We start from the raw sequence: 288358 nt of genomic DNA, 5'->3' as shown, positions 1-288358 counted from the left end.
TCCTGACGGTATCCCCAAGTCAAATTCAGATGCCAGTTTTCATCATGTTAATATCTTCAACTTTATTAAAGCAGCCCAAAACTATCAAAATGGAAATAATATGAAACAGCAATGTTTATTATTCATTTAAACACTTTCATCTAAAATTGGGCTTTTCTTTTTATGGGTTTAACTTTTAATATCTTTACTTCAAAAAGAATAGCCCAGTCCCAATGACATGTTTCTCGTCAACCTTTACATATTTGTCAGTTATAAATCTTCATCTTTAAACATCTGTAGAGAATAATGAACATATAATAAGACTCACAGTAAAGATGGGGCAGCGGGGCAGCCTTGTGGTTAAAGTGTTAGCTCGTAATGACGAAGACCCAGGTTCGATTCCCCATATGGGTACAATGTGTGAAGCCTATTTCTGGTGTCCTCCGTCGTGACATTGCTGGAATATTGCTTAAAGCAGCATAAAACAATATTCACTCACTCACAGAAAAGATAGTGAGTTGAGTCAGTGAGTGAATGTAGTTTTATGCCACTGTCAGCACTATTCCAGCTTCATCACGGCCTTTAAATAATTGATTTCTTCCCAGCCATTTACACAATATACCTACTTCCTACAGATGGAAAGTTGGTATATTTGTTGTTTAACGCCACACTCAGCAACATTCCAGCTATATGACTGCGGTCTGTAAATAATCAAGTCTGGACCAGAAAATCCAGTGATTCACATGATGAGCTTAATTTAAAGTTCCTTTGAAATATTTTATTCTGACGTGATCTTCAGAAATGAGGTCACGTCAGGTAAAAACTGAGCGAACTTGGGACTACCCAATCAAATTGGAAGGTGCATGATGTTTTGAGCCAATCACATGTCAACTTTTTAAAATGATTTGGCATTATTATATTATTAATTTCATAAGCACAGTCCATTGGCAAATGACTCATTAAGGTTCCTGAGAGTACACAAATCAAATATGGTGCACATGACTTGCTGACGCCTCCATGCTGACTGGCTTATGACAGAAAGTTCACCTGACCTTGCTGCCCATGGAGGGTTAGGTACACAGAGGTCTCAAGGATTAAAAGATCTGATTTGGTACCAGAAACTTATTAATGTTAACATTTTCTACATAAAGTTGACTATTCAATATTATAATGTAATTGTGTTGTCACCAAAGAAGTATTTTTAAAGCAGGTCCTACAGGTCTTACAATTCAAAAGTGAAACCTCCAAACATGTCCTACAATTCAAAAGTGAAACCTCCAAGCACGTCTTACAATTCAAAAGTAAAACCCCCAAGCAGGTCCTACAATTCAAAAGTAAATCCTCGAAGCAGGTCCTCCCATTCACAAGTAAAACCCCCAAGCACGTCTTACAATTCAAAAGTGACTCTCCCAAGCAGGCCCTACCATTCAAAAGTAAAACCTCCAGGCACATCTTTCAATTCAAAAGTAAAACCTCCAGGCACATCTTTCAATTAAAAAATAAATCCTCCAAGCAGGTCCTACCATTCAAAAGTAAAACCCCCAAGCAGGTCCTACAATTCAAAAGTGAAACCTCCAAGCAGGTCCTATAATTCAAAAGTAAAACCCCCAAGCAGGTCCTACAATTCAAAAGTAAAACCCCCAAGCAGGTCCTACAATTCAAAAGTGAAACCTCCAAGCAGGTCCTACAATTCACAAGTAAAACCCCCAAGCAGGTCTTACAATTCAAAAGTGACTCTCCCAAGCAGGCCCTACCATTCAAAAGTAAAACCTCCAGGCACATCTTTCAATTCAAAAGTAAAACCTCCAGGCACATCTTTCAATTAAAAAATAAATCCTCCAAGCAGGTCCTACCATTCAAAAGTAAAACCCCCAAGCAGGTCCTACAATTCAAAAGTAAAACCTCCAAGCAGGTCCTATAATTCAAAAGTAAAACCCCCAAGCAGGTCCTACAATTCAAAAGTAAAACCCCCAAGCAGGTCCTACAATTCAAAAGTGAAACCTCCAAGCAGGTCCTACAATTCAAAAGTAAAACCCCCAAGCAGGTCCTACAATTCAAAAGTAAAACCTCCAAGCAGGTCCTACAATTCAAAAGTAAAACCTCCAAGCAGGGCCTACCATTCAAAAGTAAAACCTCCAGGCACATCTTTCAATTCAAAAGTAAAACCCCCAAGCAGGTCCTACAATTCAAAAGTAAAACCCCCAAGCAGGTCCTACAATTCAAAAGTAAAACCTCCAAGCACGTCTTACAATTCAAAAGTAAAACCCCCAAGCAGGTCCTACAATTCAAAAGTAAAACCCCCAAGCAGGTCCTACAATTCAAAAGTAAAACCTCCAAGCAGGTCCTACAATTCAAAAGTAAAACCTCCAAGCAGGGCCTACCATTCAAAAGTAAAACCTTCAGGCACATCTTTCAATTCAAAAGTAAAACCCCCAAGCAGGTCCTACAATTCAAAAGTAAAACCCCCAAGCAGGTCCTACAATTCAAAAGTAAAACCTCCAAGCAGGTACTACAATTCAAAAGTAAAACCCCCAAGCAGGTCCTACAATTCAAAAGTAAAACCCCCAAGCAGGTCCTACAATTCAAAAGTAAAACCCCCAAGCAGGTCCTCCCATTCAAAAGTAAAACCCCCAAGCACGTCCCACTTGAAAGTCTACCTCTCACAAGGTGACAAAGAGACAGCAAGGTACTGACAACACAAAAGGTGAAAGTAGCAGGTCTATTTTTAACAAACATGACCTACACACATCAACATCAGACAAATGTGAAACTCAATACCCAATTACACATTAGTCATCATATTCCTCGGTTGACTGGCAAATCAATAATGCCACACAACAGAGCTTTTTCTATTTTTATACAAAATGCTGACAGCATTACACAGTTTCTCTTTCTAGGACACTGACTGATGGCAGCCAAAATGGTCCAAATAAATCTTTCAGTTTCGGTGTGTTTAGAGAAGAAATATCCTGTCAAAAGTTTCTAAAATCATGAACATATCCTAATGACACTTGTCACTAGCAGATCACGAGATTAAAAGGAGGGTGGAATATAATTGGCAATGTTGATCGATCTCTGCATTTTTAATAAAGTAGTTGGAAAACACTGCATGTCAATAGGATAAGACTAATTACAAAAAGTAATGATATCATTACAATGTTAACCTTCTGTTATTTAACACTGAACTATGTAAAACAGTGTTTGATGAACCTCTTCGCAAGTCTTACTTGGATCACCACATTTCAGAATTATACACTATCAATCTTGTCATACTGATGCTTCAATTTGAACTAATTGACTTTTATGAGTGATTGAATATGTGAGTACGGTTTAATGCCGCATTTAGCAATATTCAAGCAACAACATGAGAATTCAGCTTAACACATTGTACCCATGTGGGGAATAGAACTCGGGCCTTTGGAATGACGAGCAAACGCTTTAACCACAAGGCTACCCCCACCACACCTATTTGACTTTGTATACATAAAACTAATTTATACATATATTGGGTGAACTTTTGAAAGTTGATCTGTCGTGTGACACAATATTTAAGAGTGAGTGAGTGAGTGAGAGTGAATGAGTGAGAGTGAGTGAGTGAGTGAGTGAGTGAGTGAGTGAGTGAGTGAGTGAGTGGTATTATGCTGCTTTCTTTCAACAATATCACAGTCAAGGATATCGGTAATGGGTTTCACATTTTGTTCCCATGTGAGGAATCAAACCTGGATAATCAGCATGATGAATGACAGCTTTAACCACTAGGCTACCCGACCGCCCCTCTCCCCAAGAGAGACTGGCTGTATGTGGAACACTGTGGTTGTCATTACATGAGAATCTTGTTTCCCTGACTGTTTTGGTTTGATTTGGATTGTTGTTTTACGCCGCACTCAGCAATATTCAAGCTATATGATGGCAGTCTGTCGAGTCGAGTCTTGACCAGACAATCCAGTGATTGATCTCATGAGCATCAATCTATGACGATACGTTTTTCACTATTTGAGATTGGACATCACAATATCATACCATATATAATCAGTGTGTTGTAGTTGTATCTGATTTACACATCACGTTTCGTATGACAGTCTTCATCTGCAAAAACTGCAAAACATGTTTACAAAAACATCTACTATTTGTCTATGTTTCAGGCACCAATGCTTCTGGTATGGCCGACTACAATGATTACGCTGCCCTGTATGAAAACCACTGCAGCGATGACTTCCTGGACCAATCAGAGCTCAAAGTCAGCAACATCATCAAGCGCTACATCTATCCCATCATCCTCTTCATTGGAACTGTGGGTAATCTGACGTCAATCCGCTACCTGCATAACCTGAGTGTGAATGTCTGGTCAACATGCTTGTATCTCACCGTCCTCTCCTTCATCGACCTTGTCACCCTCTACGTCGACTGCGGCAACAAGTGGTTCGAGATCGTGTCCGACATCAACCTAAGCGTAAAGATCAGTGAGACCTCTGGTGCCGTTTGCAAGGTTTATCCTTTCATTTTCCAGTTCTTCCTCCACTTCAGTCCCTGGATCGTCGTGGCAACATCAGTGGAGCTAACCATCGCCTCAAAGTTTCCACATCTGACCTATAAGATGTGCACACGGGAACGAGCCAAGGCTGTGATGCTGCTTACAACAGTTTTGTTACTTTGTCTCAACATGCACTACTTCTGGACCTACGGACTCGTGAAGTACGCGGAAACTCCGGACCACATCGTTACAGTCTGTGTCTACATTGAAGAGTTCTCAGAATACTTCCGGGACCAAATATGGCCCTTCATCAACCTTGCAGTCGGACATATTGCCCCCCTTGTGGTCGTCACAGCTTGTTTTTTCATAACCATATCCTCATATCTAAAATCAGACAATGCATGCAAAGTCAAGCTGGAACAGTACTTCATGGACTTGAAATCTCTCCAGCAGTTGAGGGTCACTTTCATCGTCATCTGTTTGTTCTATGTGATTGTGGTAACGATGAAGATCCTGCTGGTTATCGTCAACTATCTCATTGCTCAAAGGATCGTCCTCATTCCCTGTGCTCTGGAGTCCCGTGTGTTGGCCGTCATGATGTTGCTCGGATCGCTATGGGACATGCTGTTTTACTTGTTCCTCAGCGTAAAGTTCTTCATATATATGGCCACATGTACAAGATTTCGCTATGAGATTTATCAACTTGTGTGTCGCATTGGGCGTGGGCTTCATCGAAAAGACAGAGTGACCTTGACCTCAGGAAACCGCTACGATGCCAAGCCACTGATGCAGCATGGTAACAATGTGAGAAATAGTGTTTCCTATTCACAAAGGAAGGGTCTAGCAGAGGATGCATGTTCTGGTGTTACAACTGCTGTGTGAGCAGACGCAGAGATATGATGCTTCCTACAGTTTCTCCTTCCATGGCTCCCCAGCATTAGCTCCTCCTCCATCCTGGCAACACACCAGTGGCGAAATGTATATAGTGTTGAAAATACGGTCAGTATGGTTGTGTGAAGACTATACTTTGTGCATATATGTGAGGGAGCGGGATTTCTATGTGACTCTGGTCATCAGTGTGTGGAGATTCCACTCTATTGCTCATCATTGTGTGGAGATTCCACTCTATTGCTCATCATTGTGTTGGGGTTTCACTCTACTGGTCATCAGTGTGTGGAGATTCCACTCTATTGCTCATCATTGTGTGGAGATTCCACTCTATTGCTCATCATTGTGTTGGGGTTTCACTCTACTGGTCATCAGTGTGTGGAGATTCCACTCTATTGCTCATCATTGTGTTGGGGTTTCACTCTATTGGTCATCGGTGTGGAGATTCCACTCTATTGCTCATCATTGTGTTGGGGTTTCACTCTACTGGTCATCAGTGTGTGGAGATTCCACTCTATTGCTCATCATTGTGTTGGGGTTTCACTCTATTGGTCATCGGTGTGGAGATTTCACTCTATTGGTCATCGGTGTGGAGATTTCACTCTATAGGTCATCGGTGTGGAGATTTCACTCTATTGGTCATCGGTGTGGAGATTTCACTCTATAGGTCATCGGTGTGGAGATTTCACTCTATAGGTCACCGGTGTGGAGATTTCACCCTATGTGACTGGGCGGTCATCACAGTGTGGTGATTTCACTCTATTGGTCATCTGTGTGTGGAGATTTCAATCTATGTGACTGTGTGGTCATCTCTGTATGCAGCTTTCACTCTATGTGACTGGGCAGTCATCGGTGTGTGGTGATTTCACTCTATTGGTCATCGGGGTGTGGAGATTTCACTCTATTGGTAATCGGTGTGTGGAGATTTCACTCTATTGGTCATCGATGTGTGGAGATTTCACTCTAGTGGTCATCAGTCTGTGGAGATTTCACTCTATGTGACTGCGTGGTCATAGGTGTGTGGATTTCAATCTATGTGACTGCGTGGTCATAGGTGTGTGGAGAATTCAATCTATGTGACTGGGTGGTCATCACGGTGTGGGGATTTCAATCTATGTGACTGGGTGGTCATCACGGTGTGGGGATTTCAATCTATGTGACTGCGTGGTCATAGGTGTGTGGAGATTTCACTCTATTGGTCATCAGTGTGTGGAGATTTCAATCTATGTGACTGCGTGGTCATAGGTGTGTGGGGATTTCAATCTATGTGACTGCGTGGTCATCGGTGTGTGGAGATTTCACTCTATTGGTCATCAGTGTGTGGAGATTTCAATCTATGTGACTGTGTGGTCATAGGTGTGTGGAGAATTCAATCTATGTGACTGGGTGGTCATCACGGTGTGGGGATTTCAATCTATGTGACTGCGTGGTCATAGGTGTGTGGAGATTTCACTCTATGTGACTGTGTGGTCATAGGTGTGTGAAGAATTCAATCTATGTGACTGGGCGGTCATTGGTGTGTGGAGATTTCACCCTATATAACCGTGAGATCTACATGAAGATAATGACACAGCTGTGTGTATTTTTCACTCCATAAGCAGAAATAGTGAAGTTGTGTCCCAAATTTACCAAATAAAATTAAAACGAAGCCGATGTGAGCAGTTGTGTCCAGATACAACGTCTCATGATTGGAGGATGCAGTGGAAATATTTCCAAATGGATGTGTTGTGAGGATGATGGCTGTTAAATAGACATCTACATACTCAGGTGGACCTTAATCAAAATGTGACAGGACACTTGTCAGCTGAAACTGATCACCACACAAAATGGCGGAGCCTATTACCAACAGAATCTTTATATGATACTCGGTAACTTCAACAAACCATACAATATAGACAAAGCTTGAAGGCTGGAAAGGTTGGGCTGCAACTTTACCTGAAACATCTACTGAATAGTGATAACATATAAGGACACCCCTTATAAAGTCTGAATATTTATAAGCCATCAAAACACCTTTAATAGTACACAAACAAACTCAAGCTTGCGGTCTAGTGTCAATTTGTAGTGAGTGAGTGAGTGGGTGGGTGGGTGGGTGAGTGAGTGAGTGAGTGAGTGAGTGAGTGAGTGAGTGAGTGAGTGAGTGAGTGAGTGAGTGAGTGAGTGAGTGAGTGAGTGAGCGAGTGAGCGAGTGAGTGAGCGAGAGTTCGGTTTAATGCAACTTTGAACATTATCTTAGTTATATCAAGACAATATTTTGCCAGCTTGGTGTCGGGTAAAGCCCGAAGTGAGTGAGTGAGTGAGTGAGTGAGTGAGTGAGTGAGCAGGCGAGAGTTCGGTTTAATGCAACTTTGAACATTATCTTAGTTATATCAAGCCCGAAGTGATGCAGGTCTTAAACGTTTACCACTTTGGTGAAACCCACGCGGAAGGGTATGGTGCCAACAAACGGAAACATATTCAGGGTGTACAGGGATTCGTAACTGTGATCATAGGTTTCCATGTGATGAAAAGCAAGCACCCTGCAATATCAATAAATATCAGTTAAAAGATGGACATTCAAGTCACGATGAGTAAGAAGACTTCAGTAAAGGCGGTTCTGAAAAGTGTCACTCAGAGAGTAGAACAGAACAGCATGTTGTTGAAACTTTCATACTTCAAACAGTTACACAATAATGAAGACCTGGTGTGTAACAGTTTCATTAACCATGAGATCACATACATCTATCTGTTGATAACAAGAATAAATAGGTCTGTAGCTTAAAAGGGGGGCACGGGTGGCCCAGTCGTCTAAGGCGCCGTGATTCGCTGTGCAGAGTTGCATCCCTTGGGCATGCCAGAAACCTATGACTGTGGGTTCGAATCCAGGTTCGCCCCGTTTATGTTTCTCGTGGGTTTAACTGAAGTGGTAACGTCTGAGACCTGCATCGGTCTTTCCTCCCACATTCAGCTGACACGCGGTGATATAACTGGAATACTGTTACAAGTGGTGTTAAACCCAACTCACTCACTCTGTCACTTAAAACTTTGGTACTTCAAACTCCTATAGATAGATGATGATCTAGCTGCTGATACTTATCATATTCATCATCAGAACAATAAGTGAGTTAACATTAATGGTTTTGTTATTTATATTTATGAAACAAAGAATGATATTGTAATCAGACATTTGGGCATTTTTTGTGCTCCTCTCTTAAGTCAATTTCCAAGTTGATGTGAGACATCAGTAATGACATACGTATATATGCTGAACAATCAACAGACGCTGTTAATCTGGAGATTACTGTGTCACCAAATTCATGTCCTTGTCCAGTCCTTGTTTTAGCCCCTTAATGCCGAGCGCCAGACAGGGTAACAACAAGTACCATCTTTTAACGTCTTTTTGTATGACGCGGCCGGGGATAAAACCCCGGACCTTCCGCTCTCCGGGCGGACGCTCTACCACTAGACCACGGAGGCGGTCTCCATACAGTTTGGAGACATAGCAATGGATTTGAATAACAGTATTTACTTCTCACACACTTCACTCCTCCCCAGATTAGTGATTGGACTCCTATAATTTGCCTTCAAGGCATCAACACAAAAGATAAGACAAGGATTTTAGGTGTGAAACAGAAATAGTTTTAACCACTTGACATTTTTTCATCCATTTAAAAAAAATTCTCTTTGTGTAAAAGCTGAGGCCAACAGTTTTTCCATTGTTTTATAAACAATTTGTCTATTTTGTTTAAATTAGGAGCTTCATGTGATGAGTGCTATTGTTTCCTGTATGTATATATATATGTTTAATCATGTATGGGAGGCCATAGGCCCATGTACATTTCAGTTTTATATAGTAACACACAACTGAGGCAATTTACATTGAAAACAATACTAAGGGTACAATATTAGGTCTTTGTACGTAATAATAGAGCTTCCTTCACATACTTAGCTACATTTCTGAGTATAGTCATTTTGGCTATTTAAGAGCTAAAAGTATTAATACATGGATTGTTATAGAATCTTACAGGAATATACTTTTGTCTTAATGATGCGTAAAACGGGCAGACAAACACAAAATGGATTTCGTCCTCAATACAACCATTGTTACATAGCCGACAAAAGCGTTGTGAATAAACAATATTCTCTCTTCTGCCCAGATTACTCCGTATAGGCAATTCACTTAATCTCAACAGGCACAGCATACGTCTATGGTCTCTATTTCTGAAAGCTGTATGTGCTGTGAATGTGACATGACAAGAAAGCCTTGGAGCGTGCCCTGATAAAAGTTTATTTCTTTATTAAAACAAGCAGGGATCATCTTCATTCTCTATACTAAGTTGCTGTTGCTGTTGCTGCTGCTGCTGCTGATGATGATGATATTGAGATTTAATGAGTTTAATAACAGTTCAGTACAAATCATGCTCTTTCTCATCAAGTCAAGGACATTCAAACATCCTTAATCTGTCCACCTGTTGACGTCCGCTGTACATATATGTATCTGTTGTAGATTAGATTCGCAGACTGGCATCGCAAGATGTGCATTAATATTACTGCCCTGTCACAGATAGATGGGAGCAGATGATGTATAACTTTGCTGTGTAATAAAGACTGCTTACAGATCACGGTATTGCTCTGTCAGTGATGGGAGGCTGTGGTTGAACCTTGAGAGAAGGGAATGCACAAACAACAGCAACTCCTTAAGGGATTGAGAGTTTTGTTCAAGTTTTGTCCAAGACAGAAATATTTGAGCGGTCACTGCTTCAAGACATATACTGGTTTAACGCCACTTTTAGCAATATTCCTGCCATATCACGGTGGGGAAACACCAGAGTGAGTGAGTGAGTGAGTGAGTGAGTGAGTGAGTGAGTGAGTGAGTGAGTGAGTGAGTGAGTGAGTGAGTGAGTGAGTGTATATGATTTCACGTCACTTTTAGCAATATTCCTGACATATCGAAACTAGGGAACACCGGAGTAAGTGAGTGACTTTAATGATTTTACGTCACTTTTAGCAATATTCCTTCCATATCATGGTGGGGGAACACCAGAGTGAGTGAGTGGCTGAATATGATTTTACTCCACTTTTAGCAATATTCCTGCCATATCACAGTGGGGGACCACCAGAGTGAGTGAGTGACTGAATATGATTTTACTCCACTTTAAACAATATTCCTGCAATATTACAGCGGGGGAACACCAGAGTGAGTGAGTGGCTGAATATGATTTTACTCCACTTTTAGCAATATTCCTGCCATATCACAGCGGGGGAACACCCACCAGAGTGAGTGAGTGGCTGAATATGATTTTACACCACTCAAGACAGGGGAACACCAGAGTGAGTGAGTGAATATGTATGATTTTACTCCACTTTTAGAAATATTCCTGCCATATCACAGCTGGGGAACACCAGAGTGAGTGAGTGGCTGAATATGGTGTTGCACCACCACCTCTAACAAGCAGGGAACTGCATACCACACAGTAACACAACAATGGAAGCCTTCAAGTGAGTGAGTGAAAGTCTTATACCACATTAACACAACAATGGAAACCTTCAAGTGAGTAAGTGAAAGTCTTATACCACACAGTATCATAACAATGGAAGCTATCAAATGAGTGAGTGAACGTCTTATACCACACAGTATCACAACAATGAAAGCTATCAAATGAGTGAGTGAAAGTCTTATACCACACAGTATTATAACAGTGGAAGCTATCAAATGAGTGAGTGAACATCTTATACCACACAGTTACACAACAATGGAAGCCTTCAAGTGAGTGAGTGAAAGTCTTATACCACACAGTATTATAACAATGGAAGCCTTCAAGTGAGTCAGTGAAAGTCTTATACCACACAGTATCACAACAATGGAAGCTATCAAATGAGTGAGTGAAAGTCTTATACCACACAGTATCACAACAATGGGAGCCTTCAAGTGAGTGAGTAAAAGTCTTATACCACACAGTATCACAACAATGGAAGCTATCAAATGAGTGAGTGAAAGTCTTATACCACACAGTATCATAACAATGGAAGCCTTCAAGTGAGTGAGTAAAAGTCTTATACCACACAGTATCACAACAATGAAAGCTATCAAATGAGTGAGTGAAAGTCTTATACCACACAGTATCATAACAATGGAAGCCTTCAAGTGAGTGAGTAAAAGTCTTATACCACACAGTATCACAACAATGAAAGCTATCAAATGAGTGAGTAAAAGTCTTATACCACACAGTATCATAACAATGGAAGCCTTCAAGTGAGTGAGTGAAAGTCTTATACCACACAGTAACACAACAATGAATGCCTTCAAGTGAGTGAGTGAACGTTTTATACCACACAGTAACACAACAATGGAAGCTATCAAATGAGTGAGTGAAAGTCTTATACCACACAGTATCACAACAATGGGAGCCTTCAAGTGAGTGAGTAAAAGTCTTCTACCACACAGTATCACAACAATGGAAGCTATCAAATGAGTGAGTGAAAGTCTTATACCACACAGTATCATAACAATGGAAGCCTTCAAGTGAGTGAGTAAAAGTCTTATACCACACAGTATCACAACAATGAAAGCTATCAAATGAGTGAGTGAAAGTCTTATACCACACAGTATCATAACAATGGAAGCCTTCAAGTGAGTGAGTGAAAGTCTTATACCACACAGTAACACAACAATGAATGCCTTCAAGTGAGTGAGTGAACATTTTATACCACACAGTAACACAACAATGGAAGCTATCAAATGAGTGAGTGAAAGTCTTATACCACACAGTATCACAAGGGAAGCCTTCAAGTGAGTGAGTGAAAGTCTTATACCACACAGTATTATAACAATGGAAGCCTTCAAATGAGAAAGTGAAAGTCTTATACCACACAGTATCACAACAATGAAAGCTATCAAATGAGTGAGTGAAAGTCTTATACCACACAGTATCATAACAATGGAAGCCTTCAAGTGAGTGAGTGAAAGTCTTATACCACACAGTAACACAACAATGGAAGCCTTCAAGTGAGTGAGTGAAAGTCTTATACCACACAGTAACACAACAATGGAAGCCTTCAAGTGAGTGAGTGAAAGTCTTATACCACACAGTATTATAACAATGGAAGCTATCAAATGAGTGAGTGAACGTCTTATACCACACAGTAACACAACAATGGAAGCCTTCAAGTGAGTGAGTGAAAGTCTTATACCACACCGTATCACAACAATGGAAGCTATCAAATGAGTGAGTGAAAGTCTTATACAACACAGTATCATAACAATGGTGGCTATCAAATGAGTGAGTGAAAGTCTTATACCACACAGTAACACAACAATGGAAGCCTTCAAGTGAGTGAGTGAAAGTCTTATAACACATTAACACAACAATGGAAGCCTTCAAGTGAGTGAGTGAAGGTCTTATACCACACAGTAACACAACAATGGAAGCCATCAAGTGAGTGAGTGAACGTTTTATACCACACAGTAACACAACAATGGAAGCCTTCAAGTGAGTGAGTGAAAGTCTTATAACACATTAACACAACAATGGAAGCCTTCAAGTGAGTGAGTAAAAGTCTTATACCACACAGTAACACAACAATGGAAGCCTTCAAGTGAGTTAAAAGTCTTATACCACACAGTAACACAACTATGGAAGCTATGAAATGAGTGAGTGAAAGTTTTATACCACACAGTAACACAACACTAACATCATGGAAGCTATCAAGAAAGTGAGTGAGTCTTATGCCATACAGTACCACAACAGTAACATCATGGCAGCTTTCAAGTGAGTGAGTGAAAATTGTTTATACTACAATCAGCAACATAGCAGTAATATCATTGAAGCCTTCAAGCGAGTGAGTGAAAGTGGTTTATATCACTATAAGCAGCAACACACTGATGGTGATCACCCATTGATCTGTCATACAGTTAGGTGATCCCCCATTGATCTATAACACATTTGGGTGATCCTCCCATTGATCTGTCAAACATTTAGGTGATCCCCATTGATCTGTCAAACATTTGGGTGATCCCCATTGATCTGTCAAACATTTGGATGATCCCCCATTCACCTGTCAAACATTTGGGAGATCTTTCCATTGACCTGACAAACTCTTTGGTGATCCTCCCATTGATCTGTCAAACATTTGGGAGATCCTTTCATTGACCTGACAAACTCTTTGGTGATCCTCCCATTGATCTGTCAAACATTTGGGTGATCATCCCATTGATCTATAACACATTTAGGTGATCCCCTTTGATCTGTAAAACATTTAGGTGATCCCCTTTGATCTGTCAAACATTTGGGAGATCCTTTCATTGACCTGAAAAGCTCTTTTGTGATTCTCCCATTGATCTGTCAAACATTTAGGTGATCCCCTTTGATCAGTCAAACATTTGGCTGATCCCCCATTCACCTGTCAAACATTTGGGAGATCCTCCCATTCACCTGTCAAACATTTGGGAGATCCTCCCATTCACCTGTCAAACATTTGGGAGATCTTTCCATTGACCTGACAAACTCTTCGGTGATCCTCCCATTGATCTGTCAAACATTTGGGAGATCCTTTCATTGACCTGACAAACTCTTTGGTGATCCTCTCATTGATTGTCAAACATTTGGGTGATCCCCATTGACCTGTAACAACTTTGGTTGATCCTATTATTGACCTGTCAAACGTTTAGGTGATCCTCCATTGATCTTGAAATGTGTGGGTGATCCTTAGACCTATAGATCTGTCAAACTACTGGTTGATCCTCCCATTGTCATGTGAAACATTTGGGTGATCCTCCCATTGACCTGTCAAATGTTTGGGTGATCACCTCATTGATCTTTCACACATTTGGGTGATGCTCCCATTGATCTGTCAAACACTTAGGTGATCCTTCCATTGATCTGTGAAATGTTTGGGTGATCCTCCCATTGATCTGTCAAACGTTTGGGTGATCCTCCCATTGACCTGTCAAACGTTTGGGTGATCCCCTCATTGATCTTTCACACATTTGGGTGATCCTCCCATTGATCTGTCAAACGTTTTGGTGACCCTCCCATTGACCTGTTAAACATTTGGGTGATCCGCCCATTGACCTGTCAAACATTTGGGTGATCCTCCTATTGACCTGTCAAACGTTTGGGTGATCCCCCATTGACCTGTCAAATGTTTGGTGATCCTCCCATTGATCTGTCAATTGATTTGGGATCCTCCTGTTAGATTAAAGCTACAACTTGTTTTGTCCAGTTGTCCTTGCAGGAGTAAGTTCAGTTTGTGCTGGATCATTAAGAGCATATTTTATTATCTACACTAATTGCCAGTATCATGCTCATCAATATTAACAATTGAATTATCAAAAATTGAAACATACATTGCTATAAGCACATTTCTTCTTTTCTGAGAGTTAGACTGACCATTTGATAGGCAATTAATACAGCTCATGCCAATTATCACAACTAGAAAGAACAATCATGGTGATTTTGTCAGCAATATGACACTAGAGACCAGCAAGGGTACCATTGAGACAAGAAAGGGTACCACTAGAGACAAGCAAGGGTACCACTAGAGACTAGCAAGGGTACCACTAGAGGCAAGGGTACCATTGGAGACAAGCAAGGGTACCACTAGAGACAACCAAGGGTACCATTGGAGAAAAGCAAGGGTACCACTAGAGACTAGCAAGGGTACCACTAGAGGCAAGGGTACCATTGGAGACAAGCAAGGGTACCATTAGAGACAAGCAAGGGGTACCATTGGAGACAAGCAAGTGGTATCTTGAGGTGACAAGCAAGGCTACCACTAGAGACAGGCAAGGGGTACCATTGGAGACAAGCAAGGGTACCACTAGAGACAAGCAAGGGTACCACTAGAGGCAAGGGTACCATTGGAGACAAGCAAGGGTACCACTAGAGACAAGCAAGGGGTACCATTGGAGAAAAGCAAGGGTACCACTAGAGACAAGCAAGGGTACCATTGAGGCAAGGGTACCATTGGAGACAAGCAAGAGGTACCATGGTGACAAGCAAGGGTACCATTGAGACAAGGGAACTATTGGAGACGAGCAAGAGGTACCATGGTTTACAAGCAAGGGTACCATTGAGACAAGCAAGGGTACCACTAGAGACAAGCAAGGGTACCACTAGAGACAAGCAAGGGTACCACTAGAGACAAGCAGGTGGTACCATGGGGAGACTAGCAATGGTTAGAGAATTCTGGGACAATGGCGAGACAAGCAAGAGTCACCAAGAATCTTTTCAGTCTTGGAATCCCCAGGGAGAGGCAAGCAAGGAGCACCATAAACACATTCTGCTTTGGCATCCTCGTGAGAGTTGCCCATGACAGTCATCAACGGTGCCTGTGGCTGTACCCTCCTCCAAACACTCTGTGTGCATCTACCATTAGCCTCGAAAGAAAGTCTCTTGTTTCTCATTTGTTGGCTTGTGCAACATCAATGGAATGGCATGAATGTTTTCGCCTTTCATTCCGGTATAAAAACTAATTTCATGGCGATTCACATGTCTGTAGATGGAATTGTTTTTCAATGGCCCATAAACTCGTTTCCGATATCTTGGGATTTTGTAAGAAATTTAACATTTTTTAGGATTACCTATAAAGTGTAAGGTAATTTACTTTAGCAAGAAACTAACAAAAAGGCATGGTTCATCAGGAGCAGCAGCATTCCCTTACATTCAATGATTACCGACCGCCTCCGTGGTCTAGTGGTAGAGCATCTGGCCCGGAGAGCGGAATGTCCGGGGTCGATCCCCGGCTGCGTCATACCAAAAGATGGTACTTGTTGTTACCCTGTCTGGCACTCGGCATTAAGGGGCTAAACAAGGACTGGTCGGCTCGGAGTCAGTATACTGTGTCTGAGTGGGGTATTCATGTTAAACTGCGGCATGGTATCTCAGTGAGCTAGAACTATAAATCAGCATCAGTCGTAACTAGTACAAGCAGCCACACAAACACACACACGTATATGCACGTCGCTATATAAGTGCAATAATCTTGGACGCAACGTTAAACCCCATTTCACCTCACCTCACCTTCAATGACTACCATATCAACGAAACTAATTCGCGTTTACACTTAAATTGAAAACATTATTTATGAGCACAACTACTTCTGCTATTATGTGGCGTTAGGATATTAACATGATATATTGAATCCCTGGCTGCATCAGTCCGTCTCCTGCGATGACAACTCAACTGAAGTCTCAATATTACATTGGTTGATGGACACTGGTTATCTTTCCAATAAAAGAATGTGTGAACAATAAACTGTATTAAGAAAGAAAACCTTCAAATATTGTCCGTCTTTGTTTTGTTGCTGTTTTTCAAGGTTCTTATGTGGAATTACCAATATTATTTAAATGATATACGGTAGATGGATATGGTATTGGTTGGAAATTGAGACTTATTTAAAAAAAAATTCTGTTATTTTGACAAAAAGAATATACATGAAAAGATCAAAAAGAGAATACAATGGAGATGAGAGACACTTGTTTCTTCGTTTGTTGTTTAACGACGCACTCAGCAACATTGCAGCTATATGATGGCTGTCTGTAAATAATTGAGTCTGGACCAGACAATCCAGTGATTGACATCATGAGCATTAATCCACGCAATTGGGATACGACGACATGCATCAACCAAGTCAACGAGCCTGACCACCTGATCCTGTTAGTCGCCTCTTATGACAAGCATGGTTGCCTTTTACGGCAAGCATGGATTGCAGAAGACCTATTATTCTACCCAGGACCTTCACAGGTCAAATCAGTACAAGCATTTCAAGCATTTGCTTGACACCCCAAAGGCCGGGATATGATTGCGATGATGTGAAGTGCACAACATGGGATCACAAGGATTACCATCTTCAAACCATCACCAAGACACGAAATGTCACAAATTTACAAACAGGAATGAGTAAGTGTCAGAAGTGAATTAAGAGCCATCAGGTGCTGCTAAAGTCCTTACAGACACCATCATGGGAGTGTCATCAGTCAGTAACCAGATCCAGGTCCACAAGGTTATCCATCCAACAATCTGGCTACATGGGTGTCACGTCTCGCCCAAACTCTGGGTTTAACCTTGACCTTCAAAACTAGGGTACAGGCGATCCCTAATAATTAATTTAGAGTGTTAGTAAAGCAAATAAAATGGGGTAGTGTACTGTGCTGTAAAATTTGATAATTACTTTAATAAAAGGACCTTTTTGTTCTTTTTCAAGAATTTGGTACAGTGTTTTTGTTTGTTTGTTTTTGTTTGTTTGTTTGTCATTTAACATCGCACTCAGCAATATTCCAGCTATATGATGGCAGTCTGTAAATAACTGAGTCTGGTCCAGACAATCCAGTGATTGACATCATGAGCATCGATCTACGCAATTGGGATACGATGACATGCATCAACCAAGTCAATATTATTGTGTCTCCCTTGGAATACAATATATTGTGTTCTCTGCATTGAGCTTACTTATTTGTGGGTGCTGGACATCTGTGTCGCATAAAAACCCCGAAAACCCATGAAAATTAATTGTCCTCCCTGTGTTTTAGTCTTATCATAAATAACGAATACATGAACGATCAGGTTGCAGAGTACAGCACTGATGTTTCTTCCCTGACATACCAAGCTGAGATATTAATGATTTGGTGTGGTTTATGTTAGCAAGATCCGTCACTCGTACCCCGTGGAGAGTAAACTCATTTCAAGGAACTCTTTTTTCCAACTTATGGTGCATTTTTCCATGAATTATTCATAGTTTTAATCCATCTTTTTATTTGATATTCTTCATTTCTGCACAAGAAAGAAAATCATGATTTATGTAAGTTGGTTGCTGTCCGATATCTTTCATTACTCTTTATAGTTTTTGCAAGTTATTGGGGTATCGCTTAAGTCCGTGTAACTCTACCTCGTGGGGACTCCAGGCTAGAATAGGTCCCCAGCAACCGTTGTTTGTTGTAAGAGGCGACTAAATTGGTGGTCAGACTCATTGATTGGCTGATTACATGTCAGACTGTACCAAGTAGGACGATACATTGATGCACCAGTGGATTGCGAGTTTTGACTTCTCGATACAAGTATTGGTCACTGCCCAATCTAAGTAAAAAGTATCGATTCTTACCTTAAATGTTTGCTTTAATATATTACACCAAACACTAATTAGTAGTGAAAATTAGTAGTGAAAATGTATTTATTTTAATCCATTGTGCCATCCTTGTCACTGCCAATTGTAAATCGTCGGAGTGCCAGGCATTTGGTCATCCTGTCTATGATAAAGATGGCTTATGCACCACGGAGCACATGCAAGTATGGTGGGTGGGTGGGTGAGTGGGTGGGTGAGTGGGTGGGTGGGTGAGTGAGTGAGTGAGTGAGTGAGTGAGAGTGAGTCAGGAATGTCAGCCAGTTTGATCTCCTGGTCGCATCATACAAAAAAGATGCTTTATGAGAGTATTTGTTTTTTTGTTTTGTTGAGATAAGACCATCAACACGTGATTGTTTGTTTGTTGTTCAACACCGCACTCAGCAATATTCCAGCTACATGTCGCCCGTCTGTAAATAACAGAGTCTGGGCCAGACAATCCAGAGATTGACATGATGAGCATCGATCCATGCAATTGGGATATATGATGACATGTATCAAACAAATCAGTGAGCCTGACCACCCGATCCCATTAGTCGTCTCTTTCGGCAAGCATAGTCGCCTTTACGACAAGGATGGGTTACTGAAGACCTATTCTAACCTAGAATTGTGGGCCATCTCAGTGGGCTAGCTCCAAAAAACCAGCAAAACTCCGGACCAGTACAAGCAGCCACACACATGCCTGCGAGTTGCTATGTAAGTGACATAATCTTAAAATCCCATTTCACCACACCACCTCAAATACGGCAAAACTTGTATATTTTGTAAATTAAGCAATTTCAACTTGGCTTTAACCCATGCCCTTTCAAAAAAGATCACGACACGTCAGAAGGAAAGGATTAGGGTGAGCTGCTTTGGCCTTTAGCCATCAGAGATGAGTATTTCAGAAAAATCGTCTCAGTAAATTGTCATTAATTCTCACTGAATGTCACACACTTTAACTCCTGGGACTAGCTGTAATAAGTGATCTCACTGTCGCGTACAAGCCTGTCTGTAATCACCCTCTTTATACCAGCCTCTCAAAACGAAGCCTATTGGGAATACTACTGTCTGTACAACACAGTGTTACTTGTGTCGCAGACCCTCAAACAGACCGGCCCCAACTCTGTCATCCGATTTAGACAGCTACACAGACACAAATCTCCACCGTACTCTCAAGATGCATTATCTACTCCAGCTTAGTGTTTTTACCCTCTCTAAAGGTGGGGCTCGGCTCGAATGACATAGCAGGTATCATTTCACCCTTTGAAAAACTACTTTGTCCGTCTGCTTTATCAAATTTCAGTATATCAGTCCAACAGTTAATGAGAACTCTAATAACACAGAGACAATGTCTCAGTTTCATATAGGGCATTAATTACAAGTTCTAGATCTGGGCTCTGTTCCACGAAGTGGTCGTAGCTCTAACACGATCGTAACTCCCATACTTTAACATACACTTACGGCAGTCATACCGCTAAGATGGCTTTGTTGAATGGGGCCCTGGACTGAATGTGTCAGCGCCCGATCGGTGGCATAGTTACTCCTTGAAAACATTAGAGTCAAGGCAAACCAATCATCTAGGTGTGTTTGTTTGGTTATTGTTTAACGCTGCACTATATCATTAGCATGTGTTTATGAATCACTATCAAATAGTGATGATACCAGGTGTTCATGAAAAGGTGAGAGAATCCTGATCCACCGGTGGCACCATCACAAACACATGCAAAGGCAAGTCAAATCTTCACTTGAAAAAACACAGGAATATATGGTACAAGTCAAAATAGGGAATTTTATCGGACATCATTTTTGTCACTGATGCGTCCATGACAAAAAGTCTTGCTGGGACTTGAATATTGTAACCTTGATCAACAACTTTTGAGCAAGAGTCATGTGACTTCTTTAGATGTGGGTCGGGGGCTAACAAGTCATATGAGATCAGACACACAACAATGTATAAGTGATTTACAAAAGAAATGGCCACTGAAAATATCACAAATGCTGGATATTTCTGTAAAATAGTAAACTGAAGAAAATTGACTTAGTCACAATCAGCTTTCTACTTTCCGATGGAAATATGAAGTATTATTACAGACATAAACTCAATAGAGACGTCTAGAAATAGTAGCTCCTTCTTTGACAGGGGATGGAAATTGGCTACAAATACAGGTATTATAAGTCAGTCTCCTAATGAAACACGATAGGGATTCATGTAGTGGTGGTTGAGATGCACGTTCAGCTGTCTGAGTGTCCTGGTGAAATCAAATCAGACAAGTAGATCCCCCTGTAATCTTGGCTGTGTGAACATCCACAGCATTAAACCCTGCCATCATACCACATCAATCAACACAGTCCAACACGTTTTGGAATAATCCTTTGCGTGTAAACAGGATCACAATGAATTATGAACATAATCCCCAGAACCAGAAGAGAACACACAAAATAGCATAAAGGTACTGTAGCTCACTCTTCAGAAAATATTATTTTATGAATGTTGTTCTGTTTATAGTTGAATAGATGATGACTACTGATCCAATGGAGAGTTTGTTTGTTTGTTTATTGTTTAACACCGCACTCAGCAATATTCCAGCTATATGACGGCGGTCAGTAAATAATCGAGTCTGGACCAGACAATCCAGTGATTGGCATCATGAGCATTGATCCATGCAATTGGGATATGATGACATGCATCAAACAAGACAGCGAGCCTGACCACCCGATCCTGTCAGTCGCCTCTTACAACAAGCATAGTCGCCTTTTACAGCAAGCATGGGTTAATGAAGACCTATTCTACCCCGGATCTTCACGGGTCTCCAGTGGAGAGAATAAACTTACACTTGGAAGCATATTGTTGTTGAAGCTGTCTAATTGGCTATATTTCAAAATATGTGAGAAGTATATACACAGAATTCCATAATATTGTCTCAAGGAAATGTCAAATCATCCTTATCCACAACACAATCTGAAGTTTAGTGGAAAATGGGAGTAATCTGTCAGATTCCAAAAATAAATGTTGATGAAGAAAAAACATCCCTAAGTGATATAGCATGTTTCAACCATTCCATTCATCAGCTGTCCCAACTGATACCCAGTTGATTTACAGTTTGTTTGTTTGTTGTGTAATGCTGCATTCAGCAATATTATAGCTATAGATTGGAAGTCTGTAAATAATTGAGTCTGGATCAGACATCATGAGCATCAATCTATGCAGTTTGGATATGATGAAAGCAAGACAGGCATTCACACAAAATCTCATCAGTTGATCTACATATCATACCATCATTACCCTCTGTCTGTAATCTAAAACTAGTGACCAGAACAGTACCATAATTACCTCCTGTCTGTAATCTACAACTTGTGACCAGAACGGTATCATAATAACCTCCTGTCTGTAATCTACAACTAGTGACCAATATGGTACCATAATTACCTCCTGTCTGTAATCTACAACTTGTGACCAATACGGTACCATCATTACCTCCTGTCTGTAATCTACAACTAGTGACCAATATGGTACCATCATTACCTCCTGTCTGTAATCTACAACGTATGACCAATACGGTACCATCATTACCTCCTGTCTGTAATCTACAACGTATGACCAATACGGTACCATCATTACCTCCTGTCTGTAATCTACAACTAGTGACTAATAAGGTACCATCATTACCTCCTGTCTGTAATCTACAACGTATGACCAATACGGTACCATCATTACCTCCTGTCTGTAATCTACAACTAGTGACCAATACGGTACCATCATTACCTCCTGTCTGTAATCTACAACTTGTGACAAATACGGTACCATCATTACCTCCTGTCTGTAATCTACAACTAGTGACCAGAAAAGTACCATAAATACCTCCTGTCTGCAATCTACAACTTGTGACCAAAACGGTACCATCATTACCTCTTGTCTGTAATCTACAACTTGTGACCAATATAGTACAATAATTACCTCCTGTCTGTAATCTACAACGTATGACCAGTACCGTACCATCATTACCTCCTGTCTGTAATCTACAACGTATGACTAATACGGTACCATCATTACCTCCTGTCTGTAATCTACAACGTATGACTAATACGGTACCATCATTACCTCCTGTCTGTAATCTACAAAGTATGACCAATACGGTACCATAATTACCTCCTGTCTGTAATCTACAACTAGTGACCAATACGGTACCTTAATTACCTCCTGTCTGCAATCTACAACATATGACCAGTACAGTACCAAAATTACCTCCTGTCTGTAATCTACAACTTGTGACCAGTACAGTACCATGATTTGATCGTACTCAATTGTTTTTGTTGTCACTGCTCAAACCTCCTGTCAATAATTCTACAGCTGAGATAATCACCAAAAAGTCACTGAACATGAAACAAAATGTGTTTATCTGAAATTGTGGTTCATTTTCACTCATCTAGTTATCCAGTATGAAACGTCAAATTATTCATTAATTACATTTAATCACTAAAAGAGCTCTCTGCCTCTGAGTAAAATAATGTTCACATAAAGCAGTTGCTGCCAGCCATCCTATGATTATCCTCAAATATATGAACGAACATACTTAGCAGGCAATTGGTTGACAAAATCATTTGGCCTAATGAGCTTCAGGGAAAATGCGTTAAATATTAAGTTCTGAAAATAGCTTGTTTATGGAGTTAATGAGAAATGGCTTGGAAAACCACGGACAGTAAAAAGTTAATTATTTGTTACTTTTAGCTCATTAACGAGCAGAGGGGTCGGTCCTTTCCTGCTTATGGCAATAGTGACATAATTTGCACTCCCACCACTCCCATACATCGCCGTCAAGGATGCATTAAAAACTCCACTGGCACACTGCAATTCAGTGCATGTTGGTAAACAGTGTGTGTTTGGGTTAATGCTGCATGGAACTGTTTTTCGTTTATATCACGGCGTGTCAGCTTGATGTGGGAAGAAAGCCAGAACTGATGCAGGTGGTAGATATTCACCACTTTGGTGAAACCCACAAGTGCAGGTATTGTGTGCCGAACCTGGAAACAAGATGAGGATGAACCTGGATTCAAATTTAGGATCTGGAATGCCTCATGGATCCAACACTGCAATGTGAACTGCAGAGCTTTAGAAGACTGGGCCCCATTCCACAAAGCGATCGTAGCACTAAGATGATCATAACTCCCATACTTTAACACTGACTTACGACAGACTTAGCGCTAAGATCGCTTTGTGGAACGGGGCCCTGGTCATCTGTGCCTCTTTAGGTAAATCGTAACTCAACATGGTTTGACAATAAACTGGGCTTATTGGCAGCTGTTTCTGATTATAACCAGCATGATAATGTACTAACTGCAGTGTGTAAGTTATGTACATAATTTTGTGGGGAAATTGTCACTTCAAGCATGAAAAACCTTTATATTATCAATATGCATGTTGTTCTATGTCTGTGTGACACTCACATAACGATTTTGTCCTATAGGGAAACTTGCATGGTAATATTTTACAAATTGTACCCCTAGGATATCGGAAGACACATTTCCTGTACAGCAAGGGCTAAGAAAAGCATGTTAAGTCAGAGAACTATGAATTATGTATGCAAGATAGCATGTCTTCATTCTGACTTGCAAGCGGCCAATCAGGACACAGAAATTATCATGGGACATATTGTTATGTGTTAAACCTGTTGACTGAGGATGCAAGCTGATGTTTGTTGTGAATATGGCGCTAATATGGAAAAACTTCTGGTAATTAATAATTATTTGCCTCATAAACATCAATAAGAGAAAAATATTCTGCATTGTTGCAGAACAAATAATCCTGATGTAGCAATGTAATTTGCTGCCTCATTTGTCAACAGCCTCGAGATGCCCATGACGAAGCAGCTGCTGTAAAACGGTTGATACTTTATCGAACATTTCTCAACAGTTTGGAAACGAAAACATTTTGTGCCATCCAAAACTACAGGTCAGTTGTTTGCAAAAAATACATCAAAATTCATCCAGAATTCTCTCATATATCTAGGGGTGAATATCTTGGTGGTTAGACAGTCGTAACTCCCATACTTAAACATGGACTTACGATAGTTGTAGTGCTGGATGTACGACAGTCGTAGTGCTGAACGTACAACAGTCATAGTGCTGGACTTACGACAGTCGTACTGCTGGATGTACGACAGTTGCAGTGCTGGACTTATGACAGTCGTACTGCTGGACGTACGACAGTCGTAGTGCTGGACTTACGACAGTCGCAAAGCTGATAACTTTGTAAAATGGGGCCCAAAGTGCTTTGGATACATTTCTCACTTTGTCAATGACGGATCATGACAAAAAGACAATCTGTAACGATGTGAAATAAGGGGAACCTGGAGACCCCCTAAACTTTGAATGTTAAACTTCAGGATATTAACCTGATTCAAACATGGTATGCATGTGAGTACACATTAATACACACACTAGGTACATCTGAACACACATGCGAGGTACGTTTCGGTACGTTTTCATGGTTCACGGAACCCTCTACAATGTCAATCTTCAGCTTGCGATAGTTTTTTTTTCAACTTGTTTTCAACATATCAGTAAAAGCCATCGTGGGATCCTCATCTGAACATCCAAGTCCCACAACTCCGCCATGTTACTGTTTGATGTGGGTATGTTCCACAAAGGTGCTCTTATATCAAGAAATATCTCATGAAGCACATGATGCACAAGAAGCACTACCTTTTTTATACTTGGTTTATGGATCTGCCCACATGTCAAATAAAACTATAATTTTAATGACATGCAGGATAAGACCAAGGACATTTTTATTCCCCTGAAGAGTCTGAGAAACAGATTAATTTTAGAAAAAAACCTCCTGATTCAATCGAAACGGCAATTGGAGTAATTCGTTGACTTGTCATTAAAAAAGTCTGCACCAGGAAGGATGTTTCTTTCTTTCTAATTTTTTTTTATTTCACCTCACTGATCTCATGTTCAAATGTTCGAAAAATGAATTTTTTTATGCACAAGTCTTTCAATAAAAAAACATACTGTAATAAATGAATGTAATATATGAAAAAAGGCTTGACACATTTACACCTCCTCCCCAAAAATGTGTACCATACTGATTGTTAAATCAATGATATTGACGGGGTCAGCAAAAGCAGACAAATAAATAGAGGATATGTTTCACATGTGACGAGTGAAATATATCATGTTTCTCGCGCAAATATCTCCATTTCCACACACACACACACACACACACACACACACACACACACACACACACACACACACACACACACACACACACACACACACACACACACACACACACACATGATATTGCTCATGGGATATCCTATTTATTATATACTTCTTGTGTCATTGCCTCCCGGAATATTTTTTCGTTCTATATGTAAATGTAAAACCTTGAAATGTAAATTCTCCCAACCAAACAATTAGGGACATTTCACCACCGCTTTTAATTGCAACTTAAAAAGGAGGTTTTGAGTGTGCAAAATCTGAAAAAAATCTAAACAATAGTAATAAAAGATATTTTAGGTCACATTCTTGAAACTTTCGACTGCTGCTGGAAGCGAAGGAATACACGCTTATTATGTAAGAAAAATGACACTTTGCGAAACGAACGGTCTCAATTGAGAGTTAAATGAGAAATTTACAGTTCATAACGAAACATTTTCAAGAGAATAACAAACGACAAGAAGCGTCATTAACTCCATAAATGACCATCTGTTATTGTCTTGCCTTGACAACGTGAAACGAACATAAAAAGGAAGTCAACAGTTTGTGTATGGGTCACACACATACGATAAAGGGAGACAATTTGTGGGGAGGTAACTCTTGTATGACAATAGTTCTGTCAAAGTGCAATGAAAAAACTCAGTTTTTTACACTGAAGTATATAATAAATCAGTGCACTAGCGGAAAATAAGCTACAGAAGAGGCTCAACTTCCTTGTAACCCCAATAACACAGCAGCCTTGTCCATCCAAAAGAATGGAAACAGAAGAAAACAGCTCTCTCCATTCTCTGTGTGCGTGTGTGTGTGTGAGTGCGTGTGTGTGTGCATGTGTGTGGCATAATTCCAGCAATGTTCAAGCCATATGAAGATGGCCTGTAAACAATCAAGTCTAAACCAGACAATCCAGTGACTCATATTAGGAGGAACGATCCACACCATCGGGGTACGATGACACGCAATCAACCAAGTTATGGACACCACCGAATCCATTAAGTCGTCTCTTATGACAAGCCCAGGTTGTGGACCAGTTCAGAACTGTAATCCCCATGGGATGACGCCTACCAATGAGGACCTGGAGACACATTCTACCCCGGGTCTACAGAGGCTGTATCTACAAAGTTATGTTCTGTAAGATCATGTGATTGTCCTCCTCAGTTGCTACAGCCTGTGCAACAGCTGACTCATTTCTGCACAATGCAAAACACGCTGAAATAAAACAGCAAACACTGTGAAACTCTGACAGTCTGGAACCCCATTTGCCAGACCCATATTGTCAAGAACCGCCACACAAGGGACATTACTCTGTAACCAGGATTCATTAACACGAAATGAATTCAAATTTACTCGAAAAAATATTGTCCAGATTCCCAGAGTTTTACAGGAGTTTGTCAACCAAAATATTCTCGGAATATGCTGCATGCAAAGAACGTGTACTCACACTCATCCCTGAACTTTGGTTCTGTATTTGGTCCAACATGCGCCATTGTGCGGATCAACTCCACATGGACGACGTGCTGCTCTCGATACACAGGGTCGTCGAAGAATGTCTGTAGCTGCATGTACACCCGGTCCAACACCTACAAAATGGCCATGATGTAACTTGTCACACACACACATGGAGGCCAGGGTTTGTTAGGTTCAAATGAAGTGGTGAGGTCAAATAGGGCTTAATGTCGCGTTCAAGGTTATTGCACTTATATAGCAATGCACGCGGGCATGTACACGTGTGTGAGGCTGCTTGTACTAGTCTAGACTGATGCTGATTAATAGTGCTTGTCCACTGAGATACCATGCTGCAGTTTAACATGAATACCCCACTCAGACACAGTATACTGACTCCGAGCCGACCAGTCCTTGTTTTAGTCCCTCAATGCAGAGCGCCAGGCAGTGCAACAACAAGTACAATCTTTTATCGTCTTTTGGTATGACACAGCCAGGGACGGAACCCCCGACCTTCCACTCTCTGGGTGGACGCTCTCCCACTTGACCACGGAGTCGGTCTTATATTCAAACAAAAGTTTTATTCGTGTTTCACATATTTAATTATGATAGTAATTTAAAATAAGTAACTTAAGGTTTTTATGGCTCTTGAATTATTATTTTTATGTAAACAGTCATGTGGAAAATAGCATCAAATCCAGGACGAGTCAATCATGTTCCAACATGGCTCCCCCCGTGAGTACATATTAATACACTGATGCGTAGTACTAGAAATGGTCCTCTTAATCTGTGATTAATAATTGACATCATCAGTCAGTGTGTGTTGACGAGATCACAAGGTCCATTTTACGTAACCGGAAAGTCACTTTTGCACTCAGTTTGATACCTTTCATAAATTACTGGATGGCAAATTGTCAGAGATGTCATGTTGACTTACATGACTTGGAAGTACAGCCATAGAGATTATTAGCCAAGAATGTTTCCTTATCGTAAATATTGTATATTAATAAAAATGTCTCATGCGAACCTCTGGCTTCTGATACTTATGCAGTAAAGATTACATCTCCCTGACCTATATGTGACCTCCAGCTTTTTAAGGCAATACCTCTTACCATATGTTGATGAACATAATGTATTTAGCATAGAATAAATTTTGAAATAATATATGGCCCTAACGTATTCGGCTAAGTATTATATTATCCACTTAAAGCAAGGTTACTGGACACGCCCCCACTAGCCATACCCTTGACATACATGGAATCTATACCGGTATGATATATATATATAACAGAGGTCTCCCTTCAACTAATGTAACGATTGGGTAGATTCTGTTCCCAGTTGGAGTCATACCCAATCAGCTTGAAGGGCTAGCTAAGCCACGCCTCCTTATTCATGTTTTTATGATAGGTAACACAGAGCTAAAAAATAGGTACTTTTAATTAAGCACAACAGCGCTAACTTAATGTTTTCACCCTTTTTTTCTCTGCCACTATATTGTACATCAGACAGGCTACATAATGATGTAAGAAAATTCTATCAGTATTTTTCATGAAACTTGCACTTTATGACCATGTGATCAATAATCAAATTTCAACATGTCAGTAAACTAGGACTAGTCATCTCGGAGTCAATATACTATGTCTAAGAGAGTTATTCACACTAAATTGTAGTGTCTAAGTTTTGGTGAAGCATTATTAAACGGGCTTTGTCCAAACTAGTACAAGCAGCTACACACACACACAGCCACACTCACACATACAGCCAAACACAGTCACAACCACGCCCACACACACACTCATGCCCACACACACACGCCCACAGTTACACTCACGCCCACACACAGAGTCACACTCACAAATGCACACAGCCAAACAGTCACACTCACACACAAAGCCACACACACACAGCCACAAGTGCCCCCCAACACACACACACACAGTCCCACAAAAGTTACACTCACTCCCACACATTCCCCACCCCACACACACACACATGCACACACTCACAGCCAAACAGTCACACAAAGGTCACACTCACGCCCACACACTATATAGATGCCATAATCTTGAATGCAATGTTAAACCTAATTACACATCCCCTCCCCTCTTACAACAAGCATGGAGCACCAGGTTCTCCGTCTGCCCTGGAGTCCCCCAGGGAGAAGACCTTCAAACAGCAAGCTGACAAGGGTAGGGATATAACAGCTCAGAGATAATCAAGGAACGTCTTACCTCTCGTATTGACACATGCTCTATGATGGCGCCGAGGGAGGGAATAGTGGATATTCTAACTGAGCTGCAAACACACAAAAACAACTTAATGGAGATATTATGTTCCGATGATTTCCATCTCCCTCAATGTCATCCATCTTTCACTTGCCTATTAATTCTTCATAAAAAGTACTAAAAATAAAACAAGAAAGCTGCAGTTCAAAGCACTGTTTGTTTGCTGTTTAACACCGCACTCAGCAATATTCCAGCCAGTGATATATTCCAGTGGTATCAGGTGGTCAGACTCCCTGACTTGGTTGATGCATGGCATCATATCCCAGTTGCGTAGATCGATGCTCATAATGTCAATCACTGGATTGTCTGGTCCAGACTTGATTATATGCAGATAGGCATCATATAGCTGGAATATTGGTCACTGAGGCAACAACAAACAAAAATCGAGGCAAACCAGTGATTGATATCATGAGCAATGTCCCATGAGATGGGGTAGGTTGCTATGCAATCTACCAAGTCACAGTTGGTTGGTTGGTTTGTTGTTTAACGCTGCACTCAGCAATATTCCAGCTATATGACAGCGGTCTGTAAATAATCGAGTCTGGACCAGACAATCCAGTGATCAATATCATGAGCATTGATCCACGCAATTGTGATCGATGACATGCATCAACAAAGTCAGCGAGCCTGACCACCCGATCCTGATAGTCGCCTTTTACGACAAGCATAGTCACCTTTTACGGCACGCATGGGTTGCTGAAGACAGGGGGTTCTACCCCGGAATCTTCACGGGTCACCAAGTCACAGAGTGTGATCTATTACGCTGCCTCATATGACAAGCATATGCTAGATATACAAAACTGCACAATCAATAACCACATAATATTATTTAGCCTAAATGAGTGAGTGAGTGAGTTGGTATTAACACCACTTGGAACAGTACTCCAGTTATATCACAGCATGTCAGCTTTCTGTGGGAATAAAACCCAAAGTGATGCAGGTGTTAACCACATTGGTGAAAACAGCAAGCACATGGATGCTGCTGCCATGCCTGGGAACATATTCAGGGCAAACAGGGATTCGAACCAACAATCACAGGTTTCTGGGGTGCCCAAGGAATAGTCTAAATGAGAGTGAGCTGGGTTTAACAGTATTTCAGTTATTTCACATCAGGTCAACCTTATTTGGGTGAAATGATGCAGGTGGTGGATGTTTGTGGGTGCTCCTGACAAACCTGTGACTGTCATAGGTCTAAGGTAGAGTATGGGAGTTATGATGATCACCTTAGCGGTATAACCGTCGTAAGTCTATGTTAAAGTATGGAAGTTACGATAACCTTAGCGGTATGACTGTTGTAAGTATATGTTAAAGTATGGGAGTTACGATGATCACCTTAGCGGTATGACTGTTGTAAGTCTATGTTAAAGTATGGGAGATACGATGATCACCTTAGTGCTATGACTGTTGTAGGTCTATGTTAAAGTATGGGAGTTACGATGATCACCTTAGCGGTATGACTGTTGTAAGTCTATGTTAAAGTATGGGAGATACGATGATCACCTTAGTGCTATGACTGTTGTAGGTCTATGTTAAAGTATGGGAGTTACGATGATCACCTTAGCGGTATGACTGTTGTAAGTCTATGTTAAAGTATGGGAGATACGATGATCACCTTAGCGCTATGACTGTTGTAAGTCTATGTTAAAGTATGGGAGTTACGATCATCTTAGCAGTATGACTGTCGTAACCCTACATTAAAATATGGGAGTTCCGATCACCTTAGCGCTAAGATCGCTTCTAAGAACTTGGTCTAGGAATAATTATCAGGAAGACTCTAGGTTTCAAACCCATGATCATCGATTCTGGAATGCCTAAGGGACACAACTCTGCACAATGAATTGTGGCGCCTTACCCCGAACTCCTTGCCCACACCAGGACCACCCTCAACTGAATGAGTGAGTGAGTATGGTTTTATGCCGCTTTTAGCAATATTCCAGCAATATCACGGCGGGGGACACCAGAAATGAGCCTCACACATTGTACCCATGTCGGGAATCAAACCCGGGTCTTCGGTGTGATGAGCGAATGCTTTAACCACTAGGCTACCCGACCGCCCCTCTCAACTGAATGAATGTCACAGTTTACAGTCTTACATTTCTGGGTCATTGGCGAGAGTGACTAGAGCTGGCACAACCCGTGTGGAGATGAACGTATCATTTAGGTTTTGAATCAGGAGCTGAAACAGCAAGAATGACACATTGTATACCCAGGAGTTGAAACAGTAAGAATAACACATTACACACCCAGGAGCTGAAACAGTAAGAATAACACACATTATACACCCAGGAGCTGAAACAGCAAGAATAACACATTATACACCCAGGAGCTGAAACAGCAAGAATAACACACATCATACACCCAGGACCTGAAACAGCAAGAATAACACACATTATACACCCAGGAGCTGAAACAGCAAGAATAACACTATTAATACTCAGGAGCTGAAACAGCAAGAATAACACACATCATACACCCAGGACCTGAAACAGCAAGAATAACACACATTATACACCCAGGAGCTGAAACAGCAAGAATAACACTATTAATACTCAGGAGCTGAAACAGCAAGAATAACACACATCATACACCCAGGACCTGAAACAGCAAGAATAACACACATTATACACCCAGGAGCTGAAACAGCAAGAATAACACTATTAATACTCAGGAGCTGAAACAGCAAGAATAACACACATTATACACCCAGGACCTGAAACAGCAAGAATAACACACATTATACACCCAGGAGCTGAAACAGCAAGAATAACACTATTAATACTCAGGAGCTGAGAGGGTCAGGTCAAAGGTCCATAAAGAACACATTATCCCTAAAACTACCAGGGGTACATAGCATTTTGATCCATCAGCAACACGTGACCTGAATATGTCAAAATCGAATTTCAATTTTTTCACACAATACCACTTTTATGACTACCAGTGCAACATCTTATTGCATATCTCTTAACAAACCGATCCGGGGTAGAATAGGTCTTCAGCACTCCATGCTTGTCACAAGAGGCGACTAACGGGTACGTAGCATTTTGATCCATTTGTTTGACACCTATTAGTGGCAGGCATGAATATTGTAATGCAATTTATTGCACTAATGATTCACGTATTGCAATACATACCACAATGTATTGCATGCGTTCTTTCATCTATAATTTGCTATGAACCTGAATAATAAAAATATTCCCCACACATTTATCCCAACTTGCATTTTGTTGGATGTTGCTATGGTCACAAAGCATGCGCACTAGACACATTACATACAGAAAACTGGTCGGAAATCACAAGAAACAGCTGCTAATTGCTAAATTTCCTAATTTCAGTTTGACTTGTCACTTATGTCAAATTTTCAAACAAGATGAAGATATGTATGATTTGGAAAAATGCAATATACCGGTATTTTCCAAATTACTGTGATTTATTTTTATTATTATTTCATATCGTGGAATACTGGTAATATCGTTCACCTCTAATACTTGTGTGGTGATTCAAAACCCACATTTTGCATGCAGTGTCCTAAATAACTGCCTGCCTGCCTGTCTGCCCGTGTCTGGTAACTTTTCTGTCGGGCTGCATGAAATTTTCCTCCACGTCTCCGAATGTCTGGCAGATAATTTTAAGACTACCTACGTATTCAGTTTTATCATAAGTGCTCGTATATTCTCAAGTTATTGTTTACATTATTTCAACTGAATCAAGGCACAATTTGTCTCTTATTTTCACGACTTTTAAAAATTGATAATGTCTGAATGCGGGCAGGTAACGTTGAAGATGGGCAGGCAACACTTATGGGTCACCTGCCTGACTGTCTTGTTGGGTTTCAAAGTTATTTCAAACACTGTTTGCATGAGAGCAAATTTTCTTTGATGTCCTTCTGTATGACAACATCATTCCTTCCTTTCACCTCCTTACAGTGTGGAAGAAGCAACCTAACTTGGGCCAGATCCTCTCCAACCCTGTATTTATTTATCTCTTTACAAAGTTAATTATGCAGAATACACTCTTGCATCAGCTGAACACAGAGAGAGGTAAAAAAGAAAAAGTATCTCCGTTTCATTAGAACAAGAATACAAGCAAGCCATTGAACTATATCCAAATGTTGGAAGATCAAAAGCAACACGTGTCCTGAATATGTCAAAATCGAATTTCATTTTCACACAACACCACTTTTATGACTACCAGTGCAACATCTTATTGCATATCTCTTAACAAACCGATCCGGGGTAGAATAGGTCTTCAGCAACCAATGCTTGTCGCAAGAGGTGACTAACGGGATCAGGTGGTCAGGCCTGCTGACTTGGTTGATGCATGTCATCAATCCCAATTGCGTGGATATATGTTCATGATATCAATCACTGGATTGTCTGGTCCAGACTCGATTATTTACAGACCGCCGTCATATAGCTGGAATATTGCTGAGTGCGGCTTTAAACAACAGAACAACCAACCAAATCTTAAGAAACCAATTATTCAGAACTAATTGGAGTACACAGTTTTGGGGGTATGCAAAGTACACCCTGTTTAGCTGATCTGAAACAATGAACCCTGACATGGACAACTCTTTGTGTAAGTTAAAGACGAGAAGTAGAAAGCCCATTGATTCCAAAAATAAGTGTGACAATGTAAGCCTCCTTTTAAAAGGCGACTAACAGGATTAGGTGGTCAGGCTCGCTGACTTGGTTGATGCATGTCATCGATCCCAATTGCGTGGATTGATGCTCATGATATTTTTTTTTTTTTTTTTTTCTTTTATTGTTTTTAGAAAGACACACCTGTTACATAAATGGGCTTCCGCCCAGGGTAGCAGAAAGCCCATGACATAAAGCACAACTTATCAGTACATCTTACTTTGTTGTTTTTTTTATACAGAAAATAACATACTTCTCACTCACACATTCACTCTTGTTTATATATCATATTGCAGTTTAGGAAAGTACATGGTCTCAAACATTAAAATCTTAAGTACAAAACTAAAATTAAATTGAAAGCTGCTCCTCATTTTCGAAAAGTTGATGATACAGCATCCAAGCACCATAGAATTTCTGTTGATTACCTGTCTTGAAAGCAATATCTTTTTCAATGTTGTATCGTGAAAAAGCTTCCTTTTTATAAACATGAAAATAAGGTTTTGTATTTTGGAATTTGCATCTATAAATATAGTATTTTGCAATTAGTAAAAGTAAATCAAACACTTTATCTGTTTTTATGTTCTCTTTAACTCCAAAAAGTATCAATTCTGCACAAAATGTCATATTATAAACATGAAAGCACTGGTCGATCCACAATGACACTTCATCCCAAAATTGTTTTATTACATCACATTCCCAAAACAAGTGAGTAATTGTTTCCTTTTCATTGTGACAGAAGGAGCACAAATCATTCTGAGCATAATTGAGTAAATACAGAAAAGTATTAGTGGTGAGAATTCTGTGGGTAATTTTGTATTGAAACCATCGCAGTTTGACATCCTGTGTTGTACTGAAAATTTTATTATAAATATTGTTCCAATTTAAGTTTTCAAATTGTAATTCCCACTTTTCCTGCCCTTTAGTTTTTACTTCTGTAGAAACCAATGAAAAATAAATATGTTTTGAACCGGACTTGGAACTACAAATAGTTTTTACCACACAGCGCTGATCCTCCACAGAATCTGTTGGAACTCTAACTAAATTTAGAGCTCCAAGGTATTGTTTAACGCTGCTAACAACACCATAAAACTCCAAATAGGATGAACAAATACCATACATATCATTAAATTCCTCATATGACAGAAACTCCTTATTGGCCTTGACCAAGTCTATAATTTGGGAGATGCCCTTCTCAAACCAGCATTTCAAGAAAAATGATTTCCTGTTAATTTTAATATTAGGGTTATAAAAAATTGGTTCAGTTAAAAAACTACTGAAAGATTCTGGCTTGATTTTCTTATCAAGCACTATAAATGACTGAAAACAACTTTTCCAAAACTCATTACTTATCAAAGATAATTTTCTTTCAAAAAACGTCACACCAAAGATGCTCATGATATTAATCACTGGATTGTCTGGTCCAGGCTCGATTATTTACAGACCGCCGTCATATAGCTGGAATAATGCTGAGTGCAGCGTTAAACAACAAACAAACAAACAAACATTTAAGAGAATGCATTACATGGAATCAGCTCTTGATGGCTACCTCTTTGTGTCCTGGCTGAAATCTGAACCCTTTCTGATAATGAACCGACAACATAACAATGTGGTTTGGAAAATAATTACAAACAACAACACACTTACTTATTATCAAATCATAGTCTACTTGCTGTGTAACAATAATGTTGTTCTTCTTTAAGATATCGTATTTAAATATATAATATGGCAGAGTAATGGAAGCAATAACAATATATCTCAAGTAACAACTCTTTAAACTAATGTCTCATTCCGAAAATAGTGTCTGCCTGTGTGAAATCGGCTGTCAGATATATGATCATCAGGTAATTGCTTAGGTCTCAGGTGAACTCAACATTTCAAGGTCTTTCAAAATGTCAAGAACTGACATTTCCTTGCGGTAGTTATGAATTACTGACTGTATATGGTTCGTAAGTAAACAGATTAATAAATTCAAAATATCTATTCATTCGTTAAAGTAACTTTAGGAACAGTGTATGGATACAATTCTTTAGAAAACCCTCCAATTTGTTATACAGTGACCACACATCTGCAGCCATTTGTGTTTACAGAAGCAATGACACATTGGGAAACTCTTCTTTAAAGTTAGGGGAAATATTTACAAATCTCTGTCCAGCAAGTAGGCGTGATGCGATCAAATCTCATCGCCAGAGTTCTATGCAGCCAGCCAAGTACCTCTGCCTCAGGCCAGCGACATGAGACGATTCGTCACATCTTACAAAGTCCATTCTAGTCATAGCATGTTTTACATCGGTTTTATTTTTACGACTCCACACATTCAGATAAACATGTATCATAGAATGGTTACATGTCATTGAGAAAATATCATAAAACATGAAAAATTATTTCCTTTTGCGTATTTATCCCTGGTTGAACGCCGCCATGTGCTGCAGAGAGCTAGCTATACGGTCACTTTAACACATAAAGATATACTGTCATGCACCTCACTGTTGTAGGGGGCACGGGGGGCCCAGTCGTCTAAGGCGCCGTGATTCGCAGTGTAGAGTGGCGTCCCTTAGGTACGCCAGAAACCTATGATTGTGGGTTCGAATCCCGGTTCGCCCCGATTATGTTTCTAGGTTTTTTAGCACCAAGCCCATGTTCATGGGTTTCACGGAAGTGGTAAATGTCTGAGAACTGAATCACTCCAGGCTTTCCTCCCACATTAAGCTGACACGCCGCGATATAACTGGAATAATGTTAAAAGTGGTGTTAAACCCAATTCACTCACTCACTGTTGTTGTATATCTATATCATTATGCAAAACAATATGTAAAGCCCCCGAAAGGCTTGCATTTGGCCTCTCTGTTCAGATTTCGGAATAAGCATGATTGTTGACAAAAAAGATAAAAGTCTGGTCGCATGATATGCAAATTAGCCTGTGGCTATGGTGTAATGCTAAGTCAACACTGCGTTGGATTTGATGCCGAGGTTATTAAGTTCCTCCTAGGTGTCCTCATTTGCATATTTATTGAATTGTTTTAACAAAAACAAATTATTGGGTTTTTTTGCATGTATAAACCAATTCATAAGATGAAAAAGATAAAGATATTTTTTATTGTGTGATAATATTATATAAAAAATATTTTTCAGCAACAGAAATTCTAAAAAATAACATTCGTCAACTTCAGGTGTGTCGACGATTTTTCAAAGTTAAGTCATAGCAATATTAATGATAAAGGTAATATATATTAAAGGTCAACCGGTAATACAAAGACAATGCAAAAAGAAACGTATGTTTCTAAACAACAAACATCTAACTGGGATTACATAACATACACAAGAGCTTTCAGTACAGGGGAGATAAAAATCATAAAAGTTATTTTTCTGGAAATAAATTACTTCCTTGTTTCTTTATTTTCATGTAATATTGTTTAATTAATGATAAATCAGCCTTGCGTATCAGTATCTACATGACTGTTGCATTCCCACATTGTTTAAATACTGATCAATAATGTGATGTTAAAATTGAACTTTTTTCACATTTTTACAAGGAAATCAGCTAAATGTACATATATATCATTCAGACTAGCATGTTAATATTTGTTTGCTTCCTGTTCTGATTTGTACAGTGTTTATTGAGCTTATTGATCACCTATTTTAACCTATTGGAAACCAATGTCTTGCAGTTGAACCTACGGTACTGTATGCAGTTGTAGTGAACTTGTAGTCCTGTAGTAGACAGACTGAAAAAATGTCACTTCTTCGATTTTATTTGACTCCACAATTCTGCAAAATCCTTAAACCAAATTTTTATTAAAAATCTTGCCTGCAGCATACATAAATAATTAGTCTATTTGTATAGTGCAAAATTCCACATCACCGAGGGACATGCTCGATGCGTAAATTCAACATATGTACATATATACATACATACAACAGAGACGGGACAGTAAGATAGTAAAAATATACACATTCAGTTGTAGCCTTCAAAAAGGCATGTTTGGCGTCCAGACTAATCACAGTGATACGAGGTGCACTTTTGAGGCTGAAGGGAAGGGAGTTCCATAGAGAGGCACCAGGATGAGAGAAGGATCGTGCACCGAAGGACTTTAGTCTGTATTTTGGTACAGACAGGAGATGGTCCTGATATCACCAACATTGCTTGCATGTTTTTATCTGTTTCCATGCATGTATACACTGTGTTTGAGGCCATCCGTGGCATTTGGTAGCAGGTGTACTTTAAGGGCAAGTAGACTGAAAAAAATATTGATTGCAATTCTTTGCGAATATCAATTTTCCTAGATACATTTAGCCAATTTCCGCGAGAAAATAATTCATAATATTCGTAGGAAGTATTAATATGTCAAAGTGAAAGAGCTGAAATCACCGATCGGCTTCCCAAACAAATCTATTTGGGTGTGTGGCCTAAAGTAGAACGTGAGAATGTTTCGATTGGGTGATATGTAGATTTGACAGCTGCATTTATCTATCATGTAATTCTGAGCCGCTACACTGTGTCTGCTTTTTCTGTTAATACAAAAAAGTAACAACATTGCATACATTGTTGAATGCGTGAAACGACCTTTGATCTTGACCTTGGGAATAATTAAAAAAAACAATTAACAATCTGTAATTAGCTTGTTATGACTAACATCCTGTTTGGTTGGTTACAATAAACCACATGCTGCCCTCGGCCCTGTTTTAAACCCTATCGGAGATTAGTCCCCTAAGGAAACAACTGAAGGCATCTTCAATGTTATTACCAATAAGGCTTTGTTTGTTTGATGTTTAACGTCGCACTCAGCAATATTCCAGCTATATGACAGCAATCTGTATATAATCGATTCTGGACCAGACAATCCAGTGATTTACATCATGAGCATCGATCCACGCAATTGGGATACGATAACATGCATGAACCCAGTCAGCGAGCCTGACCACCCGATCCCGTTAGTCACCTCTTACGACAAGCATAGTCGCCTTTTACGGCAAGCATGGGGTGCTGAAGACCTGTTCTTCAGAGCAGACAGACGGGGTGCCGGCCTGATCATTGAAATTGCGCATCAGTAACCCGTTTTAACTCCAGTGAGAGGAATGCCCCCAGTGGCAGATTTTTTGTTTGGGGGATGTTTTCACCTATCTTTTTTTATCGTCTGTTTATCACTATTTTATGTTATTCAAAGTTAATATTGGTCAAGCATTTGTGATTAAGTATGCCCTAAAGTGTTATAATCTGCAAATTTGCTATGTCGAGTTTATTTGACCTTTAACCCAAAATGACATTTCTAAAATCATCTGCATGTTTTTCTCAACCTACATTTGCATTACCCATAAGTCATCAAAGTCATGTGACAGGTAGCACAATAACGTGATACATTCTAGAAATGACCATCAGACATTTCTTTATAATGCCGAACAGTGTTGAATAGAGATTTTCAATTTATTCAAGGAAAGAAATTATTGTTTCTAAAATCTTTTTGTGCCATGTGAATCAGAGTTTCAAATAAAGCATGGACTTGTTGAAGTGTGAATATTCATGATGGTATTGTTTATCTTTTCATGACATTTTCTCATGCACTTTGTGATAAAATATTAATATAACCATATTTGGAAAATGCTTGATTGATTCTGAGTACCGGTAGTCAAGCAAAGGTTCTCAAATAATAAAACAAAACTTTGATTGAAACAGCTAACTGACCATCACAAATAGAGGATATTATATAAATGTACTCACGAGTGTTGTAAACATAGTATGACATGAACACGAAAATAATGTTCTATTTATTACCGAAGAAGACGTCTAAATACAGAGACCAAATTTTAGTGTTTAAGGACAAGGACAGCAAGTCGTAACAGCAGCGGAACCACTATTTGTCGAATGATGGCAACAATCCTCAGTTATGACGTCGTTTCTAATGTGACGTCATTCAGACCTCACGTCACAATAAGATTCGAATGACATCAACAATGCTGTCTGGATGACGGAAACAATACACTGTTGTCTCGTGACGTGATATGACCCTAGGGCACATATGATTTTTATGAACCCTGATATGTTTGCCCTTGTAGGTTATAAGAGTAGGTATTCTTCAATCTGTAAGCTGTGTGTGTGTGTGTGTGTGTGTGTGTGTGTGTGTGTGTGTGTGTGTGTGTGTGTGTGTGTGTGTGTGTGTGTGTATGTTTGAAATTCAATTTTGCACAAATCTACTAGTGACGCACCTGTGCATTGAAAACACTGTATGTCTGCCTTCTCAGTAAAGACGGGGGCATGGGTGGCCCAGTCATCTAAGGCGCCGCTGTTCGCTGTGCAGAGTTGCGTCCCATGGGCACGCCAGAACCCTATGATTGTGGGTTTGATTCCCGGTTCGCCCCGATTATGTTTCTAGGTTTGTCAGCACCATACCCGTGCTCACTGGTTTCGCCGAAGTGGTAAAAGTCTGAGACCTGCATCACTTCGGGCTTTCCTCCCACATTAAGCTGACACGCCGCGATATAACTGGAATAATGTTAAAAGCGGCGTTAAATCCAACTCACTCACTCTGTAAAGACAGGGATGTACCTTTGTCTTTACACTTGTGGGTCATGGTTCCAACAACTATAATATTTGTGAAACCTTTAGCCAATTATGGTTTGAATGTTCAGTGTTTGAAATAAAATTAAGCGACTGAGTGTAGAAATGACTACATCTGAATTGGTATAAGTGACACACACAGGCATACATTCTCCATCCCAAGACAGTCACAGTGCGAATTGGAAATTTTCCAATAAATTGTATGTTTATTTACTTATTCTATCTCACACTATGCATCTCTTCATTCTTCTTTCGATCCAATGTGGAAATGTGCTTGAACAAAGTTTCCAGCTTCTAAAAAACAATTCACCGGAACACATCCCAGCATCACCATGGTCACCATGTGGGTGAGTATGGTTTTTAAGCCACTTTTAGCAATATTCCAGTAATATCATGGTGGGGGACACCAGGAATGGGCTACACACATTGTACCCATGTCGGGAATCGAACCCGGGTCTTCGGTGTGACAAGCGAACGGATTATCCACTAGGCTACCCGACCAACCTGGTCACCATGTAAACAAATGGGTCACAAACTGCAATCCTGTGCATAGCGACCTACACGACCTGATCACGTGAATACCCCTGCCACATCATTCTCTTTCTCAGAGCTAACAGCCTACAGGAGCTAAAATGCTTATAGCGAGTGAGATAGGATAAGTATATAAATATACTTTCCAAAAATTTCAAATTTTTTAAACATATCCTATCTCACACTATGCATTTATCCCATGGTTGGAAGCCTGTACTAGACCACAACCGTGAGATGTACACGACCGTGAGATGTTCACGAGGAAGCTGGTTCTTAACAGTGAAATAAATAAAACATTAAAAACACTACCTAGTGTCGTAAACAACATTCTACAATGCCTATGTGAAATACTCGAATTTGATTGGATAATCAATAAAATTAGTCATACCGTATTCAACGTAATAAGCGCCCCACTCTCATAAGCGCCCATGGCGATATTTGCAAATATATTGGCTAGTGAACAATCCCAATTAGCACCTTCTGACTGATCAATGTTCACATTTCATGTACATTTATTCGTTTCACTGCGCACTTAAATAACACTGTCTCACTGCTTCTGGTTGACCACCAACACGGCTGATGTCAACACAACAGATGTGATGGATTTCGGAATTTTTTAAATCAGTAATTTACCCGATTTATAGAATTCAGTGATGATGGGTTTAACTCTATCCTCGTCAACCGAAACAGTTCAGGTGAATTAAGCCTAGAAACAGCAGCATAATTTAGCATCATGAAAAAACATAAATCGAACGAAAATATGGTCTGTTTAAATGTGTAGTCCTAACTAATCAACACATCTGTTTTTTAAATATCTTTGTAAATATTTCATTACAGGGTAACAAACGTACATCATAATTGCTCATCTCATTTATTATCAGAAATCACAACCTACACCTGCACCAATAATGCTGATGAAGGAAGAAACAACATAAACAGGCATTGACAAATTGAACTTGGATAGGGCAACTACAGCTAATTAAAAAAGATAAACATCTAGAATTATTAAAAAAGCAAAAACAACTGATTTCCCGATGTTTTGTTTACAATTTTATAATGAGGCCTGTCATTAACCAGCTGAAGACTCGAACTTGAGGCTTGGTGAGGTGGGTAAAAAGCCACGGGGAGAAGAAATTCCAAAAGGTAGCACCTTCCATTCTTAGTGGCGGCCTCGGAAAACAAACCAAAGGAAACACAAGCAGAAGAGCTGTGCCAGGAGCGGACGGTGGACGGGCCAGAAGTCGCCGAAAATCCAGAAAATTGTTGGAGAGCCGTGGTAACCACTTGGAGAAGCAATTCAAGGTTCAGTGCTTGGTCAGTAGCCAGGTCACTATGTGCCGAAGAGGTAGGGAGCAGCTGCCCAGGTGGGGGGAGCTTCACAGTAGAGGCTGGCCCGAAGAGGGAGGTGAAACCTGAACCGGAAGTGGCAAAGCAGATCGGGAGCGACTCTGAAGTAGGAAGCAGCTGCGCAGGTTGGGGGAGCGTCACAGTAGAGGCCGGCCCGAAGAGGGGGGTGTAACCTGAACCGGAAGTGGCAAAGCAGATCGGGAGCGACTCCGAGAACAGTGATCCATATGAGCGGCTGTGGGTGATGAACAGCTACGACAGGGAGAAGATCGATGATGTCCTTCATGACAAACACAAATGCGATCAATGTGTCTATCTTGAGGAGGAGCGCGTCTAAACCCACCACAGGAGTGGAAGTCAGGATTCGACGAGGGAAACAGATCCTTAATCTCATGAATTGATTACATTAACTTGAAGATAAAAACAAAATTCAGACATTTGCAATGCAGAGACAGAAAAGAAACATTCCTCTTACAAACATCAGATTATTTGAAATCTTTTCTGAGTTGACAATGTTGTCTCACAGAAACTATTCTCAGGGGGCAAAACCCTCCATTTACAGATTATTTCACAGTTGAAACATAATACAGTGGTCCCTCGCTACAACGCTACCAATGGGGTCCAAATAATTGGTGGGCGTTATAGACGATGAGCCGTTTAACTGAGGCCGAGGCGGGGGAGCGCGCTCAGCAAACTTCAAATCATCAATATGTGTTTATCTCACGTCACGTCAAAATAGTATATATTTTTATGGACCTAGATCTACCTGTAATATCATTCATTTATTAAATCTGTCACATTTCACAATGTCTGAAATACGTATTCCATTTCAATTTATCATTTTTTATCGATAAATTAAAAAATTATTCACTATTTCCCGCAATGTTATTGAAAATAAAATCCTCGGACACACATTTCGACAACGGGTCCGCATCGAACATGTCAAAGAGCAAAATAAAGACGTTTTAAGCAAATCTTTAAATATATTATACAAAGTGATAAATAAAATCAACAAAAGTATATCTAAAAGTAATCAAACTTACATCTAAGTTATTATTTCCATCGTTTCGTGCGATCGCGTGTAATGTAAGTCAAATGACATCTCGGCTTTCGTCGCCTTGAATTCTCGGCTCGGACACAACGTTTAATGCAAAAATATATGCATGAAAAATCTTTGTCACAGCTCGTAACCTAGCACGATACATTCACGAAGTTCCATATTTTTAATATATATCGTGATTTCCTGCTTAAAACGTTCAGAATAACACTATTTAACAAAAATCTTTTGCCAACTTCTGAAATTTATAACACACGAGCTTGGTATCACAGCTATAATTTGATTGGCTGCCTGAGGTCACGTGCTCAAAATTGACCAATCACGAAACTTGTAGCAGATTTCGACAAGAAAGCGTCATTAGAAACTAATTTTAATCCAATGAAATCGCTTGTTATTACTACGGAAAAAAACCAGGCGATGTTACGAAAGCGCGATTACGAAATTTCTCTCAGCTAATTTACTGTACCATTTTACCAGTAGTTAGACATGTAGACAGTGATAGTGATTTCCAATATTACTTGCCTCCAGACAAGTTAAAATTAGTGATTTTGTTGCCCGACCTCGTATTTCTACCTGCCCCGGGAGTCGTGAAATGGCAAATTTCCACCCCTGAGTGGCACTGATTGGTCATGTTGCTTAAAATACAGAAAACGAGAGTTTTGACCAGCACTATGCGCATTCATACACATTCATACAAATATAGATACACATTCAAGCCAGGTTAATTGGTTTGATATGGTTACTTGATCCGAATCAAAAGGAATGACCGCCGTGTTGTGATAGCAACTACATGTGAGTTGACAGTGTCGCCTCAAATTGGATTGCCCATTAATTAAGAACATAAACTTCGCTTGTGGTTCTCTTTTATTGCATGCATGCGCTTCTAAGATCAAAGGATGTATAGTGTGAAAAGTTAACTAGTTGAACAATCGTATTTCCAGGACTTGCCGCGGATGTTTTCAAACAGATTATTAGAACTCCATTCAGCGATAAACGGTTGATTATGCAATGAGAAGCGTTATGTGCAAATGAACAACGAACAACAATACAATTATGTCTGTGTAATACTCTTAGTATTAAAAGTGTACATAAATTTTGGGAGCCATGCGTTACCGCGTGTAGTAACTGAGGTAGCCCTTTATCGAAGAGCACAATAGCGAGGGATCACTGTATTACCAAACTTCTGTTCATTTACATCATGTTACAAGTGACTCCTTCGTATCAATAGGAGAAACAGAGAACCATAAAGATGTGAAGTTTTAATCCAGAATCATCCATCTAGAATCAACAACTACCAAACATAATGGATCAGATTTTTCCATACATGCTCAATGACTGATATATGATGCTGGCTGAATGACAAATACCACTGACTTTGCCATGATGCTATTTTATGAGTGTTTCATTCAACCATACCATGTTTCTGAAAGACATAAAATGAAGTTGAAAATAATTTGTTTCATTGTTTGTTGTTTTACAAATAACTCGGCAATATTCCAGCTATATGACAGCAGGCTGAAGATAATAGAATCTGGACCTGACAATCCAGTGATTGACATCATGAACATACATTTGCAAATGGAGAAATAATGAAAAGTTTTTCAGCAGAAAAAAAACCAGAAGAAAAATGATTTGAATAAATGCAAAAACGCCCCCAAAACAAGAGCCATAACTGTAATATATCAATGCTCGATGGCAATATTCCAACTTAAAATCATATTCATCGCATAATGTTGCATTCGCAATGCCATAGATATTACTTTCAGGAAAACCTGTCCCCATTGGCAGTACTGTGCCCCAAGTCCAAGAGATCAAACAGAACTCGATCAACATATGTATCCCTTTGTGGTGGGAATAGCAAAGTAATAAGAGACACATCATTTTGCCAAGCCAGCAGTTTAGACTGAAATGACCACACCATAAACCTGTGGTTTCTTTTTTGCTTGCTGTTAAGAAGCAAATTGTTATATTACATGGGACAAATGAAGAAATATATAATCACGAAGACATAACATAAATAATATGCAATATATAAGTCATATAAAACATATCTCCATACATGGCCAAGCTTTAGATCATCTTGTAATCTTTTAATAGAAAACAGAGACTTACCTCAAACAAGATGGCCGACGTTGCCCTGACAGGAGCAGACGTGTGTACAACCCCACACCACAGGACTGTCAGTAATAATTCATGGTTGTCTTCACTTGAACTAAAAAGTAGATTTATTGTTTCTTGAATTTAAACTCATAAATATCTGCAACATTGCTGCAACTATTTGTTTGTTTATTGTGTAACGCCCCACTCATCAATATTCCAGATATATGACAGCGGTCAGTAAATAATCCAATCTGAATCAGACAATCCAGTGATTGATATCACCAGCATCGATCCACGAAATTGGGATACAATGACATGTATCAACCAAGTCATCCAAGTCACCCGATCCCGTTAGTCGCCTCTTACGACAAGCATATACGCCACTTACAAAAAGCATGAGTTTCTGAAGACCTATTCTAACCCGGATCTTCATGGGTCTTACTGTAACTAAACAATAACACTGCTGATAATCATTCAACTACACAGTCTTCTCTGACGAACTACAGTGCTATATGGGGATACGAGACATGTAAATCAAAATCACAGACATTGTATACAACATACAAAGTTGTCTGTAAAACTATTTACAATAGCTCTTCTACCAAACCCACCTGAGCTCCAGGAACGTTGCCTTCAAACTGTCGAGGGGAGCCTGACAAAACGCCAGTGTACATAACACCTGAGTGAGGAACTCCTCCAGCTGCTTCCGGTCTTCCTCCTGGAACAGTGTTACCACAGTAGCAGGACATATCACTCATTATCACACAGTCATATCACACACCGAGCAGCAACTTACACAATCTGTCACATAAACTTTGACAAAGTAGACACAATTTATGGATAACAACTTCTTTATTAACTGTAAAGGCAACGTTTCGGTATAGATCCTTGCTTGACAACGGTATAAGGATCTATACCGAAACGTCGCCTTTACAGAAAAGAAAAAAGTTGTTATCCATAAATTTAGTCTACTTCGTCATCAATGCTCATCAAACAATTCATGAACTTTGAGTCAACATGGTGTTCTGGTCCAAACGTGTCACTTGTCATGATTGTTTAGAACATTTAAGTATGGATAATAATTAGCCTTGCTTGACAATGGTATAAGGATTTATACCAAAATGTTGCCATTACAGTAAAATGAGAAAGTCTTCATCCAAACATTGTTTCTACTTTGCAATAATAAGGCTCACAGGACAGAATAAAATCATACTAGACCCTAGGCTTCGGATTAGTGGCTAAATTCAGACTGTTTATCTGCTTAAAAATATGTGTGCCGCTCCCTTGAACATAACATTGAAATCATTTCATGTTAATCAATGTAAGGAAGAAAAAAATAAATTCAGTTTTTATTTGTTACACTTGCAAGAAGCTTGAATAAGGCAAAATATTTCATTTGGGAGTAGCATTATTGTTCAGAAGGTTACGAACAACAGATTCAGCAGAATCCTGCAGTCACTGGAAGACAGACATGGGAATCAGAGGCTGAACTCACCGTGCTGAAAGATGTGAGCACTCCGACTGCGTACACCGGTACAACACAGGTGGTAATGGCTGTGTGCCCCAGGTTAACTTGGTGATCTGAGGGAAGAAGGAGTGAGGTTAACACCTGATATAACATCACAGAACATCGAGAGGTGGAGAGTTGATTTGGGGTCGCATGTGAAATGTTCAGATTCATTTCAGATTATTGCACTGATGTATTGATGTGCATGAGTGCGTGCATGAGTGCGTGTGCGTGTGCATGTGCATGTCCATCTGTCTCTCTGTCTGTCTGTCCTTGTAACCAAGCCATCCACGCTTTGTTTTTTTCCTCTTACAGGAAAACAATTCCCATTCTTCCTCACCAGGCAGACGCTATATCTGTTGGACCACCATGTCAGGGCAGCAACCTAGTCGACAGTGCTTGTTGTTATACCATTCATTTAGTTTTGTGCCATTTCTGTGCTAGTTATTTTATCTTTATTTAGCATTTTTCAAGCATTCAACAAAACCCAGAAGGATAACAAAGAAACTGTCATCCAAATTGTCATGCCAATACATTGGTAATCCAAGTTGTCTTGCCAATACATTGGTAATCCAAGTTGTCATGCCAATACATTGGTAATCCAAGTTGTCATGCCAAATATTGGGAATCCAAGTTGTCATGCCAATACATTGGGAATCCAAGTTGTCATGCCAATACATTGGGAATCCAAGTTGTCATGCCAATACATTGGGAATCCATGTTGGCATGCCAATACATTGGGAATCCAAGTTGGCATGCCAATACATTGGTAATCCAAGTTGGCATGCCAATACATTGGGAATCCAAGTTGTCATGCCAATACATTGGTAATCCAAGTTGTCATGCCAATACATTGGTAATCCATGTTGGCATGCCAATACATTGGTAATCCAAGTTGTCTTGCCAATACATTGGTAATCCAAGTTGGCATGCCAATACATTGGTAATCCAAGTTGTCATGCCAATACATTGGTAATCCAAGTTGTCATGCCAAATATTGGGAATCCAAGTTGTCATGCCAATACATTGGGAATCCAAGTTGTCATGCCAAATATTGGGAATCCAAGTTGTCATGCCAATACATTGGGAATCCAAGTTGGCATGCCAATACATTGGTAATCCAAGTTGTCTTGCCAATACATTGGTAATCCAAGTTGTCATGCCAATGCATTGGTAATCCAAGTTGTCATGCCAATATATTGGGAATCCAAGTTGTCATGCCAATACATTGGGAATCCAAGTTGGCATGCCAATACATTGGGAATCCATGTTGGCATGCCAATACATTGGGAATCCAAGTTGGCATGCCAATACATCGGGAATCCAAGTTGTCATGGCAATACATTGGGAATCCAAGTTGTCATGCCAATGCATTGGTAATCCAAGTTGTCATGCCAATCCATTGGTAATCCAAGTTGGCATGCCAATACATTGGTAATCCAAGTTGTCATGCCAAATATTGGGAATCCAAGTTGTCATGCCAATACATTGGGAATCCAAGTTGTCATGCCAATACATTGGGAATCCATGTTGGCATGCCAATACATTGGGAATCCAAGTTGGCATGCCAATACATTGGGAATCCAAGTTGTCATGCCAATACATTGGTAATCCAAGTTGTCATGCCAATACATTGGTAATCCATGTTGGCATGCCAATACATTGGTAATCCATGTTGTCTTGCCAATACATTGGTAATCCAAGTTGTCATGCCAATGCATTGGTAATCCAAGTTGTCATGCCAACATATTGGGAATCCAAGTTGTCATGCCAATACATTGGGAATCCATGTTGACATGCCAATACATTGGGAATCCAAGTTGGCATGCCAATACATTGGGAATCCAAGTTGTCATGGCAATACATTGGGAATCCAAGTTGGCATGCCAATGCATTGGTAATCCAAGTTGTCATGCCAATCCATTGGTAATCTAAGTTGGCATGCCAATACATTGGTAATCCAAGTTGTCATGCCAATTCATTGGTAATCCAAGTTGTCATGCCAATACATTGGTAATCCAAGTTGCCATGCCAATACATTGGTAATCCAAGTTGTCATGCCAATACATTGGTAATCCAAGTTGCCATGCCAATACATTGGTAATCCAAGTTGTCATACCAATACACTGGGAATCCAAGTTGTCATGCCAATACATTGGTAATCCAAGTTGTCATGCCAATACATTGGGAATCCAAGTTGCCATGCCAATACATTGGGAATCCAAGTAGTCATGTCAAAACACTGGAAATCCAAGTTGGCATGCCAATACATTGGGAATCTGGACAATCACAGTTTCACCTACCTAGTTGCTCCTCTGGTAGAATCACAAGCTCTTCAAACTTGGGTTTCACCTGTAAACAATGACAGAAGCTGTACCATACTGACAACACAAGTTTGTTCATTTGTTTGTCTGTTGTTGAACGCCACACTCAAGCTATATGACGGCAGTCTATATACATTCAAGTCTGGACCAGACAATCCAGTGCTTGACAATACAGCTAATAAGGGTGAACAATACACCCAAAGTCTGATGACCTTTGACACAATATACAATACACCTGGACCTGTGTCAAGATACATGATGATACAAAATATGTAAAGTTTACCAACTTCATGACAGATTAAAAAAAAGATACTTACTTATTGTAACTGACTTGGAACAGTTAACATAGAAGAAATAGTCACCATGTTTTACACAAGTACACAGTTCATGGCATACGTGTTATTATGGCATATTGAGATATGTATCATATCATAGCCTTCCATATCACTCCACCCCTAACACAGAACTGCCGACAACTGTAGGGCTGGGACGGGCAACTCGGGTACTCGGGTCGGGACCCGGGTACCCACAGGACTACCTGGACCCGTGGTTAGTCATGTGATATATTGTTTAATGATTAAAATATATCTAGAACTCTATGGTTACACTACAAGTCACTAATGTTCGCATTTCTTTTTGACTAAGCACCATCGCTTCTGACCTTTATTGGTTTGAATAAAAATAGCACTTCTGTCAACTTCAGTGTATTCATGAAAATGATCATTTTATACATAGATTTAAATACATTTTACCAGGGCTACGCTCAAACTATTTCCAATCGGACATTTTGTACCAAACTCTTGAGACCTGTAGCGGGTGCCCAGATAGGGTCGGGTAATAACAGGGTGGGTACCCGGGTAGTAAATTTGGACTCGTCCCAGCCCTAGACATCTGGACACTATCACATTCAGTGACAGTAAACTTCAACAGGTCTTCAATCATATTGGTATGAAAACTCTTGACTTCCCCTTACTTGTTGTGAAAACCCTACAATCAGAAAGTCTCCTAACCCATCTCTGACAAAAGATTTCTTTCGATGTTTCCACAATCTGCTGAACACACACAATTCATTACAGACAATCAGGTATGATGAAATATTTTTGCACTGGAAGTGTTTAAGTAGCTTCAAAGAGCTCCTTTAAGGTCACTCACCTTCTTATCAGTGAAGGTTTTCCCAAATGTTCGACATAGCCGGAAGACATATTTACACAAGGCATTGACCACCTTCTGCATGGAGAGACCGACGCCCATGGTCACCTCGAGGATCCTGGCCAGACTGAAGCATGGAGGAAGGGACGTATTTGGTCAGGATAGTGTTCTAACACAGATGTAAAGGATGATTTGTTTATATGTTGTTTAATGCCGCACTCAGCAATATTCCAGCTCTATGACGGCGGTCTGTAAAAATCAAGTCTGGACCAGACAATCCAGCGACTGACATCATGACCTTCGATCTATGCAATTGGGATACGATGCCATGCATCAACCAAGTCAGCGAGCCTGTCCTGCCAATCCCTCTTGCGACAAGCATAGTTGCTTTTATGGCAAGCATGGGTTGCTGAAGACCTATTCTACCCCGGATCTTCATAAGTATGTTCAGAATGATGGTAATTAAATTCAACTGTTCCAGATTCATATACCATAGATAGTATTTTGTGTCCTCAAGTAATGTGTAACATGTTTTAGGCCTATTTGGGATAACACCTTCTAAGTATGAGTTGCTGAAGTACTAAATCTAGTACTTTTTTGGGTGGCATCCCATCCAGGATTTAAACCGTGAAAAATTGTAAATTTTACAATAAATTGTATATGCATATACTTATCCTATCTCACACTATGCATATCTTCTTATTCTTTGACCCTGGTCCACCCATCACAGTACACCTGTACGCTCTAGACTGAGAATGAGGGTGCTGGATATGTCAGGTGATCAGATCGCAGGGGTCGTGTCGCACAGGATTGCAGTGGTGTGTGACCCATGATCACAGTGGTGATATAGTGATGTATGGGATGTGTTGGGGTGAGTTGTTTTTTGAAGCTGGAAACTTTGTTCTAGGACGTTTCCACACCAGGATCGAAGAATAAGAAGAAATGCACAATGTGAGATAGGATAAATATAGAATGTGGGTTGGACATACCAGCGGTTGAGATTATGAGCTACCTCTCACACTGTAGCGCATGGTGACACACAAACAGGTCATCACCCTTACCACCCAATGCCAAGTCCGCTCCAATCTCATTCAAATCTGATCGTAGTTCTCGCTATCGCTAAACAAAGATCTGAGGACATCACCCTTACCACCCAATGCCAAGTCCGCTCCAATCTCATTCAAATCTGATCTTAGTTCTCGCTATCACTAAACAAAGATCTGAGGACATCTCATTAAGGGTCACGTCAGAACGACCTTTCATCCAACCAATCAGAGCGTCGCTTACCAGATCATGAAAGTGACAGTCGGAATGTGTTTTCTAATCATGCAACCACGAAATATTTAACACGGGGTATTCCGAACGACAGTAACAGGTTTTATGATTATATCCATACAATCTAGGCCATCGATAAGCCATTCCAGAATGTTCTTCTTATCAGTTTTAATTTTTTTAAATCGAGAATACGTCAAAATATGTTTCGTAGCGTAGTCGCCAGTTTGAAACTAGTGTCTTAAGGTTCAAGAAAGCTGCCTTCTGTTTGGCTAATGTTGATTTCTTGTCAGTTATTTCATTGGTCGGACAAAATTCGCGAAAGGTCACTCTGACGTGACCCGTAATGGGATGTCCTGAGATCTTTGTTTACCGGTAGCAAAAACTAAGATCTGATTTTAATGAGATTGAGTCGGCTCTAAGGACAAGCATGGCATACTTTGAATCTACACTGGACAAGAAAATTTAGGGATCATGAAAATTTTGGGCGATATTTTTATGACTTTGTATGCTCAGTCTTCACTACAAAAACATATCCCCAAAAATATTAATGATCCCTAACTTCTTTTGTTTAGTATATGACATGGGAGAACCATGGGCCTCTACAACACTGAGCACCTGCAAACTTTAGACAAGGGCACTTACAGATTATTCACAACCCAGTTGAGCTGTTCCCAGGGTTCAAACCACTCTTGTGACAGGTGCTCAGAGTAGAGATGGACAAGGGTAGACAACTCCTGCTTGCCTCCCAGAATGACACTCAGGTCGGACAGTGGACAATTAGACATCGGGAATCTGGACACTGTGTTACAAAAACAAGGCTTAGATTTGAAGATAAATTATTTCTGTTGCTATGAGATGACAATTGTTTAACATAATTGATTTGTGTTCAGTTTCAAGGTATTAGTTGTTATTTTGACTTGTTCCAAAAGTCACCGTAAACAAGCATGTATTGTACTCACTGTCAATGTCTTCAACACCTTCAACAGATGACTCAAGATGTTTGATAAATGGACCACTTTCAAGGACGGAAACAAACTGGAAGGGGAGTAACTCTGTCAGTTCTTTGAGAAGGATCAAGAAACGGCTCTCGTCAAGAGGAAGTGTTGTGCTGTTTGTAGTTTTCTGTATCGTGAGAGCACCCTAAAGGGAGGTAACAACAAATCATCAGATCGGTAATTCCTAGAAAGAAACACAAGCAAAGTTTAATATGTATCGATACAAGTGTAATGTTAAGTGAACAATAAGTGCCATAATACATCAACATTTATCAATTCAAACAATCACAGCATATATTAATAGAGATAAAATTACAATCTGGTACATTTAAGGAAAAATAATTTTATATTGGTTTTATATTTTTTTACAATTAAATCTTCAAGGTGAATGAAAGGAATGTACAACATTTATAGGGATGTCCTGAGAGAGCCAGTGTGGCCCAGCAGGGTGATGGTCTTCACACAGTGTGGTCCTACATCAACGTACTACAGAGTCACGGCAACGCCAGGTTCATGGTTTACAGACCCTCCTACGTAACACTCTACTCAGGTAACACTCTACTCACGTAACACTTTCCACGGGTAACACTCTTCACTGGTAACTCTCTACTCAGGTAACACTCTACTCAGGTAACACTCTACTCACGTAACACTTTCCACGGGTAACACTCTTCACTGGTAACTCTCTACTCAGGTAACACTCTACTCAGGTAACACCCTACATAGGTAACACTCTACTCACGTAACACTTTCCACGGGTAACACTCTTCACTGGTAACTCTCTACTCAGGTAACACTCTACTCAGGTAACACCCTACATAGGTAACACTCTACTCACGTAACACTTTCCACGGGTAACACTCTTCACTGGTAACTCTCTACTCAGGTAACACTCTACATAGGTAACACTCTACTCAGGTAACACTCTACATAGGTAACACTCTACTCAGGTTACACTCTACATAGGTAACACTCTACATAGGTAACACCCTACATAGGTAACACTCTACTCAGGTAACACTCTACACATTTAAGTGGGCTCTAGTCAGGTTATTATATTCTTCAAAATATGCCGTGCTCACTTTAAGCAGGGAAAAATATTATGAAAAGAATTATCGTGTTTAAATGCTGACTGCAAACTTTTTGAGATGACAGTGAGATAAACTATGTATCACCTTGCAGATGGTATCAAGATTTCCGCAAGAAATCTGATGATAGCAAGATGTAACACCCTTGACACAATATGGGCAATTTCTATAAAATAAACTTTGTATCCCTTATAACAGATGTCAGTGTGATAATTTGCATAGCAGCCTGAAGATAATAAAACACAACATGAAAAAATGACCAGGCTAATACAAAGACAGTGTTTATCAATCCTGGAATGCTATAACGATTTCTTAAGATAGACTGTGTCATATCAAGGACCAACCTGCATCCAGCAACCTTAGCGTTATTGAAAGTCTACATTAATGTATGTGCACTGTGTTAATATTTGTGTAAGGGCACACTGATTTAACTAAGATACATACTGCATCACAAATTCCAAGGACATAGACAGTGAAGCACCCCCCCCCACACACACACACACCCACACACCCACCCACACACACACACACACACATTCCAGGGACAGTGAGGCACCAATGTGAAATAGACTTTCTATCACTAAGCAGATTACTCAGTAATACAATGACGTGATTCCAGTGAGACAACATTCATATCACCCTGGAGATTATACACAGATGTCAGTGAGATAAACTATGTATCACCTTGTAAATGATATCAGATTCCAGTGATATAAACAATGTATCACCATGTAGATGACATCGAGATTTCAATGAGATAAACTACGTATTACATGGTAGGTGATATCGAGATTTCAGTGAGATAAACTATGTATGACATGGTAGGTGATATCAGGATTATAGTGATATAAACAATGCATCACCATGTAGATGACATCGAGATTTCAATGAGATAAACTATGTATGACCTTCCAGTGAGACAGTGTTTATCAAACCTGGAATGTTATAACAAATCAATAAGATAGACTGTGTTATACCAAGAACCAACCTGCATCAAGCAACCTTAGCGCTACTGAAAGTCTACATTAATGTATGTGCACTGTGTTAATATTTGTGTACGGGCGCACTGATTCAACCGAGATACATACTGCATCACAAACTCCAGGGACACAGACAGTGAAGCAACCCACACAGAAAAATTGAGATCAACTGTGTATCATCCTGGAGATAGTACAAAGATTCAACTGAGGTAACCTTTATATTATCAGCCTGGAGATGTTACACAGATTCAGTGAAACAAACTGCGTATCTTCCTGGAGATAATATACTGAAACACAATGAAAACGTGAATTCACAATGCCGTTTAGAAAGTGGTCAAATGTAACAAATGTTATATTTGGGATAACACTTTCTTAGTAAAGTACAGAATCTTATACTTTGTTGGGGGTTGAGTCCCAGGATTCGAAACCACACTGCCAGAGTGAGGCACCTAATCGCCAGCACACAAAGTCAGCGATCTAACCCAATGAAAATGTATGATCAACTTTAGGTCGAAATCAGAAAAGATGTTTAGGGCTTAAGTCCATCTCCAAACACACAGATGAGAATCAAACCAGTATACGACATTGTTGTGTTTAAACATCTCATGCTTAAATACCCATAAGAACTTTATTTGATTTTTGTGGCCATTTTGCCAAATATAACAACAACAACAACAAAATGTTTTCAAGTGTGTCAGTATAAAACAAATCCAGAGAAATACCCTATTTTCACCCTGGTGATAATAAAACGATACCACTGAGATAATATTCCTATGATTCTGGAGATAATACCCACAATCCACTGAGATACCCTGTACATTACCCGTGACAAAACAGTGAGATATGTGGTGTTTTCCCCATGATAATACAAACAGGTTCTGTGCAAACCACCTACTCTGTAAACCATGAAGCATGTGTACATATATTATGTAAGCCTATGTCTAGTAATGCTGGTTAAGAAAGCTTGGCACTGCAGAGACAATGAGAGTGAGACAGAGAGAGATCCCTCCACCAAGTAACTGAACACAGCAAGGAGAGGCTATCAACACGGGGTCAGGTCGGTTCAGACAGACAGTTGGAGTCTCAGGCGCGAGAGGTGAATGTGACGTGAACTTGGCACATCTGAAAGTAAACACTAGCTTGTCTTTCCTCAGTCTGAGAGCTACACTGACATACCAATAGCGGTACTTCTTTGATATTTTTTTACCAACCCTTTGATATTTTTTGGGGAAACGGGGCCTGGGATTTCATTGAAAAAGAGTAATTTATCCCAGAAAATGCTTGAAAAAAATAATAACATTTCAGACGGATAAAAAAAAGAGAAGAAATTGTCGGCGACAAAAAATTTTTAGGCTCATTGTTTTAATTAAAAATATTATGTTTTTGCAGGCTCCATATAAAATCCAAGCCCCTTCGAATGTCAAATGGTTGGACCCTTAACCAAAATCATGAAAAACAAACAAACATCAACTGTACCCTTTTTCCCTTCATGGTCTTCAGATTTAGGGTTGGAGGAAATATACGAATTGAAAAAATATTGTGTTTTGGACTCTTAACACCTAATCAGAAATAGCGTTGTAATATGTAAAATAGCTGATTTTAGGTTTTCTTAAAAACGTTTTTCTGATATTTGAACAAGAACAAATATTTCACCCAAGTTTGATTTTTAAGGTAAACACATGGTTTAAAATCATACTAGTAACTTTCAAATTGCCAAATATGTCCTTGTATCTTGTCGTCTTCAGTAGCCATTGCTTACCCGGCCTGACCAGACACTGCCCTGAGGAAAGACAAGGCTAGTGAAGTCACCATCACAGACATGAACTCTCTGTGATGGAACTTGTGAGAAAAGAAAAACAAAAATAAAACAAACAAATGTAAAGCCACAATAGCTCTGACTCCTGACTCAAGTTGTTGTGTTGATTCTCAAGATGAGTCTGTGATGAAGACGGTGGCCGATGATGGTGCTGATATATTTGAACACATATCTGGTATTTGACGTTACAGACAGACTTGGATACATGACTGTGGGAATGTTTATATAGATTACTCAACAATCAACACATTACATGTCACACAAACAAGATAATAAAATGTCAATTATTATTAGCATATAAATTAATCATGATTAATAACTTCAATATTTATTGATCAAGAGATGAAAAAATATAAATTAATATTAAGAAAGCTTAAAAGGTAAGAACTATTTATGAAGCATATGAAAGGGTGAGTGAGTGAAATACAAGTCCTGCTCAATCATAGGCCCACATGGTGGTCGGGTCTCGCACATGGTAACCATGTACAGAATTCAAAGATGTAGCATGTCACTTATATTTTATATTACGCAGGAGATGATTAAGCATTCCTTAATCATCAAACAGTGAATATTGCTTTAAGAAAAGATTGGACAAAAGCTTAATTTTGTTCAAAATTGGGACTTTCTTAAAAGTCCTTATTTTTATAAATTCAGGTGATTTATATTATTTCATTCACTGTTTTATAGTATGCAGGAGCTACTGAAGCAATCTTTAATCATCCAATCAGTGAAAATTGCTTTAAAACAAAATGGGGCAAAAAACGTCCCACCACTTCAGAAATTATGCAGATACTCGCAGCAAGTCCATCACCCAGTGGCTGATGCATACAGATTTTGAACATGGTAACTAGTAAACTCGGTATGGGTCTACCAGAGTGAGTTGGATTTTTATGCATTCTAAAATATTCAAGTAATATCATTGCAGGGGATGCCAAGAATGGGCTTTCCATGTGGCGAAGCAAACCCGAGTCTTTTGTGTGACAGACCAACACTTTAATCACTTGGCTACCCTACAGCCCCCTATATACCATAGATCAAAGAGGCATACAATCATTGTTGGGTTCCTCACTTTAATAAATTCAAATATTTGATACAATGAGCATGTGACCAGACCATGTGACCTGACCATGTGACAAGACCACGTGACCAAACTCCGCATCCAGACCATGTGATTTGACCACGTGACCTGATGTGACCAGACCATGTGATCTGACCATGTGACCAGACCATGTGACCTGACCATGTGACCTGACCATGTGACCAGACCATGTGACCTGACCATGTGACCAGACCATGTGACCTGACCATGTGACTAGACCATGTGACCAGATCATGTGACCAGACCATGTGACCTGACCATGTGACCATGATTGAAGCCTGACCTGTCTACAGCTACATGAGCTACAACTTGAGTCAGGTGTCAGGAAAGCTAAACAGGCCCGAGGCCTGAAATTAAGGTGTGCCTTAACTATTTCCTCCAGGTCCCGCAACACAGAATGCAGGAGTTCATGCTCGAGCCGACCCAGCTCATACGCCCAGGCAGCGAACGATGGGAGGAACACATGAAGCGTGGCTTGTTGGACTTTCTCGGACGAGTCGCGCAACCCTATCTTTAGTAGTTCAGATCCCTGGAATAGAATGCAATGTTTCAGTTCAAGATAGTTCATAATGTTGTCACAAAAGTTTGGTAGAAAATAACCTGGTCCATACTCATTCACAAGGACATCAACAAATCAGTCTACTCAACATTATGAAGCAATTCACAAAAATTGAGAAATTCACCCAAACAAAATTGCATGTGAAGAAAATTGTTTTGTTCTTCATCTCATTTAGAACTCAATCTTGACCTTGTCAAATAATCATACATTCAGCAGGTGCTTGTTGTTTAACACCTCAGTCAGCAATTGTCCAGTCTTTCATTGCAGACACTATGTATGGCGTAAAATAACATGGATCAATAGCTGTAACTGTGTATGCTCAAAATCTAAAACATGTAACAGGAGAAGTAACAATGGAAAATTGCTTTTTACAGGACCAATTTTCAAACTCAGTCTTGACAAGAATCTCATGGATAAGCTTGCAAAGTTTCATTCATGTAACATCAGTAGTTTCTGAGAAAACGTGTCCCAATTGCAGACACTTTGCACTAAGTTACACTAAGTGTAAAGACATTAACTTATGGCATTAATTTTCAAACTCAGTCTTGACAAGTATCTCTTATATGAGTCTGCAAACGTTCATTTAATTTCAGTAGTTTCTGAGAAAACTTGTCCCTATTGCACACAGTATGCACGAATTTGAAAAGCATGGAGCAAGGGCCACAACTCTGTAGAAATAGAATTTAAGTCACCACTTTTCGAACTCATTTAAGATCATGACCAGTAATAACAGTGTGTAAAATTTCATTTCTCTAACTTAAATAGTTTGTCCCCTTTGAGAACCTGACAGACAGAAAGACAGAGGGAAGGACAGACGAACGGACAAACTCCCTTCCAATATCCCACCCCAAATACAGGATTAAATATAATATGCTATAGCTTAAACTATTACCCTACCTGAGCAAACTTGTCAGTATCACAGATAAATCCTGTGAGAAGTCCAAGACTCTTGATCACAGCTTCCCTCACATCGTCATCCTTGTCGTCACGCAGCATTTGCGTCAGCATGGACATCAACAACGAGCTGCGGATTTCATGCTGCACAAATAAACGTGATTAGTAACGAGAAAACTGACAGACACTTTACTTATAGACAAAGATAAAACAATTTGGAGCTACCAACCTGAATTTTTTGGCCAAAAATCCATAAACCTTAAAAAAGTGTAGTCCAGTATACATCTGCAACTTTGGTAGAATATAAGCAACCAAGCTAAAATTGCTTCTCCCATATCTCTTTGTCAGAATAAATGAACAGATTAACTTCAACTTCGACAAAATGATTGTGAGTTTGTTTCTGAGCTTACCGAGAGGTATGAAGCCAGAGCTCCACAAGCTTCTGCCACTAGCAGTCTTCTCTCCACATACTTGTGGCTGATCTGAAACAAACACACCCCAATACAATGGCTTGCTTCATAAATATGTCCGTGCAAATGATTCAACACTCTCCACAGTAATCATTGCATCTGACTTCCTGGGACTATTGTATTCAAGCCTCACATGGCTTAACATACATCTATATTGCTTGTCCTTTTTGTATGCTTGTAACTATGAAAAAGTATATGGATGTGTTTGTTTGTAGTTTAACACCACAGTCTAATAATTACAGATATGTGAGGGTGGCCTGTAAATAATCAAGTCTGGATCAGACAAACAAACAAACAAATCTTACGACCAGCATAGGCTGCTGGGGACCAGTTCTAAACAAGAATCCCCACAGGGAAAAGTATATTGTGTTTGTTGTTTAATGCCGCACTAAGAAAAATTCCAGCTATATGACGGCAGTCTGTAAATAATCAAGTCTGGACTAAAAAATCCAGTGATTGATATCATGAGCATTGATCCACACAATAGAGATACGATGAGAAACAATCAATCAAATCACCGAGTCTGACCACTCAAAACATTTAGTCTCTTTTAACGACAAGCACAGGTCGCTGGGGAACTATACTCTTCCCCAGAATCCTTTACCTTGACATGAGAAATATATATGGTAGCCACCTAAGATGACATCAATAATTCATCATTCTTCCACATTGAACACTGATCTTGTAAACCATCTGAGAGTTATCTCCCCTACCTGTTCCCAGCATTGAGGCAATAGTTCCGTCTCCAGGCGTGTCGGACCCACGTGTTGAGCAAATGCTATACACCCTGTCAGGATGATTTGTCTGAAAGTACACACATTACCATAGCAGATGTTGACAAGAGAAGGTGAAAATCAGATGTTAATTGAGAAGTAAAAAAATATCAAATTTTAGTCAAACACAGTCATACATAAAGTCACTAATAAGTTAAGTTCAGTACTTGGGGTCAGAAAATGGTGTTTTAGATTCAGCTTTATCACAGCTTCATAACAAGGTCGTTTGATCTATTCTGGCCAGGCAGACCGCTGGTGGACACAACGAACCAAGTTGTCAGGGTGCTAGGGCTTACAGGTAATTCCCAATCAGTTTACTTTCGAAATGTACCCTGGGTACAAAACGTTGTATCGAGTTGTACCCAGATTTTGTCGCCATATTGATTGTAACAAGACCATATCCAAGTGTACTCCAACTTTGGAAATGTCACGATAGTCTATGTGTCCCTGTTCATTTTACGGCAGTCAACAAAGTGACCTTTCCTGCTCTCACAACACTTCCCCAAGAACTTTCTGTATGTTGAAATAGTATACCAACGTTTTCTTGAGACGTTTTTGTTAGATACTTGAGATTAAGTCCAACATTGGACTAAAGAGTTATCTCCCCTAATGCTACAAAGTGGGTTGATTGATGTCGTAAACATCTCATGCTGCCAAACGAGAACCAAAATCTGGGTATACTTAGATATGGTCTGGGCACAAAACAATACAGCAACAAAAATCTGGGAACAACTCAATATATTGTTTTGTACCCTGGGAACATTTCGATGGTAAACCAATTGTGAGAAGCCCTATCAGTGGTACCAGGGCTCTCAAAGTCACATATCAGAGTTCATCTTCTTTAGTGGTCACCCATCCATCTTAATACTAAGCCATTATGACCTTTGATCCCTATTTCAGTCAAGTCAGAGAAGCAAGTATCACAGAGGGTCAACCTCCCTAAAATATCAACACCTTCCAGCCCTCAGAAATGACGCATGTGGAGAAGGCCTTGTAAGGTCAAGTAATGGTGGACTATTTTTTTTATTTATCTTGACTATCATACAGTGTAAGATGAGATGATTGAAAACATTGTGTAACTCTTCTACAAACCAACCTTTGTTCATCATCTGGCTTCTTGATGAGGTTAAAGAGAATGTTGAGAAGTCGGTCTCTCTCCTTCGAGTCCGAGTGCAACATGGCCGTGCACAGGATGAGTGGGATCAATTCCTGCAACACAAGTACACATCACTTACAAACAGACCTCAGCCCGCTCCACAAAATAATCACTTTGACAATCGTAACTCCCATACTTAATCATAGATTTATGAAAGTCGTAGAGCTACGATCGACTTGTGTGGGCCCCTGGCAGAAAAACAATGTTAAATCTAGGTAGAATGACAGAGGGTAACAACTTTTTAATATTTGCACATATGAATCTGGCCATTCTCATGCTGATTGGATATGACATGACAATGCTTGATTACTGAGAACAATACGGTATAGCATCATCCATTGTTCACGACATCACAAACTATTAACATCATCTGCACAAAAGACTGACTTCAGTGAAGTTCCTCCGTAGCGTTGTGAATTAATGTTTTTCAAATACAATAAGTATTATGCAGAATTAATGCCAATCTAAACAAACCCCCAACCACAGTAGACAATTCGCTTCTCCATTCTTCTCAGCTTGGTACCAACGTACACAAGACAACCTGTCACGCTGGCCGGCAAGTGTTCTACCACAAACACAAGATACACCATGCAGCCCACTTCGGACATGCGCAGTGGGAATAAGTTCACAGACGATATGATATCAACATGTAGACCTAAATATTAGGTTGCATTTTTCAATAACAGGTTGATCTGTAAAGTGAAAATAGATCCATCTAGAATCATATCACATCGCTCTCATTTTAAATCTGATCTTTGACTCTTATAACTCTCTGCGTAAAGATCTGATGATACCTTCATTGGTGGTCCTGTTAGGGGACTTCTAAAATGTCAGAATGCGTAAGTGAGGCATTCAGTGAAGCTGCAGAGTTCTGTATCTCGAAAACATATATGATTGAAGAAATCCAAATGAGAAAAAATAATGCTACATTATGGTACTGTTGGTGATATTTTATATACCGTATTTGGCATAATAAGCGCACAGGGCGTTCTCAAAATTAGAAATAGGGGGCGCTTATTAGAATATGATTTTGGTGGAAAAAAACAGAATTGAAAGATTGTAAATTTTGCGGTTTGTTGAACACAGAAAATGATCCCCCTCAGTATTTTACCCCTTTAGATATACAATGTATATGTCTCTTACAAATAATACCGTGTGCATGCTTGCACGTATTGACTTACACATCTACGTATTTGTGACAACGCAACTCCACATTAACAATGAGCAAAAATCATCGTAGATGCCCATTGTTCGAAACGGGAAGTACCGGTGATTAGAAGGTTAAGTTGAAAACATCAGCAAATATCGCCGTGGGCGCTTAATAGAGCAGGGCGCTTATTAAGTCGAATACGGTACCTTTTGTTCGTGAGACCCATGACATCTACACCCAAAAGAGTTACAATGGAGGGTATATCTGTGTTCTGTGGCAGTCTTCCGTGGCAGAGATTAAAATATACAAATCGAGGCATTGAAAAAATGAAGCTAAATAGTTTCAGAAAGCTGAAGAACCCATTTGTCCTTCTTTTCAACTGGGTGGTCAAAGTTCACTGGGTTCACGAGACCTTGCATGGAGGTGTCTCAGATCTTGATGTAGTCAGTTACAGTATCTAAAAGATCTGATTTCAAAGAGATTGTGTATCATACTAAAGTGTCATCAATTCAAACTGTCATCAACTCTCAGCATCCACTGTGACTGCCCAAACTCCATGTCAGTCAAGTCATTACAAAACCAAGTATGGACATGAGTGCCTCACCTCTCTCTTGGCCAGGAGGACGTTGGGGACAATATGGGGGAGACACCGGCCCAACATGGATACCACTCCTTCCCCTTCACTCATCTTAGACATCTGTGAAACAGAGATATAGGATGAAGAAACTAACAACTTAAACATGTTAAAGGAGACAGATATCAAGGATTGAAAGATATATACTGGGACCATGATGATACACCAACTGTGATATCTGATACGTATCATGATACTTGTATGTGCTTTTGTCTCTGGTCCCTAAGCCATTTTTTCATGGACAGGATGGCCAAATACCTGGCACACTGACGATTCACAGTTGGCTGTGTCAAGTATGGCGCAATGGATAAAAATATTTACATTTTCACTACTAACTTTCACTACTAATTAGTGTTCGGTGTAACAGTTATGACAGCAAACAGTGAAGGTAAGAATCAATATTTTTACTTAGTGTGCGACTGTGATCGATGCTTGTGAGTGAGTGAGTATGGTTTTACACCGCTTTTAACAATATTCGAGCAATATCACGGCAGGGTACACGAGAAATGGGCTTCACACAGTGTACCCATGTCAGGAATCGAACCCGGGTCTTCAGTGTGACGAGCGAACGTTTTAACCACTAGGCTACCAGACTTCCCCGATCGATACTTGTCTCAAGAAGTAAAACATCCTGATGCATCAGTGTATCGTCCCACCACTAATTATTTATATGTACCCTTGGGATTAAAGATCCGCAACAAGAATACCCAGTAATAATTTAATACCTTGTCTCTTCCTGATCATTAAGTGTAAGTCAATCAACCGAAACAATGTCGATGACACCTATTACGAAACGACTGATTGTGACCAAGACCCACAAGCTGGTGTCATTCCTTAACATGCTTAACTATAACAAAACAGGGCATTTTATAAACATGCCAACTAGGATGTCTAAGTGTGCCCTGTAGTCACTCTAAATATACTCTATCTGTGCAATTACAATTTGAACAGTGTTTACAACGAACTCTGGATAAACAGTTTCTATGAATTTCATGGCCTAGTACCTCAGCAACAATCCTATTGTCCCTGGAAACATGGAAAGCCAGATCCTGCAAAGCCTTCCTAAATGCCGGGGACATTTTCCTGGAAAACAAACACATGTGTCAGAGATAACCACTGCTAAATCTTGGCTGCAACAATCTACTTCAAAATTAAATGTTTGTTATGTTGGACACTGATGGTCCATCTTGGCTGGGAGAGTAAACCACCTCATACTCAAGGTACACCGGCAGGAGACTCTACTCTACAGTTGTGGTAATTGAATGGTATTAGTTTGGCCTGTATGCATGGCATGAGTGGAGATGGCCATTTCACAATGTGTAACAATGGTTAGAAAGTCTAGTCGATGCAAATCTGGGCCTTGTAGAACAGGAAAAACACTTTGCTCGTTGTTTAATGCCGCACTGAGCAATATTTCAGCTATATGAGTGCGGTCTGTAAACAATCGAGTCTGGACCAGACAATCCAGTGATTGACATCATGAACATCAAACCATGCAATTGGATACAATGACATGCATCTACCAAGTCAGCGAGCCTGACCACCCGATCCTGTTTGTCGCCTCTTCCAGCAAGCATAGTTGCCTCTTCCGACAAGCACAGTCGCCTCTTACGACAAGCATGGTTGCTGAAGACCTATTCTAACCCGGATATTCACGGGTAAATAGGAACAAGAAGATTCAGAATGGTACCTGGGTACACATCCAGGTAGTTTGTTTTTTCAAAAATACTGAAAATTAGCCAGGATTCTGGGGGACTATATGCATATATCCTAACTTCATGTGACCCGTGAAGATTCTGGGGTAAAATAGGTCTTCAGCAACCCATACTTGCCGTTAAAGGTTACTATGCTTGTCGTAAAAGGCGACTAACCGGATTGGGTGGTCAGGCTTGCTGACTTGGTTGATACATGTCATCGATCCCAATTGCGTGGATCGATGCTCATGATATCAATCACTGGATTGTCTGGTTCAGGCTCGATTATTTACAGACCGCCGTCATATAGCTGGAATATTGCTGATAGTGTGGCGTTAAACAACAAACAAACAAGCAAACAAGCATATATTGTAACTTCATGTATCACAAAAGTGACCCCGGATGAAATGAAATCCACAGAACTCCACAGGAAATTCCCATCCCTGCATATATGCAGAACCAATGTGACAACCCTGTTAGATTACGAAGGTGTCCCTCACCTGTCTATCACATTCTCTGTGAGGGAAGCATCTCCATCTTCTGACTGCTGACCAACCCCATCCACCCTATCACTGTAAGCAGCACAGTTATCTCCCCCTGAATGCACATCTCCATCAGTGTCCTCTCCTACATGGTTTTGCGTTATGGCAGACGCATCGAGATTCATAGAGTCCGACTGGCCAGACACATCTTCCACATTAGGATCTGTGATTGGCTGAGAGTCGTCATGGCCGTCACTCATTGGCTGGTTATTATGTGTCGATGGACTGGTCTTGGTGGGCTCGACCTTGTGCCCTACTGGTGTGGAGTGATTCAACTGTGTGTTCTTCAGAGGTGACCTGACAACAAATGAATGAATGAATGAATGAATGAATGAATGAATGAATGAATGAATGAATGAATGAATGAATGAATGAATGAATGAATGAATGAATGAATGAATGAATGAATGAATGACAAGCCAAGCATCTTTTCGTACCAGACACATAACTAAAGATCATTACTCAGATCAAAATATATTTGAGAAAGTTAAACACTGACTGTGAAGTGAGTGAGTGAGTGAGTGAGTGAGTGAGTGAGTGAGTGAGTGAGTGAGTTGGTTTTAACCCAACTTCGAACAGTATTCAAGTTATATCATGGCGTGTCAGCTTAGTGCGAGAGGAAAGCCCGATGTGATGTAGGTCTTCAGACATTTAACACTTTGTGAAACCAACAAGCACAGGAATGGTGCCGACAAACCAAGAAACATGATCAGGGTTAACTGGGATTCAAACCCATGATCATAGGTTTCGGGCATGCCCAAGGGAATCATTTCTGCACAGTTAATTGCCATCTGTGTCCATGACTGTGGAGGGACATCAGAGGCTGCTGGAGCAACTTACATCTTGAGGATACTGACTTGCTGGGACAGAACATCATTTTCTTGTGCAATCATCTGGACCTGGTCCTCAAGCTCACAGATCTTGCTCTCCTGAACAAAACAAACATTATTGACATACAAAACATCACAATACATCACAATACATTTCTGTGTTCTTCAGGGATTTGTTATGCAGGGATGCATAAACATGATAAATGTTAACAATCTATCTCCAATGTCCCCTAACAATCTCAATCTCTGATGTCCCCCTAACAATACATGATGTCCCCCTAGCAATCCCAGATGTTCTCCTAACAATCCCCAATGTCCCCCTAACAATCTCTGATGTCCCCCTAACAATCTCTGATGTCCCCCTAACAATCCCCAATGTTCTCCTAACAATCTCTGATGTCCCCCTAACAATCCCCAATGTCTCCCTAACAATCCCCAATGTCCCCCTAACAATCCCCGATGTCCCCCTAACAATCTCTGAAGTCCCCCCTAACAATACCCAATGTCCCCTTAACCATCCCCAATGTCCCCCTAACAATACCCAATGTCCCCCTAACAATCCCCAATGTCCCCCTAACAATCTCTAATGTCCCCCTAACAATCCCCAATGTCCCCCTAACAATACCCGATGTCCCCCTAACAATCCCCAATGTCCCCCTAAAAATCTCTGATGTCCCCCCTAACAATCCCCAATGTCCCCCTAACAATACCCAATGTCCCCCTAACAATCCCCAATGTCCCCCTAACAATCTCTAATGTCCCCCTAACAATCCCCAATGTCCCCCTAACAATACCCGATGTCCCCCTAACAATCCCCAATGCCCCCCTAACAATTTATGATGTCCCCCCTAACAATCCCCAATGTCCCCCTAACAATCTCTGATGTCCCCCCTAACAATCCCCAATGTCCCCCTAACAATCTCTGAAGTCCCCCCTAACAATACCCAATGTCCCCCTAACCATCCCCAATGTCCCCCTAACAATACCCAATGTCCCCCTAACAATCCCCAATGTCCCCCTAACAATCTCTAATGTCCCCCTAACAATCCCCAATGTCCCCCTAACAATCTCTGATGTCCTCCTAACAATCCCCAATGTCCCCCTAACAATACCCAATGTCCCCCTAACAATCCCCAATGTCCCCCTAACAATCTCTAATGTCCCCCTAACAATCCCCAATGTCCCCCTAACAATACCCGATGTCCCCCTAACAATCCCCAATGTCCCCCTAACAATCTCTGATGTCCCCCTAACAATCTCTGATGTCCCCCTAACAATCCCCAATGTCCCCCTAACAATCTCTGATGTCCCCCCTAACAATCCCCAATGTCCCCCTAACAATCTCTGATGTCCCCCCTAACAATCCCCAATGTCCCCCTAACAATCTCTGAAGTCCCCCCTAACAATACCCAATGTCCCCCTAACCATCCCCAATGTCCCCCTAACAATACCCAATGTCCCCCTAACAATCCCCAATGTCCCCCTAACAATCTCTAATGTCCCCCTAACAATCCCCAATGTCCCCCTAACAATCTCTGATGTCCCCCCTAACAATCCCCAATGTCCCCCTAACAATACCCATTGTCCCCCTAACAATCCCCAATGTCCCCCTAACAATCTCTAATGTCCCCCTAACAATCCCCAATGTCCCCCTAACAATACCCGATGTCCCCCTAACAATCCCCAATGTCCCCTAACAATCTCTGATGTCCCCCCTAACAATCCCCAATGTCCCCCTAACAATACCCAATGTCCCCCTAACAATCCCCAATGTCCCCCTAACAATCTCTAATGTCCCCCTAACAATCTCTGATGTCCCCCTAACAATTTCTGATGTCCCCCCTAACAATCCCCAATGTCCCCCTAACAATCTCTGATGTCCCCCTAACAATCCCTGATGTCCCCCCTAACAATCCCCAATGTTCTCTTAACAATCTCTGATGTCCCCCTAACAATCTCTGATGTCCCCCCTAACAATACCCAATGTCTCCCTAACAATCTCTGATGTCCCCCTAACAATCCCCAATGTCCCCCTAACAATCTCTGATGTCCCCCTAACAATCCCTGATGTCCCCCTAACAATCTCTGATGTCCTCCTAACAATCCCCGATGTCCCCCCTAACAATCCCTGATGTCCCCGTAACAATCCCCAATGTTCTCCTAACAATCTCTGATGTCCCCCTAACAATCTCTGATTTCCCCCTAACAATCCCCAATGTTCTCCTAACAATATCTGATGTCCCCCCTAACAATCCCTGATGTCCCCCTAACAATCCCCAATGTCATCCTAACAATACCCAATGTCCCCCTAACAATCCCAAATGTCCCCCTCAAAATACCTGATGTCCCTCCCCCCACCGCAAGAATCCCCAATGTCATCCTAACAATACCCAATGTCCCCACTAACAATCCCCAATGTCCCCCTCAAAATACTCGATGTCCCCACCCCCAACAATCCGCGATGTCCCCCCACCAATATCCGCTGCTCACCATCTGTTCCCGGATGAGCTGCCAGTCCTGCTGTCGCTCCTGGAAATCTTCATCCTCCAGATCTGCCTCACAAGCCACTTCCTGTGTCTCCTTGGTCGGCATGATATGGTTGCCATAGTCACGGAACAAGTGCAGGAGATCTGGAGGCCGGGGTATGTTGAGGCCCACATCATCCCAGTCCTCGAAGTCCTTATACACACATGGAAAACTGGTTTACATTTGTGGGGAAGACAGCCTTTGAAATTCACACTAGTCCAAGACCACAACACTTTGCTGAGTAAAAATACAATGACAGTAAGTAGCATTTGAGGACAATAATTCTGAACTAGTTCTCAATGCTTCAATTTTGCTACAAATTGGAACTGAATAAAACTGATACAACATGAAAACATAGTAAACGTTCAAGCAGGACGAGCTACAAACTTGGAATACTGGTGAAATAAGGTTTCCACTGTTCTTACAAAACTATTTCTAAGACTGGGAGGTTAAGGTTATTGCATGATCTGGTAACAGCAAACATGCTACACCATGTGGCAGTAGTTGGTGAAGATAATTGTGTGTGGAGCATGTGGACCAGGATGTTGTTCCACCAACGTTAATATATTGTTCATGAACATTCATATTCACATTAGCAGCTGTATTGACACCAGTGGTATGATTGTTCTCTGTACACCACATATGCTACAGTTTCCTGAACACAAGCTACAGTTCCATGAACACAAGCTACAAGTTTCCTGATCACTAGCTACAGTTCCCTGAACACAAGCTACATTTCCCTGAACACTAGCTACAGTTTCCTGAACACTAGCTACATTTCCCTGAACACTAGCTACAGTTTCCTGAACACTAGCTACAGTTTCCTAAACACCACACATGCTTTAGTTCCCTGAACACAAGCTACAGTTTTATGAACACCACACATGCTACAGTTCTCCGAAGCTACAAGCTACAGTTTCCTGAGCACCACACATGCTACAGTTTCCTGAAAACTAGCTAGTTTCCTGAGCACCACACATGCTACAGTTCCTGAACACTAGCTACAGTTTCCTGAACACAAGCTACAGTTTCCTGAACACTAGCTACAATTTAACTGAACACCACACATGCTACAGTTCCCTGAACACAAGCTACAGTTTCCTGAACACCACACATGCTACAGTTCCTGAACACCACACATGCTACAGTTCCCTGAACACAAGCTACAGTTTCCTGAATACCACACATGCTACTGTTGCCTAGACACCACACATGCTACAGTTTCCTGAACACCACACATGCTACAGTTCCTGAACACTAGCTACAGTTTCCTGAACACCACACATGCTACAGTTCCCTGAACACTAGCTACAGTTCCCTGAACACAAGCTACAGTTCCCTGAACACAAGCTACAGTTTCCTGAACACCACACATGCTACAGTTCCCTGAACACTAGCTACAGTTCCCTGAACACAAGCTACAGTTTCCTGAACACCACACATGCTACAGTTCCTGAACACTAGCTACAGTTCCCTGAACACAAGCTACAGTTCCCTGAACACAAGCTACAGTTCCCTGAACACCACACAAGCTACAGTTCCCTGAACACTAGCTACAGTTCCCTGAACACAAGCTACAGTTCCCTGAACACAAGCTACAGTTTCCTGAACACCACACATGCTACAGTTCCTGAACACTAGCTACAGTTCCCTGAACACTAGCTACAGTTTCCTGTACACCACACATGCTACAGTTCCTGAACACTAGCTACAGTTCCCTGAACACAAGCTACAGTTTCCTGAACACCACACATGCTACAGTTTCCTGAACACCACACATGCTACAGTTCCCTGAACACAAGCTACAGTTTCCTGAATACCACACATGCTACTGTTGCCTAGACACCACACATGCTACAGTTTCCTGAACACCACACATGCTACAGTTCCCTGAACACCACACATGCTACAGTTCCCTGAACACCACACAAGCTACAGTTTCCTGAGCACCACACATGCTACAGTTTAACTGAACACCACACATGCTACAGTTTCCTGAACACAAGCTACAGTTTCCTGAGCACCACACATGCTACAGTTCCCTGAACACCACACATGCTACAGTTTCCTGAACACCATACATGCTACCGTTCCTGAACACTACACATGCTACAGTTTCCTGAACACTAGCTACAGTTTCCTGAGCACCACACATGCTACAGTTTCCTGAACACTAGCTACAGTTTCCTGAACACTAGCTACAGTTTCCTGAGCACCACACATGCTACAGTTCCCTGAACACCACACATGCTACAGTTCCTAGAACACAAAACACTCAAGATCACCCTGACTTACTTGCTCCTCATTCTCTTCTGAGAAAGTGACCGATGTGATTTTGTTGTCATTGAGCAGGAGGTACTCGTTCACGAGGAAGTTGAGTGCTCGCTGTTCGAGAGGCTTGATGCTGTCTTCCACACATATGCCACCTGCAAGGTGCTTCTCTGTGTCCGGGGAGACAATCTCATTTTCTGAAACAAGGCAACACATTCAGTACCCATCTAAAACAAAGACATATTCTAAAAACTTAAAGTGATAATGTTCGTTTCATTCTTCCAAAATTCAGAACATCAAAGGTAAGAATTAAAGTCTATTTGATGCTGATGATAAGTGTAAAACTTGTGAGGAAATGGTGCAAGAAATCATCCCTTGTCAGTTATGAAGCTGCCAAAGAAACAAAAAGAAACAGCATTATTATTTAGACAACAAATCTTGTTTTGTTCCTGTTAACAACCAAACTATTTCTTTTGACAACTAGAAACATTGCATGAAATAGAATGGCCCCAAGATCATTTGTCTTGAATGAATATCCCATAGAAAAAAATGGACTTCAGGTAAAAGGTTATATTAGTGAGTGCAGCATCTACTTACCTGCTTCCCTTGTAAGAGTAGCTCGTAGGGATTTTATTGTCTCCTGTGCCTTTCGCAATTCAAATTCTAAAACTAAAAACAGGTAAAAAATATTAATATTAGTAAATGATTTATTATAGAATTATTCAATTTAGATATATAATGAATATATATACACAACTACAGTAGTTGATGGAATCGTAATCCGGGCAAACCTGAGCATGATTCAAACCCATGATCAGCAAATCCTGTTACAACTAGGGCACATAACTCTGTACATAAATTGCAATGCATGAACCTACATTCATCAGGTTTTATATAAATTTATTCATCTACTGAGATCAATGTTAGGAAGAGATGATTAACCAGTTTCTTCATTCTTCCTGATCACATTCTTCCAACATCAACGTACCAGCCACTCTCTCATCAACTTGTCTTTCCCCATCATCAGAGTAGCGGGCAAAGTCCAGGGAATCAAAGGTCTGTACACTTGAAGTCCGAGCTGAAACACACGGAACATGGTTACATAACACAGCCATTACATCACACACACAATAGTATACATGTACCGTATTCGACGTAATAAGCGCCCCACTAATTGTTATTTGCTAATATATTGGCTAGTGATCAATCCCAATTAGCACCTCTTCTGATTGAACAATGTACACAAGACCTACTTATTACTTATTAAAAATAATGCTACATTATGGTACTGTTTGAGATATTTTATCAACCGTATTCAACATAATAAGAGCCCCGCTCTAATAGGCGATATTTCTTAATATATTGGCTAGTGAACAATCCCAATCAACACCCTTCCGATTGATCAATGTACAAAAGACTTATTTATTCATGTATAATACGCACTCGTGTGTTATATGCATCCTTAATAATGGGCAATTAAATTCTGGAAAAATATATCTGTCGTACATAAACATTTCAGGCTGTCAGCATAAACCACGAAATTTATCTTTCAACTCTGTTTTTTCACCAAAATAATATTCTAATAAGAGCCCCCTATTTCTAATTTTGAGAGCGCCCTGGGCGCTTATTACGTTGAATACGGTATTTGTATAATGTGCCCTGTCTACTGTCAGTATCTGGTGCTTGGTGAGATTTAAGGTGTCTCATTGCTCATAAGTAAGATGTCATGATACCCATTAATCTGATCCAAAATTTAATGGTTTCCTTATGTTTCATCATATTTACATCACATCAAAAGATGATGTAGTCTGTGGGTAGTTCCGAGAAATAAATGAGTTGTGAGTTTAGAAGAGTTGAGTTAGACACAGACATTTGTCTGCTTGTCCACAGATTAATGAAAATTTGGTTAGGACTATTTGTTTTCTCCAAAAATCAGAACTACTGGTCCAAAATAATCTGTGGACAAATTGAATTAATTCATGGTGTCTACCCCAGCCCTGTGAAATGAATTCCTTATAATGTATCCAAGGTATTAGCAGATCTAACAAATAGGTACAAATCAAATAACTTCATTTATGAATGGTTGAAAATCATGTGATCATTTGAGTGTCATTAAAACCTCTTGTAATAACAGTAGTTATCAGGCATGTTAAAAAAATTCAAATTGATAATGTAAAAACATAAACACACTTTTAAATTGTGAAGTGAAATCACATAGGTCAGATATATTCTTAATAATTCTATACACACTATTCACATTCACCTTACACTAAATTCAAGTTCATTTCATGAATACAGATTGAAAATTATTGGTTTGGGCTTTTCATGATCTTATATGACACAGGTCAACGTGCAAAAGATCACCACTGATGCACTGTAGAAATCTTGTGTAGAACAGAAACATTCAGAATTTATTGTTATACAAATATTCAGTACTTGTATTCATACTTTAGAAAGACAATAGTACAATACCTAGTGTCTATACCTAAGTCAATAACATGATACAACAGCTGGTAAAATGGTAAACACTAGACGTAATAGGTGATACTTTCAAAAAGACTTCCAGATTTCCTACACTGAAGTAAGCATGTTAAGAGGAATCCGCAAGTTTCAAATTTTCAGGGATATGCCATGCATTGCAATAAAAAAAGTTTGTACTACTTGAAAATCAAATGATAGCTAATTTCTGCCACTGATAGACACTAAGTTAACATGATGTCAAGAAGCACTTCAATCAACATAAGGTTAGAACTAAACATGGGACTGTAATTTCTCCATGAGATTGAATAAAATATTGAATACATGTAGTTTTATTCAATTTTGGATTTTGTTGATGAGGAAACAATAATACTACACGATAAAGCAATTGGTAACAAAATGTTATTTGAAATAAAAAGGAAAAATAATTGTAGCCCTGACTAGCTTATTAAATCAAATATTTTGATTTTGACAGCAACACTGTACTTTATTGTTGTGATACTAATTCAACATAAATGGAAAAATGGCAATGTTCATTACTTTAAAGTAGTTTTAAAATATTCAAAATAACGCCACAGGAAAGCATATTACTTGACACTTCTGGAACTTAATTCATCTAAAGCTGACACAGAACTGGACATAATGAACTTCCAATTCATTTATTATTTTTTAGAAAGACTGGTATTTTGCACACACATATTCAGAAAGTGAAGATAGTTATTTTCATCCCTCAATTCTCTCAAAAGCGTCAATTGACGTAGATCTATTTCTGGAATGGCACGACTCATCCGAAGTCTAATTAGACACTAACTGCCTTGGCTGAGTGAGTTAGGATGCTAATTGTAGTCGTAATTATCCGTTCTCTTGTGAGAGACAATTATCTCAAACGGATTTACTGACATAACAGACACACTTGAATAAACGTCAACTGCGCTTACGTAATGTCGGCGAGGGCGTGTCCTCTTTTGTTCTTTCAAAGTTGCCAGGATTTGAGAAGTAGTCTCTCAATCTAGGAAGCTCTCTTCCTGATTCCACAAGCTCAGTGTGTAACTCGAGAGCTGTCAAAATGTAATTGTCCTTTAAAAGTTTAGTGGCAATCGCATCCCAGGACACTTCTGTTGACTCTGGAGTTACATGCACTTCAGAGATTACAGGCTCTTCAGTGCTAGTGTTTTGTATCTCAGATTCAATATAATCAGTTTCTTCGAAAGGATTCAGGCTCTCCGCCATTTTGTAGATCACGTGGGACGCACCTTGAAATTATTTACCAAATCACTTTTTATTTAACAAAATAACCACTCTATGTATTTTCATTTGATTTTATAAAAGAAAATAGTGTTATACCTAAGTTTAATTGCTCGTGCTGAAAAGACGTCACGTGACAGGGACCGCGGGAAAGTAAATCATCCAAAATGGCGCAGACTCGGGTTAGTGAATTTTTTCCAAGCAAAAAGAAGTCACGCCACAGCAATGCCACAAAACGCCGAAAAGTGGAACTCACCACAACAGATGATGACATTTCAAGTTTAAAACAGGCAGTTAATCGAAATGTACAGATTTCAGAACAATCGGAAGAGTCAAAAGAGGAGTGCACGAAAACCAACTCTCAGAAAACAAAAACAAGCAAGAGGGTGAAATCTGTTGCATCGGCGAAAAGTAATCAAAAACCTGTACGGCAATCCGCAAGGAAAGGCAAAAATGTTGAAAACGATTCTTGTCAGCGTAAAATATCTGATATTTTCTCCTCCACGTTCAATGAATACAAAAACAACACCGAGCCATTGTCTTTTAATTTTCAAGAAGATGAAACTTCAGAAGCAGTCCCTTCCGCCTGGGATGAACACGACGGCCCAGACAGTACTCCAACGAAACAATTACGTCTTAGTGCAGATACGGCAAGTCGCAGATCACGCAAGGAAATTCAAAATGAGTGTATTACTGAAGAAAATACCCCACAGAAAGAAACTCAAGAAGAATCAGCTGCTCCTACCAAACGCCATGCAAGGAAACGATTACAGATGAGCCAGAAATCAAATGTTGAAAAGACGGTAAGATTGTTTTGAAGTTTGAGTAATGAGATGTTTTTAATAGTGATACAGCAGATTTTGGCACTCGATCACACTGTTTGGAAAGCCACAAAGCAGTTTAATAAATTAATTGGACAGAATGTCATATCTCATTCTCCTTCGTTCCTCAGTCTACACCATGAAACCCACACCCTTCATGCACATAGTCCTATCTATTTTAATAAAAAGAGGCATTATCAGAATTAATGTAATCAATATCATGTGTATAGCTACCAAATGCGAAGGAATAGTTTCAGTTGCGATATACACATGATATAAATGCAGTAACTATCATCGTAACACGCTTCATTGGAATCACCAAACAGCCGCTATTGGAACTGACAGCAGATCAATACTACGAGTCAGACAAACCAAAAGACATAACTTCTCTTGTCGCTTATTTGTTAAATCACTGCCATTTCTCCCACACTGTTTTTCCAGAAAAGGTTTTGTCAATTAACTACCATCAGCTACTGCCGAAGTTAGTCCACTGCATTTGACTGAATTTCCCATAGAGGCTGTGCACATATTCCACCAATGACCGCCGTCAAATCTGATAGTGTATTTATTCGTTTACATTATAAATACTTATGCCTTCAACGCGGAATCTATGCTCAACATGTTTATTCAAATAGATAGGAGGGCCTGCTGTCTATACATCCTAAATGACATCTCTCATTTGTTGGCATGTGTCTCCTCTATAATTGCACAAGGAAATGAATGGAAGGGTTTATTTTTGAACTTATTGTTTCAGTCTGAAGTGGATATGAACTCAATTGTTTCATCCATGAAGTTGCCTGAGAAGATGATATCACCACTTCCTGTGACACCAGATACCTTGAAAACTCCTACAAAGTCCAATAGCCCCAGCATCCCAACGTCTCCCAATGTGAAGGCTGCCATAGAGAAGTGCAAGAAGCTGATGCAGACAGGCCAAGGGGATGCAAAGACTAAAGAGGTATGTACCAAATACATTCATACGTAGCCTATTCAGACCTTTTCAGAGGCAGATATTCAGCCCCAGGTCTGCAGCAAATGACAGTAAAAATTCTCATATTGTATTACACTTTTCACAATTCTTCAGATTTTATGAAAGTAAGAATGTTAAAAAGAATCCACTTTTAAAAAATATCAGGTTTTTTTTCCGTTTTGGATGCCAAGAACACTGTAGTTTGGAATCCTAGATAAACCCGTCATGTTTATGCCCATTGTGATACATTACTACGCTAATCTACCATCAAAGGGTTGACGTTTCCAGTAGCAAAAGGCGACTATGCTTGTCGTAAGAGGCAACTAACAGGATCAGGTGGTCTGACTCACTGACTTGTTTGATGCATGTCATCCAATTGCGTGGATCGACGCTCATGATTTCAATCACTGGATGGTCTGGTCCAGACTTGATTATTTACAGATTGCTATCATATAGCTGGAATATTGCTGAGTGCGGCGTTAAACAAACAAACAAACTTGTCCAGTACATGTTGGAAAGCGGTCACCTTATGTGATGGCTGTTAACAATCTCCTCTGACCTGATACTTGTGACACTGGCGCAGCCCTACGACCTACCCCTCATCTTGTAAACTCTTAGTGTTTGATTCAATCTGATTTACTTGAGTTTATTTACTAATCTGTTGAGATTCTGGGTTAGAATAGGCCCCGGGCAACCTATGCTGGTCGGAAAAGGCAACCAAATAGATCATTGGTCGGACCTGGTGACTTTGCATATCAACATACTCTGAAAACAGAGATAGTTTCTTATAGTATCGATACCTAGGTTTCTGGTCAGACTTGATTTATATACTTGCCATCGTCATTCAGCTGGAACATTGCCGAATGTGGCATTAAAAACTCTTAAATAAAATAAATTGATGTTTTTATTTAAACCTGGTGCATGAGTCACAAGCATCATTACCTCAAGAGTCTGCACCTACAGACTCCGTCACCTCGGGAACCAAAACCCATACATGGGGCTCGCTGTTTCCTTTCAACCTTAAGGGTTTTGGACACTGAGGTATTTGTTGAGATGAAGAGAGTTGTGTGTTATGTATGATTAAATTTGACCACTATTACAGAAGCAGATCAAAGCTGAGATCCGAGCCAGACTGAAGAAATGTGGCAAGATGGAGGAGCTGAAGTCCCAGTTGTCGGACATGAACAGAAAAATAAACCAGCTGAAGAAACCGCTCCCTAAACTCCAGAAGTTTGACAACATTGAAATTGAAGTGGAGCAGCCTGTGGTCCAGCAAAGCCCTGTGAAGAGCAGTCCAGTGAAGAGGTGAGGCAATCTGTTCATTGTTCTGTAGAAATCTGTGGAAAGTATGTACCTGTACAGGCCTTAACTTATTACTGAAATAAGTAGAATCTGACAGGAAGTAGACTTTGGTTATAGACTAGGGGCAATGTTTGAACACTGGCTGGATTTAAGCTTCTGTCTTCCACTTACTGTAACCATGGTTTTACATATTTAATGGAACCCGTGAAGATTACGGGGTAGAACAGATCTTCAGCAACCCATGCTTGCCGTAAAAGACGACTATGCTTGTCGTAAAAGGCGACTAACGGGATCGAGTGGTCAGGCTTGCTGACTTGGTTGATACATGTCATCGATCCCAATTGAGTGGATCGATGCTTATGATATCAATCACTGGATTGTCTGGTCCAGACCCGATTATTTACAGACCGCCGTCATATAGCTGGAATATTGCTGAGTGCGGCGTTAAACAACCAACCAACCAACATATTTAATTGTCATCTTATTGCAAATTAAGCTACAAAACGCCAAATTGTTGACATGACGCTGCAAATTTCTATATAATTCTATTTGGGGTCTCATTGCATTTGTTATTTACTTCTTTCTTGTGACTGACATGTATTAATAAACAAAATATTAAAGTAAAAAGACAGCGTGGCATTATTATTGAAATACCCCAGCATGTGCACAGACTTCTAGTATCACAGGTACCCCATAACCCTGTGCAAAATGCTTGCTGCACCTGGCCAAGTCAATTTCTTATTTGTTATTTTTCTTTAGTGTATCCAAGGCCCCAGCTTATGTGCGTCATCACACGCTAGCTGACCCCGCTCCCCCCACCCTGACCCTCCCCTACAAGTACAAGCTGCTGATGGAGATGTTCCGCGGCATGGACACTGTTGTCAGTATGATGCACAACCGCTCTGAGATCTGCACCTTCTCCAAACTCAAAGTGGCTGTGCAGACCATGACGAAGAGGTATGTAGTTTTAGCATGTATGTAATGAACATGGTGTGAATTATTCATTATCTCCCAAATAGGTCCCCATTGCCTCATGCAACTGATGCTTGTTGTTACCCTTCCTGATGCTTGTTGTTACCCTGCCTGGTGCTTGTTGTTACCCTGTCTGGCGCTCGGCATTAAGGGGCTAAAACTAGGATTGGTCGGCTGGGAGTCAGTATACTGTGTCTGAGTGGGGTTTTCATGTTAAACGGTATCTCTGTGGGCTAGCAATATAAAATTGGCATCGGTCCGGACTAGTGCAAGCACGCATGTAGCTATGTAAGCGTGGAAAGTGACCCCAGTGTGGAGCTAGCCCCCTGCACCCTATGCTGGTTATGATGGATCAGTGGACAGAGTCAGTGACTCGGTTCATTGTGAGTGAGTGTACCATGAAGGGGTGGATCGTTCCTCGCCATATTGATCTATCGATTGTCAGGTCCAGACTCAAATCATTTACAGGTCGCTTTCATATAGCTGGAATATTGCTGAGTGAGGCATTAAACAACAAACACACACCCTGTATGACCTGGCCGATGACGGAACATTCACTCGCTTTCTTGTAACTTTACCTCTGCTATGCTGACAATATAGAAATGATTAGTCCATAACATGTGTTGATATTTAAGCATGTGTATGGTCAACTTTCATATGTTAGTAGCAAAATTGGATGTAAACGTTTACTATGATATAAAATATACTACCGTATTCGACGTAATAAGCGCCCTGCTCTAATAAGCGCCCATGGCGGTGTTTGCTAATATATTGGCAAGTGAACATCCCAATAAGCGCCCCCTTCCGATTGACCAATGTACACAAAAACTTACTTATTCTGACTGTAGAACTTGTTTCAGTCGGGCAACTAATCTTGGTGAACCTAAGCAGCGTAGCTGACACAGTATCTCGAGGCCTCCTGCGATTTCTGAATGTTGATATTCTGGATCGGTGATGACACAAGTGATCACACCGCCATGCTTTATGAAACGCGAAAGTGTCTTGCTCAGTTCCCGGGGCAAATGTCCCAAAACACACGCACCATTAACAACACACACCGCAAATTTATCGGATGGGTTTTCAGGTTCTCTTTTGGTTGATAATACTTCTCCTTCATTGGGCTGCCACATATCACGATAAACATGAAATCCTCTAACCGAGCTGTCAAACTTGTAAATATCGGCCATGCTTGTTTTATTGATAGTAACGACTGCGCAGGACAGGTAATAAATATTAGTCACATGATTACTATATTAACCAATCATGCTTCATTACACATTTACTACGAGGTCACTAGGTGCAAAATCGTGGTAAGTGTAACGGTCACTTTGCAAGCATGAATGACGATCTGTCATCACACAAAGGGAAGAGACTTTGCTCTTATGACATTTCATTCAAATTAAAAGTGATACAGTTTGCTGAAAAGTCTAACATTACATTGACAGCAAAACATTTTGGGGTCGATAGAAAGCGTGTGCGAGAATGGCTAAAACAGAAGCAAGAATTGCAAACTGTGGGTGACAAAGCCAAACGTAAACGTCGATCTGGGGCTGGGCGAAAAATAGATTTCCCTGACATTGAAAATAAGGTCCTAACATGGATGAGAGATCGTCGCAGTAAAGGCACACGTGTTACAGGGAAAGCATTAAAGCAAGAGGCCTTACGTTTGCACAGGGATGGTGGAAACCAATCGTTTAAAGCAAGTTGCGGATGGTTGAGATCTTTCATGAAGAGAAATAAAATCAGTTTCCGTAGAGCGACACATGTTGGTAAAAAAAGTGAAGCTATACTGAGTGACAAGATGTCATTTCTTCGCTACATCATATACATGAGGAGGCGTCAGTCTTACCCGCTCTCTGCAATCGCAAACATGGATGAAACCCCGGTGTGGGTCGATATGCCTGGCAGTTCAACTTTGGAGGAAATAGGATCTAAAACCATTACCATGACAAGCACAGGACATGAAAAAACTAGACTAACTGTTTGTTTGGCTGCATATGCGGATGGTACTAAAATGCCCCCACTTGTCCTGTTAAAAGGTGTTCGTCCCATCAAAGACGTCCCTGTTGGCGTAGTCGTCATGATGACACCCAAAGCTTGGGCCAACGAGGCTGTAATGCAATTTTGGTTGCACCGTATTTGGCGACAAAATGCTCAAACTCGTAGGCTTCTTGTCTGGGATTCTTTCTCAGCACATCGTACCCCCGCCATAAAGAAATCCTTGTCACGTGATTACAACAGCGATTTTGCTATAATCCCCGGTGGGTGCACAAGCCGCATCCAACCGTGCGATGTGTCGTGGAACAAGCCATTCAAAGATGCCTACAGAGACCAGTACGACGACTGGCTCTTCAATGCCAAGCCTGTTTTGACGAAGGGAAACAACAGGAAGCCCCCAGAAAAAACCTTGGTCCTTAAATGGATCAAGCAGGCGTGGAGTTCTGTGTCTCCAGACACAGTCCGGAAATCATTTCTTAAATGTGGAATCAGCAACTCCTTGGATGGGGCCGAAGATGCCATTCTCTTCGCAGACGACTCAGACTCCGATGACCCATTTGATGGATTTGATGAGCCGACACCTGGGGAGCTTGAAGCCAATCAACAAAAGCAGGATAATCTACGCATGGAGTTGGACGCCGTAAATGAATGGAGTGACCCAGAGGATGCGCACGAAGATGTCGAAAGCGGAGACGAGTACGAGTCTCCAGATTCCCCATGTCACTGAAACCTCTATCCTTGAGCAGTTAAAAAAAGAATTCAAGTGACAGATTGATGGGACATTAATTCATAATCCCAGAATGACTGTGTTTGTTATTTCCAGTTTCAGAAGTTTTCTCGTTTATCATGTTTAATGCTTGTCGTAAAAGCCAAATATATATGCTTGTCGTAGGAGGCGACTAACCGGATCGTGTTGTCAGGATGGCTGACTTGGTAGATGCATGTCATCATATCCCAGTAGCGTAGATCGATGCTCGTGAATGTCATTGGATTGTCTGGTCCAGACTCGATTATTTACAGACCGCCGTCATATTGCTGGAACATTGCTGAGTGCGGCGTAAAACAACAAAGATAAGGCAGTATTTCTTCTGTGTGTGCAGTTGAAAGCAGCATCATTGTTGTTTCATAAAGTTATACAGTTTTCTGAGTTCAGTGTTGTTGTTTTTTGTTTATCAAACATCTCGGCTTGTCAATCAGCTGTTAATGTATTCAATGCCCTCAGTTTTGAGGTGTTTGCTGATTGGATAGACAGGCGTGGGAATTTTCACATTAAGCCAATTAGTGAAGAGAACGTCATCAGGTCTCTGCAGAGATTATCAAGTACCAACTTAAATGTCTGTTCCGTTCTGATAAAGATGAAATGTCTATCTTCCCCTGATTGATAATGAAAGTGAACGACTAATGTACGAAAGAAATAAATACACATTTGTGTCTTGTTTCCAAATGTGACCAGGTGATTCAAGCGGAGATGGCACAGGTGAGGTGTCGCTGACACAGTCGGTCAAATTGTGCATTCGCGGTGTCAGACAGCTTTTAATTTTCAAATAACATGTGAAAGGATATTCATAATCAAACACTAACATTAACATCTGTTTTTGAAAATCACAAACACAAAGCGCATGTTGATATTATATTTTTCAAATTTACCTGCTGATTACCGGTACTTCCTGTACTTCCTGTACTTCCGAACAATGGCGCCGATGATCTATTTTAAGCATCGTAAAATGTGGCGCTGCGTTATCACAAATATGCTCATTTTTAAGTTAATACGTACAAGAATGCACATGGTATTATTTGTACGAGATATGTATTTATAAAATACGGACACAGGTCGTTTTCTGCGTTCGCCAAACCATGAATTTTGCGATCTTTCAATTCTTTTTTTTTAACCAAAATTTCATTCTAATAAGCGCCCCCCCTTTTCTAATTTTGAGAGCGCCCTGGGCGCTTATTACGTCGAATACGGTAAATTCTAAAAAATCTGTCCTGAAAACACACTTGCTTTTAGGCTTGAAAAGTGTAATCATACCCTTAAATTACCTTCAATTAAGTTGCTCAAGTTTTGTGTGAACTAGGGCTGCAAAGAATACACTTTGAGGCAAATATGATTCTTATCATGAATATAGGGTAACGAATATAAATATTAATTCATGAATACAATAACAGGTCAGCAGTTGATGTATTATTTGTTACATTGAGTGAAACATAGAGAACATAAATTATTTGACATGGTTTGTATATTATCAATGTATTAAACATTTATATACTGCACTTATCCGGCTACTAGTATCAGCTCAAAAGTGACTGACCAGTGACCACAATACTGTCAAATTAAATATTATCAGAGTGTTGTCTTTGAAAGAAATCTATGCATATCATAAACTATGTTTTTATGGATATTTTTAGGTACTGGGTATGTAAATACACATGATCCCATATTCATAAATATTCGATTCTAGTGGCCACAAATACAAATTCAATTCATAAATGGATACGGTTCTATTCACCGAATATGTTAGTGAATCGTAACAGCTCTAGTGTGAACAGAAGCATAAATTACTGAACCTCTTCTGTTACAAGTGCCGTGCAGCTGACAGTGTCTGTAGTTATAGATGACTGTAGAATATACAGGGTCTGTTATATGGCTGTCTATTTGACACTGATAAATGACTAGATTTGACAGTGTCTGTAGTTATAGATGACTGTAGAATATACGGGGTCTGTTATATGGCTGTCTATTTGACACTGATAAATGACTAGATTTGACAGTGTCTGTAGTTATAGATGACTGTAGAATATACGGGGTCTGTTATATGGCTGTCTATTTGACACTGATAAATGACTAGATTTGACAGTGTCTCACTTTTGTCTACCTGTTGCAGGAACTTCGAGCAGAGGAACGTCAAACAGATAAAGCATGTTTACCCAAGTGGCTACCACTACCGCCAGGAAAGAGTGCCATGCTATGGGAAGAAAATGAGTGACTATCAGCTGACCGTCGAGGCCAACTTAAGCGGAAATCCTGGTGAGTGTCCAGCATGGAAATGGGTTCATACACCGATTAGTTTTCATATGCTTAGAATTAATCTTTGGTATTCTTGAACAAGACAAGACTAATTTTGACAAATTTGAGTTGACCAAAAGCCTGTTTTCATCATGATTTTGCATGAGAACTCTACATAATTACGTGTCTATGTCTATCAGTGTAACACACAAGGGAATATACTGTGTTGCTGGAGAGGTGAGGAACCAATGAAAAGTTGACAAGTAATCAAATAGAGAATCTCACCCGAGTGTGTTGTGGCTTGCCGAGGAGTTTTTCCACTTTTATCAACAAGTGTTGATATTGTTTATATCAAAAGGCACAAGGGTGAGATTTTGTTTATCATCCAATATCATTCTTCCACCTTTTTCAGTTTGTAGACAGTAATAAGCAGTGTCTTAAAGCCCCATCTGCGGTAGTAACTACCGCACTCTAGTGGGCGGAGCTTATAAAAGTGATTTGACAGGTCTATATGACGTCATGATAACACATACATTTCATTGGTTTAATGCGTAAACGGGTGACGTCATGTAAACACCCACCCACGTGGGTCGTTTGACAACAAGGACGTAAGTTTTAATGGTAATATAAATATCTACCAAACGATTCCAAGACTTTTCAACAAACGCGTACGTCTTTGGTTTCAAAACATACCTGCCATGTCGTCTTCACATCTTCATAAAATGATACCGTGGAATGTCCACGATTTATCCAGCACACAAATTATAGTTCTAGATCTCTGGACTAGAACGAAATACGTTTGTCGTGATGCATATGAGCAGTGTAAATGAAGAACATAATATGTGTTGGGGCACCAATCGCTATCCTGTGGTGTACGGTATATCTGCAGTTTACAAATAGCATTTCTCACAATATATACGGCAATCGGTGATTTCAACAATGTTTTTCTTCGTTGTGTTGTTCGTCTTGCCTCATTTGGAATCTGGATGACAACGATCGTGTAAAAAAAACCTGGTAAAAGGTCAAAAATATTTTCAAGTGATCAAAGTAGTTTCTTGTCGTTTTTTTCATTGCCCAGTAGCAATCTATGTATTTTGGCAAAGTCTTACTTGTCCGATGAAGCTCCTCATGCCGAAGTAACTCGATCCGTGAAACTTGGCGGGTCCCAGTGACCCAGATCCCTGTTGATTGGCATGCCAAGTGTCATTTGCATAAGGCCATCCATATTTTGTGTATGTGTTTCTCCCCTCAAGCCTCAACTAAACAATCAGATACCGGGCGGACGAAATACAATATATGACTTATAAAAAAATGTCTTTCAATAATTGTGTAAGTTATTTGATGACATTTTTAAAAAAGGTTCAACACTTGGTACTAGAAACTAGTCTATGAATTAATTTATGATGTAGATCGATTCGCTTTGCTTCGGAAACGAATTTTTAATAAACAACGGAAAAAAGATAACGTTGACCTGGTTCTTTTATGACGGTGCAATTGTAGATCTAGTAGTATTTCTTTTATTAGATCGGTGCGCAATTTTCCACAGCGGCAGCGAAATTGAGACACGAAGACATTATATTATTTCACGTCGGAATGGAGATAGAAATATTCAAATACGGACAGACTTCAAAACGGTGTTCAGATTAATATTTGTTCACATTAATTCTGTCATGTGCGTGAAAATGGGTTTCAACATTACATTCATCAAGCTTACATTCAGGTCGCTGGCTTCTTCGGCATTAACACATGTTTTGTCTCGAAGCTCAAAGCAACAATGTTTCTCTCAGATACTTTTTTCTCTCCATCCATGACGAACATCTGTCATAATGTCAATGCTTCAACATTCCTGGGCAGTTGATTTCAACAATGTAATACACACGGCCTCATTCACGGCGTCATCGCAAAGATTCCTTCCAAATACCCACCACGTGATCAGGGTTACGACCTTGGGATAAATTAATAAATTATTTTGCATTTTTAGAAAAGATTTGTTTTCGTGAATATTTTTTTTTTAAATATCCTGTACATGGTACTTTTGGATTGCACTGGGTATTTCTTTTATTACTTTCTAAAACTTTTTATTTTCGCCTTTCTGACCACGCGATCTCCTAGCAACCACGCCCCATGAGCGCATCGAGTTGCTGCTTACAACTGTCAAGAACTTTGCAATTTCGCTTGTCTTCAATATGAGCAACAAAACATTTTCATGTGAAGCCTAATTTGACGAAGAATTGTTCGAGATAATCAGGGAGCCTTAGGTAATTTCGATTATGACATTGGTGACTTAATTGTGGAGAAAGTTCCAATTCAAGATGACATCATTCCGATTCACAACTCGAATCGACAAGATGGCGCCTCTCTTCCCGCCCTTGCAATTGCAACAGAAACTTTGATAAATTCAGTGCCGATTCTTGGGATTAGTGAATCAGTGTCACAGCTAGATTTCATTGTGGAACCAGATGAAGCCGAATATGTATGTTCACACTTCTTTTGTCAACCATGCGTGACACGGCACAGGCAATCGCAGTTAGGGAATGATGCGGCCACCATGTTGCAGAAATTCGTCGATTCGAACACATTGCTTCTGGACTGAGCTAAATAAACGAAGTGTTTGGAGAGATCGTAGATACTTGGACTTGAAGAAACGGAAATAAACATTGCAGCAGATGAAGGATCGGTGTGGACAAAACGGGAAAGGGATCCCAGATTATATTTTAAAACTTGTGCGCGAAGTGTATCCAAATACCCCGAACAAAAAATACATGGGACAAGTGTGGATCTAATGATCAAATGTGAAAATTCTGTGAAAGAAAAGGAAATTCATAATTAAAGTTGTCTTGGAATATGTGTATTGGAGTTTTCGTTTATCGTAAGTACAATATTATCTGGATACGCCTTTAGTAGGTCAAAACATCAGGTATATTTCGTTACTTATTAACCAGTTGCTTATGTGCATTGTTATGTTGATACACGTGACATATTCATCTATTGAAGTCAAGCTGAGAAATATTGGCGCAACTTCTGGTGCTTCAAATTAGGCCCCTTCCTAAACACTAGTTGAAAAATCGGTGTAATAATTTAGGTTTTATAAATATTAACTAATTATTGTGTGGCACAAATCTAACTGTTGAATACAAATGACCAAAACTAAACAAATATCTGTAATTTTCGGATTGAACTGAAAGAATCGCGTCGTCAATTTCGTATTTAAATATCATTACTGTTACATTAACCGAAACTGAAGTTCAGCCGTAAAAATATGCAACACAATTCACTTTGACCACAAATGCATTGAATGTGTCACATGTACACACGACCATGTGCTTTGCTATTTATAGCGCAACCGTAAATAAGCTCCGCCCACTGTGATTGATGCAGACGCCAAACACGATCGATTCGATTTTTTATGATAAAACTACAGAAAATCTATTGACTTATGTCTTGATATGGAGCCATTTGTTGTATCCATGGTTTGTCATTCAAGTTGATACTAAGTTTGACGGTCAATGGTGATCTGGTTCCCTTATGGTTTTCAAAAAACGTCTCCCGACACTCGGTTGTGTTTACATTGTCAGTCATTGTTCGAAACTGAAACACCGCCACCTTGCGGGCTATTTATAGTCAGGGTGGGGCTTTAAGTGTAAAGTGTAAGTAAGTAAAAAGTACTGCTAACAGCTTCAGTAGCAGAGCCATTAGTGAAGTCATTTGATTGTGACATCATGGTAACCAATGACCTCACAATGGTCTGCAAAGCATTGTGATGCAATTTCATTCCAGTTTTATCTACAATGTAGATATTGCTTGATCTCATCCAAGTGATATCTACAGTGGGAGCCAGTTTTGGATGATGAATACAAGGATGGATCTTGGAGAATAAAGGTTTCCAAATTAAGAAAATGAAAAATTAGCGTCTTTATCCTGGATCCACCTCATGTTAAATGTATGACCTGCATTAGTGTATTTGAGTGCCTGTTAACCTTTGTGAATGGCTCCACAGGTGGCTGTCTGAAGTCGGGGAACAAAGATGGAAAACTGAACTTCAACGCTACACAGCTCCTGCAGAGGAAGCAGACGTTCCACAACAACCTGATATCCATTGTCAGACACCATCATCAGGTACAGCAGACATTATGATATACCGTATTCCACGTAATAAGCGCCCAGGGCGCTCTCAAATTTGAAATAGGGGGCTCTTATTAGAATAAAATTGTGGAGAGAAAAAACCCAGAGTTGAAAGATTGTAAATTTTGTGGTTTATCCTGACAGCCTGAAATGATACAAAATAAAAGTCTGTGTGTATTAAACACGACAGATATATTTACCCAGAATTTAATTGCCCATAATTAAGGTCGCATATAACACACGAGTGCGCATTATACACAAATAAATAAGTCATGTGTACATTGATCAATCGGAAGGGATGCTAATTGGGATTGTTCACTAGCCAATATATTAGCAAATATCGCCGTGGGCGCTTATTAGGTTGAATACGGTAAGTGGAACACTGTCCTGGGTGCTCGCTCCCCCAATTCTCATCCCTGTCAACAAGCAGCCTCAATATTACTTGATTATTTGCAGAATGTGACATTAAACATCACACGCTCCATGTTGTTAACACCGCACTCAGCAATATTTCATCTATATGACTGTGGTCTGTAAATAATCAAGTCTGAACCAGACAATTCAGTGATTGATATCCTGAGCATCGATGTATGTTATCGGGATACTATGTCATACATCATCCATGTCCGAGATACTAACCACCCAATCACGTTAGTCACCCCTTATGGGAAACATTTGTTGCTGAAGAACTATTTTCTACCTGGATCTTCACAGGTCGAAAGGTTAATGCCTATTGTAACATCTTAAATTAGTGAATCTCACTGATTCCCACTAAAGAAAGAGGCGACATGTCTTAGTTTAACCCAACAACCTGCCTACACAGGTGTAATGTTATGAACCTCTATGTTATACAGTTTTTGCACGAAGTGTTAATATGCTCTCATGTGGTATTTTATGATAATAAAAAAAATTCCCACCTTTAATGCCATGCAAATTTGATACGTGAACAACTATTCCCCATGTCTGCAGGAATTCTTGGCCAATCTGTCTCGTCCCCTGAACATACCAGAGAGTAAGATAACAAGATGGCACCCAACATTCCACGTGGATGAGGTACCTGAGGTTGAGTTGTCTCCCCTGCCAGAGCCTCCCAATGTCAACAAGTACCAGACTGCAAGAGACGTCCTTGAGCACACCAGGGGGAAGCTCATTCCAAAGGTTAGAGAATCTGACTGATACAAGTTTTATCAAGCAGAATATTTGACTTAAGAAAGGATGATGCTAACAAAATTCTAGTGTTCTTTTGAAAGTAATTATGAACGTGTGTGAAACATTGTCCTCGAGTTCATTTAGGTTGGTATGAATGCTGTGAATTAAATTGGCGAATTCTGCCAATAATCTCAAACCTAGTTTCCCTGTTACAATATTCTCCCGTTTTCTCAAGTAAGACAGGCTTTCCCCAGACCCCCTCTAATGTCTGTGGTCTAGTGGTAGAAGATCCCCCAGGGAGCGGAAGGTCCAGGCTTTGATCCCCAGACGTGTCATACCAAAAGACGTTAAAAGATGGTACTACTTGTTGTCCTGTCCACCTCGCCTCACCTCTTTCCTGACCAGTGATTGGTTATCAATTTATGTCGTTTAGATGTGATGACAAAATGTCGTCTTTTCCTAGGTGGAACAAGCACTTGCTGATGTGGCCAAAAACTCACCATCGTCAGTGAAAACTGAAATAAAACAAGAATTGAACGCCCCGACCTCCAATGCTGCCCCGGCCATGAAGGGTGTTCCGTCGTCACTGCTTGAGAGGGTGGGTACAAACGTACATTGCTATAATCTGGGGTTACCAAGGGATGTTTGGGGGTAATTTCAACCAGAGCATGTCTTGTGTTCTTGGGTCAGTCCTTGATATGAGGTTTGTTATCGCCCTAGTTTGAAAAACGGGAGGCGGTAGACAGCCATGATCATGTCTGTCCATTTTTTGTAATTCGTAACCATTAAGTATTTCTTGTTGAAACTTTCTGTGTAGATATATAGGAACTAGTGCGTTCTGATGATTTGGGATTTTGAAATATGCTAAACAGCATTACTTGTTCTCTTCACTGATCTGAATGTATCCAGTGGCAGTGAACCAAAAGTGAGGTATAAGTAGAGAATTGCACTAGACCAGGAGGATATGTCGTCTTCTGATGTCTCGTGTTATTATTCCTATGGTCAATGATGGTTGGCTTGTTGTTTAAAATCGCACTAAGCAATATTCCAGCTATATGACGGCGGTCTGTAAATAATCGAGTCTGGACCAGACAATCCAGTAATATGCCAATAGCCACTGATAGGGCATGTAATATTTTACACTGTCAGTCTGCAACTTTAGCAACTAGTCCAAAGCCTGAGTCTAGTGAAGTTCTGTTTGGTCTAGTAAGCTCAGCTAATCATAGTCAGTATTAAATTCTATTGAAAATAGCCAAGTTAGGGCTTGCAGACTAAAAAGTCTTTTGCATTCTGTTGGCATTCAACTGACTTGTTGTGTAGTTAAATTGCCAGTAAACCTCCCAAGATCGATCATTAGATCAGGAATTTGAATTAAATATCTTGTTGGGACAAGGTTCTGATAAGTTATAGTTCAATCCTAGGTAAGTTATAGTTCAATCCTAGGTTGTTAACCACGCTTGATGGTGTTGTTATCCCAATACTTGTATGTAGTTAGCAATATACTTTATTGAAACATGTGTAAACTTTGATGTATCATCAGTAAACTTGTGTGCAGATCAGAGCCAAGGAGGCCATGAAGTTGGAGGCGGCGCTGACAAGGAATCCAGCCGAGGACAAGAAAAAGAGAATGATGAATCGTCTGCCAGACATGATCCGAATTGTTAGAGCGTATCCTTTGGTTCTCAAACACCCATCTTACTTTGTGCACCCTATGATTTCCTCATGGGGATTCCGATAAGATCCTGTGAAGATGTGGGTTAGAATTGGTCTTCAACAAGCCATGCCTGTTGTAAGAGGCGACTCAATCTCATTAAAATCAGATCTTAGTTGGGGGTCACGTCCTGTCATCCGACCAATCAGAGCATCGCTTACCAGATCATAAAAGTGACAGTCTAAATGTGATTTCTAATCATGCAACCTTGTAAACTTTAACACGGGGTATTCCGAGCGATAGTTACAGGTTTAATGACTGAATCCATACAATCTAGACCATCTATTAGCCATTCCAGAATGTTCTTTTGTTTAGGTTTCAAATTTGTAATCGAAATTCGTGCCGTAAAGCACGAGAAAGCTGCCTTCTGATTGGTCATTCCATTGGTCGGTCAAAGTTCGTGCAAGGTCGGTCTGATGTGACCCGTAATGGGATGTCCTCAGATCTTTGTATATCGAGAATTAAGATCTGATTTTAATGAGATTGAAGGCGACTAACAGCATCAAACTTGATGACATGGTTGATGCATGTCATTGTATCCCAAATGCATAGATCAATGCTCATGATGTCAATCACTGGATTGTCTGGTCCAGACTTGATTATTTACAGATGTCATATAGCTGGAATATCGCTGAGTGCGCCGTTAAACAACAAACATGTGAAACACCAGTGACTATGATGTCAAATAAGTGTTATTTCCTTAACACACTTGTAGTTATTTTGTGACAGAGAAGAAGCCCTCTATTCCTCAAGAAACAGTGATCCAGAAGTTGGCAGATAGCTTCCGATCATCTGTCTCCATTGGTAAGTCCACAGTCTCGGTTTCTTACCTTGCTGACACTGATGTGTGAAAGTATCGTTGATAAATTCTTCTACATATATATCAGGGTTCTTAATGTGACTGAGAATATTTCTAATTTCACAATACTTCAGATGCCCGGGCTGGATGATTTACTCATTCAAAAAATACCCAGGCCCTATATTTCTGTAACCTTATCCATCGTTTCCGAAGTTATCCAGAGTTGGACACTGACACGGTTACAGAGTTGGGGAATATTTGAAAGGACTTCGTTTTTACACTGAATCTAGTTAATGCACTTTTTTTTAATCATCAGTCCCTGTGCAGAGTTGCATCCCTTGGGCACGCCAGAAACCTATGATTGTGGGTGCGAATCCCGGTTCTACCTGATTATGTTTCTAGGTTTGTCAGCACCATACCCATGTTCGTGGGTTTCACCGAAGTGGTAAACGTCTGAGACCTGCATCTCTTCGGGCTCTACTCCCACATTAAGCTGACACGCTGCGACATAACTGGAATACTGTTAAAAGCGGTGTTAAACCAAACTCACTCACTCACTCACTCATGTGCTGGACCATGTTTGACTACAACTGCCATAAGCCTATGTTAAAGCATAGGAAAGCATTAGTCTTAGTGCTGACTTCACTTTATGAAACATGGCCCTGTAGACTTAATGGATGTACCCGGTGATGGGGTCAGCTTTCACAAGCTCTGACACAACTCATGAAAAAGCTTGCCTCTTCTTTTGTGTAGGTGAAATTGAGGCCCATGTCAAGTTGTTGCTGGAGATTGCTCCCGAGTGGCTGACAATGGTGCAGATCAAGAAGGGGAAGTACTTGAAGATCGACCGGAACATCGATGTGCAGTCCCTGACCGGCAAAATACAGAACCAGGCCAAAGCCATACAGTGAACATACTCCATACAGATCTGTTTTAATATATTGTTAAGTTATTTGTGGTTGGGTTGGAATATTTCTGTGACTTCACATACACTGCAACTCACAGATTACCATGTTTGATATTAAGTAGCAGGGGGCAATATAACTGCTGGCCCATTGTCCTGTGGCCAGTTAAAATTTCAGTGGGCTTGCTCAAATGTAAAGTAGATGACTCACCTGGCTAGTCAAAATTCCACCCCTATGTTTAATTTTTTTAATTGGATCATCTCGGCGAAATGACAAGTGGATGCATTTTTGTAATGTTGTGCTCAACATCTTCTTTATTTGCTCATAAATCTCCATGAAATGAGGCAAATGGAAACCCAGATTTAGTCGCCGGTTGCGGGAAAATAAGTTTTTGAGGTAAGAATTCTAAATAAACTCATGTTCAGCCACTTCGCGGCCTCCACCATTTAGTTGTTAGCCAGCATGGAGAAGGGCCAGTAACTTTCAAAGGGAGAAAGCCCTGCTTGCTACACACAAATTTGTTGTTAAATTTACCCCTGATATGAGTAGACTTGTTTACCGCGAATCTGAAGCATATTGATGTTTGTGGAAACATTGCAGACTTGTACTGTCCATTCATTTGAAGACAGGAAATACCTGCTTGCATGTAATATACTTATGCAGCCCAGATCAGGGTCACCTTTTACCCACTATGTGAAAATCTCAAAACGAGTTGATAAATGTTTAAACTCCCGAGCCTTGCCGAGTGCTGATTTTGATATCAATAGAGGCAAGGTTGAGGTTATGTTTATCATCCAAAATCATTCTTCCAAATTTCCTGTTCGTAAACAGTAATAACAGGTGTCTCGGGTATAAAATAGAGAATCTCACCCAAGTGTCTTTTGATATCAAATATATCAACATGAGTTGATAAAAGTGGAAAAATTTTGAGGCTTGCCGAGGATTTTTTCCACTTTTATCAAACTTGTTGATATATTTGATATCAAGACACATGGGTGAGATTTTATTTATCATCCAACATCATTCTTCCAGCTTTTTCAATTTCTTGACAGGAATTAGCAGTGTCTTTAGTGTAAAAAAGTACTGCTAACAGCTTCAGTAGCAAAGCTATTAGTGATGTCATTTGATTGTGACGTCATGGTAACCAGTGGCGTCACAATGGTCTGCAAAGCATTGTGATGTAATTTCATTGAAGCGATATCTCCTGTGGGAGCCAGTTTTGGATGATAAAAGTACAGCTACTATACTACAGGGGCATAGAGGTTAGTGATGTCATTTGATTGTGACATCATGTAACCGGTGATGTCATAATAGTCTGCAGAGCATTGTGATGCAATTTCTTACCTCCAAGGAGATCTCCTTAATCTGACACAAGCGATCTCTCCTGTGGAAGTCAGTTTGGGATGAAAGATTTGTCTGCAAGGTTGTGTCTCCTCAGTGCTATTGCTAAGGTTGCAGTTGCTTGTACACCTACCTCTTTAGCATAATATTGTTGTCGCAGCTTAAAACAAACTTAACATAGTGTCGAGTCGAGACACGTCTGAAGTGGATTATGATGACATAGCAAGTTCTGGAAATCATAATGAATGAATGAATGTTGTTTTATACCACCTGTCTGCATCATTATACATCAGCTGGTGGCACTGTCAAACGTAACTGTTCAGAAATATTGCGTTTGTTAATTGTTTCATTGAAATATAGACTTAAGACTGTTAATTTTTGTGTCACTTCACTCACAGCTACAACTATACTTTGAAGGTTGACATAATTTTGTCTGTTCTTGATATCAAGTAAACTACGGTTATAACGAACTCAAAGAGACTACTAATTTTTGTCCGTTATAACCGTAGTTTGTTATAAGCATATATTCAGCAAATTGAGGGGATCAAAACACCTTTTATATCTGTCAGTTCCTTATGAGCGTTCGTTATAAACGTCATTTACTGTATGTCCATGTATGAATAAATTTCCAATTATGTGCTTGTAAAATTCTCTTAGGTCAGCATGAGTTTGATATGAAAATTGTGTAAATAAATTATCAATCTATGAAACATTTTCTGTCTTATTTAAAACCTTGAAGAGTCGAATTCAACATTGACTGACGCTGACACGAAAAAGAAAGCCCTCCACATCTTTGATAGAAGGGCGAGGTGAGGTGAGGTGAAATGGGGTTTCAAGATTTATTTTGTGGCTGCTTGTACTAGTCTTGACTGATGCCGATTTATAGTGCTAGCTCACTGAGATACTATGCCACAGTTTAACATAAATACCCCACTCAGACACAGTATACTGACTCCGAGCCGGCCAGTCCTTGTTGTAGCCCCTTAAATGACGATCGCCAGACAGGGTAACAACAAGTACAATCTTTTAACGTCTTTTGGTATGACGCAGCCGGGGATCGAACTCTAGATGGTTTGATAGAAGGGGTGTCTTCACGGTTTGATTCCTCAATGATTTGATACAATGTGTGAAGCTCATTTCTGGTGCCCTACGCCGTGATCTTGCTGGAATATTGCTAAAATCGGCGTAAAACCATACTCAATCACACTTACTAGAACATATATCGTGGGTCTGAATTAAACGGCGAACATGACTCCCAAGACGTCGTTGCCCACAAGAAAGACAAGAAGTTCAAAACAAAGTATACGAGAATCCCCACCCATATTGACTAATGCAGGAATACAAGTACAACCACCGCCAACAGATCGAGACTGCCACCACAGACACCTCACCTAAAGCGCAGAGAAAATCTCGTCAACACCAAGAACTATAGATCATCCATTCCTAGACATGTGTTCACGACCCGTGAAGATGCGGGTAGAGAATATGTCTTCAGCAACCCATGCATGCCGTATTTCATCGGTTTTCTTTGCATGTACAGTGAAGGATTTATTCCTTTAAGCCACCTGCATGTTGACATTTGCACATGGAAATATCTTCATGGAAATGAGGGAAGTTACATTTCATGCAGACGCTCTTTCATTGACACTGTAAAAGGCGTCTATGCTTGTCGTAAGAGGCGACTAACGGTATCTGGTGGTCCGGCACGCTGACTTGGTTGATGCATGTCATGGTATCCCAATTGCGTAGATCGATTCTCATGATTTCCTGGTCCAGACTCTATTATTTACATTCAGCAGGAATATTGCTGAGCGCGGCGTTAAAAAAACAAACAAGCATGTGTTCACTGCGGTTACCCAGCTACACTCGTCAGCAGAACCATCAACTCTGAAATATCACCCAGACACTAGACAGTGCCATTCAGGACAAGCCCGGCATCAGAAAATTAAAATTACATAGGACTCTTACAAATTCACACAACCCAACAAGACACCATCTACGCCAGCATAAATACGCACTTTGAAGACAATCACCAAGGCCACAAGAAAGCCAACCCCTGCCGCCAGACACAGTAAGACTCGGTGCTGCTGTGGTGAAACATACATCGGAGGAACATCAAGACTCCTCAACCTCCTCAACCTCCGCACCACAGAACACCAAATAAAACTCCAATCCGCCATCTCATATCACATACATAAGGGGCTGTCGGGTAGCCTAGTGGTTAAAGCGTTCGCTCGTCACGCCGAAGACCCGGGTTCGATTCCCGACAGCGGTACAATGTGTGAAGCCCATTTCTGGTGTCCCCCGCCGTGATATTGCTGGAATATTGCTAAAAGCGGCGTAAAGCCATACTCACTCACTCACTCATATTACATACACCAACACCGCAGCCAGCCGATCTAGTGGACCAGTCCCATCACTTTCTGTATCGTTCTATCGCTTTCTCGCCTCGTTCTATTGCTTTCTCGCTCTATTGTTTTCTCGCCTCGTACTATTGCTTTCCAGCTTCCCCGCGACCTTAATTGAAGGCGAGGAAGTGATATCCCCTCTCGGCCACCAAACCATCGCCCTTACCTCCAACCTAAAATAAAACCATCAGAAAATGTACGATTCAGGCCGACCATTTATGAGACATCAAGGTTCCTTGATCCCATCAGCCGACCATCATCTCACTAAAGACTGGTAAACACAGGCGTGTTGAGAGTGTACAAATACGCATTTTTTGAGTAGGAGTCATGCAAATTGCACACCTGCTAACCCGTGAAGATCCGGGTAACAGCTCTGCACCAACCCAACAGGATCGGGTGGTCAGGCTCGTTGCCTTGGTTGATGCATGTCATCATATCCCAATAGCGTGCATGGATAGATGTTCATGATGTCAATTACGATTGTCTGATCCAGACTCGATTATTTACAGACTGCCGTCAAAGAGCTCGAATATTGCTGAGTGCTGTTTTAAACAACAAACAGACGAATGAAGTTTGAACATATTGTAAAACGGTTGCAGGGAAAAACCAATACCCAACATGGCCCCTCATTCTGTTGTTGTCATGGACGATGTCCCACAGCAAACAAGTGGAAAAGTGTCCCACGATTGTTATCTAGAAATGCATGGTTACCTGATCTTAACCGCATAAAAGGCGACTATGCTTGTCGTAAGAGGCGACTAACAGGATCGGGTGGTCAGGCTCGCTGACTTGGTTGATGCATGTCATCGTATCCCAATTGCGTGGATCGATGCTCATGGCGTCAGTCACTGGATTGTCTGGTCCAGACGCGATCATTTACAGACCGCCGTCATATAGCTGGAATATAATGTTGCTGAGTGCGGCGTTAAACAAAAAACAAACAAATCATGGAACACGCCAGCATGGGATATGATCGATGATCGATGATCGGAAGTCATGTTTATATCGACGTCAAAGGCTATCCGCTACTTGAGCCGAACTGGGCCTGGCACTGAGAGGAGTGGGCAAGACCTTCCAAAAATGTCATTGGAAGATTGATTCTGACCATGCCACGCGGTATAGACGAGAGTATGAGCATGGTCCATCATTGATCAAGGGGGACACGGGTGGCCCAGTCGTATAAGGCGCCGCGATTCGCTGTGCAGAGTTGCGTCCTTTGGGCACGCCAGAAACCTATGATTGTGGGTTCGAATCCCGGTTCATCCCGATTATGTTTCAATGTTGGTCAGCACCATACCCGTGCTCGTGGGTTTCACCGACGTTGTAAACGTCTGAGACCTGCATCACTTCGGGCTTTCCTCCCACATTAAGCTGAGACGCCGTGATAAAACTGGAATACTGTTAATAGCGGCGTTAAACCCAACTCACTCATTCATCAAGAAACCCCGTTGTCTTTCTTAGTTTTTGCACCCTTACAAGACACCGTTCTGTACATTGTCATGTTACACCTCGTCCTGTTTTAAAAAAAAAATTATTCACCCTTTTTCTATCATTATCTGTTATTTTTTAACATTCCCTATTCTTTATTAGAGAGTGTATATACTGGGCGGTGCCACACATTTAAATGTATTTGGGTCACAACGCAGGACGCCTCATCTCTTCTGTGGGTATCAGTAGCTTCCAAACGTAACAGTAAATGTTTTGGATTTGTTCTGAAAAATTATGTTTCGAAATAAAGGTCCCAAATATAAATATTTTACTGTTTTGAACATGATTTTTCGCGTTTTTTTTTTATCAGTTATCACGTGAACTCTAACTTTGTAATCAGTCAATCAGCGTCGAGACTTCTAAATTGTCGGTACGGGTGAGTAAAAAATTCAAAGCAGCTGCATCACATGATTTCTTTGACTCTCCGAAAGTAGAAAGAATACAGTGGCTCCATAATATTGTTGTGGATATTTCACACACCCTGTGGACCAGGTGTGGAAGCGAACGCAGTGTGGTATCCTTTTTGTGTCAGATTTTAGAGACATTTAGTTGTGGAACAAGAAGTGTATGTGGTATTTAATATTACAAGCGTATAAAAGAAAAAAAGTATGGTGGAGATGCCGGGGATCGAACCCGGGGCCTTTCACATGCAAAGCGAACGCTCTACCACTGAGCTACATCCCCAACTCTGATAGTGAGGGGTATCTAAGGCCATTTATAGTTCTGCTCAATAACCTCTGACACTTCAGTCGTAATACACCGGTTTCTAACGCACTTTGTTGTAAATGTTGTGATGGACACATTAGTTTATGTATATGTGTAGTTTGTGTCAAATTCATTTGCAGTCATATGATATAGTAAAGTACGTTCTGTAGAGTTCATGTGTGAAACGCTGCAAGGAGTTTTAGTAACTGGGTGATCGCGCAACTAAACAACGATACCAGTTTCTGCTAAGCTCTCCTTCAGTGCGCGCCTCCGTGGATTCCCTGGGAAGAGCTCGGTATCCTGAAAATGTGGACTGGTCTTCTTCTTGTCATGTGCGTACGCGGTAACACAATGTTGAACCACAGAAATTACAGTTGCCTCCCGTGGATATTTTTTTTTTATAGAAAACAGTTTTAATTAGAATCATGAAAATACAAGTTGGGGACTAGTGATACTTGTACAAATATTTGCCCCTCCCCTGTCAAAGAAAGTTAACTACGGCCTTGAACTTAGACAGTTGTACCGAGTGTAATTTGGAGAAATGCAAACTGCTTTGCTGAAGACTCACAGACAATGACTTGATTATTGTGAAATAGACTGGGTTCCTAAAAACCTAAACTAGAAGACAGCTAAATCGCACTAAGCTTGCGTCGCGTGCCAACAGTGGAACCAGTTTACTTGTGAAACAAGAGAGAAGTCAACAAATTATTTCGATACTCTTTATTCAGCATTCATTCAACACTCTAGTCAATCAAGTTTGCCATTCACATAATTTGTATAAACATAATTTGTATAAACATGCTACGCTGTAAATATGCTTTGTACACCCCCATGGTCCCATACAGCTCAATACAGTTCATGACAAACACACTGGTCCACACATCTGTCATTTATCTATCCCCTTATTTCCTGGCAGGCATTCAAGCTAAAAAGTTACATATTTTGTAAACTTCAGCAACTGAAAATGGTAAGCAGCGAAAAAATGATCAGTGATAACTTAAGTCTGGCTTCCAGTTGTTCATCGCCAGCAAAATCAACGCTAATTAACTGTTATGGCTTCTATTTGTCCATTGCTAATCACCTATCAGCACCAATAAACTATTGGTTTCCTTGTTAGGTTTTCACAACTGATATCTTATTAACTGGTGTTATTCTTACAGGTACACATATATACGTTCTCTGCTTATAGCATTTATTCGGTGGTTAAAGCGTTCGCTCGTCACCCCGAAGACCCGGGTTCGATTCCCGACATGGGTACAATGTGTGAAGCCCATTTCTGGTGTTCCCCGCCGTGATATTGCCGGAATATTGCTAAAAGCGGCGTAAAAACCATACTCACTTAATCACTGTAGCATTTATTCGCCTAACACAGTCATTATATACTCTGAAACTTGTCTTCATGATAAAGAAGATGACTCATTAATTCTCTTCCTTTTGTGCATCACTTCCAAATGCCATTCAAAGAAGTAAAAGAACAGATACAAAAAATCTACAAGAATGCATATAGGACATGCAACAAAATAAAACAATAAAATACATTAAAACATGTAAATGAGACATATTCAATTCATGCAAAAAGCTTCACAAAACACCAGCTTGCATACAATAACATGATCTCCACAAACAACTGGGTTGAACCTATTGCGTCTTCTGGCTCCATTTGGATTTTCCTTTATATTTTATCGATATATATTTTTATGTAAGACAATTGTATTTCTGGGAATAAATGTGAGTCTAGGTCAACCAAACAACTGACAAGAAGCATGCAGCTAAGGGTTGGCACCAAGGATGGACAAAGCCACAGGTAGTCAGAGATTTAGTCCAAACCTCAAGTCAAGTTGCTATCTCCTGAAATCTAGTTATTTGAAATAAACCACTTGTCTGATATGAGATGATTACTACCTTGATATGGCTGATGGCGATGGCAGCAAAAGGCTGGTAGCCCTGAATTGCGTTATGAGAATTATCTCCCTTTGACCATAGTAGAATGGTAGAAGTAACTGAAACTAACTGCTGATTGTTTTATAAAGCATTGGCTTAAAGGAACAGGAGTCATTAGGAGATGACATATCCCCCTGGTTTGGTGCAATAAGAAATGGAATTTGGCTACTTTACCCCACTTTTGGTTCATTGCTTTTGGAGACCTTCAGTTCAGTGAAGAAAAAATAATACTGTTCAGTGTTTTTTAATATATCAAATCATCAAAAGGCACAAGTTCAGCAAGAGACTGATCTTTTTGTCAACAACATTGGCCATTTTCACTACTCATTTTCACTAGTAATTAGTGTTTGGGCGTAACATTTATTGAAGAATACAGTTAAGGTAAGAATCAATACTTTTTACTGTGTGATTGTGATCGATACTTGTATCAAGAAGTAACAAATCATAATGCATAGGTGTATCGTCCCACTACTAATAATGTGAGTGAGTGAGTAAGTGAGTGAGTTGGGTTTAACGCCGCCTTTAACAGTATTCCAGTTATATCACGGCGTGTCAGCTGAATGTGGGAGGAAAGCCCGAGATGATGCAGGTCTCAGACGTTTACCAGTTCGGTGAAACCCACGAGCACGGGTATGGTGCTGACAAACCTAGAAACATAACCGGGGCGAACCGGGATTCGAACCCACAATCATAGGTTTCTGGCGTGCCCAGGGGACGCAACTCTGCACAGCGAATCGTGGCACTTTAGACGACTGGGCCACCCATGCCCCCAGATACATTTAAGTCATGATATGACATAATGAAGTGGGTCTTGTGAGGTCTTCTACTATAGACCATTTAGTACATGGACACATTTCCTATTAAGTTTAACATGATGGTATTGACTAGCACCCCTTGTCTTCCATTCTTAATATGGAAACAGTGGTATGTCAGGCCACCCATGCCCATGCCCATGCCCCCCACTACTAATAATGATTGCACAAACATGTCTCTGTAGGATCACTGTTATCCAGGCAGTGTCAGACCTGGAAACTCTGCCCACGCACCAACAGCCCATGTAGAAGTCACTGTCCTACCATGAAATCAATCTCATCTACAGAGCAAAACAACAAACCTAGAATCAGCAGAAAAATAACATCCTGGAAGACTGTCGGGGGCCTAATCCCTGATGTGCATATTTTCCTGTCTTACTCACAAACAACCATAATCGTTGACTGTGGAAGGTCCTTGGATTTAGAATTCATCCGAGGTAGACGTTTTTATGTTACTACATTTGGTGCATGTCTAAGACATTTACCACTTTGGGGAAACCCACGCGCACGGGTATGATGCAACACAATCGGGGCGAACCGGGACTTCGAACCCACAATCATTGGTTTCTGGCATGCCCAAGGGACGCGAATCGTGGCACCTTGGGACGACTGGGCCACCCGTGCCCCCACTCACACAATGAGCCCCACACTTAAGCACATACACTAGGCTTATGTACAGGACCCGGTTGTATCAAAGCCTCATTAACTAATGGCTACATTAAACCCTAATGATACATTAAATGCTTAATGCACCATTAGTTAATGGCATCATTAAAATCGGTTGTATCAAACGTTTATTAGCATATCATTATCTAATGACGCCTTAATGTAAGTGTCTTCATTAACCTGTCATTAAATTCGGTGTTTCCCCTAAATATTTCCCACAATTCCTTGACGTAAACACGTACGCGTTACTTCCGGTTGTCTGTCAAAATGGCATCGTATCCACCTAAACCTAGGAATAGAAACAAGAATTTCGACAGCTCCGAAATTCAGCTTATTGCCGAGTTGGTGGAGAAACACATCTCCATACTTAACAGTAAGTTGTGTAGCACCGTCACCCACGAAAGAAAGAAAATTTACCTACAGAACGAGACAAATGTGGTCAATATTAATATAAGTCAATATTACCATCGAACTTGGTTCATGATGCAGCCACTGCAATATAGCTGAAACATTGCTGATCGCGGCGTTAAACAACAAATGCTGAAATCATATCATACTATAAAGATTTGTCTGATAGCTATTTCGTTTAACAACGTGAATGGTGTCAGGGTCGTAAACATATTGTCCTTATGACTTTGAAGGGAGGACGTGTATGCTCCATGCACAGGTTTAACAGTGACATTTGATTTATTATAAAAAATTATTTAACACACCTTGGCTGTCACACACTGCTTGAACGTTGATCGAATGGTAGCCTTTCCTATTGACAAAGGCAGGTTCGCTGTCTGAGCCTGTATCCGTACATGTGTCCCATCGATACATCCGATGACTCCAGGAAATCGAGATATATTGTAGAATTCCTTTCTAATGTCGCCTATATCCCTCTCGGACGGCCAGGTAATAAACTTTGGCTGCGTTTTCATTATGTCTCACTAAGTAAAGTGTTAATTATTGATATAAGATGTGCATGCTTTAATTAATTAAAATGTTCTTTTGGCCGGAATCGAACACGCAAAACTGTTCTCTTCAGTGTGCACGACACATTTAGTTTAAGTCATTAGAGTAACTCCCCCTTATGAAATTGATCATGGCTGACAACGCCAAGTTGAAAACGTATCTTTCTGGAGTGAAGTGAAAGGGATCCATGAATTTACATTACTTTCAATTGTGAAATATATTTACAAGGTTGGTATCATTAGGCTTGCACATATGACTTTACCAACACAGACCAGTGAGCTGACCCACGTAGAAGTGCTTTTCATTCATTGTAAAGATTGCCGCCATAAATTTGCCCGCTATAAATTTGGCGCTATAATTATATGTTTATTTCAAACTAGCTGAGTTTCTAGTGACGACGTGTTAATTATCAAACATTTACCTGTAGTTCAACACTTAGTGCGTGCGATCTTGCAGATTTGGGCTGTAATTCATCTCTCACAAGATCGCAGATATATCTAATGCTTGCCTTCCCAAAACGGTTGCGGGCCCTTACTTCTTCATCGCTCATGGATTCGAGGTGTTGAGCTCGTTTTCTGAAAACACGGTCTTTCCTTGTGCCTCCTAAGTGTTCAAACAATATGTTCGCTGCCATGTTTGTTTTTAATGACACGCTAATGATGCCCCAGAACCTTCATTAAGTTAATGACGCGCTAATGACACCACGACGTCATTAAAACGTTAGTACAACTGGATTTAATGATACATTAGTTAATGAAGGTTTAATGACACGTTAATGCATCATTAAAGTTTGATACAACCGGGTCCAGATGACTGTCGCCTCTACACTGTCATACATCAGCGTCTCTCCACTGAGATTGTGAAAATTGACCTCTTGCTAGGGGTGCTTAAGGATTTGTGATCTGTTCTCCTCATATATCTTCACCATGCCGTTCGCATCGGGGTTCCCGTCCAAAACCTGCAAAATTTACCAATATCAGATATGAGTCAATAAGTCGAAACTACAGTTTATCATGTTGTCTTACACTTGGACTCATATGTATAACAAGTCTTCATCTTGAACAAAGGAGCGGTTGGGTAGCCGAGTGGTTAAGGCGTTGGCTCGTCACGCCGAAGACCCGGGTTCGACTCCCGAAATGGGTACGATCTGTGAAGCCCATTTCTGGTGTCCCCCGCCTTGATATTGCTGGAATATTGCTAAAAGCGGCGTAAAATCATACTCACTCACTCACTCACTCATCTTGAACAAGCTAACATTCAAGTTGCATTCAATAAACAATGATCACTGTAAGGTTGGTTTGTTGTTTAACGCCGCATTCAGCAATATTTCTGCTGTATGACGGCGGTCTGTAAATAATTGAGTCTGGACCAGACAATCCAGTGATTAATATCATGAAATTGAAATTGGGATACGATGACATACCAGAACATCAGCAGGGCAGGGGTACTTCTTGTGAATGAGCCAGTCCTCGTGCTGCTTGTGTAGAGCTTCTAGGTATTCCTGTGTACAACAATGTTAGCGTCTCCTTACAATAAGGTAACAACAGCAGTGTCTTTACGTGCAACACAAAAAACAACCTCCACAAGTCTGTCTGCTCACAAATGGTTGGTTGGTTTGATGTTTTACGCCGCACTCAGCAATATTCCAGCTATTTGACGGCGGTCTGTAAAAAATTGAGTCTGAACCAGACAATCCAGTTATTAATATCCTGAGCATCAATCCATGCAATTTGGATCGATGACATGCATCAACCAAGTCAGCGAGTCTGACCACCCGATCCTGTTAGTCGCCTTTTACGACAAGCATAGTCGCCTTTTACTGCAAGCATGGGCTGTTGAAGACCTATTCTACCCCAGATTCTTCTTGGGTCTGCTCACAAATAGAATCAACTAGAAAGTGTTTTTACTCGTAACTCGTACTCCCCTAACCCCCATTCATTCGTTTACTTCACGTTAAACCCCATCTCTTCATTCCCACCCTCCATTACTAAATAACAGAGACAAAAATAGAACTCCTAGAAATTTCAAACAACTAATGGGGACCACTTCAGTGCTGGGTTAATGTGTATACAAAATTTCGCGAAAAAATATTAAACGGTTTCCGAGTTATGGTCCGGAAACCAAGCTTACCCCCATTCAGAGTCTATGTTTAACTTATCTCCATGGAAACGAGAAAAAATAAAAATGTCAAAAATCTCTAAATAGCAAAAGGCACCACTTCAGTGCTGGGTTAATGTGTATACAAAGTTTCGCGAAAAAATATTAAACGGTTTCCGAGTTATGGTCCGGAAACCAAGCTTACCCCCATTCAGAGTCTATGTTCAACTTATCTCCATGGAAATGAGAAGAAATAAAAATGTCAAAAATCTCTAAATAGCAAAAGGCACCACTTCAGTGCTGGGTTAATGTGTATACAAAGTTTCGCGAAAAAATATTAAACGGTTTCCAAGTTATGGTCCGGAAACCAAGCTTACCCCCATTCAGAGTCTATGTTCAACTTATCTCCATGGAAATGAGAAGAAATAAAAATGTCAAAAATCTCTAAATAGCAAAAGGCACCACTTCAGTGCTGGGTTAATGTGTATACAAAGTTTCGCGAAAAAATATTAAACGGTTTCCGAGTTATGGTCCGGAAACCAAGCTTACCCCCATTCAGAGTCTATGTTCAAGTTATCTCCATGGAAACAAGAAGAAATAAAAATGTCAAAAATCTCTAAATAGCAAAAGGCACCACTTCAGTGCTGGGTTAATGTGTATACAAAGTTTCGCGAAAAAATATTAAACGGTTTCTGAGTTATGGTCCGGAAACCAAGCTTACCCCCATTCAGAGTCTATGTTCAAGTTATCTCCATGGAAACGAGAAAAAATAAAAATGTCAAAAATCTCTAAATAGCAAAAGGCACCACTTCAGTGCTGGGTTAATGTGTATACAAAGTTTCGCGAAAAAATATTAAACGGTTTCTGAGTTATGGTCCGGAAACCAAGCTTACCCCCATTCAGAGTCTATGTTCAAGTTATCTCCATGGAAACGAGAAAAAATAAAAATGTCAAAAATCTCTAAATAGCAAAAGGCACCACTTCAGTGCTGGGTTAATGTGTATACAAAGTTTCGCGAAAAAATATTAAACGGTTTCTGAGTTATGGTCCGGAAACAAAGCTTACCCCCATTCAGAGTCTATGTTCAACTTATCTCCATGGAAACGAGAAAAAATAAAAATGTCAAAAATCTCTAAATAGCAAAAGGCACCACTTCAGTGCTGGGTTAATGTGTATACAAAGTTTCGCGAAAAAATATTAAACGGTTTCCGAGTTAAGGACCTGGAAACCAAGCTTACCCCCATTCAGAGTCTATGATCAAGTTATCTCCATGGAAACGAGAAGAAATAAAAATGTCAAAAATCTCTAAATAGCAAAAGGCACCACTTCAGTGCTGGGTTAATGTGTATACAAAGTTTCGCGAAAAAATATTAAACGGTTTCTGAGTTATGGTCCGGAAACGGTGGGAACGCCGACGCCGACGCCGACACCGACGGGAACCGTGCCAAAAACAATATGTCTCCCTCCATTCTGGGGGAGACATAATGATTGTGTACAACAGTGTAACAAGATTACTGCTCAATCAATGGTTGTGTGACGTGTTTACAACATTGTAACAGTTTAAGTACTGCTTCCAGAAATTGTACTCTGTATCTCCACTGGAAGTGTTGTACATGAAGCTATACAAGATGGCAGACAGTACCAGATCGAGACAGTGTTCTACATACCAGGGGGATATTCTTCTCTTCCTGTCTTTGTCTACGTTGTATTCTCTCATATACCGTCTCCGGCTTGGTCTGCAGGTACACTGGAACACATAGAATGTTCCAGCTATAAGACAGCAGTTTGTTTTGTTATTTGTTAGTTGTTTAACGTCTCACTCGACAATATTCCAGCTATAGGACGGTGGTCTGTAAATAATCGAGTCTGGACCAGACAATCCACTGATTGACATCATGGGCATCGATCAACGCAATTGGGATGACATGCATCAACAAAGTCAGCTAGCCTGACCACCCGATCCCGTTAGTCGCCACTTAGAACAAACGAAGTTGCCTTTTACGGCAAGCATGGGTTGCTTAAGACCTATTCTACCCCGGATCTTCACGGGTCACAGCGTTTTTTAAATAATCGAGTCTGGACCAGACAGACCATTGATGACACTATGAGCAAACGATCCACACCAAGAGGACACAAGAAAATGCAATTGACCAAGCTACTGAGTCTGATCACCCAATCAATTTATTTGTTTTGTTCAACAAGCAACAATGTGCAACAAATCCCCTTTTTAAACAACTTCCCCACTGAGTGAGTGTAAGTGTGTTGGGTTTAACGCCGCTTTTAACAGTATTCCAGTTAGTGATGAAGTGATGAAGGTCTCAGACATTTACCACTTCGGTGAAACCAACGAGCACGGGTATGGTGCTGACAAACCTAGAAACATAATCGGGGCAAACCGGGATTCGAACCCACAATCATAGGTTTCTGGCGTGCCCAAGGGATGCCACACTGCACAGCGAATCGCGGTGCCTTAGACGACTGAGCCATCCTTGCCCTCTGTTCCCCACTAAGTATGTAAAGTACAGTATAGAGAGTATTACACACATTTTACACATGACAGCAAGAATACTGATTCTATCAAATGTGCAATTACAATTACCTACCAATGAGATCTACTTTAAAGTCCTGAGATTTCACAATGAAATCAAACCATTCCGTCAGCACAATATGTTCAATGTCCGGCATTTTCCCACTACAACAAAAATACAAATGAATAAAATGGAAACATTGGTTTAACACCTTCATTCAACACCAACATAGCACGGATTGCCAAGCTGATTGAGCCAACTAGAACACTGTTCATAGCAGCGTTAAACCAATCTTCCTGACGCAAAGGCGTTAACTGACTATAAAATCCAGTTTCCACCCTTGCCGAACTAGGCTGGAAGTTCCAGGCTTGATCGTAGCACCACCATTGGCTATTACGAGTTATGTCCCTTCTATGTCTCTCCGTTTGACCAACAAAATTCTATCGCTCATATCGCTTGTATTTGATTCAGACAAATTGGCGGCACCCTATCTTGACGATCTGATCAATAATCAAGATCGTTATAGTAATACCCCGCAAAGAGCATCAAATCACTTGAGCACCTTGATTAAAAATATTACAGTTAGTTAAAGTCCTTGCCTTGGGAAGAGGCGTTGTGCCATCTCACTCCGTCACTGAGCCACATACCTGTTGTGCAAGTTGTCCACAAAGCAGTATTTGGCGCTGAATATTGACCTCTCCATCATCTTAATGGGCTTCTCTTGGGCTTCCATGTGGATGCCCAGCATGATCAGCTGGACATAGGTCTGGAACGTTAACCCCCACCGTGCCGGGTCCTTGTACATCAGACTCTGGAACACAATACACACAGTGGTCATGCATGCATCTACCAGTCTGTCTGTCTGTTGTTTACGCCACACTCAGCAATATTCCAGCTGTATGATGGCGGTCTGTAAATAACCTAGTCTGTACCAGACAATCCAGTGATTGACATCATGAGCATTGATCCACGCAATTGGGATCAATGACATGCATCAACCAAGTCAGCGAGTCTGATAACCCGATCCTGTTAGTCGCCTCTTACGATAAGCAAGCATGGGTTGCTGAAGACCTATTCTACCCCGGTCTATATCCACCACTCCGATACAGGCATGGCAGTCTGAGTGAGCGAGCGAGTTGTGAGTGAGTGAGTGAGTATGGTTTTACACTGATTTTAGCAATATTCCAGCAATATCATGGCGGAGGACACCAGAAATGGGCTTCACACATTGTACCCATGCGGAGAATCGAACCCGGGGCTTTGGCGTGATGAGTGAATTCTTTAACCACAAGGCTACCCCTACCCCCTGTTACAGAATGGTGAAGTATGGCAGTCGTAGAATGTTCTAAAAAGTTGTGTCGTACCATAAAAGAAAAGTAGTCTTCTTTTAGTCATTGTCTCTTATAACATTTTCCTGTGCAACACTGTTATTTTCATAGTTCTATAAACGTTGATACCAAATATTTTAACACTTCATTGCAATGATTAATAGGAACATAACAGCATGGACAATGCCCATTGTCTTGCAGGAATAAACATGTTACACCACTATTCTGAACATTGTTACAATGTTATAAACTAACCAGTGCATTATGTCCTTTAATATCCCGCCATTTGTGGACAGGTTCTTGAAAAACCTACAAGATAATAAAATAAAACAGGTCAATAACTTCAGTTCAATCATGACAATCCATAACTACCATGATCAAAATGTTTGTTGGTTGGTTTGTTGTTGTTTAACGCCGCACTCAGCAATATTCCAGCTACATCATGGCGGTCTGTAAATAATCAAGTCTGGACCAGACAATCCAGTGATTAATATCATGAGCATCAATCCACACAATTGGGATCGATGACATACATCAACCAAGTCAGCGACCCTGACCACTTGATCCCGTTAGTCGCCTCCTACGACAAGCATAGTCACCTGTTACGGCAAGCATGGATTGCTGAAGACCAATTCTACTCCAGATCTTCATGTAGGCCAAATGAATCGATTTATTCTGATCAAAGTCTGACCACAAAATCATTTCAGATTTGAAGTTACAGCTCTACCCAGTACCTTAATATTGGTAAGTCCATCCTACATTCCAATTGCTTCATGCATTCCATGGCAAGATGCATTTCATTATCAGAATGTCTTAGTTAATCCTTCTATCCTAAAACCATCCCTTCTTAAATTTGGAGGTATATATACACCGATAAAAGTATAAAATTTAAATCTGAGAATTAAAGAACTTTTCTCTTTATCATCTGATCATGTTTCTTGGTTCTGTTATTAATATCAGTAAAATACAAAACGTCTTTGCAGTTTGAAACATTGACGGATCATGATCAAAATGACAGAGATAGAAACTAACAGTTTTAGTCCACTAGTCCTTATAATGATAATAATGGCAAATTTCTACTTGTCGATATGATACCTTAACTATTGAGGAGTTTGGCAAGGACTACTGAGCTCGTGCCAATTTCTAATTCTGCATGATAGCAGTCAAATCGTGGTAAAAGATGCACATCATGATAAAGGAGATTGAGCGCTTCACTATACCTATCAGGTCCGTGTTTGCCATTCTTCCTAACTTAGGTAGGAGTTATACCAGTAGCTCAGTATGACCGTGGACGTCTTACCTCAGTCATGCTGTAGTCCTTGTAATAATCAAGCAATGTTGTCTTTCCACTTCCAATGTTTCCCTCCACGCAAATCTGAGAGAACAAAGAAATTTGGTTAAAATCAGAGCTCTATGCAAATCTGAGAGAACAAAGAAATTTGGTTAAAATCAGAGCTCCATGCAAATCTGAGAGAACAAACAAATTTGGTTAAAATCAGAGCTCCATGCAAATCTGAGAGAACAAACAAATTTGGTTAAAATCAGAGCTCTATGCAAATCTGAGAGAACAAAGAAATTTGGTTAAAATCAGAGCTCTATGCACATCTGAGAGAACAAAGAAATTTGGTTAAAATCAGAGCTCCATGCAAATCTGAGAGAACAAAGAAATTTGATTAAAATCAGAGCTCTATGCAAATCTGAGAGAACAAAGAAATTTGGTTAAAATCAGAGCTCCATGCAAATCTGAGAGAACAAAGAAATTTGGTTAAAATCAGAGCTCCATGCAAATCTGAGAGAACAAACAAATTTGGTTAAAATCAGAGCTCTATGCAAATCTGAGAGAACAAAGAAATTTGGTTAAAATCAGAGCTCTATGCACATCTGAGAGAACAAAGAAATTTGGTTAAAATCAGAGCTCTATGCAAATCTGAGAGAACAAAGAAATTTGGTTAAAATCAGAGCTCTATGCAAATATGACAGTGTGTGTTTTGAGATCATTACACCAATCAGTGGTCAAGCTGATTAGCTGCTTGGTACTGTACATTTGTCTAATGTTTGAGGTGGTTCTTAGACCTTCACATGCATCGCTAAATACGCACGTACATGCATATCAGTCACCTCATTGTACAGCAAACCACAGTTTACTTTTTCGTGTGGGTTTCCGATTAACTATGAAATGAAAACAAAATGATAACAAACTTTGACTTCAGCCATTTCTAACACTGCATGACTTGTAGAGACTGTCTAAGAGCGAAACAATATAGGTACCGTATTTCCTCTATTAATTTTGCACAAGCCATTGACTCAGCATCTTTTAGAGGCCCTTCATTTATTCTGATATTTCGCACCACCTCCGTGGTATAGTGGTAGTAGTCCACTTGGAGGGCAGAAGGTTGGGGTGTGATCCTCCCCCGAGTCATACCAAAAGACGTTAATAGATAGAACTTAAAAGTAGTTGAAACCCCATGTCACACCACCTTACCTCTGTTTATTGCTGGCACAGCGGCAACTCACCATCTTACTGAATCCCACACTCCACAGTACATTAGCAAGAAACGGGCATTATTTAGTGAAGGGTGAGGTGAGGTGAAATGGGGTTTAACGTTGCGTCCAAGATTATTGCACTAAAATAGCGACGTGCATGTACGTGTGTGTGTTTGTGTGGCTGCTTGTACTAGTCCGGACTGATGCCGATTTATAGTGCTAGCCCACTGAGATACCATGCCGCAGTTTAACATGAATACCCCACTCAGACACAGTATACGGACTCCGAGCCGACCAGTCCTTGTTTTAGCCCCTTAATGCCGAGTGCCAGACAGGGTAACAACAAGTACCATCTTTTAACGTCTTTTGGTATGACGCGGCCGGGGATCGAACCCCGGACCTTCCGCTTTCCGGGCGGACGCTCTACCATTAGACCACGGAGGCGGTCTATTTAGTGAAGGGAGTAATCATTTCATGCTGCAAGTTAATTTCATAGGGATCATTAATTTCATCAAATGATGGCCCCAAATTGTATAAACGACACAGGTACTATTTTCCGGACAAAGCATGAGACCGGCATCAATTAGTGGCCAGCAAGTATTGCAGTTTCTAAAAGGTGGAATATGGTACTTTAAATGTTGAGTAACCTTTGACGTATTTCGCAAAACACACTGCGTACATACTGTGTATTTCGATTTTGGTGGCACGTCTTCCCGTGAATGCTGTCTCGTGATGCCATCTATAAACATAGAATATAAAATCATAAGTCCCCATTTTGAAAAGACAACAAATTTACTAAAATGCAAGTACAATGTATACAATATTTGGTGTGTGCAGGTGTGTGATGAAATTTGATACTTGAAATCCTCTTCAACACCCCGAGCCATAAATTAGGAACGGTTTCTTGTTAGTTCCATAAAGATTCTGGCCCGTCAGCAAACATTTTATTGTCTTGTCAGCATCCTGCCGGTATATTGACAAAGAGCTTATCGATTTCAGGACACAATAACCCGATAAAACATTATTCCTTATTAAAAAAAACATGTTTACGTGAACCCACTCGGTTTGTCGTTCTCAGATCCCGGTAATTCTTTCTGTGAAACAGTCCGCATTGTTGTGACAGTGCGTCCTACCCCTACCCTGCTTGTTATTGTTTTGAAGACTTCGCGGAAAGTGAAGAGCTTTAAAAGCATGGCTTAACCTGTACCGACATGCATTTCCCGTGTGTTGTGATTGACCGCATGGAGAAGAACCAATAAAGTAACCCGTAAGTTCCTAAGTCTAGCTATGATGTAAATCTATTTATATTCAACCAATAGAAATACGTGTTACAGGTACACTTTCAGCTGGGCTCCCTCTCTTCACATCACGGGAATCAGCTTATGACTCTAACTGGGCTCCTGTCTATCTAAAATAGTATGATTGTGATATGAACAGACGGGACCCAGCTTACTAAGCTTGCCGCTCGAACCGTAAACAACCGCTGGGCTCTACATCACACTCAGACGTTTAAAAGCAATGTAGATGATGTTGAAATGTCGCTGTGTGGATTTATGTATGCTCCGTGCAGAGGACTCAGATCCGAATACTGATGAACCAATGCAGTCAAGTTAATACACTGCAGCGGAGTCTTTGGTGATCAAGCTTCAACATTAGTTCTGAATTTCAGTTAGTAACTTTCACTGTTAGCAATACACATGAAGAAGCTATTTTGTAAACGTATGATCCAATAAATCGATTGCATGTATTGCATATGGTTGTCACTTAGAAACAGAGCATTTTTTAACTCAAATACTAAAGAAAAACTATCTAGTGCAGGTAGATCTAATTCTGCGAGGGTTGAACTTGACCGAGTGTCATGTTGTGATCAAAGTCCAACTGTAACGGTCCAGGGTCAGGACGCACGATGCTGTCTTAGAGGTTTGAAATAATAGTTTAGAAAAAAGTCAGTGTGCGGACGATTGTCATCTTTTATCAACATGTGACTTTGGAATGCATATCTAACAGAGGTTTATATTCATATAGTTGAGGGAGCATATACGTACATCAATAGGACTGTATGCCATGCGTAGGTAAATGTGTTCTAGGACACACGTATAAATGGTGGTCACAGTATCCAATGTTTGACTTGTCAATCAACTGTCCAGTGTTTAATTCACTTGGATGTGTAATACTGTAGAACATAGTGTAACAGATGACAAACTATATTATATCCTTTTTATGGCTGTACCATGTAGGTTTTCCGGGTTAGATTCAGTCCACATAACCTATATGCTTGTAGAATGAGTCGACATAAATGGATTGAATTTCAGACTCTATGACATAGTTGACTTCTTGTCATTGTACACAGGTGGCATGGGGCTGTGCTCATGATGGCAACCACTGGTTTGTCTGGCCAAGATTTATTATTTACATGTGATGAGCCGGGGTAGGATAGGTCTTCAGCAACCCATGCATGCCGTAAAAGACTACAATGCTTGTAAGAGGCAACTAACTTGATCGGGTGGTCAGGCTCGCTGACTTGGCTGAGGCATGTCATCGATCCCAATTGCATGGATCGATGCTCATGATATCAATCACTGGATTTTCTGGTCCAGACTCAATTATTTACAGACTGCAGTCATATAGCTGGAATATTGCTGAGTGCTGCGTTAAACAACAAAACAACAAACAACATTTACACGTCATCGTGATATAGCTGACTTATTGACTTGTTACTGACTGCCATGCAAAACAGCACGCCTTTATAGCATCTTAACTGGAGGCATATTTGAAAACTCAAGCATAATCAGAAATAACATTCTTATGAACCAGAGTCATATAAACGAGAATATTAGCTTCCCTTCATCATATCCCAGTTACCTGGATTGATGCTTATAATGTCAATCACTTGATTGTCTGGTCCAGACACGATTATTTACAGACCGCCGTCATATAGCTGTAATATTGCTGAGTGTATAAACAAACAAACAAACAAACAAACAAACAACCGCAGCAGCTCCCTGAAACTAGTATGATTCCAGTAGTACTATTCATAAACAATTTATTAAGTATTGATAAAAGGAACTCTCTTTAAAATGCATTTATGGTTAATGTTATTTATTTTCAGCATCACAACGTGAAGTTTAATTAAGATTGATGTGGTCCCGTGTGTTCCGTCCTATCTCCGTGGCCCCTCGTATATTGATGAGAATGGCAAGCTCGACAGGCAGTGGGAAACTAGCGGGCAAGGTTGCCATCGTGACAGCTTCTACAGAAGGGTATGACGAGTAGACAGTCAGTCAAAGTCATAATTTAATCATTAAAAAAATTGAAATTGCATTTCATTTTAAAAATCCATGTTGTCTCTCAATGTTGTGATCGAAGTCTGCTCTGACCGAAATATGAAATATATCAAGTAGAACATCTCAAGTCTATTTCCCTTATTGTTATTTGCACTGATTCTAGTCAATACATTTTTCATATACTATTATTCTCTTAACCTTTTCAGAACTAGATTATGGAAAAAAATTGAAAAGGGTTGACAAAGAATGATGGTTATTGCAATATATAAGACAGCTACGCGATCAATTGCAAAGAACAATGAAGAACGAAGCATGGTTTATTTCATGATAAAACATTGTTCTATCATGATGTCATTTCTGGAGATTCGAACATGCGCTCACAACTTGATGATGTAAATTGGACGACGTTATGTTTGAGAGGGAAGTGTGTAGTGAGTTATTCCCAATAGATTTAGCTGGGCAATGCAGATAAACATGATTGCCCGAATGATTGCAACCAAAAGTGAGAGAGATATGACAATCGGTTTTGGGAGAAAAGGCGCAGGTAAACTGACGTGAGGATTGTGAGAATATGTGGGAAATACCCACCTGTGCATAAAATGGACTTGTCTGGCCTGCCAAGGTCGAATTCTATTGAGGGAGTCATCATTATTAAAATACGGGTAAATCTTTTTAAAGCTTGTACATATTATGAACATCCATTATGAGGCCGCACATTCTGTTGAGTGAGTGAGTGAGTTAATGCTTTACGTCACATCGGCAATATTCCAGCCATCACATTCTGTTGAAATCTCATATTAGAAATGAACGATTCATCGTTGTTGTTTACCACACAATAAAACACTGCTGCGCAACTCATGGTTTATTCTCCCTTCAGTGTTTTATTGTACGATAAACAACTCCCACTTGTTGTTTATTTCCTAAATGAGACTGTAGACAAGAGTTCATCAATCTAAAAGATCAGTACATTGTTAATATAGGCGACAAACAGGATTGGGTGGTCAGGCTCGCAGACTTGTTTGATGCATGTCATCATATCCCAATTGCGAGGATTGATGCTCATGATGTCAATCACTGGATTGTCTGGTCCAGACTCGATTATTTACAGACTGTCGTCATACAGCTGAAATATTGCTGAGTGAGGCATTAAACAAACAAAAATAAAAAATGTAAATATGTGTTGCAGCATTGGTTTTGCCGTGGCTCGTAGACTCGGTCAAGATGGTGCCAGGGTGATGGTGAGTAGCCGGAAACAAGCCAATGTGGATGCAGCGGTAAAGCAACTCCAGTCTGAGAACCTCAACGTAGCCGGGGTCACATGTCACGTTGGGAAGCCCGCAGACCGAGCCAAGCTGATTCAGGAGGTAGGTTTAGGATGGTGATTCATCGTCATATCTTTGCTACAAGTTTAGGGGGCACACATGGCCAAGTCTTCCGAATATTTTTTTCTGTCACGGTTTCAACATGTACAATGTATCTTTCTGGAAGCTGGAACCATGCAAGATACAGTAATCAGTTTTTGTTTTAACATCTTCCCAAGACAAGGGAGTTAACTGATGATAAAACTCCAGTTTCCACCCTTGCCAAACTAGGTTTGAATTCGGGAGTTACATTTTAGCAGGACTAACGAGTCTTTGTATAGTCCAATCAAAATTGTGTAGCGAACTAGACATCTGGTTCATAATCAACATGGATTTCAACATGCAGATTTTGGTCCACTGCAGGATTTGCAAAACATGTGTAATGCCAACTGTGTGTCGAAAGATATTTTGTAAATCTTTTCATGTTTTAAATCAAGGTGCTCAAGTGATTTGATGCACTTCGCAGGGTTAGACCAATTACAATATCTTGATAATTTGATCTGATTGCCTTGACTGGGCACCACCATTTTCTTTGAAGCAAATGCAAGTGATATGAGTGACTGATTGGTCAATAGGAGGGACATAGAAGAGACATAACTCATAATAGCCACTGGTTGTGCTACGATCAAGCCTAGTTACTGACCCTTATAGTCAGTTAATGCCCTTGCCTCTGGAAGATGTTGTTTTAAAACCTGAGGCCGTTTTATTTTTTCATCAATTTCTGTACAAATGACTGAATAGGAAATGGTTGGTCACCATAGACCATTTCCCTCCTACCTGACCAGCTGTGACAGGTGTGTTTCCCTTCATCTCACCACAGACTGTGAAGACGTTCGGCGGGATCGACATATTAGTCTCCAATGCAGCCATCAACCCAATATTCGGGCCTATCATGGAGGTAAGTAGAAATCTTTAGTAAACAATATTTCAGTTTACTGGATATTACTGATGTTTGTCTTGCAAAATATTACTCAATCTCATTAAAATCAGATCTTAGTTCTCGCTACCGCTAAACAAAGATCTGAGGACATCCCATTACGGGTCACGTCAGACCGACCTTGCACGAACTTTGACCGACCAATGGAATGACCAATCAGAAGGCAGCTTTCTCGTGCTTTACGGCACAAATTTCAAATTGGCGATTACGCTTCGAGACATATTTTGACATATTCTCGATTACAAATTTGAAACCTGAACATAAAAACATTCTGGAATGGCTAATAGATGGTCTAGATTGTAAGGATTCAGTCGTTAAACCCGTAACTATCGTTCGGAATACCCCATGTTAAAGTTTTCGAGATTGCATGATTTGAAATCACATTCCAACTGTCACTTTCATAATCTGGTAAGTGACGCACTGATTGGTTGGATGAAAGGTCATTCTGACGTGACCCCTAATGGGATGTCCTCAGATCATTGTTTAGCGGTACCGAGAACTAAGGTCTGATTTTAATGAGATTGAATATTACTTGGACTATCATCTTCACTTGCTGTTTGCTGTTTGGACCGGCATTAAAATTGTAGAAATAAGTATGATTACAACATACGTGGCTTACTCATTATGGCAGAATGGATAGTAAACAGAACAGTAACATAAGCATGATTGCTGTGACGTTTGTTGTCTTTTCCTCACAGGCTGTGAGAGGTCCTTCCCATGTCTATTAATAGCTTAGTTGTCCTGCACTCAATACACTCGTTTCTTGTCATTGACTTATACTCTGGAGTAATGTTGGTTGTAAGACCAACTGGTTTGAGAGTATAATATCCTAGCATTATTTGCCACGTCCCGATTCCATCGTTTACTGGCTGCCTTGATAAAGCTGGAATACTGCTGCCTGTGGTGTTGAACAACACTCGCTCACTTACTCTCTGTGTTTGTCTCCCTTCCAGACGCCCCAATGCTTGTATGTTTTGTTTGTTTGTTGTTTAACGCCGCACTCAGCAATATTCCAGCTTTTTGATGGCGGTCTGTGAATAATCAAATCTTGACCAGACAATCCAGTGATTGACATCATGAGCATCGATCCATGCAACTGGAATATGATGACATGCATCAACCAAGTCAGCGAGCCTGACCACCTCATTAGTCTCCTCTGACAACAAGCATAGTTGCCTTTTACGACAAGAATGGGGTGCTGAAGACCTATCCTACCCTGGATTTTCACGGGTACCACAGCTTGTATGTAATTAAACCATCACCCCCCTTGCATCCCATCCTCTTCTTAATCTTGTTAGGGGCGGTCGGGAAGCCTAGTGGTTAAAGCGTTCGCTCGTCACGCCGAAGACCTGGGTTCGATTCCCGACATGGGTACAATGTGTGAAGCCCATTTCTGGTGTCACCTGCCGTGATATTGCTGGAATATTGCTAAAAGCGGCGTAAAACCGTACTCACTCACTCACTCACTCTTAATCTTGTTACATTCAGTTCTTGAACTTGAGGACTTTTTTATCTCAGCATATGGTATTTGTATAAGTATTAATTGACCTACGACTGTCTGTTGTTCTTTCAGACAACCCCTGAAGCGTGGGACAAGGTGAGTGTCCATACTGGTCAGATGTGTCCTTGTGTCGATAATAGTTACTTGGCAGTTATTTACCCCTTCGACACGCATGTTTTCTGTACAATATGTGTCATTTACACAAGAAAATATCACTGTATGAGAATGTTTGGCCTTTTACAGGGGCACTTATAAAGATTACTTACATATTGAACACACAATGCCAGTTAGAAAGTGGTTAAATGTAACAATGTTATATTCAGGATAACACTTTCTTAGTAAAGTAGAGATTCTGGTACTCACTCACTCACTCACTCACTCACTCACTCACTCACTCACTCACTCACTCACTCACTCACTCACTCACTCACTCACTCACTCACTCACTCACTCACTCACTCACTCACTCATGATACATGATACATCTAGCTATAAGTGTTAAAAGTAAAACCTTTAGTATTGAATAGTAATCAATCTGAATCTTGAATGCGTGTGTTTGTTTCCTTTCAGATATTTGAAGTTAATGTCAAGTCAACATTTTTTCTGTGCAAAGAGGCTTTGCCATATATTAAAGAGAAAGGGTAAGATTTATGCCTGCCAATAGTTTATGTTGTAAAGAATCACTTCAAAACCTATGTGGAAATATCTTGAAGACCCTAACAACGTGATGTGCTCAGATGGGGTAATCAGTGTAAACCTGGCTAAAGCATAAACCAGGTTGGTGCTAGCTGACACTTTTAGTTCAGGATGCGCTATACTGATGGAGCTTGTTTCCAGAGTCTAACGTTGCTTTGTTCCAGCAAGGGATCCATTGTACTCATCAGCTCTGTTGCTGGATATGTGCCCTTCAATGTGAGTACCCCTTTATAACACCCTTTGATGTGAGTATCCCCTTTATAACACCCTTTAATGTGAGTATCCCCTTTATAACACCTTTTAATGTGAGTATCCCCTATATAACACCCATTAATGTGAGTATCCCCTGTATAAACACCCTTTAATGTGAGTATCCCCTGTATAAACACCCTTTAATGTGAGTATCCCCTATATAACACCTATTAATGTGAGTATCCCTACATAACACCCTTTAATGTGAGTATCCCCTATATAACACCCTTTATTGTGAGTATCCCCTTTATAACACCCTTTAATGTGAGTATCCCTATATAACACCCTTTAATGTGAGTATCCCCTATATAACACCCTTTATTGTGAGTATCACCCTGTATAAACACCCTTTAATGTGAGTGTCCCCTGTATAAACACCCTTTAATGTGATTATCCCCTATATAACACCCTTTAATGTGAGTACCCTATATAACACCCTTTAATGTGAGTATCCCCTATATAACACCCTTTAATGTGAGTATCCCCTATATAACACCCATTAATGTGAGTATCCCCTGTATAAACACCCTTTAATGTGTGATTACCCCCTATATAACACCCTTAGTGTGAGTAGCATGTATTTAACACCTTTTAGTGTGAGTAGCATGTATTTAACACCCTTTGTAGCCTCAGTAATATATAGTGCACTACTTATTGTGAACAGTGCCTGTGGTGTATGGAGCACTACTTATTGTGAAAAGTGCCTGTGGTGTATGGAGCACTACTTATTGTGAAAAGTGCCTGTGGTGTATGGAGCACTACTTATTGTGAAATGTGCCTGTGGTGTATGGAGCACTACTTATTGTGAAAAGTGCCTGTGGTGTATGGAGCACTACTTATTGTGAAAAGTGCCTGTGGTGTGTGGAGCACTACTTATTGTGAAAAGTGCCTGTGGTGTGTGGAGCACTACTTATTGTGAAAAGTGCCTGTGGTGTATGGAGCACTACTCATGCTACTTATTGTGAAAAGTGCCTGTGGTGTGTGGAGCACTACTTATTGTGAAAAGCACCTGTGGTGTGTGGAGCACTACTTATTGTGAAAAGTGCCTGTGGTGAATGGGCGACTACTTATTGTGAAAAGTGCCTGTGGTGTATGGGCACTTCTTATTGTGAAAAGTGCCTGTGGTGTGTGGAGCACTACTTTTTGTGAAAAGTGCCTGTGGTGTGTGGAACACTACTTATTGTGAAAAGTGCCTGTGGTGTGTGGAGCACACTACTTATTATGAAAAGTGCCTGTGGTGTGTGGAGCACTACTTGTTGTGAAAAGTGCCTGTGGTGTGTGGAGCACTACTTATTGTGAAAAGTGCCTGTGGTGTGTGGAGCACTACTTATTGTGAAAAGTGCCTGTGGTGTGTGGAGCACTACTTTTTGTGAAAAGTGCCTGTGGTGTATGGAGCACTACTCATGCTACTTATTGTGAAAAGTGCCTGTGGTGTGTGGAGCACTACTTTTTGTGAAAAGCGCCTGTGGTGTATGGACACTTCTTATTGTGAAAAGTGCCTGTGGTGTATGGAGCACTACTTTTTGTGAACAGTGCCTGTGGTGTATGGAGCACTACTTATCGTGAGTCATGACATCATGTGTCTACAGCTGCTGGGAGCCTACTCCGTCAGTAAGACGTCACTGCTGGGTCTCAGCAAGGCAATGGTCCCCGAACTAGCTGCTGACAACATCCGAATAAACGTGGTGTGCCCAGGACTCATCAAGACCAAGTTCAGTGAAGCTGTGAGTTGCCAGCTCTGCTATTTCTCCTGTCTAGGTCATCTGTTCATGTGAGGAGTAAGGGGTTCAATGCTTAGTGAGTTGTCAGGTCGTCAACATCTCCTGTCTAGGTCATCTGTTCATGTGAGGAGTAAAGAGTTCAATGCTTAGTGAGTTGCCAGGTCGTCAACATCTCCTGTCTAGGTGATCTGTTCATGTGAGGAGTAAGGGGTTCAGTGCTTAGTGAGTTGCCAGGTCGTCAACATCTACTGTCTAGGTGATCTGTTCATGTGAGGAGTAAGGGGTTCAATGCTTAGTGAGTTGACAGGTCGTCAACATCTCCTGTCTAGATGATCTGTTCATGTGAGGAGTAAGGGGTTCAATGCTTAGTGAGTTGACAGGTCGTCAACATCTCCTGTCTAGGTCATCTGTTCATGTGAGCAGTAAGGGGTTCAATGCTTAGTGAGTTGTCAGGTCGTCAACATCTCCTGTCTAGGTGATCTGTTCATGTGAGGAGTAAGGGGTTCAATGCTTAGTGAGTTGCCAGGTCGTCAACATCTCCTGTCTAGGTCATCTGTTCGTGTGAGGAGTAAGGGGTTCAATGCTTAGTGAGTTGTCAGGTCGTCAACATCTCCTGTCTAGGTCATCTGTTCATGTGAGGAGTAAGGGGTTCAATGCTTAGTGAGTTGTCAGGTCGTCAACATCTCCTGTCTAGGTCATCTGTTCGTGTGAGGAGTAAGGGGTTCAATGCTTAGTGAGTTGCCAGGTCGTCAACATCTCCTGTCTAGGTCATCTGTTCATGTGAGGAGTAAGGGGTTCAATGCTTAGTGAGTTGACAGGTCGTCAACATCTCCTGTCTAGGTGATCTGTTCATGTGAGGAGTAAGGGGTTCAATGCTTAGTGAGTTGACAGGTCGTCAACATCTCCTGTCTAGGTCATCTGTTCATGTGAGGAGTAAGGGGTTCAATGCTTAGTGAGTTGCCGGGTTGTCCACATCTCCTGTCTAGGTCATCTGTTCATTGGGGCAGTAAGGGGTTCAATGCTTAGTGAGTTGCCAGGTCGTCAACATCTCCTGTCTAGGTCATCTGTTCATGTGAGGAGTAAGGGGTTCAATGCTTAGTGAGTTGCCAGGTCGTCAACATCTCCTGTCTAGGTCATCTGTTCATTGGGGCAGTAAGGGGTTCAATGCTTAGTGAGTTGACAGGTCGTCAACATCTCCTGTCTAGGGTGATCTGTTCATGTGAGGAGTAAGGGGTTCAATGCTTAGTGAGTTGCCAGGTCGTCAACATCTCCTGCCTAGGTCATCTGTTCATGTGAGCAGTAAGGGGTTCAATGCTTAGTGAGTTGCCGGGTTGTCCACATCTCCTGTCTAGGTCATCTGTTATTGTGAGGAGTAAGGGGTTCAATGCTTAGTGAGTTGCCAGGTCGTCAACATCTCCTGTCTAGGTCATCTGTTCATGTGAGGAGTAAGGGGTTCAATGCTTAGTGAGTTGTCAGGTCGTCCACATCTCCTGTCTAGGTCATCTGTTCATTGGGGCAGTAAGGGGTTCAATGCTTAGTGAGTTGCCAGGTCGTCAACATCTCCTGTCTAGGTCATCTGTTCATGTGAGGAGTAAGGGGTTCAATGCTTAGTGAGTTGTCAGGTCGTCAACATCTCCTGTCTAGGTCATCTGTTCATTGGGGCAGTAAGGGGTTCAATGCTTAGTGAGTTGACAGGTCGTCAACATCTCCTGTCTAGGTCATCTGTTCATGTGAGGAGTAAGGGGTTCAATGCTTAGTGAGTTGTCAGGTCGTCAACATCTCCTGTCTAGGTGATCTGTTCATGTGAGGAGTAAGGGGTTCAATGCTTAGTGAGTTGCCAGGTCGTCAACATCTCCTGTCTAGGTCATCTGTTCATGTGAGGAGTAAGGGGTTCAATGCTTAGTGAGTTGTCAGGTCGTCAACATCTCCTGTCTAGGTCATCTGTTCGTGTGAGGAGTAAGGGGTTCAATGCTTAGTGAGTTGTCAGGTCGTCAACATCTCCTGTCTAGGTCATCTGTTCGTGTGAGGAGTAAGGGGTTCAATGCTTAGTGAGTTGCCAGGTCGTCAACATCTCCTGTCTAGGTCATCTGTTCGTGTGAGGAGTAAGGGGTTCAATGCTTAGTGAGTTGCCAGGTCGTCAACATCTCCTGTCTAGGTCATCTGTTCATTGGGGCAGTAAGGGGTTCAATGCTTAGTGAGTTGACAGGTCGTCAACATCTCCTGTCTAGGTCATCTGTTCATGTGAGGAGTAAGGGGTTCAATGCTTAGTGAGTTGTCAGGTCGTCAACATCTCCTGTCTAGGTGATCTGTTCATGTGAGGAGTAAGGGGTTCAATGCTTAGTGAGTTGACAGGTCGTCAACATCTCCTGTCTAGGTCATCTGTTCATGTGAGGAGTAAGGGGTTCAATGCTTAGTGAGTTGCCAGGTCGTCAACATCTCCTGTCTAGGTCATCTGTTCGTGTGAGGAGTAAGGGGTTCAATGCTTAGTGAGTTGTCAGGTCGTCAACATCTCCTGTCTAGGTCATCTGTTCGTGTGAGGAGTAAGGGGTTCAATGCTTAGTGAGTTGCCAGGTCGTCAACATCTCCTGTCTAGGTCATCTGTTCGTGTGAGGAGTAAGGGGTTCAATGCTTAGTGAGTTGCCAGGTCGTCAACATCTCCTGTCTAGGTGATCTGTTCATGTGAGGAGTAAGGGGTTCAATGCTTAGTGAGTTGCCAGGTCGTCAACATCTCCTGTCTAGGTCATCTGTTCATGTGAGGAGTAAGGGGTTCAATGCTTAGTGAGTTGCCAGGTCGTCAACATCTCCTGTCTAGGTCATCTGTTCATTGGGGCAGTAAGGGGTTCAATGCTTAGTGAGTTGACAGGTCGTCAACATCTCCTGTCTAGGGTGATCTGTTCATGTGAGGAGTAAGGGGTTCAATGCTTAGTGAGTTGCCAGGTCGTCAACATCTCCTGCCTAGGTCATCTGTTCATGTGAGCAGTAAGGGGTTCAATGCTTAGTGAGTTGCCGGGTTGTCCACATCTCCTGTCTAGGTCATCTGTTCATGTGAGGAGTAAGGGGTTCAATGCTTAGTGAGTTGCCAGGTCGTCAACATCTCCTGTCTAGGTCATCTGTTCATGTGAGGAGTAAGGGGTTCAATGCTTAGTGAGTTGTCAGGTCGTCCACATCTCCTGTCTAGGTCATCTGTTCATTGGGGCAGTAAGGGGTTCAATGCTTAGTGAGTTGCCAGGTCGTCAACATCTCCTGTCTAGGTCATCTGTTCATGTGAGGAGTAAGGGGTTCAATGCTTAGTGAGTTGTCAGGTCGTCAACATCTCCTGTCTAGGTCATCTGTTCATTGGGGCAGTAAGGGGTTCAATGCTTAGTGAGTTGACAGGTCGTCAACATCTCCTGTCTAGGTCATCTGTTCATGTGAGGAGTAAGGGGTTCAATGCTTAGTGAGTTGTCAGGTCGTCAACATCTCCTGTCTAGGTCATCTGTTCGTGTGAGGAGTAAGGGGTTCAATGCTTAGTGAGTTGACAGGTCGTCAACATTTCCTGTCTAGGTCATCTGTTCATTGGGGCAGTAAGGGGTTCAATGCTTAGTGAGTTGACAGGTCGTCAACATCTCCTGTCTAGGTCATCTGTTCATGTGAGGAGTAAGGGGTTCATTGCTTAGTGAGTTGACAGGTCGTCAACATCTCCTGTCTAGGTCATCTGTTCATGTGAGGAGTAAGGGGTTCATTGCTTAGTGAGTTGACAGGTCGTCAACATCTCCTGTCTAGGTCATCTGTTCATGTGAGGAGTAAGGGGTTCAATGCTTAGTGAGTTGTCAGGTCGTCAACATCTCCTGTCTAGGTGATCTGTTCATGTGAGGAGTAAGGGGTTCAATGCTTAGTGAGTTGCCAGGGTCGTCAACATCTCCTGTCTAGGTGATCTGTTCATGTGAGGAGTAAGGGGTTCAATGCTTAGTGAGTTGCCGGGTTGTCCACATCTCCTGTCTAGGTCATCTGTTCATGTGAGGAGTAAGGGGTTCATTGCTTAGTGAGTTGACAGGTCGTCAACATTTCCTGTCTAGGTCATCTGTTCATTGGGGCAGTAAGGGGTTCAATGCTTAGTGAGTTGACAGGTCGTCAACATCTCCTGTCTAGGTCATCTGTTCATGTGAGGAGTAAGGGGTTCAATGCTTAGTGAGTTGACAGGTCGTCAACATCTCCTGTCTAGGTCATCTGTTCATGTGAGGAGTAAGGGGTTCAATGCTTAGTGAGTTGTCAGGTCGTCAACATCTCCTGTCTAGGTCATCTGTTCGTGTGAGGAGTAAGGGGTTCAATGCTTAGTGAGTTGACAGGTCGTCAACATCTCCTGTCTAGGTCATCTGTTCGTGTGAGGAGTAAGGGGTTCAATGCTTAGTGAGTTGACAGGTCGTCAACATCTCCTGTCTAGGTCATCTGTTCGTGTGAGGAGTAAGGGGTTCAATGCTTAGTGAGTTGCCAGGTCATCAACATCTCCTGTCTAGGTGATCTGTTCATGTGAGGAGTAAGGGGTTAAATGCTTAGTGAGTTGCTAGGTCGTCAACATCTCCTGTCTAGGTGATCTGTTCATTGGGGCAGTAAAGGGTTCAATGCTTAGTGAGTTGCCAGGTCGTCAACATCTCCTGTCTAGGTCATCTGTTCATTGGGGCAGTAAAGGGTTAAATGCTTAGTGAGTTGCCAGGTCTGCTATATCTCCTGTCTAGGTGATCTGTTCATTAGGGCAGTAAAAGGTTCAATGTTGACTGTTTTGATTGTGTTTCATTACCTTCAGTTATGGAAGAGTGATGCTGCCCTTGACAAAGCGCTGGAAGGAATCCCACTCCGACGGTAAGTCTCATGACATGCAGCTACAAGGCAATCCTCTCACAGTGTCAAACTGAGTGAATGTTGTTTACAGCAGTCATCAGCTGTTTCATGGTGGGCTGTCAATACTTTTTGTTACGAGAAGAAATTTCTTTCCCAGAATCCTCAGTGAGTGCTTCTTGTTTACGTGTAGCGGACTGCCTGTGTGTATAGAGCGTCCATGTGGAGAGATGAAGGTTGGTGGGTCGATCCCTGGCTACGCCATACCAGAAGACGTTAAAAGATGGTACTTGTTATTACCCTGCCTGGCACTTGTCATGCAGGGGATAAGAGAAGGACTGTCTGACTCAGTAGAATGTGTCCAAGCTTGATATCCATGTTAAACTGAGGCATGGTATCTTAGTGGGCAAGCAATATAAAACTGGACGAGTGCAAGCAGCCACACCACGTTGCTATATAAGTGCAATAATCTTGAATGTGACAGGATGTTAAACCCCATTTCACCTTACTTTTCTGGCATTGCTTGAAATAGCTAACCTCTCACTCATGAGTCACCACTGGGAACACTGATTGTCATGAGGTAGACCTGTCCGATTGTTTTAATTTTCTTCAGAATTGGTGTACCAGAGGATTGTTCTGGGATTGTATCGTTCCTGGTGTCGGACGACGCTAGCTATATGACCGGAGAATCGGTTCTGGTGACGGGGGGCCGGACAGCTCGACTCTGAGGTTGTGGTGCCTTAAAATCTAACAATAGTTATCATTGTGTATAATTCTAAGAATACTACCTCTATTACATCATAGCCATAAATTCCTGTTTATGCTGATAACCACACTAAAAATTTAAATATATTTTCAACAGACGTCCTCTTCACTGCCAACATATCTAACAGTTGTGAGGGAAACCCTATCCCTCGTCAGAGACGCCACAGCGCAGCGCAAGGCGGGAATCACCTCACTTCTTTCAACCCATGACCCTCATCAACTAGATGCAGATATTTGGGGAGGTGGGAGGGATTAATTCCTGATGTAATTGAGGTAGTATTCTTAGAATTATACACAATGATAACTATTGTTAGAAAATTCTTGTGAATACCCTACCTCCAGTACACCATAGCCAGTATACACCAGAGGGACCGGTGGGATCTGGTATCTAGCATCTCTTAGATATTTGGCTTTTGTGAAGTGGGAATACAAAGGGACCAAACAGGATATGTCTAATGACCTAACTTCAAGGCTAGACATAGACAAAACGTCATATTATGAACATAATATACATATATTTAGCCACAAATGTGATGCTTAGACATATTATGATGTCACTTCCGGTGATGACATCAAGGTCATACACTGACCTCGTTTGCGATATATGTCTTCTATGATTTCATATCACCTCATGACATAGTTTCTATTATGCCCTTTTGGATAGTGATATTTTGATGTTAGTCCGGACGTGAGGTCTCCCATGGTAGTACATCATACATCCTAGATTATCATGAAGAAACCGTATATCACTTGTATCCTTTAGATCTATGATTTCAGTGTTGCCACTTGACTTTTCTAGTATCCAATAGCAAACTAAGTACAAAGGTCAACTTACCCTGAGTTCATGAGGTATTCTGAAATTTTCACACACACACACCGTTTTGTCTTTGTTATCTGGTTTAAAGGCCGGCATCAGATTACAAAGTTCTGCAATGATATCTTTAATGGAATAATTATTTGGCTTGTAACTATCCCTGGTAGTAGAGTCCCCATTGCATGAAGAACCAGTGTTAGCAATAGAGCCGCACCCCCTGCTCAGGCTGCGCTGGAGGTAGGAGATATGGCTGGGGGTAGAATATATCCCAGTCATCTGATCTATAGCTAGCGGAGCGGGAATCACATGTTCTATAACTGTATGATTGTGACGTAACATCCACTGCGCTTTCTCAGCCCGTATAACTGGACTGTAGTGGATGGAGCACACTTGGGAATTCTATCTTGATTTGCACGAGTTTTGTTGTCAGTTCTTCTATCATAGTGGCTAGAAGGTGACTTGTGTGTATTTCTGTGCACACTGCGATGTGATGTCCGTGATTCACGATCTACCCTATGATGTGCGTGGTAGGGAGGGGATCTAAGAGATTGAATGATTCTCGATCTCTTTTTATGACTCTCCTGCTGTCCTCGTAGTAATCTGGTTCAGCTTGACTGTGCGTGTCTGCTGTGTGAGGATGCCCTGTCATATTCAGCCTTAGATCTCTTTTGAATCTTGTGTTGTGTGACAGATTCTTTTAGATATGAGATTTCATGAGACATTGATTGCATACGTTTGTCAATCATTACAGACATGGAATTGGTTATTTTTTCCGTGAACTCATTTAAGTTAAAGGGGAAACATGGCATAGAGTGGAGATCGGTTGCTTCTTCCAAGCCTAGATTATCCACCTTACCAGCCGCTTTTGGATGTACGTGACTGGTTACATTAAAACCTGAAAGGTACATCGCTTCCTTAACTATATTGGCAGAGTGGGATGTGCGATGAGATCTCTTCTCCTCAGAAGGCGAGATGGCGTCCCCACCCGACACTCGCTTGTCATCCACGTGATTATCTTTAGGTGTCACAACGGACTTAATCACTTTTTTACAAGAAGCAGATGAATATTTTGCTGACGCTCAAGTGTTCTTTTTATAATCAGGGTCATTGAGCCATGCCTTAGAAAGTTTCTCAGACTTCTCCTTGGACAAAGGTTCACCATAACTGCACCTTGAGTTTTGCATGCAATTGCTTTTCTTGCATGATAGGCACCTAGGGTGGGGGTCACCAGAGATTTGATGTTGCCCACAAACTGAACAGATGGGCGTCATCCCACAACCCGTTCTCTAACTAATTACTTACAAGAGCCTTCAGCCTTCTTATACCCCTGTTCTCTGCTTGAAGGACCACTCACTGCTTGTCTTTAGTGAAGCTTGTGATGATCTAGTGTGGATTGTAAGTGTGGAACAGCAATCACGTGTACAGATGTATGCAACAAAAAAGTTTCCTTGTTGTCATCTGTACACACAGGAAAGAAGTGAGGTGATTCCCACCTCGCGCGTGCGCGGTGGCGTCTCTGACGAGGGATAGGGTTTCCCTCACAACTGTTAGATATGTTGGCAGTGAAGAGGACGTCTGTTGAAAATTTATTTAAATTTGTAGTGTGGCTCTCAGCATAAACAGGAATTTATGGCAATGATGTAATAGAGGTAGGGTATTCACAAGAATTATGTTTGTCTTTCAGAATCGGTGAGACAGAAGACTGCTCGGGAATCGTGGCCTTTTTGGCATCTGATGACTCGAGTTACTTGACAGGCGAGTCCGTGGTTGTGACTGGCGGAATGACAGCCAGACTGTGATTACACTGTGAAACCAAAGAAGTTAAGGAAGGATTGTGATAATAAGGTTTATGATTCATTGTTTTAGTTCGAGTCCTAAAGAAACTGGATGTGCTGATCACTACATCGAAACACACAAACTTATTACCTTTCATATTTTGTATTGTCTTGATTTCTTTTTCTCTTTGTACTTTCTGATAACTTAAGGCAAAATGTTTGATTCGTCTTAGGTTTGAAACATGTGAGTGAACAAGAAAAGTGATTTCTGTAGCACTCAATGTGCAATGGCAGCAGGTTACTGAAACAACCATGTATATAATGGGATGATTGTAAAAGCTTTGTAATACTGGTAATAATTGAACATGATCGTCATTAAGAAGATATTTAATAAAATGCATGTGCCATATACTCATGTGATATTAACCTGAAAAGTTGTTTTTTTTTAGTACAAGTATTTTTGCTGTATGTACCCACCAAGCACTGATTATTTACAAAAATATGGCATCTCCATAGCCAAGTGACATTATTCGAAATATTCTCCCAGCAACAATAGGATTCCTTTGAATACCCCCGGGTTAGATTAGGTCTTCACCAACACATGCTTGTCATAAGAGGCGATCTGATGCATGTCATTGTATCCCAATTGAGTAGATTGATGCTCATGATGTCAATCAATGGATTGTCTGGTCCAGACGGGGTCCAGCCGTCAAAAAGCTGGACTATTTCTGAGTGCAGCATTAAACAACAAACAAACAAATCTTTTCCACGACCACTAGGCTCCACTCAGGTGACACGAACAAGCAACTCGGCTGTTCACTGGTATGGAAAATAGTTTATTACTGACAATCAGCTGTGGCTACAGTGAGTTCATCGAATCTTGTCTAACATTTGTAACATGCATCTAGTCCCTATTTCAATAGAACTAACATCTTAGTCAACAGCCAGATCTGTTTCATCCCACACCAGGGGCACGGGTGGCCTAGTTGTCTAAGGCGCCGCGATTCGCTGTGCAGAGTTGCATCCCTTAGGCACGCCAGAAAGTTATGATTGTGGGTTCGAATCACGGTTCGCCCCGATTATGTTTCTAGGTTTGTCAGCACCATGCTCGTGGGTTTCACTGAAGTGGTAAACGTCTAAGACCAGCATCACTTCGAGCTTTCCTCCCACATTAAGCTGACATGCTGCGATATAACTGGAATACTGTTAAAAGCGGCGTTAAACCAAACTCACTCACTCACTCATCCCACACCAGACCACCTTCAATTGCCCCTGGACAACTACTGCATCAAACCTTCCATGCTTCGCAATAGTAGAGTAGCTGGATGGGTTGAACACCGTTTGAACAGTACCGGTATTTCAGGTACAGATATGCGGGAGAAAAGCATGAAGCGATGCAGGACTTTACCACTGGTGAAACCCATGAGCATGGGTATAGTGCTGACTAACCTAGACACAGAATCAGGGCAAACCTTGGATTTGAACCGATCATCATAGGTTTCTGTCACGCTAAGGGACGCAACTCTGCACAGTGAATTGTGTCAACTTAGACTGACTGGGCCATCCATGTACCACTTCACAACAGAATGATTACCATATCGACGAGAATACCATTAACTTCCTTATCAAAACTTCTTACAACCTAAATCATATGACTTCTGTCATGTTTGAATATGTCTTCAATGTGTCGTCTGCCATCCTACAAATTCTATTTGTTTCGGCAAATCTGTGAAACAATCCCTAAAGGTGAAGGTCACAGACATTTTCAGATTTACTGAAAACAACATTTCAGGTCAAAAAGGTAATAAATAAAAGTAAGAAATTAACAGAACTTTCAATCACCTATCGTCCATTTATCTTATCTCCTTCAGCATGTTAACTTAAACTTCTTAGCATGCTAGATATGTATTGTTTACATTTTCATCCCGAGCCCTACAAGAAAAGCTGCAGCATTTTGTCCGGGTGAGTGTGGAACGTGTGGCATGTAACAACCATGGCTGTAATAACACTGACTTTAAGCAGCGTGTTACCATGACAACTAATGTTAATTATTTGGCACCCAATATCTACCACACATGGTTAGACCTGTTAGTTGAGACTACCTGTGTTGTGTTACTGGTAATCTGTTGAATTTACATGTATACCCAAGGAGACAGAGAACAGATCGAGGTGGCTTGATGCACTTTAGCCACTAAGGCCACAAGGTCTTGCCAAATAGATCAACCAACCTTTTCCATGCTTAGAAAAAGAAACACAATTCTGTTGAAATCCTTTGAATGCAAATCGACCTTAATAAAATGATTTTTATCAGTTACAAAATATTCTTGTAATTGTTTTGAAGACATATTCTTTGAGAATGAAATTCATTTGTATTACTTATATAATATGGACCATAAGGCAAACTAAATTTTTAAGTTACTAAATGTTCAAAAATGGACTGTGATCTTAGCTAAAGACAAAACTTTTGGAAGACTGATTTAGATGGTTACTGACCTACCCACCCCTGATTAGAAGGAAGATGTGATCTGTCTACCAAGAAACTAGTGGAGATGATCTAGGGTGTCTCCTTAAGAAACTAGTGGAGATGATCTAGGGTGTCTCCTTAAGAAACTAGTGGAGATAATCTAGGATGTCTCCCCAAGAAACTAGTGGAGATAATCTAGGGTGTCTCCCAAAGAAACTAGTGGAGATAATCTAGGGTGTCTCCTTAAGAAACTAGTGGAGATAATCTAGGGTATCTCCCAAGAAACTAGGGGAGATAATCTAGGGTATCTCCTTAAGAAACTAGAGGAGATAATCTAGGGTGTCTCCTTAAGAAACTAGTGGAGATAATCTAGGGTATCTCCCAAGAAACTAGGGGAGATAATCTAGGGTATCTCCCAAGAAACTAGTGGAGATAATCTAGGGTATCTCCTAAGAAACTAGTGGAGATAATCTAGGGTATCTCCTTAAGAAACTAGTGGAGATAATCTAGGGTATCTCCCAAGAAACTAGGGGAGATAATCTAGGGTATCTCCCAAGAAACTAGGGGAGATAATCTAGGGTATCTCCCAAGAAACTAGGGGAGATAATCTAGGGTATCTCCCAAGAAACTAGTGGAGATAATCTAGGGTGTCTCCCCAAGAATCTAGTGGAGATCATCTAGGGTGTCTCCCCAAGACACTAGCCCAGACTGGGACACCTCAAGAAACTGTCAGAAAGACCCAAGAGTTTGTCTGGAAGAAACTAGCAGAGAGACTCTAGGGTGTGTATCCAAGAATCTAATTTGGCTTCAGAGGAAACCTGCGGAGAAACTGTGCAATGTCTCCAAAAATATCTAGCAGAGAGACTCAATGTCCCTGTGGAATGATACCAACACAACAAGAACATGCAGATCATCAAATGTATTAGTCATGATAGTCACACAAGTTACAAATACTCAATTTACATGTTTTACCAGTCAGAAGTACAATCAGAAGTATTAGTCTTTGCACAAAAACCACAACTGAACTCAACAAGACATGAAAATTCCTATTGAATTTTATTGCCAGTATAATATGCTGTACACATGGAGGGAGCACTTGTTTGACGAGCATACAGACAGAATAAATACAGCCATTTGTAATGCCTCAGCCAAACAGGTGGCTCCGACTGGGCTGCTCTGAGGGACTAGTTAATAGACCACAAAACAAAAACAATATACATAAATAAATATATAGCAAACTAATATTTATCTGTAAAATCTTATCACAAAGGTTTCTTTCAGAAAAAACAAACTAAACCGGGTACATGTATTAAGAGCAAATGTATCCTGTTCTGTCCATGAGACCAAGCACAGCTAATGGCTCTCTGAAGAGGATATGCATCTTCATCTGAACTGATTCTGAATACTTACAGTAGACCTGACTCAATAGTTTTTGCAAGCTGTAATGTTCGGACAGCTTGGTTATCAAGTATCTATATCTGTGAGACCTTGTTCATGAAATGTTTGCAAAATGATGCTGAGTCATTGTAATGGTGCAAAAGAATATGAAAATAGAGTTTGGATTTAGTAAATAAATTATTTGACACAAATCTAAAAATGTTTCAAACATTACTTGGCCACAATTTCACACTGGTGTTATTTTTCAGTTTACAGAAATTCTTTCTAATATATAGGGAAGGTCAAAATATAGATATATTTGTAAATGTATTTATTTTTGACATGTCAGTAAAGAGGGTAAACCATTAATGCCACATTAAATGCAGGCTTTTTACTATCTCTACAAATTACAATAACAAGCATACATTTCTGTATTGGTTCTCACTATTAGAGCAGATGGACTCTCTACTACGCATTTGTAAAATTAAATTTTTATCTTGATCAACAGCTGTTTTGTTGCCTTGTGTAGTTTCCTCTTATAATCAACCTAAACCAGTGATGAGAAAACTAAACTAAACGAAACAATCTCTTTTGTGGTCAGCTGTGGATGCACAAACCTCAAAACACAGTGTGGCCTTGGCTACTTGTACCAGTAGCCTAGAAGTGTACTCATCATACCAACAGAAAGGAGTATTTCATGATACATGTACATACATAGATACAAACAGGTTCTTCAAACACTCTAGTTCTATGGTAAGTCAGCTCTCACCTAAAGAAACTAAAGTATGTAAAACAAGACAGAGGATGCCAACCCCCCTCTGAGTCCAATTTCCTCACCTCTGAATCCCAAATACTAATTAACACGAGTTAAGAAAAAGTATGTAAGAATTGACTCTACAAAGGCAGAATGTTGATAATAGACGAAAACCTATAGAACATTTCCATACTGAGTTGCGAATACCCTCTAAATAGACCTCCAAATGCAGCATACCAAAAGGGGGTTGGCAGTCTCATGATTCAGTGTTTGACAAAGGCCAGAAACAAAACACATGACCTGCACCCATAAATGCATGATTAAACAGGCAGTAAACATAGGCATGAAGCTGGACTACTGTTTCGTAAAATGCCCACAAGGATGTCATGAACAATAACAACTGAAGAAACAAATCATCTGATATGTAAAATATATTCCTGTGGGAGGTATTCCACTGAGGAAAAGACATTATAGAGACTGACCATTTTAGGTAAGGGACCTTAGATATTTGTTGAAAACTGACGACTCGAGTAGTTTATGAGATTATGGAATTTTATAACCATTACAAATAAATGTTTGAACCAGAGATTTCCCCCTTCAATATGTAAACCTACAAATGTTTAATTTCTTTTCTCTAAAACTGATTTTTTGCAGTCTGAATATTTTAATTTATTTATTGTCCAGAACCTTATAATTGATTAATTTCTTTTAAAAATTCAAATGCTATCTCGACAATATTAATGCCATCTGATTCATATCATCAGCTTATGCTAGTGTCTCAGTTCAATATTTACACCTGAAGAATCACAACCCACCTTGCCCAAACGAAGGCATTATACCAATCTGAATGATTTTTATGATGAACTTTTAGGAGTCTGGTGTGTGAACAGAGGCCTTAAGACCATCTTCTCAGAAGACACTGAAGTAAATTTCCTCATCAATACAGAAATTTTGTGAAGTTTTTATGAACACCACAGGGTAGTGTTTCCAAGAGACCGACATTGTGTCATGTCAATCGTTCAGGAGGTATATCTGACGCTTTCCTCTTCCAACCATATGTCATCAGAAGTCCTGTTGTGAGTGGACGAGTCTGAGAACATGACACTACAGCCAATATCAGAAGTCCTGTTGCGACTTGACGAGTCTAAGAACATGACACTACAGCCGACATCAGAAGTCCTGCTGTGAGTGGACGAGTCTGAGAACATGACACTACAGCCTTCATCAGAAGTCCTGATGCGAGTGGACGAGTCTGAGAACATGACACTGCAGCCTTCATCAGAAGTCCTGTTGTGAGTGGACAAGTCTGAGAACATGACAAGTCTGAGAACATGACACTACAGCCGACATCAGAAGTCCTGCTGTGAGTGGACGAGTCTGAGAACATGACACTGCAGCCTTCATCAGAAGTCCTGCTGTGAGTGGACGAGTCTGAGAAGATGACACTACAGCCGACATCAGAAGTCCTGATGCGAGTGGACGAGTCTGAGAACATGACACTGCAGCCGACATCAGAAGTCCTGTTGTGACTGAACAAGTCTGAGACCAAGATGCTACTTTCTTCATCTGATTGATGACTAGTGACTGATTGTGTCCATAAACAAGATAAAAGTCCTCACAAATAGTTTTATTAGAAAAATAAGTTATTATCTTTGGTCTGGATGTCTATAAATGCAAACACCTCATACTTAAAGTATCTTAGTTATATTGACACTCAAAATATATGAGCACTAAACCCATGTTTCCATAACTGGTAAAACATGCTGTTTTCAAGAAACAGTATTATCATAAATGTTCCAGAAAATATCTAAATTTCATATCAAGTTCATACAGCATAATTACAAAAAGCAATACCCATAGCCAAATATCTTCATTCTGAACACTTTATTACTTGATCAGGAAATAAAAAAAAGAGGATAATAACAATTCTAGAGAGTGAGTCAGTTGGGTTTAACGCCGCTTTTAACATTATTCCAGTTATATCACGGAGTGTCAGCTTAATGTGGGTAGAAAGCTCGAAGTGATGCAGGTCTCAGACGTTTACCACTTCGGTGAAACCCATGAGCATGGGTATGGTGCTGACAAACCTAGAAACATAATCGGGGCAAACCAGGATTTGAACCCACAATCATAGATTTCTGACACGCCCCTAGGACGCAACTCTGCAAAGTGAATCGCGGCGCCTCGACGACTAGACCACACGTGCCCCCAATAACAATTCCAACAGTTCAAATATTCAGATCTCTTTTGCAAAGTTACTGGAACTATAAACCATGATGAATATTTCCAAAACAGAAGTCCTGTCCCCTATCTTTAAAAAAGGCTTACATACACTACTCAACATTTGCTAAGGACACACCTTTGACTATAGATGACTATTTTGTACTTTATATTTGTTGAGTAGTTTATAAAGAAGCAGTCACATTCCTACAAAAGTGAATACAAAATTACCCTAATGGCACTGAAAGACTCAGGAGCTGGAGTTCAATCAAATGCCTGAGTCAGCAAAATAATATATCTGGTTCAATGACAACCACAAGCACAACACCATCACAACTGAAGCAAAACAACCAATAACATGGCAAGACTCCACACATACCTGCTACCTATCTACAGCTGTACAAGACACTCGGGTATCACTGCCCGGTCATCGTAAAATCACATTGCATATTCGGTTAACTTGGTACCACAATGATTACACCCAGCAAGTAAATGAACAACCTATTTACATATCGCTACAGCTGTCTGTGTAATGTAGGGAGGAGACATATATCTGTCAGTGCAGCGGATACCTGGACATAGGAATGCGGAGGGGGTTCATGGGCGGATACAGCTTTTTTGAAAAGGGGGGGTGCACAATTAAGATCTATTTATTGTCTTTGGTGGTAATTTATACAGAAATAAAGATTTTTTTCGAAATAAAAAGGGGGGGGGGGTGCGCACCCCTCCTCTGTATCCGCCCATGGGGTTATTGTAGCATAGGGTACTCCCAGTACCAGGTACTTCCTTTGTACTGAAATGTACCCTAACCAAAACTGGAATATATCATGTAGAGCTTGCTATCGACACAGATCATCGAGATCGCTAATCATTAACTACATATTGATCAATTATTGATAAATATCAGAGAAGTAACTTTGAGCAAATACGCCAAAACAATTCCCAAAGAATTCAACATCTTTCATTCCACTTGGGAGTGGAGGCACATTTGTGCAGGATTATTTTGTGGACATGTGAGATACATGTATATCAAAAGATTTACTTTCCGTTTTCGGCAATTGACATTATTGACCATACCAAGTCTGTTATGATAAATCTAAACTTTATTTCATCACAAAGATATTATCAATGACACAATTTTCATATTGATAATTGTTATTATTTCTTTCCATTGACGATTATACCGATTATCAATCTTTCTCTCTTTAAGCCTTGACGTCCTGTAGGCATTTCATGCTTGATTTTACTTGGGTACGGTATATCCCGTCTAAATCCAACGATGAAAGGGAATCATTTTTATCCACTGTGGAATACAGACTCCTAGTTCCAGAACAGTACATTTGTGCTGTCCGATTTGGGTTAGTGTACATTGTAATACATAGATACGGTCTTGGGGTACTTATCTGTCGTGGCTAATACCTCTTCAGCCATAGCAACAGAGTACATCATCTACAATAAGCAACATGTAATTTATAGACCAATTACGTCATTGGTTTAGTACCCATCCTGTATCGATCTGTGGGCCTTGACATTCACTACCTATCACTGCTGTGTCCATGTGATCAGACAAGCAGTCTCCCATTAGATATGTACATATGTACATGACAAATCAAGTAAGCATATTTGTCCATCAATGAAATTTGCAGAAATTGCTACAAACTTATTCTGTTTCACTTGTTATACGTCAGGGACAAAGGGCAGAGGTCAATAAACTACCATGACAGAAATAAATGTATTGAGAAAATAAGGCAAAGCTGATCATCGTTCTCATCTATGAAGTACATAATTCTGAATGGCAGGGGACAATGACACACAATCAACCAGTGACCACCCATTCGCTATTGTCACCTCTTAGCTTGCTACGTACCTATTCATACCAATGGGGTAGGCAGGATTGAGCTGTGAGGGTGCTAGGGTTGGGATGTGAGGGTGCTAAGGTTGGGATGTGAGGGTGATAAAGTTGGGATGTGAGGGTGATAAAGTTGGGATGTGTGGGGGATAGGGTTGGGCTGTGTGGGGGGGATAGGGTTGGGCTGTGAGGGGATAGGGTTGGGCTGTGAGGGTGATAAAGTTGGGATGTGTGGGGGATAGGGTTGGACTGTGTGGGGGGGATAGGGTTGGGCTGTGAGGGGATAGGGTTGGGCTGTGAGGGTGATAAAGTTGGGATGTGAGGGTGCTAGGATTGGGATGTGTGGGGGATAGGGTTGGACTGTGAGGTGCTAGGGTTGGACTGTGAGGTGATAGAGTTGGACTGTGTGGGGGATAGGGTTGGACTGTGTGGGGGGATAGGGTTGGACTGTGTGGGGGATAGGGTTGGACTGTGTAGGGGATAGTGTTGGGATGTGAGGGTGATAAAGTTGGGATGTGAGGGGATAGGGTTGGGATGTGAGGGGATAGGGTTGGGCTTAGGGGATAGGGTTGGACTGTGAGGGAGATAGGGTTGGACTGTGAGGGAGATAGGGTTGGACTGTGAGGGAGATAGGGTTGGACTGTGAGGGAGATAGGGTTGGACTGTGATGGGGATAGGGTAGCAATGTTAGGGGATAGGGTTGGACTGTGAGAGGGATAGAGTTGGGATGTGAGGGCGATAGGGTTTACTGTGAGGGAGATAGGGTTGGACTGCGATGGGGATAGGGTAGAAATGTTAGGGGATAGGGTTGGACAGTGAGGGGGATAGAGTTGGGATGTGAGGGTGATAAGGTTTTACTGTGAGGGAGATAGGGTTGGACTGTTAGGGAGATAGGGTTGGACTGTGGTGGGGATAGGGTAGAAATGTTAGGGGATAGGGCTGGACTGTGATGTGATAAGGGTGTTGTGTTCAAACATGATGGTGTGTAAGCTGCTTCTTCATAGACAATGCTGTAAAGAAACATTAAGGTTTGTATGAAATGTGTTACTTGAGCACATTATTACATGCGATATTTCTGGCAAGATATTGGTTGGCTATCTAATGTTGGCTTCCCACGAGACACAATTTGAACACAACTCTTTCCACCGACACCAGCAGGAAAACCATAACCTGCTTCTATGTAATAAAGTTCCATTCTAATACATTCACAATTAGTCTTCTTCAGAGGACCACAGATAAACCAAGGTTACACAAATTTACATTTATAGTTTCTACTAAATCAATGTCTGACAAAATTATGAAATATCACACAACTGAATCACAGTAATTATGGCATGATATTTTATATACACATTCAATAAATAAATAAATTGCATTGTCACTTTTTTTCTCTGAGCCCCTCTGTACATTCACCACCCCACAATAAGACTGTCTGTATATTAACCACCCCACTATAAGACTGTCTGTAGATTCACAATCTCGCTATAAGACTGTTTGTACATTCACCACCCCACTATAAGACTGTCTGTACATTCACCACCCCACCATATGACTGCCAGCACATTCTCTGCCCCAGTATAAGACTCTCTGTACATTCATAACCCCAGTATAAGACTGTACATTCACCACCCCACTATAAGGCAGTCTGTATATTCACCACCCCACTGTAAGGCAGTCTGTACATTTACCACCCCAGTATATGACTGTCTGTACACCCACCATCCCACTATAAGACTTTCTGTACATTCACCACCCCACTATAAGACTGTCTGCTCATTCACCACCCCACTATAAGACTGTCTGTACATTCACCACCCCACCATATGACTGCCAGCACATTCTCTTCCCCAGTATAAGACTCTCTGTACATTCATAACCCCAGTATAAGACTGTACATTCACCACCCCACTATAAGGCAGTCTGTATATTCACCACCCCACTGTAAGGCAGTCTCTACATTTACCACCCCAGTATATGACTGTCTGTACACCCACCATCCCACTATAAGACTTTCTGTACATTCACCACCCCACCATAAGACTCTCTGTACATTCATCACCCTGCTGCAACATCCATGTCCCACAAGGGACAGAACTCCTGCACCATCATTACTGTACATACACAAGTCGTTACAACTGTACCAATAGGTATACGATCACCTGCACAGACATCATGCCCCTACCAACACTTCCCACCACATGCATGTGTTCCTCAATATACTCTCTATAATTGATTATTAATTAACAACTTCCATAACATGGCAGCACAGACAATGTGTACTGGTACCTTCTTTGGCTGAAGCTGGGGGTTAGCCACCGACCACTGTAGTGCTTGGTGCTGAAACAGCAGTTCGTGTGTGGCCGTAACCTGAGTAGGAGTAACAAGACAACAGTCTGTGACTTTGGCCACTAGTCCGAAGCCTGAGTCTAGTAATATTCTATTTAGTACCACACTAAATTCTTCTGAAATTGATGCTAAGAGCCAAGTTTTGGCTAGGAGTCTCAATTTAGTTCGGCACAGACTGAGACAAGATGTGTTGAGTTGGCAAATCTGTTGATAGAGATATCTGCAGTCTTGTATAAATATCCGCTGATAGACCAATAAGAGGCCATGTCTCAAATCAGCTGACAGACCAATCAGAGGCCATGTCTTAAATCTGTTGACAGACCAATCAGAGGTCATGTCTTAAATCTGTTGACAGACCAATCCGAGACCATGTCCTTAACCTGCTGACAGACCAGTCTGAGGCCATGTCTTAAATCTGCAGACAGACCAATCAGAAGTCATGTCTGAAATCAGCTGACAGACCAATTGGTGGTTGGATAGACAATCTGGGCCAGTGAGTGAAGGACATCTCGGTATAGATAGTATGGTAATACACTTCAAACTACGACATATTCTATCAAAGCAGACAGTCATAGAAGAATACACAAGTTCGGACATTATTTCACAATGATTGTAATATGTCTTTAATTATCAGCTGCACATATCAACACATTTTGAGAGATTTTCTATCAAATTACACATTTGAAGAATACAGTTGTATTGCAGTACATATTTTTTTAATTTTAACCCCATCCAGAGGAACCATGTGACACTCAGCTTATCATGACCCCAGCAACTGCACCATCACCAGCTAGATCTACCATGAGATCAACATAACACAGGATTTATACAGCTGAAACAATGCCTGAAGCCACAATACCATTCATTAGCTTGGTAACAGTAGGACTGCACAGTGATACTGGTATACCAGTACACTTCAATACACTTTTCAAACGATTTGTATGGCAATATTTTCATACTGGGTAAAATAAATATTACAAGTTAGATTATTCTTTGTATCAACTAAAATCTACACAGAAATCCATTCCCAGATGATGTTTCGCTTTGAAACTGATTGACAAAACAGCAGATTTTTCTCTCATGTTGTTATCTCCCCTGTATCCATGACAACAAGATGGCAGCCACTGACCATGCAGACTTTGACATTGCTGCAATTGGATCTGCATGTACAATCAGTGTCAAACACTTCAGCTCCAAATATATCTCTATACCTATTACAAAACAGATACCTGTGTACAATCTTTTTGCCAGTTTACAACCCAAGTCAACAGTGCATGAATTTATCCATATTTAATAGTAAAACAAGACCGAATTATTCTTCAATATGAAATCAAATTTAAGACAATGTACATGCATGATCAGACTGCATATTAGACTTGATATGATAAAGCTAAACTGGTGATTACTGTAGAGTTGCAGGAAAAGGTTCATGGGGCCTATCTGATTCAATATCAAAAGTTTCCCTGCAAGTAGTACCAATATGAAGACCATCCGATGTTATGATGATTAATAAGCAATACATATTGATACAGAATTATTAGGTAAGTGTATCATATGTATCATATCATTGAGAAGAATATTGATATGCATCGATAAATGTTCAAGAGAGAGGACAGAGACTGATCAGTCTGACAAGGGATAACGACAATAAACACAGGGTTATCATGGTTATAGATCCATGAACCTGAATGGTAGAAATCTACTGGCCATTTCACAGTGACGACCCTGACATTAAGACAGTTTGACAGTTTGGAATAATACATTGTGTATGACTTATCTCTCAGGAAGAAATATATAGCATTTGATTTGTTCAACTTCACATTTTATTACAGATAAAAAGGAAAAATATATTCATAAAAATACTTCACTGATCAAAATATTAGAACTGCTCTCTGTACTGGAAGATGTTTCAATGAAAAGCTCAACTACAACATGCGCACAGGGCACGTGTCAACCATTGGCGCCAACAACTCCATGCAAATTGCATAGAGGAAAAATGTCCAAAGTCAGCACCAACAACTCAATGCAACTTGCACCAAAGCTGCAACTTAACCTTTGGCACCAGCAGTTCCATACAGCTTGCACCTCGGGCACACCTAACCATTTGCGAGAAGTCTGTACAGCTTGCACCAGCGTGCACCACCATCAGTGGCAGAAATAACTCCGTACAACTTGACCCAGGGTGCAACTCCATACAGCTTGCACGAGCATGCAACACCACCAGCAGCAGAAATGACTCCATACAACTTTGACCCAGGGTGCAAGTCCATACACCTTGCTCCAAGGATCCACACCACCAGTGGCAGAAATGACTCCATACAACATGCACCTATGGCCCATCTCTTCAATCTTCCATTGCTGCCAACTTCTCCATTGGCGCCAGCAACTCCCAACAACCAGCGTGCAACTCTTCACGTGGCACAAACAACCCTGCACAGCCAGTGCTTGGTGCTTCACTCTCCAGCATGGACTACTCCTAAAGACTTTTACTGAGCGCATTATTCCCCTATCAGTGCCAACAACATACAAATGCACTACTACAGCAATATGGCACATCTGATCCATCTTTAATAAAGGTTAACTCTTTGGCATAAGCTACCATATTACACCCCATTTCTAAAACTTCCATAATTAAAACTATGATGTACAAGCTTCATACAACAACACTGGGTTGAACCCTATGGTGCCTTCTCAGTGTAGGATGAGGTCCTATTGGTAAAGATGAGGGTACAATCTCCCCTAAGAACAGGACAAGGACAAACATGGACATTCCAAATTCCAAAGCTATCATAATGCTGTAGTTTCCTTCTGGACACTAACAATGAATTACAGATGGAGAAGATTCAAGATTCATAAAGCAGTTACATCAGGAATCTGGAACTGCTAAGTCACACTCTGTCAGAAGTGTGCTGCTAGTAGTCACAAGTCTATTACAATGTACAGATATATACAGGAAGTACAACATGTCAGTATACACAAAGGACATCTGTTATTCCGCTGGTTCGTACTTGCTCGGAGCAACCTCCATCACCATTTGAAGAAATGTTGTCACTCGGTCTGAAACAAAGAGTCCGGAATAAATGTCAGTGTACAGTGACCACCCGAATCCAGTGCAGTTGAATCTTACATCAGGCATGGTTATTGGGGCCCTATTATACTCCACACTCCCAGTATGAAGTGACCGATTTGGTCTAAAGATGCTGTGAACTGTATGTTTCAATTATATCATAATAATAATAATAATAATATAATGATAATAGGCTATTCATATTGTACATATTTCCACATCACTCAGGGGCAGGCTCAAAGCACTATTATTACCCTGGTCACTGGATCAATGTGCATTCAAGACTAATTCTCAGCTCCCTGGGGATCATACTACCCAAGCTGCCTGTTAGGTGCTACAAGGTTAACAACCATCACTGCCATGTCATCCTACTGGCTACCCATTTACTGCTGGGTGAACAGAGGCACATTTTGAACAAAGTCACTGGCCCAAGGAGACGCCACATGTGTTACAAGTGCTTCAGTGTGGGTCAGGGCCGAAGCCCAACAAACTCTCAGGAGCCAAGCTGCCGAACTGCAGTCACACATACAAAGACCTGATTTGTGACCTGTGCGCTGGGCACAGGACAACGTGCCACCACATTGTGTATTTCTTTAGCATGGGTATGGAGCATACAAGCCACTGATCACAATCAGGGAGAAGTCTGGGATTTGAAATGATCACAGGATAAGGGCAAACCGAAGAGACACATCTGCACGGTTCCCACGGGTGATACCATTTTACTTAAGGGTACAGGGTACTAAATACTAATGCAACCAGCCATAACGAGTGTTGTTTTAACGGGTCTGCGTTTTGGCAGGTCTACGTTTTGGGAGGATACCAATCTGCACATGTGTGTGGCTGTTTGTACAAGCCCGGACTAATGCCGGGTTTTATAGGGATAGCCCACTGAGATACCATGCCACAGCATAACATGGATACATCACTTAGACACAGCATAATGACTCAAAGTCCTTGTTTTATCCTGTTAATGCCGAGTGCCAGAAAGGGAAACATCTAGTACCATCTTTTCATGTCTAATGGTTTGACACGGCCGGGGATCGAACCACTGACCTTTCCATCTCCTGGCTGATGCTCTATCCACTAGACCACCAAGGCGCATGGCCAAGTTGGAACTGACCATCGCTACATATTGTTGAGGCTACAATATTCCTAATAAAAGTCTTACAACAAGCAAGATACCCACTACAAGACTGCTGCTGAATTTTATAGTAATATACAGTAAACGACAGTTATAATGAAGGGACAAAGATTAGAATATATACAGCATATAAACAACAACTGTCCGGGACCAAAAATACCAGTTTGTTATGTCTGTCAGTTTCGTTATAAGCATGTTCGTTATAAACATAGTTTACTGTACTTCTAACTGGCTTAAACAACTGTCACAAGTTTTAAATAGATTTTAAAAATTGAGAGTGTTTACTGCCACTTGCTTTGAGTGCATGTACAGCACTGTACTACTTTAATCATGAAATACTGAATCCTACTTTGTAATCCTGCAATGTTAAATCATATTTTATAATTGAACAATTGTTCACAATCGAGGTACGAGACTGCAAAAGCCAAATGACATACTCACCTAAACATCTGATTTTGAGTTTGAAGTGAACAAAGGGTACATAGAACACAAGCCCTCCAAGGATGAACATGAAGGCGTAGAAGAACTCTATCCTGGGATTCTGTACTATCGGTGCTATCACCAGATACACGGAGATGCACAATGTGATGATCGGGACTATTATAGGAACCTGCAACAAAGCAACATGGCATAATGAAAGACCAGCTAAGGGATGTTGAGGATGTTGAGGGGTGGGGGAAGTGTCGGTGGAGCGGTGTTTGTAATAGGTGAAAAGAAGTTTTTGAAACTTTTATTTGTTTGTTTGTTGTTTAAAGCCCCACTCAGCAATATTCCAGCTATATGATAGTGGTCTGTAAATAACCAAGTCTGGACCAGACAATCAAGTGATTGACATTATGAGCATCGATCTACACAATTTGGATACGATGACATGCATCAACCAAGTCAGGGAGTCTGACCACCCGATCCCGTAAGTTGCCTTTTACGACAAGAATAGTCACCATTTACGGCAAGCATGGGTTGCTGCAGACCTTTTCTACCCCAGAAATGGGCTTCAATCATTTTACCCATATGGGGAATTGAAACCAGGTCTTCGGTGTGACAAGTGAACGCCTTAACCACCGCCCCGAAAACCATTAAGATATTGGTTGTTTTCTATAATAAATGGTCAAATATAAAGGTCACTACACTATTTTCTTGCACTGGGCTTGACAAAAAGATATTCAGGAAAAACACAGTTTGCATAAATGTGATTTATTTTTGTAATCGTAAGGGTCTAATGTCTAATGAAGTATGCATCACACATCAATGCATGAGTTTGACAGGTATGTAAACCTTGGACAGGTAACCGAAGAATGATACATGACAGTTACACACGGACAGTAAAGGATCAGATACCCATACTCATTGTTTATTGTTTGAGCCTTACCTTATATGGTCGGACTCTGTCTTTCTGTGTAAATCTGAGAATAATGAGTGACGCCATTGTGGCTCCATAGAACAGCCAGGCTGTGAAGCTGAAGAAGTCTATGAGGCTGAAGATGTCACCCGGAATGATCATCAATATAGCAATGAGAGTCTGGAATACAATCACACACACAATTACGGCTATTTGTTTATAAATTACGTTCATTTGTTTGTTGTTTTAGGCAGCACTCAGCAATATTCCAGCTGTATGATGGTTGTCTGTAAACAACCGAGTCTGGACCAGACAATCCAGAAATTCACATTTTGAGAAAAGATCCACGTCACACAGGAAAGAAGTGAGGTTTTCCTGCCTTACATATGCACATGAGGCTTGGGAAGCAAGATACTATTACTTGCACAACTTATTATGGATAGCGACAGTTAAGAGGACCTATGTTGAAAATCTGAAGATATCAACGGTGTGATGACAACCGAAATAAAAGATTTCTGGCAATGATGTTTTTTGTTTGTTGTTTAACGTCTCACTCAGCAATATTCAAGCAATATCACGGCAGTCTGTAAATAATCGAGTCTGGACCAGACAATCCAGTGATTGACATCATGAACATTGATCTATGCAATGGGGATACAATGATATGCACCAACCAAGTCAGCAAGCCTGACCACCCGATCCCGTTAGTCACCTTTTACGGCAAGCAAGGGTTGCTGAAGACCTATTCTACCTCGGTCTGGCAATGATGTAATAGAGACAGAGTATTTGTAAGAATTATCATATTACTTTCTAAACACAGAATCAGGTAAAACACGTATAGTTACTCACAATGATGTAATAGAGACAGAGTATTTGTAAGAATTATCATATTACTTTCTAAACACAGAATCAGGTAAAACACGTATAGTTACTCACAATGATGTAATAGAGACAGAGTATTTGTAAGAATTATCATATTACTTTCTAAACACAGAATCAGGTAAAACACGTATAGTTACTCACAAATTATGTAGTATTACAATAGTAAGTACATGAAACAGAGAGATACCCTTGACTATTGGAGTGGAAGGGTGCACTGCCTGGCTACTCACAGTAAAGACTAGTGACGGTAGAGGTGTATACTGTCTGATGTGTACATAGGAGAGGATCTCTGGTAGATGGCCCTCGCGTGCAGCCGAGTACACCAACCTGCAACATGAACATATACACAGTTAGCACGCCTCTGTCTACACATCATTGTCCTACCTGATTTCTATCTATCTGACCTCACGTATCTACCTGTCCTACCTGCTTCAACTGCCTGACCAGTGTTTACTTGAAATCAGGCTTTGTTTAATCTACCTGTCCTTCATCTATCCACCCTACCTATTTTCATTCTGTATATCTGTACTACCTGTTCTTTTATCTGTCATTGGATAGGGTACATGATTTACGTCTGGTAAGTGAGTGAGTGAATTGGGTTTAACACCGCTTTAAACAGTATTCCAGTTATATCACAGCATGTCAGCTAAATGTGGGAGGAAAGCCCGAAGTGATGCAGGTATCGAATGTGAAACCCACTAACACGGGTATGGTGCTGACAAACCTAGAAACATAATCGGGACAAACAGTGATTCGAACCCACAATCATAGGTTTCTGGCATGCCACCGGGACGCAACTCTGAACAGTGATTCAAGGTGCCTTCGCAATATTCCAGCAATATCACGGCGGGTGACACCAGAGATAGGCTTCACACTCTGTACCCAATCGAACCCGGGTCTTCGGCATGACGAGCTAACACTTTAACCACTAGGCTACCCGACCGCCCCCCTCTGGTAAGTAACACAAGTAAATGTAAAATCTATCCAAGAACAAGCATTATGCAGCTTGCCCTCCCTCACACATTAGGAAAGCATGTACATTATGCACCTTGATGCACTAAACTGACAACAGAACTGTGAAAACTAATGGCGCAATGAAAGCCACAAAGCAGACTAAAGGGAGATAACTGATAAAGAGTGAAAGCTACATATCTTCACCACAAATGTTCACATGAAGATATCACATATCCTGATACATTCATAACTTGAAATAACACAAATGTAACAATATTGACTGATATTCAACAAGAGTTTGCCACTAACGTGGCTATATCCCCGCCCCTGTTGCAGAATTTATGACATAATTAAATCTAAACAAACCCTAACCTTTTTTAACCGAGGTGGAACTTGTCATGGAAATTGTAAAAAAAAAATGAGTTTGGAACCTAAGTCCATCTTGTTGCCATGGAAACGTAAAAAATAAACATTTCTAAAATTTCTAAATAGCAAAAGGCACCAGTTCAGCATGTACCTGACAGACCTGCAAAGTTTGATGAAAAAATATTGAACGGTTTATGTGTTATGCTCCGGAAACGAACCCTACCCTCACAGAACCTAAGTCCATCTTGTTGCCATGGAAACTTAAAAAATAAACATTTCTAAAATTTCTCAATAGCAAAAGGCACCAGTTCAGCATGTACCTGACAGACCTGCAAAGTGTGATGAAAAAATATTGAATGGTTTATGAGTTATGTTCCGGGAACGAACCCTACCCTCACAGACCTTAGTCCATCTTGTTGCCATGGAAACGTAAAAAATAAAAATTTCTAAAATTTCTAAATAGCAAAAGGCACCAGTTCAGCATGTACCTGACAGACCTGCAAAGTTTGATGAAAAAATATTGAATGGTTTATGAGTTATGCTCCGGAAACGAACCCTACCCTCACAGAACCTAAGTCTAATCTAAACAAACCCTAACCTTTTTTAACCGAGGTGGAACTTGTCATGGAAATTGTAAAAAAAAAGATGAGTTTGGAACCTAAGTCCATCTTGTTGCCATGGAAAGGTAAAGAATAAATAATTCTAAAATTTCTAAATAGCAAAAGGCACCAGTTCAGCATGTACCTGAGACCTGCAAAGTTTGATGAAAAAATATTATGAGTTATGAGTTATGCTCCGGAAACGAAACGTGACAGACAGACGGAGCCCGGTTCTATATAATTTTATGGAAACTGACAACAGAACAGAAATATAAAGTACCCGTTTATATATAATAATACATGTATTCTGAACAAAATGGTTAGGGGTCATGAATATTATTGGAGATATTTTTTATGAAATTGTGTGCTCACTCCATTGTGTGTCTTCACTCCAATACAATATGCCCCAAATCATCCATGATCCCTAAATCTTTTTGTTCAGTATAGTTGGAAGCAAAGCTCTGATAGTCACAACAATCTGCACCGTTTTGTTCCAGAGCTGAGGTGTAGGGGAGGGAACTCTGTCCCATCTTTTCTTCATAATCTACATTCAATTCATGAAATTGGTGACATACATTAGGGCTGGGATGAGTCCACATTTACAACCCGGGTACCCACCTCCCTATTACCCGACCCTACCCGGGTACCCACTGTAGATATCTAGAGATAGGTACAAACTGTCCGATTTGGAAAAGTTTGACCGTAGCCCTGACAAAATGTATTTAGATATATGTGTAAAACAATCTGGTCATGCATACACTGAAGTTTACTGCATGAAGTTTTATCTTTAGTCAGAAGGAATTGGTGCATTGTCAGAAAGAAATGGGAACATTAGCGACTTATATAGTGTAACCACAGTGTTTTAGATAATTTCTGTCCTTAAACAATATATCATGTGACTAACCACGGGTCCTGTGGGTACCCGGGTCCTATTCAGGATCCACCTGACCCGTGTACTCTGAGTTACCTGTCCCAGCACTAACATACATGTTCTCATACATCATTTCCAGTAAATAGCTCTTATCAACTGCTCTTCTCCTAGCTGTTCTTAAAGGGGGACTATGCTGCATGATCTGCTGCCCATGTCTAATTCTAAATGTTAAGATCACTGTGTAATTAGGGAAATCCCCAACTGTTAGACACATACACTATGAGAAAGCTGACAAAACAACATGGTGTTTGAATACGTGACTCAAACTTGCAGGGACCGCCAATCTGCTCGACATCTAGTCCCCTCTTACACACATACAAGAAAGCCTAATAGAAACCCAGCCTTTCTGAATAAGAATGAAGTCAATGTGAATTTCCCTGAAAACAACAATAGACTGTTTATTGTCTTTTTTAACACTTAATGAAATATTGTTCATAATTATATTTCAAAGAATCTTAAAAAGACCTGTGAAAGGAATAGCATGTATGTCCAGGTTTTCTGCTGGCATTGTTTGTTCACTATTGGTAGAATACTGAAGTTAGGCAAGCTCAGGGCAGGAGCTGACATGACAATAACACAGGGACTGTTCAATTTGTCACAATAACAGAGGACCACAGTCATTTCCTATAAATTTTATTGCGTTTCTATCAGAACCAGCCAGGATAGTCACAGAATTCGGCTGTGAAACAGGGATTTATCTAGGTTTCCAAACTTAATTAAATGTTTATGGCAGGCAAACTGAGAAAAAATATTGTTATTTTGTTCAAAATAGGGTTTTTGTTTCAGTTCTTACTTCAAAGGTATTTAAACATTACACTGTAACACTGCTTTCAATACCTTAAGGTGAAATAAAGCCTATTCCTGTTCTTGGTCCTGTTATCATTGGAATACAAGACACCTTAACAAAGCCTTCACATTAAAGTACTCACGGAAATGAAAAAAACCTGTTTTTTCGATCTCAGATTTTAAATAAATGCAGTTAATATACAAAATATATAAATATTCAAACAACTCAGTTAGTACTAATTGGGCCTTGGCACAAATACAGCGTATCAAGGGTTTTTATGTCTTTTTACACGTAAAAGTGTGTAAAAATATGAACAAAACAGACTATTGTGAAACTGAGCATAACCAGGTGTTTGTAGATCAAGGTGAATGTCCATGACCTATGACACCTTGACGACAGGTGAAAACAGGTGCTTGAAACCCACGTGCATGTGATTTGTCAGTGGTTAGTGATTTGTGAGTGGCATTGTGGGATATTGAATCATCGTCAAAATATCAGACCGTAAAAGTAACATATACCCTTCTCAAACAACAACTTACATGTTATTATTATTATGTACATAAACATAGCTGTTATTTTTATTGTTGTTTTGATAGTTTTTTTCCAAGGCTAATTTGCATAATGCCTATAGCCTGTTTCTGCCATGTCAATTTGGACTTAGTTTTATTTTTGAATGTTGAAAGTGCCTACAAATTACCTCCTGTAAAGTACATTTTGTACTGAGCACTGAGATAAAACTAGCAAATCCAGACTAGTACTTTTCAAGTTGTTTTGTTGTTTTGTATTTACATCTATGTAATGCTTTGTGTCGATTATTAAATCCAGCAAAACATTTTTTTTTCATTTCCGGGAGTACTTTTAGTTATAACTTCAACTACATTTAAAAGAAAGAAATTTTAAGATTCCCATTTGGACATGTTGATGACAATTGCTGGAGACTTGGTGTCGAATATCACTAGATAAATCCCTGGGATTATATACTGATTGAAGGAAATACAGAAACAGACCAAACTCCTGAGTTAACATGAATGTGCCTCATAAAAATGATAATACCAGTAATATCATGTCCTGCTAGCTACTGTTACAGATAAAATCATCTGAATGAAATACTGCAGAAAATTACCTCATACAAATGTGCATGTGTTCCCTTGTATTTGACGATCTGTGACTCATTTGTACAAGAAACCATTGGAAATCGATGATACAAAATATATCAATTTCAATATCAGTTTTATTTCTCTAGCCCTGTCACCCATTGAAATCATTTGCCAGAAGCAACTACTTCCACTGAAATATGAGTGAGTGAGTATGGTTTTTCGCCGCTTTTAGCAATATTCCAGCAATATCACGCCGGGGGACACGAGAAATGGGCATCAAACATTGTACCCATGTCGGGAATCGAACCCGGGTCTTCGGCATGACAAGTGGACGCTTTAACCACTAGGCTACCCGACTGCCCCACTGAAATATGAAATGACCAGGAAACAGTCTGACCTTCCTCCTGTGAAGCAGGACCCATTGGCTGCCCCGAATGTGGAACACGCAACAAATATAGGTATCAGTACTGCGGCCGGGCCCAGCACTCGGCCTCCCCACGTCTGAAACAAACAAACAATGCTATCCTCAACTTTTGCAGAAGGCTCAGTAACACTTCTAAATTTCGTGTTTATGTATGAGTATAAACATCATCAGGGTGAAAATCTCGGGATTCAAAAGCTTGATCAGCAGATTAAGCCACAACCAGGAGTGAGTGCGTTTGGTTTTAATGCCACTTTGGACAGTATTTCAGTTGTATCATGGTATGTCAGCTTCAGACTCGAAGTGGTGCAGGTCTTAAGATGGTTACCACCTTGGTTAACCCACAAGCATGATATGGTGCAGACACAACCAGAAACACAATCCCTGTGAGCCAGGATTCGAACCCTGCGAGTGATGAAGATGACAAGAAGATGCTGAGAAGATGAACTAGAAGATGGAAGAGGAGACTATGCGAAGATGAAGGAGAAGATGATGAGAAGATGAAGAGGAGATGCTGAGAAGATGAAGAGGAGATGCTGAGAAGATGAAGAGAGGATGAAGGAGAGGATGAAGGAGGAGATGATGAGAAGATGAAGAGAAGAAAATGATGAGAAGATGAAGGAGAATATGATGAGATGATGAAGAAGATAAAGGAGAAGATGATGAGAAGAAGATGAGAAGATGGAGGACAAATGGAGGAGGTCCACATACCGCTGCTACAGCATCTGAGGCCAACAGCTCCTCCTTGGACATGATGCTGAGGTACGCCACATTGGTCAGCAGGTAGCAAATCGTCACCAGGGGGATTCCGATGATGATAGAGCGTGGCAGGTTTCTGAAATACATAGAACCAGCTTGAGTCATGCCTATTACAAAATGAAAAAGCTGGTGAACTGACGATATGTTATTTCATGAGACTTGGAACATCTCTTTTGTTTCTTTGTTGTTTTCTGCCACAGCCAGCAATATTCCGGCTATATCACCGAGGCCAGCAAATCATCAAGTCTGGACCAGGCAAACCATCATGGGTTATTATGAGCATGTCCCACACCATCAGGGCATGACGACACACAATTAAATATTTAGTCACCTCTTATGACAAGCATAGGTTACTGGGACCTATTTTAAAAAGGAATCTTCATGGGAATGGAACATGACTGGAGACAAATTGTTTCAAGTGTGCTGTCTACTTACACATTAGGGTCGATAAGTTCCTCCGTGATGTAATTCAAGTTGTTCCTGAAACAATAAACACCACACCTAAGACCAAGCACATAATTCTAGGAACACTGAGCATCCCTGCCTATATAAATATTTTACTGTAGGATAATAACCTGGCAGTTTACAGGTGCTTGTTCACTCGATGACCTTTAGTATTTTCCAATTTTTTTGTTCAAAGCTTAAAGGCCCAAAGGTGTTTGAAATTTGGGCAAGATTATTAAACTTCTTATATATATATGTTAATATTGTAATAATTTTTACAAATAATTGAGAACAATAAACCTGGAATAAACTTGTTTCAAATGAGAGAAGAAATTAAGAAAGAAGACTTACATTAAGCTCATATCTTAAGCTCTAATGAGTGAATGTTATTATGCCAGTCAGCAATATTCCAGCTATATAATGGCAACCTGTACGTATATCGAGTCAGGTCCACACAAACCAGTGGTCGATAGTAAGAGCAACACCAGCTTGGTTGATATATGACACACAAACAACCACGTCACCAAGCCTGACCACACAATCCATTTAAGTTGCCTCATACACAAGGTTACTTTGAACCAATTCTAGGCCCGACTTCCCACATGGTTCTCATATGAAGAGGCAGGCAGTGTTAGAACATGATCCCTGCATAGAACAAGACAAGCTCTTTCCTCCACACCACCTCTGTATAGCCATGTGTGACCACAGACACTCACCATCCATCATAGGCCCAGAGGCCATCATAAAACGCCAGCGCTATAAGTGATGGAGACTTGACTGTGTCCTCAAAGCCCTCCGACAGAAACTCTGTGTTTCCTGAAAACAAACATCAAAAGTGTTTTCATGGAAACCAAGGCTTCAGTATACATACAATCATCACAAGTGGGTGATGTCAACAGAAATGTCTTCTAACTTGAATATGTCATTATTCATTATTAGTAGATTTTAGATACGGTCTGACCTACGAGACCTACATAGAGTTTACTAGCCACAGACTTGTGTATTCATATTATTGGTTGATATATGATCCTGATTTATCTGTGCACTCAGGCTGTGAGGGAGATAGGGTTGAACTATAGAGGGGGGCAGGGTTGGATTATGAGGGGTAAAGGGTTGAACAGTGGGTGGGGTCGGGGGGGGGAATTATTGTGAGGGAGATAGGGTTGGACTGTGAGGGGGGACAGGGTTGGACTGGGAGGGGGATAGGGTTGGATTGGGAGGGGGACATGGTCAGGGTGTACGGGAGATAGGTGTTGTCACTAAGTGTGACCACACACCAAAGCTCTTTCGCCTCTTACAACATATATACATATATAGTCTCTGTACTGAAACATGGCTCTTGTCAATTGAACAGAGAATCTGTAGATTCTGATACACAGACATGAGTTCAGTCCTTGTTGTTAGTCGTCAGCGTGGGTCGTATTAAAAAGTGCATCAGGTTTCCATGCATGAAGGCCCTAACCAACCTGTCTGTGACAGAATGTACACCCCTCCCACCATGATGACAACAATGTCCACCAGCTTCATCGTCATGAACAACACCTGCATCGTGCACCCAGGCCACAGTTCTCCAGACACACGGCCACTAAGTAATAGCAAACTATAAAATCATTAATCTCAAGGCAGTAAGTTTACAAAGTATGTTTGTTGTCCTCGGTTTGTTGCCATGTGCTGTGCTATGTTAAATTTGGCATATCACTGTGAAATACAAAGACTTATTATCTTGGGGAAAAAAAAGATATTATATGATTAGATAATGATGATGAAATACCTCATATCTCCCATGCAGCTGTCACTGCAACAAAGTCAGTGATGAATAACTGTCAACCCATGCACAACATTGATATCATTTTGCCTACTAGTGCATGCACATAAAAATAGTGCAATATATACTACTCAAAAGAAGTTAAGGATCATCAATTCTTTCATATTACTATATTACTATTGTTAATCTGCCCTGAAATGAGAGATTACCTGTGGTAATATGAAAGAATCGGGTGATCCTTAACTTCTTTTGAGTAGTATATAAACTGAACAAATACATGTTAAGGATCATAAATATTTTGGGGGGATAAAAAACGGTATGCACACTTTGCATAAATCTACTTCTGTAAATGAAAAACAAACAAAGAAAATGTGAAAAAATTGAACTCAGATCGTTGTAATTATCAGGCTACTGATAAAGGTAGTTACCTAACTACATGTATTGTCAAGGCCAGGGGACTCTGGGTAAAAGACTCGGTTAAATCATGAGCATTGGAGTCCCCGGTTGGTGACATGGGGCTTGTTTTCCTTGATTCCCAAGAATTTTACTGATGTCATACCATGCTCAGAAGCCTCAAGCCTATTACAGATAATGATTTCATTCTGAACTTTGAATGTATTAGAACAGAAATGTCAGTTATATGCACAGCTAATATGCAATCCATTAAAATAAGTGAAAAATGTTGATTTTTACCCCCCACCTATACATTTTGTAATGTGAAAAGTCCAAACATGTCCAATTCATTATACAATGAATTAAGTCTAATTCACATGAACTCATACTATAATCATAATCATTTTGTAAATCAAAGCATCCTGTGGGAGTGAGTGAGTGAGTATGGTTTTACGCCGCTTTTAGCAATATTCCAGCAATATCACGCCGGGGGACACCAGAAATGGGCTTCACACATTGTACCCATGTCGGGAATCGAACCCGGGTCTTCGGCGTGACGAGCGAACGCTTGAACCACTAGGCTACCTGACCGCCCCTCATCATCCTGTGGGAGAAAAAGGGTCCTTCGCAAACTTTATCATTGCTCTGGGGAGGCTGTGTAAGAGATTCACTCCTACAGGGTTAACATTTGAAGCTACAAGTATTTGAAGTTTGAAACTGTTGAAACTATCCAATATAAATTTCTTTCATATTACTACAGTTAATCTGTAATGGCTTAAGTAATATGAAAGCATCAGGTTTTCAACTTCTTTTGAGTAGAAGAGTATAACGACAAAGTGTAACATGTTAGGTTAACAATTAAACACAATTCAGCACGCAATAATAAATTGCAAGCTTATTGCCACTAATTACTGAATTTGCTTCCTGCTACTCTGTCTGTATGAAATAAGACCATTTCTTGTTGTACTAATTATACATACATCAGTACTCTTCACACAACCAAGTATTAATGTCTGCTCACAAATGTAGCTGGGCTGTATTATTTGTGTAGTCATTGATTTAATATTTGTGATCAGTGATATTTCAGCCACACAGTGACTTTATTCTGTGTAACAAATGTTATATTTGGGATAATACTTTCTTAGAAGGGTACAGATTTTAGTACTTTTTCTGGGTTGGGTGGGTTGGGTGGGTTGGGTTGAGTCCCATCCTGGATTAGAACGGATGGGACTCAACCCCCAAAAGTACTAGAATCCGTACTTCAGTTATTCGTTGTCTTCATGGAGACGCATCAATTTCAACCATCAACCATCTCCACAACCTTCATCACTTGCTTGATAACGGTGTTAGAACCTGCACCGAAACGTCGCTCTTAATTGTAATAAAGAAGTTGTTCACCGGAAAGTTACCAATCTGCATTTGACAATCTGCATCGAGGCGAGGGCCATTCAACTTTATTTGCAGAAATTATTAAACTTTATTCAAGGAAAAGAGATACAAATCATGTTTATGTATGGAAATAGTTATTGGAACAGTTATTTAGGATGAAATGCGAAGTTTTATTGTCAATTGCTGGGCTGGCTATCGGACGCCGGTTGACATCGCCAGTGGAAAAATATGTGAGATCTTCGACTCCGTGTATAAGACGACCCCCCTTCTTAACCCCCTCATTTTAGGTACGAAAAACTCGCCTTATACACAGTGATGTACGGTAGTACTTGAAGATTGAGATTTATGTGCAGGACTGTTGAAACAAAACTTGGATAATCAAAATGTTAGCAAGCAAAACTTGAAATAGAGACATGAGGAGGATTTGATGTAATTTCAAACAGCATGGACAAGTTGTATTGCTGCTCCGTTCCACAAAAACGATTAAAGCTTTTTCTGAAGAGTATGTTATGAAAAGTAGTGCAACGGCACTGAAGCTCACCTGGATATGTAATCAAGTGCTTAAAATATCAAGAAAGACAGCCATTTGGAAAAGTTGCTGTCAGCATTGATATTCTAAAAAAATTGGCATTACTACTAAGGATTAAAAACTTATACTAACATCTAATGATTTGATCAAAATATGATTTCATCATGTCAAAGTTCATCTCCATCACGTTGTCAAGTTTACAGAGCAATATATTCCTTAGAGAGAATTAAGAGCATGTTCAAAACAAGGTAAAAAGATAAAGTATTGCAAAGAATTGGACATGTGTGTTGAAACTAAACAAATAACAAATATCATTACATTTTGAAGAAAAGTAACTCGGTAAAAGCCATAAATGGATTTTTCAATATGGCTGCTGTGGTAGGCCAGATTCAAACCAGTTGGACAATGGGGCGTCATCATTCGTGGGAATAATCATGTGGATATTCAGCTTTATTGGTTAAGTAGTTTCGGAGAAGATGTTTAGGAATCATGACAAGCGACGTCTGATAGATGACTTGAAACAGATAACGGATAACGGACAAACAGGTCATGACATAAGCTCACTTGACTTTCATTCAAGTGAGTTGAAAATGCAATAATATTCCATCCTTATCATTCCTATTCATGTATCCTTATCAAGATGCATAAGGGTTATTTCTTTCATATATAATTTCCATCAAATCCTCCTTAAACCAGAAATGTGGAAAGAAAGTAAGAACAGCTGACAACACCATGTCCAAAAAGCTGCCACATCAGCACACAGCACGACAGAATGGGGGACAAACCTTTTGACATTTTGTAAAATCCTCCAACTATGATCATCACGAGAGCCAGCAGCTTGGTGAATGTAAAGAAATTCTGGACCTTAGTTGCCCACTCCACACTGTAGCAGTTGATGAAGGACACTACCACTGAAAGAATCAGATATACCAGTATCATAATACAACTCAACAAGTCTTGGAAGTACATGAGTGCGTGAATAAGTTGGGTTTAACACCGGTTTGAACAGTATTCCAGTTATATCACGGCGTGTCAGCTTAATGTGGGAGGAAAGCCTGAAGTGATGCAGTTCTCAGATGTTTACCGGTTCTCAGTTGGGTTTAACACCGGTTTGAACAGTATTCCAGTTGTGTCACGGCGTGTCAGCTTAATGTGGGAGGAAAGCCTGAAGTGATGCAGGTCTCAGACGTTTACCGGTTCTCAGTTGGGTTTAACACCGGTTTGAACAGTATTCCTGTTGTATCACGGCGTGTCAGCTTGATGTGGGAGGAAAGCCTGAAGTGATGCAGTTCTCAGACGTTTACCGGTTCTCAGTTGGGTTTAACACCGGTTTGAACAGTATTCCAGTTATATCTCGGCATGTCAGCTTGATGTGGGAGGAAAGCCTGAAGTGATGCAGGACTTTTATCACCTATGAGCATGGGTATGGTCCTGACAAACCTAGAAACATTTCTGGATTTCTGACACTGCAGAAAGTGCTGTGTACTGTGCAGAGGTGACAAACAGGATCAGGTGGTCAGGCTCGCTGACTTGGTTGATCCATGTGAACATTTGCATAGATTGATGCTCATGATGTCAATCACAAAATTATCAGGTCCACATTCAATTTTTTACAATCTCTCGCTATATAGCTATTCCTGGAATATTGCCAAGTGTGGCATTAAACAAAAATAAAAAACAAACAAAGCATACAAAACATACTCACTCATACACAGGATGGAGATGAGCTTCACTAGGTAGCCAGGTGGACTGCAGCCATCGTAGAATGGCTCCGCTACGTAGATGCCAAAGCTAAGGGCCACAACTCCAAACAGTGCAGGTTTCAGGATGAGAATGGACACCCAGGCAAACAGGAAGCCAGGCACGGGAGCAAGCCACGGGGGCATAGATGAGCGAGATGCTTCCAGGATGTAGGCATACTCCGCTCCCGACTTGGTGATCATCGTACCAAGCTCGGCGTATGTCAGGGCTCCTGTTCCGCATAAACAGACAGACTTTGTAGGGTGGTGTTAGCAACAACATGGCGGTTAGGGTCTGAGTCAAGCTTTCATTCACTCTCAACTCACATACTCTCTAACCGGAAGGGGTGGGGTGAGGGTAGGGTAGGGATAGGGAGGGGCAGGAATTGTGTACAAAAGACAGCTGTAGACTCACTGCTAGACAGTAAAAAACTTCAACTGTGCTTCAAATTGATAATTTTAGTAACCATGGCAATGGAGAAAGTAACCTTGGTTACATAGCTGCTGTTAGATTGTTACTGTGGTAACATTTATTTGATGAAGGAAGATTCGTGAAACTTCACTCTATCACTTCAAGATAAATGTATGTGGCTATATATAAAAAAAATTCTTATTCATTTGGTGACACATATTTTATATATTTTTTTGTAAAAACAACTAGATGGAAGCACATTTGAAATTTCACTGACAAACAAGTCATTGCATTTTCTTACTGAAAGCAAAGCAAAAGTTCTGTTATTTCTGGTACCTAAGAAAAAACAAATCGTTATTTGATATCTGGAATAGAAGAAATCCTAGAATTAACAATATGCTGAAAGAAGAAAAATGATAATTAATAACAGGCCCAGCTTAGTTGTGATACATGAGATATATAGAAGAAAAACTGACCAATGAGTAAAAGCATTCAACTCTAATACCACATGACCATTGTATACGGGGTAGTGCCTTAAGCACACTTATCATATGCCAAGTATATATACATATATATATACACCACTAATGTGCCATGAAGCAGGGGTAGCAGCTATACACTCATACCATCACACATTCAATAACCATAGAGTTATAAGAAAATATAGCATTTATAGATATAAAAGGTGAAAACAAGTTACATTTTCACAATTTTCATTAAATTTGTCAAAGATACATAAATAAGAGTGTAATTTATTCACAATTAAAACTGATTTATCACCGATGTTATTTCACTGAACTGGTACAAAACTTCGTCTTCTCTAGAATATCAATATAAAAATTCTGACTCAGATAACAAGACTTGAATTTTGAGAAGATTTTGACTACTTGTATTTGGGATGAATGCTTTAATCTTTTTCAAATAAATATTGCCCTCAGCTCCCACCCAAGCCATGCATCAATGGTAATCAGGTGTGTATGAACAAATAACTTATTACATGATTAAGTTTGTATTTTGGTATGGCTGTGTGTCTACATGACTGACTCTCACTGCATGATTGGGGCTGTATGGCTGCATGTGTGATTTATGACAGATTGTCTATGACCTGACTGCATCTATGACTTGACTGTGTTTGACTATGACTTGACTGTGTTTGATTATCTATGACTTGACTGTGTTTGACTGTATCTATGACTGCCTTAGTTTGATTACATGTGACTGTGTTTGACTATCTATGACTGCCTTGGTTTGACTACGTGACTGTGTTTGACTGTATCGATGACTGCCTTAGTTTGATTAGATGTGACTGTGTTTGACTATCTATGACTGCCTTAGTTTGACTACATGTGACTGTGTTTGACTGTATCTATGACTGCCTTAGTTTGATTAGATATGACTGTGTCTGACTGTATATATGACTGCCTAAGTTTGATTACATGTGACTGTGTCTGACTGTATCTATGACTGCCTTAGTTTGATTAGATGTGACTGTGTCTGACTGTATCTATGACCCCCTTAGTTTGATTAGATGTGACTGTGTCTGACTGTATATATGACTGCCTAAGTTTGATTACATGTGACTGTGTCTGACTGTATCTATGACTGCCTTAGTTTGATTAGATGTGACTGTGTCTGACTGTATCTATGACTGCCTTAGTTTGATTAGATGTGACTGTGTCTGACTGTATCTATGACTGCCTTAGTTTGATTACATGTGATTGTGTTTGACTATATCTATGACCCCCTTAGTTTGATTACATGTTACTGTTTGACTATCTATGACTGTGTTTTTCATTGTATGTATGACTGTGTTCGACTATCGATGACTGTGTTTTTCACTGTATGTATGACTGATGCAGGTATCATTGTCACCGTGTGATACAGGCTTGGATGATGAGACTGAAGCCTTGCGATTTATGAAACTGTAAGATGACACTGTAGCCAACAAGCTGGTCTGTGACTGGCTTAATATCGTATATCAGTCTATTCACGTCACCATGTACATAAACTCAGCATGGTAAGAATTATCTCCCCTTTATCTGCATCAGAGTTGAAATTGCAAATTTGAAAGTTCCAAGAAGTGGATGGTCTATTTCTTGTATCCTAAACAAAATAAATCCTACAATTATCAAATACAAACTGAAGGGCTTTTTCCCAGTATAGAGACAATAATTTTATTGTAAACAGTTTGAAAACAAGATGGTTATAGAGTTATTACAGAATAGCAATAAAGCCACCATTTTATACATGTAATCTAGATTGCTATAACACTTGTGCAGCTGATATTAAAGAGAATGTTCAATATTGCCTTATTATGTTGTTAGATTATGTTTTTTTTATGTATCCTGGATAATTAAATCAGGAAAAAAGATATGTAGGTTAACAAACAAATGTCCTTTACTTTTTACTCAAAGGTATTACAATTTTTGTACACTTCCAATCTAATTTCACATAACTAATATTGTTTGAGATGCTACCTTAATAACTTTATACTTATATATATATTTTGGGAATGTAACAAAGTGAGCTCCATCTGGCGAGTCATGGAAATTTGGATATTGCTCAAAACACAAAAACTGGTAACAATATGAAGATTAAATCTTCGTTTGGGTTATAAACATTCCAACTGATTCAGAAGCTCACTGAATTTTATATGTTAACAAACTATACTTCCGTCACAATCTCATTAAAATCAGATCTTAGTTCTCACTACCGCTAAACAAAGACATGAGAACACCCCATTACAGGTCACGTCAGACCGACCTTGCGCAAAGGCACTAATCTCAAATTGGCAACTACGCTTCGAAACATATTTTGAAAAATTCTCGATTAAAAATTTGAAACCTGAACAAAAGAAAATTCTGGAATGGCTAATAGATGGTCCAGATTGTATAGATTCAGTCGTTAAGCCCGTAACTATCGTTCAGAATACCCTGTGTTAAGGTTTTCTAGGTTGCAGAATTAGAAATCACATTTCAACTGTCACTTTCATGATTTGGTAAGCGACGCTCTGATTGGTCGGATGAAAAGTCGTTCTGACGTGACCCCTAATGGGATATCCTCAGATCTTTGTGTTAAGATCTGATTTTAATGAGATTGACTTCCGTCATTAAGTGTAATAGAGATTACTTTAATAAGCTTTGTTATAATATACTGTTATGCAAAACTGAGTAAATGCTCTAGAAAAATAAACGAATTATTAAAAAAACACATTTATACTCTGGCAACTACAACTATGGAGAAAGCAAGGTTGTCTTACTGCTTTCTTGTAGCCCAAGCATACAGTATAGGAGGGCGGACTTATTTTATATGAAAGATCTGTATCTGATTTATTTGATAGACAATACTTGGCTATCATGTTAGAGTCACTGATTGCACCAACAGCTGAAAAGATTTAAGTTTAAATTACTGTTATTAATTAATACCTGGTTGTTTGGATGAAACTAATGAACTGTACAAAAACAACTGTAAGACGTATGTTAATGAGATGAGAGCACAAGGAAAGTTCGAATCCGGACACTGCGTAACCAATTAGTTTCAATGTAGTTTTCAATGCTGGAACATTGCTTTTATGGCTTATGTCAAGAGTTAAGATCGGTTTTGAATATGTTCTTCCTCAGGTAGTCAGTTATTGTTCGTTTTGCTGATGTCAGTATGATTGTATATTTATTTGACAAAACAGCAATCCCAACATACTACCAAACAGGATTTTTGCTTCCATGAACTTCAACTAACCTATTGAATTAAAGCAACTCAACTTCTTCAAATGGCTTTGTGATTTATAAGAATATGCCCTGGTTTCATGAAAGGCTAACATTCAATTTGATCTCTCATAAGGGGAGTGAAGCAGCTACATTTATTTGTACGTACACAACAGAATTACCTACTAAATTAGGTTTAATGGAGAAATAATCAAATTTTCTATTTTAACTATTAAAGAATGTATTAAATAACTGAATAAGAACATAGCATCTGAAAAGTATTCACTGAATATCATACATTTCAGACAGTTAAATATATTAAAGCCAAAGTTTTTTTTATTTTGGATTTTGAAATTTAGCATGTTAAGCCAAAACTGCAGGGGGATATAACCCTTGGTGGAGCTGATAACAACTTGATCTCCACAAGAACATTTGTAACACCAGGTCAAAAATAAAGATATCTCTCCTGAGAAAAGATCAAGAATTTTTTTCTTTGACATATCAAAAACATACCATATTATAAAGAAACATCAAAAGTTGAATTTGTGGTTCAGAGTTTATGGAATGCTAACGTGAATAGTATCGTGTTTCAAATACTCACGAAGATAGAGTGGAACTGATACTTAGTGTGAAAGTCTCAATTCACTGGTTGAAAATGACACATGGAGTGCAACTGTAGTAGAAGGGCGCACTGAATGAGCTATTCGGACACCAGGGGACCTGCGGTCAACCCTGCTTCGCAATTTGCTGGCAGGCCTTGTCAGATTTAGATTGTCAAAGTTGTTTAGTCAAATATAGGACTGGGCGTGTACTTACATATGGCTGCAGCAGCCAGTAACTTTTTTATAATGTCGGGAGGTCCACAGGCATCGAATAAAGGCTCAGAAAGATATTCAGCTAAAGCCAGACTGATGATAGCCACTGAACTGGGTTTTCGTGACTAACACGGGAGCCCAGGCACAAAGATATGCTGGTTTTGGCCCAAAGGCGGCCGCAAGGTAGGCATATTCGCCTCCTGACTTTGTAAAAAGGGTCCCTAGCTCGGCATAGGACAGAGCACCTGTGAGGTAAAGAGAAAAACAACATGGTTGAATTGGGAAGGGGAGTAACTCCCACATACTTCTCATAATCAGTTGTCTCCCCTGTTTCTGAAAAGTATTAGTGAATTAAGAACATTGTGAACATAAATCAACATTTCATTGAAACCAAATTTTTCAGTTGTTAAATCATTTTGTTTCTTTAAAAAGAAAGCTGACATTGGATACACATTCAAAATAAGAATTAATAGAACATCAAGGTAAACTAAAGAATATTTTACAGAAGTATTTAATATTCAGATAATAATGAGATATTTATCGTATTTATTTCCAATGATAAAGCCGAGGCTTATATTTTGATTGGATCCCCTAAGAACAATATTAACATTAAGAAAGACAGTTGACAATAAGAGGGCTCAAAATAAAACTTATAGAACACAAAATTCCTGAGTTTTTGTAAAAAATTTGAAACTGCTGTTTTTAGCCAAAATTAAAATATGAAATAAATCCTATTTTCTGTCTTATTGTGAGCCCTCGTTTAACAAGTTAGCTCTCTGCAGTGTGGTTTGTTGCCCCATCTGTCGGACTGATCGGTCTTGGTCCTAGTTTCTGACGACCTCAGAGAGCCGGGAGGCCGACCAGCCGCCAGGCTGCCATCACATGCAGAAGAGTGCACCGGACTGAGAATTGTCTCCCTTACCACACAGCGAGATGAGGCCACATCCACCCCACACCATCAAACTCAATCCCACGGAGCCTGTGCCATGTAATACTCCCTTTGGTGATATAAATATACCAGATCCTGAAAAATTCAAACATCAACACCATTCCATTATCATTTCATAGAATTATGTCATAACTTCATGCAAACCAACTTTATTCTTACATATTTAGAAAAGAAATCATTAATAGGTTTACTATAAATTTCAATAACAGAATCTAAACCGGTACTTTAAAATTATTTTTTTCAGAATTTACATTTATTATTATTATCATTATTCACTATTGTTTTATGATAAAAAAAACCTTGTTATTCATATTTCGGGTGGGATTGTTGAACAAATAATTAAGCTGGACTGAAATATTCTGGAACTACATCAAACTGGAAGAAATAACTTCTTTGATAGGCATTCAGAAGTTGGAGTACTAAGTAAGGATAAGAATTTATGGATGAACAACTGTAATAAACTGCAATTGTAATAAAGAAGTTGTTCATCATAAATTCTTATCCTTACCTGGAAGATATAATAACACATAGTTGTAAATAAATCATGGAATTAAATTGTGTTTGAAAACCAATGATTTACTTCTCCAAACTTTGACATGTTGTTGAAACTGTTATTGCCTGTAATACAAGATACTGATACTCATGCAGGGATCTCAGCAATGATAGAGCTGTAAAACTGCTGACTTGCAGCGCTCACTCATTCAGAAGACCAGTGTGTGAACCCCTCAGATCTCAAATTTGTACATTGTGACAAAAAACGTATAAATCTAAATGTAAACATCTACCCCAGACATTTTTATCTCAACCCTAATGAGATCTCCTGTGGACACAAAACTGATGCCTGACAATTTGTCAGAAACGAAAAACGACCTTTCTTATTGTACCAGGCTGTCAGGATGTTCAAAATATATCACGCTATGGGGAAAATATGTACATAATTTGGACACAGCTATCAAACAAGGACAACAGACCTAACCAGGGCCTGAGCCCGAGTGAATACCTCAACACGCTGTACTCTCAATGTTATCAGCTTGGTTTGAAAAGAGTAATTCAGTAACTAGCACACAAGCAAATAACGCCTATCTTGTGTTATATCCTATCTTCCAACCTGCAAAAGGGTTTGAAATAATTGTAGAATAGCAGTTAATGCAGTGTTAGATATTGAAGGGGACCTTGGGTCCGAAGGTGTTTTTCTGCGATAGTATTAAATCTAGGGACTCCATAAATCTTGACGTTTTAACAGTAAAAGAAACCCTTGAGTTTCAAGCTTTTTTTCTAACACTGCATACTGTTGTGACAATATGCTTGTAAATTTGACACTGTCGTGAGTCCTTTCCTAGTTCTAATGTTGGACGAGAGTCCTTAGATTCAAATACTACAGCTGTAATACAAGGGTCCAGATTTTCCCTTTCTCTCTAACAATGCATGTCCTTTAGCTGATTGTCCTTAGTCAATATACATGGATGTCATTAAGTCAATAGCATATTTCCTTTTCCTTTTCTGAAGTCTATATGCTTTTATAGCTAAAATGGATAGAATTATCATGAAACCGCCCGCACGTTATCAGAAATGAGCAGGCTACTGTAACTTGATAATGCCCTCATATTGCTTGACGACGGGCCATTAACAGGCCTGTTGTTAGGTGATGTCATAGGGTAGGGAAAGTGATGCCATGTTTAATAGTGATGTCATCTGGTTTGTTCTATGACGTTTCCATATTTGTGAAAGTGGGTCAGTGACATTCGTGTTGATTGCAGTAAATGTTTCAAAACCGATATTGTTTTGTCTTTTTATTTGATAACAAATTCCATCCATTTTAGCTATAATAACGATAACGCTCTTTTTCAGGGCATTATCATTTGCAGAAGCCCTCGGTCCTTTCAACTGCCCTCCTGAAAGTTAATGAAAGACCTCGGGCTTCTGCAAATGATAATGCCCTGAAAAATAGCGTTACCCTAAAAGTAATGAACCCAGTATGGACCTCATATTGTTTTTCTATGTATGTTGTTCAACACCAGCAATATTACAACTAAAGCATGGCAGTCTGGACCAGACAATCCAGTGATTGATATTGTGGGCAATGAATCATGCCATCTGAACAAAATATCAGTAAATTTTCCCAAACTGGAATTACATATTTTCCAGTTCATCTTCTACTTCTACTTAATAATATACGCATAACTAAAGTTATTGCATGGCTTTATATTTCACTGATAAATAGTCCTATAAAGAACAGGCTTTAATGCTTACCGTATTCGACGTAATAAGCGCCCCGCTCTCATAAGCGCCCACAGCGATATTTGTAATATATTGGCTAGTGAACAATCCCAATTAGTACCCCTTAGGATTGATCAATGTACACAAGACTCATTTATTCACGTATAATACGCCCTCGTGTGTTATATGCACCCTTAATTATGGGCAATTAAATTCTGGAAAAATATATCTGTCGTACATAAACATTTCAGGCTGTCAGCATAAACCACGAAATTTATCTTTCAGCTCTGTCTTTTTTTCACCAAAATAAAATTCTAATAAGAGCCCCCTATTTCTAATTTTGAGAGCGCCCTTATTCCGTCGAATACGGTAATTTTACATTATTGCATTGAATGAAAAGTTCAAACACCTCTGAATGTACAAAAATAAGATCTTTAAAAACAAATCCAATCCATTTTTTCTCATTTTCTTGCCAGGACACTTAGTTTTAAATCAGAGAAATCCCTGTGAAAGTTATGGAAAGGGCTTTTGGACATTCAACCTTAATTTCAAGGCTGTGTCTCTAATGGCCCTATGATATATATCTGTGATGGCAGGTTTGTAAGAGGTGGGTCTGGGAGAGAGTGCTATCATAAAGAACTGCTACACTGAGAGTGAGAGGCAAGTAAATAGTGCGAGGCAGCGCTTGACTGTATCAGTCATCTCACAGATGTTGCTTGTTTACCTCAGTCTGGCTCTCCCAACTATTAATAACAGGTTAATGACAACCGTGATTTACTGCCGGTTTAATTATACTATGTTACAGGCAGTCACACTTAGCATGATCGACACTTCACCATATTGACGACACTGGCACAACAAAGTCATCGATATACCCCACCCTTTTAAATACGAAATATGAACTAGTGTCTTCAGCATCCCTTGCTTGTCTCTCTCAAATACACACTTGACCTATTATGACAATCAGTTTTGTGTATCACGGAAAGATGAAAATATCCATGGGGGGATACGGAGGGGGGTGCGGGGGTGCGCACCCCCCCCCCCCCTTTTATTTCAAAAAAAATCTTTATTTCTGTATAAATTACCACCAAAGACAATAAATAGATCTTAATTGTGCACCCCCCCTTTTCAAAAAAGCTGTATCCGCCCATGATATCCCTATCAAAAGCAAAACTGTCAATTATCATATTTCAATAAGATAATAATTTACCGTATATGACCGCGTATAAGCCGAATTTTGAGGACCAGAAAAAAGATTCTGTAGAAAGGGGTCGGCTTATCCACGGGATACACTTTCATGATAGTATTTTTCAGATCGTGATCTGTCAGAAACATCGCCTGAATGACGGTCCGATAGATTACAACTTCCCGAAAGTTTGGAAGTTGCCACAACTAGAGCCATTATTGTTATAAATTATCAATAAAGTTATTATTATACACCAATGTTGTCATTATTAAAAAAATGTTATGCATGTTACTACTTCCGATAATAAGTTTTCAATTGAATGTTCAAAGTTTATCGTTCTTCGTCAACTCCACAATCTTTACATGTAACAATATACGTAATTCACAGCTATAATATATAATCCCCAGATAAAATCGCCAATAGCTATTACGTACGTTTTGCAAAGTTCATAAATTGATAGTGAACAAGTGTCTACCTTTATTGAAAGGGGCAAATAAACAACTGTATCGGCGAGTTATTCCGTTCGCCATTTGCAAAAACATGTGATCAGCTGTTTCCTGTGACGTCACAAACGGTGACCACTGTGATTGCTTCCTGTTGTTTAAAGCAACACGGTACACAAGGAAATCAGCATTGAAAATAACGGGCCGATTGCTATTGTCATGTTGTTTACACAAACATTTTCAAGTTGTGGGTGCTTAGCGATCGTGTTGGGAGTAGGGGCTTAATTCCTTTGTTTTCGAGAGATTAGTTTAATAAACTGGAAAAGCCTGTGAGTAAGTGATGGTCATTCAATGTGTTCATAGTATGATAGTTTATTTAATTCAATTGGATTAACATACAATAGTGGTGTAAAGGGGGTTATAAAAGTTGGTATATTTTTACTGACTGACATTTTCATCATGAGTTTTAAACGAAAACGCCATGCTTACGATGCTGAATTCAAACTGCGAGTTTTCGCTCCAGCTAATATATTTTCTCACGGGTTCAGAATTCTATATACACCGATTCACAAAATGGCGCTTGGTTGTTGATGGCAACTATAACGATCATTATGAGATTAAAAAAACCCACGAGAAACAGCTTCCCACATTATGAAAGTGGATGACTGGTTTGTTAAATCTTTATTAGAAATAATAATGACTTTTTCAATATAATTACAACGTTTTTCATCTTATATTTTTGAATATCTGCGAGTACCGGCACATGTCTTGCAGTCCGACTTCGCAGTGTTTTTTGTCTTTCAATTCCTGATTCGGCTTATCTGCGGGTCATATCATTTTCTTTCGTATTTCAATGGTCAAATTAACACCTCGGCTTATCTACGGGGTCGGCTTATCCGCGGTCATATACGGTAGTTTTTCTTGCATTATACATGAAGTTTAATGTGTATAGAAAGTGTTATGTAGAAATACTGAATGGAGGTTAATACTCCCATATTAACCTCCTGAAACAAACACTACCCTCATATTCATATCCAGAAACAACCACTACCCTCATATTAACCTCAAGAAACAAACACTACCCTCACACATTAACCTCCAGAAACAAACACAACCCTCATATTAACCTCCAGAAACAAACACTACCCTCACATTAACCTCCAGAAACAAACACTACCCTCACATTAACCTCCAGAAACAAACACAACCCTCATATTAACCTCCAGAAACAAATACTACCCTCATATTAACCTCCAGAAACAAATACTACCCTCATATTAACCTCCAGAAACAAACACTACCCACAACTCAATCGGCAAACATTTTATGAGAAATAATGACAGGATTATGAGAGAAACAAACCTAGCCATTATTTGAACCTAAGATTTTACCAAGGCGATATTGTCACAACTATTTGCAGTGTCAGAAATTAATAATGAAAGTTAAGTGGTCCGATGACAAATGTGTCAGGTTTAGGGCAAGTGACCAAGAGAACATTATCAGTATCATCTGACTATTGCCACACAGACAAGTAACCAGGTCCTTCATGAATCATATCCAGTAGCACCGAATGTCAAAACTGGTGGTAAGAGTGAGTGAGTATGGTTTTACGCCGCTTTTAGCAATATTCCAGCAATATCACGGCAGGGGACACCACAATTGGGCTTCACACATTGTACCCATGTCGGGAATCGAACCCGGGTCTTCGGCGTGACGAGCTCTAGGCTACCCGACCGCCCCCCCCCCTTGGTGGTAAGAGACATATACTACTAATAGAAGTTAAAACAACACTACGACAGATTAACAATAGTAATACGAAAGAATAGGTGTTCTTTAACTTCTTTGAGTAGTTTATATCACATATTTGAGGCCATGTCAAAGTTGTGGATTAAGTCAATGCAAAGATATTCCAAACAGTTTTATGCCTTGAACACTGCATGTTCCTTGGTTCTTGGAAAATAATCTGTTGACAAAGACAAACATGAGTACCAAATGACACTTGCCTTAATGAACATAAACAATACTGAAAACAGTAGCAAATACTTATGGCATTATTCTAAAATCTTGTCTGCTAATACAGTTATATTTCACATAAGTCACATAAATTTGTTTGTTTGTTGTTTAACGCCGCACTCAGCAATATTCCAGCTATATGACGGTGGTCTGTAAATAATCGAGTCTGGACCAGACAATCCAGTGATTGATATCATGAGCACTGATCCACACCATTCGGATACGGTGACATGCATCAACTAAGTCAGCGAGCCTGACCACCCGATTCGGTTAGTCGCCTCTTACGACAAGCATAGCCGTCTTTTACGGCATCATGGGTTGCTGAAGACCTATTCTACCCCGGATCTTCACACGTCGATATTTACAATGAATGAGTAGACAAGTCATTTTGAACCATGCACTCCTCAGTGTATGAGTTGACCATGAGATCCCACTACTTGACATCTTGTTGACCTTACCAATCATGGTTCCAACAATTAGCGCAGTCCCACTAACAAGACCGACTCGCTTCTTCAGGGACACCGTACTCTCCTCCACAACAACAGTGCCATTGCAGTCACTGTCCTTTGGCACTCCGCGATACCTCGCATCTCCGGATGCTTTTCCGTTCGACATCTTGTGCTGGGGAACTGGAAAGAAACAATTCACATTTACTTCCCTCATAAAACTTTCCACCTTGATGAAAGAATTTGAACAATGTTTCACCTTGTTGATCATTAATTTACTCAATGTTGTTTGTTTGTTGTTTAACGCTGCACTCAGCAGTATTCCAGCTATATGACGGCGGGCTGTAAATAATCAAGTCTGGACCAGACAATCCAGTGATTGATATCATGAGCACCAATCCTAGGACTTGGGATCGATGACATGCATCAACCAAGTCAGTGAGCCTGACCACCCGATCCCTTCAGTCGCCTTTTACAACAAGCATAGTGGCATTTTACGGCAAGCATGGGTTGCCGAAGACATTCTACCCGGATCTTCACGGGTCAATTTACTCAATTAATTACTGCAAGATGGTTTACATAACAGATTGTTCAAAACTTGCTGTAAATAGTAGCAAAACTTCTGATTCAGGGTAAAATATAAAAATAAAAATGTAAAACATAAAAAGTATGCACCAATTCACTGACATATCTTTGAAAGGCATTTAGAAATGATGCACATAAGGAGGAGAGTTTATGGATGTCAACTTCTTTATATGAGGAACATAACGTTTCGGAGTATATACTTACTCCTTCATCATCAACAGTGTGCTCCTCACAATAAAAAAGTTGACATCCATAAATTCTCCTTAATTCAGGAACAGTCTGTGACTTTAACCACAAATCTGAAGCCTGAGTAGTAAAGTTCTGATCGGATAAGTACGCTCAGTTAATAATAGTACATATGATAACACTAAAATTGAACAAAAATGATGTTAAGAGCCATGTTTGGGCTAGTAGAATCAAAAGTTTCCAGCACAGAATGCATTCACCATGAAGGTCTACAACAAAACTTATCATGTTTTATGGGTGAAAAAATCACAAAAGACTACATCGCAAAGATACATTGGATGTTTTCAACTCAATACCATGTAGGGTCATGTCGTCTGACAAACACAAACAGTATAGCATATATAACCTTGAAAAGCTATGACATCCACCAGCATCCTGGACACCATGACACGCATCACAATGGCAATACTGCAGCTGTATACATCACGTATACACCAGAGACACTACTATCTGCCTGTCATATACAGTTTTCTTGCTAAAGCTACCACAGACCAACTATGCACTATCGTTATGTATAAGATAGCTACACGATAAATCGGAAAGAACAATAAAGAACGAAGCGTGGTTTGTTTCACGATAAAACACTGTTCTATCATGACGTCATTTCTGGAGATTCAAATAAGCGCTTGCTACTTGATATGATATATTGGACGACTCTATTTTTGAGAGAAAAATGTCTTGTAAATTGTTTGCCATAGATGTAGCTGGGCTTGGCAGATAAACGCAGTTGCCGAACGATCGCATCCAAAAGTGAGAGAGATATGACAATTGGTATCAGGAGAAAAAGTACAGATAATCGACGTGAGAATATAAGGGACATACCAAACTTACCACCTGTTCATAGAATGTACTTGTCCGACATTCCGAATTTGGATTCTATTCAGGAAGTCATCATTATTACAATGTGAATAAACATTTTTTAAAGCTCTTTACATTTCATCAACATTATGATAGCGGCTGTACATAATATTGATATCTCCTAAGAAATAAATGACTCATGGTCATCATTTATTTCTTAAATAATGAGTGTGTGACATAAACATAACGCTGTGTGAACAGTGTTTTACTTCTTTCATTTAAAGCCGCTTTTAACAGTATTTTATTTGCATAGTGAAATACCACATTGAAAGGTATTTTATTTACATCAAGGCATGGAAACCTAAGGTAGGAGGAAACCTAAAGAAACCTGAAGTGATGCACGTCCTAGACCCACGAGCATGGGAATGGTGCTGACAAACCTAGAAACTTAATCAGGGTAAACTGGGATTTGAACCCTCACTAATAGGTTTCTGGCATGCTTAAGGGAAGTAACTCTGCACAGCCAACTACCATCTTAGACGACTGTGCTACTACTGTCCCCTAATCCTTTTCAGCCTTAATCATGAGACTCAATGGTTATTTCAAAGGACATGGGATAGTCCAAAATGTGGAAAATATCATTGATGTGACTGTGTACAGTGAAACGTTCTTCACTCACAAATATTGCAGACGACATAACGTTCTGGTCCCAGGAGAATCCTCACAGAGAACATAAAAGTGCCATTCTGCTTGTTTCAAACTATGAATACCGTATTCGACATAATAAGCACCCAGGGTGCTCTCAAAGTTAGAAATAGGGGGCTCTTATTAGAATATAATTTTGGTGAGAAAACAAAACATTGGAAAGATCGTAAATTTTGTGGTTTATGCTGACAGCCTGAAATGATACAAAAGAACATGACAGATATATTTTTCAGAATTTAATTGCCCATAATTAAGGGTGTATATAACACACGAGTGTGTATAATACACAAATAAATAAGTGTACATTGATCAATCGGAAGGGGTGCTAATTGGGATCGTTCACTAGCCAATATATATGCAAATATCGCTGTGGGCGCCTATTAAAGCTGGCGCTTATTACGTCGATTACGGAAGTCAATATATACTACTCAAAAGAAGTTAAAGAACACCCGACTCTTTGATATTACTATAGTTAATCTGTCAATGCATGACAGATTAAGCATAGTCATATCAAAGAATTGGATGTTCTTTAACTCCCTTTGACTAGTATATATTCAATGATTGCATGAGTAAATTAAACTTGATGGTCACATCATTAGCAACTCCAGTAAGTAATGTTTCATTGTACATTATCCCTGGTTATAAAATGATTATTTCCTCTAAGATGATTGGTTTAAAATTGATATCCAACCCACTTTTATGCATCCAGTGTGCAAATATTTCCACCATATAACTGCTTGCAGACGTTTTCTCCTTCCAGTGTTACGTGGTAGGCAAAGGTAAAACATTTGATGTCAGTATTTTTACCATGATATCTGACAGCATACATCTGACAAATATATTGTTTAACAAACCCTAGTAAACCAGTAGTCAAACCAAGAATGCTGGCATCCAGGGCAAAAAAGAACTTTTGCAAAAGTAGCAAGGGACAAGGAAAAACGTTTCAGTCGCACATAAATCATGTTGCCATCTCAGTAAAAATAGTGGGCCTGCAAGAACCTGAATGTGTGTATCGGGGAGCTGCAGCAGCAGACCAAGGATGGATCTGCACCAACTGGGTATCTGTGTCACTATCATGTTACACATACTTCTCCCTCCCTCCACCACACCACGACATCACTGCCTCCACTACAACGCTACCTCCACGACAATGCTACCTCCATGACAATGCTACCTCCACGACAATGCTACCTCCACGACAACACTGCTTCCACTACAACACTGCCTCCACTACAACACTAATTCCACTACAACACTGCCTCCACTACAACACTAATTCCACTACAACACTACCTCCACTACAACATTGTCTCCACAATACACTAATTCCACTACAACACTACCTCTACTACAACATTGTCTCCACAATACACTAATTCCACTACAACACTGCCTCCACTACAACATTGTCTCCACAATACACTAATTCCACTACAACACTACCTCCACTACAACATTGTCTCCACAATACACTAATTCCACTACAACACTACCTCTACTACAACATTGTCTCCACAATACACTAATTCCACTACAACACTGCCTCCACTACAACATTGTCTCCACAATACACTAATTCCACTACAACACTACCTCCACTACAAATTGTCTCCACAATAACACTAATTCCTCTACAACACTACCTCCACTACAACATTGTCTCCACAATACACTAATTCCACTACAACACTACCTCTACTACAAATTGTCTCCACAATACACTAATTCCACTACAACACTACCTCCACTACAAATTGTCTCCACAATAACACTAATTCCACTACAACACTACCTCCACTACAACATTGTCTCCACAATACACTAATTCCACTACAACACTGCCTCCACTACAACACTAATTCCACTACAACACTACCTCCACTACAACATTGTCTCCACAATACACTAATTCCACTACAACACTGCCTCCACTACAACACTACCTACACTACAACACTACCTACACTACAACATTGTCTCCACAATAACACTAATTCCACTGTAACACTGCCTCCACTACAACACTACAGCTTCAACACTGTCTCCACTACAACACTAAAGCATTTAGTGCACCTTGATCACTGTCTGCCTGAAGACCACGATAATCCTATATATACTTGTCTATTTATATTAGGGTAACGACAAACCACTGACCTTCTATGGTGATAGCATTAGAATGAGGTTCTCAACTTGTTCTCCAAATCTTCTTGTACAACTGCTCTACCTCCCTTCCTACAGTTACACTGATGTGAGTCGAGGTGTCAAATGAATTAAAGCTTGTGAGCTCAAGTGACTGTTAAATCCTTCAGTGCACACCACTGAAATGATGTCACTAAATCAGCTAAATCTAAATCTGGTCGCAGATGGTTTTATCCAGGTGCTACATCAACAGCTTTTTTTATTACTTTACTAATATATTTTTCAAACCTAAGTGAGTGAGTAGAGTGCTATGCACTTTAGCATTATTCCAGACACATCACAAACAATAGGGTCTGTGGTAAAAACCCAACACCATGCAAACACAGTATCGTAACTGATAAGAAACAGCGCAGTAAAGAGACAATTGAAAGGAAATAAACATACTGCTCATTGTTTCTTTTGTTAATAACCAGCCAAGAGTAAATTACCTCCCTTCTCTATCAAGTTTGAAGTTTTTTTTCTCAACTGCAATTTGTGACATTCTACAAGAAGAAAAAATCTTCTCAACATTAATACTTGAATACATGGTGCGAAACTTTTGATTCACTGACAAGAAAAAAAAGAAATGCCAAGGAATTATCAGCACACCTGACAGTCAACGAGAAGACAAACATGAGACATTAAGTTGTACACAAACTACCAACAAATACTCTCAATATCAAGTGTCTCTGCACAATACATTGAGCCTGGTTTCATTAGCCTGATGAAAGAAGGCCAGTTCAGTGTCACGGAAACTACAGCATGCTCCACATCAACAGCTTGATAATCACTATAAACCTGGAAAGTGAGAGCCGAGTCTCAATTTAATCAGGAGATGCAATAAAAACCAATTACTTGCCAGTTTACAGCAGTCAGGGGCCGGTGATAAGGTAATTAGACGAACAAATACGAGTTCGGCAATGCTATGATGCAACGAATGCACGTAGATGACCTATTGCCTTGTCTGAACTACTGTGTTCTGAATAAACACAATGATAAGAGAAATTCCAGATAAGGTGTGAAGACATAACATTATCTTCCTGATCAGCCACTAAATCTAGTGTGGTATGTACTTCTTTCCTCTTTTATGGGACCCGTGAAGACTGGGGTAAAAACGGGATAGGGTGGTCAGGCTCGCTCACTTAGTTGATGCATGTCATCGTATCCCAATTGCGTGGATTGAAGCTCATGATGTCAATTAATAGATTGTCTGGTACAGACTCGATAATTTACAGACCACCGTCACATGGATGGAATATTGCGGTGTTAAAGGACAAACAAACAAACAAATAATCTTTCATGGTGCGCTTTGAGTATGATAACTAGCATGGGAAAAGTGCAATACAAATGGACGACTATTACTATCCTGGTAGGCTGGGATGTTACAATAGCAGAAAGTAGTGTTACGTTCAAATAACAGTGAGTGAGTGTTGTTTTACGCCACAGCTAGCAATATAGAGAATCTCACCCGAGTGTCTTTTGATATCAAAGATATCAACACGAGTTGATAAAAGTGGCAAAAATTCCGAGGCTTGCCGAGGATTTTTGCCACTTTTATCAACGAGTGTTGATATATTTGATATCAAAAGACACGAGGGTGAGATTTTATTTATCATCCAACATCATTCTTCCAACCTTTTCAATTTGTAGACAGTAATTAGTGTCTTCAATGTAAAAAGTACTGCTAACAGCTTCAGTAGCAGAGCCATTAGTGATGTCATTTGACTGTGACGTCATGGTAACCAATGACGTCACAATGGTCTGCAAAGCATTGTGATGCAATTTCATTGCAGCGATATCTACAGTATAGATATCGCTTGATCTCACCCAAGCCATATCTCCTGTGGGAGCCAGTTTTGGATGATAAATTCCAATGTCACACAGCCTGTAAATCATCAAATCTGGATCAGACAAACAGTGGTAGATTCACCTTTTTTTTAGTGTGATGACATGCAATTCTGACATATCTGTGGCAGCTTTACGGAAGCAAGTTTAGTGTTAAACTTAAATGACTATCAGTGTTCTTTTATGCCACAACAATATTCCAGAGCCCGATCACACCATGCACACCTAACAGTTGACTTGGACCTTATTCCAGCCCGGAACATCACTGTACTTCAGCAATCCACTGGATTCCAAGCAGTTGCCTGCTGACACACTGAAGGAGTGAGTTTGTTTGTTTGTTGTTTAACGCCGCACTCAGCAATATTCCATCTATATGACGGTGGTCTGTAAATAATAGAGTCTGGACCAGACAATCCAGTGATTGATATCATGAGCATCGATCCACGCAATTTGGATACAATGACATGCATCAACCAAGTCAGAGAGCTTGACCACCCTATCCTGTTCGTTGCCTCTTACGACAAGCATAGTCGTCTGTTATGGCAAGAATGGGATGCTGAAGACCTATTCTAACCCAGATCTTCACGGCTATGAAGAAGTTAGTGAGTCCGGTTTTATCTGCTTCTAGAAATATTCCAGCAATATCACGGTGGGGGGGACACCTGAAATGGGCTTCACACATTGCACCCACATGAAAAACTGAGCCCGGGCCTTGACATGACAAGCAAATGCTTTAACCATGAGGCTACCCGACCACACACTGAGTAAGGACAAATAACCTGGATAATGGATAATCATTATCTATACGAAAGCTTGACAAATAAAAAGGAATTTTTTTTTCAGAACATATACACATTTCCTGACATAATGTAAATGCTTCTCACATTGCCGACTCCGGATTCCACTGTATTGACAATCCTCAAGCTTTGATCTCTGTTGAAGATGGTCAACAGTGAAGATCTATGTCTCGGCATGTAAAACTGTCCCAACACCTGGGTATTCCTTTCTTTCGGATTGAATACATGGCTGGCACTACTGACATACACTCATTCATCACTCAGCCTGGCATGTCACTGCATTATAAAGGAACTAGGTAGACACAAGGAGCTGGGGGGTAGGGGGTACTGGACCGAGGTAGGGGTAGATCAATCATTCACACAGAGGGCAGACGAATGAGAATGGATTCATACGTTGCAGCCAGAAATATTCCAGTTATATCACAAAAGACTCTTAAAAATCTAGAGAGTTTAAATCTTGACTCCCATGATTATGAGGCTGTTGTGGCTGTAGGGTACAAATAATTTTTCTTTTTTTTATAAATTGAGTCTGAGCTCGGCCAATCAGTGTTTGACTGTATCAGCAACACCCATTCTACGTGTCACCAATGTATCATTGTTGTCTACCAGCTATATTGTTAGGGTGTCCTGGAGCCATTGTCAGGCCCAAGAAAACAACAGAGAGCAACCAAACTGTGGAATATGCACACATTTTAATAGAAATAGCCATACAAATTACAAACAAGACAATCCCCATATAGACAGACAGACAGACAGACAAATTTATTCGGTACTTCAGGCCGCCGGCCCATAATACAATGGAAATATACTGTATATATGTATTTGCATGCTGAGAAGATTTAATAACGATTTACCGTTCAACACTGTGTTTCTGTTCGAATGTTCATGACTTGGAAGAGAAATTTACCTAAGCTTTTTATAATTTGTTCGTTTTCAGCTGACATAAGTCTTATAAAATTCTCAATAGAGAATGCACAATAGTGTGCATCGTAATGAATAAAACCCACCCTATTTTCAAAGGACCCAAGCACAGTAAATCATGCAGACGACAACAAACCGATTGCACATGCACTCGGTATTTTGTTGTCTTGATAGAAAATGTGGCAGGTTTTAATCATTACCTGGATCCATGAAGTTTACTGGTGTAGCATGAGAAACTAGGGACCAGGTGAAGATTTTTAAAATTTAAGGGTCATGACAACAAGCCCTTGACTTTCCACGTTTCGTGTTCACTATCAAACACTGGCCGAATCCTCATCAATTAGCCTTCACAAGCATGGGGTTTTGAAAGTATTCAACAACGGAATTCAACAGTGGGTTGAAGGGAGTGGAACAAACAATACACATTCCTCATCACCCAGCTTGAAACAAAGGACAAATTTGCTTTCATATTTTACTTAGTTTGATAGCTGGACTAGACAGTTTGCTCCAAATGTTTGTATTTTTAGTAAACCTGTCTCTTTCTTCATGTAATTACATGTAATATGATTCTATTAATAGTATTATTAGGACAAAGTCGTACAGGAGTGACCTTGATGATGATGACACAAGTCTGATGCAACTACTCATGAATAAAATTTAGCCATCACAAATGTGGAAAAAAAGCCATCCTTACAAATCCTTCAGAAGCAGATTGACGTTATCAGGAGACAAGGTGTCAGGCAACGTTGAGATCTGCACGTACTCCAAAAGGGAGTCACTGCCTGTGCTGTCTCATACGCTGATGCAATATTTATTTTCTAAAGTTGTAGAGTCAGTTGCAAAGGTTGTTGACTGATTGTGTTGGTGTCACGTTCCTTACAACCAGGACATTAACTTACCATACACAATAGGTCATTTGTCATCTATTAACAAATCCAATAATGTCATTTCTAAATATGTTAATTCAAAAAGAAAATATGTTTGGTTATTTACCAACAACAGTCAAAATCTAAATTAAGAAAGACAAAATGTCACCAATTTGGTGAAAACAATCTTATTCTTGTTTTTGAATTAATACACAAATTATTTTGACCACAATTACCAACAATAACTAAAACCTCAAATGACGAAAGATAAAATGAAATAAATTTGGTGAAAAAAATAATCTGTATTTTTTCAAATTAAAGCAAATATTATTCTGAAAGCTGCCATAATAACAGTGTGGTATATCACTCTACAATGATTAACTAGAAACACTGCAGTGTAACACAGAAATTGTCAACAATCTGTCAAAAACTTCCCTATGCAATGTTAACAAGCCCACATTTGGCCATCATTAGTGTAATGTGTGCTGTGAGAAAACTAACAAACTGAGTGTGGTGCCTACCTTTACCTTCAGACCTGCGTCCCGCAATCACAAATACTGCAAGTGTTCAAAGCCCATACATTTATGGAGCTCCAGTAATTCCCTTAATCCTCGAGACAAAATATATCCTGTTTGAGAAGCATGCTGTCTTGCAGGACGATATGACCTTGCACTGACATGACTGCGATGTCTCAACACGTGGTTTGTCCAAATCACAGCCTAGCAACAGGGCTAATCAGCTACCCGCAAGATATCCGCTGAATAAAAAGTAACCTGATCACTCTGAACACACAGGGCCTGTTATGATTATTAAAATAAGATTATATGATTAACTACAACAGGCATGTGAAGCATGGCTGACTGCTGAATGGTTGACTGATTCGTGATATAACGAATAATCCTTGATCAGAACAACTGTTACTGATCAGAAGGCATGTGAAACCGGACACAGGTATTGGGTTAAACCACTACATTAATTAAGGTCACTGTGATTAGCACGGACTGTTAGGCTGCAAAGAGGGATCTAACAACAGCTGGGATAATCCTAATCTAGGGCCATTGTAAAGGGACAAGGGTATAGTAAATGAAACAAGGCTTGGATTAGCTGTATATGTTAAATCGTCAAATTAACAGTTATACCCTGTAGTTCAGAGGTTTGTTCAATTCACATGCACACTTCTCCATATCTGGTACTGTGCATTAGTCACTGGAGTCAGAAAGGTTCAGGTGTGATAAGCTTCCATTCTCAATATTGTTTTGGAAACCTCTGCAAATTGATATGAAATTTGTTCATAGCATTCAATTGACCGATAATAATGTTTTGGACTTAAAACATAAAGCAAAAATCAAAGAAATTACTTTAATAAAAGTTTGATTGTTCATAAACTGTAAGCAAATATGATTTAAGTTTATACCAAATGTCTACACTTTATTTACCCTCCTGTCACAAGAAAATCAGCTTATATCAAAACCATTCTCATGTTAAGATATCTGCAAAATGTTTATAAAAAGCCAAATGGTCGACAAATTGTGTTCATGCCTCGATATGGAGTCCAAAACAGGAAATAAAAAGATTCAGGCTGTCAGTCATATGAGCACAACTAGAAACAATAATTTATAATACTGCCATAAAAATGTCATTGCAACACTTTTAACTTCACACAGAACTTGCTTGATAATGCAGGGGTAGAAACTAACATATTTAGTCCACTAGTCCTTATAATGATAACATATAGCAAAACCCTTAAAAATGGCAGATTTCTACTAGTCCTTAGGATACCTTAACTATTGGCCAGTTTGGCAAGGACTACAGGACTAGTGCCAGTTTCTAACGCTGTAATGGTGTTAGAACCTTACACTGAAACGTCGCTCCTAATTGTAGTAAAGAAGTTGATCCATAAATCTTATCATAACTTAGTACTCCAACTTCTAAATGCTTCACACAGAACCCTTGTCTTATATATTATAAACAGGACCTACATACACTAAGCAATCAACTTGATGACAGGCCAGACTACCGGCAGCTGTCAAGTACCCATCCCTATCATCACAGCTAAGAAATGGGGACTGTGTGTGGAACATAGACTTACTGCAAGGACAGGACAACTTACAGGTGCACACAAACTGACACAGAAGTGTCACCGTAACCTGCTGACATAAATCACTGTACACACAAACAAGCTAGTGTCTGTCTGGTCAGGTTCAACTACACGAAAACTGAGTAATATTCCAGCTACGTCACAGCAGCCTGTGAACAATCAAGTGAGTGAGTGAGTGAGTGCGTGAGTGCGTGAGTGCGTGAGTGCGTGAGTGAGTGAGTCACAGCAGCCTGTGAACAATCAAGTGAGTGAGTGAGTGAGTGAGTCACAGCAGCCTGTGAACGATCAAGGACAAGCAAACCAGTGGCAGAAAACAAGAGTGAGTGATCGAGTGAGTGATTGAGAGAGTGATCGAGTGAGTGAGTGCTGTTTTACGCCGCTTTTAGCAATATTTCAGCAATATCACCAACACTTTAACCACTAGGCTACCCCACCGCCTTCCACACTGACAAGTGAGGTGAGGTGAGGTGAGGTGAGGTGAGGTGAGGTGAGGTGAGGTGAGGTAAAATAGGGTTTTAATGTCACGTACAAGATTATTGCACTGACATAGTGATGTGCATGCACGTTTGTGTGTCTGTGTGTGGCTGCTTGTGCTAGTCCAGACTCATGCCGATTTTATAGTGCTAACCCACTGAGATACCATGCCACAGTTTTACACGAATACCCCACTCAGACACTGACTCTGAGCTGACCAGTCTTTGTTTTAGACCCTTAATGCTGAGCGCCAGGCAGGGTAGGAACAAGTACCATCTTTTAACGCCTTTTGGTATGACACAGCTGGGGACACTAACAGGATACAATACCTTGAATGAAGTTAAAGAACATTGGTACTGTTATACAAAACATCCTTAGATCTACGACTGTCTATGGTAATATATGGGAGTTACTATCACCTTAGCACAAAGATTGCTTGTACAACACACCACTGACCATTAGATCCATCCAGTCAACTCAAAGGTTACTGCAGACCATTTCTTCCCAGATTCCCTTCAGGAATGACCAAATGGCTGAAACCCTCGGCACTCAACCCTCAGTCAATAGCAGCATATAGTGCAGTCACATCACTGGCTCTACCTTACCTTTCCTCTTACCTGTCACACCTCGTCTACAGGTACACAAATGACCCTGTACGGAGAGATGGGTATATATCCTTCTATGATAGCAGGGGCGGTCGGGTAGCCTAGTGGTTAAAGCGTTCGCCTGTCACGCCGAAGACCCGGGTTCGATTCCCGACATGGGTACAATGTGTAAAGCCCATTTCTGGTGTCCCCCGCCGTGATATTGCTAAAAGCGGCGTAAAATCATACTCAGTCACTCACTCTATGATAGCAGAAGGCAGTGCAGTCACATCACTGGCTCTACCTCACCTTTCCTCTTACCTGTCACACCTCGATCATCTACAGGTACACAAATGACCCTGAGATGGGTATATATCACATAGTGGGCCCTGATGAAATGTCGTAGAGTATTACAGTTAGAGAAATACCCACTGCTCATGTCACATATTTCCTTGGACCATCCCTACAACAATGGTCAACGTCAACAGTGTGCTTCAACATGGCCACTCAGTCCACCGAACATATCTTGATAGTCATTCTCATCTAAAATAACTTGTGGTACGCTATGAATAGACAATGCCTTTTAGAAAGTGGTCAAAAGTAACATTTGTTATATTTGGGATTACACTTTCTGAGTTTACTACAAATTCTAGCACTTTTGGGGTGGGGGAGTCCCATCTGGGATTCAAACCCACACTGCCAGAGTGAGGCACCTAATTGCTAGCACACAAAGTCAGCGACCTAACCCAATCTGGCACCGAGGCTACCAGACTTAACTCCAAATGATTACTGCACTAAAAAATTAGCCGAGCAAACTCGAAAAATAAAAAAAATGACACACCTGCTGCCTTCACAAGATGACTCATGTGACAAAACTCTATATTCTCTAGCTGCCTACAAAATATCTGAATCGGCTTTTGTCACTAGCCCAGTATCAATGTGTGCCAATGAATGAAGTGTCTCATACCACTGTACTGGATTCCCCTTTCGAAAAGTTGTTGAACCAATATGGTAGTGAATCAGAACTCAGAGAATAATATTTGAGCCAAAAACTGAGAATGGGGATATTAAGGATGCTAAGGTTACTGGGTACCGGTATGTGATGATGTTAGTGGTCTTGATGTAGTCCTGCACCATGACTGTGAAATTTATATTTTTTAGGTATGTGTTGTTACTAATAGCCGAGACAAGTCTAGATCAAACTAACCAAGTCTAGTTTGCTTGATTCCAAAACAGCAGAAGATGAAAGGTTCTTTCGAAGAAGAAGAAAAAACAATTTAAAGACATGTTTTCATTGACTAAGTGTCAGTCTAGTCTTGATGATGCATACCCAAATGTGGGGCATAGCTGGTGGTGTCTATTATTCTCCTCATACACATGGAAGTATAAGCATGCATGGTTAGTCCTTCACCATGACCGTGGAAATATATTTATTTTATGAAAAAATAATAATCTAGAAATGAATACAAAAGCAAGTCTAGCCAGCTCAAGCTAGCTCTATTCTGAAATCAGCATAGGGAATTTTTTTATATTTTTAGAGTCAAGAAGGATATTGTGTAATATAAGATTTCAGAGACTTAATGTTAGTCTAATGCAGGGTAGGCTTGTGACTAAAGCAGTCACTGGTCAAGCTGAAGGCAAATATTTCCTATCCCACACAGGTACAAATTGTCTGTCCCACCAGCATATTTTCCCTTCTGCCCAACCTTACTGTAATGCTATGGTCCTAAATGAAGCATGTCTAGATTTTCCTAAGGTTCTGAATCTCCCATCTCACTTGTACACCTTTTCAATTTCTATGTAGTTGTTTGTTTCTATCAAAATTATATATTTTCAGAGATTAAGCGTCAGTCTAGAGTTGTGTTCCCCACCACGATAATGCCTAAACCCACTCATCGATTAACTAAGACTCGGTTGATATTTCCCATATTAAAAAACACTCATGATGAATCCTCTATTTATTATCTGAATTAACATCAAAACAAATTTGGGGTCTTATACTCATCACAAAGTATAATTATTGATAAATTGCACGAAGATATTACTATTATATATACTTGAAAGTCGCCTCTAGTTTTCACAAGGCCTGACATGTCTGACATTTTGTATAGTTTTGGAATGTTACTAGCTCATAATGTTGTGTACACCCCTCTACTGGTCCATTCATCTGTAAATCCTGTATACTGCACTACTGAGATGTATAGTATAACTCATTGACACCCTGCTACTGACACAGTCATCTCATTGACACCCCACTGTTGACATTAATAGTAAGATACACAAACATCACAAGAAGAATTACATCTCGATTATTTGACAAAAGAGATTCCATTGGGCACAAAAGGCAAAATAGCCGGGTAAATTATATAAATGGATCACTGAAAATCAGCTCATATAAAATCAACAAGAAGACAAAGTCAGCAATATGCCCCACAATGGTAAATACTTGTTGTGAATAAATATATGAAACTTGTTGCCATGGAAAGAAAAGAAAAGAAATATTGTAATGTTTTTAAGATCTGCTCCTGAAATAAACACTACCACCGTTTCCTGCCTAGGTCAAAGTTGTTGGCAAGGTAACTAAAAAAATTAAATTTTCAAAAATCCCAAACTTATCAAATGCACCAGTTCACCTGACTAGGCCAATAAAAGTTAGAGGTGAAATGATAGAGCACGATCACGATACACTACATATTATTATACATAGGTCACGATATGATACACATTGTGATACGACACATATCTACATCAAATCGTGTGGAAACCTTTTACTAGTATTTCAGGTTCAAAATGAAAAGTTAGCTGAAGACACATGTTCGTAGAGGCTATTTTTAGTAGAAAACTTGAAGCGCTAATAACAACACATCTTGCAATATTTGACTGACAAAAATATAAACGAGTGCATTGTCTTGTATTGATACAGAAAAAAACATTGTGTAGCATGAAATTCATGATGCACCGGTGTACTAATGTATCATTTCAGCCTTAATAAATGTACCAAGTTTGGTGAAGAAACATTGTATGTTTTTCAAGATCTGTTCCGGAAACGAGCACTATCGCCATTTCCAGCCTAAGTCAAAGTTGTTGCCACAGAAACTCCAAAAACAATCATATTTTTTAAATCCCAAACTATTATGCCGTAAAGGAGTGTAAGGATGAAGACTGCTCTAGCATCACTGAAGGTAGATATATGTCACAAGAGCTGATCTAGCATCATTGAAGGTTGATACATGTCACAAGAGCTGATCTAGCATCATACAGGGTAGACACATGTCACAAGAGCTGATCTAGCATCACTGAAGGTAGATACATGTCACAAGAGCTGATCTAGCATCACTGAAGGTAGATACATGTCACAAGAGCTGATCTAGCATTATTGAAGGTAGATACATGTCAAAAGAGCTGATCTAGCATCATTGAAGGTAGACACATGTCACAAGAGCTGATCTAGCATCATTGAAGGTAGATACATGTCAAAAGAGTTGATCTAGCATCATTGAAGGTAGATACATGTCACAAGAGCTGATCTAGCATCATTGAAGGTAGACACATGTCACAAGAGCTGATCTAGCATCATAGAGGGTAGATACATGTCACAAGAGCTGATCTAGCATCATTGAAGGTAGATACATGTCACAAGAGCTGATCTAGCATCATAGAGGGTAGATACATGTCACAAGAGCTGATCTAGCATCATTGAAGGTAGATACATGTCACAAGATCTGATCTAGCATCATTGAAGGCAGACACGTCACAAGAGCTGATCTAGCATCATTGAAGGTAGATACATGTCACAAGAGCTGATCTAGCATCATTGAAGGCAGACACGTCACAAGAGCTTATCTAGCATCATTGAAGGTAGACACATGTCACAAGATCTGATCTAGCATCATTGAAGGTAGACACATGTCACAAGTATTGATCTAGCATCATTGAAGGCAGACACGTCACAAGAGCTTATCTAGCATCATTGAAGGTAGACACATGTCACAAGATCTGATCTAGCATCATTGAAGGTAGATACATGTCACAAGAGCTGATCTAGTATCATACAGGGTAGACACATGTCACAAGGGTTGATCTAGCATCATTGAAGGTAGATACATGTCACAAGAGCTGATCTAGCATCATTGAAGGTAGATATATGTCACAAGAGCTGATCTAGCATCATACAGGGTAGACACATGTCACAATAGCTGATCTAGCATCATTGAAGGTAGACACGTCACAAGAGCTGATCTAGCATCATTGAAGGTAGACACATGTCACAAGAGCTGATCTAGTATCATACAGGGTAGACACATGTCACAAGAGCTGATCTAGCATCATTGAAGGTAGATACATGTCCCAAGAGCTGATCTAGCATCATTGAAGGTAGGTAAATGTCACAAGAGCTGATCTAGCATCATTGAAGGTAGATACATGTCACAATAGCTGATCTAGCATCATTGAAGGCAGACACATGTCACAAGAGCTGATCTAGCATCATTGAAGGTAGATACATGTCACAAGATCTGATCTAGCATCATTGAAGGTAGACACATGTCACAAGATCTGATCTAGCATCATTGAAGGTAGAAACATGTCACAAGAGCTGATCTAGCATCACTGAAGGTAGATACATGTCACAAGATCTGATCTAGCATCATACAGGGTAGACACATGTCACAAGAGCTGATCTAGCATCATTGAAGGTAGACACATGTCGCAAGAGCTGAACTAGCATCATTGAAGGCAGACACATGTCACAAGAGCTGATCTAGCATCATTGAAGGTAGACACATGTCACAAGAGCTGATCTAGCATCATTGAAGGCAGACACATGTCGCAAGAGCTGATCTAGCATCATTGAAGGCAGACACATGTCGCAAGAGCTGATCTAGCATCATTGAAGGTGGATACATGTCACAAGAGCTGATCTAGCATTATTGAAGGTAGACACATGTCACAAGAGCTGATCTAGCATCATAGAGGGTAGATACATGTCACAAGAGCTGATCTAGCATCATTGAAGGTGGATACATGTCACAAGAGCTGATCTAGCATCATTGAAGGTGGATACATGTCACAAGAGCTGATCTAGCATCATACAGGGTAGACACATGTCACAAGAGCTGATCTAGCATCATAGAGGGTAGATACATGTCACAAGAGCTGATCTAGCATTATTGAAGGTAGACACATGTCACAAGAGCTGATCTAGCATCATAGAGGGTAGATACATGTCACAAGAGCTGATCTAGCATCATTGAAGGTGGATACATGTCACAAGAGCTGATCTAGCATCATTGAAGGTGGATACATGTCACAAGAGCTGATCTAGCATCATACAGGGTAGACACATGTCACAAGAGCTGATCTAGCATCATAGAGGGTAGATACATGTCACAAGAGCTGATCTAGCATTATTGAAGGTAGATACATGTCCCAAGAGCTGATCTAGCATCATTGAAGGTAGACACATGTCACAAGAGCTGATCTAGCATCATTGAAGGTAGACACATGTCACAAGGGTTGATCTAGCATCATTGAAGGTAGATACATGTCACAAGAGCTGATCTAGCATCATTGAAGGTAGATACATGTCACAAGATCTGATCTAGCATCATTGAAAGTAGACACATGTCACAAGAGCTGATCTAGCATCATTGAAGGTAGACATGTCACAAGAGCTGATCTAGCATCATTGAAGGTAGATACATGTCACAAGAGCTGATCTAGCATCATTGAAGGTAGATACATGTCACAAGAGCTGATCTAGCATCATTGAAGGTAGATACATGTCACAAGAGCTGATCTAGCATCATACAGGGTAGACACATGTCACAATAGCTGATCTAGCATTATTGAAGGTAGACACGTCACAAGAGCTGATCTAGCATCATTGAAGGTAGATACATGTCACAAGAGCTGATCTAGTATCATACAGGGTAGACACATGTCACAAGAGCTGATCTAGCATCACTGAAGGTAGATACATGTCCCAAGAGCTGATCTAGCATCATTGAAGGTAGGCAAATGTCACAAGAGCTGATCTAGCATCATTGAAGGTAGATACATGTCACAAGAGCTGATCTAGCATCTTTGAAGGTTGACACATGTCACAAGGGTTGATCTAGCATCATACAGGGTATGATACCTTAACTACTGGGCAGTTTGGCAACAACTATAGGACAAGTGCCAATTTCTAACGCTGTCGTGCCAATTCCTAACACTGAATGCTCTAACGGTATCATATGCATAGCTGTTCAAGTGTGACGGAGTGGGATTTACACTGTTGTAAGCAGTGTAAATTACAATTGACTGCTGATGTATGACAAAATGATGGGGTGAAGTATATGTCACACAACTACATGCCAGAACAAATTTTTGCAGCTGTTGTGAAAAGTTTTTAATGTATAGATTTATGCACTCGATGATAGGGAGCAAAAGCTGACAATCTTAAAATAATTAATTTATTCTTAAGTTTTCTTGGTTTTGCTCTATGATGGACTGGAGAAATAAAAACACACTTTGTATGTCTAAGTAAAAGTAACTTTTTCAAAACATCTTAACTGATCAAATGTATTTTATTATCTTTGGCCAATGCAAACACCTGCTCAAGAGAACAAATTTTCACGACAGAAAAGAATATAGATACATGTGTTCAAGCTATTATAATAATAAACAAACCATCGAACCAATTTGCATTTACTTATTACTCCTAAATTGACAAGACCCACACATCTTTATGTCAAATAACCCCTCAAAAAACCATATCGACAAAAAATATTTCTTTTATTACCATTTCAACATACGCAAGCTAATTGGTTTTAAAAACATCTATAAACATACACATCACAACAGTTTTGACAATTTGCACTAACATTCTCAGGTGTGGAGCCATTGTTGACGCATAGATTGGCACGCTGATCAAACATCACATGACAAGATTTGGGACATGTCCTTGAAACGTCATGTTTACAGGAGTTGTGCAGTTTTGTTTGTGATTATTAAAGATTTATTGTTAAAACAAAAACAAATACTCACTTATTTCAAAACATGCTTTAAAACTACTGTTATATCTTCTTCATTCGAAGTTGCATGATAAAAAAACATTCCGACGGTCACTTTCTCGATCTCTTAAGCGACGCCCTTACGGATTGGATGGACTAAGATCTGAGTTAATGATCTATTATCAGACACTATATTTATCATATCTGTGCATGGGACTTGGTTTTAATGTAATTGCTGTCATATAATTGGAACATTGCTGAGTGGGGCGTTAAACAACAAACCAACAACAACAACTAATGCAAGCATCCAACTTAAATCATCTCTTTTATGCTACGGTCTGCTTGGTAAATAGGTAATTTATTATGACGACAGAGATTTCAAGTTACGCATTTTTAGTTGCACAAGGGATGTTAAAATTTCAATTGACACATCTGCTGTCATTCTCCTTCTTTCCAAGTGCACACGAAGTGAGGGACTTAGTCCACTAGCACAAACCTATCTTTACTGTAGGTCAATGTTTGTTAATGAATGGGAGTTACGATAATCGTAGTGCTAAAATCACTTGGTGCAAGTGGTCCCTGTCCGTCTGCCTTGCCACTGGTTGCTTGTGATCTATCTTCAGAACCGCTGCATGGATTTAGTTCAAGATGTGTTCTTAAATGTTTGCAGTTTTGCGATGATAATGGTGACCTTGTACTTTTAAGGCCAAATTTCCTGTTTGTTAGGGTGATATCTCAAGTAACATTACATAGATTTGATAAAACAATTAGTCATTCAAGAAAATGGATCGAGCGGCCACTTTTGATGACTTGGCTCATTGTGAGTCATCCAACCCTGTCGACCTGGGAGGTTGCTCATATTGCAATACTGCTAACTGCGTAGTGAGTGAGTGAGTGAGTGAGTGAGTGAGTGAGTGAGTGAGTATGGTTTTACGCCGCTTTTAGCAATATTCCAGCAATATCACGGTGGGGGACACCAGAAATGGACTTCACACATTGTACCCATGTCGGGAATCGAACCCGGGTTTTCGGCATGACGAGCGAACGCTTTAACCACTAGGCTACCCGACCGCCCCTCTAACTGCGTAGCTTACAACATACAAGCAAACAAGTCTTTTGATGCACTCTCTCAAAATGCATTTGCTCTTCAAGTCAAAAGTCTTTGCTATTCAATGGGGATTGTCCTTGATATCTATTGATGGATATCTGCTTTTGTGCAATCTCTCAAAAGTAAACAAACACATCTTTACATATTTTTTGTTTGAATGAGCAATCCAAACATTTTGTTTGTTTGTTGTTAAGGCCACACTCATCAATATTCTAGCAATAGGATGGTGATCTTATAAATAATCAAGTCTTTACCAGACAAGCAGAGATAGATATTGTGAGCAACAATCCACGCTGTTGGGGTACGATGACACGCAATCAACCAACCCCATTATTTTGGTCACCCCCTTATAACCAGCATAAGTTGCTGGGGACCAATTCTAACCCAGAATCCCCATGGGGCCAATCCAAATGTGATCAGGACCAGACACTCAAGACCCATTTGTTTGTGTGGTGACCAGGTTGAGTTTAATTATTCCCAAAACAAATATCACAAATCAGATTAGATCAAAATACAGTATATCGCTGTGTATAAAGCGACCCCACGTATAAGAAGACCCCCTGTACACGTCTTCATAATCGACCCCAAATCCCATACTCTGTGTATAAAGCGACCTGGAATGAAGCACATCACAAGTGTGCACACAAACCTTATATTTGCAATAAAAATATGTTTATCTTGCGTTTATTTTTCTATGATGATTGGTCGTGTGTTTAACTCCAGAACACGTTGACATTTTGTGTTTACACGGTACGACACCAAATTGGTGCCCGTGAAATAAAATTCATTTATGAAGTAATAAGAGACAATGGTGAGTACTATGTTGTAACTAACTAGGCTTATGTTTGCTTCACATTCAGCGTGTTTATTCCACAATCACTTATACACATCGTCTCCAAAAGTGGTTAATACAACTGTAAAAACAACGGGAATTGATTTCAGCTTCACCGGTTATCACATGTTAGGTCACATGTGCAATATGCAAATGCTTACCAGTACTTCTGGCTCTCTACTCACGGATGTTGATTGTTTTACCGTGTCACCTGGCTTGACAATCTGGATCGAGGCGAGGATCATTTAAACTTTATTTGCAGAAATTATTAAACTTTATGCAAGGAACCATGTTTACGTATGGAAAAAGTTATTGGAACAGTTTTTTAGGACTAAATGTGAAGTTTATTGTCAAATGCTGGGCTGGCTATCGAACATCACCAGTGGAAGCTGAAAGTGAATCAACTGGAAAAAAAGATCTTCGACTCTGTGTATAAGACTACCCACCGTCTTAACCCCCTCATTCTAGATACGAAAAACTTGCCTGATACACAGCGATATACGGTATATTTTTATAAAAATGACTCTCCTGAGTAGAGAGTAGTACAGATCAAATACAATCCAACATCACAAATTATTCTCCCCTGCTTGAGGCAGCGGACTCTATCGTGATATGATATAAATTGACAGATTATAAAAATATTGAAAGGTGTACTCAATTTCTACAGCCACTTGAATGTACCCTGTGAACAAAGTCCTGGGGCAAAACATTATATAATAAATTCATCATAATAATTCATAACACACTGTTGAGCTACATGCATAAAATGAATATAATGATCAAACACTGTCTCAGTAAGGTGATCATTATTCCTAATGTAGCGTAATTACCCCTTCATAGGTGACGAGCAATAGAGGCACATGATGCACATGCATATGCATGCAAAGCCGTAGGTATGTAAGGAATGTGTGCATGTCAAGATGTGGTGTCTCGGTTATTCAAACCTCTTGAACCTATTCAGATGTCGCCATTGGTGGTTACAAGCACGTGCAGTTTCAACTACATTGGGAAGGCTTCTGAGGAGATGATGATTACAGTCTGATGAAATGCAGCTTGAGAGAATTCATTAGCATGTCCAAAGGAATGAAGGCCAAATCAAGGTCAAAACTTAAATACAGTGGTAGAAACTAAAAGTCCTTATAATGACATCTAGCAAAACCCTTAAAAATGGCAATTTTCTACTAGTCCTTAGGATACCTTAACTATTTGGCAGTTTGGCAAGAAATACAGAACTAGTGCCAATTTCTAACGCTGAAATATAGCGATTTACAGAAAGTAGGTGTTGAGTCCCACTACTAACTACAAAAATACAAAATGTCACTACATTTTTAACAAACATGGTTGGGAAATGGCTATAAATAGGTTTTTCAATATGGCTGCCATGACAGCCATACTGAATACTGGATTCAAATTTTGGTGTAATCACTAGTGGGAAGAAGTGTGTATATATATAGTTTCAACTTCACTGGTCCATTGGTCTGCAGAGATGTTTACGATGGACATGGGATACTGGGCAAGCAGGGCCATGACATAAGCTCACTTGATTTTCACTTGGCCTAACAGAGCTTCTGAGTTGTAAGAGATATTGAGGTCATTCTACTTGATATCTGAAACCTTGGAAACTCCATAATATCAGCTACTGTCACTACAGCATCTTGGTCTGTTGTTTCTCTGCTAAGTATGGTGTGTTATTTAGGACTATTAGAACAGCACACACACAACACTGATGTAGCAGTCATACCATATCACATCTATTTCTGCAGAGAAAACAGTTGATGAACGATAAAAAAACCCTGTTTTATTTAAAGGAAAACATCTAAGTGGGTAAGATTGCTTTGGGCAAGTAGGCAAATGCCTAAAATTACCCATTTTTCATGTCTTGCAGACTTCTTATAAACACAGTTGAATTGGCAATGTTTTTACATATCACTATACAGTAAACTAAGGTTATAACAAACTCAAAGGGACCACAAATTTTAGTTTGTTATAACCGTAGTTCGTTATAGGCTTATATATTGCATATATACAGCATATAAAAAAAACCAGTTCGTTATATCCTCCAGTTCGTTATGAGCGTGTTCGTTATAAATGCAGCCACACTCAGCAGCTTTATGATGGCGGTCTGTAAATAATCAAGTATTGACCAAACAATCCAGTGATTGATATCATGAGCATTGATCTATGCAATTGGGATATGATCACATGTGTCAACCAAGTCAGCGAGCCTGACCACTCGATCCCGTTAGTCACCTCTTACAACAAGCAAAGTCGCCTTTTACAGCAAGAATGGGATGCTGAAGACCTCTTCTACACAGGATCTTCACGGGTAACAATACCCATGAAATGTCTAAAAATACATATCGGCTACAAAATCAGCTATAACAATAAATATTCTTGAAAAGTACGAGATCACTATTAGAAGCAAAAGTATACATGCTTGTCAAGTAACACAAATGGCGCTTTGCAAAATGAACAGTCTCCAGTGACGAGTTAAATGAGAAATTTAAAGTTTATAACAAAACATTTTCGAGAAAAAAACAAATGGCAAGAAGTGATATTAACTCCATTATTGATGCATCTGTCATTATTTTGCCTCGTCAATGTGGAACTAACGTAAAAAGGACGTCAACAGTTTGTGTTTGGGCTTGACACTTATGATAAAGGGAGACAATTTAAGGGGAGGTAACTCTTGTGTGACAATAGTTCTGGTAAAGTGTTATGTTCACTGCAGTGAAATATCAAATGTTATGTTCACTGCCATGAAAATATCACTTTTCTCAACTTCAGAAAACTCAAGTCTTTCACACTGAAGAAGTATATAATAAAGAGGACAAAGAGCAAATAACTCACAAAATAAAACACGAATTTGTCATAAATATCTTATTGTGATGTACGACTAAGAACTAGGTCACATCCCTCGATTATGATGCAATACAGATTGTACAAGTCATAAAACCATGAATAAACCTGTGTGATTTTGTCATTTCTACACAAAGGTTATTTGCCCTTCAAAACTCACAATTGCTGTGTCTGTTCCCTTCATGCATTAATATTAAATCATTCACTGATATTTAATTGCACTTGAGATATAGGATCAGATAATACAACCAGCAGTGATTTATAGGATCTATATGTAGAGGTATTAAATATGTATCACATGCATGTGTCACCCAGACAAGTCATGGAAACCTTCTGATGGGGGACAATCAAAGTACAGTTTCTACAGGGGATTAACCTTGACCTATGAAACTGGAGGCCCAAGGGACCCCATATAAGTAACTTCAAGGGTCCCTACAGGAAATATGAGTGTCCTGTAAAGTAATGACATGGTACTGTACTGTAGTGAGTAAGTGAGTATGGTTTTACACCGCTTTTAGCAATATTGCAGCAATATCACGGCGGGGGACACCAGAAATGGGCTTCACACATTGTACCCATGTCGGGAATCGAACCCGGGTCTTCAGCGTGACGAGCGAACGCTTTAACCACTAGGCTACCCGACCACCCCCGTACTGTACTGTAAGATTTGATAATTACATTAACTATTGGACCTTTATATTGCTTGTCAAGACTTTGGCATAATAAATCTCACTGTGTGTCCTTTGGGACATGTCTACATCATGTGAATACTGCCTCCGTGGTCTAGTGGTAGAGGGTTCGCACGGAGAGCGGAAGGTCCGGGATTCGATCCCCGGCTGCGTCATACCAAAAGACATTAAAAGATGGAACTTGTTGTAAACCTGTCTGGCGCTTGTCATTAAGGGGCTAAAACAAGGACTGGCCGGCCCGGAGTCAGTATACTGTGTCTGTGTGGGGTATTCTTGTTAAACTGCGGCATGGTATCTCAGTGAGTTAGCACTATAAATTGGCATCAGTCTGGACTAGTACAAGTAGCCACACACACACCATCGTGCATGCACGTCGTTATGTAAGTGCAATAATCTTGGACGTGACGTTAAACCCGATTTCACCTCACCTCATCTGCATCATGTGAACCCTGTCCTCCTATTATCATGACTTTTCAACATTAGAGTGCGCGAGTTGGGTTTAACAGCATTCCAGTTATGAGATGTTAGCTTAATGTTGGAGGAAAGCCTGAAGTGATGCAGGTCTCAGATGTTTACCACTTGGGTGAAACCCACGAGCACGGGTATGGTGCAGACAAACCTAGAAACATAATTGGGGCATACCTGGATTCGAACACACAATCATAGGTTTCTGGCATGCCCAAGGGACGCAACTCTGCACAGCATATTGCAGCGCCTTAGACAACTGGGCCACCTGTGCCCAGTCAACATTAGATGACAAGTGGAGGTCATAAACTTTTTACAGATACAGGTCTTTGAACAAAGTGCCCTTGGTAGCCAAATTGGGGAAATAATTATTTTCTTCAAAACTTTCTTCAAGCTCTTATTTTCTCCAAATCATATGTAATAATGTGAAACTAAGCAGTAAAGCCTCTTCCTCTGTTTTGGTTTATTATCAGTAAAATCAAATCTCCAAATCTTTAATATTATGCTCTACATTTAACAACACGAATGAGGAATGTTTTAATTCCGATTGGGGAACATTTACTGATATTCACTGTCAGCAGGTCAAAAGAAATCCCTCAATAAGTAGTATACACAACTAGCCCTTTAAATATTCTACTGGGGCGGTGGGGTAGCCTAGTGGTTAAAGCGTTTGCTCGTCACGCCGAAGGTCTGGGTTCAATTCCCCACATGGGTACAATGTATGAAGCCCATTTCTGGTGTCCCCCTGCTGTGATATTGGTGGCATATTGCTAAAAGCGGCATAAAACCATACTCATTCACTCACTCACTAATATCCTACTGGCCCTTTATGAGCTTAATAAGACCTAAGAATGCCTTGAAAATGTTTGTTTTATAAAAGAATGAAGTTAAATGTAAGTAAGTTGCCCAGAAAATTGTCATGTTTGAAGGAATGAATCAAGTGGTGATTGTGGCTGTGAGACAACTATGACAAAAGACATAGCAGCATCCTTGGGTCCTTGTCATATCACAGTGATTCAGAGTTGACAATCTAGTTTCAACAACGATAGCAGTAAACCTGAAGGGCCCTAGACCGTCACCCTCTTCAATTTCGAACACTGGATGGTGTCAAACACTATTTGACTATAGCCCTTTTGAATTTTAACTAGCCTTGGGAGAACAGGATGTTAGTTGCAGTTACCATATCCCTCCTCCATCCCTCATCTGTTATCAGCCGTTTTATAGTCTACTACTGTGGGCAGATCTACGTGAGAAACCTGCCAACTTCCACATTTCTGATTGGCTATAAATGTAAATATATTATTGAAAGCTACAGTAGGTAACTTTCTCTTCCTAAATACCTTATTCTAAGAATGTATACTATCTGCATTGAGAGTGAACTAAGTATGAGGATTCTTGAGGTAAATGAGTAGTGGTTTTGAGAGGTTAGCCACTTGTTTTGGTTAACTGCTTTTGGTCTTGATTGGGATTTCCTTTTTTAAAGATATTTTCTTCTTTTTTTCACTTTAGTGCTTTTTGTTTGTTTCTTTCTTTGTTGTTTAACGCAGCACTCAGCAATATTCCAGCTTTATGAAGGCGGTCTGTTAATAATCGAGTCTTGACCAGACAATCCAGTGATTGACATCATGAGCATTGATCCACGCAATTGGGATACGATGACATGCATCAAGCCAAGTCAGCAAGCCTGACCACCCGATCCCGTTAGTCGCCTTTTATGACAAGCATAGTCGCCTTTACGACAAGCATTGGTTGCTGAAGATCTATTCTACCCCAGATCTTCACGGGTCTATTTCTTTTTGAGGGTACAGGTACACTCTATGGGTATTGACACATTTCAAAGAGAATAATTGATGGACAATATAATTATGTTACATACATCATATTATTAACACTGGACATTGGCTAAATGAAGTGATAACAATTTGTTAACATAGTCTTGAGACCATTCAAATTTGGTAAGCAATTTGTACACTTGTTTTTGTTGATGTATAATATAGTTCGATTGAAAATCAAGTTTTTCCTAAAATACAAATATGACATGTTGCTTATTTATTACAATTTTGTGCCAGTACATTTTTCTGAACATTTCATTAAGCTGTGCCCCAATGGTTTTACATGTGTACATTCAAACAACAGATGGATAATAGATTCAACTTCAAATCCACAGAGAGTACATGATGGTAATGTAATTTTATAGATGTATAAATATGTATCAGTTGTGAGAATTCTATGGAAATCATTTTAGTTTGGTGCCATTGTTTGCTCGAAAAACAATTAAATTATATGTTTTCCATAAATCCTCCGTTATTTCAGAATCAATTTCATTTTCCGAATTTGTTTCACTGTGAAACTTTTAATTTAATTAGATTATTTACTAAATTTGAATAAAATATCTTGCATCCTTTATCTTCATTATATGATATCTCTAAACCTTGAGAAATAAAGGGCAATTCTACTTGTTTTCCAAAATATATTGATTTGGAATGTGCATATGTTCTTATTGCTGAAATCAAACCTCCAAATTCTAGAAAATTGTTTTTTAGTTGATACAGTTCAGTAAATGCATCATAACTAAAAAATTGGGACCAATGACATGCATCAACTAAGTCAGCGAGCCTGATCACCCGATCCCGTTAGTCACCTCTTACGACAAGCATAGGCAGATATATATAACAAGCAGATGTCTAACAAGCATCCACAGTCCAAGTAGTTACAAAAATGATTAACAGTATTAATCAGGAAGTTGAAAAAAATTCCTCTTCTTTCCTTTTTCATCCACTTACCTTTAATTTTAGGCCCCAAGTTTGTAAACCAACTAATAAAGAATATCAGAGACACCTGAACCGTTGCCGGTGCCGTTTTTCAAAACAACCTCAACACTATGGTGAGGTGAGGTGAAATGGGGTTTAACGTCGCGTCCAAGATTATTGCACTTATATAGCGACGTGCATGTACGTGTGTGTGTGTTTGTGTGGCTGCTTGTACCATGCCGATTTATAGTGCTAGCTCACTGAGATACCATGCTGCAGTTTAACATGAATACCCCACTCAGACACAGTATACTGACTCTGAGCCGACCAGTCCTTGCCGAGCGCTAGACAGGGTAACAACAAGTACCATCTTTTCACGTCTTTTGGTATAACGCGGCCAGGGATCGAACCCCGGGCATTCCGCTCTCCGGGCGGACGCTCTACCACTAGACAACGGAGGCGGTCCTCAACACTATGACTGTCTTAAGTCTGTGGCAAGGTATGGGAGTTAGGATCACCTTAGCGCTAAGATCGCTTGTACAAAGGCACCCTGGATGATTTGTAATATGGGGAACTGGCTTAATACTCACCAACTTCTGACAGTGGTCTAACTCCACTGTGAATGCCTTGCCTTATATAGCTGATGACAGTAATGCCAATGTGTTGTATGTTACCGTGTCAAATAATATTCCCCACCTGTGCTCATCAAATTAATGGATATATGGATTTACCATCTGAACGGTGTATATATAATCACTGGGCCTTAATTCCCACACAACTGTTACTAAGTATATACACAAGTAGACAAATTATTAAAAAAAAGGTCTATCAGTGGACAATGTTTAGTATAAATAAGAATAACTGAATAACACTTTTTTCTTTTCATAAATATTAATCATGGAAGATGGAGTGGACCATTTTCAGCTTTTATTCTCCTTCAGTGTGACATTTCAGTACAGATGCTTGTATCATTATCAAGATATTATCAGCTATTTAATTCTTTTATTTTGATATTTTTAAAGTGATGAAGTTTAAACACATTTTATTTGCTGGTTGAAAATGAACAGAAAGCCAGTTAAATGCTTCAACATGTATATACAGTATCAACAACATCAAATTAATAGGGCGTGTCCATGCTTAATCACTGGTAGTGGTGACCAGCATATCTAATTACAAGACACGATTAGATAACTATTAAGCTGTATTAGATCATTTTTAAATTGTATACCTAAAAAAAACAAAAAAAACTTCAAAATTCAAGTTTCTCACCAGCTCTAAGTTCAGGACCATCTGTTTCCCTCACTGTTACGCCTTTGACCACAAACATACAATCGCTCTAACAAAGGACATCATAAATCAACACCCTTTGCTAATTGTAATTTGAGCAGTCATAAATAATCAAACAAACAGTTTCATTGTTAACCCAGATAATCTGTGACTGGATGAGTGGACACCGATCATTGTCAGAGTGGGTCTGCAATGTGAACACACACATTACATTTTTGAAGGCTTTGAGGTGAGGTGAGGTGAAATTGGGTTTAACGTCGCGTCAAAGATTATTGCACTTATATAGCGACGTGCATGCACGCACGTGTGTGTGTGTGTGTGTGTGTGTGTGTGTGTGTGTGTGTGTGTGTGGCTCCTTGTACTAGACCGGACTGATGCCGATTTATAGTGCTAGCTCACTGAGATACCATGACACAGTTTAACATGAATACCCCACTCAGACACAGTATACTGACTCCGAGCCGACCAGTCCTTGCTTTAACCCCTTAATGCCGAGCGCCAGACAGGGTAACAACAAGTTCCATCTTTTAACGTCTTTTGGTATGATGCGGCTGGGGATCGAACCCCCGGACCTTCCGCTCTGCGGGCGGACGCTCTACCACTAGACCACGGAGGCGGTCTTTGAAGGCTTTGAAGGCATTTACCAAAAGATGCAAAATAATAACTGATGATAAGTTGACAGATCAGCCTAAAAGTCACCCATCTCAATCCACACGGCAGAGAGACTGCTTACCTTGGCTGTAATGACAGGAAGCTTACCTTTACCTACATGACAGATCAGCTGCTTACCTTTGATGTAATGACAGGAAGCTTACCTTTACCTACATGACAGATCAACAGCTTACCTTTGTTGTAATGACAGGAAGCTTACCTTTACCTACATGACAGATCGGCTGCTTACCTTTGTTGTAATGACAGGAAGCTTACCTGTACCTACATGACAGATCAATAGCTTACCTTTGTTGTAATGACAGGAAGTTTACCTTTACCTACATGACAGATCAACAGCTTACCTTTGTTGTAATGACAGGAAGCTTACCTTTATCTCTATGACAGATCAACAGCTTACCTTTGTTGCAATGACAGGAAGCTTACCTTTACCTACATGACAGATCAACAGCTTACCTTTGTAGTAATGACAGGAAGCTTACCTTTACCTACATGACAGATCAACAGCTTACCTTTGTAGTAATGATAGGAAGCTTACCTTTACCTACATGACAGATCAACAGCTTACCTTTGTTGCAATGACAGGAAGCTTACCTTTACCTACATGACAGATCAACAGCTTACCTTTGTTGTAATGACAGGAAGCTTACCTTTACCTACATGACAGATCAACAGCTTACCTTTGTTGTAATGACAGGAAGCTTACCTTTACCTACATGACAGATCAACAGCTTACCTTTGTTGTAATGACAGGAAGCTTACCTTTACCTCTATGGCAGATCAACAGCTTACCTTGTAATGACAGGAAGCTTACCTTTACCTACATGACAGATCAACAGCTTACCTTTGTTGTAATGACAGGGGGTACAGGAGTCCTTCATATTTTTCGAACTTTGATCTGTTCCCATCTGGCTGCTGATGCAAACTTCTGTCAGGAATGCACTCTGTAAACAGAAGGTGAAGGTTCAGTGCTAGAAACCACACTCTCACAGGTAGAATTGGTCCACCTATGCTTGTCATAAGGTGACTTAATGGATCCAGTGGTCAGACTCGAGGACATGGCTGATAGCATGTCATCATACCCTGACAGCATGGATCGTTGCTCATAATATCAGTCACTGGCTTGTCTGGTCTCGACTTGATTATTTACAGACTGTCGTCATGTAACTGGAATAATGCTGAGTGTAGTGTTAAACAAACTCTCCTTTGACAAGAGAAGAATCTGTCAAGGAACATTTAGATGCACAACAATCTACGGACAAATGACAATACTTTACCACCCACAAGGGAATTCTTTGTACATTTGAATTGCATCATGCTAAATTTTGTCAGGACTTAATAACAATTAGCAACCAGGTGAGATGAATGAACTGCTAAAGTTTGTTCTAATATGACTGGTGATTTCTCTGGACCTGCTCAGCTGCCGATATTCGACCCAAATCTGCAGCAAATGTGAGAACAATTCCCAAATTAAGAATTAAATTCCAATTTCATGTTTCTATACCTTCACTTCAAATATATAACTAATGTGCAGCTTGGTAGAGGGGACTTGTATTTCACTGTTAAGAGGGACAGTAAAGAAGAAGGGGATTTAATGGTTAGTTTTACATTATTCCATCAAATATAATGTTAATATATACTGATAAGAGACCTCTGAATCTAAGATAATGAAGAACTTTCCTAATTTGCTTGCCAAGGGCATTTTGTTTGGAATCAAGATAAATCCTTCATGACGAACTGAGTAAAGAAGATATACATATAGTACTGGTCCAGAGTATTGGTTGGTTGGTTGGTTTGTTGTTTAATGCCTCACTCAGCAATATTCCAGCTATATGACGGCGGTCCCAGAGTATTGGAACCTATATATATTGTTAAAACAAGAGCCCCCTTCCTACAAGATGATACAAAATTAGGCAGATTCTAAATCTCCAATAGCGTTCAGCTGATCTATCACCTTCGACTATCAAATGTTCCCTCACATTCCCAATACCATGACAACATTACTGGCTGACAAGGTAATAAATTATATATTCCATCATCAGTTTGACCTACCATTAACAGAATGTCAAATAAAGAGAAAAAAAGTTGGTTTGCCAAACATGCAAAATATAACTTCCATAAGAAATCCCTAAGATGGTGTCAGCACATAGTTTGGGTATCCGTACCTTGAAGGTGTTACTTGCAAGACACCAAGGGGTGAAGGGTGAATGAGTACTGACTTATATAGCAACATGCAGGCACCAATGCAGTAGTTGTCTGAATATACTACATGCCTATGCTCATGTCATTGCGGTATGGTGCGGTATTGTGCGTTGCGTTGCGTTGCGTTGCGTTGCGTTGCGTTGCGTTGCGTTGCGTTGAGTTGAGTTGAGTTGAGTTGAGGTGAGGTGAGGTGAGGTGAGGTGAGGTGAGGTGAGGTTTCACGCCGCTTTTAGCAATATTCCAGCAATATCACGGCAGGGTACACCAGAAATGGGCTTCACACATTGCACACTTTTTGGGAATCGAACCCGTGTCTTTGGCGTGACAAGCGAACGCTTTAACCACTAGGCTATCCGGCTGCCCTTTGAGATGAGGTGAGGTGAGGTGAGGTGAGGTGAGGTGAAATGGACTATAACATCATTGCACTTATATGTCGAAGTGCATGCAAGTGTGACTTCTTGCACTTGTCCGGAAGTTTTTTTAGTTCTTGCCCAATGAGATACGATTCACCAGTTTAGCTCAGACTCCACTCAGACACAGTATACGGAATTAGTCATTCCTTGTTTTATCCTTAAATGCTTAACATCTTTCAGTATGGTGTAGCTCGGCGATCAAACCACCAACCTTCCACTCTCCAGGTAGACACACTATCGACTGCACAATGAAGGTTGCTCCACCTTTCAGGGCATGTACAAGCAGCCCAGCAGGCTAAGGAGCTGCAGCTTAGTGTTGAATATTGTCCAACTGCCAGAAGCTGCTGGCTTGGGTTTGAACTCAAAGATTGACCCTCAACCCCCTTCCACAAATAGACCTTAGTCTATTCCAAATGCTACTGTAGAGTTACGACTAGCCTAAGTCTATGTTAAAGTATAGGACAGTCTTATTACAAAGATGGTTCTGTGAAATGAGGTCCTCATTGTGATTCTTTAAGTCAGTACCATGTTTATGGGTTTAGTCAAGTCGGTTTGTTGTTTGTGTGTTTGTTGTGTAATGCTGTAATCAGCAATATTCCAGCTAGATATATTCCAATCTGTACATAATCAAGTCTAGATCAGACAATCAAGAGTCATATTGTGGGCATCGATCCACAGAATTGGGACTGTCACTGAACCTGACCACCCGACACATTCAGTCACCTCGTACAACAAGCATGGGTTGCTGAGGATCTGTATTCTTACGTGGAATCTCCACTGCTTTGACCAAGCATTAGCTTTCCATAAACATATATCTATAACATATATCGTTTCCACTGGGGTCACATGACCAGCCCCCAATGCATTTTGGTTGGAAATTATGTTTGGACCAGGTTTGGGGATGCAGGGGATATAGGGCATCATCTTTAGATATTTAGTCTGACAAATATGATCTCCATGGCGCCAAAAAGCCCAGCTGGAACAACTTATCATTTGCATTGGAGACTTTTTTACCCAAAACATATGATCAATTCCAGCATGAACTAATGAACTATTTCTTTGTACAGCTGTTACAAAGTTTTTGATGCTATATATTTAAACTTATTAATAAATGTTTTAATCCCAAATGCAACCATTATTTCAGGCTGCAAAACTTCATCAAAGCCCACACTAATTGACATAATAAAAGCCATAACAAATCAGGCCATACAGACAAAGTTGTATGTACAGACTGTTATCATACAGTTGTATCGGCTTAAATGCTGATATTATGATGCTTAATGAGATCTACGAAATGTAAGAATGGCACTTGGCTTCAACACCAGAAATCGGAAAGGAGCCCAGAGAACCTTGTCAGGAAATGGCCACAGTGAAGGCAGGAGGTACAAAAGGTAAGTACACAGTTTCATATGCTGAGTTGAGTTTTGCAACAGAATTAAATATATGTTTGTTTGTTTGTTGTTTAACGCCGCACTCAGCAATAGTCCAGCTATATGCCCAGTCTGCACCAGACAATCCAGTGATTGATATCATGAGCATCAATCCACACAATTGGAATATGATGACATGCATCAATCAAGTCAGCGAGCCTGACCACCCGATCCCGTTAGTTGCCTCTTACTACAAGCATAGTCGCCTTTTACAGCAAGCATGGGTTGCTGAAGACCTATTCTACACCAGATCTTCACGGGTGAATTAAATATATATCAGTATCCTTAACATACATTGAGTAGCATATTACTGCTGAAGGCAGTAGTACAACTATAATAGTGAATGAATAAACAATAATTCAGGAAAATCATGACAATGTGGCTCAAACTGACTCACAGACACTGATGCAACGCAAAAGCAAACGTAGGGGGGTTGATCATCTGATCCTTCCATGACAAAGGGAAGCAACTATAGGCAAAGGTCACCTTAGCAACCACTGTGATAACAATACAATACTCTTTGACATGGAGACATGTCCACACAAGCATGGTAGATCACTGTTTATCCACATGGTGGAAACATCTGTAGGGATGGATTCAGAAGTTGGGGGGATAAAACCTGGAATTGACTTGCAATAATTGACCACATTCCCACTGGACTGACCTGCTCTGTTTGAAGCCTGGGCATGTGGATATGACACGACAGACACAGACACACCTGCAGGGGCAGACATGGAATATTCAGGAATCCTGACCAGTAATAAGGAATACCTAGGGTATCCAGTTTCTGCTGTCCACTGCACTTTTCTGGATTAGTCCCTCTAATATATTCTTCAGAGGCTACTTAATTGGCCTGGAATTGTCCACAGCACTCAGCCAAATATCTGTCAACTAGCTGCAGTCAGCTGCTGCTATTCCAACAAGGTTAGTTCCGACATTTGACCAGGCCCCATTACCCTGTGTATTTGTAAATGATGGACTCTACTCCATGTTGTGGCCCCAATGTCCAGTTTCCTTAGGGCTAAACATTGTACTTAGGGACTGGTCATTTATAAGTGTTAGTGTGTCCATGCATCTGTTCCAGCTGTATCAACAAACAACTTATTTACTGAGCACCATCAAACAATCTATTCATTTTCACTATTAACACACAAAAATTGATGTTTGGGTATTTTCCATAAAACAAACTATTCATTTTTTTCACAACTGCCAAAAAACTAATTATTGTGGGCATATTTCAGAATAAGCAATTCACTCAAAAATCACACACTTTCACACATAGCAAGTCGGGCTGGGATGAACATGGAAGAATTAATTTATTCCAGCCTTATCTTCCCACCATATTTTGATCAATCATTTTGTTAAGGTGAACACCCAGGAGGGTGAAAGGCATACCAATCAGCCTGCATCTCAGCGGGCTAGGCCATGATCATCAGATCGTGTCTATCCACTTCGTACCTTCACCTATCTGTAGCAGTCTCCATGTGAATATTTCATGTTCCTTCCCACCTCCCAGGCTTACTGAAGGACAAATAAGTCAGAGCACTGCTTGGTACTGTCTGGAAGGCTGGAGATCCTTCCCTGACTGATTGGTGGTGTATAATGACATTAAACAACAGCATGGTCGTATATAATATTTACACAGAGTGAATGTATTGACTTCATCAAAACCTGACAAGTTTTGTAACTGGCATGGCTAGATCTGCGACAATTAGTAAGCAAATATGGATGGGTCGCTTTGTCCTGTGCCAACATAGTCTCTTCAACATGACAATAATATCATATAACATATAATGAGTCAGTGCCTCGTCAGGTTAAAGCCAACGGATAAAAACAGCATCTGTTGGGGCCATTTATGGATAAATATGTAAATACAAAATGTAGTGGTAGGATCTACTTTCAGTTTCAATAAACAAACATTGCGTTGTCCTTGGTAATTGGCAATTGAGACAGAATTGGCCATCAGGGATCGAGACAAATTACCAGTACTGGGATAATTGTTATTATTATGAAAATAATAGTCTAAGACAAAAATAATCAGCATCTAACTGGGGTGTAGCTGAGATGTTTTCACAAGCTCGTATAGAAACACTGGTGATATAAACAAAGCAATTAAGCATGATAGGGGCTTGTCATTTTCCATACCTGTGTTTGTACACCTATATGGCTCAGGGTCTTTTCCCAAATTAAAGTTAGATAATGCTGAATTATGTCAAAAGTTTACTTTGTTTCATTCTGTTGCAGAGGACATCTGACTGAATTTCATAGCATTGTGACAATGTAATTGACCACGCAGACCATAATCAAATGTGATGCCTTGTAGACTAGAGTAGCTTCCCTTAGATAAAGGGCAATTACTCTCTATCATGCAATCGACTGTGAACGATGTGAAAGACAATCTCTGATAAAGTGAGTTTTTGTTCTTTAAAAAACTTAAACTAAAAAATAATAAATTTTGCCTATTGAGTAGCTCAGACACTGTCCATTTGGAACTACATTACCTGTTGTCGCTGTCAACTGACTAATCACTGACCGTGTGGCTTAATAAATTCATGTGCACATTCCTGGAAAACTTTGTTCAGGTTCTGTTTGACAGCACAGATACGTATGGCACAGACCAAAAACCTCATAATAATTGGGTCAGATCTGGGGTCAAATGTGGGATCGGAATCCACTACCAGCAGAACTAAGTATAAACTCAGACTAATGGGCCACCTGTGTCCCTCCTCTTGAAAGACCTAGTCTGCTGGCATGTAAATATGACATCTGTCACATTCCTTTGACTTATTTGGAAACAGTTCATACCTCTGCACCATCTGTTAGTCAAATCCATTCTGTCCAAATTACTAGATGCAACAGTCAGTAGTGGGAGTGAATGAGTGAGTATGGTTTTATGCTGCTTTTAGCGATATTCCAGCAAATATCACGGACACCAGAAATCAAACAATAGTTATCATTGTGTATAATACTAAGAATGCTACCTCTACTACATCATAGCCATAAACTCCAGTTTTGGCTGTCATCAAAATACAAAATCTACAAATTTTTAACATACGCACTATTCACTGCCAACTAATGTTAACAGTTTGGAGGTAAACACTATCCTCAGGCATGTGCATGTGCAAGGTGGGACAACTCAACTTTTTCCAATAACTTTCATCGACAAGGTGCAGAAATATTGGGGAGGTGACTTCCTGATGTAATGAAGGTAGAATTATTAGAATTATACATAGTGATGACTATTGTTTGATAATTCCTTTGAAAACCCTTCCTCCATACATCAAAGCCAGTATTTCCCAGAGGGACTGGTAGGACCAAGCATCTAGTTATCCCGGATAGTTGGCAGCAGTGAAGTAGGAATGTAGCATAGACAGAAGTATAATGCCTTAATTAGGATTTGTCATAAAAACTTTCAATTTTGGCATTTAATAACGTCATAGCCAGTTTTAATAATGACATTCTTCATTCCTGATAACGTAACTGTGGCAGTTCTCGCCGCCAGTATAGAACCCCCTATCACTTAGTATTTACGACATTAATAATGCCATTCCTACTTAAGACGTCAACTCACAATCGGTGAAATTAGGTGTTAATTTTGACATCACTTACGGTTCTGAGCTATCCTATGATGTAACTTCTGGAAGTCCCACATGTTTTATCCAAGAACAACGTTGTAGCGACCGACAGTATCAGCCATACATCCAATGATTCCATATGTTTATTTATGATTTGCCTTACCCTCGAAGACGGTGATCCAAAGGTCAACTTACCTTGTATTTTGATCTGTCTGTTCTTTCCACGATTTTGAGTGGCAGTGATGTAGTATCTCAGAGCCCTTATGGGGCACAGAAACCTGTCTGGATAATCCACATTCTTGCTCAAAGACAGGATAGTGTACTATCTATGCCCGAGCACTCCAAATGCTGATGATTGACTTGGGGCAATTAACACTCATTGGGACCTGAACACTGTTGAACTCCAATCTTGTATTTGCATGAGTGATGAAACATGAGTTGCATGTAGTTCTGACACTCTGGCTGCTGTGACCGTAGCTAAGAGAAGTAATTTTTGATGATACAGTAAATAATTCCATTTTGGGAAGGCGAATGGAACCTTAGATTGGTCGATTTAGATCTGGGTGAGTACCTATAGAAAAGTCATTAATAGCCCTCAATCGCGCTGTATTTGAAAGTCTTCTCCTGTCTCAGAGGGAGTAGAAAATCTGCTACTCTAGGTATTGTTATATCCATGTCTAACAGACCTCTTCCTCTTTGCCACTGACAGAATGTTTCCCACCTGTTGTAGATGGCTGTTGAAGAGGGTCTCCACGATCATGCCATGGCTTCTATAGCATCTTCGAGAATCCGGAGGCCTGCAACTTTGCCACAATAATTCCCAGGCCTGAAGGTGAAGGCTCCTGTAAAATATGTCCAATCTTGCAATCCATGTCCTTTCTCTTCCTTAGTACTCTGTCTAGGAGGGACAAAGGATTGTATGCGTAGGCAACCATTCCCTTCCTATTCATGGATAGGGCGTCCTGCTGAAGGGCCAGTGGGTCTTGTACTGGGATGATATATACAGTGAGTCTGTTGCTGAGGCAGGTGACATGTGGGGTATCCCATTTTTGTGGTGACACTTTGAATGTGTCAATATGAAGGGACCATTCTGTGGGGATGATCTTGTTCTTGTGGGAGAAGCAGTGGGCTAAACTGTTCAGCTTGCTCAGAATTAGACAAGCTTCCATCCTGCATGTCAGAGAGTCTGCCAAGGCAAACAATCTTACATAGTCTCCATCATCAAGTGCTTGGTTCTTGTTCCCCACCCCCCCCCCCACACACACTCCAAATGCTGTAGATATGTCACCACTGTAGTGTTGGGCGTGGCAGTCAATACAGATGAGTGAAGAAGCAGATGTTTCCATGCTTTTATTGCTTGAAAGAAAACTCTCATTTCCAGAACATTTATCTGCATCTCTTTGTCTTATAAAGATTGACCATGTCCCCTGCACTGTTACATCATCTAGAGTGGGAAATATGAGAGGGAAGCCTGGCATGACATTTTGGCGTTGTAGTCACCAATGTTGATCTACCAACTGACTAAGTCCAGTAAGAGACTTCTGGTCGTATTCAACCATGCTTGTAGTGGATGTAATTGTACCTCCCTTCTCTCGTGGAGAGATGTAAGAGCCCTTACGCAAAACATCCAGTCATAAGACTTTTTGGCCTGCTCATGTACCTTTAATATCATATCTCATATTCTTTGATATATGTCCTCTGGAGGTGCTGAGATACCTTTGAGAAGCTGGAACCTTGCCCCTATATAGATTATGTCATGACTTGCTTCCAATTCTGACTTTGCAGGGATGAATGAGAATGTAGATGTGCTGTAGGACCAGACTTATTAACCAATCTCATTGTCTGTGAGAGTTCCATAGTTTCTTGATAGATACCATCTGGAATTGGGCAGGGCGTACTATATAGTCTTTATTGGGCACTTTTAGATCAGTGATCGTGTGCATAATTATCAGATGTTTTTCTTCGGGGCCAGAAATGTTGTATGTATCTGTGTATTGCAGACGATCAAGATGACTCCAAACTTAGTACTGATTGTGATATTTTTTATGTTGACATCAGCATACACAATAAAAAGGTGATGCGTTCCTGCCTTGAGCATGGACAGTTGCAATTTGCCTGAGGGTAGGATTTATCTCAAAAGCTAATACGATAAGTTGGCAGTGAAGAGGAAAGACTTTACTGTGTTACTACAGCCAAAACAGGAATTAATGGCCAGGATGTAGCAGGGGTAGGGTATTCAGTTGGTTTGTTTCAAGCTATATGACGGCGGTCTGTATATAATCGAGTCTGAACCAGACAATCCAGTGATTGATATGATAAGCATTGATCCACACAATTGGGATACAATGTCAGCGAGCCTGACAACCTGATCCTGTTAGTTACCTCTTTCAAGTATAGTCACCTCTAACGACAAGCATGGGTTGCTGAAGACCTATTCTAATCCGGGGTATTCAAAGGAATAATGAGCTTGACACATGGTGCCCATGTGGGGAATGGAAACCAGGTCTTCAGGCATGAAGAGTGAACACTTTAACCACTAAGTTGCCCGACGCCCCCAGCTGTAGGAGACCTTGCACGAGACAGAGATGTTTGTTACCAAAAAAAAAGACACAAACCAAAAGGACTGGCAAGCTCTGAAACAGTCTTTTATTAGAGTTAGGATCAGAGATGATTAACTTTTCATGCCAGATGTCATCAACAACTTCACAAAACTATCTTGATTGATAAGTGCGTTTTCGTTTATTTGTCCTCAGCATGTAATTCTGTAAACCTGGATGAGCTGTTCTTGCTCAAAGTCGAGTGCAAAAAATCAATACTTCCTTCACATATTTCACGGAACGTCTGCACTTTGATTTAGAAATGCTGAAGTGGCGCTGAACACTGCTGTGATTGGGCTCACAGAGACAGGAACGATTGGGTAGCTCCTGGTGGGTGATAAAATCGTTCTTGACTCTAGACCAGTCTCAGACTCCAGATTCACCACAGACAGAATCAAGACAGAAATAACTTCTGCACAGTAAGAAAGGAATACACGAGAGAATGAAGGTGCAGAAGTTCACCTTCATTAGTTTATAAAACTTCATGTGGAAAATGTATGAACTACCAATTTATCCACACATTCTCAGAGGCTGATAATTGGCTGCAAATATGTAGCAAGGATTTTCAAAATGCCTTAATTGCCTTTAAAGATATTCCAATTTAGTTCTACATAAACTTTCACTTAATGTAAGAATAACTCTGAATGTAAACTTAAAGAACCTTACAAAAATTACGAATTTGCCCACCACAAGCACTTGGCTTAAAATCCTAAATCCTCGTTAACACAATGTGAGGTGAGGTGAGGTGAAATTGGGTTTAACGTCGCGTCCAAGATTATTGCACTTATATAGCGACTTAACACAATGTACTTTCAATACCGTATTCGATGTAATAAGCGCCCCGCTCTAATAAGCGCCCACGACGATATTTGCTAATATATTGGCTAGTGAACAATCCCAATTAGCACCTCTACCGATTGATCAATGTACACAAGACCTATTTATTCGTGTATAATACGCACTCGTGTGTAATATGCTCCCTCAATTATGGGCAATTAAATTCTGGAAAAATATATCTGTCGTATATAAACATTTCAGGCTGTCAGCGAACCACGAAATTTATCTTTCAACTCTGTTTTTTTCACCAAAATAATATTCTAATAAGAGCCCTATATTTCTAATTTTGAGAGCGCCCTGGGCGCTTATTACGTCGAATACGGTATATGTAAAAAGAACATTGTCTTTAGTATTACAGAGCTAATTTTCAATTAGTTTGTGAAAAAAGAGAGGTACCAAAAGAAGGACAATAGATGGAAGAAAGATGGAATCAGTATAAGGAAAAACATACTTTTTATGCAGAAAACTGCCTACTAGCCATAAAAAAATTCATTCAGAAAATATATTACACTCAAAAGAGTGTCATATCATGAAAGATTAACCATAATGATATGAAAGAATCAGTGTTCTTTAACTTCATTTGAGTAATATATAATGGCTACTGCCACAAACATTGCTCAAATTGATCTTCTGTACTTGAAGGTAAATGGTAAATTGTTAGTTGGTTTGCTGTTTTACGTCCAGTCAGCAATATTCAAGCCCATCATTTAAGCATGTAAACAGTCAAAACAATAGGTTATAATTCTTGTTTCAGGTTATAATGTGATGCACAGAAACTCTGCACATGACTGAATGTGATAACACTACTTATTACTTGCCCGTGAAGAGATCACCCGTTTAATAAACATACAGCTGTATTACACATTGTGTAATACCAAAACGCGTGCTTATGTACTCTCGAAACACATTTCAAGAACAAATATTGAAAGCTCTCAACATCCCTTGGCTTATTCAACAACATTGCTTGTGGAGTTGATAGATCACTGAGAGGAGCTTATGCACGCTCAATGACCCCAGCAACCGTGTTGCTAGGCTCAGGTCACATGGTATTGTTTCGCCGATGGGTCTTGCAACAAAATTCCACAAATTACGTCATCGGGTATTGTGACAGTATTGTAAACTTTGAGGTGCAAGGCCCGTTCCACAAGGTGATCGCAACGACAGTCGTTAGTCTGTTAAAGTATGTGAGTTGCGATAGTCTAAGCCCTACAATAATTTTGTGAATTCTAAAGGTGGACCGTTGTATGGTATTAAATTCATACGTTTCACTTTTGACGTGTTTGAAGTATTATTCTGTTAAACTCAATTGGACTATGCCGTGGATCGTGTAAGTGTAAACCTATCATACTCAACAGTATAATTCTAAAAACGTTATAAATGGCAAGTAATAAATAAAATACTAAACTCGCTCCCGTGTAAAACCAATTTTATGAAACTCATGAAAAGTTGTGGTATCTGACGAGCGAAAGCGAGTCAGATACCACAACTATTCACAAGTTTCATAAAATTGGTATTAAACGGGAGCTTGTTTAGTATTCTATATTTATATGGTCAATTTGATATTTTAATTGTTTTATCTAGTTAACAAATCCCATCTTAAGCTCCATATAGGGGCCTTGCAAGGTTTTGTAAAAAATATGTAATCAATGTCATGCTTCCTTTCGCCAGGTTGGTGGTTTTCATTTTCAAGTTGGTTCATATATGCAACACACTATTTCGAGTGGCTCAGTATCTTAACCAGTACGGTTATTGGGAAGAAGTCATAATCATTACAGTCATTGAACAGTGAAAGACCATATCACTATTAACTGCATTTAAATGTTGGCGGGTGGGTGGTAAAACCTAGTCATAATTCCTATAATCTATTAACTGACTGTGAATTTTGAGACAATCTCAAAATATCTTAGCAACATTTCATTTCATAGTTGCAGGAGCTTCAGATATCAATTTCGGGAATCCAATATGGCTGCTGAAGCAACTATGAAATGAAAATACATGAATCTTAAATGTTGAATCTGCCTTAAAACATTAACTGAAGATTGTCAAATTGTTTTAACATCTCTGCAGACTCAAATCCTCATGCACATCAGGAGAAGTTTCAGCGAAGAAGTTGCAAAAAAAAAGGTTCAACAGACAGAAGACACCCCACAACATAACCTCTACATTCAACCACCTGGTCCAAACCCTCACTTGAATCGGCCATCAAGATATGTGGGTGTATCCTGATATTCAGATATATGACATGGAAATAATTGCATAACAGAAACCAGTGATTGATATTATTAGCTACATTCCAAACTGTCAACCAAGCTTCCAAGCATGACCATCTGATCCCTTGCTTGGGAGTAATTCTAACCAGGAAACCTCATGGGGGCATCACCCAAAAAGAAATAATATCAGTGTGAATGTTTCAAATAAAGTTGAAGACCGGCTCATTGTTTACACGCGTCACGCTAACTGGTACTGCGAACATGGCATTCCGCACGCATCATGTGTCAGGCTGGACCAGTTTGTCAACACAGTTAGTTGTTATGTGAAGCCAGGTTAATTGGACAAAACATCTCCAACTGTCTATGCATACATGTACTATTTATTCAAAGAATTACGCCCTGTCAATGGCCTGATTATTTCTACCAAGTACACACAATGGCATTCAGACATAACACATTTTTACTGGGCTCTTCCAATTATATAAACAAGTCTTTGGATAATTAATGCGTATTAATACGTGACTTAATATTGACTGTGACAACTTGCAAGGAAGACAATACAGCTTCAATTTCCACTTGATGCCACGCCCAGGGAACAAGACGTATGATTCAGCAACAAGGGCTTGGTCCATGCGAGGTATTCGTACACCAAATGGTTCAGGAAGAGTGACCTTCCTTTGCCATATGCCCTATAGTCTCCTATGTCCTTATACTTAGTTGGTGTGTGGCTATTATAAGTGGTGAGTGAGTGAGATGGATTTCACACCGCTTTGAAAGTATTTCAGTTATATCACTGCGTGTCAGCTTGATGTGGGATGATGGCGTGGAGTGATGTAGGTCTTAGATGTTTACCACTTGAGTCAAACTAACGAGCATGGGGATGGTCCTGGGATTTGAACCCACAATCATACATCTGTTTGTGAGATGTTTAAAGGACGCAACTCTGTAATTGACTGAGCCACCTTTACCCCATATGACCAAGGAGTGAGTGAGTGAGTTGGGTTTAACGCCGCTTTTAACAGTATTCCAGTTATATCGCGGCGTGTCAGCTTCATGTGGGAGGAAAGCCTGAAGTGATGCAGGTCTCAGACATTTACCACTTCGGTGAAACCCACGAGCACGGGTATAGTGCTGACAAACCTAGAAACATAATCGGGGTGAACCGGGATTCGAACTCACAAACATAGGTTTCTGGCGTGCCCAAGGGACGCAATTCTGCACAGCGAATTGGGCGCCTTAGACGACTGGGCTACCTGTGCCCCCCATATGACCAAGGAAGTAGTTCAGTCATATAACTCTATCAAATTCCTACTTATAGAATTTTACCTCATATGATCAAAACTCACATTTGGAGATTGTATACACCACCATGCTTCTTTTAAGGAGTTTGACTTTTGTGAAATACACCAGAAGTCCACAGACCAGTATCTGACAATGCACACTCGATAACACAGATTTAATGACCAAGGATATAATCAAATAAATGATTTATCGTATGAATCTATAAATATCTATGGCCTGAACGTTAAGAACAAGATACAGCCTGACCACCTCTCCCCAGGACCATGATTCATGTCCAGGATCTGCTCTAATATGCAAGATGTATTCTGCACCATAACTACTGTCTTAACAAGGACCAACAGCTCTGGCAATAGATCACTGAGCCCAGGCACGTACACACATTCTCATCACCAGTCTCATGCTGTCAAATTAGTATAAAATATTTCTACAGACCCCTGCTAGTGGCTAATGAATTAAGTCTGCCATGTAGGCACTGAAAAGAACATCCGAAACTACCCAGGCAAGTCTATATTTCTTCAAAGGAAGTGGTTCTCTTGGCTCCTTTCAATTACATACCGTAGAAGCTGTAGTTAGAGACCTTGGCACTTAGAAAATTGACAAATGGGGTTGCTTATTAATATAGTACACAACAGGTTAAATTTGTATTCAAAGATTGAGTGGTCGTGAACAAACTTAGTTCCAACCACGATGAAACTAAAACTTTTTTTCAATAAAAAATTTGAGGAAATGATACAAGCCATTTAGTCCTGCACTATGAATGTGGAACATCTATTTTTAAGTGTGTTTTTTTTACTAAAAGTCTTGGCAAGTCACACTATGAAAACAGCAGAAGAGGAAAGTTTCTTTCGAAATTTTTTAAATTGTATTTTAAAGACATGTTTTCATTGACTAAGTGTCAGTCTATAACCCATTCTGCAATGCTGTATTCTGTACACAAGAAAATATGGACTGTCATGTAAAGTAGAGGGCACTTATGGAGATTACTTACAGATTGCCAAACATTGCTATGAAATGGATGGGGGAGGGGGGTTGAGGTGAGAGGATCTCCCCCCCCCCAAAAAAAAATCTTCCTTACCAGTGTCCCTCTGTGTCAGATCCCCATGGCTTTGATACTTCGTGATTTAATTAGGTTGGTAAGCACCACTACTTATTCACAATCTCTATCTCATTAATATCAGATCTTTCGCTCTTAAACGATACGTCTCTGGGGAAAACCTGGGAACACCTCAACAGGAGGTTGAGTCACGTGACTCAATGAGCCAATGAATACATGGCTGCTTGTACTCGTCAGGACTAATGCCGATTCATAGTGCTAGCCCTCTGAGATACCATGCTGCAGTTTAACATGGACACCCGAAAACTGACTCTTTGTCTTTGTTTTAGCCCCTTAATGCTGAGTGCAGGCAAGGTAACAACAAATCTTTGAAATTTACAAATTACAATGCAATATAGAATATTCTAGATGATTATTATTATATTAGCAGCGTAATTTGCAAATTTACTTGCTGTTTCTTGAACCTTGTGACATAACGGCCAACTTCCTTCTTGTTCTGCAGATGCCTTAGTTGGAATGTTGCAGTCTGTGTGTTTAAGTGCGGTCTTTTCCATGTTTTTGGCAGCGTGCTCTCAGATATATGATTTCTTAGTTTTTAGTATTAACGTTCTCATTGTTTTCTGTTGCCGATTCCTTGTGTATTGTAGTCAAAAGACAGTTTTTTGTCACAGTCTGTCAGTTTTCATTGGTAGGTGTGTGTTTGGGAGGCCTGGATGAAAATAGCAGTTAAACTAGCTCCACTATCAGAAGCTGTGCACCAAGACCAGGTGGGTCATGTTACACCAACAGCATGGATGGTCCTGATAGCCAATTGCTCTGGAATGGGAGGAACTTCAGATGCACTAAATAAAGGCATCAGGTCTCCCCCACGGCTACTTGTGGTTTAGGTCAGCAGAGGTCACTGTGTGAGATATGGGTCAGGAGGTGGGTCAGTTGGTCAGGACTCGGGAACTGTGTTGATGAGTGAGTTGGGGTTAGAACTTAGCATTATTCCAGACATGCACTAAATCATTGAATCAAGACACTGAACACATGTGAATTAATTCAATAAATGAAGAAAATGGACACGTTTAAATAAATTCCCTCCCTCACTCACTCTAAAACTAGCACACATATTTTTAGAAAATGTACTTTTTTTTCCATATATTATACAATTGTATAAAATACTTTTCCAGATATCTCTGTTCAAATGTGTTTGTTTTTTTGTTCCCCGATTAGTGGTATCCAAATGCAAAATGCAGCTTTCCAGATATTCTCAACTCCCTGGGGAGTATACAACCCATGCTGCCTACAGGCGCTAGAAGGTTTGTTACATCCAACTCACAAATCAGATACCCATTCCCTGCTGGATGAATAGAGGCACATTTGGACTAAGTCACTTGCCCAGGTTGACATCACACGTTTTGACACTTGTGTTTGGCCTTAGGATGTATGAAGGTATTGGTGTTTCCACAATCTGGTCAACTACCAACAGATGAAAGGGTTCCTAGGAGCGCACAGGGTGAATGTACTGTACACTAAACTAGGGGTAGTGACAACACTGTAAAGACCTGTAAACATTGTTGGTCAATTGGCTGAATAACAGCCTGGTCACCACATGAACATCTGGCACTTGCAAGCCTAAGGGATTTCGACCGCTCGCCCACTCCTTTGAACCAACTGTGGACAATCGCGAAGAGGCACAATAACAACTTTATTTTGCTTTCTTGATACAATTGATCGTTTAGCAATGTGATTACCTAAACTTAATGACTGCACTGAAGGTCACCTGGTTATTCAGTTATTCAGCTATATTTGTCAACAAAAACTTCCTACATCAAAGGGGGCATGGGTGGCCCAGTTGTCTAAGGCGCCCCGATTCCCTGTGCAGAGTTGCGTCCCTTGGGCACGCCAGAAATCCATGATTGTGGGTTCGAATCCCGGTTTGCCCTGATTATGTTTCCAGGTTTGTCAGCACCTTACCCGTGCTCATGGTATCACTGAAGTGGTAAAGGTCCAAAGCCTGCATCACTTCGGGCTTTCCTCTCACATTAAGCTGACACACCGTGATATAACTGGAATACTGTTAAAAGCGGTGTTAAACCCAACTCACTCATTCACTCATGTACAAAGACGTCTTTAAACTGAAAGTTAGAAAAAAGTAAAGTATATTTTAAAACAATTTGGATGAAAATCTCATAATTTGTGGTGTTTTATATACTACTCAAAAGAAGTCATAGATTACCATGTTATTTCATTTGACTACAGTTCAACTGTCCTGCCATGACAGATTAACTATTAGTCATATGACAAAATCGGGTAATCTTTAATTTCTTTTTGAGTAGCATATATCCCTGTGTTAAAATACTCTCTTGCACAAACCCCGCTAGGAGGTCTACGATGTGAAGGTTATATTAAGGAGTTGGTATTTCTTCATAGTTTGTTTTACAATAACAGACCCTCCATCAATATTACCACCAGTCAATATCTTTGAATATTAATCAATGAGGCATATTGAACCAGTAGATATTTGCTCTGCAGGAATATTTGATCGATCTGAATTGAATATACCTTGTCAATAACTCCATATATTGCCAAGTTACTCACAGAATATTGATTACTGAATATACAAGAGGAAAAACTTGTTCATGATCAATCAATGTAGTCTTGTAACTTACAAAACACGTAGCGACTTGAAATACTATCTCCTTCATTGAACTGTCACAGACAGCATAAATGGCTTTTTTCTGAATGATTAGGCATGGTCAAATACTATCTACTTAAGAAAACTACACACAAATAATAATAATAATAATAATAATAATAGGTTAAATTAGTTCAATCCTTATCTTAATTTTCTTTCTTACACTGATAATAATAAAAATTTAAAATAAATAAATAATAATAATAATAATAATAATAATAATAACCCCTAAGAAGTCATCAAGCAATCACCTCTCCTATTAAATGTAACAAATAGTAATCACACCAAGCCTAACGTGCACAGATAATTATCAATGTAGCAAAACAATGTAATAACACCATATTAGATATTATCCAATCAACAATTATGAATATATTATCCAACCAACTGCATCTTACCTGACTCAGTGATGACCTTGCTGCTGAACTTAGTTTTGTCTCAGACTGAGACACATGTAGGTCAACCCCCAGGTAGAATACTTATAATGGAGAGAATTTCACTTGAGCGCAAATGTCGGAGGCAGTAACGTTGAGAGGATGAACAGCCTCACAGATCAATGACAGGATCCAGCCTTCTATTACGGATATTAATGTTGTGTACGTGCAGGGTTGCAGGCCTAGAATGGCTGAGCCTTATCTTCCCTTTTTTTTGTTCAGTGAATGTTTTTTACAGACTTAATGAATGTACATTTAAACACGTGTCTCTCAGGTCGGTTCTGATGTGGATGATAGAATGTATGATGCAACTAATCACCTTTGGTCCTTTGCTCACAGAATAGAATATTGCTGCCTATTGAGTGTCAGTGTGCTCCTCCAGTTGAGATCATTGAGACATGGAGTTAGATTAGCGGTAATCCCTGCCCACTGCAGATGTGTGACGTTAGCACACAGGTTTAACAATCAGGTGCTGCTTCAACCAGGAACACATGATGAAATACTGGCCAGCTGCCGGCCGGCCTATCCTCACAGGCAGGATACACACTGAATTGAACGTGCTGTTGGGACAGGACACAGGTCCTTACACAAGAGGGTCACCGCCTGGTCCCAGTGGTCAGATGTACACCGGTGGTCAGTCACACTGGACAATTAAGCAGATTCCTAGTTCACACCAGGATCAACGTTGCCGATTCCCTGAGACAGATGGTTATCCAAAGATGCATCCAAATCTATCACTTTGTCACAGGATTGTTGGTCAGTCCATTGATCAAAGGAAGTCTGACAGAAAGAAAAACATGAACATTCGAACAAGGGACGGGTGCACACACGTGTGCATGCTCATGATGTACACACCGAGTTGCAGCCTCTGTCTCTCTGTGTGTGTATCAGGTTTCGTCAGCCAGCAGAGGGCGCTAGCAGTTGTGCGGCTGGCAGCATTCCTCATATAGGAAGATGGGGAGGAACTCGCCAACAGAGCTATTTACGTCTGACACAAGAAATCAATGGAAGAGAGTGTAAAGCAGACAGCTAAGGTCTGACACAAACTCTTTACTACCTTGCACTGAGGGATAAGCTACAATTTGATATGGCTTGCACGTGCTTAGCTGACAACCTGTTAACCACCATACCACAAGCATGAATAAACGTCCCTGAATAAGTCCATCATGAATATCAATTAACTTTAGTTGTCTTGTTAAATTTTATACCATTGTTTTATTTGCCTTTATATGCCTTTATAGGGTGTGTATAGCAAACATTAATACAAAATTACCAAAAATTTGATTCACCACTTATTCAATCAAGTCTAAAATGCTAAGCTAAGTGTGTTTTCCATCACTTAACCAAGAATTTATTATTTCTTAAGGCAAAATGGCCCCTTTTTCCCAACCTGCCCAAATAATAATAAATCATGATAAACTATCAAATAAAAGAAGCATGCATGGTTTAACAAGGAGTGAATGCCCAAGGGCTACCGTTCTGTCACAAAGGGAAATAACTACTTATTGAAATTCTATAACACCAGTCCAACACACTGCATTGTAAGCAGGTTCCAGGTCCAAACAGGATGCATCAGCTGGTGTGATGTGTGTAGACACAGCCAAGCTTTAAGTGTTCCCTGTTTCTCCATCATTCTAACAATGTTGTATACTGTTGAACATGTTTTGACCCCCGACCGCCTCCGTGGTCTTGTGGTAGAGCGTCCGCCCGGAGAGCGGAAGGTCCAGGGTTTCGATCCCGGGCTGCGTCATACAAAAAGACGTTAAAAGATTGTACTTGTTGTTACCCTGTCTGGCGCTCGGGGGCTAAAACAAGGACTGGTCGGCTCGGAGTGAGTATACTGTGTCTGAGTGGGGTATTCATGTTAAACTGCGGCATGGTATCTCAGTGAGCTAGCACTATAAATCGGCATCAGTCCGGACTAGTACAAGCAGCCACACACACACACATACACGTGCATGCACGTCGCTATATAAGTGCAATAATCTTGGACGCGACGTTAAACCCAATTTCACCTCACCTAGAAGGGACCCCCAGTGAGGAGTGGGGATTCCAGGTCAGACTAGGTCACTACCAACCTATGTTTGTTGTTAGAGGTGACTTAATGGATTAAGTGGTGACTTGATTGATGCACGTTATAACATGACCATGTGGATCATTGCTCATTATATCAATCACTGGGCAGTCCAGACTAGATTATATGGCTGCAGTCATGTAGCTTGAATATTGCTGAGTATGGCTCTAAACAACAAACAAAGTTAGGATAGCATCTTCTGGTGAGTTTGCAACTAGAAGACAAACTGACACGATGGAAGGGACATACAGAGCACCATTAAATATTCGTCCTGGCCTTATCTATGTCAAACACTAGCATTCACATTTTATTCATCAATAAAATTGCACAAACTCATTTACCAGACCATTGTGTAATTTCTAAACTGTTGCAACATCAATATATAATGAATTGGATACTACCTTGGACTTCCAACCATAAAAGTTGCATAGTTACAGAAAGATAGCAATATATTATGTGGAAATTGTGCAATACAAATGTATTCTTAATTTAAGTAAAAAAATGAATGAATAATGAATACCATAGTTGAATCATGTGTTTGTTTGTTTGTTGTTTAACGCTACACTCGGCAATATTCCAGCTATATGACGGCGGTTTGTAAATAATGGAGTCTGGACCAGTCAATCCAGTGATTGATATCATGAGCATCGATCTACGCAATTGGGATACGATAACATGCATCAACCAAGTCAGCGAGCCTGACCACCTGATCCTGTTAGTCGCCTCTAACGATAAAGCATAGTCGCCTTTTACGGCAAGCATGGGTTGCTGAAGACCAATTCTACCCCGGATCTTCACGGGTCTGATTCTTGTGTGGGAATTTCATATATGATCATCATTTTAGAATATGGAAATAAGGCCTGCATCAGTTAAATTATATCTGAGCTTCATATATTATAATTATGTGATCATTGTCAGAGCAAAGCTGATGCAATCACTATTAGTCAGTGAAATCATTTGACATTTGAACATTTAATCATTTTAAGACGGCAGAATGGCTTTAATTCCTTTGGCTTTCCAATTTACTCAATAAAAGAGAGTACTTGGTCCATCAGTTTCTACTATCATTTCCAATAATAAATGTTGAATATTGCCTCATGATATATTTTACCGATCATAATTAAAAAATAACAAGTATTTGTCACAGAGTGACGAAATATCCCCCGCCATATATACCATAGTACCAAATATGAAGACAATCCAGCGATTAGTTCTTGAGATATTGTGGCAACACCGTTTTCCAACTCCAAAAACAGATTTGCCTGCTGTGACCTTGAAAATGGGGTCAAGGTCACCAAAACCGACTGGTGTCTGCGGTGTCTGTATATACACCATAGTTCCAAATATGAAGACAATCGAGAGGTTTAGTTCTTGAGATATCGCGGCAACACCGTTTTCCAACTCTAAAAGCAGATTTGCCTGCTGTGACCTTGAAAATGGGATCAAGGTCACCAAAACCGACTGGTGTCTGCGGAGTCTGTATATACACTATAGCTCCAAATATGAAGACAATCCAGTGTTTAGTTCTTGAGATATCGCGGCAACACCGTTTTCCAACTCTAAAAGCAGATTTGCCTGCTGTGACCTTGAAAATGGGGTCAAGGTCACCAAAACCGACTGGTGTCTGCGGTGTCTGTATATACACCATAGTTCCAAATATGAAGACGATCCAGTGTTTAGTTCTTGAGATATCGCTGCAACACCGTTTTCCAACTCTAAAAGCAGATTTGTCTGCTGTGACCTTGAAAATGGGATCAAGGTCACCAAAACCGACTGGTGTCTGCGGAGTCTGTATATACACCATAGTTCCAAATATGAAGACAATCCAGTGTTTAGTTCTTGAGATATCGCGGCAACAAACAGGTGGGACGTACGGACGGACGTACGGACGGACGTACGGACGGTCGTGAATACTATATCCCCCGCTTCGCGCTTTCGCGCGGCGGGGGATAATTAGGAAAAAATATGCTCACCCTCCATGCAACAAAACAATTTGTGCATGCACCACTAAAAATACCATCATTGACCTAACAAGGTACCTGGCATCGAGGAAATTGACAAAGGAGGGCAGTTATAAAAAAACATACACAATGAATTAAACCTTTTTAAGAGATGAAGTAGTGAAGAGCTTAGTCCAAATGTTGATGAAACAAAAACCTTTTTGACAACAATTATGAGGGAAAACTATACCCCTTCTGCACTGCCGTTTTCTGATAAAAAAAAATCTATTATGTACACAAGAAAATATGGACTGTCATGTAAACTTTCTAGGGGGTGCTTATAAAAAATTGATTATGATTGGTCTACAAGTTGCTGAGGGGGACTTTTTAACAGCGAATATTGTAGCACAATGGATTTCATTGATTTATGGAAAACTATAAATGTTTTACATTAAATATTTCTATATATAATAAGATCTGTAATTAATATATTATATTATGCATTCAATATTAATTAAAAGAGCAGTACCTATTTGCTTCACAACAGCTTGTACATGCATTTTGAGCAAAATGACTATTGATAAATATTGAGCACAGGGTTTAACCCGAAGCAAAACATTGTGTCCTTTATGCTGTTTGTTTGTTTGTTTGTTTGTTGTTTTTATGACTCACTCAGCAATATTCCAGCTATATGACGGCGGTCTGTAAATAATCGAGTCTGGACCATATAATCAAGTGATTGATATCATGAGCATCAACCCACTCAATTGGGATAAGATGACATGCATCATCCAGAAGCGCCAAACAGGATTGGATGATCAGGCTCGCTGACTTGGTTGATGCCATTGTGTAAATCGAAGGTCATGATGTCAATCACTGGACTGCCTGGTCCAGACTCGATTATTTACAGAGCCCGCAGTCTTAGGTTCGACCACTTTGTGGCTCCATCATTTAATTGTGGGATGGTTAGTTTGGAGAAGGGCCAGGAACTTTTAAAAGGAGCAAGCCCTGCTGGCTGCTTACAAATTTGTTGTTAAATCTAACCCTGTACCCAGCCTTGATTTTTATTAACATTTTACCAACTGATCGAACATCAAGATGAGGAAAAGGAAATGGGTAAGGGAGGACTTGCCATAGCCAGTTATAATGGACGTGAAGATTTCCTTTGCAAACAAAAAGATTTTTGAGGGCTTTCTTTCTGGCTGTTAGTTAGTTTTTTAATGTTGAATGTCACACAAACTCTATCGTAATCTATGGGACTGGCTGTCATGTTGTTGGTATCGCCAACCCAACATTGAGACTGGTTTGTAACTTGCATTTTGATTGGTCCGTTAGACTGAGAAGTGTAGCAAATGAATATGGCTAATGTAAATCAAGGGCGGGTAATTTGAGATAGGAGAGCCACAGGAGTGGGTCCATGGGTTAGCCTAGGTTTACCGAAATGCGAGCTCTCGAGATATAGAAGATTGGTAAATACGTGGACCAGTAGTAGTCATCTCTGTAGCACTGGATCACCAAACATGTTTCACGACATGACAACTGATATATCACTGCTTAGTAGAAAAGATGTATAAATAGATGGTGGCGATAATTTGTAGGACGTTACCGAAGGCAAAGGCTGCACTGATTAACCATCTGTAGGTGTTTCAGTAACATTTACCGTTCACATGGCACATACCATGTATGTGTCCAGTTTAAGATTGGGCCGGCTTGGTCAGCACACCTAGTGGGTTAGTGAAGGGAAGACAAATTGAAGCAGACTACTCATTACTTACTTTCCTGGGGACTCCGGGTTAGACTAGGTCCCAGCAACCTACCGTATTCGACGTAATAAATTAGAAATAGGCGCCTCTTATTAGAATATTATTTTTGTGAAAGAGTTGAAAGATCGTAAATTTCGTGGTTTATGCTGACAGCCAGAAATGATACAAAGTTTGTGATTATTATACAGATATTATAGAGATATATTTTTCAAGAATTTAATTGCCCATAAATAAGGGTGCATATAACACACAAGTGCGTATTATACACAAATAAATAAGTCTTGTGTACATGGATCAATAGGAAGGGTGCTAATTCACAAGCCAATCTATCATCAAATATCGCCATGGGCGCTTATTAGAGCGGGGCACTTATTACGTCGAATACGGTATGCTGGTCATAAGAGGCAACCAAATGGTCTGCTGGCAAGGCTTGGTGAATTTGTTGATGGCATGTCAGCATACCTCAACTTCGTGGATGGCCCAAACTTGATTATTTACAGGTCATCGTCATACATAACCGTGTTAGAAACTGGCACTAGTCCTGTAGTCCTTGCCAAACTGCCCAAAAGATGAGGTTTCATAAGGACAAGTAGAAATTTGCCATTTTTAAGGGTTTTGCAATATGCTATAACTAGTCGATTGAAACTGTTAGTTTCTACTGCTGTATAAGTTTGAAGTGATGCAGATCTTATTCATTTATCAGACTGAATAGGGAACTCAATGGTTCTATTAAAGGCATATGTTTAGTAATAGGATATGAACGAATGACTGAAGTGTAATGTTTGTTTCTTTCTTTCTTGTTTAACACCACACTCGGAAATATTTCAGCCATTTGACGGCAGTCTTTAAATAATCAAGTCTGGACCAGACAATCCAGTGATTGATATCACGAGCATCGATCCACGCAATTGGGATATGATGACCTGCATCAACCAAGTCAGTGAGCCTGACCACCCAATCCCGGATCCTTTTAGGGCAAGCATGGGTGGCTGAAGACCTATTCTACCCCAGATCTTCACAGGTCTGAAATTATCCAGTCTGGACCAGGCATGCCACTATTGCCAGTGTCAGGTGTCGGCAACAATCCACAACATCAGGGCATGATGACAAGCCATCAGCAGTCACAGAGCATCAGAACCAGATCCCTAGCTTACTGAATAGTTCTTATGACAAGCATGACGTACTTGGGACCTATTCTGACCTGGATTCCACACACATTTATGGATAATGACACCTTGGGATGAAATGACGGAATTGTTTCCGACCATCAGTACATTATTATTAGCTACAGGGATACAATAAATAGCATTAGCCGATATTATTCTAGGCCCCAAAATTGCACAATTCACACTTCTAGTTTTCAAATGGTACACGATACAAATACTCATTAGCCAAGATGCCACCAAGGCTTTCTTCAATAACCACTTATTCAAAATAACCAAAATAGGCAAACAAGATGCACAACATATTATTAGACGGAAGCAGCAATGGAGATCTACGTACGCATTTACTGGGGTATTCTTTCTTTATGTTAATGGCCCATTAGATTCTCAGAGTCATGTCGGCCAATTAAAATCTAGAATATAAACTGTTTATAGTAATGACTGGGGATATTAACAGATCAGTGTACTGTACTATAAACAATTAATTTGTGTTATTGTTATTATTATTACTGATATTTAGATTGGAAAATCTATTTGTCTGTCTGTGAATCATAGCTGACCTTATATAATATAACTATAACTATCTATACCGTCCAGTTAATATTGTTCAAGAAAACACCTGCCCAAACAATGCAGCTTAAAACCAAAGAAGTCAAATGTATAATGTCTGATGATATCATGGAGTACATCTAGGGCTAGTACTGAAGGACTGAATCAACCTGTGCCTTAGTGTATTATTGATCTCATGTTGTATAAATACTTTCTTGATGATATCTAAAACTTACAGGAATGCATCATGACAGTGACATTGACATTTGACAAAGGAGTGAGTTAGTTTAGTTTTCCGCTGCTTTTAGCAATATTCCAGCAATATCACGGTGGGGGACACCAGAAATGGGCTTCACACATTGTACCCATATCGGAAATCAAACCTTGGTTTTCGGCGTGACAAGTGAACATTTTAACCACTAGGCTACCCCACCGCCCCTTTGACAAAGGAACAAATAACAAGTTTGATAAAAGTATTACAGAGTTCATTCTGGACTTGAGAGCAATGCAAGCGTCTTCATTCTCTCCTTGTCTGACAGTTCCTTAGTATTATCGGTTTCATCATGCTCATCATTTGCCTTGCGTTTCTTTGAAAGAATGAATATATCCTGGCCAACTGCTCACCAATGACAACTTGGCCATCATGGCCATGTTTTGCCAATGTCAATGTGCATCTTGAAATACAATTGGCTACAATTGGCGATATGTACCAATCACCGATCTCAATATATTTTGATGCAGTTACCCAACAGTATGCGGGACACACGGGCAATTATTGTTGATTATATTATATTATATGCAGAGTACAAAACAGTGATATGACTCTATACAAAGCCACATAGCGAGTGCTCTAACCATGTTTAACATAAATTCCTGCTTGTCAATAAGGTTGAACTGTTTACCATAGTGTGTATATGATCCTTGATGGAAGTTGCTTGGTTTTTACATGTGTTGATTTGAACAAGTTTGAGAAATAAAATCAAGTAAAATCAGCTTTAACTCTATGATAGATAGAATATTAAAACACGTATGAATATAAGCTGTTGACTCATCTAATGATGAGGTGGTTATAATTGTTAGTTTCACTCGTTGCAAATATTAAATCTAACCATACCACTCAATGAGATAAACAGTACTTGAAAACCACCATTCAATATCCACTATGAATTATATCTAAAAAAGAATGGATATGGACAATAAACATTTAAACTTAACAGACAACTTAATGTTTGCTTTTCAGAAAAAAATCTAGAAACAAAATTCCTGTATAGGGTAGAGCTCAACAGTTACCTTCAGGGCAATAGATTCATGTCCCTCGTTTACAGCGAGTGGGGAAAGAAAGTATGGCTGTTATGTTTGTTGTTTATCGCCACATCAGCAATATTCCAACTATATGACAGTGGCCTGTTTATAACCAATTCTGGGCCAGATAATCCAGTGATTCATATTGTGAGCAACAATCCAGAATAAGTGTTGTACATGTTGCAAAAGAAATTAATGAAACATTATCCAAGTTATTGCCTTATGGCCACGACAATGTATATTATATACAGTTTGTACTAGCCTGTTCAAACTGAACCAATCACAAAACTGAAAGCATAAATGTTCCCATGGACTCAGTACACAGCAAGAATCTCTATTACATCCTGTTTATGCACATGATTCATTCCCCTGCCTACATTCCGCAGGGTTAATGGGCCAAACTTAGATTCTAAAATATGCATCATGAAAATGTAATGTAAGTTTTATTATTGCATGGTCGATAGACTTGCCGACTTGTGTGTGGTCGATTTTATCATACACTTACACCAACGTCCTGAGTCATAGGGCCCTTTACGAGATGACGGACACAGCATATACTTAAGATAAGATGAGATAAGATAAGATAACACTTTATTATCCCCAAGAAAATTTGAGTTATACAGCACAGGCAAGAAGGAAGTCATACTATACTTAATGTGGTTTGGTTAGGTTAAAAAAAATCCTTTCAATAATCAGAAGAAAGCATGCAGAGTCCAATGTATGATTCCGACTGTATCATGTGCATGTGTTTATGAATCATTATCACATAGTGATGATACCAGGTGTTCACAAAAAAATGACCGTATCCTGCCCCACTGGTGGTACTCATCACAAACACATGCAAAGGCAAATCAAATGTTCACCTGAAAAACAAAGGTAAAGTATGGTACAAGTGAAGATAGGGAATTGCATCAAACATAATATTTGTCACTGTTGAATAAAATTTGGAAATATCCTGACAATGTCTACCACAAAACCTTTTCAATATGTTGCTGAGGCCTGTAATGTTGTAACCCTGATCGAACAACTTTTGTCCAAGAGTCGTATGACACTCTTTGAAATCTTTCGAAGAAAGAGCATGCTTGATAAATGATTGTACCTCTGAAGTTGTGAAGTGTAGACACCACAGGCTGGAGCTGCTAGAATATTGCTTGACATAAAGAGGAAGTTGACTGTTGGAAAGTTGAAGTTGTCCCCCTTGTCATAGTCTTGTGGAGAGTTTTTTGCCATTCTGAATGTTTTTGCATAGATCAGCATATGCTCAGATGGTAAATCAGTGGAAGGGAATGAAAAAATGTTTAAAGCCATTTTTCTCAAAAACAACAAAACCCAGGAAGCTTAAACTATTGTCGAACACAAACACAATCATGCTGGGCTCATACCTTGTGTAAGGCATGGTGACACTAAGTGCCACTAATGGCATTAAAAGCAAATTTACTTTGTTTGGGCATAAATAATATGCGCTACAGTCCATCTGGCTCCATATGAGAACGATGAATTGCAAAATAACTCAAAATCGGGAATAGTCTATTAAATGTCAATACGGTACACAGCAATGAATGCCTCCTACCGTTGTTCACTGTCCCGTTCCAGATGTCAACATGTATGCAAAACAACATGTTAGTTTCTTAAACAACATTTTCCAGTGATAGGAAAAAATAAACAAACAGCAGATATTGTTGGGTACAGGGTGTTCATTGCCATGTACCATATTGACATTTAATAGACTGTTCCTGATTTTGAGTTATTTTCCAATTCATTGTCCTCATTTGGTGCTTAGCAGACTGTAGCGCAAATTATTTATGCCCAAACAAAGTAAATTTGTTTTTAATACCAGATACAAAGACTGTAGGTATTATTATGCAGGTCACGATTGCCATAGGAATAACATTATCTTTATGTGAGAGTGAGGGGGGTTTATTGCCACTTTGAACATTACGTCAAATATATTTCACGGTGGATCAGCTTGATGGGGCGTATCTTAGGCCTCTCATTTTTTGGCTTAATTTACTGATGAGCCAACCTTAAAATTAAAAAATTCAGAAGAAAAATAGAATCACAATGACAAGTATAGATCATTTGGACAATATTAATAATCCAGGTGATTTTATGTGTAAAGCAGACATCCAACAATGATTCCACAATGGAGCTGTAGGCCTCCCTCATCATAGCAAATGATACGTTGTCATGTTAATGTTACACCTTAATCAACTGTTAGACCAACCAATCCATAAAACTGAAATAGCGCAGTCAGATTTTGGACTAAAAATATTTATAAGGGCCCAGACCAGGCCAACATTTAAAAATATAAATCATCATCTATTATCAAAATCAAACTTAATGGTGATTAAAAAATCCTGTACAATGCATAACATTTCTATTTATTTTTCAACATAACGATCAAATTATTTACCCTCAAAATCCATAACAAAAAATATAAGTCTAGCTTCAATGTAACTGTGTTGCTACTATTGTGCAGGTACAAAATGGCCTTATGCTAAAAAGAACAAACACCGCTAGATCATCAACCCCATCACATTGGTGAGTGTTTGTGCAGTCCTTTGAGACAGCATGGTTTTCAGTCATGATGGCAGGTTATGGCTGTGGTATCTTACTGTGGAATGTAGGGTAATAAGGCTGTGTCTACATCATTACTGTAAGCTGTGTTTCCTCCTGCAGATAGATTCACAGTTGTGCATACATACCACTGTAGATACATACAACTACAGAAACATACCACTGTAGATACATACCACTGTAGATACATACCACTATAGATACAGATACATACCACTACAGATACATACCACTGTAGATACATACCACTGTAGATACATACCACTGTTGATACATACCACTGTAGATACATACAACTACAGAAACATACCACTGTAGATACATACCACTGTAGATACATTCCGCTGTAGATACATACCACTGTAGATACATACAACTACAGAAACATACCATTGTAGATACATACCACTGTTGATACATACCGCTGTAGATACATACCGCTGTAGATACATACCACTGTAGATACATACCACTGTAGATACATACCGCTATAGATACATACCACTGTAGATACATACCACTGTAGATACATACCACTATAGATACATACCACTGTAGATACATACCGCTATAGATACATACCACTGTAGATACATACCACTGTAGAAACATACCACTGTAGATACATATCACTATAGATACATATCACTAAGGATGCATACCACTGTAGATACACACCACTATAGATACATATCACTATAGATATATTCCACGCCACTGCAGATACATACCACTGTAGATACATACCACTGTAGATACATACCACTGTATATACATACCACTGTAGATACATACCACTGTAGATACATATCACTATAGATACATACCACTAAGGATGCATACCACTGTAGATACACACCACTATAGATATATACCACAACACTGCAGATACATACCACTATAGATACATACCAATGTAGATGCATACCACTACAGAAACATACCACTGTAGATACATACCACTGTAGATACATATCACTGTAGATACATACCACATAGATACATACCACTGTAGATAAATACCACTATAGATACATATCATAAAAGATACATACCACTACACACTATAGATACATACTACTTTAGATACATACCACTACACACTATAGATACATACAGGCGAGGCAGTGGTGGCACTCTGAACACGCCAGATGATTGAAAACAGCCTGCAGGATGTTCCAAATGTCAACCAAAGATTGGCCCAACTGAGCTAGTTCTGGTTCTGGTCTTGTCGTAGGAGTGTTTCCTTCCCATCCCAAACATGTTCTATGGGGGAGAGGTCTGGAGAACCAGTCGGCCATTGCAGTACAGCAATGTTACAAAAAGTCGGTTAAAACACTTGCAACATGTGGGCTGGTATTATGCTGCTTCAACGTGATGTTACATCCCGGCATTTGCACAAAGGGTAGAACATGATCTCAAATGATCTCGTTCTGGTAGCGTACACCGTTCAGATTTCCATTACGCTTTCATCCCAAAACTGTTGTGGAACACAAGCGTGGCTAAAATGTTCTCCTGGATTCCTAGACCCTTACGTGACCATCAGGGCTGTCCAGAATTATGTGCTGTTCACAATAACAAACCATGTGTGTGAGTATCATGCTCCCAACAAATATGCAAACATCCAAATTGTTAATTAACATTGTGAATAACAACCTCAAAGTCAAGGAGATATCTTCACAAATATGTATTGAAATATGCAGTACCGTATTTTCTTGAGTATAGTGCGCACTTTTTTTCCAAAAAACACAGCTGTGTGGAAGGGGGTGCGCATTATACACGAACTATGAGTTTGGATGTTTTTTTCCCCCATGGAAAGACATTACCGTGAGCACGAAACACCGGAAATACCATGTCAACAAATCCATACTGAATTACGCAAAATAATCATGTAATTACACTGTCTGGCTATAAAAAGTGTTATTTGTATATCTGGACTTATGTTTGTAACTTATTTCATTATTTTTATTCAAAATTCCTTTTAATATTGTTTTTATTAATTTTGCGAAATCGTGTGTGAAGCCATCGGAAGATCGCACAACTCACCGTTATTAACAGCAACCACGGTCAGAATACCGCTATTGACGCCTTGAAACAAACTTTAGTTGACAGAGAATGGATACATATATCATAAATGACATACTTTGTCTCGTTAAAAGTCATATTTGTTTTTGTTTGACGATTCTATGTCAACATGAAATTCTCGCGATCACGCGATCATGTGCGCGTGAGCCTTGACGGTGACTGGTCAGATTGGTTCCATGTAAAAAATAATACCCGGGAAGAGCGATCAGCTGCTTCGCTTAGGGTTATTATTATTTTAAATATGTTTAGTAAAGGCTGCATATAATTAAGAAAATAATGGAATATATTAGTCCTGATAAAAAAAATAGTTTCAGATACAATTTTTGCCGATCCTTGCATTAAAAATCATATAAAGTTATATCATTGGGTGTGTCTTGACCGAATCACCGGTCGATTCCAAGAAAACGTGTGTACAGCTGATTGCTGTTTCCGGCTTAGTCTACGAGACAATACACAAGGTAATCTTAATCCCTGGATATAAAACAATGCCTAGCAGAACAATAAATACTATTTAATCGGTAAATAAACATGTCTTGTGATTTTTTATCTCAAATTTCGAATTTGTACTGACGAAGTTTCTCATCACCCGTTCGTTTGCCGGACTTCGCTGAAAGGGTACGGTGTAATTTTTTTCTGCGCATATTATTAAATTTTCTTTTTTTTAAAATATTGAACCCGCTAGAGGGGGGTGCGCAATATACACGGGTGCGCACTATACTCAAGAAAATACGGTATTTAATTTCAGAATAAATTTATGCTTATTGAACTTCATATAAAGTTACTTTTTTCTGTTCGTATACACTTTTCTGTTGACCAAATGTGTTGTTTTTTTCTAACAATGCACAAGCTATATTCCAGCTATATAACAGCACCTACACATAATCAAATCTGGACCAAACAATCCAGTGAATGACAATGTTCAGTCACACATCGTCAGGACACAATGACACGTACTCAACCGAGACTGATGATACGATCCATTAAGTCGCCTCTTACAAATTCTAACCCATAATATAGGGCCATGAGGCAAACACCAAAGGCTGCCCAGATCCAAGTATATCTGTAAGCCATATAGCACTAGAACATTTTGTAGCAGTGATGACACATGCTTCCTCAGTCATGACATTCAATTGCATATGTGATTGTTTGTGCTCTTACCAAATTATAAACCTACGGGACATCTTTGTGAGATTACACTTGATGTATGAGGAAACATCAGTCATAAAACTGTGACCATTAACATAACAGATACATACAAACATAGGAATAGGTTACATGTGACTGATCCATGCAGGAAACACGCCAGTCAAAATATACAAAAGCTAATAATAAGGAAACAGATCCATAAGCAAACATTTTATGTATCTTTTTTTGTTTGTTTGTTGTTTAATGCTGCACTCAGCAATATTCCAGCTATATGACGCCGGTCTGTAAATAATCGAGTCTGGACCAGACAATCCAGTGATTGATATAATGAGCATCGACCTATTGGGTGCAATGACATGCATCAACCAAGTTAGCGAGCCTAAACCCAATCCTGTTAGTCGCCTCTTACAACAAGCATAGTCGCCTTTTCCGGCAAGCATGACTTGCAGAAAGATATATTCCAACCCGGATCTTCATGGGTTATTATGTATCTGAAATATGTAGGGGACACAGTCGTCTGTGGTGCAATAATTCACTGTGCAGAGCTGTATCCTTTATGCATGCCACAAACCTATTATTGTGGGTTGGAATCCCAGTTCGCCTCGATTAGGTGTCTTATAAGGTTTGTCAGCACCATACCCTAGCTTGTGGGTTTCACCAAAGTGATAAACGTCTTAGACCAGAGATCACTTCAGGCTTTCCTCCGCATTAAGCTAACACGCTATGATAAAACTGGAATACTGTTAAAACAGCGTCAAACTAAACTCACTCACAGAAATCTGTATATGATCTTTCATTCCTAATGTTTACATCACATGACATCGAAACAATGTATGAGAATAATGTGGCGATGTGTCAACAGAATTAAGCCTATCCACATTCTTCCACCACAGTTTATCTTGAACGTTGAACACACCTGTTTTTCGGCTGTGAAAATAGATCATTTCAAGGTGAATGTTATATTTTGGGAGTTACACATCTGAAGGGAAATGCTACAGGTGTAAAGGCTGGTAGTTGGGCTGATAGTGAATGGCGTTATCTTGATGGGGTTATTTCGGTGGTAAACACGATGATCACCACAGCTAACAAAACAAACCCTGAGGAATTTGGAATAAATGCAGGTCTGGTGGGGGGCTAATGATCGCATGTATTATCAACCCTCCCTCTTGGGGATTGCAGGTTAGAATAGGTCTCCAGCAACCTATGCTGGTTGTAAGAGGTGAATTAGTGGATCAGGTGGGCAGACTTGGTGATTTGGTGGATTGGGTGTCATTGTAGCTCCATGGTGTGGATTGTTTCTGCTAACATCCTTCACTGGTTTGTCTAGTCATCTACATGGAACTTGAGTGATAAATAATAATAATAATAATAACTATAATGCGCCAGATTCAAGAGGATGCTCATAGCACTACACAGGGGCGGTCGGGTAGCCTAGTGGTTAAAGCGTTCGCTCGTCACGCTGAAGACCCGGGTTCGATTCCCAACATGGGTACAATGTGTGAAGCCCATTTCTGGTGTCCCCCGCCGTGATATTGCTGGAATATTGCTAAAAGCGGCGTAAAACCATACTCACTCACTCATAGCACTACACACTATTATTACCCCGGTAAATGGATCAGTGAGCACTCGATTTTCATTCTCATCTCCCTGGGGAGTATACAGCTGCCTGTGAGGTGCTAGAAGGTTAATGGCCACATTACCATCTCATCCTACCGAGTACCCACACACTGCTGGGTGAACAGAGGCACATTTAGAACAAAGTCACTTGCCTAAGGAGACACCAGATGTGGTACATGTGCTTCAGTGTGGGGCAGGACCGAAGCCCTAGAAACTCTCAGGAGTCAAGCTGCTGAACGTGGTCACCCATCCAACTACTCTCTGAGACCGACGTTGCTTAGCGTCCCCTGATTTGTGATCTGTGCGCTGTGCACAGGACCACGTGCCAACATGAGAAGTTAAAAAAAAGAAACCAAAAAATATCATCAACCCATGGACCAGGGATTGTCCGAGGTTGAGCAATTACTGTCTGCCAATAAACATTGACAAGCCTGGGACCAGTGTCTACTGTCTGTGTATGGGGGATACAACGTAGGGTATTTCTTGCCCAAATCAGATAAGGACTTATCAAACTAACCAGGTTTACATGTAGCCCAATCAATATGACATCAGCACTTTATAATACAGTAATGTATGTAGCAGCAAGCCCTCAAATACAGTAATGTGTGTAGCAGCAAGCCCTCAAATACAGTAATGTGTGTAGCAGCAGCCCTCAAATACAGTAATGTGTGTAGCAGCAAGCCCTCAAATACAGTAATGTGTGTAGCAGCAGCCCTCAAATACAGTAATGTGTGTAGCAGCAAGCCCTCAAATACAGTAAAGAGTGTAGCAGCAAGCCCTCAAATACAGTAATGTGTGTAGCAGTAGCCCTCAAATACAGTAATGTGTGTAGCAGCAAGCCCTCAAATACAGTAATGTGTGTAGCAGCAAGCCCTCAAATACAGTAATGTGTGTAGCAGCAAGGCCTCAAATACAGTAATGTGTGTAGCAGCAAGGCCTCAAATACAGTAATGTGTGTAGCAGTAGCCCTCAAATACAGTAATGTGTGTAGCAGCAAGCCCTCAAATACAGTAATGTGTGTAGCAGCAAGCCCTCAAATACAGTAATGTGTGTAGCAGCAAGCCCTCAAATACAGTAATGTGTGTAGCAGCAAGCCCTCAAATACAGTAAAGAGTGTAGCAGCAAGCCCTCAAATACAGTAATGTGTGTAGCAGTAGCCCTCAAATACAGTAATGTGTGTAGCAGCAAGCCCTCAAATACAGTAATGTGTGTAGCAGCAAGCCCTCAAATACAGTAATGTATGTAGCAGCAAGGCCTCAAATACAGTAATGTATGTAGCAGCAAGCCCTCAAATACAGTAATGTGTGTAGCAGCAATCCCTCAAATACAGTAATGTGTGTAGCAGCAAGGCCTCAAATACAGTAATGTGTGTAGCAGCAGCCCTCAAATACAGTAATGTGTGTAGCAGCAAGCCCTCAAATACAGTAAAGAGTGTAGCAGCAAGCCCTCAAATACAGTAATGTGTGTAGCAGTAGCCCTCAAATACAGTAATGTGTGTAGCAGCAAGCCCTCAAATACAGTAATGTATGTAGCAGCAAGCCCTCAAATACAGTAATGTGTGTAGCAGCAAGGCCTCAAATACAGTAATGTGTGTAGCAGCAAGGCCTCAAATACAGTAATGTGTGTAGCAGTAGCCCTCAAATACAGTAATGTGTGTAGCAGCAAGCCCTCAAATACAGTAATGTGTGTAGCAGCAAGCCCTCAAATACAGTAATGTGTGTAGCAGCAGCCCTCAAATACAGTAATGTGTGTAGCAGCAAGCCCTCAAATACAGTAAAGAGTGTAGCAGCAAGCCCTCAAATACAGTAATGTGTGTAGCAGTAGCCCTCAAATACAGTAATGTGTGTAGCAGCAAGCCCTCAAATACAGTAATGTGTGTAGCAGCAAGCCCTCAAATACAGTAATGTATGTAGCAGCAAGGCCTCAAATACAGTAATGTATGTAGCAGCAAGCCCTCAAATACAGTAATGTGTGTAGCAGCAATCCCTCAAATACAGTAATGTGTGTAGCAGCAAGGCCTCAAATACAGTAATGTGTGTAGCAGCAGCCCTCAAATACAGTAATGTGTGTAGCAGCAAGCCCTCAAATACAGTAAAGAGTGTAGCAGCAAGCCCTCAAATACAGTAATGTGTGTAGCAGTAGCCCTCAAATACAGTAATGTGTGTAGCAGCAAGCCCTCAAATACAGTAATGTGTGTAGCAGCAAGCCCTCAAATACAGTAATGTGTGTAGCAGTAAGGCCTCAAATACAGTAATGTGTGTATCAGCAAGGCCTCAAATACAGTAATGTGTGTAGCAGCAAGGCCTCAAATACAGTAATGTGTGTAGCAGCAAGCCCTCAAATACAGTAATGTGTGTATCAGCAAGGCCTCAAATACAGTAATGTGTGTAGCAGCAAGGCCTCAAATACAGTAATGTGTGTAGCAGCAAGGCCTCAAATACAGTAATGTGTGTAGCAGCAAGCCCTCAAATACAGTAAAGAGTGTAGCAGCAAGGCCTCAAATACAGTAATGTGTGTAGCAGCAAGCCCTCAAATACAGTAATGTGTGTAGCAGCAAGCACTCAAATACAGTAAAGAGTGTAGCAGCAAGGCCTCAAATACAGTAATGTGTGTAGCAGCAAGCCCTCAAATACAGTAATGTGTGTAGCAGCAAGGCCTCAAATACAGTAATGTGTGTAGCAGCAAGCCCTCAAATACAGTAAAGAGTGTAGCAGCAAGCCCTCAAGTACAGTAATGTGTGTAGCAGCAAGCCCTCAAATACAGTACTACTCAAACATAATGTGTGTACCTGCAATCCATCAAATAAAATGTGTGTACCTGCAATCCATCAAATAAAATGTGTGTACCTGCAATCCATCAAATAAAATGTGTGTACCTGCAATCCATCAAATAAAATGCGTGTACCTGCAATGCATCAAATAAAATGGGTGTATCTGCAATGCATCAAATAAAATGGGTGTTGGAGCAGCAATCCCTTAATTTAATAGCATGTGTACGTGAAATTCCAATACAGCCCCTCAAATATCCTACCACGCGGACCAGCAACCCCTCAAATCCCCAAAGGTATACATACATTCCTTCCTATTATGATATGCTTGAAGCTTACATTTCAAACAGGACATCAACTCAAACACTCTGTGAGAACTGTACCACTGGAACTTCCATTCCTGCCCACTACATGCTTGGTGATCTCAGCTGACATGACAGGAGCGAATGTGTTGGTTAATTCTGCAGTCAGCACTATTCCATCCAATCATGCCAGCCTTTAATAATCAAGTGATGTCAAGAAAAAACAATGATGGAAATATGAGTACGCCATTGGAGCATGATGACACACAATTAGCCTCACAGAGAGTGATCACTGACCTTTTTCAGTCAGCTCTAAAACATGCAGGGTTTTACTGTTTTACTATGCAGAGTTTTACTGGTTGCAAGTGTTGCGTCCTGTACACATGAAACCCAAGAATGGACACAAATAATTTGTACTGCATACAAAAAAGTATGTCACCTTGAAGCATTAAAAACAATTGAATTTTAGACCTCATACCAAGCACATACATTTCACTGTCCAAGATAGGTGAGTGTGTATGTGATATCTATATAATTAGGTGTCACTGTAAGTAAACATCAAATGTACCAAAGGCTCTCCTATGTTTGTCATATTTGCATCATGGTAAATGTTGACCGGATAGAACACAGTGAAACAGTGTATGAAGTACTACATATTATCTATAAATTATAGTGTACCAAAATCCTACTAAATGTATACTGATGTATATCTTTGTATCAACATTATGGGAAATACAAACATGAAAAGAGAAGTTAAAAAAAAGACTGAGAGTTCTCAGGTAAATCATATACCGTATTTTCTTGAGTATAGTGCGCACTTTTTTTCCGAAAAAACCCAGCTGTGTAGAAGGAATTTTGAATAAAATTAATGAAATAAGTTACAAACATAAGTCCAGATATACAAAGAACACTTTTTATAGCCAGACAGTGTAATTACATGATTATTTTGCGTACTTCAGTATGGATTTGTTGACATGGTATTTCCGGTGTTTCGTGCTGACGGTAATGTCTTTCCATGGGGGAAAAAACCATCCAAACTCATAATTCGTGTATAATGCGCATCCCCCTCTAGCGGGTTCAATATTTTGGAAAAAAAGAAATTTGAATATTATGCGCAGAAAAAATTTACACCGTACCCTTTCAGCGAAGTCCGGCAAACGAACGGGTGCTGAGAAACTTCCCCAGTACAAATTCGAAATTTGAGATAGAAAATCACCAGACATGTTTATTTACCGTTTAAATAGTATTTATTGTTCTGCGATCAGAAATGGGCTCCCACATTGTACCCAGGTCTTCGGCATGATAAGCGAATGTTTTAACCACTAGGCTACCCGACTGCCCCTACTGTTCCTGGAACCTCCACCGGTACCATGATCAAGTGAGTGAATGAGTGAGTTCCCTTTAACGCTGCTTTTAACAGTATTCCAGTTATATCGCGGCGTGTCAGCTAAATAAGGGAGGAAAGCCCGAAGTGATGCAGGTTTCAGACGTTTACCGCTTCGGTGAAACCCATGAGCACAGGTATGGTTCTGACCAACCTAAAAACATAATCGGGGCGAACCGAGATTCGAACCCAAAATCATAGATTTCTGGCGTGCTCAAGGGACGCAACTCTGCACAGCGAATCGCGGCGCCTTAGACAACTGGGCCACCCGTGCCCCCTCACCATGATCAATGATACACTTCATTGGGACATGATGACACGCAATTAGCCAAAGTCACAGAGCCTGATTACCCATCCCTTTTCAGTCATCTCTTATGACAAACATGGCCTACAAGGGGCCTGCTGTTTCCACAGTGCCTCCACAGGTACCAAGATAGGGGAAGTGATCTAGGGGAAGTGATCTAGACACACCAAGTGAAGTACCAAGCAGGCATACAATCAGAGGTAATATCAAACTAAAACATACCCTCAGAGAACAGTCACTTAAGACCCTCAGATCCTCACATAGAACAAGCAAAAGAATCCCCAGTTTTTGTTAAAGAGGAGCACTGTGCCATTGTTGTGGCAGCCTTGTGTATACATGAGGGTTGTTCCAGCATCACAGGATGCTTGGTGTGCAGTACTGTAGTAGGTTATGTTCATCAGCTGATACCAGCTTGAACCAAAATAAACATTTCTGTCTAAAGATAAAAGAGATTTTCACATCAGCTGCTGCAGGACCTCACTCCGAGATGGCTGATGCACCCAATAGCATGAAAACTGCAGATGGATGAAAATACATTTTACCTGTGAGCACAATGGGTCATCTATCAGATATAATATATTTGCAGGAGATTTGTTCCTTGAAGTTGAAGTCATATGTGCTGACTCAGTACTTTTCAGGGATCAGGCAATCCTTGGTCATCTGTTTGTTTGTTGTTTAACGCCGCACTCAGCAATATTCCAGCTATATGACGGCAGTCTGTAAATAATCAAGTCTGGACCAGACAATCCAGTGATAGACATCATGAGCATCGATCCACGCAATTGGGATACGATGACATGCATCAACCATGTCAGCGAGTCTGACTACGCGATCCTGTTTGTCGACTCTTACGACAAGCATAGTCGCCTTTTACGGCAAGCATGGGTTGCTGAAGACCTATTCTACCTCGGATCTTCACGGGTCCCTTGATCGTCTGAAGCACTTTGCAATATCAGTGACGCCAACCCCAAATTGAGGCAATTAGGAATATCTGGGATAATTGGCATCTAAAATTAGTAATTCCCAAAAAAATATTAATTATTTATCACCACTAGCATGATTGACTGTATGTTATCTTTTTCATTAAATTCTTTCACACAGATTCTATAATGCTCAAACAAATGATTAATTATTGATTATTAATTGGTTGTCACAAGGTAAGTAACTACTCTAAATGTTTGGTAATCATTTTTTCAAAATTCGCAATATATTTTAATTAATCATGTTGGTGCAGAATTTGTTTAAAAAAAGTTGTAATGATTCTGTCAAAATCATAATTTGATACACACTTTGGAACGCTCTTTATATTACACGCGAGTCAATAACTGAGATAATCAACAGACAAATGTCTGATAACATGACCCATACAGCTGTAGTTCTAGAGGTGTAGCGATACAGAGGGTCGCGATACAATATGTATCCAGAGACAGAAACAAACTGTTTTAGTCTACTAGTCCTCATAATGATAACATGTAGCTAATCCCTAAAAATGGCAAATTTCTACTAGTCCCTATGATACCTTAATTGCAATCCTGAAATAATTTTCTAAATATCAGAGATATATATATCTAAATTTCAGAGATTGAAGATGGTATATTGCAGGGCAGAAACATTTAGACGAGAAGGCATTGTGAATGTTATGATGTTAGGCTATTTATAGCTAACCAGGAAATATGGGAAAATCTGTGTATAAAGCTGATTGTTGAGCAGTTTATTATTATTCAATATGCATGTCTTTTTATAGCAAAAAAACCTGGTCATGTAATGTATCGTATGTATGGTGATACAGGGTTTGTAAATCAACGTATTGTATTATGGGCCTGATATCACTATACAATACTGTATCAATACACCACAATGTCATTCACCTATACATATACTGGAGTGAGTGAGTTGGGTTTTATGACACTTTTAACAATATTTCTTCAATATCACAGTGAAGGACACCAGGTATAAGCTTCACACTTACAGGAAGACATGGCAGTACCCAGGACACATCCTAACACAATGCATTACCCAGGATACATGTCAACAGATGTACCGGGATCATCTACATGTACCCAGTCTATCATATCCTGAAGTTGTTGGACTCAACATGTTTAATCAGAAGCATGACACACCAACTGAGAGCAAAAAAAGGTAAGCATGTTGTAATGTAATATCACATCAAAATTATTTCAGCCGTAGTCACTATATGGCTGAAATATTGCTGATGCAACATCAAATTTTAACTTACAGCAAGTTGTAACTGTGGTCAAGCATGACCACATGATGACACTGGCTTAGTGTCAGGAAACATTCGTTTACAAGATATTCAGAGGCTTCTTGAAATCAAGGACCTATTACCTTGTTAATCCCTACAGCTTGACATATACTAATATTTCTCCTTCCATGAATCTCATGTCATGTATGTCGATTGTTTTCTTGCCACGTTTTGTGTCTTCATCAATGTCACTGTCTGGGAATATTTAGAAAGTGTGTTCTTGTTCATTTATGCAATACTGGGGATTATATGTTTGTTATCTAACAGCTCCCAGAAAAAGAAAAAAACGTGTAGGAACAGGTAAAGCAGTGTTCAAAAGTGTGTGCAATAAAGTTGAGTAAGAAGGAACCCTGTTGTATGTACCAGACCATGAACAATATATCAGTTGCCTGAACCATGCAGCAGCCATTCAAATGTGTCTTACTTACTTTGGTGTCTAATTGGCATGAGTGAGTGCGTTAGTGAGTGGTAGGGTCTGTGGGTGAGTGGATACAAGTGAGTGAGTGAGTGGGTGGGTCTGTGGGTGAGTGAGTATATACGAGTGAGTGAGTGGGTGGGTGGATACAAGTGGGTGAGTGAGTCTGTGGGTGAGTGAGTGGATACAAGTGAGTGAGTGGGTGGGTGGATACAAGTGGGTGAGTGAGTGAGTCTGTGGGAGAGTGAGTGGATACAAGTGAGTGAGTGAGTGAGTGGGTCTGTGGATGAGTGGATACGAGTGAGTGGCTCTGTGGGTGAGTGGATACGAGTGAGTGAGTGAGTGGGTGGGTCTGTGGGTGAGTGAGTATATACGAGTGAGTGAGTGGGTGGGTCTGTGGGTGAGTGAGTGGATACGAGTGAGTGAGTGGGTGCATGGGTCTGTGGGTGAGTGAGTATATACGAGTGAGTGAGTGAGTGGGTGGGTCTTTGGGTGAGTGAGTATATAAGAGGCCGAGAGTGAGTGGGTGGGTCTGTGGTTGAGTGAGTATATACGAGTGAGTGAGTGGGTGGGTCTGTGGGTGAGTGAGTGGATACGAGTGAGTGAGTGAGTGGGTGGGTCTGTGGGTGAGTGAGTATATACGAGTGAGTGAGTGAGTGGGTGGGTCTGTGGGTGAGTGAGTATATACGAGTGAATGAGTGGCTGGCCAGGGGGGTCTGTGTTAGAGTGAGTATATACGAGTGAGTGAGTGGGTGGGTCTGTGGGTGAGTGAGTGAGTGGGTGGGTCTGTGGGTGAGTGAGTATATACGAGTGAGTGAGTGAGTGGGTGGGTCTGTGGGTGAGTGAGTATATACGAGTGAATGAGTGGGTTGGTCTGTGGGTGAGAGATTGGATACGAGTGAGTGGGTGGATCTGTGGGTGAGTGAGTGGATAAGAGTGAGTGAGTGAGTGAGTGAGTGGGTGGGTCTGTGGGTGAGTGAGTATATACGAGTGTGTGAGTGAGTGATTGGATACGAGTGAGTGTGGGTGAGTGAGTGGATACAAGTGAGTGAGTGGGTTTGTGGGTGAGTGAGTGGATACGAGTGGGTGAATGAGTGAGTGAGTGAACAAGTTGTTGAGCCTCGAAGTAATAGTCAAGCCATATCACACAGGTATGTCATACAGCCCGACCACCCAATTCTACTAAGTCCTCAGGACCAAAGGTAACGCTGATCCCCACACCATGGAAAATGTATAAAAGAAACACTTCCAAATTACAGCAAATGTCACAAGACCCATGGATACCTGAACCATAGATGATGTGAATGTGGGAAAGTGATATGTCAAACACCAAAAGTCTTCACCGAGTTAAATCTTACCTAGTTCTATCCAAACACACCAATAGTTGAAGATGATTCTGTAAAGTTAGACAAGGATGGCCACTGGATGATCACCTGTACTTAGCACTTAGGACAGGTGAATAAACAGCTGTGTTGAATCCGAACTCATTAGGAATATCCAAGTAGGTACAGAGCCCCAGGTCCATTCAACACCTTCACAGAGTATAGCGTACTTGTTCCATTTACATTGGTAACAGGTGCTTGTGACACTCATTGTGTAACTGCTGGCCGTCAATGTGGATACTGCTTGACATAACATGATCACCTCTTGTGTCACGTCATAGCAATGGAAGGCAATATTCCCACGCTTGTGTATCAGGTTAACAACAACCTTGCCTAACTAATGTAGCCACTGGGTTTTCATCCCTACCTACCTTGCATAAAATGACTTGTCTACCTACGTCTCATAAAACGACTTGTCTACCTACCTCTCATAAAACGACTTGTCTACCTACCTCTCATAAAACGACATGTCTACCTACCTCACATAAAACGACTTGTCTACCTACCTCAGATAAAGCAACTTGTCTATCTACCTACATAAAATGACTTGTCTACCTACCTAACATAAAACAACTTGTCTACCTACTTCACATAAAACAACTTGTCTATCTACTTACATAAAACGACTTGTCTACCAACCTCACATAAAACGACTTGTCTACCTACCTTACATAAAACAACTTGTCTACAAACCTCACATGAATATCTATCTCACTCAGGAACATTAACTATGCTTCTTGCTAACAACACTTCCTCTATGTCAAATACAAAATGGCTGGCTTCTTATTGTGATTAACAACTTCCTCCCACTCCATCAAAATAGGAATTTCAGTAAGGTGTGATGAAATGAGGTTTAATGTCGTGTCTAGATTATTGCACTAATATAGCGGTGTGCATGCGTGCATGCGTACGCGTCTGCTCTGATAAATCAAGCATTGTTTTCATCTATGCTTACATTTTCGACAGACAAAATATCCTGTTTGGGTTAGTATTTTTCAGGAAGTACTCATGTATACAAATACTCACATACGTTCAACGATTTAATGATTTCACACTAAACATGCTAAAGTGTGTCTGCCTTATTAATGTTTTTGTTGTTGTTTTAAACTTTAACATTCCTTGCAATATTGTATCTACTTCTTGGGCATTATTCCACAACCTGATATCTGGGATTTATCAAAACTTCATATCCAAAAATTTAAAGACATCTAATCCTGGCAGGCCAGTACCCAAATCCTGAAATTTAATCGGACCTGGTCATTTTTGATAAGACAATATGTTCCAAACCTATCCTTAAGGTATCATTACTGTCTGAACAGTAATCCTTCCATAATCAACTTGTCAACCTGTCAAAGCAGTTAAACTGGGGTCTGAAAATTGGGAAACTTTGCTCGTCGTGTAAGTTAGTTCAAACCTGAATTTGAATCTAACTGTAAGTAGGAAGGATCTATTCTGTGTCACCATAATTATAGTATAAATGCTTTCATATTTTCTTTTCCTGAAACTACTCCACTGACATGGAGCCATTATGTTAGTATTTACTGGTTTTTTTTCCTCTTTCATGTATGTCTTAACAGATACATGTACTCCATAGAAACAGTAATCACTCACTCATACCCTGCTTTGACCCGTGAAGATCCGGGGTAGAACAGATCTTCAGCAACCAATGCTTGCCGTAAAAGGCGACTATGCTTGTCGTAAAAGGCGACTAACGGGATCGGGTGGTCAGGCTCGCTGACTTGGTTGACGCATGTCATCGATCCCAATTGCGTGGATCGATGCTCATGATATTAATCACTGGATTGTCTGGTCCAGACTCGATTATTTATAGACCGCCGTCATATAGCTGGAATATTGCTGAGTGAGGCGTTAAACAACAAACCAACCAACCAACTCATACCCTGCGGCAATGACTGCTAATGATGCATAAATATCATCCTTCCACAAAGCGGAACCATAACCATGGTAATGCTGTCTCCTCATCCATGCTTATATATTTTAATACATTAATGAAACATCATCTATCATGTTAAGGCAACCCTCTTCATACAAATTGATGATGATTTTGCATGGTCAAGGCGATGAATACATGAGTTGTGTTCCTAGATGATTTTAGGACATTGAGTTTTCTAAGTCACTCCTCATTTCAACTTCCTGAATGCATGTAATTCAAATGTTGTTTCCAGATCTGATGAAGAATATTTTCAAGGAATATCGTTCACCATGAAGTTAACATGTTAAACATTAATTCAGCTACCGTATATCGCTGTGTATAAGGCGAGTTTTTTGTACCTCGAATTAGGGGGCTTTCAAGGGGGGTCGTCTTATACACATAACAAATTGTTATGTTACAGAGCCTCTGGTCTAAAATATTACGGTACAGAGGCTCTGGTCCAAAATGTTATGTTACAGAGCCTCTGGTCCAAAATGTCATGTTACAGAGGCTCTGGTCCAAAATGTGATGGTACAGAGGCTCTGGTCCAAAATGTTATGGTACAGAGGCTCTGGTCCACAATTTTATGTTACAGAGCCTCTGGTCTAAAATGTTATGTTACAAGGCTCTGGTCCAAAATGTGATGGTACAGAGGCTCTGGTCCAAAATGTCATGTTACAGAGGCTCTGGTCCAAAATGTTATGGTACAGAGGCTCTGGTCCAAAATGTTATTTCACAGAGGCCCCAGTCCAAAATGTCATGGTACTGAGGCTCTGGTCCAAAATGTTTTTTCACAGAAGCCCCAGTCCAAAATGACATGGTACAGAGACTCTAGTCCAAAATGTTATGTTACAGAGGCTCTGGTCCAAAATGTTATGGTACAGAGCCTCTGGTCCAAAATGTCATGTTACAGAGGCTCTGGTCCAAAATGTTATTTCACAGAGGCCCCAGTCCAAAATGTCATGGTACAGAGGCTCTGGTCCAAAAGGTTATTTCACAGGGGCCCCAGTCCAAAATGCTATGGTACAGAACCTCTGGTCCAAAATGTCATGGTACAGAGGCTCTGGTCCAAAATGTTTTTTCACAGAAGCCCCAGTCCAAAATGACATGGCACAGAGACTCTGGTCCAAAAGGTTATTTCACAGAGGCCCCAGTCCAAAATGTCATGGTACAGAGGCTCTAGTCCAAAATGTTATGTTACAGAGGCTCTGGTACAAAATGTTATGTTACAGAGCCTCTGGTCTAAAATATTATGGTACAGAGGCTCTGGTCCAAAATGTTATGTTACAGAGGCTCTGCTCCAAAATATTATGGTACAGAGGCTCTGGTCTAAAATGTTATATTACAGAGGCTCTATGTCACACAGACACTAGCCCCAAATGGGTCTATGTCACATGGACACTAGCCCCAAATGGTTCTATGTCACACAGACACTAGTCCCAAATGGTTCTATGTCACACAGACACTAGCCCCAAATGGTTCTATGTCACACAGACACTAGTCCCAAATGGTTCTATGTCACACAGACACTAGCCCCAAATGGTTCTATGTCACACAGACATAAGCCCCAAATGGTTCTATGTCACACAGGCACTAGCCCCAAATGGTTCTATGTCACACAGACACTAGCCCCAAATGGTTCTATGTCACACAGACACTAGTCCCAAATGGTTCTATGTCACACAGACACTAGCCCCAAATGGTTCTATGTCACACAGACATAAGCCCCAAATGGTTCTATGTCACACAGGCACTAGACCCAAATGGTTCTATGTCACACAGACACTAGCCCCAAATGGTTCTATGTCACACAGGCACAAGCCCCAAATGGTTCTATGTCACACAGACACTAGCCCCAAATGGTTCTATGTCACACAGACACTAGCCCCAAATGGTTCTATGTCGCACAGACACTAGCCCCATATGGTGCTATGTCACACAGGCACTAGCCCCAAATGGTTCTATGTCGTACAGACACTAGCCCCAAATGGTTCTATGTCGTACAGACACTAGCCCCAAATGGTTCTATGTCGCACAGACACTAGCCCCATATGGTGCTATGTCACACAGGCACTAGCCCCAAATGGTTCTATGTCACATGGACACTAGCCCCAAATGGTTCTATGTCGCACAGACACTAGCCCCAAATGGTTCTATGTCACACAGACACTAGCCCCAAATGGTTCTATGTCGTACAGACACTAGCCCCAAATGGTTCTATGTCGCACAGACACTAGCCCCATATGGTGCTATGTCACACAGGCACAAGCCCCAAATGGTTCTATGTCACATGGATACTAGCCCCAAATGGTTCTATGTCACACAGACACTAGCCCCAAATGGTTCTATGTCACACAGACACTAGCCCCAAATGGTTCTATGTCGTACAGACACTAGCCCCAAATGGTTCCATGTCACACAGACACTAGCCCCAAATGGTTCCATGTCACACAGACACAAGCCCCAAATGGTTCCATGTCACAGGCACAAGCCCCAAATGGTTCTATGTCGCACAGACACAAGCCCCAAACGGTTCTATGTCACACAGACACAAGCCCCAAATGGTTCTATGTCACACAGACACAAGCCCCAAATGGTTCCATGTCACACAGACACACCACAATGATTACTCATAAAGTTCAAATTTGGCGCTTGGCATTAGGGGATACAATGACCATTTGGCTCAGGAGTCAGTGGACTGTGTCTGAGGGGAATAGCCATGTTAAACTGTGACATGGGGTCTCAGTGGGCTAGCACTTTAAAACTGGCATTAGTCTGGAATAGTACAAACAGCCACACACACATGCAATGACTTTAAATGGGATGTGAAGTCAGTCTGATATGTCATAGTGGAGATGAATGGTTATGGAGGAGTATGAGGAGATCTCCAGTGAAGGTATATATAACACAATTAATGAATTTCACTTCACTAACTTGGTTTAACAGCTATACCATCTGGATACATAAGTTCTCCCTGAAAAAACTAACAACAGCTTTCGTGTGGCATGGTAATGGGAACTGATTATATACAACATATTACCTGCCAGATTACTGATAACTGAACAATTAATAATGGTTTGTTTGATAATAAACTAGCATAGGAATGTTAAACATTTACTTTATTATACAAGGATGGACTCGAAATGCATAAACGCAAAAATAATGAATTACATTTTCATATATCAATATGTCAACAGTGACATTAACTTCACAGATTGATATTTAATCATCAACAGAAAAGACTGTAGACAAAATCTATCAGTGACATCGTTCAGTGCAATAATGCAACAAAAGCCCTTCCCATTTTATTATTATGACACTCCTCACACCAAAGACCTGGGTTCGATTCCCACTATGGGTACAATGTGTGAAGCCCATTTCTGTTGTCCCTTGCCGGGATATTGCTGGAATATTGCTAAAAGCTGCGTAATACCACACTCACTCACTCACTCACTATTATCATAAACATCAGGAAACAGCAGTCGGTTAGAAGGCATGGCTTAATATTTTGGGATGGTTATAGAAAATATAAATGCAAAAAAAGTGGCTAGGTTAGCATTCAAATGCCACAGAATCACTTAAACTTTATTTAACTATAATAATAACATCATATTTTAAAAAAGCAAAAGAAGGCAAAATGTGAAGACTCACTAATAGCCCTGACTTTGACTCTATCATATTTCTAAGTTCAAAACATGAAAAAAGCAATATTTGCTTAGAAAATCCACAATTCGAAAAAGTCCCCATGAAGTAGTGTTCAAGTAATAGGTCACACAAATGTTGAAGTAAGAAAAACTCTAAGATTTCAAAACATGAAAAAAAATCATACTTTTTCATCAATTAAAAATGTCCCCAATTCCTCAGAATTAAAAAAAATATATGCACATTAAACATGTTAAAATAATCACATTTTGAATGATATCACAATTTTTTCACAGTTTGCTTGCCATTGGCACTTAGTTTGGACTTCTTTATTTACCTACAAGTCGAATAGTTTGGTATCCTTTCAGACCCATCTTTAAAATAGTACTCCCTCCATCTCAAGTGTATGGAAGATTGCATCTTGTCTCCCCATTACGTGCAGCTATGGCGTATCACCAAACCAGGCCGATATACGCTACTACACTCTCATTAATAACTGTTTAACCAACTGTTTTTCTGGTACTTTCCTCAAGGAAAGCCTGTGTTTTGACAGAAAGAAATTGATGGTTGAGATATAAAACAGACAGTAGTATGATGCAAAAAGTGTGTTATACACTTTTCTACAAGGAATGTTTTGTTAACTACAGTACACCAGCGATGATGTTTTTCTAACAAGTACCAATAACTCTGATATGCAGAATACTTAATTCTTCTATCTGTGGTACATATAACATATATCTGCTGTGTACCTATTGGAATCTGATACAAAGATCACTTATAACAAATCTTAGATGTGTAAAGTACTTACGACATGTCTGATGAGTAGAGAACTTTAAACATGTCTCTGATAGGTAGAGAACTTACAACATGTCTCTGATAAGTAGAGAACTTACAAATGTTTCCGATAAGTAGAGAACTTAAAACATGTCTCTGATAAGTAGAGAACTTAAAACATGTCTCCGATAAGTAGAGAACTTATATAACATGTCTCCCATAAGTAGAGAACTTAAAATATGTGTCTGACAAGTAGAGAACTTTAAACATGTCTCTGATAAGTAGAGAACTTATATAACATGTCTCTCTGATAGTTGGGTATGTATAACACATATAACATATCTCAGATCAGTTTCTCGAGTACTTAACATGCCTCTGACAATTGGAGTACTTATAACATGTTTCTTATCAGTAGAGTACTCATAACATGTCTGATAATATTAGCATATATGTAACACATATAACATATCTCAGAAATCATAGAGTACTTAATATGTCTCTGATAAGTAGGCTACATATAACACATTTCTGAACGTTGGCTGTTTATAGTTGCTAACACAACATGATTCTGATAGGCAGACAGTACTCACACTTATCACATGTCTCAGATATGTAGTACTTAACATGTCCCTTAACAAGTGCTCTTATTATACCAACATGTCAGAATGATGAAATCTGATTGGTTCATGTGATCTTGAAAACTATGTATCCCGATTGGGAGGAAATAATTTCTGAGTGGCAGAATAAATTCCTTAGACCCCACACTAAGCCACACGCTTATGACGAGTCAATGAACGTCACGTGACATAGCACAAGTAAACCTCGGCTCAATGGCAGATTAAATCATGTTGGTAAGATAAATTTGTTTTAGCAGTATCATAAAGGGTACATGTGTTTTTATGCACAGAACAGCTGGTAACTGTTCTGTCGGGTTGCAGGAAATTTTCCTCCACCTGCCCGACTGACCAGCAGATAATTTTAAGACTACTTACGTATTCAATTACATGAGTCCTGGTAGCTTCTCAAGTAATTGTTTGCATTATTTCAAATGAGTCAAGATGTGATTTGTCTCTTATTTTACTTTATTTTTTTTCAATATTTGTTTGTTTATTTGTTTGTTGTTTAACACCACACTCAGCAATATTCCAGCTATATGACGGCAGTCTGTAAAATAATCAAGTCTGGACCAGACAATCCAGTGATTTACATCATGAGCATCGATCCACGCAATTGGGATCGATGACATGTATCAACCAAATCAGCGAGCCTGACCACCCTATCCCGTTAGTCGCCTTTTACGGCAAGTATGAAGACCTATTCTACCCCAGAATCTTCACGGGTCTTCAATTTTAAAATGTCTGAAACGGGCAGGTAACTTTGAAGATGGGCAGGCACCACTTATGGGTCACATGCCCAACTGACTTGTTGGGTTTTAAACTTATTTCAAACACTGACGTAGAGATGCATAAAACCACATGTACCCCTCATGATACTGCTAAAACTCATATGAACTATTTTGTTCTGGACCAACACACTAAGAAGTAGTTGAAGCAACAGCAATAACCCTACTGCCGATAATTATTTCTAATAATAGCTGAACAGTTGAGACGCCAAAGTTTGATATGTTTTGCTCCTGAAAAAAACAAACAAGGTTGACTGTAATCTGCCTATCTGACAGTTGGTTTACCCCAAGCAAAGAGACTGCCAGGTACCACAGCTAGAGGATTTATGATTTGAACAATCTACCATGGCAGGTGTGACTTTCCCTGGCAAGGGTTCAGTTTCCCCACCCGAGTGAGTGAGTGAGTGAGTGAGTGAGTGAGTGAGTGAGTGAGACAATATTCCAGCTAGATGATGGTGGACTGTAAATAATAGTGTCTGGACAAGACAATCCCTTGGTTTGACATCATGAGCATCGATCAACGCAATCTGGATCAATGACATGCATCAACCAAGTCAGCGAGCCTAACCACCCCATCCCGTTAGACGCCTCTTACGACAAGTATTTCAGTTGAGTAAGATTAGCTAAAATATTAACACAGGAGGGCATGCTTGAGGAGGTACATGGAAGGTACTGCTTTTAAGAGTGACATGATATATCATATTACAGATGAGAAGGCGCATGTCAGAGAGGGCATGATGTGGAAAGGGTGTGATATCATAGTGGCATGATTAGACAGTCAATATTACAGGTGGGAAAGGGCATGAAAAAATAAGTGGGGCACGATAAGACAAATGCTATTTCTGATTGGAAGGGGAGATGTCATGGGAGGGTCATGATATGACATGTAGGTAACTGTACATATATGGAGACCCGTGAAGATCCGGGCTAGAATAGGTATTCAGCAACCCATTCTTGCCGTAAAAGGCGACTATGCCTGTCGTAAAAGGCGACTAACGGGATCGGGTGGTCAAGCTCGCTGATTTGTTGATGCATGTCATTGATTCCAATTGCATGGATCGATGCTCATGATGTAAATCACTGGATTGTCTGGTCCAGACTCGATTATTTACAGACCGCCATCATACAGCTGGAATATTGCTGAGTGCAGCATTAAACAACACAACAAAACATACGACCGCCTCTCTGCTCTAGTGGTAGAGCATTCACCCAGAGAGCAGGTCTGGGGTTCGATCCCCAGCCGCATCATACCAAATGATGGTACCTGCCTGGCACTCAGCATGAAGGGGCTAAAACAAGGACTGGTCGGCTCGGAGTCAGTATACTGTGTCTGAGTGGGATATTAATATTAAACTTAGGAATGGTATCTAAGTGGGCTAGCACCATAAATCGGCATCAGTCCGGACTAGTACAAGCAGACACGCACATGTTGTTTAATGCCGCACTCAGCAATATTCTAGCTATATGACGGCGGTCTGTGAATAATCCAGTCTGGACCAGACAATCCAGTGATTAATATCATGAGCATCAATCCACGCAATTGGGACACGATGACATGCATCAACCAAGTCAGCGAGCCGGACCACCCGATCCCGTTAGTCGCCTTTTATGACAAGTATAGTCGCCTTTTAAGGCAAGATTGGGTTGCTGAAGACAGGGGGTTCTACCCCAGAGTCTTCACGGGTCACATCTGGAGCAGACAAACCACAGTCCAGTGATGACTATGATGATGAACGTCCCATGTCATCGGGGTATGATACCATGAAATCAACAGCTAACCAAGCCTGACCACCTAATCTACCTGATCGTTAGACAAGTACAGGTCCACAGGGACCTATTCTAATCTGGAATCCCCATAAAGGACAGATAATGAGCTAGTGGTACAAGCAGAACTAGCTGCTGCAGATGTTGATATAGGTCCTATTCTTTAGTTGTAGGTAAACAACATTCCAAGAATATCTATCTCATTTGCAGAAAAGGGATGTAAGCCATAAGAATTTATATGGTAATTACTTCTTGTTGCAGGATCAGAGTATAAAAACTTGTCACTTAAACAATCCATTAGCCCCCTACCAAGCTGTGAACTCCGCCTGCTTTACCATATGACAAGTCCATGTGCCTATGGGGTCTTAAATCTTCATCAGTAATGCGAAGTAAGTAATACCAGATGCCTCATCCTTTTCATTCAAGATCACAATTCCGACCTTTGGTGTCATCTACAGCATAAAACCTATTTTCATCTGCATTTTTCAGTCCAATAATGATCTGCATATCTTGCTTCTATCAAGCATTGTTGGAACTAATTTCACACTTCTTTTGTTTGTGACAGCGACCTTTAATCTTCAAGTCTGTACCTGACAAGCCAGTGATGCATATTATGAGCAGCATCCGTAGCGAATGTTGACATGCTACCAACAAAGTCATAGAGTTGGACCTACCCATCCAGTCCCTATGAGTCCACGTGTCTTGGCTGGGGTAGACTTAGTTATACATGCAACTTGATACACCCCACTGCTCACTGTGACGAATGTATACACCAAGCATGTGTACTCCATAGCCGACCAATAAACTTCATGCTTGAGGACATACATGGGAGCGGATGTCTGATGTTTTGTAAGTTCATCATACTTTAACATGTCGTGGAATCTTAAGTGAGTGAGTGAGTGAGTGAGTGAGTGAGTGAGTGAGTGAGTGAGTGAGTGAGTGAGTGAGTGAGTGAGTGAGTGAGTGAGTGAGTGAGTGAGGGGGGGGGGGGGGGGGGGGGGGGGAGTGATCTAAGATTCCAAATTAAGTGTCCTCCGCAGGCAAAGCAGGATAAAAATACATTATTTTGTTTGGGATTTCTTAAAAGTTATTATTTTCTGAAATAATTGTATATTGTTTTTTAACATTCAAAAAAATAATTTTAAACTAAGCATTAAAGTTTTCTCTTTTTTGGCCCTGTTATCAGCCAACCACAAGTCACCTCTACAAAACCATATCATTACCATGATTTAACTATGACATGAACTGGGTAATATTTACTTCAAATTTGGGATTGTTCGCTGACTTTTGCTGCAGACATTGGAGCACAACTATCTGAGGGAGGCCTCCGAGCTAATCTAGATAAATCAGCGGTGAATGTTTGGACCAGGCAAACATTATACATTGCACGAACAATGCTCAACATCACTGAGGTACACTGAGACAATAAGTCAGAACACACTCCGACTCTCATGTCAGATGGCTCCTACAAGACAAGCCTTGGATGCTGGGGCCCTGGTCTAACACAGAATCTGCAAGGGGGATAGCATTGGATACATTATGGCATCAATGTTCTAACACAGAATCTGCAACATGTGCAAGGGGATCTGCAAGGGGGATAGCATTGGATACATTATGACATCAATGTTCTAACACAGAATCTGCAAGGGGGATAGCATTGGATACATTATGGCATCAATGTTCTAACACAGAATCTGCAAGGGGGATAGCGTTGGATACATTATGACATCAATGTTCTAACACAGAATCTGCAAGGGGGATAGCATTGGATACATTATGGCATCAATGTTCTAACACAGAATCTGCAAGGGGGATAGCATTGGATACATTATAACATCAATGTTCTAACACAGAATCTGCAAGGGGGATAGCATTGGATACATTATGGCATCAATGTTCTAACACAGAATCTGCAAGGGGATAGCATTGGATGCATTATGGCATCAATGTTCTAACACAGAATCTGCAAGGGGGATAGCATTGGATGCATTATGGCATCAATGTTCTAACACAGAATCTGCAAGGGGGATAGCATTGGATACATTATGGCATCAATGTTCTAACACAGAATCTGCAAGGGGGATAGCATTGGATGCAGTATGGCATCAATGTGATATTTGAAAGAACTAAAAGAATAATGTCTGGTACCAAACATCCATTTCATTGGGTTCAGCTGTTCCTGAAATAAATTATTTTTGTAAAACAACCTTAAATATTGCAGATGATAATTCCAGCATCAACACATGATGAACTTTCTCACAGGAATTATCATCAACACAATGCTTCATCAAGATATGTAATTTTCAGCTACTTGCCTCTACTAAGAAAGGTATGCTTCATCATTTTTGTCAGTCTGATGTTTTTTGTTTTTTTTCCATTTTTGAAAACTTTTTATTTGATTTAATGACCGCCTCCTTGGTCTAGTGGTAGAGCATCTGTCCCGGCTGCATCATACAAAAAACATTAAAAGATGGTACTTGTTGTTACCCTGTCTGGCCCTAGACATTAAGGAGCTAAAACAAGGACTGGTCGGCTCGGGAGTCAGCATACTGTGTCTGAGTGGGGTATTTATGCTAAACTGCGGCATGGTATAAATCAGCATCAGTCCGGACTAGTACAAGCAGATACACACAGGCACATGCATGCATGTCACTATATAGGTGCAATAATCTTGGACTCGACATTAAGCCCCATTTCACCTCACCTCATGTCACTTAATTTAATAGATTTGAAGTAAACTGGCATCCTACTGTGTTGATTTACATCATACAAAACAGCAAGCTTCATGCTTTCAGCTGGTTGGAGCATCACAAGTTATAGAGGGCACTAGGATGTCTAGATGATGGACAGCACACTATACCACAAGCACACTATACCACAAGCACACTATACCACAAGCACACCTGCCATTGTCAGCTTAAAAATAATTTAGATGCACAATAGATTTCCCTGGTCAGCATTTCCGTTTTTCCCAAACCACAGCAACCTAGAACATTAAGTTACATACCATATTAGGAGTAATAAGCACCCTGGGTGCTTCGAAATTGACAAAGAGGGAGGCTTAGTAAAATCATTCACAAGAAGTTCAATTTGCTTTCACAGATTGAGCAGTAAGGAACAGACTTGGTGAAACATCAATGAAACTACAACTTTTGAGATAATTAAGTTTAATACTTGGCAATTATATACTCCTTCTGTTCTGCTGTTGTCTGAAAATATGGACTGTCATGGAAATTTTCAGTATTAGTAGGGGCACTAATAAAGATTACTTACAGATTGGTCTTGAAGTCAAAATCTGCAAATCCTCATTGTATGTCAACCAACTGAAAGTCGTTAGCCACGACTTACAAAATGATCGTCCAGACTTTGAGGGTTTGGCAGATCCGCTTGACTAATCTGCATCGCTCAACTGGCTGTCGTCACGCTTTTGCTTCTTGTCTGAAGTTACGTATCGTAGCATTTTGAGGATAATGAGGTACATCGATGATACAAGGTACTTATGTACAGTTGTAAACACCTTTCACTCAAATTAACAAGATATTCTCAGTAATTAATCCTTGATTAATGAGTGTCAACTCAGTTTATTGCCTATTACAGTGAATGACCGATTGGACTATAATGTCGGTACAATGTATTTACAGCAATCAAAACAAACAAAGCTTGTCAGTGTAGATAATCTTCATTGTGTTACAACTGCAGACAGAAACTGCTCAGTCCTAACTGTTGATCATGTCCGGTCAAAATATTAAGAATGTCCGGACAATACTTTTTAAAATGTCTGGACAGAAAAATTTAAATGTCCGGTAAGCAATATTTTAAACCGGACTTTTGAGATTCCCAATCGGACATGTCCGGCGCATATGACGGTTTCCGGATCCCTGGTTCAGGGGCAGTTATTAGGGCAGGGCGGTTATTGCACCAGGGTGTTCAGTGCACCAAAAACAATAATATTTATCGCTACATAACCATTAAATAAATCAGCGTCACCAGCATTCATAAACAACAACTTGCCTCTATTCATAAACAAAGGGAAGAAAACTGTTACCCATCCGCCATGAAACACATAAAAAGAAGCAGACCCTTTGAGGCAAAATCATATATGTATTTCAGGAATAATGCCTAGTATTGATTGGTAGTAGGTAAGAAAAACTTGTTTTGAACATTAGTTTTTGAGTACATTCTTGACAACTAGCTACAAGGGACATATACCTTACCTAGAGGGTGTAACACATGTTACAGCTTTGTTTATTCTATAACAACCACACTCAGCAATATTCCAGCTATTTCATGGTGACCTGTAAATAATCAAGTCTGGACAAGACAATCCACTGATTGATAATGAAAACAACACTCAGTGCCGTCAGGGTGCAAAGACATGCTATCAAACAACTCAGCAAGCCTGACCATGTGATCCATTTATATCACCTCTTGTGACCAGCACAGCTTGCTGGGGACCTATTCTAACCCACGAGGTACACATTATACAGAAAACTCCCTATCAAAAGATGTTAAATCATGTCCTTAAGCCATTGTCTCCAGTAAATTCACTTCATGTTAAAGAATTGTAAAATGTAAAAATTACTAGCAATTAAAAGATATACAATTTCAGAAAATTAATTTGAATTCTGTTTAAGTCAACTTGGGTAGTAACAGCTCACTATTATTGTGCTTTTTCAACACGCTTGTACACTGTGAGCCAAGTAAAGCAATCGTCAGCTCATATTTCACTTTATTACCCATAGGGTTAGCAATAGAACTTGTGTGTGCACTAGTGATGATATCCCTTTACGCCCACCAGTGTATTGTATACGTCATACGGACAGCATTGGCGACCTCATTCGAATCTGTGTGATGTCACACTATAAATGATGTCATTGAAGATTGTTGACGTCATTCGACAATTGTGGTTTTCTTTCGATGGCGGTCATGATCAGTGCATTTTTATGAAGAGAAATCTCAAAAAGATTAAGAAATAATCGGTCATAAAGAAATTATTACTCTCGCATGTGTGCCATACTGATTAGGAGCTCCTAAATATTTTTTTCAAGGAGCCAAATAGAATTTCAAGGAGCCAAGGCAAAATGTAAGGAGCCAAAAGTAATGACTTGTAATTTAACTGAGCTTCTGCATAACAAAACACAAAAAAATCCCTTAGTTTGAATAATCAGTTTTATATCATGAACAACAACTGTTGTTGAAGCTTTTGAGTTTTTCAGACAAACAAGCTTTAGAACATTGTGTCAGTAACATCATCTGACAGTTTACTGGTGCCAGTTGCAGGTTTTGGTTTATCGAACGCATCGACAGACGACAAAACTTCCGTGTCAGCTTCACCATTCAAAGCATTCCGTATTTTCTTGAGTATACTGCGCACTTTTTTCCCAAAAAAACACAGCTGTGTAGAAGGGGGTGCGCATTATACATGAAATAATGAGTTTTGATGGTTTTTTTCCCCCATGGAAAGACATTACCGTGAGCACATAACACCGGAAATACCATGTCAACAAATCCATACTGAAGTATGCAAATTAATCATGTAATTACACTGTCTGACTTTAAAAAGTGTTCTTTGTATATCTGGACTTATGTTTGTAACCTACTTCATTAATTTTATTCAAAATTACTTTAAATATTGTTCTAATTAATTTCGGCGAAATCGTTTGTGAAGCGATCGGAAGATCGCACAACTCACCGTTATTAACAGAAACCACGGTCAGATTATCGCTATTAACGCCTTGAAACGAACTTTAGTTGACAGAGAATGGATACATATGTCATAAATGCCATACTTTGACTCGTTAAAAGTCATATTTGTTTTTTTTGGATGATTCTATGTCAACACGTAATTCTCGCGTCAGACTGGTTCCATGTAAAAATTAATACCCGGTAATATCGATCAGCTGCTTCGCTAAGGGTTATTATTATTTCAAATATGTTTAGTAAAAGCTGCATATAAAATAACAAGATATTGGAATATATTATTCCTGATAAAAAAATAGTTTCAGATACAATTTTTGCCGATCCTTGCATTAAAATCCTGTAAAGTTATATCATTGGGTGTGTCTTGACTGAATCACCGGTAGATTCCAAGAAAATGTGTGTACAGCTGATTGCTGTGTCCGGCTTAGTTTACGAGAAGATACACATGGTAATCTTAATCCCTTGATATAAAACAATGCCTAGCAGAACAAAGAAATACAATTTAAACCGTAAATCAACATGTCTGGTGATTTTTTATCTCAAATTTCGAATTTGTACTGAACAAGTTTCTCATCACCCGTTCGTTTGCCGGACTTCGCTAAAGGGGTAGATATATCTACAGTGTAATTTTTTTTTCTGCGCTCGGTAGATCTATTCAAATTTTTTCCCCAAAAAAATACTGAATCCGCTAGAGAGGGGTGCGCACTATACTCAAGAAAATAAGGTAATCATAATCTGCCGATTGACAACGATTTGTTGTTGTTTTGACTTGCGCAAATATGGAAAAATACTTTGTGTTTTTGAACGGCGAAACGACCGCCACAGCTGTCACCTGGGCGGATGTCGTACAGCGCATGCGTGGGTACTAAATTCTTAACATCGTTAGTGCATTACTTAATAACGGAAAGCGCTTCCTTCATTCCAGGTATGGAGCTTCATATCAAAAGCGAAAACAGTACACATGGCCTAGCAGTGATCTAGTCGGTGTTATTATGTTCTGATATCGATTTTTTTCACTGAAGTTACCGCACTTATATTAAAAACGATCTTTTTTAATATCTTATGACAAGAGATATTTAGTCGCCAAACTTAATTAAAGACAAGGAGCCAGTTGGCGACTGACATGAAAATACCAGTCGCAAAATACAAAACTAGATCGCCATGGCGACCAATTTAGTCGCAACTTTGAGGCCTGAAGGAGGTTGTCTATCAAAGTAAATAATTTGTTGTACATGTCCATGATGCATGTTCATATTGTGGCAGCAAGGGGGGTAACTCCTGCCAAAATTCCATAAATGAAACGTATTCCTTATTGCAGTGCTGCATGAAAGTTAAGTTAACATGTTCTTTTTTGACTGATAAAGTGTCACAAAATGGTCTTATTATCTTTCATGTGTTAATATCGATGACCTGTGACATTCTCATGATTTGTTTTTTGGGGAACCATAAAATCAGTTTTCATGTCAAGGCATGGAATTTTTGACAGGTTCTTGCACAGACTGTCCATAACCGTTTACAAGCTCGCCAGAATACCAGCAAGAAGGCCCTACGTTGGCGCTATTTTCCCTCTACTTCCTCTTCAACTACAGCAGCTGCAGTGGTGTCGATACCATCATCAGTGGCTTCTTCAACACAGGTGTGAGCTATCGTGACAAAATCTTACGTCCTCAGATCTGCAAGTGCCAGGCACCATATTTTCAGCATGACAATGGTCATCCCCTGTATGGATTCCATGAGAGTTCAGAACACAGCGATAGAAACTAACAGTCCACTGGTCCTTATAATGATAAAATATAGCAAAACCTTTAAAAATGGCAAATGTCTACGGATCCTTCTGATACCTTAACTAATACAAGGATTATCCTTGAATTTTTTTACCTATGAGAGAAAATCCCCCCTGGTCTAAAAGCAATGAGATTTTGCAAATTTTCAGAGGCATTTTGTCTTCCCACAGTGGAAACTGTATTTGATATTCAGTATTTGAGACTCAAATTATGTTGCAATTAATGTTACTAGATTATATAGATACATCCACCGATATTTTCAAACCAATATTATTCCACTATGAATATTTAAAAATATTAGCATCACCGGTAGTATCAACAAAAAATTGCATCAATATTTATATTTCTGTTCATTGTCAACTTTAGGAGGAATTATTTGTGCGAACAATTATAGATAAGGCATGTTTACCACCATCACCTGTTCATTTCATTGGCATGCGGGGAACAAACAATTTCTAGGTCTTCAACAAAATCAGTTAAGATTGTAATTTGATATATTCAAAGCAATTACATGCCACTCGAAATAGTTCAAATTCATAATTCATGCACGTTGGCCATTCTTGCAAGAGGGTACATTCATGAATACCAGTGCTGTCTCGTCTAAAGTCTAGGCAAACCTCATCTACAATATGATTGTTTGTGATCCATATTCTTATGGAGAAAGAGTTGTAAGTATATTCATTTAGGTTTGGTTTTGTCATTCCAAAATAAAAATTTGCTTGTGTTTTGAAACTTTACCCGTGATCATGGTGATTGCATTTTGTCTCTTGATTTCTGAAAGGATGCACGTACATGTACGTCTTTGATTTCTGCTAGGATTTAAGTGACAAAAAATATGGTTAATGATGGTTAGAACTCTGAATATGATTTGACAATCAGGTATAAAAAAAGGTTGTGCAAAGCTCCACGCAGTGATATAGGATTCAGTTATGCACAGTAAAAGATGGCATGCAGTGTTGCAAGTATGCAAATCGCTGTTTCGATTGACATTTATTGACATTTTTAGGTACAGTAGATCAGGGTTCACTCAAGGAATTTTCTGACATAGGCCCTACATGTGAAAATTTCAAATATTCCCGAGGTACGCCCATACAGCACAATGTTAAAATGCCTCATTGTATTTGAAAATGTGGGCCTAGAATTATTCCTTGTACACGTTGTAGATAATTTTATTCAAGCAATACAACTTTTTTGATGTTTGTAGGTGAAAATAAGACTGTAAAAGTGGATAAAACTATTAAAAGATGTATGCGATTTTCAATCGCGCTGAATTAATGTTTATGCGATATCTATGACAACTGTGCGAGAATATCGCGGAATCGTGGCCTAAGTCAATCCCTGCTAATGGGCATTTTCACAAAGACTATAGGATTTCTATTGCTGGAACATAAACGTCAAAGTCTCTGGGTCTCAACCCAATTTACTATCTGTGGATGTGCTCAAAAGATGTTTATATCAACCAGGACCACAGAAATCTCCAGCAGTTATGCGAAGCACTTCTTTAAGAATGGACTTGGTTGCATGGGCAGGAGGTGTTGTGCCAATTCAGACTCATGGTGGACACACAGCACCACGCTAAATGACTGCTGTGATTGAGATAGTGACATAAGCAGCGCATGTAAACACTTCTCTGTTATCTTTGATGAACTCTGTTTCACTTTGTAATCTTCCAAACACACACAGAAATGCCTGCGCAATTGTAATGAGTTGTGTGCATTAGGGCTGCAACGAAAACACAATGAGGTGAATACGATTCATATCATGAATATAGGGTAGCGAATGCGAATATTAATTCATGAATACAATAATAAGTCAGCAGTTCATGTATTATTTGTCATATTTAGCATGTTCAGTGAGGCAACAACAACATGAATTATTTGACATGGTTTGATAATTATTAATATATTATTAATATGTTATTCATTTATATACTGCACTTATCCAGGTACTAGTATCTGCTCAAATGCGACAATGACCAGTGACCACGATACTGTCAAATTAAATAGTATAAGAGTGTTGTCTTTTGAAGAAATCTATGCATATAATACGTTCTTATGGGTATATTTTAATGTATATGCATATGCTTGCATATTCATAAATATTCAATTCTAGTGGCCACGAATAACGAAATCGATTCATGAATGGATATGGTTCGATTCACCGAATACGAGAGTGAATCGTAACAGCCCTAGTGTGCATTCCATCAGGGAATGGGAGGCTTCTTGAAACTGAACGAGGACAAAACAGAGATATTGGTCATACCTGCTCAAGATCCTCGCAACTTCACCCTGACTTCAGCTTTGGAGATTTAGAGATTACTATACGAGTGTGTGACAGATACCATTCATCTTACCATGAGTTGTTTAAAAACGTATCTAACAAGCGAAAGTGAGTTAGATACGCTTTGAAACAACGAGTTGTAAGATAAATGGTATCTGACAGGCATGAGTGCAGTAATCTGTTTCTCACACACCCTAAAATCGCACCCTCTTAGCTTCGAATCGATGCATTAATACATAGCACTACGGCCATGAGTGACGCCATCCGACGTACCGCTTACTAGATCTACGCATATATAATGTGACCCTACACAAAATGGTTTCCGCCACATCGGTGGATTATCAAGGTGATGGTGATAATGCAAACTAGACAAAAACAAAGAACATGCTTAATGCAGAGTTAAAAGTTTTCACCTCAAAGAAATTACCAAATATGTACAACAATGTTTACTTCCGTATGACATCACGACCAGTGGCTGACTTTTACAAAATGGCATGTTCACTGACAACAAAATGCAGGATTTCCAGAGGAGGATTGTCGAGTATTCATTAATGTGTCATGTAAGTAATCAGAAAACATCTGCGTACTGTTATGTGTTTTATGTTTTCACATGTAACCAAGAGAATTAGTCTGAAATGCCATCGTTGTGCGTTATTTTGTCAGTGATGGTGTCACTAAGGAAACTTTTACGGCTTCTGTTGAATTTACCACATCATTGTAATGTATATATGTGTAATTCCATAATTCGTGCAACGATAGTCTTCCCATGAATATTCTCAAACACGCGATCGAGCCAATTATGCAACAATTAGAAAAAAGTACCTGTAAAACTGCTACACAGTGTAAAATCTGAATTTTGCTTTGTTTACATTTCAGCAAGTACAGTTTTCTGAGCACAGTGTTTGTTTCCACACCTAATATATTTCATCGAGATAATTTGCATTGGTGACAAAAACCATTTGTCATTTGATTCTAAAATGTAGGAGGAATTCAGGGCATGTATCGCAGCTGAGTTTGAAATATACGTGATCTAATAGGCGTTTCATGACCGTCATTTTGTAAACACAATCCAATATGGCGGAACATACACATTGGCGTTCGTGTATGAGTATTTTCCAAAACATTCTAAATGATTCTAGGCTTATCAGCGACGTTTCAGAATTATCATTAGTGATTTGTTGAAAAAAAGATAACCGTGATCACTAATTAATATGCTATTTTTTAAATTTAATTCTTTGAGTAAATATCCAATGTTTAGATTTCTAAACACACAGTAAATAACGCTGTGAATTAGTGTATTAGTTTGCCTGATGTATAAGTGAGGATTGAAGAGGAGGTACAAATAGGCCTTTGTCGCTGTGGCATCCAGGGGTTTCCACTCTAAAAAACATAATGTTGACATAACAACAGACAATGTAACTAATAGTGATAACAAACAAACTTGCAGACGAGGACAAGTTTGTTTATTATTATTATTAATTACACGGTCCTGTGGTTCAACAAAGACGATGGCGAACATTCGACTGAAGCACAATCAACTTATGAATGACTTACACTCAGGAAAGTAGTTCGTCATAATCTGACCTCAGATTATCACCATGGAGTAGCCAATCACGGGCCTGGAATTCGATCTCACACATTTGATACCAGTTATCTCAAATGGGTTTCTCACCCACAGGTGAGTAAGAAAGTGTGATCACACCCAACCATAGTGCCAGAAACCTGGGTGTCATCATGGATCCGCTCTACAGCTTGAATAAGCATATCGCAGCCATATGCAAATGTGCATATTACCATGTTCACAACATGGGACAAATCAGGAGATATTGTCATCTCCAGGTTGGATTATTGTGATTCCCTCCTCTCTGGCAAACCAAAATGACAGCTTGTTCAGAATACAGCTGCAAGAATTCTGACAAGAACATCTAAGCGATAACACATCAATATTGACTGAATAGACACTTCAAAGAGTGCAATATAAACTACTCACTCTGGTGAATGCAAAGTTTGGCTCCTGCTTACAGTACTTTAAGGAACTGTTAGTACCATACAAGACTGCACATTCTCTCCAATCAAAAGATTACTGTCACATACCAAAACACATGGCGATAGTTCATTTCAACATGCTGGCCCATTGCTATGTAAAAATTCTGCCAGAAGAAACCCGAGAAGCAGGAAAAAGGCACTCAAAACCCTTCTCTTTAAGTAAGTGAGTGAGTATGATTTTACGCTGCTTTTAACAATTTTCCAGCAATATCACGGCGGGGGACACCAGAAATGGGCTTCACACATTGTACCCATGTCAGGAATCGAAGACGTGTCTTCGGCATGACAACCGTACACTTTAACCACAAGGCTACCCGGCTGCCCCTGTCTCTTCAAGAGGGCCTTTGACTAGATCAATCACGGTAAAAGTGCATTTGTGCAGCTGTGAATTGGAAAATGCGCAATACAAATTCTTAATCTAATTTAATGTAACACATAACACTCATAAAGCCTTGTGGAAGTCACGGAAAGATAACCACATAGGCATTTTGTGTGTGAGATTGATTAAACTCAGCATCATTATTGAAAGGTCACCTAGGTATGTAGGGTGTCCAACATGAACAACATGCCAACAAGCATCAATAGGTCTGAGTATGTTAACAATGTGATTAACAGTTGAAGAACATGTTGTTTATGCCTATGTCACACTGATCCGCTGCTTTTAGGAAACTGGAAAAATGGATGCCTATTGAAATCAATGAAAAGTGATGGAAAAAGCTACCTAAAACACACGTGGGAACTCAACCAGTCATTTAACCCATGGACGTGCAATACATGACAAGTATGTTGGTATAAATTGGTTAATTCCAATGCAACTGAACTGGACTCTTGGAAGTTGAAAATACGACATTTTTTTAGTACCTTCATCTCCGACTATCTGAATGACCCCAAAATAATGACATATAATGACAAATACAGACTAGTGGCTATTGCAACCTCTGTCCAAACCAGACTAAATTTTCAGCACACACAAGTCTGGTTAAGACAGATTCCACCGTATCTTCACATTACTGATTGCCATGACAACCTGACTTACCATGTTCCTGATGTTGTCACTTGATGGCCTCTGTGTAGGTTCTCATGGAAATATACATGGTCAAGCGGGTTTCAAATCTCCAGTTGACCAAACCCTTAGGATCATCATACAATCTGAAATAAGGAAAGTGTGTCAGTCAACTAAATTCAAACATACTTCTGTCATTAATTGTAATAGAGATTACTTCAATAAGCTTAAGTCAAGCTGTCTTGCTTTATTTCTTTGAAAATATTGTTATGCAAAACCATGTAAATGCTATAGAAAAATAAAAAAATTATTCAAAAAATAAAAAATTGAAACATCACTAAATAGGCAAACTGCACACAACTGACAAACAGTAGCCTCAAGCCCAAGGGTAGGAAACACTCTTTTGGTCAGCTAAGTTCAGCTTTAACAGCCTAAAAGGAACTGAGGAAGGAAACAGTATCCTTATATAAGTATACAATAGCACAGTAATGTTCCGCTGTATGTTTACTCAAAGACATATATAGAATACGTCCGTGGTTTACTGATTTACTTTAGTGCTGATCATTATGGCTGTAGGCAGCAGAAATAGAAGGGGATTAGTACTATTATCTATAGGCCATACTCACACATACTTTATGTTAAGAGTTTATTCATATATTAATCAATACTGTCAGGTAAAGCATTCAAGGGGTCATTAAGCAACAGATTTATTAATGTGTCAGTTAGTTGTCAGGAGAGGTCGAGTTTTTCAAGGATATAGGACTGTTGCCAACATGGATGTTTTCTGAAGTATTCCCTAAAAATAGACGAGCAGCTGATGAAATAAGTGCGAAAGTAGTGAGAGATATGAAACAGCCCTAAGGCATTGTTGATCTATGGGAGTTAGAATAGTTGCATGCAATGTATTGTATTTCTACCCTTTCATTAACTTATTCGAAATAGACTGACACAAGCCATATAATGCACTGCAAGCAAGTGTTCAATTAAGAAGAATACTGAGGTCTTGAAAGTTTGTTCTTTATTCAATGCTGCACTCAGCAATATTCCAGCTAGGTGATGATAGTCTGTAAATAACCAGGTCGGGATCAGACAAACCAGTGATTGATATAATGAGCATTGATCTACGCTATTGGGATACGATGACATGCATCAACCATGTCAGCGAGCCTGAGCAAGCAATCATGTTATCACAAGCCTGGGTTGCTGAAAGCCTATTCTAACCTTGATCTTCACTGTTTTGTTTGAAGGAAGCTGGCAAGGGAGGATCTTTGTTGCTACAAGTACTTGGCCTATCATGTATATACTAAACATTCTAAATAATGTGTCATAAATTATGAACTAATATCAAACCAGAAATTCTTGTCTCTCTGAAGCTAAACTCAATGTTTTGTGCAAGATTGGGGCTGATCCTCGCTGTTGGGACTAGTATTGTCTTACCAAAAATTAACTAGCCAATGGCAGAGGGACGGTATTAACTTCTAATTCTGAGTTTGTAGCTACAGCTAGAGGCTGCTCAATCTGCCAGGTGACTATTAGACCGATATATATAATTAAGAATGTTCAATAATGTTTTATAACATTTACAAAACATAAACACTGATGTTTGCTTTGTCATGTTGAAATAATAGAACAAGGCCAAAACTACCAATGTATCAAAACATAAGTTAGCTACAGTATACAGAATACAACAACTTGCCTTACCATTCTTCTTGTTTCTTTTTAATAGTGCTCAAATAATTGATATGCAAACGAATGATATCTGGTCGTTCACACATTGCTATGTTCGACCCTTTCGTGTTTTTGTACTGATATCCAAATCTGGAAAGGAGTTTACAAATGGTCCATTTGGAAATATCTAAGTCATGCTCTGTAAGGAGAATTTGTTTTAGTTTTCGTGTTAAAATAAATGTATTTTCTCGTTTTAACCGCCGAATCACGTCCCTGACAACTTTCTTATCAAAGGAATCTAACTTTAATTTCCTATCCTGTTTTGAGATGCCCCCTAAGGGATGTGCAGGGGAGTATGTGTTCTTATCTTATGCTTATGAGAGTTCAAAATCTTAACTGCGGTTTGTTTGGGAAGCTGTAACGCATGAATTGTTCTTTTCATGTACTTTGAAATGTCAAAGAAGGGCGAACGTCTTTCACTTTCAGCCTTAAAGTATTCAAATATTTTAACAACGAAACCTTTCACATATGCTTGCGCTGAGACATCATGAAATCTAATGCTAACACCATATTCGTGCGTGTTTGATTCCCGTGCAACCTTTCAAGTTGAGTTGATTGGTTCAACTGTGTTATATGGCCCTGTGACGCAGGGGTAGCATTATACAGATGTCTGTTACAATGAATGCTCGTTCCACCCGTGACAAACAGGTCTCGTTGTTGATGAAATATAATGATAGCTAAATAGACAGATTTTTTATTCATGCACCAATTGTCTTTAAATGTTTAATAATCTCATACCAACTTTGACTGGAGTAGGTCCAATAGTTTTTCAGATATTGTAGTAAATGTCGGTACCTTAAATTAACTTCCAGACTATAGGTTAGGCTAATATTCTTGTGAATGATGTGTCTAATCTGAGGAATTGAATATTCCAATTGTTGGTAAATTTATAGAGGGTTGACAATCCTACTGCTTCTCTACGCTATTACTATACTGTATTAGGTGGAAAGGGTAGAATATAAGCTGGGAAATGGTCTCTAAATATTAGGGTTGTTACGATTCACTCGCGTATTCGGTGAATCGAACCGTATACCTTTATGAATTGAATTCGTTATTCGTGGTCACTAGAATCACTAGACAATACCAGCTGAGCACCGTGAGCACGTAACACCGGAAGTAACTTGTAATTGTATTCGTGAAGAAATATTCGTATTCGTTACCCTATTTTCATGATACGTATCATACTCGCCTCGTAGTGTATTCGCAACAGCCCTACTGAATGAACAAGTTCATAGCTCTACGCAAATTCGATTCACAAGACTCAATGAATCAGGCAGGAGCATTCAGCAATAACCCCAGCGACAACAAGCAGCATTCATATAGCCACGTTCGCTAAAAACAATGACTAATGGCACAATGTTCAGTTCTGACGTAATATTAACTCCCATGTTTGCATAACTAGTGTCATTATAGTCTATTCACCATTGGTTCTGCAACATCGACACGACGCCATTAGTTCCAGGCATTCGGAAACTTTCGGCCACTTTCGCCTAGGGAGAATACATATATCCAAGCGTTTTAACATATGGCATAGACCTGTACTCAAAGAAGCATGATGTTATTGAAAAGAAATACATATCTTTATTTCAAGGATCTAAGGAATATGTTTGTTTTTTTTATAGTTGGGGAATTATTGATCCTCAACCATATCACACACATTAATTGATAGACTAAACTTACTTTTCCTAAAAGGACCCCTCCCTCGATGTTTACATTGGCCTCTCAGAAGTGGGCAGACCGCATTCTTTCAAAGTATACAAATCTCATTTTCTCAAGACAATAGTCATTTCATCTCATTAACAAAAGGATATCTTTATGAAAATGATTACTATATTTAATCAGTAACAGAACGCATACTGTTTGATCACATCATCTCAACAGTGACTGCATGGAATGTTAACTCGCTCGCTCCAATGCTACATAGACCTATACATATCATTGGCGTGAGTTTGGTTACGCCAACGATCTTAGCGCTAAGATGGTCGTAACTCCCATACTTTAACATAGGATTACGATACTCTTAGCGCTGTCCAGTCATATCTTGGTGGGTCTGCTTGATGTGGAAAGAAAGACCGAAGTAATGCAGGTCTCAGACGTTCACCGCTTTGGTCATGTTGGTGAAACCCATGAGTACAGGTATGGCGCTGGCCAAGTTAGACGATCATATATATATATATATATAGAGAGAGAGAGAGAGGGAGAGAGAGAGAGAGAGAGAGAGAGAGACGGGCGACTCTGTCGTCTAAACGGAGGCGGCCGACGACGTGCGTGCGTCTCTCCCTCTAGCTCTCTCTTCCCCCTCTCTGCCCTCTTTCTCTCCTCTCTCTCTCATTCTCTCTCTGCCCTCTCTCTGCCCTCTCTCCCCCTCTCTCTCCCCCCTCTCTCTCTCTGTCCCTCTTTCCTCTCTCTGCCCCCCCCCCCCCCCCCCCTCTCTCTCTCTCTCAACCGAGGGCGCTGTTCTTTTGAACGACCTCAAAGTTGAAGGTCTATCCATTCACTGCTCTCTGACGCACGTTCTGATGGGAGGGTCGTCAATCAGCATGCGTTCTGTCTCGCACGTAAACAGGAAGAGGAAACCGTCTCAGAAAGGGGAGTTCGTGAGGTGAAGGATGGCAGCATGCTTGTCAGGCCACCACGAACAATTAAAACACACCCTCAGATTTGAGTGACATTCGTCCCCAGCCCCAGCCGTGGGGACACTCAGAATAGGCTTCCCACATTGCACACATGAAGGGAATCGAACCCGGGTCTGCGACGAGACGAGCACCACTAAGCTGCATATATATATTTTATGAATGGCCGGGTTTTATGAAACCCAGTGATGACACCAGGTGTTCGCGACACTGATACACTGACACCGTGCAGTCATACACATAGCTACACATAGTATTGCGAGTTATTACGTAGCATGATACTTCTATAAATACAGTGTATACAAAGTGGCTGTAGTTATATAAAGGGCGACTTTGGTAGTCCCACCACACTTGATTATAAACGCCCAGAACATAGCACTATGAACAGAATAAAAGGCACCAAACCGACCACAATTTCATTTTTTTTATATTTGGTGTATCTGAATTATATTCAATATAGGTAAACAAACTTGGCGAATATATAGAAATACATATCCACCCCCTTAAATGAACTCTCCCTCATCCAAGTTTTTGTCAATGTTTCAAACAACATCAGAAAAGTTACATGTATAAAAATATTATACTTCAACAGAACCAGATTTACCAACGCATAATTGCACATTAACCTATACTGACATTTTTGTAAACAGAAGAGGTGAGAATAAAACGGCGAGAAAGGTTAAATTAAATTTAGGAACAATATCAAGTCGCTACTGCAGAGTTAGAATAGTGACATTGGTATCTCACCCAAACATGGGCAACATTAAAGACTTGTTAGATCGGACAAAGTAATGCATTTGATATTAATGTAAATAATTTTGTTTGTAACCATGATTGTAAGAGCTGTGGTCAATGTAATAGTACTGATATGCTATCAGTAGAGATAACAGACTATGAAATTAGAAAAAAAACTCTCACAAATCTTATATCTAGCAAATCATGGGGGATATATGGCCCGCCTCCCGAGTTTCTTTAGTACTCAATAGCCTTTATTCCATATCTAAACATTATATAATACAATCTTGAACACTGCCATTTTTCCAGATGCGTTGAATAATGGTTTAGTTACGCCCTTATACACATCTGGCGACCCCACACTTCCGAATAATTATAGGTGTATACATCTTTATATCGTAAAGGTGGAAATCTATTGCTGAAGAAAAATTAGGACTGAATTAAACGAGATGTTATCATAATCGCAAGCAGGCTTTAGGGAAGATCGCTCAATAGCAGACACTACTTTTGTGATACATGCCCTCAGCCATAAATACTTTCGGAAATCTAAACATAGTTTTTATCCCGCCTTCCTACATTATAAAAAAAGGCTTTTCACTATGTTGATATAAAGAAACTTTTGTATTCTGTTACAAAAAAAGCCTTCATGGAAAAATGTTTAATCTAATTGAAAATATGTATGAAAATGTTCATGCAAGTGTGAAAGTAGAAGACTTCAGAACAGATATGTTCTAGGGGCGTTCGGCAGGGGTGTATGTTAAGCCCAGTAATGTTTATCCTTTTCATAAATATATTAAACACAGAAATAGAGGCTAGTGAAACTCATGGAATATTTGTATGCGAGGTTATTGGAGCAAAGAAGCTTCTATTATTTGCAGATGGTGTTGTTTTAGTATCGAGAGTCTAGTGAAAAGGTTCAAACTATACATTTTAACTGATTTCTTCAAATAAGCAAATACTGTTCCACAAATGCCGTACTGGGAGAAGTGGGCAGGCATTATTTATGTGTGCACTATTTTACAAAATTTTACAAATTGGTGAAGAATAATTCGTATGCACCCAAAAAAGTATCCCCATGCTTGTTACTCTATGCTTAAATCATATGATGATCACGATGGCATAAATTGGGTTTCTAATGAGAGAACTATGTTGCCTCAGACTGGCTTTGCCTATGTCTGAATTGCCCCAGACTGTGGCGATATGAAACAGTTTGTTTGTATATGTAACCAACGGTGTATAGACATAGGAGTGCAAAACAGGTATCAGATAATTGGTAATTCATCATTTCTGTCTCATTATAATTCCTATACCTGCTTGCTCCAGAATTGTATCGTACATCAGCTTAGATAGGAAAAGATTTGGCACATATTCAAACCCAATTACGCATTCTTGCCAATAATATAAAAGTATAAAAAATGCCTTATTGCCAAGTTGATGTAGACCGAAATATATTGATATGTCAAAACTGTGATGATATGGTTATTGAAGATGAACACCATTTCTTCTGGTTTGCCCTCATTATACAGAAATTAGAAATAGGTTTATCCCGAATTATTACTGAACTGTTCTTCCCGCCAAAAACTAACTGAATTGATGTCTAAAAAGTATAAATAAACACATTGAAAGGTATTGGCCTGTACTTAAAAAGAAACTTATGTAAATGAAAATATGTACTTCATGATATTTGTTGTTAAAGTGTTATCCACACACTTTTAAAATCCACCCGTGAAGATCCGGGTGAGACTAGGTCTTCAGCAACCCATGCATGTTGTAAAAGGCGACTACGCTTTCGAACGGGATCGGGTGGTCAGGCTCGCTGACTTGGTTGATGCATGTCATCGATCCCAATGGCATGGATTGATGCTCATGATATCAATCACTGGATTGTCTGGTCCAGACTCGATTATTTACAGACCACCGTCATATAGCAGGAATATTGCTGAGTGCGGCGTTAAACAACAAACAAACAAACGTATTCTTTTCACTTACCATTATTTATACAATATAGTATGTCTCATCAGTACTTTGGTACCAGCACAGTGGTTTCACTACTTTTCAGTGTACACAGCAAAAACATATTTCCTTGCAAAAAGTCAGCAAACTGATACAAGGCGAGAAAACGTTTCGGACAGTATCCGAAATGGAAATGAAGACGTGCCAGCCAATGGAGACATCGCCATATAACAATGCACAATGTCGATGGATTGTTTCGTAATGATTCGATACAGGCAACCTGAACAAAACAATTAGGTGGGATGATTTCAGGTGCAAATTTATATATAACTTACAGACGTTTTTTAATTAATATATGGGATACACTATATATCTGTTTCGGCAGATAATAAAGATGGATTATTATCTGGCTTTTACGTTCAGTATTTACATTGCTTATGTTTGAGACATTGTACTTCCATAACTTTTGTTTGAGACATTTTACTTGCATAGCTAATGTTTGAGACATTGTACTTCCACAACTTTTGTTTGAGACATTGTACTTACATAGCTAATGTTTGAGACATTGTATTTTCATAACTTCTGTTTGAGACATTGTACTTCCATAACTTTTGTTTGAAATATTGTATTTTCATAACTTTTGTTTGAGACATTGTACTTAGATAACGTCTGTTTGAGACACTGTACTTCGATAACTTCAGTTTGAGAAACTGTACTTCGATAACATCTGATTGAGACATTGTACTTACAAACTCTCTGCTTGAGACATTGATTCATATACACATTCTCATAATAAAGTCCGAATGTACAATCGACTCTGTTTTAATAGAGACCTCTTAGGAACATGGAAAGGGTTTTGTCGCTGTTATTTACATACCTTCTATTTATGGCATTGTATTTATTTAAGGGATAACTAAAATAGCACGTGCTTGATTGCGTTGCGGGACAGGGTGGACTGTATGGGCAGTGTTAAAAGTGGAATATATTAATAAATCAACGAGACTCATTTACAGATGACAGTCACGGTTCATTTAAGAATGTCTTTTAGTTTGATGTCAACACCAAGCGTGAAGCAATAAAATATGATTAAATAATTGACGGTTTTCCCCCTTCGACATAAATTTGTTTTCCATGTGGTCAAAGTCGTTAAATACAAATGAAATGAAAAGGCAAATGGACTCAGCGGTTCTTCTGATGACATGTTCAGATGAATTACGGTACTATTACAAGTAAGTTATTTAATTTGTACGACATACAGATACTGTGGGTACTGTCAAGTTCTCACTTAGGTTAATGTTACACAACACTGCATTCATCTAGAGACTTGTTCGTACGTTAATATACTACATATATATTCATGACGTGGGTAACACGTCGTCTGTTTTGTCTACCCGGTCGCTACTCTGGTAACAAGGAGGCCATCACCGGTCGCTACTCTGGAACACGTCTTCGGTTTTGTCTACCCCTCAGTTGATTTTATCACATGTTTGATTTTCAATTGAAAAGATCCTAATTTAGCGATATTATATCCAAAGAATGAACTCTGGTAACACGTCGTCTGTTTTGTCTACCCCTCAGTTGATTTTATCACATGTTTGATTTTCAATTGAAAAGATCCTAATTTAGCGATATTATATCCAAAGATTGAACTGTACGGGGAGTATGTCAGCATTCAAAGAAGAGTGCCACATGATTTTGTTTCTTAAAATAAAATTTGATTTAAAACTTTTGAAAAAAGGTTCGCATAATACACAACTACTGCTGAAGCCAATAGCCATCCTGGCACGTATCAATCAGCTCGTTTACAAAATAGTCAGTGAATATATTGTACTCCGAAATGTGCTGACACGTAGCGCCCACGTATCTCTTCCATTCTTTCTGTCCGATGCGTCTATTGGTCAGTCTACTTCTGCCCAAGACTGTTTCTAATCTACTTTTGCATATATAGCAGCCAGTTGTCACGTGGTCGATTGTTCTTCATTATCTTAAAATCCTCTGATGGGCGTCGGCGGTACATGTGCGTTTCCAGTTGACGTTTACCCCATTTTACATACATCACTATGTCAGACTGAGAGAGATCGTCATTCATTATCAAATGTTTCAGCCTAATCACTCCACCTCATAGGACTGTTTCACGCAACCCTTATTCTCATCCTACTGAACCAAAGGTCGTAAACCTAGCAAATATTCCAAATTCGTTTTATCAATTGGGTTAACCTTTTTAATTAATTTACATTTGTTTCGCTTTTATTTGAGAAAAATGCACTTCTACTAGAATCGTCCCAACAACTTGTTATTTGTGTTATACTTACATCATCATGCTTGATGACGTATTATCAGCATTTACAAATTTACGAAATAAAAACGTTTTACGACAAGCATTGTCGCCTTTTACGGCAAGCATTGGTTGCTGGAGACCTATTCTACCAGGATGTTCACGGGTCTCTCTACATTGGAAACAAATAGGTCATCTCTCGTCTCTACCCTTAAACAAAGGACACATTATAGGTGGCTACGATAGTAGTATTTCAGAGAGGTAACGAGTATCCTCTTCGTTGAATAATGCTTCCAGGGGGAGGTAATGCTTATTTTACTGGTGCTATCAGCACTATGAATGCACTCTATGTGATGAACTCGCCTGATTTGAATTTGTGATGTAATGTTATAAAATACGTACATCTCCTAGTCAGAACTTTAGTTGATGGTCTACAATAGTCAGCATCTTAATAACAAGAAGACCACAAATCTAGGTTTTATCGCCACTGGTCTCTACTGTGGTGTCAAGGTTTCTACTCTTGCATCAAAGAGGTCATCGTTAGTTACTACTCTGGTAACAAGGACGACATCACTGGTTGCTACTCTGGTAACAAGGAGACAATCACCGGTCGCTACCCTGGTAACAAGGAGGTCCACTGGTCGCTACTTTGGTAACAAGGAGGTCATCACCGGTCGCTACTCTGGTAACAAGGAGACCATCATTGGTCGCCACTCTGGTAACAAGGAGATCATCACCGGTCGCTACTCTGGTAACGTTGTAACATTAATGGTGGAAACTTTTGTGTTATTTAAATCAGATAACACATACCTTGTCATCGAAACGAGATAGCTACACCGATAACGGGGAGGACATCTCTGGTCACTACAGCAGGGAGCCCAGCTCACACATAACATTTTCAAAACATTTTCGAAAGGTTTCATTGTAGTTTTTCCAAAACATTTTCGTCAAAACATTTTATAAACCTGGTCATCGAAACAGCCTTCCAGTGGAAGGGGGTGGCTATTTTACTGGCGCTGTCGGCACTATGAATGCACTTGGCGTTGTGAACTCGATTTGATACGTTGTGTGTTGAGTAATGTTTTTAAATACGTACATACTATCAGCGAATCGTAAACATAAACAGCTCTGAGATTTATTGTCACTGGTCGCTTTCTGGTAACACGTTCGTCACTGGTTTCTACTCGTGTTACAATCAGATCATCTTTGATCGCTACTCTGGTAACAAGGAGGTCATCACTGCTCGTTACTCTGGTAACACGGAGGTCATCACTGCTCGCTACTCTGGTAACGGAGAGGAAACCACTGCTCGTTACTCTGGTAACAATTACGACATCACTGGTCGCTACTCTGGTAACAAGAAGACCATCACTGGTCGCTACTCTGGGAACGTGAAGGTCATCACTCGTCGCTACTCTCGTAATGGAGAGGACATCGCTCGTCGCTAGTCTGGTAACAACGAGGACATCACTCGTCGCTACTCTTGTAACGGGGAGATCATCACTCGTGGCTACTCTCGTAATGGAGAGGACATCACTGGTCGCTACCCTGGTAACGGGGAGATCATCACTTGTGGCTACTCTCGTAATGGAGAGGGCATCACTGGTCGCTACTCTGGTAACGGGGAGGACATCACTCGTCGCTACTCTGGTAACGGGGAGGTCATCACTCGTCGCTACTCTGGTAATGGGGAGGACATTATTGGTGGCTACTTTGGTAACGGAGAGGAAACCACTGGTCGCTACTCTCGTAATGGAGGGGGCATCACTGATCACAACACCGTGAATGGGGAGGTCATCACTGGTCGCTACTCTTGGAACGGAGAGGTCGTCACTCTTCGCTACTCAGGTAACAATTGTAACTTGAGTTGATGTCTGCCTTAGTGTTGTTTAAATCAGTTAACGCATACCCCAGTCATCGAAACAGCCTTCCAGTGGAAGGGATTGAGTATTTTACTGGCGCTTTCAAAACTATGAATACACTCTGTTGAGGTGATATGTGGTATATTTATTGCCAGTTGCAGGGCTGCACGTGACTCGTATCCCACGTCGTACTGTCCGGGTATTGATAATTGGTTTGTCGTGAGAGTACTTCTGTCCGCCGTCTAGTTTGATTGAGGAGAACAATTCAATACTATTTATTTAATCAAACGTTCCAGCAGTATGGGGTCTGATTGGGTGCCTGCTATCAGTGTTGATGTGCGCGTGTCAGTGGTTACGGCAATACGTGTTCAAGAAATCATACCCCTGTACCCAGCTAATTAGCTGTCTGAACTATTCATGCTGGTTTGTGGTAGTCAGGAAACGCCAGCATTTTACATGACTATTGGAAATGCATGGCTATATTTTATGAGGAACCAGCCTTTTATTTTTTCACCTTATTCGTGAACAGTAGAACGCTCGTCACGCTCTCGAATTTGAGAAGTCCAAGATGAAAAACTCGTTTTTCGTTTTTTTTAAATTTTCGTTTTGAATTTCGTTGACAGGCTTTTTCTGCTGATTTTGAAATGCAGAAATACAAGTCATTTCAAGGCAAGTATTATAAGTAGTCAAATTTAGTCACGTTCACTTATAAACATCAATTCACGCCAATTAATGACAATGATTAAAAACTGATGTAAACACGTATCAACCACGGTCACAAGTCCAAGTGTAATTTAACGACATAATGCCACAACTACCCCCCACCCCCCACCCCCACCCACTGTACTAATCTAGCACTGTCATACATCTCTTTCTCGCTACATTCGACTGTCGTCCCCATGTCATTTATCATGTTTAAACCTCTGTGGGGTAACCGTTACAGAATACGTCCCCGGCAACCCATGTTTTTTTTGTAACATTCTGTTTATGTGTGACTTAAAGGTATACGTCGCATGGTTGAACCATGTAACGACGAATCAGCCTTTGAGGATCGGCTGGTTGCAATCTGCGACCTGGCTGATCTTACCCCGGTGTGCATTGTTGCTCATACTTTCAACCACTGGTTTGCGTGGGCCAGATTCGACATCGAGACGCCGTCGTGGTACAGCTGTTGTGTTTAGTGGCTGCAGCGGTAAAATAAAACATTCCATGGCCTTTCTCGTCCAGCTGTGGTATTGTGCAGCTTCCAAATATATTATGTCACAGAGGGGCGGTCGGGTAGCCTAGTGGTTAAAGCGTTCGCTCGTCACGCCGAAGACCCGGGTTCGATTCCCGACATGGGTACATTGTGTGAAGCCCATTTCTGGTGTCCCCCGCCGTGATATTGCTGGAATATTGCTAAAAGCGGCGTAAAACCACACTCACTCACTCACTCACTATTATGTCACAGCATCCACAATTCTCCAGCCAATCACAGTTACGTTTGACAAATCCAGTTCCTCGGTAAAATCAGCTGTGTAGTGTCCCTTGAGCACGCCACAAACCTATTAACCAAATTAAAAACTTCACAATCCTAAAATTTTAACATTTTGACCAGTTATCGTTGTGGGCCCTTCTTGTGTATTTAAACAGTAATGGCCACGTATTGTCTTCGGATAACACCCGTTTTTGTGCAGGTGAATCGATCAAAATCATGTGCACAGCACTATAGTGGCAAAAGTGGTTTTTCACGTGCAACTGGTCACGTGGCCATAATACCGCACGTGTTTTCAGCCATACTTGTTAACAGTCATTAACAAAAAAAGAAAAACACAAGAAAACAAAAGTCTTTACGGCCATTTGTCATGCCACGTCTTTCAAATGTGCAACGTGAACGTGCCATCGGCATGTTGCAGACCTGAACGTCCGTAGCCGAAGTCGCAAGGACGATGGGTTGTAGTCGACGGACTGTTTATGATTTACAGACGCGTCTACAGCAAACGGGTACCACCGCTGATCGCCCTCGGCCAGGTCGACCACGTGTGACGTCACATGCAGAGGATCGTCAGATTGTCTTACGTCACCTCCGTAACCGATTTTTGACGGCTACATCAACCAGAAATGAACTGTTTAGGGGTAGACTGAGTGCGCAAACTGTTCGAAACCGTCTGAGAAATGCTCACCTTCAAGCACGACGGCCATACTGCGGGCCGATTCTGAATCAATTACACAGACGTCAACGTCAATTGTGGGCACAGCGACACTTACGATGGACTCAGAGGAATTGGAATCAAGTCGTCTTCAGTGATGAATCCCGATTTAATCTTCGATTTGCTGATGGTAGGGCGAGGGTGTGAATGCGCCGTCATGAACGTTACGCCCAGTGTTGTGTACAGGAAGTTGACAGATTTCGAGGCGGAAGTGTCATGGTGTGGGGTGCTTTCTGTGGCAATGCACGTTCCAGGCTTCTTGTCATCCGTGGCAACCTCAACGCTGCTGCTTACCGCGACCAGGTACTGGCACCAGAACTTCTGCCTTTTATGGCAGCACATGGACCCGGTTTGATCTTCCAACACGACAATGCCAGACCCAACACAGCAATTTTGACAAGGAATTTCCTTCAGAATGCGGGAGTCAACGTCATGGACTGGCCGTCAAGGTCTCCCGACTTCAATCCCATCGAACACTTTTGGGATGCTCTTGGCAGAAGTCTGCGCACTCTCCAGAACCAACCACAGAATTTGCAAGATCTTGGCACCATTTTGCAGCAACAATGGCGTCGTCTTCCCAATCATGTGTTCACAAGCATCACAAGGTCCATGCGGAGGCGTTGTGTGGCAGTTGTCAACGCACATGGTGGCCATACACGCTACTGAACTTGTGTGCCATCAGATTCTCGTGCTTGGGATTTATGATTTAAACTGTTGATGTTATTACCGAATACCGTAGGTGCTTGGAACAAATTGCGGTTACCACCGTTAATTAAAATCCTTCTTTGGACATTAATGATTAAAAATTACCTTCTCTGATACATTTGTCCGTTGTATATCATAGAAGGGATTACTTTTAAAAATGTGAAGTTTTTAATTTGACTCAGTATATGTTTCTAGGTTTGTCAGCACCACACATGTGCCGTGGATTTCACCAAAGTGGTAAACGTCTGAGACCTCCTTCAATTCGGGCTTCCTCCCACAGTAAGCTGGCACGCCGTGATACAACTGGAATACTGTTAAAAGCGGCGTTAAACCCAACTCACTCACTCACTATCATAAGAACATCCGTTTTTACCTGCAAACACTAAGGGCACACTGTCCGTTTATGATCAGCATAGATTTTTATGCCCAAATGTGATTGACAAATTTGCTATTAAATATAACTCAAAACTAAATTGAATATAATATATATGAACGTGTTCTCGTCGCTATATGGCTGAAATAATGCCGATGCGACGTTAAATTATAACTCACTCACTCATCAACATAGACAGTCGCGCCATCAATGTGTTTTGCTTGTTTCTTTATTGTTTGACGCCGCACTCATCAATATTCCAGCTATATGGCGGAAGTCTGTAAATAATCGAGTCTGGACCAGACAATTCAATGATTCACATCATGAGCATCGATCTACATCATTGGGATACGATAACATTTATCAACCAAGTCAGCAAGCCTCACCATCATTTCCCGTTAGTCGCCTCTCACGACAAATATAGTCGCCTTTTACAGCAAGCTTTTACAACTGTCGACTTATTATCAATATTTATTAGCATTCTCTTAAATAACAACTATGCACACATTTGCAGTTTTTTTAATCGTCATTATCGTTCGGTCCCCAGGGACACACTGTTACACTCAGCGATTGATATCATTTACTCACAACTTTTGACATGCACTGTCTGTTCTCAGGAGGGGGCGGTCGGGTAGCCTAGTGGTTAAAGCGTTCGCTCGTCACGCCAAAGACCCGGGTTCGATTCCCGACATGGGTACAATGTGTGAAGCCCATTTCTGGTGTCCTCCGCCGTGATATTGCTGTAATATTGCTAAAAGCGGCGTAAAACCATACTCACTCACTCACTCACTCACTGTTCTGAGGAGAGTCTTCATTCAACAAGATACAACCAATGTCGGCCTACCAATACAAGACGGTCGTTCATTTATAAACATGACGATAGAGTCAAGCAAGAAATACCCGAATGCTTTCATCAGATACTCTCCTGAACACAGGCTACACACAATTCTATCAGACCTATAATATGCTTGTACATATAGATGACATGGGCCAAGTAACATGGGCATCACATATTAGAAACCCTTTGTTTTGTCGTGGCTACGGCTTTGTATGGTTAAACCAAACAATTGGTGATGTAAAACTCTTTTATGAAGCAATTTCGTGAACAGCCCTATGTTGCACTAAAAAAAGGCCTTCCACTCGAGAAAACAGTTCAAGGGATGACTTGTGTATAACTTTTAAGAGTCTTAGTCAACCAGAAAAAATACTTGTCTATATTAACTTCGACGTCCATGTATTCAGTTTAGGCTTGTATTCTTAGATCTCATGGTAAATGAAGGAAGAAAAATATCCACTGAAGCATCGAAGAGGGTAGGCCCATTATGTCATTCAGCTATAGAAAATGAAATTCATTTTACTTTTGTATGTCCTCATTATTGAGAGCTAAGAAACAAGTTTATACCAGACAACAATCTGTCTATTTATCCAGGACCTGCTTTTATTTCTCTTCTCTCTTCAAAATATGATGCTGTCACATTAAAACTAGCTTTATGTGTAAATAAAATGCAATTTCTCTCAGAACGAATTGTTAAACATTAGTGTATATCCGAATATGTTAAACTACTTATATGCAGCTCCTTTGTATATGGGGCTTTAAATGCAATAAATAAATTTGACTTGACTTGACTATTGTAATTTTGACTAACAGAGGTTGCCCGGTGTTGTTGGCAGAGAACAGGGCTCGTGTTGGATACTTGAAAGTACACATCGAGTCCTTCACAAACTGCCCTTGTCCATGGATTAAGGCAAAGACGTATATACAACATACGTCTTTGATTAGGGGGATAGAGTTACGCAGGATATTGTGCACACCGAAATCATTTTGTTGGAGGCATCTGCCCTTATAAATAGAGTATTATGGATTTTGCCAATAGCCAGAAAATGGCCTGTTAAGGCAAAGTGTAAACTCATGAACTCGTGGAGAATGTAACCAAAATTGATATCAGTTGAGTTCTGGTCACAGGATGATGCTTGTTTGGTAAGAAATATCATTGGTGGGACCGTCCGTCCAAATGTATATTACGTGGAGACATCACACTATTATTTTTTATTTTTTTATTGTTTAACGCCGCACGCAGCAATATTCCAGCTATACGACGGCGGTCTGTAAATAATCGAGTCTGGACCAGACAATCCAGTGATTGATATCATGAGCATCGATCCACGCAATTGGGATACGTCACATGCATCAACCGAGTCAGCGAGCCTGACCACTCGATCCCATTAGTCGCTTCTTCCGGCAAGCATGGGTTGCTGAAGACCAATTCTAGCCCGGATCTTCACGGATCTGTTTTGGGGTGTAGTATCGTGTTTGGGACCGTCTGCATAAATGCATATTACGTGGAGACATCACACTATTCAGAAACCTGGTCAAGACATTGTACCCATTTAATGAAGGGGAATAATTCTTGAGCGGCGTGTGACCACATGTAGCGCCAGCACGTTAAACTAGGGACTGCCAAACCGCGTCGTTATCCTCCAACCGTGCCTCCAAACTGCTCCCTTTCCTTGTCTTCCGGTCACGTGACGACATATATCGGTATATCCTGTTCTCGTCATAGTCACGTGATCCCAGCCATTCTTTCGTCTTGAGAACAGATGCGTTGACGGCGAAGATTTGTTCATACACCAACCCCGCGACAACACCACCCAACATGGGCCCCAGCCAGTACACCTGTCAGTGTAGAAACACAGACATGTAGCCCATGCATAAATGCAATCTGAACACTGTATTCTTTTAAAGCTTAGTGTAGACGGTTGGAATTGCAGTATGTCACAATTGCAAAGCTATTCAAGAAAAAATGATTGAAAGAAATAAAATGAAAGAAACTTGCTGTTTGAAGTGTATCTCTGAGTGTGAGTGAGTGAGTTGGATTTAATGCCGATTTTAACAGTATTCCAGTTATATCACGGCGTGTCAGCTTAATGTGGGAGGAAAGCCCGAAGCGATGCAGGTCTCAGACGTTTACCACTTCGGTGAAACCCACGAGCACGGGTATGGTGCTGACAAACCTAGAAACATAATCGGGGCGAACCGGGATTCGAACCCACAATCATAGGTTTCTGGCGCGCCCAAGGGACGCAACTCTGCACAGCGAATCGCGGCGCCTTAGACGACTGGGCCACCCGTGCCCCCTGCATGGCCAAACAAATAAAGAGCCTATGATGGGTCAAAGACACGTCCAGCATAGTGTCTCTCTGAATTATAGTGAGTGAGTGAGTTGGGTTTAACACCGCTTTTAACAGTATTCCAGTTATATCACGGCGTGTCAGCTTAATGTGGGAGGAAAGCCCGAAGTGATGCAGGTCTCCTCTCTGAATGATAAGTCAAATATATATAAATCAAATATATTCAGGTGGAACCCCAGATATTGCGTTCTCCGGGCAGACACTTTTGCATAAAAATCATGGAAAAAATTTCGTTATATACTTTACTCGTGAAGATCCGGGTTTTTTTGTTTGTTGTTTAACGCCGCTCTCAGCAATATTCCAGCTATATGACGGCGGTCTGTAAATAATCGAGTCTGGACCAGACAATCCAGTGATACGTAGTGTGGGATACAATGACATGCATTAACCAAATCAGAGAGACTGACCACCCGGTCCCGTTAGTCGCCTCTTACATAGTCTTCAGCAAACAATGCTTGCCGTAAAAGGCGACTAACGGGATCGGGTGGTCAGACTAACGGGATCGAGGATCGATGCTCATGGCGTCAATCACTGGATTGTCTGGTCCACCGAGTTTGAAAAAAGAAAGTTGACTCAACATTATTTGGTTTGAATTCCAGTCAATCCAAACCAGGGCACCGTTCCACAAAGCGATCTTAACACCATGTATGCCAATGTGAAAGCACAGGACACACGGCAAGCATTGAGCTAAGATCACTTTATTGAAGGATCCCAAGAATTCATTAAGGCGATCGCGTGCATGCGTACCCAGTGGTGATCCCAGATGCCCATCACCAAGGCGGGACCCAAGCTCCTTGCACTGTTCATACTTGCACCGGTGTACTGAGCCTGCGAAGAATAGATATATTGACTTAAAATACAAACTAGACTAACATCTAGGCTCTGAAATGAACATATTTAACAGAAAAAAACCCAGTTGTTAAATTATAGTTATATAAAATTTAATAAAAAGGAGCCCAGAGACTTTCTTCATTTTCATATACTGCAGTAATCTAGACTTGCCAAACATTATAGATTTGCATGGGCTGTATTGGATATATTTGTTTCAGGGTCTGTATGACAGACTTAATCCAAACACACACACCGATCTATACAGCGACAGGACATACTTCCAACAGTCCGTCGTATCTGTTGCCCTGACAGTGTACAATCAATGACTGTTAGTCGATATTCAAATGCAATCTGCCTTTGGGAACATTATGTATACAACTATATATATAAGATAGCTACGCGAAAATCGCAAAGAACAATGAAGAACGAAGGGTGGTTATTTCACGATAATAACGTTGTTCTATTATGTTTAAAGGGAAGTGTACAGTGAGTTGTTCCATGGTGATGTAGCTGGGCAACGTAGAAATACGCAAAGGCCGAACGATCGCCATCTTCCCGAGGCAAGAGAGTTAACTGACTTTAAAAGTTCAGTTTCCACCCTTGCCGAACTAGGCTGGAATCACTGGGTTCGATCGAAGCGCCACCAGTGGCTATTACCAGTTATGTCCCTTCTAAGCCTCTCCTATGGACCAATCAGATTCCACCTCTCGTACCACTTGTGTTTGCCTCACACAAAATGGTGGCGCCCGGCCAGGACGATCTGATCGATAATCAAGATCTATATTGTGATAAAAAGGGTCTTACATCGCGAAATGCATCAAATCACGTGAGCACCTTGATTTAAAACTGGTAAAGGTTGGGAAAATATCTGCTGACAACGAGTTGGCGGTGCACATGCTTTGCAAATCCTGCAATCGACAGAAATCTGCAGGACAGTTTACGAACCGGATTTCGATTTCGGTGCGCGATTTTGATTGGACTATGCATAGACTCGTTAGTCCAGCCAAAATGTAACTCCAAAATACCAGCCTAGTTCGGCAAGGGTGGTAACTGGACTTTTATAGTCAGTTAACTCTCTTGCCTCGGGAAGATGAACGATCGCATTAGCCTACATCCATTGGTGAGAGAGATATCACAATCGGTATTGGGAGAAAAGATAATCGATAATCGACAGATAATCGACGTGACGATTGTGAGAATATGCGGATATACCTGTGCATTACATGGTCCTGTCCGACGTGGTCGAGGTCGGATTCTATTGAGGGAGTCATCATTATTTAAATACGGGTTAATATTTTTAAAGCTTGTACATTTTATCATCATCCTTAGAGTCCGTACATAATGTTGATATCTCATACCCTGAGTGGTTTATTCTCCCTGAAGTGTTTTATTGTACGATAAACAACGACCACGAGTCGTTTATTTCTAAAATAACAGTGAGTAAGTGAGTGGGTGAGTTTTTACGCGGCTTTGAACCTTATTCTAGTTACATCACGTCCTGTCACCTTGATGGGGAAGGAAAAGCAGGAGTCTTTTACAACTTCGTTGACCTATGAGCACGGGCCGTATGGTGCTGACAAACCTAGAAAAATAATCAGGGCGAACCGGGATTCGAACCCACGATCACAGGTTTCTGGTATGCCTAACGACCTTAAGTCAAATCTTAAAACTTAAGTCAGAAAAGGTGAAAACTTTTTTTCAAGACTTAAGGTTTTTTTCAGACTTAAGTTCTTTTATGAATACCGCCCCTGGACAAAGCCATATTCAGACGGCAAATGTCGATGTGTTTGTTTCATGATGGTTGACGCCACACTCCAATATTCTCCAATATGACGCAATATTCCAGCTAAATGACGACGGTCTGTAGATAATCGAGTCTGGACCAGACAATCCAGTGATTGATATTATGACTAACGGGATCGGGTGGTCAGGCTCGCTGACTTGGTTGATGCATGTCATCGAATCCCAACTGCGTGGATCGATGCTCATGATGTCAATCACTGGATTGTCTGGTCCAGACTCGATTATGTACAGACGGCCGTCATATAACTGGAATATTGCTGAGTGCGGCGTTAAACAACAAATAAAGACAAAAAAGAAGAAGACAAAAGATGATATCATGAGCATCGATCCGCGCCATCGGGAAACGATGACCTGCATCAACCAAGTCAGCGACCCTGACCACCCGATCCCGTTAGTCGCCTCTTACCACAAGCATAGTCGCCTTTTACGGCAAGTATGGGTTGCTGAAGACCTATTCTACCCTGGATCTTCACGGGTCGCAAATGTCGATATTTGTAAAGTGCAGTTAAATTTGCACAGCAGACACATTATTGTCGGTGTGCAGTTATAAATAACTCTATTCATCTCCGACTTGACATGTCTCGATATTTTAAGAAAAAAACATTATCCCTGGCTAGAAGTATTGAAAATCCTTTATGTAGAGTTAGGGCTTGAGTGCCCTAACCCAGGCAATTTTGAAAGAGCGTTTACGGGTGATAAACTTGCCAGGTGCATAAATCCCATACGATAGTATGACTTGAGATGGGCCCAAAGACATACGACAGTCGTAGCGCTAATGTCGCCTAGTGGAGCAAGACAGGCGACAGTCGAAGCCCTAATGTCGCCTAGTGGAGCAAGACAGGCGACAGTCGTAGCGCTAATGTCGCCTCGTGGAGCAAGACATACGACAGTCGTAGCGCTAAGGTCGCCTAGTGGAGCAAGACATACCACCGTCGTAGCACTAATGTCGCCTTGTGGAGCAAGACATACGAC

The 288358-nt window shown here is 40.1% G+C and overlaps 7 protein-coding genes, 1 long non-coding RNA gene and 1 other non-coding gene across 22 annotated transcripts in view; 4 read left to right on the top strand and 5 right to left on the bottom strand.

Annotated features, from left to right (window-relative positions):
• LOC124111619 overlaps nucleotides 1-8222 on the top strand; it is a 70236-nt gene extending 62014 nt beyond the window's left edge. For 2 of the 3 annotated variants that reach the window (XM_048397531.1, XM_046472874.2), the window contains exon 2: nucleotides 4122-8222. In XM_048397531.1, coding sequence (XP_048253488.1) covers nucleotides 4122-5332 — 1211 coding nt within the window. In that variant the 3' untranslated portion in view covers nucleotides 5333-8222. The remainder of the gene's footprint in view (nucleotides 1-4121) is intronic. The other variant, XR_007221720.1, reaches the window with a different exon arrangement.
• LOC124152250 (RAB11-binding protein RELCH homolog) overlaps nucleotides 1-75115 on the bottom strand; it is a 201677-nt gene extending 126562 nt beyond the window's left edge. Inside the window, exons 1-24 of one of the 2 annotated variants that reach the window (XM_046525506.2) lie at nucleotides 74735-75115; nucleotides 72307-72396; nucleotides 71916-71987; nucleotides 71343-71515; nucleotides 69012-69200; nucleotides 66532-66620; nucleotides 65650-65988; nucleotides 64460-64538; nucleotides 63426-63518; nucleotides 61612-61724; nucleotides 60456-60546; nucleotides 59683-59754; nucleotides 59276-59416; nucleotides 58184-58348; nucleotides 52801-52981; nucleotides 52484-52640; nucleotides 50570-50693; nucleotides 49397-49445; nucleotides 47082-47167; nucleotides 46198-46304; nucleotides 45599-45698; nucleotides 31458-31540; nucleotides 29311-29374; nucleotides 27078-27216 (exon numbers count right to left, since the gene is read on the bottom strand). In XM_046525506.2, the coding sequence (XP_046381462.2) occupies nucleotides 27078-27216; nucleotides 29311-29374; nucleotides 31458-31540; nucleotides 45599-45698; nucleotides 46198-46304; nucleotides 47082-47167; nucleotides 49397-49445; nucleotides 50570-50693; nucleotides 52484-52640; nucleotides 52801-52981; nucleotides 58184-58348; nucleotides 59276-59416; nucleotides 59683-59754; nucleotides 60456-60546; nucleotides 61612-61724; nucleotides 63426-63518; nucleotides 64460-64538; nucleotides 65650-65988; nucleotides 66532-66620; nucleotides 69012-69200; nucleotides 71343-71515; nucleotides 71916-71987; nucleotides 72307-72396; nucleotides 74735-75026 (3088 nt within the window). In that variant the 5' untranslated portion in view covers nucleotides 75027-75115. The remainder of the gene's footprint in view (nucleotides 1-27077; nucleotides 27217-29310; nucleotides 29375-31457; nucleotides 31541-45598; nucleotides 45699-46197; nucleotides 46305-47081; nucleotides 47168-49396; nucleotides 49446-50569; nucleotides 50694-52483; nucleotides 52641-52800; nucleotides 52982-58183; nucleotides 58349-59275; nucleotides 59417-59682; nucleotides 59755-60455; nucleotides 60547-61611; nucleotides 61725-63425; nucleotides 63519-64459; nucleotides 64539-65649; nucleotides 65989-66531; nucleotides 66621-69011; nucleotides 69201-71342; nucleotides 71516-71915; nucleotides 71988-72306; nucleotides 72397-74734) is intronic. The other variant, XM_046469522.2, reaches the window with a different exon arrangement.
• Nucleotides 53313-53695, top strand: LOC125381158. The gene is made up of 3 exons (XR_007221721.1): nucleotides 53313-53370; nucleotides 53451-53546; nucleotides 53659-53695. It is a non-coding gene; the product is annotated as an uncharacterized LOC125381158 (long non-coding RNA).
• Nucleotides 75116-75147: 32 nt separating the features above from the next.
• Nucleotides 75148-93704, top strand: LOC124110820 (DNA replication factor Cdt1-like). The gene is made up of 11 exons (XM_046470633.2): nucleotides 75148-75844; nucleotides 76617-76820; nucleotides 77935-78137; nucleotides 78894-79091; nucleotides 83987-84129; nucleotides 88106-88224; nucleotides 89200-89388; nucleotides 89843-89977; nucleotides 90935-91047; nucleotides 91806-91894; nucleotides 92643-93704. The coding sequence occupies exons 1-11, from the start codon at nucleotides 75209-75211 to the stop codon at nucleotides 92798-92800; spliced, it is 2187 nt and encodes a 728-aa protein (XP_046326589.2). The 5' UTR covers nucleotides 75148-75208; the 3' UTR covers nucleotides 92801-93704.
• Nucleotides 93705-98643: 4939 nt separating this feature from the next.
• Nucleotides 98644-98715, bottom strand: Trnaa-ugc. The gene has a single exon. It is a non-coding gene; the product is annotated as a tRNA-Ala (tRNA).
• A 2611-nt stretch (nucleotides 98716-101326) lies between these two features.
• LOC124113331 (thymidine kinase 2, mitochondrial-like) lies at nucleotides 101327-112804 on the bottom strand. Its single transcript, XM_046474017.2, has 9 exons — nucleotides 112610-112804; nucleotides 112233-112288; nucleotides 110366-110440; nucleotides 109321-109374; nucleotides 108385-108548; nucleotides 107813-107901; nucleotides 106877-106956; nucleotides 104536-104613; nucleotides 101327-104070 (listed from the first exon to the last, which is right to left on the bottom strand). Exons 1-9 carry the CDS (start codon nucleotides 112740-112742, stop codon nucleotides 103990-103992), a joined length of 810 nt encoding a protein of 269 aa, XP_046329973.1. The 5' UTR covers nucleotides 112743-112804; the 3' UTR covers nucleotides 101327-103989.
• Nucleotides 112805-113063: 259 nt separating this feature from the next.
• Nucleotides 113064-131251, top strand: LOC124114744 (dehydrogenase/reductase SDR family member 4-like). Of its 3 annotated transcripts, XM_046475836.2 has the most exons (11): nucleotides 113349-113469; nucleotides 114659-114809; nucleotides 116020-116197; nucleotides 117015-117092; nucleotides 118705-118728; nucleotides 119203-119273; nucleotides 119493-119544; nucleotides 121170-121304; nucleotides 126082-126137; nucleotides 126727-126842; nucleotides 129377-129513. In XM_046475836.2, the coding sequence occupies exons 2-10, from the start codon at nucleotides 114688-114690 to the stop codon at nucleotides 126839-126841; spliced, it is 831 nt and encodes a 276-aa protein (XP_046331792.1). In that variant the 5' UTR covers nucleotides 113349-113469; nucleotides 114659-114687; the 3' UTR covers nucleotide 126842; nucleotides 129377-129513. The 3 variants fall into 3 exon arrangements, with proteins under 3 accessions (XP_046333327.2, XP_046331792.1, XP_046332569.2); XM_046477371.2 differs by lacking the exons at nucleotides 113349-113469; nucleotides 126727-126842 and adding an exon at nucleotides 113064-113217 and having other exon boundaries at nucleotides 129377-131251; XM_046476613.2 differs by lacking the exon at nucleotides 126727-126842 and having other exon boundaries at nucleotides 129377-131251.
• Nucleotides 131252-137080: 5829 nt separating this feature from the next.
• Nucleotides 137081-270278, bottom strand: LOC124116702 (b(0,+)-type amino acid transporter 1-like). 9 transcript variants are annotated; one of them, XM_046478564.2, is made up of 15 exons: nucleotides 270261-270278; nucleotides 267144-267256; nucleotides 201857-201956; nucleotides 171274-171444; nucleotides 164930-165031; nucleotides 159046-159312; nucleotides 158126-158251; nucleotides 153981-154080; nucleotides 153256-153300; nucleotides 152773-152896; nucleotides 152038-152141; nucleotides 147137-147233; nucleotides 146055-146204; nucleotides 145127-145295; nucleotides 137081-143534 (listed from the first exon to the last, which is right to left on the bottom strand). In XM_046478564.2, the coding sequence occupies exons 2-15, from the start codon at nucleotides 267144-267146 to the stop codon at nucleotides 143467-143469; spliced, it is 1626 nt and encodes a 541-aa protein (XP_046334520.1). In that variant the 5' UTR covers nucleotides 267147-267256; nucleotides 270261-270278; the 3' UTR covers nucleotides 137081-143466. The 9 variants fall into 9 exon arrangements, with proteins under 9 accessions (XP_046334520.1, XP_046340373.1, XP_046336016.1 ...); XM_046484417.2 differs by lacking the exons at nucleotides 267144-267256; nucleotides 270261-270278 and adding exons at nucleotides 164009-164252; nucleotides 219714-220644; XM_046480060.2 differs by lacking the exons at nucleotides 267144-267256; nucleotides 270261-270278 and adding an exon at nucleotides 245449-245536.
• Nucleotides 270279-283937: 13659 nt separating this feature from the next.
• Nucleotides 283938-288358, bottom strand: part of LOC124124260 (aquaporin-5-like) — an 8001-nt gene continuing 3580 nt past the window's right edge. The window contains exons 2-3 of the mRNA XM_046487747.2: nucleotides 285500-285580; nucleotides 283938-284237 (exon numbers count right to left, since the gene is read on the bottom strand). Coding sequence (XP_046343703.2) covers nucleotides 284007-284237; nucleotides 285500-285580 — 312 coding nt within the window. The 3' untranslated portion in view covers nucleotides 283938-284006. The remainder of the gene's footprint in view (nucleotides 284238-285499; nucleotides 285581-288358) is intronic.

Source organism: Haliotis rufescens, unplaced genomic scaffold, assembly GCF_023055435.1.
Source record: "Haliotis rufescens isolate VD_foot unplaced genomic scaffold, xgHalRufe1.0.p SCAF_17, whole genome shotgun sequence".
NCBI classification, from domain to species: Eukaryota; Metazoa; Mollusca; class Gastropoda; order Lepetellida; family Haliotidae; genus Haliotis; species Haliotis rufescens.
Note: the sequence above shows the minus strand (reverse complement) of the source record. Positions and strands in the feature narration are given on the sequence as shown.

What these genes read in the sequence shown, in the direction of transcription:
- LOC124110820 (XM_046470633.2), top strand. Translation starts at nt 75,209, where the DNA reads ATGGCGCAGACTCGGGTTAGTGAATTTTTTCCAAGCAAAAAGAAGTCA. An exon ending in GTGCAGACCATGACGAAGAG is followed by an intron (nt 79,092 to 83,986) that starts GTATGTAGTTTT and finishes TACCTGTTGCAG; the next exon opens with GAACTTCGAGCAGAGGAACG. An exon ending in CGTCGTCACTGCTTGAGAGG is followed by an intron (nt 89,978 to 90,934) that starts GTGGGTACAAAC and finishes ACTTGTGTGCAG; the next exon opens with ATCAGAGCCAAGGAGGCCAT.
- LOC124113331 (XM_046474017.2), bottom strand. Translation starts at nt 112,742, where the DNA reads ATGCTTTTAAAGCTCTTCACTTTCCGCGAAGTCTTCAAAACAATAACA. An exon ending in TTAAAGGACATAATGCACTG is followed by an intron (nt 108,549 to 109,320) that starts GTTAGTTTATAA and finishes ATTGTGTTCCAG; the next exon opens with AGTCTGATGTACAAGGACCC. An exon ending in GTGGACAACTTGCACAACAG is followed by an intron (nt 107,902 to 108,384) that starts GTATGTGGCTCA and finishes TTTTTGTTGTAG; the next exon opens with TGGGAAAATGCCGGACATTG.
- LOC124114744 (XM_046477371.2), top strand. Translation starts at nt 114,688, where the DNA reads ATGTGGTCCCGTGTGTTCCGTCCTATCTCCGTGGCCCCTCGTATATTG. An exon ending in GAGCCAAGCTGATTCAGGAG is followed by an intron (nt 116,198 to 117,014) that starts GTAGGTTTAGGA and finishes ATCTCACCACAG; the next exon opens with ACTGTGAAGACGTTCGGCGG. An exon ending in TATTCGGGCCTATCATGGAG is followed by an intron (nt 117,093 to 118,704) that starts GTAAGTAGAAAT and finishes TTGTTCTTTCAG; the next exon opens with ACAACCCCTGAAGCGTGGGA.
- LOC124116702 (XM_046478564.2), bottom strand. An exon ending in AATTGTTGGAACCATGATTG is followed by an intron (nt 165,032 to 171,273) that starts GTAAGGTCAACA and finishes TGAATTTTTCAG; the next exon opens with GATCTGGTATATTTATATCA. An exon ending in ATTTTACAAAATGTCAAAAG is followed by an intron (nt 154,081 to 158,125) that starts GTTTGTCCCCCA and finishes GTTTGTTTTCAG; the next exon opens with GAAACACAGAGTTTCTGTCG.